This window comes from Corvus cornix, chromosome 4 (genome assembly GCF_000738735.6).
Source record: "Corvus cornix cornix isolate S_Up_H32 chromosome 4, ASM73873v5, whole genome shotgun sequence".
Taxonomy (NCBI): Eukaryota; Metazoa; Chordata; class Aves; order Passeriformes; family Corvidae; genus Corvus; species Corvus cornix.
The window spans coordinates 51064322-51352679 of NC_046334.1; the positions used below are offsets into that span (position 1 = coordinate 51064322).

Here is a 288358-nt window from a genome sequence, read left to right on the forward strand (position 1 = left end):
TGCACACTACTGTAAGAATTCTTCTCTGGGGTGCTGTTTGGAGCATTTATCAACAATTATTTTTCAAATCTGAGTATTAGACAAGAGTATCATAAAAAGCTTTTAAAAATCAAAAAATACTTCTTGGCAAATATGTATGTATAGGTAGTTTAATCGTAATACCTGTTGCAGAGAGGCAGAATCAACTCCCTCGACCTACTGGCCCAAGATGCAGTCCAAGACATGATTGTCTTTCTGGGCTGCTGGCTATAGGAGACCAGAGAAATGGTAGACTGGCTCAAAATAACTAGGAAGAAAGTGTGTGTGTGTGTGTTTGGGAAGGGGCAGGGCAAGTTCTGCAAAGGTGGGACAGTGCACTGCTCCACACCCTGCCCCTGGAGCTTCTGGTCTGGTCCTGGAGTGACTGCCCAGCCACATGGCACACTGACAGCCCAAAATTGCTCTGGATGGCTGCATGGGCCCCTGGGGTACATTAAAATGCAGGCATGAGCCTGGGGGAGGACCCTCGGAGACCAGAAGAGATAAAAAGCAGTGGCACTTGTGTGATACTGATGAGCTCCACTGCCTTGGATCTACAAGCAGCTAAGGTCATCCTGGATCTAAGGCATTGACTACATATATATTTCTCTCCTTTTTTCTTTCTCTTTAACTCTTTCTTCTGCTAATTTATTGAAATATGTTTTAAGCCAGACTAAAAAGTTCCAGTCGATGCTTTAGTAAAGGCCTTGTTCTGTCTGGATAATTTGAAGCTAGCTAATTCTAAGTTTCCTAAGATAAAGTTTATGAAGTGACTTACTTTGAGCTGGATGTTGTTTTTAAATTTTCCAAGTACCTTATTTTACCTTAGTGTTCTAAAGTTTGCAAGTAAAAGTTTGTTATTAGATCTCCTGAGAATTTTGATGCTTCTCTTGTGCACCACCAGAGTGAACATAATTACCTTTCCCCTTAAACTTGCCCAGCAAGCTTGGGACTTCATGTGGCGTGCATTACTTGTCCTTGTTTCCACTACCTGTGCATTTAAATGCTTCTTTCCCTTTAGTTTGACCAGTAGTTCCCTACTTTGCTATGTTGGTCTCTTGCCTTCCTTGCCCTATTTCTTGCTCCGGGGATTGCCAGGTGTTGCACTCTATGGAAGATTTTCTTAAAGATTTGCCAGCTCCGTTCTGCTCCTTTGTCCCTGAGGGCAGTCTCCCAGGGGATCCTACTGACTATCTCCTTGAAAAGCTGGAAGTTTGATTTCCTAAAGTTCGCTATTCTGACTTTACTCCTTACCTGACCCATCTCCCCCCTCAGGACTGCAAACTCTGTCAGTGCATGATCACTGCATACCAGGCTGCCTCCAGTCTTGACACCCCTGATTAGCTCACTTCTGTTGGTGACCAACAGACCCAGTATTGCCTCCCCTCTGGTAGGGCTCAAGAAGTTGTTCTCCATGCACTGCAGGACTGTCCTGGATTGCCTGCAGCTTGCTGTGCTACTTTCCCAGCAGATGTCGGGGTGGTTAATGTGTCCCAGCAGGACAAGAGCAGATGAGCATGATGCCTCCTGAAGAGAGAGCAAGACGGCTTCATCAATAGGCTCCCCTTCATCAGGTGCCCTGTAGTAGACATCAATCATTGGTTCTCTTTGTTGCCTTGATGTCTGATTCTTACTCATGGGCTTTTGACCTGGTCTTCAGAGATAGCTGTTCACACAAAATCCGCCCCCTGATTAAGAAGGACAATCCCTCCACCTCTCCTTCCTCTCTTCTGAACAGTCTGTAGCCATCGATAGCCACGCTCCAGTCATGGGATTCTTCCCACCAAGTTTCAGTAATGGCAACAAGGTCATATCTTTCTAGCAGTCCAGTGGCTTCCAACTCCGCCTGTTTGTTGTCCGTGATGTGTACAATGGTCATTTAGTAATATACAGCCAAAGAGAGAAGGAATTTGTTTGGTGCTTGGTAGTGCCTTATCTGTACCTTATTCTTTTAATCCCTTCTAATTTCCTAATTACTGTACTTGAGAATAACCTGTTTGGCATTAATCTACCTCAACAGTGAGACTTTCTGCCTTCAGTAATGCTGGACTATTTGAATCTAGGTCAACAGGCTGTCAACAGCTGAGCTGCCTGTTAAAACAAACACAAATGTGATCAAAAATTGACTGATTCCTTCAGTTCCTGTTTTCCCAGTGTATTAAATTAACTAAAGGAACCACAATAGCTGGTAAAAAGCTAGAATAAAGTGTGCTGCATCTTGTTCAAATACCATTTGCATTAAACAGTTAGAAGTTGCTAAGTAAAGCCTAGCCAAAGTCACCAAGTTCCAGCATTAAGCACAAGCCAACAATGAAAGTGTGAATTACAATATTGTTTTAAAATAATGATAGTGATTTTTGCAGTATACTTGTTCATAATTCTGTTATCTCTTACCAAACATCTATTCTATAACTCAGCTTAATCATTCTGCAGCCCATGATCCTATGCTTTATTTGCTATGCATTATTCAATATCTGCCTCTAACACAGCTATTGTTAAATTTCTTTTCTATGAATCACTTCACTACAGAATGTGCATTTCTTGAATGATTGTTGCTGTGCATGTGGCTGTAGCCACAACCACCGATACAGGGCACCCCGAGTCTTGGTGGAAAGGCACAGATGTATAGCATCTCCGTAGTTGTGGCGAGTGCCCACAAGCCTCTGCACCCCTAATTTGATAACTTGATGTTGGTTGGTTCATATTTTCCCTCCCTGTTTTATGTATAGATCCTGAATATGTAAATTCCCTGTTTGCTTATGTATGAATTCTAGAAGGTTCTCTCCTACTTGATGCCCCATTGGCCTCTTGCTGTGGACCCCTCCTACGCATTACTCTTATTGGTTACTCTGTTGTTGTTCCCACCCCTTCCACTTTTCCTCATTGGCTGTTCCCCTCAACCCCACCCTATTTTTTTCCCTGAGTATGAAACCCTTGGACCCTCTGGTTATCCTGGTTCTTTGTTGCTGGACCTTTCACTGCTTCCAGAATAAACTGAGCTTGTGGAACCTATACGAGGGACCCCCTTCTGTTCTTTCCCTCTGCCGACGCGCCTGTCATCATAGCTTGGGGCTAACTCCTTAGGGAGAGGCGCTCGTCCCCTAGAGCTGTTGGGCACCAAGTTGCCTCTCAGCAAGACGCAGCTGGACCTCAGCATCTCAAATGATCACACACAACAGTAAAGGAGGAAGGTATTTTATGACTGTGGATCAAAGACATAAAAGCATTAGTGTCAAATCTACATGGTGAAGGGGTGTTTAACAGGTGATGTCTAAGATGGAGGGGTTTTTTCAGAGTACTTGCATTCTGTAAATCTGAATTACAAATATCTTTGTTTTCAGGTGGATTTCTGGCTTTTGAAAAATTCTGCAACTGAGCTATGAGTGTTAGGCAACATAGAATGAACACTACCTAGAACAGTCTAGTCTAAATAGAATGCCTAGTATCATGTGAGATCTACTTTCAGGTGCAAACAGATTACAAAACTGCCAGTAAAACATTTTTAGCAAATGATATAATCTTCTTTCCCAGCGAACTTTCACCTCATAAGGGATCCTCCATTGCTAATACTGCAACAAAAAGTTTACTTTATTGCCAGAAAAACTCCAGTCTAGGCTTCAGTCTATTCCTTCTTGCAAATAACTTTGACAACTTGTCTCACTGTGTTGGTGTTCATCATTGTGCTCTTCAAGCATTACTTTATTGGCTAAGAACCACTAAGTAACCGCAGGAAGTATCTTCCTGGCAGCAAAGTACACCCAGCTAATCTCGGTGACTGAAACCTGCTCCTGGGCTCCCTGCAGCTTTAAGCATTGATTCCAGCTGCCAGTTAACCACATGTGTTTCCCCTCGTGATTTCTTTTCTCACGTCTTTTATACCATATGGAATTTCATACCTCATTACCATTTTTGTTGGAACAGAAATTTACTTTTTATTTCCAAGACAGAATGCCAAACATTTGAGTTCCCTCTTTCAAAACATAGTCAATCCAGACTTCAAAGAGAATAAAAGGTCATCAGAATTTCTTTTAATCTCTAAATTTTATTCTTCAAAATTACATTTATTTTTGAAATAGCAAAATCCCTCTCAAATAAAAACATAGAATACCTTCAAATATGATTTGTCAGTGGCAGAAATCTGAAAAATATCAGCTCACACTTAATATTTAAAGCTTGGCAACTGAGAAGATGAGCTCTTATAATGAAGAGACCTAAGAAAATCTTAATGATGAATGGTGGTAGAGGTCCCAACTGCAACTATTCAATGTTACATCCCATATGCAGATGCTAATGGCAACACTTTCTAAACCAGGACTTTTGATAATGAGCTGATAAGTCAATTCAGCCTTCTGCATGTGGTCCTAAACACTCAGTATCTTAGTATCTTGCATCGGTCTCACAACCTCAGAAAAACACTACTGCCCAAAAAAAGAAGATAAAACAGGTAGGAGTTAAGAAAATTAGTGAAAACTATTTACAGGAAACAGGTATGGCTGCATGCTGCAATTCCCATGCAATCCTTAACTGGGCAGGCTGCCTAAGGTAAAGACTGCACAATGATGGTAGAGCTGCTCACCCCTTTGTCAAACCTAAGAAAACATTGTACTGAATCATCAGTCGTTTTAGGAGATTGGTGTCAGTGCCCAGATATTGCCCTGACCTTCTTGGGGCTTTAGCTGCCTGGGCTCAGGGCCAGCTTAGAAGCAGCACAGCTGAAGGTCTTGGCGGAGTGAGTAGAGCATCCTTGCTGTGTGCGGTGGGCAGCTCTGCGAGGGAGCCTGGGCTGGGGCTCTCGTGGTTGGTCCGTGCCTGAGCTGTGCTGCAGATGTGCTGTGCCTGTGTTCTGCTGATCCAGATCCTGACTCACTGGCTTGATGTCCCCGCTGGAACGTGGCCTTGCTCTGTCACCGCAAGCATCCGTGATGAGAAGGGCTGTGGACTGCCCGCCCCAGCGCTGCTGCCTCCCTCGGGCAGTGGGACAGGTCCTGGCTGGCACGGTCCTGCCCTTTCAGTGCTGCTCCTTGTGTGCACATCTCTGGGGGAAAGTGTAGGGTCAGAGGGGTCCTTGTCATTTTCCAGAAATGCCTTTCCCTGTTCTGAAATCATGTTATGATATTTCATACTAAGCAAGCTGTGCTTTCCAAGCAAACTTGAAAAATAACTGCTTTACTCCAGTTCCTTTAGGTATTTATATCACATCAATTACAATAATATTAACAGCATAACTCACTACTGCAAATTTATTCTTGGGATATATTGCTGAACCTCTCCCAAAGTTGTAGAAGCTGTACAACTTCAGTTCTATCAGTTCATGGCTCAACATCAGCCAGGCAATAACTTTACTTCCAACATATTTCCATGCCTTTGATAAAGTTGTTTCTGTAGTATTCTTATGTCTGGAAAATTCCAGAAAAACCCTATGCTAGTACATCCATCTTTCAGTGTTGTGTTCCACTCCACATATTGCCTTGTGCTGTAAATATATCTTCTAATTCACATATAATAATTCTAATGGCTTATGGAAAGCCAAAGCATTTGTATAAAAGAGCGTATTTGCCCACTTCTCTTAAAAATAGATCCAGATTGTATTTGTGGTTACAGCTCAAGGACATCTCCCACAGGAGGAGAAATGGCTGGGAAGTGCCATTACAGAGGAAAATATGTTACTCTGTTCTAGAGTCTGAGCTGTGCTGAAACAGAAAGGGGAAGTAAAATTCAGTCATACAGAGAGAATAATCTGTGAAACTACTGCTTCCTTTTAAAAAGCAAACAGTATTTTTGCAAAGAATTTTAAAGCTGGTCTTCTACAATAGAAAATTTACATTGCTTTCCTTCCAAAAGTGAATTTCCATCACGTTTCCATCTCCAGTTCCTCCAAAATACAGATACGGGTGTAGAAATGCAAAGTATCTCTTTTCTAGAGAGGTTTCAGCCCTGTTCACAGGCAACAGAATGCACGTCACATTTTCAGAAGGTTACTTTGGGTCCTATTTCCTTCTGGAAGTTTTACTTCCTTTTAAAGTCAATTGAGGTTAACTATATAAAATTGAAAATAAAATACTGAAAACCTTCTTTTAAACTGCATTTTTAATTAGTAGTGAATCATTTGCCTCCTAGGATCTGGCCTTACTTTGTAACCTGGAAATACACAAAAAACCTCTAAGTTTCTCTGAGGTGTAGGTTATTTCTCTACAATAGCTCTAGAATATACACAGAAAAGTAAGACAAAAAAAAAAAATCTTTTTATAGCTGACTATTCCCAAGAACTTGAAAATTTGTAATCATGTTAAGTCCAGACTATATGATGAAGTAAACATACTTTATGTAGTCTAAAACAATACATTTAGATTGTGTCGAAGTGACAGTTAAGAAAACAAATTTTTTTTGACAAAAAAGGTTTGCCTAAAGGTTAAAGTAGGTTCTGACAATCTTGAATGGGGTGATTTCACATAAATGAACTGGGATAGAAGACATTTTCTGATTTAGAATATGAAAAAATTTAACTAAAAAAAGTGCATATAGAGCAAGGTATTTCGCTGAGAAAAGTGCTCTTTTGGCTCAAAAAGACTTCTAGCCAGAAGAGACTGCAGCTTCCTGGCTTTCTGTTTAATGCTGGAATTAGGATTCCAGAACATATTCATTCAGGTACAGTAGTTAACTTGGTGCTAAGCCAGGGTTTTCTGTGTATATGTAAGATTCAGAACCCACAAAGATACTCACCTGCAGTGTCCTCCCACTAGTCTTTCCAGTGGTTAACCATCTACACTTGAAAAGACGTGCAGTTTTTTTTCTCGGAATTTCTGTATTCACCTGTAGTGAAGTAAACTTAAGAGCTGTATAAGCACTCTTCTAACTGATTAATTAATCTCCCTCCTTTAAGACAAACAGACACATCCTCTTGAGGTTTTGTTGGTTTTTTTTTCCATAACACATTTAATGTCTTCTAATTAGTTTTGGCTAATTCTTATAGTGCTTCTTTCATCCATGTTCCTTAAAACTGTAACTTAGAATCAGGGCTTTGATCTCTGCTCAGTACTATAGCAGCTTCTCCCTTGGGATACAGGAGCACTGCAATTCTACATTTCCAGCCTCTCAGACCCATGGAACCACCCCGCTGCACTTGTGTGTCGTCTCTTTTGCTTGGCCGTCACTATTGCATTCCCTTCTGTTATCACTGAGACTGGGGTCCAGGTGTGTTTCTGTGAACTGCCCTTGTTCATCATGCATTGAGATCTCTGGGGAAATATTCATATATTCAGGCTGATTGCAAAGGAAAAGAGACTGAGTGTGTCTCTTTATCTGGGTCTTGCCTACAAAGTCATAGAACCATAGACAGGTTTGGGTTGGAAGGGACATTAAAGACCATCTAGTTCCAACATCCCCACCATGGGCAGGGATGCCTTCCACTAGATCAGGTTACTCAAAGACACATCCAACCTGGCCTGGAACACTTCCAGGGATGGGGCATCCGCAGCTTCTCTGGGCAACCTGTTCCAGTGCCTCACTACCCTCACAGTAAACAATTCCTTCCTAACATCTAATCTAAACCTGCCTCTTTTGATTATAAAACATTATCTCTTGTTCTTTCACTACATCTTGAACTATTTCTTTCATACTCTAAGAAGGGCCTTCATCCTCTGCTCATAAATGCAGATATTACCATATTGAATTTTCCTTCATTGATTGATCCTGCTTTCCTTGATCACTTATTGAATCAACAACCAAATTTACCAGCATTGACTGAATTGTTTTTGTCCTCGGGTCTATGAAAATACAAATAAATGTAAAATCATTCCCAGGAAAATGGGGTGGAAGAAAAATAGCCATTGTTGATATTCCCTATTTGCATAGCATGTTGAGATTTGAGATGATTGTTACTGAGTTGTTAAACCCATTAGTATGTGTCTTGATAATTTTTATCAACTGCATTTATAATTTCATAAAAATGATACCAGTGCAATTTGACAAGATCAATTTTCCAGCTACCCATGTTGATTAGAAGTAATTACATTATCCTCCTTTAGTTGCTTATTTTTTGAAACCCATATCAGACTTTACACAATTACAACTGTCTTCTTAATACTGACAACATGAGACCTTTGACTAATGACACTTAGATTACTTTCCCCATGGTAATGCAAGGGGGTTTTTCCTTCTAAATAATCCAGATACTTGCTTAAATACCTATTCATCCTAAAATGATGTATTAGTGTGAACACAATAGTGAACTGAATTGTGTCTCATGTTTTATTTGGTGAAAGGTTTGACCAGAAGGTTCAGAAATACTTTAGTCTGGGTTGTCACTTCCCTAGAAACTTGGGGCTTTTCATATTCAAAAATATTTTTGCAAGATTTTGGTGCATTATACACTTTTTCCTAACAAAGGAATACATTCAAGGCCTTATTTTTCATTCCTGAGCATTCTCTGTGTTTTTCTGTTGGAAGTTTCAATCTGAAAGACTAGATGACTACATTTTATGTATTTTATGCAGGTGCATGTTATGTAAGGAACAAAAGAAGCCCATGAAAGTCCCACAAGGACTACAGCTCAAACTGACCCTTCATGAATGTTTTTAGATACACCTCCCAGAAAAAGCAACTGGCCTTAAAGCAGGGGTGGTATGGGAAGAATGAGGGATGGAAGGAACCTTGATTACCTGTCCTCTCCTATCTTTTTTCCTAAAAATTTAAGATTTATTAAACTTTCAGTATTTGAGTCCATACATAATTTAACATCTTTATGCATTCGCTGGCTAGAATATACTTAGAAAATTTTATTTCAGTTTTCTGCAAAGTGTCAGTTCCCTGATAGGTTTTGTCCACAAAATGTAGTCTAGTATACATCTGTATGTTTAAAACCAAAAATCATTTATGTTTCCACACCTACATGAGACAGGAAAATATTTTTCTGTATCTTTTTGTAAGCAGACATCTATTTCTGGCATTCAGAATATCAAAGGCACTCCTGTATAAATAACAATGAAAACCAAATTCATAAATTAAAGATCAAAGTCAACTAGACATTTTTATCCTCTGTGTACTCTCAGAGATTTATTTGGTCCAACAATTATATTGTTTTATTTCCAATTAGTAAAATAGTTTGCAATAGCCTGTGCCCTCTGATAATCTGAAGAACAGATACTCAAGTGAATTAATTCTGTTTCTGATTTTGTTTTGCTATGATTTTATTTTAATAATATAATATGATCAGTTGCTCTTTTTTATGACAATCTTTCATTAATTTTAATTAATGAAGTCATAGCACTTTTAATTGTATTTAATTATAAGAAGCTTTTGAACTAAGTGGAAAATCAGCATCTAAGGAAAAATGAAAGTCTTTGGAAAGTTCAGAGACTAATTAAAAGACTGGATCTAATACATCCCTTTCCCTAAGTGGTATTGGATTTTATACATTTGTCATGGTTTAAGCCCAGCTGGCGACTAAGCCCCACGCAGTTGCTCGCTCACTCCCCCGTGGTGAGATGGGGGAGAGAATCATAAGGGTAAAAGTGAGAAAACTTGTGGGCTGAGTGAAATACAGTTTAATAAGGAAAGCAAAGGTTCTGCAGGCAGCAAAGCAAACCAAGGAATTCATTCACTGCTTCCCATGCGTAAGCCGGTGTTCAGCTATCCCCAGGAAAGCAGCACTCCATTGTGTATGATGATGACTTGGGAAGACAAACACCATCATTCTGAATGTCACATCCTCCCTTCTTCTTCCCCCAGGTCTGCAGGCTGAGCTTGACTCCATATCGTATGGAATATCCCTGTGGTCAGACGGGATCAGTTGTCCTGGCTGTGTCATCTACCAGCTTCCCATGCACCCCCAGCCTCCTTGCCAGTGTGGCAGTAGGGGAAACAGGAAAGGCCTTCAGGATGTGCAAGCACTACTCAGCAATAACAAAAAAAATCTCTGTATTTTCCACACTGTTTTCAGAACAAATCCAAAACACAGCCCTATAGTAGTGACTGTGAAGGAAATGAGCTCTGCCTCAGCCAAACGCAGCACAGCAAGACCTGAAAGGCTTAAATAGATGTAAACCACTTAATATTGAACCTATAGGTTGATGTTCCCTAATTTTTTTTTTTTTTAAATCTGAGTTTATTTGAATATATAACTTTGCTGCTGTTCTGGAACACTTGTTTCTTTTTTCTGAACAATCACTTTACTTAATCTGTTTTTTTTTAGAGATCAGTGAATATTTAATATCCTTTTCTAAGTAGTTTCTTTCCTTTGGAAGAGTTTCTTGAAAACTGGTAAATTTTTTTCTGAGATAGGTTTTAAGTATGTGATTAAAGGAATGAAGGGCATCCATACTTCTGTCCTGTGATGATCATGGCCAAGCCAGTATTGTTTTAATGATAATTATTTTCTCAAATGAAGAAAACAAGTAGGTTTGGGTTGAGGTTCTTTTTGGTTTTTTTTGTTTTTTTTTTTTTTTTTTTTGATACTGCTGTTCAGGGAATGATTTTCTGGATTTTTATTGGAAGAAAAAAATGTAATAATTTGTATCACCTTCTATTCACTGTGTAAGCACTTTCTTTAGCATTGTAGATATCAGTGAAATTTGAGATACATGTGAACAGGAGCTTGAGTGAAGGTGAAAAATATGTGAATGTTCTAAGATGATGATGCTTAATGATTTTGAACTGAGAATTATATCTATTCATGTTTAAATAGTTATTCGCGTGTGATTCTTAGTGGTTTAGTGTGATAGGAAATTAGGTTGGTGGCTAAGTTTCTTGCATATAAAGGCAGAATTCCTGTCTGATTGTGGATGCAAAAGACCTAAAATTATATGTAGGAAGCAAAATGTAGAGCATATTACAAAGAAAAGGAGCTGTGGGTTAGATCCTCAGCTACTCTTGGAGCATGGCGATTGATATCAGGTAGGTACATGATCCTAGATAAAAGGCCCTATCTGATAACTGAGTGGTTCTATGTTCTCTCAAATATTATTTTGAAAGTTCTTATTTTTCAATTAGTTGTTTTTAGAAGGTGGTGGGGAGGGGTGTTAATCTTTCTAAATTCTGAATCCAGAATAGCACATCAATCTGGGATGCTACCAGAAGGGAAAATGAAATCTATGCCTGCTAAAATGTTTTGTATAGCAAAGAGAGCTATTTAGTGATTAAGAGCTTATTTTTCTTATTTTTTCTCTGCAAAACTTATAAAGGGAAATTGACTGGTAGGAAGAAAGAAAATATTTATTGAACTTTTGCAATGGCTGTTAAAATCCAATACTTCAGTTCAAGCTGAACTGTATATTACTGAATAACCTTGAACCATCTTTAATGATCCTCCCTATGTACCTTGAACATCCTTTGAGGGAAGTGGCAGAACAAGGAGGATCCATTCCCACACCAAGTGTTTGAACACTCTACACAGATGCAAGACTACTCCTTAGGAGTCATAGTGGTTCATGCATCTTATTAAATTCAACTGAAGTACACAAAATGAATTGAACTGGCCAAGTGACTGCATTGTGCCATGGAAAAACATCTGTATGTCAATGATAATGTTCAATTTTCATACAAGTAGAAGTAGGCATTCTAGTGTATCACTTAAGAAGTAACAGAAGGTTGAGATGCTCAGTGAATTTTTCCAATGCCAATCTTGGTACCCAGGGTAACTGGGATAGTGTTGGGAGATTAGAAGTGTTCAAAGAATATTTCCATTTATACTAGAGATTATGGGTAATCAGTTCTTCAGCCATGAACTTTAGTTTTAATAGCAGTGGTGGGAAGTTAAGAGCAAAAATGTAGGAAGAGATATTATACGTGGATGGGTCTGCCATTTAGAGAAATGTTTCTCACTGCAGTTTTCAGGAAAGATGCTGTGTTTACAAAAAGAAAATTCCAGGAAGAAGGAATTTGCTTCAGAAGTACAGCATTTCTAATCTACGGCAATGTCATATGATGACCGGCTTAGAAAGGTCTGCCATATAAACATGTATGTTTAAATGGAGCTTTCAGCTAGCTTTTGAGACTGGCTTGAACAAGAGAATTTGAAGATATGCAAAATAAGGCTAAAGTCATTGTTACCATCAGAAAGAGGCAGAATTAGACTTGCTCATGGAATTTTCCATAAAGCAGGTTCTTTTCTGCATGAACAAGGAAACTTATTACTCCAGCTGCTTTGTTCATTTCTCTCAAGAGAAGACTTTTCAGAGTTCAGAATAAAAATTCAGTAGAATTGCTCACTCTAGATAAGATTTGAAATTTAAAAGCCTTCCTTTCAATGCTCAAAAATTAAAATAGGAATAAATATATATACATATTTAAATTTTTATTCCTATTCCCCCCGTTCTTAGAATTTTGCCCTTCCTTTTTTCCACAACTGTAAAAGTCGTTCATTGAATTATGTCATTCATAAATTTTGTCAATCATTGAATTATTACCCTTTTCTAAGGTAATTTTTTTATTCTAATGTCATGCTTATAACCTTTTCTGTCTTGATCATGTACTATTTTTAGAGTGTATTCTTTATCATGTATAATAGTCCTTAATAGAATTTGATCCTTGATTCTTTTCTCCTCTTGTTCCCTGTCACATTCCATTTTTTTTGTCATCTTAATTTGTATTTATGTTCCTTTAGTTTCCTTCTTGCCTTAAGGATTTTCTCTAAGTTGATTATTAGCCCTTAGGCTGTCCATTTATTCCTTTATCTGAGCCTTTACCTGATTCTCTTTATCTGAGCCTTCCTAAACATTAACTTGCTGTCTAGCTTTACTTTAACACTCTACAGCAGAAGCTCCTTGCTCCACTTTAATTCCAGTTATTTTTTTACATGGTAGCTTAGTATACTTATATTTTGTGACAAGCATTCAAGCCAAAAGATGACAAAGCTGATTTTACTGTCAGCCTTTACTCTGTTCTTTTAAAGTATATCCAGTATTATGCAAACATGGTGTGCAAAACCATACTGTCATTTCTGTACTGGTTCAGTCTGTACTGGTGAAGTACAATGAAGACAAAATGTTTAGGAAATAAAAAAATTGTTCGATGCAGATGTTGTGGACACTTCTGATAGCATGGCAGATCTCAGAATAACAGAATGGATACAGCTGGAATTGTGAGACATCTCATCCAGCCCCCCTACTCAAGCAGGGTCATCCTAGTGCACAAGGCACAGGATTGTGTCCAGATGGTTTTAAATAGCTCCAGTGAGGGAGAGTCCACAGCCTCTCTGGGCAATCTGTTCCAGTGCTCGGTCACCTGAACAGTAAAGTCCTCCGCATACTCAGGTGGAACTTCCTATGCATCAGCTTCTGCCCATTGCCTCTTGTCCTCTTGCTGGGCACCACTGAGCAGAGCCGGACTCCATCCTCTCGACACCCCCTTTCAGATACTGACGTCTCAGTCATCTCTTCTCCAGGCTGAAGAGGCCCATCTCTCTCACCCTTTCCCCATAAGAGAGATGCTTCTGTCCCTTAATAATCTTCATTGACCTCTGCTGGAACTGCTTCAGGAACTCCACGCATCTCTCGTACTGAGGAGCCCAGGACTGGACACAGCACTCCAGATGTGCCTAACCAGGTGTGAGTAGAGGGGCAGGATTACTTTCCTCAATCTGCTGGAAATGCTCTTTCTAATACTCAACATTGGTATATTCCATGAGTAGTACCCTACTTCCCTGAGGGAAAAGTTTAATTGAATGATATTTTCCTGGCTGTGTAAGAGGATGCAGAAAATAAATATAGTTGAGCTTTGTTCTTTGAGTTTTTAAACCTTTAGGTTCATAAGTTGACTTTTTTTAAACTCAAAAATATCAGACAAGCAGCATAGGACCACTGTCCCTAGGTCTGATTTGACAGGAGCCATAATTCATTGCTCCAGGAAAGAATTGCTGTGGCATGCTGTGAGGACATATTTTCCTAAAGCAAAGCTGTTAGGGGTACAGCTTATGCTCTGAAGTGTGGCCTAACCATGTTCTAGGCTATTTCATTTCACCCTAATATAACTCTGGAGGATGTTCACATTTATGTGGACATTTTAGGCTTGTGGAGCTTCACTATTTTCTGTGTCAGTCTTATTGTGACAATTACAGTTCTTACTACATCTAGTGCCATGAGTACATAAAAAAAATAAAAATGCTGCTTTACTACTTCAGAAACTAATTTTTTCTCATTTCTAAGAAACATTATGGGATTGCAAATAAATATGATTCACCTGGCTGTTCCAGGCACATGAAATTTGCCTGGGTTCCCAGTTATTGTCACAGACTGAGATCACACTCCAGAGCATTATCACTCCTGTAAACATTACGCTTGGATGGAAAAAGAGTGATCAGAAATGAGCACTTGTTCTCCAAGTACGAGGTGTCTTCAGTGCATTGGAAAATGAAATTCCAGATTCTCTAAATCTTAATCTTCTCAGATAATAGTGGGGTTTGTTTTGTTCTAGTTCTAAGACAAGTCACGAAACTGCTCTCTTGTTTTACAGATTTAGAGTTGCTGTAATTCTGCCTGTCTAGTGAGAATTAAAGAGGTTTTGTAGAATTTGAGATTAATCAAAAACTGCTGGTTAAATTGCAAATGTAGAAGTTGCAAAAAATAAATTTGGCTGCAATCCCATCATAGTTTTGAGTATAGTAAAAGAAGGACTGCAATAGATTTTGAAGCTCCAACAGCATTAATTAGGAGCACAAAAAATAAGTCAGAATTGTAATTCAGCATACTACAAAAAATATTAACAGGGTAAAAATTACCAGAATAAGTCATCTACTTTGGTTTACAAGCTTGTTTGAAAGATTGTCCTTGAACCTTTATCTCTTAGAGGTTACATGCTAAACAAATTCTTTAGAGAAAAGAGGCGTACTGCATGCTTTAATTGATTAGTTTTTGTATTTTAAAGTTTAAAATTCTCATGGCGGATAAATTCACCTCCTTCCAGATTTTTATGGTAACTTATTGTACATTTATGTTTTTTCTTCTTGTATTTAATTTTATAATAAGAAACTCTCTTGTAGCACATGGGTGGACTTAGAGGCCTGTGGAGACAAAATGTTTTTAAATTCCTTGCTGCATTGGAGTAGTATCATGGAAAAGAGGAAAAATAAATAAATACCTTCCATCCCATGGCATGCTATAATTATTTTTTTAAATTTGTTTTAAAAATATTATAATAAAATAAACATATTTGAAGCATCTCATGAAAGCATGTTCTCAATGCATTTTTGACTGTTACATGTAATCTCGATTCTCCCTGATTAAAGCATCTAGAAGACTGAAATAAATTATCTGTCAGGGAATCAGCATTTTATCTGGTGTCACTAAGAGATTCTGTTCCATTTCATAGCACACAGTGGCTGAATTTTAGCATAAGTAGGAGCAATTTATAAGATACATTCCCACCATTACATAAAATTAAAAAAAATTAAAACTCAAATACTTTTGGGTTTGTCGTCTAACAACAATCATCCTTGTGTCTACTGGGGATAGCATGTGTATGATACTATAATTACATTCTGTCCTCCCTCCACTACAGATATTTCTAGATTATGTTCTCTGACCATGGGTGATAAAAAGTCTTATCTTCTTCTAAAGAATCTCCCCTTATTGAACATATTCTACTGCTGACTGTAACACTGGACCACTTCCATAAGAAAGATCCGAATTTTTTTCCATTTCTAATATTTAGGCCTGTACCAAACCTCTTAGAACTGAAGCAACATTAGTCAATCATGCAAGAACTTTCCAATATTAATTAATCTAAAAGGGATCTAGTTCCTTATATTTAAATTAATCTTCTAGCTTTTTTTAATATTTAAAATGTTCAGACTAATATTGTATATAACCTAATTTTTGAATAGAATTGTTGCTCATTTATCAATTTTTAGGTAGCAGAATGTCTGTTTACTGAATGAGTCCTCACATCCCAGACATACTAGTTTATCATCATCAGGGACTAACATCACAAATTTATGTGCTGAGTTAAAAAAATCTGAAAAGCTATAGCAGTAGAAGAGTAAGCTAGAGGTCACTGTCTGCAAAATTTGGTTTCAGATTTTCAGACCGCAGTTCTGAGACTACTAAAGATAGAGGATTTTGAAATAATTTCTTATAATAGCAAAGAAGTTACCTCCTTGTCCTTCAATTTATCAGGGTGTTTTTAATGGATATTTACCTCACCCAAGCCCTATAGAAATATCTAATGAGTTTTATGGGCTTTGGAAGAAGACTGTTTCCATTCCTGACCAGAATTATGAATATAAAAATAAGTTGTTAAAATGTTTCTGTAGTTCAGAAACAGTTGACAGAAATGGATCAATCGTCATGGAAAAAAATTGTGTCACCTAATCCAAACTTGATCAGTTAAAGAATGCATGTGCCTGTCCCTTTGTATGTAGAAGTAATAACATTTTTTTCCTGCTCCTTACATTTCTACACAAACCTGCTAACCTTAGTTCTGACACAGATTTTTTTGCATCCTTTACTCCAGAGTTTAGCCTTGGTCCTGACATGGCTAAGTAGAGATAAAAAAAACCATTTGTCAGGTAATACTGATGTTCCAAGAGGCCCATCAGGAATGCTGTTAAGAAGGCATTCAAGGAAAAGGTGAAATTGGAATGGTGTTATCTGTACTATCAGTTTCTATACTATTTGTGGAACAATAGTTCAAACCCATTTTAGTGATGAAAAGTAGCTAAAGTAGAAATTATTGGATGGAAATATAAACAGCTACACAGTGGGAAACAAGAAAATCATGCACATCAGAAATGTCACAGTCTGTTTAGAATAAAATGAAAATTTATAGCTACTGTAGATTTAAACTATGGAAAAAACCACTAATGTAAATGCAAACATTGCATTCAAACACTTGTAATTGAAACACTTATGCCCTGTATTCCAATTAGCTAAAAATCTATCTTTTTTCCAATTTTTTTTCCTCCAGAAGTAAACTTTAAATTGATATGGAAAAATAATCTGTAGTGTAGAGAATCATAATGTTTCTACTATTTGAATGAACTACAGATGCTAATCTATACATTGAAAATAAAAAAGATATTTTATATAAAACAGATTTTTATGTTTCTGAAAAAGGAGCAATGGGTTAAAATATTACCCCAGCTAAATCTATTCAACATAAAATGGCTAGAAGAGCTTTGACAAGCTCATTAAAATTAATATAAACATTTCAATGGGACAGACTGGCTGTCATAAATTATTCAGGGGAAGTAATTATGCTGTTCAACAAAGCATGCTTTTTTTTTTTTTAATTAAAATACAGGCAAAATTTTAACTAGTAGCTAATTTCCATTTCACCCTGAATTACTAGTTTTATCTTCTGGGGGTTCCATAACAAAATCAGTTACAGTAAACACACCCTGAATTACAGCATTGTGGATCAGTGAACTTTATTGCCTTGGGTATCCATGGTTACCAGTCACTGAAGAAGAAAAGAGAGAAAGATTTGACAGCAGTTTATTGTCAGCCAGGAAACCACAAATCAGGTTGATTTTATACCTTTTTTTAGACAAGAACTGAGGCTACTGCCTGTCAGGTTTAGGTGTGTTTATGTGTGTCTGTCCATGTACACAGTGTGTAGTGTGATAAGGAGTGGCAGAAACCTGCTTGCAAAAGGAGGTGGATTGAGAAACCAGTATAAAGGATATGTTGATAATTCCTGTCCAGTTTGTATCAGTTTGTATGATCTAGGAACACAAAAATGTGCAAACAATGCCTCTCCTTGTGCCTTCAGTTCTCCACTGTTGAAGACTGCTGTTCTAAAACCTTTCATGACCTTTAAAAACTGCATTTTAAAATGCTTGTAGTATTTACTCCTTTTAATCCTTCTGGAAGATTGTGACAGCTAGGGAAGTACTTCTAATTCCCCGTCTCTATCGGTTTATGCTCTGCAACCAGTAGAGTATTTATCTAATTGAATATAACTTTACAAATTTTCCTTTTTTTTCTGGCTAGACAAAACTTTTTTAGTTTCCTTTGAAGAACCTTTCTCCTTTTCCCTGCTCTTTTTCCATCTCTGCAGAAGGACTCAGCAAAAATTTGGTACTTTAAGTTCACTCTGAAGATTCATGAACAGAGCCATGCACCATGCTGCAGAGGATGTATCCTCAACCTCTTCTAGACTGGCAATGACAGATTGCTGTCCCTCTTAGAAATATTTTATGAGTACTTACTGGGATTTTATTTATATTTGAATGGCAGTGATGAGAAAAATGTGAAGTTCTTGATTAAAACTCACAGTACTGGTTCTATATGTAACCAACGAATTAAAAAGATTCCCAGGCAAGGCCTAAGGGCAAAAAAAAAATGAATAGAAATGGTTGAGTAAACCCACAGTAGCTTTGCTTTGCTGACTTTACATGTTGAGTCAATGTACCTTGTCTTCCTTCTTTAGTTTCAAGCTATTCAGCTGTGTGCACACCTCTTGGTAACATTTGCTTCTGGAACATTTTGGAAAATGTTTATGTAGTTTAAAAAAAGTAGCAGGATGCTTTCACTGTATTCTCCATTTGAATTTAGTTTTATAAGTATCGTAAAATCAGTTATTTTATCAGCTTAATTTATTTCTTTGCAAATATTCCCAGTACACTTCCAGATTTTTTGTAGCATCTTGCTTTCTATGAGAAATGACATTTCATCAAAACTTCATAAGGGAAATTCAGAGAACATAAATTGGCTCTCTTCATTAGTAATTATTCACTTACCTCAAAGAAGTTTGCTAGTTTCTTAGTATCTTTGGAAGTATGTAGAACAATCAGGTCTTCTGATTTTGTTACAAGTTTCTTCACTTTAAAATAATTTCCTCTTCCTTTCTAGAAATAGAATACTCCAAAATATTTTTACATATTTGATTCTCTATCACTTCAAACTTTTTTTACTCCTTCAACCCTTTTTTATTCCTTTCCGTAATTCTTCAGGCATGGACATTGATTTTAACAAAATATTAGGGTTAATAGAAAGCAAACATTCCTGTTTCTGACTGCATAATATCTGCATCTTAAATGATTTGCACTCCCTCACCTCAAAATACTCTAAAATGGGGTAACTCATTAAGAGACAAGTGAATAATGCACAGTCTTTCAGGAGTTTCTCTTTCACTGTCTTAGTAAAATGACTTTTTATGTATTGATTTTAGGTCTGAAAATACAGAAAATAGTGTCTTTGTGGAAGCTCTTCTGTGATATCTGCTGGCTGAATTGGCACTTGCACTGTGAAACTGTCATGTAGTAATAATAATACTGGCTGGAATCCTTCCAGTTTTATTAAGCTCTTTCAGTTTCTGATAAATAATTAGGCTGCTCTGGCCATAATCTGACAAAAGGCCAAAATTAAAATGAGCGATTACATTTCTGGAAGTCATACTATCAAAACTGGACTTCTAAATAGAGTACGATGATTACAAAGGTTATGGATGGATTTTAAAGTATAATACCAAGTTGAAGAAGCACCGATTTTTTCCGCTTGGGAAGCTATAGCACAAAAGGTCTTAATGGGAACAATGGTGTGGTAGGTTTTCAAAGGACAAAAAAGGCGAGTGAGATGTAGATGTGTAAGACTTCATATAATGCTTTGAAAAATCTTCTGTCAAGGAGGTATACCCACTGTGAAATAAAGAATTTAAACATGTAATGAAGAGTTCAGAAGCATATGAATTTTTTTAAAAGAATAAGAATAGGGTTACAGTAGTAATGACAAAGTCTTGTCTTTCATGTAGACTAGAGATAAGAACAAAGTCTTACACTTGCATTATTATAGAATAATTTTTCTTATGTTTATGACATTTTCATTGTTCAGGGGGAAAGGCTGGAACACAAACTCTGCTTTTCTATTCTTGTGAACTTTACTATGATTTATTACAATATGACAGTAGATTACTAATCCATAATAAGTCTTTTGCTCCTCTCTAATAGTATATGAGAAAGTTGTTTTCAGATCAGTCTGTGTTAACAATGGGAGCCTTTCAAATTTTTTTTTTTATGTAGTAAAAAGGTTTTTACTGTTGTGATGACTGAGAAAAACTTGAGCGTTTCTTGGAAGAAGGTGAAATACATTATGAGAATCAATATTTAAGTTGCACTTTCTGTTTTAGAATTTATCTAATAAAGTTTCTTAGTTTAATCATATTAATCATTCTACTTTTCTGAGGAAAAAAACATGTCTATACATAAGGAAACTTTTTGGATTTTTTCAGGTCCATAACACTCATTCTGTATAATGAGATTCAACTTAGCTTCAGTTCAGCTGAAATAGGTAGGTCTGTGTTTTTCCAAATATCTACACTCTGAAATTATTAGGAGACCTTCTAAGTACATTTTCAGAGCATCATGCATAGACCTTGTTTCTACTGATGTATCAATATTATTGCATAATTATGGGTAAGTAGAGTCATTAGAGAAAATATTCTAGCACCTTCATGAAAAAGGAGGCTCTGAGGGAGCCTCAGAACAGGCAGGTACCCAGTCAGTATTGAGACATTTATTCAAGCCCCCTTGCTGCTTAGAACAAGAGGAATTGAAAAGATTGCATTTCTTTGGTTGACAGTTTTTCCAATTGTATTGGAGATGCCCAAAGACTTTTTGTTGTGTCTTCAGGTAAAGTGCAGAGATACTATGGAAAGGAAGGAATGATTTCAACTGACCTATTTTATGCCACTTTCCTGAGTGTCCCTGCCTTTTCAGGGGCTTATCTCACTACACATAAGACCTGCTCACTGAAATGGGCTGCTGAGAAAAGCTGGAAGGAGCCTTTCCTCATGCTCTCCCACCAAACTGCTCTGCATATGGGCTCTCTCCCAATTCACTTGGGCGAAGCTTTTAAATTGAGACTCTCATGCTTGAAGAAGACTTCACTACAGATAGTTCTGTGTAAACACTACTTACCAAAGGTTATCTAAAGAAAAAACAACTCATTTTCAAAAGGAGCTTGGATGAGATACTGATGAAGTACCATCTTCAGTTTTTTAATTAAACATCCGTTGTATTAATCAGTTTACTGATCCTGCTTGTTGAGCCTTTTTTCACTAAGTAGAGAATTTGTGTTTTAAATGTTGAATATGCAAAGTCTGCTTTATGCCATTGCACTTCATCAACTCAGATGCACTTGGCAATCTATCCTGTAAGAATATCACAAAAAAAAAGGAATATTTGTTTGTCTTCCTTTTTTATTTGACTAACTGTTCAGTATTTAAATAATTAACTACTGTCTTCAGTTAGCCAAATTATAGTTGTCTAGGTGATTTCTTTATGAGCAACTGGCTTCCTATCTTAGCTCCTTTTCCTTTCAGCTGCTTTCACTGTTTAGCAGAAATATGGATTTTCACCTTTTCTTTAGGGTTAGAAAACATACACATTCTAAGCCATAAAGCTCAGATACTGCTTTTCATCCTACATATTTTTTTATACTCCGTAAAAACACATAGCACACAAGTAGATTTGTTCCATGTAGTTCTCATTCTTTTCCTTTTTCTGCAGTACGGTAAGTTTAAATCTCACTAAGTGAGACCTTTCATTTAGGAGACAGTATCTGATTGCCTGAAAAGCAAAGAACAGTGTTGACAGTAGTTAAGAAATTGGACTTTCCATATCAATAGTTGAGCCATATCAGCTATTCAGAAAGGCGGAGAGAAATCAGGTATTCTTTCTTCCATAAGGCTGGAGAACCATGTCATTTGACATCCCACTAGTATTCTCTTCTGGAAATGGTCTCTTTGGATCTTGCTACAGCTTGATCTTAATTTACTTTTGCCATAAAGAGCTACATTTTCGGGTCTCATTGCTGCTGATGTCATTCAATTGTACACATTGGTCTGAAATGTGTTCTGTCTGGAGGTTTTATTTATAGCCTATGAACTCCAGAGGGCGAAGAATCTCTTCTCTGACCAAAAATTGGAATCAAAACCATTTCTCTATATAAGCTTGTTGGTTGAGACCTAACATGAAGGGAAACACACACATCCCACACCTTGCATTCCCTCTTCCTGCCGAGAGTCCCTGAGGTCAGTGAGACTTAGACAAGGAGGGTGCTTCTGTTCATATCTGGTAGAGCAAAAGAAACAATGTGGGAAGGCATAAGAATATTTAGTTTACATATGTTGTTGATATAATTTTTTGTTAAAGCGTGCATTTAAAATGTTTTCCTGTCAAAATATTTGTGTGAGCTGGGAGAGTGTGTGCTCAATGCTAGCCATGTTTTTTCAGGAGATGAAATATCAAAAAAGTGGGAATGAAAGCCGTGAAGGTTACATAGAGCAGCTAGATAGGAAAGCCGCAGCACAAGGCAGAACTGGTGGGAGGGATGAGGAGGGAGAAGAACAGACAAAAAGCATGTCACCAGCCAGTTCAGCTTTGCTGGGCCACAGCAAGACTAGTTACTAGTTTCAAACTCCAAGTGAGAGTTACTGCAAGAGATAAGTACCCAGGAAACCTAAGGCATTCCTCAGAGGAAAAGAACATCAGGTAGTATATTTAAAATTGTTAATTTTTAATCTAACTTAATTGTAATTTTTGCGATCTTGAATAAACTTTTTTTAGTCACTCGATTAATGCAATTTATTAATAAAAATTAGATTTTAACATGGCAAATTTCATATAGCTTTCCTGGTCAATTAGTGTAAACAATAATCTCAGATTCCTGGGAAGAGAAAGCTGAATGCAGGTTTCCTTTTCTATAGATGCTACTGAAATGCCCACAGTTGTTGCTGCCTTGCCCTAGTGGTGTTGACCATATGGTAATAGATGATTTTTAAGGTCCCTTTGAACACAAACCATTCTATTTCCAACCTCCCTTCCATAGGAAGGAACACCTTTAACTAGACCAGGTTGCTCATGGCCCTCTCCTGGCCTTGAAGACCTCCAGGAATGATGCATCCACAACTTCTCTGGGCAATCTGCTTCAGTGTCTGAGTCAGTGTGGAGTATCCAGGCCTTTATAGATGGCTTTTACATTTTAGCAGTGTTTTATGCACGTATTTTTCAGCATGTGAAAGACAGGCGTTATATTTTTTTTGTTAGACAAAGCTGCCATCTTGTGGCAGAATATTGGAAGTTGTATCAAACAGTTTTAATTTAGGTGGAGAAACGAAGTAAAATTTTGTGCAGTCTTTCCAGTATTGTTTGTCATACCATCATATATTGAACCCTGATCATAATACACATAAATGCTAACAATATCTGATGAGCTTGCAAGCGAATATACAGTCCTTAGGAGAAGGCACTGATGACAATCATTTGATGCCAAAAAGTGTTCAGCATTGGGAAAAGTGTGATAATTCTTTCCTCTAAGTCAGTTTACAGTTAAAACTCCCTCTGTATTAAAAAAAAGAGAAAGGATGGCTAGTATGTTTAATTCACAGAGAAGAGGTTAAATTGCTCATATATTTGTCTTACATCTAAAAACTGATAACACAGGATGAGACATAAATGTCTAGATGAATTAAGCTAATTAGTACTATGCCTGTTTATCTTTTCTTTTAGCTTGCAATTTTCTCATTTACAGTACCAATTTGTAAATGTTGCAAATATATGACCTCTATAAATAAAATACACAGACTAACTATGTATCACAATTAAGATTTGCCAGCAAGACATACCAGGTTTCTAAATAGTCTAAAATTAAATAAAGTGTAGATCAATAATGCTTCGATTGAGATTAATATTTAGAGTTTATATTATATGATTAAAGAAGAGGCAAAAAAGGAAAATAATTGGTGCATAGAATCTAGAAGAATAACCGTAGTTAATTGTGCAGAGGTGGACTTGAAGAAAGAGGCATTGCTGAAGCACTAGGGAAGTTGCACATTGCTGAAGCACTAGGGAAGTCACATAGATGTGACAACCTGTGTAATCACAATATGTGTAATACCAAGGAGTCAGTCTTGCTCTCAGAATTGTTTTTCTCTGACTTTTGCCAGCTACTTTTTGCCTTTAACAGAAATCAGTTTAGTGTTTATATAAATTTTTGGTGTGTTGTATGAGGTGGGTTGCAATTTAGAAAGTAACAGAAGATGGTAAAATAAATATTATTTCAGTAGAAACACAGTTATAGGACACCAACCTATCTCTTGGTCTGATTTAAAAATTAGGTTAGTCCTACTTAGCATTTTGGAAAGAAATGAGTTTTAGGGATTGAAAACACAAATAAGGAATGGCACAAATACTTCTGGTTTACTATCTGTACCTTCAATACAAGAATTCAGTATAACTAACAAAATGTCAAAGCCATATATTTAAAAATTTTTATGAAGAAATTGTTCTTTTTCCAAATGTGATGGTAACCTAAAAGACTCCATTACAAAGACAGTTTAAACTGAGGCAACAAGTTTCATAAATTCAGCAAATAGATCACATATTCACGTGGTAACACTGAAATCTTCTATGACATTCACAAGGATGAAAACTATTCACAGGGAATATAAAAGCAGAATTGATTACTAACAAATCTGAAAGTAAGAAGAAGCTACCTCTGTCTGTACATTGGGCTTTAATCTGAAGAATTTGGTAGATATTAATACTGGACATAGAGTAATCCATATATTATAGAACAATTAATATGATTTTGATATAATGAATAATTTATAATGTTTAAGAGATGTAGAAACATTGTGTTGACTGAGTATGGCATGCGAAAACAGCTAAAGTCCTCAGAAATCTATGCAGATCAGTCTATAATTATTCATACTATGTTTTCAACATAAGAAATATTCACTTTTATCAAACAAGGACATTGCTATTATACTTTGCTTTAGTAGAGGTTGCAAAGTAACAAATAAATAGCCTTATCCTAACTGATATCCCTGTCACTTGTTCACCCAGAAGTGTCATAGAAATATTCATACCCTTCAACAAGTGAAATTGGGATGTGAGTGGCCAGAGATTCTATCAAGTGAACACCTTATTTTGCCACTTTAAATGAAGTTCTTCTGAAAGATCACTTCTGCCACTCTTCTGCAAATAGCGAGACAGGATATAGACAGATAATAGCTGTTTATCAGCTGACCTTGGAAGGGTCTTTTTCCACCAGCAAAGCAGCTCATAGATCTGGTGTGTTAAATTATCAGGGCACTTCAGCCTAACAAGCTGAAGTATGCTCCGTCAAACAGGTAAACATAAAGCAAACAATGATGTATTATCTTCTGCAAGCTCTTCTGCAAGCCAAAGCAGCAAATTGTACCGTAGGGCCTCTGAAGGGCAAAAATTAGTGAAATAAGAATAAATCTTCCTTTTTTTTGAAAAGCTCTTTAAAGCTGGAGGCTCAGTGGGTAAACTCTCCAACTAAATAGGGTTTGTTTTTTACTTTGGTGGAAACATCATCCCATCTCATTTCCAATGCCATTTTTGGTAACTGCACTGCGATATGAAGTGAATTTAGTCAAGAGCAGATTCAGCAAAGACCTATAATTTTTGGAACTGAATGGAGAAAGTTAGAAATAAAATAAATGGGTTTCAATATTTACAGTAACGGATTCATCAGTTATACTGGAACTTTCCAGTACAAACTGAATTTCCTTACACAGAAAATTATATGCTGTTCAAGCATCCCATCATAACAGTATCTTACAAGAGCTTTTGCATTTCCTGCTAAACAGATCTTTGTTTCTTTGACTATCTCTTAACACATTAACTATTTCCTCCTGGAATATGGCTTTTGAAAGTGTCATTACAGCTGAAACAAATCTTGGCATTTAAAAAAAATAGCAAGTACAGCTCTTATTTATGTTTTGTTAAAAAAATATATATATAGATATATAAACTTATTTATGTTTTATATTTATGTTATTTTATTGGTTGTTTTCTTACCTGATGATCAGAAAAAATTCTTTTTGTGATTCGTGGATGGTTGATCAATTTTTCATGCTATTTAAGAAAATGTGTTGAGGAAAGAGAAATTACTAAATGAGTAAAAGGTGAGGCATATGATTTGGGAGTGGATTGCAGTAAATTCATTGGGGATTTAAATCTTAGCATTTAACATTTGTTCTATTTACATCAATGATTTTTGTCATTATTGAAAACCAATTAACATCATCAGCAGGTATAAAACAGTGTATAGCTATTAAAATAAAGAAATTAATAATATTTGCATCCATCAAATATGCTTATTATCTCTTCTAAAAAGTTCATCCTTCATGCAATTTTACATGTTTGATTAATAGCATTTTGCCATAACTGATGTATGGAAACTGGGGGTATAGAAAATCTGTATAGAACCTTTGTAGATGCTAAAGATTCTAATTTTGAATACTGCATTAACTTTGCCTTTCTTTCAAAGAAAAGAACAATTTTTAGGTATTCAGTAGCTGTTGTTACATCAGGTAAACATACTATATTTGTAGCTATAGTTGTTAATTTTACATAGCTCAACTTTTAATAAAACATCATGAAAAATCACCAAAATTCAAATGACAAGTTCCATTAGAAAGTACAAAGTTCTTCCTCTTTCTTCCTCTAAACATTGGAGAGAGAGAAAAAATACTTTGTCCTGTTTTTCCTATAGCTGAGAAAGGTGAAAGTCTTCTGGGCTTTAGTGTTGTTTCCTACTACATACAGATCAAGAAACTACTTACATAAGCATTGAGCACAAAAAGAGATTCGTTTGTATGAAGTGAAATTCAGATTTATTTTTGTATAAAAATGAAATTACCCTTTTTTAGTACCCATGTTATTTTTGTCACACACATTCAGTTGTATTACCTGGCTGTTTATGCACAGCTCTCCTGAGGAGATTTGCCTGAAGTTTATTCTCTGATCTTCTGCTTTTCGTTTGTGAATTACGAGCATGAAACTCTGACTGGAAAAAATTATTCTCCTTTTCTTTCTGATATACTGAGCATTATGAAGCTGACCTTAATCACTTCTATAATACAGATTTTAAATATTGCTCAATATTTGGAGTGTCTCAGATGTACTGAGCTGCACAGTCATAAGGTCAATACATTCATAAACATTACCTATTGTGAATTAAACAACTTTTCATCAGGTCTGTATGCAGTCATCCTGGGAGGTGATTTCAGTGTGCACAGGATGCACACACTACGCACTACATGGCAGTGCAAAACCATCCTGTCCTCTACTGCTCTTGAGATCTTGGGGATTGGACTAGGTGACCCTTCCTACCCAAATTATTTTATGATTCTATGATTGGAATCTGCCTCGTTTTGCATGCTTCAACAGAAGTTCTGTCATTGGATGTACCCCAGTGTGAAGATAGAACGACATGGATAAAAATGTCTCAGAATAAAGGGAATATAAAGCTCTTCCAGAAGGGGGCATTGCTTTTCTTCTAAGCTTTCTTTGGCTTTGTTTAATTATGCATTTATATTTAAATTTATTTTAATTCATTAATGAGAATTTAGCACGTCAAAGGTCTGTATTAGATCTTCAAAGTTATTGTAGATGAACTCAATTACCCATGCATTGACTTTAATCTGAACCATTTATGCTACTTAATGTTAAAATAGTAGTAAAAATTATAAGAATTGAAAATTAGTATTGTCTAGAAATAGTGTAATAATATACAATGCATTAGATCTAAAACATTAAATTGCCTTTAAAGATTAAGTGTCTGTGGTGAAGTGCTAAATTCACCCACGGTTCAGCTGCACTGGCATGTGGTTCTGCTATTCTGATTGTCAGCTTAAGTAAAATACTCTCACCAGTCAAAGCAGTTTTCTAGTCTGGAAGGCCCTGCAATTAGCCAAGTAGCTGCCTTTCTGAAGCAGGGGATAACATGCTATTCTGCTGTTAGACAATCATTAGACATAAAACTTCAGCAGAATAGTAATTTCATAATGTCTGTATGTATTACGGCAATCTATTTTTGCAAAGCATTCCCAGACAGTAACACTGATGTGCTCTGTCAAATGGACCTTTCAGACATGACCAGACTCTAGTCATCAGGACACATAGAAACAGGAGAAATTAATCAAACAGGACACATAGAAAAGGAGAAATTAATCTTTTAACTCCTTAGCCCAGTGTCACATAAATACAAAATCTTTGAAATCAATAGATATGCACACACAGACCTAACATCAGAACCTAATGCACTATATCTGATTTGTGTCAAAAATAATAGATTAGAGCAACAAGTGTTTTCTGTTGCTGAAGAAATGAAAGCACCATAAACAGGAATATTAGTGAAAATCAGATTACTTCTGTAAAAAACATGCGTTTAAAGCAAAAACTCATGTGAATGTTTGCATACAAAGTAAAAACCCATTATTTTGACCACTGTCAGCAATATATTTGTAAGTGGCTAATGCAGTCACATACGTATAAAAAATGGCTTGTGATCGTACAGTTACTGCCTTCTCTACAAAAGAAATTTAGGTGGACATTTTACAGAAATGAGTGAAAATATAGGAGTCAGAATGGTTGCCTTAAAAAGATTCCATCTGTCTTTGTCACAACCAAAATCAGGGATTCCAGATGCTTTTAACTATCATCTGGATAAAAATCATTTTGTTGAGAAAAGTGTGAAATCAATTAAATTCAAAAAGAGAGATATCCTACTGTTTGTCACCAGAAATTTAGACCAAGTGTTTCTGTACATATTTTGATATTAAAATGTATGCAACTTGTATGCAACTAGTTTAGTGCAGTATAGGGTGCTGGTATGTAGGCTCTTTGAAAAGTTTACAATGAGATTTCATTGCAGGAATATTAAAGACTGATTTATGTAGCATTAGTTTTCACCAGAGGTGAAAATAATTGCTCACATGGCTGTACTGCAGAGGGTAATCAGGAATAATAGAATAATCAGGTGATAGGTGGAAGACAGGTTACACAAACCCTTTAATGATCCAGTAATTTGCAATTCTGTGCTTCCAAGACACTGAAACAAGAATGATGTAACTGAAACTTCAGTAATAATTTCACAGTGCCATATCAGCTGGGGAGAGTAGATGGGTGAAAATTTTCTGCTAGAAATTTTTCTATGCTTATACTTAGATACGGTTCCCTCCCTACAGCTAAGAGAAATTCTGAGAATATTTGTACAATTGATGATGGATCAGAACTCCATCAGTGACTCCTGTGTGTATCTGTAAATCAAAAATCATACCAAGATCCTTTTAATGGTAAGGGAAAAAGGGAAATGTCTCTAATATCAAGTGAGAAACCCACCTTTGGTAATGTTAATGCTAATTTGCACAGTGGAGACTGGTGTTGATATTCACCATTTGGTAAGTTTTGTTCCCATTTCTTTGTTATCATCTCTCTGGTAATTTTATAAAACAGTGCTGTTCCTTTGTAATGAGGTGAACTGTAGTTACCAAATTCATCCACTTCTTTAATTTGGAGCTCCAGCCTGGGTTTTATTTGTGAATGAAAAATCAGTCTGTAGACTTTCCCAAAGTCTTCTCCATTTTCTGCAGTTCATACAATAAAATTAAAAAAACTTTTTTTTTTTCACCCTGTATTCAGATGCATGGCATCTAAAATAATTCAAGTAAAGGTAATCACATAAAGGTAATCACATAATCACATTCCTTGGTTGCTCTTTGTCATTATTATTACTTTACTGAACATTTGAGTTCAGCCTGCTTCAGTAGTAGACATATTTTCATAGCCAGCTGTCTTAGCCCTTTAATAGTTGGTTAAAGAGTAAGTGGTGAAGGCAGTCCTACAAGTTGAAAAGCAAGGAACACAAAAGGAGGTATGTACATAACACAGAGAAGAATAAAAATAAAAGGGTGTTGTCAATGGAATTAGAAGTATATGCTTTCTGGTTATTTAGGATGGATGTCTGTCTGTAACAACAAAATGAATGGCAGCAGAGGGGTAGATGCATTTCTAGGATTTCTAAATCCATTTATTTGACACGTGTATAGACTATCCTTTGCATATATGAGCAGGCATTTCTTGGGGGCTGGAGACTTCTCTTTTTGAAGAATGTTCCTTTCTTTAGGGTTAATGCAGTTTTCAATGGGAGAGTTTGTGTACAAAATGTTCAGAGGGCCAAATACATATTTATATGTTCAAGCTAAGACAGGAGAGCCTATATGCAATTTTGGTGAAAACCTTTCTGAGGGTTCTTATCTCTATTCCCTTTAAGCAAGCCTCTGAATGGTGGCAGCCACTGCATGGAATTTTCTCTGCCGCTAATGCAAATGGCAAAACACTCTCTCTCATCACCTCGATTCACAGTGTAGCTCATAACAGGCAACATTTTGCCTTGGATTTCTTGCTCACTCTGAGTGAATTTACACAGATAAAACAGTGACAGAAACCTGTCCTTTGGAAATAATTCATAAAATACCATGTATTTCTGAGGGACCAGGTTTCACAGAATGGCAGGGGTTTAGGAGATCTCTAAAGATCATCTTGTCCAACTCTCCTGCTCAAAGCAGGGTCACCCAGAGCACATTGCTCAGGAATTCGTTTGGGTACTACATTTTCTTTTCAGTTGAAGCAGTTTCCCATTAAGTTCCATGTTTCTTTTTTTGACAAGCAATAAAACACTGAAATAACCAAATGTAACCTCAGACTAACAGTGTTCCCATACAGCATTTTTTAGTAGCTGAGATAATTGATAATGTTCATACAGATGCATGAATTAAATGCCTTACCTGAAGCAGAAATATTTCCTCTGAATCTAAAATGAATCTGCTCTCCTTCTCTTAATGGGAACTGCTGTATAGGTTCTGGGGAACCAAAACAACCCTCCTCCTGGAGATTTTGAATTTCATTGGTCAATTCTTTGGATGCAGACAGCAAAACTACTGTTTATTATGGGTTTTCTCTTTTCTGATACAGTATCACATTAGTCATCGTGCTATGAAGAGCTTTTTCCAGAGCCTGAGCAAAGAGGAGAAGATATGTGTTTTCCAAAAGGAATGAAAGGTGAATGACCACAAAGCTGTATTAAGAAAAAAAACTAAAAAAAAAAGGAAGAAAATTAAATTAAATAGCTTTATCTTATGTAATTTTATCAACTGCTAATAATTTATTCTTAAAAATAATATGGGGCTCAGTCTCCAAGAAGCTTTTGCTACCTTCTTTTTATCCTTGTTTCCAACAGAAGAAAAAGTGGAAATTTGCTTGCTTTTTTTGTGTAGAGTATGTTGATTGTGTATGTCTGATTTCAAATATATATGAATTTTACATGAAAGCAAGAGAATATTTCCTAATAAGAATTTTTAAAAAAAGTATGATTTTGTAGTTAGAGAACTAAATCACATTTTCCAATTAAGAGTGATATCTGCATTTCCTGTTTAGTTTTCTATGTACTACACTGTGCACATTACATAAATGAAAATGTTGGGTTTTTTCTTTTTATGAGCAACAAATATAAATGATCCTATACTTTAAAGTGGAAGAAAAAACAAGTTCATGGTTAAAAAGGTATGATTTCTTAGCACTACAAATTTCCACTGATTTGTAAACACGTAAGTAAATATTTCCATAAATAAAATTTTGTTAAATTATTCATACATCACCTTTCTGAATGCTCATTTAGTTCAAATGATACAAGCCCATTCTGTGCATTCTGGACAATAACATCATAAAACACCTTCCACCCCTCTTCTTTGTTTCCATGACCTAATAATTTCAAAATATCACTGAGATTCTCCCCACTTCTTCTCACAGAAGTGCTCACAGCCCTGGAAAGCTAAGTAATTATAAAAAAAATAACATAAAAAATAGTTCTTCCAAAAGAGTAAGCTTGTATTTGTAGCTGTTTTCCCCTCTGCTTTCCTTGATGACTTTTTCTGGTTTACCCACCTTGCTTAAAATCTGTATCCGGAACTATACTCCAGAGTATGTGAATGATATAATTATTAAGAGATTTCTTTTTTTTCCAGTTCTCCAGAAACAGCTGAAACTTAGAGATTATCTTGGTTTTCTTTGGGACTCCCAATGTTTTAATGTTTTTTTAAGACATGCCAAAAAGTCTGTGTTTTAGAAGTTTTGTACTGCGTACTTTGGAAAAATCTGGACCTTTATCTAGTGCGTAAAACTGACCTACTAGTTACCATAAAACTGACCTACTATAAACCATTGTGCCATGCGTTTCGATTCTGGTAACCGTTGGAATGTGTAGAAGTAGAGATCAGAAAATTCAAAGGTCAGACTCAAATGAACTTAGTGTGTTATGAACACAGCAGCTTTAAGACATGTCTGTTCTTCATGTTCTGTGTCTAACTTTGTTGAAAATGCCTGAGTATTTCTTGCTGAAAAAACGTCACACTGTCTTCATTCTGACTTCTGCTAGAAGTGTAGTGGTCAGCATATTTAAAGAATATACATCAAATACTGTATTAATTTTTCTGGTGAAACTAGTGCATGGAATTTTTAGGGTTTGCTCTAGTGTTTCTTACAGTGCTCCTAAGTATTGCAGTCTATATTAAGGAACAAACACATTTTTAATCCAAGAAATTATTAACCAACAACTGTTAAAATAATTGATTTTGATGTTTTAAAAAATGGTGAATTTGAGGTGAGGTTCATACCAAGGATGGTAAGCTGCAGCAACCCTCTTTACTGTAACACTAATGGCTCTTGCATGTTCTGTAATTTCCTTGCCTTTTTTTTTCTGGGTTTGGAGGACAGAGTGGAGTAATAGTGACTGAGCTGTTAAAAGGTTGGGTGAAGGATGCTGGACATGAACCAGTGCACTCGTAGATATCACTGAGTGGTACATATCATGCCTTGCTTTCAATGCTGAAACCATTGATCGCTCAATTGGCTGAATCTAAATGCAGAAAGAAATTGTACAATCAACTAGCAAAAAAACCCCAACCTTCCATTACATGCCTGATTTTTTTAGAAATTGGTTATCTTTTGGAGTTCGATAGGCTATCACAGAAGAATCAGACTCCTCTCTTTAACCCAAGAACAACCTTATCCAAGTACCAGCACTTTATACAAAGCACAGAAAAATGCTTGAAAGTTATCAAAACCTGGAACTTTTATTGACTAAAATATTTTGAAACTCATGACCTTCCTCAGATTTTGAAAAATTTATGAGATTTTTGTAATCTGGATTTTTCCAATCTGGATTTTTCCATAATTTTAGTTTCTCCCTACTTCCAAATTAACATTTTTATGGAAAAGGGAGAAATATATTATAACTGAAGCAAAATTTGAGATTATGCTCAGCCTTAGACTAAAACATGATAAAACCTTCTGTTGCACTTGCTGGCACCAAGGATGAAGGTCATGTGAGAAAAATGGTTCCATTAACTCGACAACTGGGCCAAAAAATTAAAGTTTGAGATGACACATCTTTATTGAAAACTACTGTATTTTCTGAACTATATTGAACAAAGGTAGATAGATCTTCTTTTTAGCTAAAGATATCCCTGACGTGGTTTTAACAAAGCTGACAGGAAATTTGCGTGTACAGGATGTGAAACTGCCACCCCTTTTCGTAGACTTCTGATACTGGAAGAGATTGCACTTTAACATCATTGGCATACTCACTTCAGAACTGATCAGATAACAGGCTTATGGAACAAGTATCACATATTTCAAGCTTACCTTTAACTGCATAGGTGCTGGAGAACTGAATGCTTCTGGATGGTAACAGAAAGAGATTCGAGAATCCACACTCAGCTTTTGTAAGAGTCCTACCTTTGGAACAGTAAATGTTTCCTTCTTTAAGCATGACAACACAGAAAAAACACCCAGATGATGAACTTTTACTTCTACAAAGCCCTCCTGGATAAAGAGAATGTGGGGTTAGAGTGTTGGAAGGAAAGGAAGTTGTGTTTCACAGTGGATAAGCATTTTGAGAAGGCAACATTCTCTATGGAGCAAAGTATAAAATGAAAATAAATTGAATATTATTGCCACCTGCATGCCCAAGTACTTGGTGATCTCTAGTCATTATGTGATGTCATTAATATTCCAGTGTATGATTGGGGTGAAATGAAATAAACTTGTAGACTGGGTGATGAATTGAATTGATGAGTTGTAGACTGGATGTTGTTGACCAATGCAACAACAAAAGAAGAGAACCATCCTGTGTTCCTTTGATATGGAGTTTGTACTTATACACATGGAATTGTGTTACTTTGTTGTGATCTAAAGGTAATTCCCCCTAAGTTTTACTTTTATCGAATAATGCAACGCATTGCACTTATTTACAAAAATCATGAAACATTACTCAACCATTAATATTGTGGGATCAAGCACATACTTAACATTGTAAATGAAAAAAAGAATGTTATTAAATACTAGTTTTCAAATAGAATTCATTTTTGAGAAAGTAGGAAGAAAAGTTCTGTTTTACCACACATAATGGGCAATATGATTTAATATTGACAACTTTACTTGAAAAACTCCAGAGAGACTTAACTGGGAACCTGAAATAATGCTTTTACAATGTTTTGATGAGAGTTACCCACCTTATGGTTTCCTTGGTATCTTTGCAAAGAAATAGGAGTTAAGTAGTTTGACTGAAAGTTCACATCAGTCACCTTCACCATAATCTCCCGATAATTTCCTCTGAAGCATGATGTAAATGGGATTGCAATGTTGATAGGGAAAAGCAGTTTTTCATAGTCATAGCATTCAATACTGATGACATTGCTGACCAGCTCCTCAGAATCATCCACTGCCAAGGAACTAGTGCCATTGAGTATATTACACTTCAGATTCTCCAGAAAAATTACAGGGGCTTTAATAGCACAAGCTGTTTCCTGTTTATTTTTACCACTCTCTTTGACTAGAAATCTATAAAAAAACCCAAAAAACTTTGTCTTTTGAGTGGGATAGTGTCTTGTATTTTTAATTAAATACTTCAATGTAATGATGTGCTACAAAGAAGCATAAAAACATAATTCAGAAAAACATGTTTATGAATAAATGAGAAAATAATGAATTTTTTTACCTGTTTCAGAACAGCTTACAAATTACTGTAAAACTGATGAATTGTAGTCCTTTCTTACTAATTTCCAACAATTTGAGGATTATTAAGTTTATTGGCTGTGACTCAGTCCCTCTCTGGCATAAAAAAAATTATGCAAATAGAAACTTAGAGTTTACTTTAGACTAGAGGGAAAGATCTTCACTGCGCATGTTTAAACTGTAAACTGCTGTTATTTGCATGACCAGAAGCTGTTCAGTACATGTATATTGCATTTCTGCACACACATGTTATAAGTTAATAAGCAATAATTAGGTACATCTATCCCTAAAAAAAGGAAGAATATGTGCTTACTCTTTGTTTGTCCAGTACCTAGATTTTTTTACTACTTCTGAATCACTCACAGAAGGATTCACAGAGGTAAGATCATAGGTTTGTACTGAAGATGTGAAGGTACTTAGGTAATTACTAAAAATCTCATCATTTGATTCCATTTTACTGCCTTCCATTTTCTCTGTCAGTCTGTGCTCTTCACTTTCTAACCCTTTTAAAGAGTCCCTGACTTCTTCCTTTTTATCCTGTTCAAAACTATCTGTCATGGTTCTGTCATAAATGTCTTCCAATGTCCCAGACAGAATGTCTTCCTCATTCCTTGTAAGAGCATCCTGAAAAGCCAGTTCTGGAGGCTTTTCAGTAACAGAGCTACCTCCATGAAGTTTATCCTTTCCATTGTACTCTTTTTTTCTCTGTAAAAGAGATGATTGGTAGTCGGTGTTCACCATCTTCCTTTTCCATTGGAGATTCTTTACTAGTGTCCTGTTCTTGAGCAGATTTGTTTTCAGCTTATGATGCAACTTTTCCTACAGTTTTAATTTCACTTGTGTGGGTTTGATTAACATTTTCACTTTCCATCTTGTTCACGGAAGGAGTTCTTTGGAATTGCTGACTGGGATTGGGAGATGCTTCCACAGAGTCTGTTGCTTCTCCTTCCTAAAAATGCACATCAGTTTCTTTGGAAGCATTTTGACCAGTCTGCTTCTGAGAATCACCATCTTGTCTGCATCTTGCAGCATAAAATTTATTTTCTGACTCTTGAAGGTGTGAGATTGTATTTATGAAATAATCGTTCACTTTCAGCAGATAATCTATAATTCCATTGTACTCTGAGGCAAAAAATAAATAACCAATTAAATTTTGCTATAAAAGCTAGATGAAAATGTGAAAACTATTATATGAGTACTTATTGAATTCCACATGATCCCATAGTGCCATTCAATACATGAATCACACTGTATTTCCTGGCTTTTCAGCTGGAGTCAATTTCTTAAGGACTGAATATAGACAAGTACATGTCTGTACTTGTCTAAGAACAACTGCGTATTTGTCAAAGATTTACTCTGGCAACTGTAATGAACACCTTTCTAATGATCAGACACTAGCTAAATTCTTAATGACAATCAATCCAAATCATGGCATTGATAAATAACAGTCAAATCAATTTGGGAAGATCTTTAAAACTCAAACTTGTATTTCCTAAAACTGAATCCTGCAAGATTCTAATGTGTGGGTCTCTAGCAAAGCTAATATACACAGACCTAATTTTATACTCAACCTTAACAACTCTGAGTTTTTGCTATGAAGAATAGATGATAACATAAAATCACCAGCCTGCATATAATACTGAAGCTCAGCAGTTTGCAATACCCAGTTATAGGGATGGTGAATGTTGCCCTTGCATATAACTAAAATCCCTTTGCGAAGGAAAAATGCACAAAAAGCATGCAATCACTGTGCACCATTCATGTAAGATTTTAACTTACATATTTTATGATCCCTCATTTTCCTTATCTTAAACCTTTTTTTTAGAAATTATTCCAGATATTCTCTGCAAGGATTTCAAATGTATTATTTAGAGTTCTTCCCTCATGTTATGCTGTCAACCTCTATAATTGGAGTGGTATCTTCATTAGTTAGATATATTGCAAACCTCAGAAAATTTTCAGCTTATTTCTGTTTGCTGCATGAGATCCTGGAGAACTTTGTTTTGCAGGTTAAATCTCATGAAAGTCAACACAAATAAGAAAACAGTACAACAAAGTATGGTGTGGTGTCTACTTACAGTGTGCAGAGACACACAAGGGAAGGAAAACAGAAAGGGCTGATACAAGTCTTACAGGAAGCCTTTGACTTACATTCACTTTTTTAAAAATGTCATATGAGGTAAATCAATACTTCAAGGTTTTCCATTTGGAAAATAATTTTATTAAGAATGTCATCACATATCAATGAGTGACATTATGTGATCTAGATAGAACTCACATCTCTATTTGCACCTGATTAATTTAAATCTACAAAGAGTACAGTTCAGAATAGCTTTTTGCTTATTTAACTAGGTCTAAAAGTTATTCCTTTCTAATACTTCCTCAGTTCCCAAGTGACTTATTATATTTTGACTATATTTGGGAAAAAAAATAAAAAAGAAGCAAATACATTTTTAAAATATTGTTTACACTGGTAGTTTAAAGGAAAATACTATTTTACTCTTTTTCCAGAGACACTTTTACAGTAGTGAAGAAATTCTAAATAGTTTAAAAGGACTGAGAAATAAAACAAAATGATTGGAAATAACAGAGCTTTTTTTGCAGAAGAGGTTGTAAAAGACCACTTCCCAGTTTCACTGTTAGGCAAAGTTCAAGCTTAGACAAAACTGCCAACATTTACATATCCTCCCTGAATTTTGCATTTTCTAAACCAAATAAAAAAACCCTCAAACAAATTGTACAGCTCTTTAAACCTTCCTAAAATCAAATTTGAAGATAACAGGGTAATTCAAAACAATGGCATTTTCCTATGCTGTAAATGTGACTTTTCTAATATGGGCAAGAAAAGATATGGCCTTTTAACAGTATACCATCTGATTGTGTCACAGGGAAAGACACTTTTTGCATTCAGTTACAAGGTTAACCTCAAAATAAATCTTCTTTTGTGTTTTTCCCTCCCCCATCACTTTTCTAACACTTTGCTTTCTATACTTTTTCTGATGTTTGATAACACGGCTTTAGAACACAGAGGTAGTTTATATGCAACTGTCTCCAAACATCTTTGCTGACTGTTTTAAGGGAATTTGTCAGGTGAGGAATAGCAGCTTTTTGGAAGGAGAATGATTCTTGGAAACCTGATAAAAAGAGAATTAAAAAAAAATCACATAAACTATGAGGTCAACAGGACAGCTAGCTTGCCTGGAGCCTAGGAGGAGACTTTTTAAACAAAAATGTTTTATTATTACAGATTTTATAAACCTGTAGGCCAAAGACTCAGAAACAGAAGCATAGATAAACATTTCTGTCTGTAATCTCTTTCCTTCTATCTTTTTGCATTATAGAATCATCATAGAAGGATAGAATGGTTTGGATTGGAATGAGATGATCTTTAAGGTTCTTTCCAACCTTCCTTCCTGTCATGGGCAGAGACACCAGCTAGACCAGGCTGCTCAAAGCCTCATCCAACCTGGCCTTGAACACTTTGAGGAATGGAACATCCACAAGTTCTCTGCCTTTTTCTCCCTCTTCCTGTGTCTTATTACTCTCTGAGTAAAGAATTTCTTCCTAACCTAATATTTAATCTAAATCTCTCCTCTTTTAGTTTAAAACTGTTCCCTCCCGGACTACCACTATAGGTGATAGTGTCTGTGTAAAAAAAACCACTCTCCCTCTTTTTAAAAGACCTTTTTAGGAATTAGAAGGCTGCAGCAAGGTATCCCCAGAGCCTTGTCTTCTTCAGCATGAACAACCCCATCTCTCTCAACCTCTCTTAAAAGGAGAGATGCTCTGATCCCTCTGATCTTCTTCATGGCCTTCCTCCAGACCTGTTCCAACAGGTCCATGTCCTTGTGCTGGGGACTCCAGACCTTTATGTAACACTCCAGGTGAGGTCTCACAAGGGGGGAGTAGACAGGTAGAATCACCTCCCTTGGCTGTTGGATACTCTTCTTTTGAGGTTTAATGCTGATAGACCTCAGACAGAAATGTTAGTTTTTTCTTCTTTGATAAATGTTAAGATGTTGATGTCCACCTACTGCAGGACTGAACTTAGCACAGAGCAAAGCTCCTGTGAAGATATTTAAGAAAGTACAAGAACACCAAAGAAAAGTGAGGACTGAGGAAAAACGTGTGAGAACCAGCCCTTCAAACAACAAAGTCAGAGAAGATGGAAGAGGAGGTACTGCAGACATGGGGCAGAGATTCCTTTGCAGTCCATGGGAGACCAGACTGGAGCAGATATCCTGCAGCCTGGGGAGGACCCCATGCCAAGGAAAGTAGATATTCCCTGAAGGAACTGCAGTCTGTTTAGTATCCAATTTTTCCTGACAGGAACTGCAGACCATGGGAAGGACCCACAGCAGAGCACGGAAAGAGTAAGCAGGAAGGAGTGTAGAGGGAACTATTATGGACTGACTGCCCATTTGCCATTGCCCTGCCCTCCTCAAGAAGGGGGGAGGTAAAGGAATTAGGAATGAAGGAGTGAAGTTGAGCGTGGGAAAAAGAAAGGTTGGAGGAAAGATCTTGCTTCAATTTTTTACCTTTGCTTCTCACTATCCAAATCTATTTGAATTGACAATAAATCAAATTAATTTTTTTCCCTAAGTTGAGTCTATTTTGCCGATGATGGTAATTTTAAGTGATTTTCTCTATATCAACCCAGGATTTTTTCTATCTTTCCTTTTCCTGTTGAAGAGGGAGTAAGTTACTGGTAGGCATCTGGTGTCCAGTCAAGACAACCCCACTAAAGTATAGTGTACATAAAACTTTGAACAATTCTGTTTAGTTAGTTTTACTTTTATACATTTTTTGGTCACATGATGAGAATTATGAGTCTCATATTGAATCTCATGGAATGGACTCAAAACCAGTGTGATACAACTGTGGGAACATGAATTAATTTGGTCTAACGAATTACCAACTGAAATACTAACAAATGAAAATTAGGGCCCCCCAGCATCATCAGACAGAAGAATTCAGTCTAATATACCCAGTCTGTCTGCTTACAGCTAAGTCCTTCCATACTTGTCTGGACTTCAAGTCAATTCCTTGTGTTTATCATGGACAGCACTCAGCACGTGGCAGGTTTCTTGAATAATTTCTGTAACATTCTCCAGCTGCTGGCTGAGAGATCTGCTCAGCTCTTTTGCTAAAGAGCTCAGTCTAAGCACATACTCCTCCATACCTTCTTTATCCAGGTCACTTTTCAAAAGCACGTCTCTTGCTAGCAAGTTCAGGTAACAGATTTTTCCTATCGTTTGTCCTGATTTCCCTGCAGGTGTAATCTTACTTTTAGCCATATCCATTTAATGTTCAGAATATGCTACTACATTTTTTTTTTCTGCTCAAACACTTCCACAAGTTGTTGTCCTTGGTTCAGGCTACTGCACTGTTTAGAATTTCCAGACTAAACAGAAATTTTAAGAGTACTGTATTTCACAAACCAAGCTGTAGCTGAGAAACTCTGAATTGATGTTGGCTATTAAAAAGTTACTAGGTGACAGGAAGAAGTGGCTGTTCTGTAACTATAGGCAAGGATTGTCAGGAGACGCCAATGTACATCATGCACCTTTAAGGGAGGTTATGTAACTCAGTTATGTAGCAGTGACTTAAAATTTCAGGATATCTGAGTAATTTCTTACTTCAGTGGCTACAAATGATCAGTACCTATGAAATCAAGCTTAATTGGTTATTTATAATTATATACTCACCAACAATGAGGAAGTGTTTTCACTGCAATATGACATTAAATGCTATAGGTCATTTGACATTGTTTTCTGAACAACTGCATTTTATTTGTTGTTCATAGACATCAAATAGGTGGGATAGGCCCAATCTACCATGAAGTGTGGATGATGTATTTGAATGATATGGATGTTTCAGCAATACAGGATTCTACAAATCTAATTTTGTGGTTAGAGAATACAGTTATTAGCCACAGATGTTGAAAGAAACTTGCAGTTATTTCTAGGGGTGTTTATATAACGGGGGAAGAAATGTAAAAAAAAGACTATCAGTTAAAAGTTCAAATAACTAATGACTGAACTTTTGTTTGACACTTTAGAAGTTGAAAAGCAAGCTTAGGAGAAAAACATGGGGTTACTAAGCTTAAATGTGCTAACAAGAACTTCCTGTAGAGTTCATGGGGAAAAAGCACTAAACTATGAGTAAGAGTGCCTCATATACCACACTCCCATGAATACCCCCATGAAAGCAGGCAGCGTCCTTTTGGAGGAGCTCACAACCATGTGCTCCTGGAGGCAACCTGGGAAGTAGCAGAGCTAGTGCCTGACAGGGCTCCTGTGTGGTCACCATCTTCAGTAAGTGAAATTTGAGCACGGGTACATCAAGGACAGCATTTGCAATGATTTCACCCAGCAAGTTCAGGACCAGATGTCTCACCAGGACAGCAATAAGAACAAGTAGAAGAACATCACTGACATTCTTACTGATGCTAATTTATGTTGTGTTGTGTGATGGGCAAGGGGAGGATATGCCTGAAAGCCTCATTGGCAGAGTTCAGTACTGGGCTACATCTGAGGTATCACACCAAAATATTTTATAATTTAAGAAATGTACTGCAGGAATTGTTGGTATTGTGGCTTTCCTACTAAACATTCCTTTTTATGGCCCACTGTAAATATAATTAATGCAGCTTTAAATGGCAACTAAAATGGGATTGAGATAGAAAACCACACTGAAAATTGCATCTAAGCAGAGCAAGAACTAATAAGGCAATGTCAGCAGAGTGCTTTGAAGATGTAAAGCACTGTGTAAATGTTAAAATAACAATGAAAGATGGAAAGAGTCTTTAATAAAATCTGTGAGCAGGAACTAGCTGTAATTATTACATTCAAAAGGAAAGTTACTTTTGACTCATTATAGTTTGCTTGATCACACTGAAAATACAGCACAGCTAACAAAAAAAGGTATGTGAATCATTAACCTACTTACCATTTGTGATGGTTCAGTTTCTTCACTTTTCCTAGATTATTCCTAGTAAAAAGGGAAGCCCAAAGAGTATGTATACTTTCATGCACAGAGAGTGAAAAAAAATGTCATCTTTCCACCCAAAAGTTTTGGAATGTGTAAGTGAAAAAAAAAAGGGAGATGAAGGAATACATTAATGTGTAAATACCATGTAGCATTGCACTGACTGACCTCTTCTTTAGAGGTAAATCCATATTGTTCCCCTAACCATAATACAGGTGAATTCATCAGCTCCAGATCATTTCCAATATATGTATCTCTTCAGATTACTTCTCAATTAATTACCAATGTGCAGATGTGAGGTATGAGAAAAGACATTAGATTGAATAAAGGTAAAAGAAGATCTAATTTTTAAAAAGTAAACTTGCATGAAATAGGTAATAATAAATGAATCTGTTATAAGATTATGTTACTCACTGAATATTGTAGAGCTTACAGAAAGCTACTATAAGACCCTGTTATAATCACAGTTTTATAAGATATGAAAAGAACTGATCTATATTCATGTTCTTTGCCATAAGCAAATTGTTGTGGTTTGGGTTTTTTGGTCAAAAAATTATATATCTCACCCTCTTCAGTTAATACATGTCTGTATAAATTATCTGTGCATATTCAAAAGAAGACATTGACTAGTTTAGAAAATACATTTGTCTAAAACATATTCAATAGCAGAAGAGAAATGACTCTGATTATTTAATGGGTAGTTAAACAATGTCAAGCCTTAGAGATAAAAAAGTAATTATATTGGTCTTTTCTGTAAACATGGGCGAAACAAGCAAACAAAGCTTTTGTAAAAATGTGAAGAATTTCATGGTATACATGGTATAAGGGCATGCAATTACAGAGTGGTCTGTATAAGACTTTATTATAGATGCAATTACATTGTCACTGAAACAGTTACCCCACAATCACTGCTATTGGGAGACACTTCATTTTTAAACACAGGATTCTATACCAGATCTCATGACAGCAAATGAGGCAGGAATGGCCACTTAAATTACAGTTGACTCTTGCAGGTTTTTTAATCTTCAGCAGTCATAAAGAGCATGTATACTTAGGCTGTCTGACCATTGTTTTAGCAAAAAAAAAAAAAAAAAAGTCCCACACCCTATGACACCCTATGTTAATTTCAGTCCCAGTGCTGGACTATGAAAACCTGTTTATTATATTTTGCTATCAATTTGCTGTTTCTCCTTAGTTGAAGAATGGTGATAAATTATGTAAATGGAATTTCTTAATCTTTGATGCTGATCCCTGAATAGCCTTGTAATTTAATGCTTGTGTTTATGTACCATATTGACAGGTATTAGACAATGTAACTGCAAAGATTTTGGGGAAAATTGTGTGGTTTTTACTTGACACGAACTCTTGCCCAAAGAGATCCAGTTGGTGCAGTCGTACCTTTCAGGGCTCTGCATGCTCCCATGGGGTTTCATGGTCCAGATCAGCCCCACCTGGTGAGTGCAGGTGATTAGCTATGCCATGCTTTGAAGCTTTCTGAACACTACAGATTGTAAAAGAACATGTTGCTGCAATTAGTAAAATATAATTGGAAGACAGGAAGGGTAAAGAAAGTAGGCAACACAAATTATTCAGACGTATTGCAGTGTATATCCCCTGAAAATATATGACTGCCTATATTAATATATAGTATAGAGTACACTGAAGAAAATATTTTAATATCACATGTGAAAGAGAAAGTCCTTTCAATGCACTATGATAAAGGATTTAGTACAAAGGTTATTTAGTTAGAATAAAATTTATAGAGTAAATGCTGGAGTCACTTTAAGCTTGTATTTTTGTGAAGTTAATTCAGCCTGGATTAGTCACTGAGATGGTTTACTGTGCAGCACACCACTAACAATGAGGATGTTGAGACTTTAGGAATAAGTAGACTTGGTAAATACAGTATTACTCAAGTCTCCAGTAAGTTTAACAGTGAAACTATAGTTTGCTCTTTCAGCCTTTACTGTATCTGAGCAGAGGTAAGAAAAACACAGGTACACAAAGAGACACATAAAAACAGTCCAGGGATATCTGATCAGAAGTAACTCTCTAGGATTTGGCCACTGTGGATCCTCAGCCTCACTGGTAATCCCTGCCTGAAATACATCCTTTGACTGAGAAAGAATTGGGCCCATGGAGGTAGGATGAAGACACAAGCTGACATGTTATCCACTGCCCATGGACATGGGCTAATTGCTGTTACAATAACAGACTCACAAGAAAAGAGACATGGGTGTCCAGCAACCCAACTGTTAAAAGTAGGGTCCTATGCCCAGGTAGGTAATATAATGCAAAAGGAAGAAAATGAATATCATTTGAGACAATATGCAAGAAATAAAAGTGCAAAACCAATTGTGATAAATATTGAATTGTTAGTAGATTTTGTTTCTTTTAGGTCTTGCCGTGTTATTTATTTATTTATTTATTTATTTAATGTGAAAAGACCTATGCACTCATAATCAAAGTTTAGTTATCCACCAAAATTTGATTTTCCAAAGAGTGATCCTACTCTTCAGCAAAGCTACATCAGCAGAAAAAGAACAAATTGGAAAAATTGGCTCTGTGCTTGATTTTGTTTTAAAACAATTCCTATTCCTGGGTTACATTCACATTAAACTATATTCCCTAAGTATTTGAAAAGTCCTTTAAAAAAAGGGCTTTTTCATCCATATTAAATAATAGCCTTCGATGTAGGAAGAACAAAATATCCAATTTAGAAAAGCAGGGATCAAATTATACATTTAAATCAAATTACCCTTTAGCAGATATACATGTTCTTTTCAGAATACCTTAACAGTGTTGCATAGCTGATAACAAAGGAAGTGGACTTTGTTCTGCTAGGAAAAGAGATTAGAGAGTGTGGTGCAGATCCAATAAGTTCTGTCTCTATACTCTGCATATAATGCAAAGCTCAGTATGTGACAAAGAATGTATTTTGGTGTGATCTATTCATATTTGAAAATACATGTAATGGTTTTTCTTCCCATCGCTGGTATTATAAGGCCCAAGTAGAAAAGCAATAATAGTATAAGAAAAACTAAGAGATTGCTACAGAGGCACTGTGCCACAGAATTTACACCATATGTTCATGTAAAGGCTTCATTTAGCACTCTATTACAGTGACCAGTGCTGGAAAAAAGACATAATCCCTATGAAATACGTAATTATGAAGTAACATGGTTAAAAAAAGGTATCTCTCTCTAAGTGCAGTCACAGCACTTGAATTTAAGCAATCTTAGCTACGAATCAAGAGCTCAAGAGCCTCACATTAGGAAAAGCAAAACTCCAGAGCTGAGGAGGGAAGGAAGTCTGAGCCTGTGCTAAACCCCTGTATGGGGGCCATCTTTATACCTATACTCGCTTAAATGTATGGTGAAATTGGCTAAGTTGGCCATTAAAGTCAGCTTAGTTTCTGTGGAGCATTCAGGCACCCACTGTTGAAAAACAAGTTATGTTCTAGGATAGAACTAATACACAGATCATGAGTTCAGGGTGCTAACTGTGGTTTTCTCATTTCTGAGCCTGATCTATGCCTAGTTGCATAGCCACAGCCTTTGGTTATCTTTGTGACCTGTGGGGAAAAAAGAAAAAGCAAGTGATATTCTTTATGTGTTCTCTTTTAGTTTAATTTGTGATAACTATTTGTAAGCAGTTTGAACAATATTCCATGGGAACAAATCATCTATCAAAGAGACTGCAGACTGGGACTTCGAGTTCTTTACTTTGGTGTGCAATGTCCTCATGTTTGGAATGGCAAGAGGAACGTCTAGCCCATCTAATCTGTTCTTTACTACTTGAGCACAGACCTACAAAATACAGTGAGAATGAAAGAGAAGATAAAAATATCAATACATACTCTCAAATCCATATAGTGTATTATCCTATTTACAGTCTTCTACAAGAAAGAATCTTGGAAATCCATCTGAAAATCTACTCTGCCTGAAATCCACATTGACCTGTAAAATGCATAAGTAATAACCTAATTATAACCTTTATGAAAAACTAGTTCTTGAAAGAAAAATGCCTTTTTCATGTGACCAGCAATAGTATTTTGTAGTTATTAAACCTAGAAAAAATGTAGGCTTTTCTACCCAATATTGAAGTAACACTTATTTAATTGCAATCTTAATTATATTTTAGAAAGGGAGAGGCTGTAGAAACATGACATGAAAGTGTTGTTTTCACTTGATAGTATTTCTTTTCATAATGAGAAAGTCCCAGTCCATTATACTGCTGTCCTCAATACTGGAGTTAGACCTTCATTGCTCTTAAGAGATAACTTTAGTACAAAGAAATGTTTGAAGGAAGCATGAAATTCTCTGTAAAGAATAAGGTGAAAAAGATAGAAGGAACTATCTAGATGTAGAATGTTGTGCTATCATCAGTTTCAGTGGACTCTGTAACATAAGCTGAGTATTTGAATGAGATTTCTTAAATGGCTATCTAATGCAAAATAGGCAGAATACTTAATGCCATTCTTTGTTTATCTACAATAACTAAGATTACTGGTAATTTCAGTACCACCTGGTACTACCCAGTTTGCTTGTTTACTTTAAACAGTTAGTATTTTACATTTGAGGCTGTTGCTCAATTTGCTATTTAGAAAAGAGACAGAAAACTAAGGAAACTGTTTGTGAAATGGGGTGTATATAGTAAAACTTCAAAGACTTGATACCTCTCATCTTCTAACTTAACCTAGTAATAATTTCTACAAGAAATTATTCATGGACAGATGGGGTATCTTCACTTTGAGTTTTCTATTAAAGTGTTTTTTGCATTTACAGTCAGCCTCCAGTTTAGCACTTTTTAGAGCATCAGAATGCTGGGAAGTGAGTCAGCTATCATGAGGTGCTTTCTTCGGTTGGGCAGAAAGCAGTGAGGAAAAGAGAAAACAGAAAAGAGAGAACAGGTTGTCCAGAGAAGTTATTTCAGAAAACACTATCCCTGGAAGTGTTCAAGGCCAGTTTGGATGGAGCTCTGAGCAACCTGGTCCAGTGAAATGTGTTCCTGCCCATGGCAAGGGGTTGGGACTAGATGATCTTTGAAGTCCGTCCCAACTCAGTCCATTCTACAATTCTATGATTCTATGATAATATGTTTCATCAGACCTAAATAACAGTATGAAAGTGTACTTAACTATAGACAATTTCAACTGTGAATTTACTATGGAAATTTTTTCCTCTAGAAATAGGTCTGTGATGTCTATTATATTTCATTACTTTCCGTTACAAATTTGCTTAAGCAACAAGTAAAATGAAAGAGAGAAGGAAGTGCTTGAAATGGTGACCCTTAAATCTAATAGCATCTTTAAAGGTGTCAAATGTGGTTTCTGTTGAGTTCGAGTAAGCCAATGCTGTGGAGATAAAATCTTAATGATGTGTGATTCATTACAATTCAATGAACTGTGCAAAAGATAAATATGGGAAAAAATGTAGCACTTTGATGTGCAGGAAATTTCCTCAGAGGGATTTGTTTTCAAATAAGTTAAAGAATGCTCCATTAAGCTTCTCAAAGATGACAGGAAGCTATGTCAAGGTAACTAGATTCCCTAAATGAGAGCAACAGCAAAGAAATAAAAAAACCCTGAACATGCCACATGCTTTGAAGATGCATTTGTATTCAAAATCGACTTGAAAACCTTTAAATATAAATGAGAGACAGAAGTGCTAGAATGAGGTCCCACTTGGAACACAGGTACTCTGGAAAAAAGTATTAAAGCCACTAGATTTAGATTTTCTAGTGACAGATTTCTTGGAGAAACCCTAGTCAGCAACTAGAATGAGATATTGATGCCAGGTATTTTAAATTTTATCTTTTTTTTTTCTTGGTTAGATGCCTTTCATTTGCAGCAAGAGCTTAACTTCCTTGTATTGCTAGAATAAATTGTCTGCTTTCAATTCTAGGCTTGTGAATTCAATAAAGCAGTACTGCAGACAAAATTCTCAGCTTATCTGTAGGTTAAAACATGCACCAATCCTTAGGGAAGTGGGGGATCACCAACCCATAGGGCTGTATCCAGAGCTTTGGGTACAGGCCCAGGACAGGACTTGGAGTGCGTTAGTCCAGGCAAGTACCTGCCAGTATTGTGTGCTTCGGAAAAAAGGCAGCAGATAGAGCTTTCTTAACTTCCTGGAACCTCACGTTGTCCCAAATAATGTATTTTGAATTGCTATCTTTGCAGACTTGTGTTGAAAGTGAAGTTCAAGGTTTCTAATTCACTCATCACCACTACATGAGAGGTGCTAATTAGAGCAAATTTTACAAGTTTGTATTTGTTGGTTTACAAGTAGATTTATGACAATAAAGAGTGTGTCAATCTAATAACTTCTTGAGAGAATTTTGCATGTGCAGTTGAGTGCCATATGCAATATGTAAGTCAAAAAATTCATTCAGACAACTGTCACTGGAATTGGTAAAGGAAAGAAAAACATCAGTACATTGGAAAAGTAACTACTAAAAAGTACTCTGTGGGATCACTTTTACGCATTTGTTTCAAAAGTCATATATCAATATCAAAATAGCTAAAGGGACTACTTCATGAGTCCCTCAGTAGTTTTAACAAAACATAGACTGCATTAAAGTCAAACTTATAGCCATTAAAGGAAGATGGTAAAACTGAATGTCATTGTGTTATCATACCTGTATAAAATTGCTTTAATAGCTTATAAAATGGTAGTCTAAAAATCCACCATATGGTACAGGGAACCATCTTATGACGCTTCCTGGAAATCAAACTGACTATTAATTACATTAAAATATGGGGTATGGGTCAAACTGGCTTACAGGTTTGAGTAAAAATGGAGGTTGGTGTCCAGTATGACATACAAAAGTGACTGACTTGTAATACATTGAACAAGTGGCTGAGAGGAATCCCAAAGACACATAAACCGTTGATAGCAAATGCAAAAACTGAAGTTAACTCTAGTGCTTATTATTAAATGCAGTCCTATCCTTTTTCTGAAGTTTTGTATCATTTTGTCTTACCCTGATTGAAATATGTTACCTCATGACAGAACTCTTATGAAAATTGTAATGCGTTATTTAATTTCCAAGGTTAGTATTCCTGATATTTTATTAACAATAATATCAATGTTACACTATAACAATAATAGTGAGGCTCAAATCATAAAAGGCCTAGATATTTACCTGCTGGTTATTTGAAGTGTAGCTAACATTTCATTTCTTATGATGCTTCATAAGCTCCAAAATCTAAATATTTAACCTTCTCAACACCTTGAGGAGACTGGCAGATTAATTTTATTACCTCTTCTTTGAAGAGGAGTAAATGAGACTGAACCAACTGCAGAAGACCAAGTTCAGAACTTAGACCTTGCTTGGACTGTGTTCAATAAGAATATGTGGGTTGTTTGGTTTTTTTCCAGGAGAAAGTGAAATAATCTCATTAAAAGTCATAACTAAACTCAGGTCTGCTGTACATTTTTAGGTAGCTGACAAATTTCATGTAAATATCAGACCTACTTGTAAGACATCCATAAAGGAGGGAGTAGCAGTTGTTTCCCCGATTTTATCTTATCAATTGGCTGTTTGTGCAGCTGGTTTTGTAGTTCTTAAATAGAATAAATATACAGCAAATAGAACTGATCTATAGTTTAAAAAATATATGTCTAAAAATTACAATATTTGAAATTTGGAAAATGTCTGACTAGTTTGAATCAGTTTCATTAGAAGCTCAATGAACAATGAGAAATGTGGCAAACATCTATTCTTACATATGGCAAACCACACAGTGTGGAAATCTGGGATATATTCATATCCTAAGGATTAGTTCCTGTACAGTTTGATGATATTATTCCATCTTTACTCAAACACAGACTTACAGGGTTATTCTTACTGACTGATGATAAAAAAAACCAGGTCAATATCAATCACTGGAAAACAGGCTTTTTAAAGGGTTTTGTAATGATAAATATGAGCTGGAAGGTATTCTTAGCATGTTTACTATGAATGACCTTATATGGTTAAATGTATTTTAGAATACAAAAGCCCTAATGTCTTTCAGAGAATAGAGCAGAAGTCATGCAGCTCCTATTTATAATTAATTTATTGACTGAAATTTTGTCTTGCTCTACTAAAAAAACCTGCCTACCTAACACTTTTTCATGACAACAACATAGAAACCCAAAGGAAGAAGAAATTATCAGATAACAAAATCTCTGCAGCTTTCAGGCCTATCAGCAGATTTTTCAAAACTCAATCTTATCAACAAGTTATACTTTCCCTTATGTCATATCTGAATTACACCAAAATTAGTAAGATGCAATTTCCTGCTGGATTTTTGTAAGACTTTTTTTTTTACCGTAGTGTTAGAAAGCTGCCATTCCATGCTCATCAGAGAACTATACACTGTAGATAAATTAGAGGCTGAGAGCTTTCTTAAAAGATGATATATTATGCCACTTGATTTCTAACAAAGAGTAAAACACCATATATTAAATTATACTACTTTATTTCTAACAAAGAATAAAACATCCTATGTGTTTGTGCGGTATTGATAATGTAATTTAGACATACACAAAAAGTCAAGAAAAGCCCCTAAACCCCTAAAAGCACAATGTGGCTTAAAATGATCTTGTGTATATTGCAATTTGTCTGGATATAATGCAAACAGAAAAAAGTAAGCACAACTGGCTATGTGTTTAATGCTTATTTCTCCCATTCCTCACCCTCTCCCAAAAAAAACCCACTGAAAAAAAATTATCTCAGCTCTTGTGTTCCTGTATTGTGGTCAAGGAAACTGTGTAAGTACAACTCCTGAGACACAGTGTGTAAGTAAAACTCCTGAGACACAGTGTGTCAGGGTGCACTGTCATGTTGTGCTCTGAGGGAAGATACCACTGCTGCACAAGTATAAATGTGTTGAGGGCAATCTCTTTCAGTGAGCTCCAAGTGAGAGTCTGACACCCTTTTTTAAGGACGAATGCTGAGGGGACCATTATCTACAGTCTCTGCCACTGGTCCAGTGACATGGGCAAATCACATGCGTCCCTGGAAGAGGAAGAAAAGTGGGCTCTATGGAAAGACTTGAGAATTTCTTGACAGAGAAGAGAGAAGAGCTCAAGGGTATTAATCAATGACCATACCCTTAGACTTGCAGGAAAAAGAAATTCTAGCCCACCACAAACTGCTAATTAACAGAATTTTTGCATGGTGAGGTAAGCCTCGCAAAGGAGGCCAGTCTTTTGTTATTTACAGGGCCTGAATCTTTCAAATAGTTTAAGTTACTGTGGTTAAAATTCCTTTTCAAAGTCAGTATTCATTAGCATTCTTACTGTCCTGAAAGGAAGCTAGGCTTAGCTGGAAATGCTAGGCAGATCTGTGATCAGATGACTCTGTGAGTCATTAGGTTACAATTCAGAAAGGCTATGACACAAAAGGGTGTTAGTATACTTACCTCAATCACATCTGTGAACTCACTTGGTTTGGAAACGTATCAGCCCCTTTGCAAATAATTGGGAATGACAATCCCTTGTCTGAGATAGACTCTGAAAAAGCATTAATAAAAAAACAAGCAAGAACACAATGTATTTCTTTAGATATAAAGAAAAAAGGCAAATCCAAAAATTTGCTTGCATTATACAAGTTTAGGAGGTAAAATTAACTGCATTTTTTTGGTACACAGGTATTTTTGTAACTAATACTTAGAACTTGCAGCTAGATTTTCAGAAGTGCTTGGGCACTGGTGGAATTGGTGCTGTAATGCTGAACTGCAAACTTCTAGTCTGGAAGTTTTGACTCTAAGTTGGAGAGTGAAAAAAAGCTGTTTGCATTCAAAATTGTGATCCTGAAACCTCACTTTAGTACCATGGCACTAACAGTTTTTAACAGCCCTGCTACTAGTAAGGCTATTTAGTAAGTCTATTTTTAGTGTGTAGGAAGCAGTCTTAAAAAGAACCCAGGTTTACTTGCTCCTAAATTAGCACTTTAATAACTGGTGTCTTTTTCTCAGTATAGCTTTGCTTCTGTTTTGCTTCTGTAGAGTGAGTGGCAGACCTCAGACTTCAGCTGCAACACTGTAAGCTCTCTGGAACCTCCTTGGATTTAAAGAGAAAATATCGGCACTGACACTTCAAGAAGAAGATGTGTATGTCCACCAGTGGACAACATTAAAGTACTTTCAGTATCATTTCGTAGTAACAAAATGCTAGTTTCATCTGAGTGACTGTTTTTCACCGTCATGGGCGAGCTCCAAGAATACGGGAATTCTTAGAAACTAGTGAAAGCTTAGTAACTTTAGGTTTTTTAAAGCAAGTGATCATAGCTGTATCACTACTGGCAGGCTGTCCTGCTTTCTCGCAGGTGGAGCGCTTGCCCTCAGCGTGGCTCTGCGTGGTGACAGAGGTGGCACCGGGACGCCCTTTGCCCACTGGCCTGGCAGCCTGGCGGGTTGGGGGGGGGACTCGCCGCCTGCCCAGCCCGGGCTGGGGAACACGGGACGCGTGAGAAGCGATGCGCTGGGGTACAGAGCACTCCGGAGCCGAAGCTTGCCTACGGGCTTCCCAGTGACTCCTCAGGAACTATGTGGCCCGGCCAGAACGCCCTGAGCCGCGGCGCGGAGGGCGACGGGCGCTCCCGGCGCGCCCAGGTGCGGCCGCCTCCTGCAGCGGGGAGGGAGCTCCGCGGGCGCGGCCTGCCGGGGAGCAGCGCGGGGGTGGGGTGGGGTGTGCAGCCAGCCAGGCAGGAAGGAAGGAAAGAGAAAGCAAGCTAGAAAGTGAGAGAGCGGGGAGCCGGAGGGAGAACTGAAAACTGAAGCAATCTAAAGCCCCGCGCTTCGTTCCTCTGCCTCCCTGTCCCCGTCACCCGCTGGATTTTGCCAAAGGTAGGGCGGCCTCGGCGGGCGCGGCGTGTGCGGGGTTTCGGGCAGGTTCTGCCCGCCGGCTGCGCCCCGCGCGGGCCGCTCCCGGGCCGGGCCGCTCCCGGGGCGATGCTGCAGCTCCCGGTCCCGCCGGCAGCGAGCCCCGCGCTGCTGCTGCGCGCTGGCGTGAGAGCTGCCGGAGAGTGCACAGTGGTTTGGTACGGGGCTTGCCCCAGATCTCCGACAGATACCGGAGATGGGATCTGACTAGGAATAGCAGGTAGGCAGGTAGAAAATAAGGCGAGTATTGCTCTCTGTTTTCTTTCTAGCTTCAACTGTTTTAACGATTTGTATGTAAATATCATGCTAAAGAACAGTGCTTTAGTATTGTGTATTTATTTACTCTATGAGTTGTTTTTGTGAACTCAGACATGAACAGACCTCATGTTAGATGCCATTATATACCTGGAAATTTTATCAGAAAACTTAAGTCAAAGAAGCTGTAGGATGTCCTGGATCGAGAATACGAAGTGAAGGGTACAGCACCCGAGTGTTGCCACAGCGACTTCCCAAAGTTCCAATTCCACCTTCAGTTTGCTTATTCATGCCATGTAGTTCCTTACTCCAGCGACTCTGCAAGTTGTTCCACTGGAATTTCTTGCAGTTTGAGGTTTGACTCCGAGGTAACGAAGGTTGCTGAACCTTTTTCTAGAAGGCAAGTGTTCTGAAATTAAAAAGAAAAAAAAAAGGGACAAACAGAGAAACATTTTGACAGAGGATGTGATTAAAGCTATTTTGTCATTATCCACTAGGTTGACCTGTGCTTAGTAACTTCCTTGTATTGGTAAAGGCAGCAGTTCTATCGCAATTGTTGCAATCAGTATATATATATTTTTTTTTCCCATGCAGTCGATATGCTGATAGTATAATACAGGTTTTGGAAAAGATCTTTAATCTACAGTGCTTTCTATGTTAATCTTGTCAGTTTGTATGGAGTCAATTACAATGCGAAGATGAAATTCACTACTTGCAGATTTCATTCTGCTCCACGGTAAGGCCTGTTGTACTGTTTTATTTTGGTGTGGTTGTTTTTGGTTTTATGGGTTTTTTTTTTCTGTTTTTTTTTTTTTTTACATATTTATTAGGATCTTATTATCTAGTATGTGGTTGAGCAGAAGTTGGGAGCAAGCCTGAACTTGCTTGTGTTTGTTGAACTGATTGCTCACAGTGTGATTATCTTGCCATGTACATCTAAAGGTTTGACAGTTTCTTCAGGCTTGTATCTGTATTGATATTAAAAAGGGAAAAAAAACCCCTAGTCCTACTTGAGTGTTTTTGTGTTCACCTATAACCTACTGTTCAAACATTTCTTTATTGAAATTTGGATTGCTTGCTTGCTTCAACAAAGATTTGTCTATCTCCCAGTCAATTTTGTCTTCAAGAATTTCAACTTGAAAGTCATAGAATGAAAGAATGTTAAAAGTAGTAGATACATCTCTTCAGAATGCTAGATGCTGGTGCTTACCCTGCATGTGAGGAAGGGTTCTGAGAGTTACAGTTGCCACTTTTCTTTGATGCTATTTAGCTGTCACTTTTAGTCAAAGAAAAGAACTATTAGGCCACTCTTAAGTTTTTTTGCCACTCCTTGTCTAAGTCCCTTCCATAAGATGGGAAAAGGAAGAAATCGACAATCAGTTTGTAAAGAAGTGTGAGAAATATCTTCTATGAAAGAAAGTTGGATGATCCCATAGAAAGCTTGGGATGTACGACACATTACAATTCATGCCCTGCTGAAACTTTTTCGTAGAAGAAAAGCCCAAATGGTTTTCCTTGTATTGCTTTTTCTACATAGTAGTTTAGGTGTTTATCCCTATTTTGATAAAACTGAATGGTCAGGTGTCTTCCAAGAAGTTTAAGTTTTTTTGTTTTTTTGTGTAACCATTATAGCATTTTCCTATTTTTTGTAACCATGTTGGGAATGATGACTTTTGTCTTGCTTACCCTATTTAGGAGAATATAATACTACAACAAGAATCAATTTTATTTAAGCAAGTTCAAATTCCCCTTGTGGTTTTTTTTGTTTCTTTGTTGGTTTTTGGGGGGGGGGTTTGCTATTTATTTCTATGTAGGAAAAATCTATTTTGCCTTGCTTCTGAGAGAAGATTTGTTTTACGGAATGTATTCAACATTGTCCTCTAATGTTGTTTACTTAAATTTGTAGTGGTAGAAATATGGATGTGAAAGAGTATGAATGTATTTGTACAAATGTGTATATGCCATATATATGCACTATAATTCTAATGCTGTACATTCTTTAGGATTTATTATGACTTATTTTGCAATCAAAGCTAAGGAGGAGATTAAATTATTTTTAAAATTTATAATAACCATATAAAAACATTAATATATTGAATAAGGTGGTCCTTGAGTTCTGCATTTCTTTATACTTTTTGAGTTCAAACCTCATAAAACATTTTGAGAAGTGATTCCGTATTTATGTTCTAGCCTGCAAAACATTCACCAGTGTGTGTAGATTTGTTTAGCTGTTTGTTATGTTAATCTTTCTATAAGTGGTGAAACCAAACCAGTTGTCAGTATAACCCTTTGCTTAGATTCACAAAATAATATGTGATCTTACTGGTATTTAACCAGTTCCATAGCTAGGCCAGATCTAGGCATGTCTTCATAAATCTTGACGGATGCACTGACAACTTCTGCCATAGACAACTACAGAAACAGAAAGTGGCTTGGGCGTTATCTTCCATCACTGTTGGCATTTTGTGGTCAAAATGTCTTCTCAGCAAGCAGTTCCTCCCTTCCTCTGCTACATGCTTTTTTCATAAAATACACAGCAAAGCATAATAATTCTTACAGATTTGGAAGCAAAGTTTGTTCTCTGCTAGGTAACCCTTTGCACTGGTGTGTGGTTTATACAAAGATGGCTTAGAATCCAAATAGCTGATAATACATGGCTATTTGAGTTCCTGAAGTGGCAACACTGGAGGTGTTCCAAAATAAGGTGTAGGCAAAGCTATTGCATGTAGAAAAAACAGTATTAAGATAGAGAAGAGAGAGTGTGTGGATATAAATATATATGTTTATATAAAACAGGTATATATTTATTTATAAATATATAGCTAAAACTACTTTCCCAGGTGTATTTTTTGTTATTATGAAAAGTGGGGAGATTGAGAAGATAATACTGTCTGAAAATGAACACTAACACCTTAGGGAAAAAATAGCCAGATGCTACCATGAAACCCAGAACTGTCAAGGAAGGTGGAAATGGCTGAGATAACGAGCTGCAACTGCAACTTTAAAAGCCTTAGACTGATATGCTAAAATTGTAGGGGTTTTGTATACTTGAATATGTGTGTGGTTTGGTTGTTGTTTTTTTTGTTTGTTTGTCTGTTTGATTGTGGTTTTTATTTAATTATTTAGTACCTGAAAGACTATTTTCTGGCCCAAAGAGTACCTGATACTTTTTTCCTAGCAAGTAATTTCTGTACTAATTTTCATTTCATTCTGTACTCAGAATCTGTGAATATATCTTCAACTTGTTAAGGGACTGTGTGTTTACATTTACATTTTCCTGGGTTTAGAGATGGGTGGAGGCCATACTGTTGAATTTTATCCTTTATGACTAGAAGCTGCTGTGAAAATTTTGAGGAAAGGCTGAGTTTTCAAATTTTTAAAGGAATGATGAGCGTTTATGCAAATTGGGATGGGACAAACGTAAATACGAACCTGGATTGTTAATCAGTTTAGAGCAATCCAAGGCTTTTTGAATTTAAATGACTTGGGAATCTTTAATTGAGGGTTAACTCCATAATAAAGTTAATCTCTTGAGAGTTTGATATCTGATTGACCTATAGAGTCCTCTCTCTAAAAGGTTTTAATTGTATCAATTTAATATTCAAGATAATAAATCAGTTCTCAGACTTGTGGGTAGGGTTCAAAGCTGATAAAAATATTTACACAAAAATGAAGTTAGAGACTAGAGAGAATCCAATGACATTTTAAATAATGGAGCATTTATAGTAAATATACTATGTTGATTTTCACATCTTCCAGAAAAATGTAGGTTTGCTCATCTCCTTTTTTCCTTATTATTATGTCACATACATGTTTATGTAGTGTAAGTATGAAGAGTCTAGTTTTTTCCTTGGTTTTGCTTACCACTTTATGAAAGTGTGGGAGTAATTAAGATATTTATAAAATTTTGCAAGAAAAGACTTCTAGAGATTGAGATAGTTATTTAATAATCTATTTCATAATCATAATAAAGTACAATCACCAATAGCAGTGGTAACAGTTATGCTTCAGCAGTACATTATTTTAAATTTAGATTTATCTGTATGTGGCTTTGGGTAATGAGGAGGGGCATAAAGATTTCTCTCTCCATTTATTTACTTCTACCTTTCTGAATAATGACTTAGATATTCAAAAGACATTGGAGGAATCTTAGAGGAAGAGGGTTTATTCTTTATATAGGAATTGATATAGTAAAAATGTAGTCAATCTTTTAAGCTTCAATTCTAGATCATAAGTACTGCATTTTTTGCCAGAAAATACTTTGAAGAATTAGGTATCAATGCCTACTACCATGGATAAATTCTGGGCGTAAGATTTCTCCTCTTTCTGATTGCTACTTAAGTCTTAATGCTCTTCCACTGAAGCTGCTCTTTCTTTTCCAGGCTGCTTAAGGCTAGTACCTGCATGCCAGGACAGCTGCTACAGTCAGCAGGTTTCCCTAAGGCCAAATTGCTCTTTATACAGAAAGAGAGAGGTGAAAAAACCTGTTGAGTGTTGCTGATCTTAAACCTTCTTTGAAGAAATATGATTTCAGGCTCTTCCAAACAGCTTCACAACAGTAGTATCTGGATTTTGTAAATTGTGAATTTAGATATGGCCGTGAGAGAAAGAATAACTCAAACAGATGGAATCTGGAGAGTGTAAGAGCTGAGTTGGAAGATACTAAGGAAAAACTCATGGACAGCCAGAACTTAAACTATGGGGTCATGCCTCTGCTGTTTTTGGTCAAGGGAAAAATGCTTCCTTGTCAGAGTTGAGATGCTGGTGGTTACCTGTTTCGTGTTCCTGCATGACAGTTTGTTTGAGGGGCTGGATCTACTGTTTCAAGCCCATTTTATTGACAATAGTACTTGTTCAGTTGGATTCTCAGTTGAAGAGGGCTTGAATGCACTGTTCACATAGAATGCTCTAGACATTATTAGTCATTATTCCTTTGTTCCATTGCAAGTGTGTTTCTATGCTAAAAGGATTTTGAGATAAGGTAAGGGAGTAGAAGCCGTGTTCTATAGTTAATTGGTGCTAGTGTGGAAATAGGAAAGCTTTAGGTTCCAGCTATGGTCTTGGATAACTCTTTCTCTCCCTGATATCCAAGTACTGTGTAGTAAGAGTGTGTGTGTAGATAAGTGGTTCATCTCTTCACTGTTCATCTTAATGTTTAACTACTAGGAGTATGTGTTTTAAGTCTGTATTACTTGTACTGAGACATTGATTTTGCTATTTTCTTGATATAGGCTAAGATAAAAGGGCGGGTTTACCCTTGTTGAAATTTTCATATACAAACAATTTAAAAATATTACTATTCAGGTGACAGGGAGTCCTTCACAATTTTATTCAACATAATTGTGAGGTTCAGGTAAGAATTTTTTTAATGTCCTTTTTATTTTCCATATGTTTGCAGTCTTTAAAAAAAATCGGTTTGAACTGAAGAAACTTGAAGAGGTGTCGTGAGGAAACGGATACTTTCTGCTGGCTGGTGGACACCAAATTTAAGAGAGTTTTCTTTCTAGTGAACATGCATGCAACCTGACTATTTCTACATGACTGTGTGGGGCAATATACGGAATGAAGTCATGTCATCCACAGGCAATGGCACTGATATTGAAGAATTTTTGGTCAACATTAACCTTGCACAGTATCTTCCTAACTTTAAAAAATATGGCTATAACATTGTGACAGATTGCGTGGGAATAAATAACAATGTGCTTCAGCAAATGGGAGTGTTGCCTACAGGGCATCGCAGAAGGATTCTTAACCAGTTAGACAGTCTTTTGAAAATTGAAGGAAATTCTCTTTTCTGTGAAAATCTAAAATTCAAAGACTTGAAAGGCTTAGAAGAGAAGCAATATTCATCCTCAGATCAGGAGTCTCCTGTAAGCAATTCAAGCGTAGATGGGACTGGCATGATACCTGCAACACCATCAGAAGAACTTCTTAAAAAATCTTATGTTGATAAGGAAAAGTTTGAACTTGCAGAGCAAAACTCAATGGAGGCTAATGATGATAGTTTTACAAATTTGGATTTTTCCCGTGTATACCAGAATTCAGACAGCATACTAAAAGCTGTCAGTCAAAGTAGAAGTGTCAAGATGAATACTCAGCCGGATGCATCACTGACAGAAGCTGCTGCATACCAAGCTGATGAGCACATGACTGGGTCTTTGGTGTTTCGTGATCCTCCTTCATTTGTTCGTACATGCGAGACAAAATGCAAGGAAAACAAACATCAGAGGTTTGCAGATCAGGGTGATTTATCTGATAGTAAGCCAGATTCTCCATTCTATAAGTTTAAAGGAGAAATGATAGACAATGACTTATATGATTCCTGTTCTCTAAACTGCATGAAAGTATTTCCAAGAGCAAGCCGATCTTTTATCTTAAGGCATCGACCTGTACCAGAAATTCCCGAATCAAGTAAAGTTCAAGCTTCATCAAGGTAATTGCTGCTCATTACTAATGAGAATTACTGTCATGGTAGAACTTATGGTTTGGGGTTTTTTGATTTTTTTTTTTAATTTTTTTCATGTCTTTTTTTTTTTGTGTGGATTTTTTTAGTATGCGGTGTAAATACACTGGATCTGATATGAATGTTGCCAAGTTAATTGAAGAAGAATTAAGCTTCAATGTAATTTAAAAGCAAAAATGAGAGTATAAAGGGAAATTTTAGAACAGTGTGTCCTTATAGCCTCCCCAATTTTCTCTGCATCTACATATTAACAAAGAAAGGAATCTTTATTGCTTTAGCTATAACTGTTAAAAACAAGTATATAAAGCATAAGCAAGAACTTTCTTCAAGATGGCTTTTGGGTTAATTTCTGAACTAGTAGTCATGTAATGTTAACTTTGGAGAGTGAAGGCAACCATTTTCTCATGTGTCAGCTTTTTCTGGTGGTCTCACAACAACAAAACATTAGTTTTTTATGATATTTGTAGTATAAAAATATTTTTGAGATTCCAGCAGGGGAAAACAGCAGTGGAAAAGGAAGAAAAAAAGAGGATAGATGTGGAAGGTTTTCAGAGTTTATGGAATCTTTGAATTTTTTTCAAAATGTTCAAGTAATGTGACTGTGTGTTTTTCTTCCTTCAAAATGGTTGAGTTCATAATTTGAATCCACAAATTACTTAGTGGCACTTATTTTCTTGAATAAGCATTAGTTGTTGTAGCTTGTCTTGGAAAAATGTGATAGAATGTTGAGGAAAATATCTGCTGTTGGGATTTAATTCTAGACCTATCTTAATAAAGGTGTAATTGTTTGAGTGTTAAAACTAATAGGCACTGAATATGTATTGAATCACAATACAGTATTACTGTAGGGCTATAAGCGAAAAATATCTCCACACAGGTTAATTTGTAATATTTTTGGATCTATTAAGTAAAGTTTTAGTTGTCATGCTGGCTAGCTGTCTTAAACAGAAGAAAAATTAATGCGAAGGCATATGCAAAGTTTTGTTGGTGTAGCCATATCCAATTAGGTTGCACTTATTTTATTTTTTTTAAATTTTTTTGAACCACAAGCTATGCCTGGAAGGGACATGTCTAAGAATGCTTTGTATTTATCTTGGGTTTTTCATCTGCATATCTCAGCAGTTAGAAACATCATCGAGTTTATACATGCTCTAAATGCAGGGGTTTCCCAGCATTTATAAGTTTTTTTTGGTTACTGAAAGAAGTCAAAATTAATCTTGTAATACAATTGTTTGAACTGGTGGAGAGGCAAAGATTCTTTGCAACAATCAGAGATTTTTTTGTGTGACTTAAAAACTGCTTCATTTATGTCTTCTAAATGACAAAAAAATTGTGCTCACTGAGTGATTATCCCTACTTCATTTAATAGAGCTATTCATGCTGAGACAAAATGGGATTCTTAGCCTAAAAGATGATAATAACTACATACTAAAAGAGTATACTCTCACTGTCTTTTGAGGAACAATCATCCAGTTGAGAGAATATGCTGTATTTGTAATCTTCCCACCATTGGAGTAAATCCTCCAAGTCCCAGTCTGTTAGTGATTGATATGTGACCGGGTCACTAACTTCATTGCCCACCGTTTTGATTTGTGAGCTCCAGCTTCTTTTCTTGGTCTTTATGCTTCAGTTATAGCAATATGGAAATCCTGAGGGACCAGTCTGTCTGTGGAAGATTGAGGCCAAACAAGAACTTCACAGCAGAACTTAACCTTCACAGAAACATTCTTCATAACCTTTCTGACAACTTTTTATAGGGACAGAGAACTCATTCAGAACTTTAAAATGGCATCATGCAAACATCTTTAACCTCAGGAAAGACTGTGTCTTTTTTACAGAATTGCACAGACAAAAAGCCTCAACTGACAGATTGAGGCCTTATTGACAGATGCTGGTTTCATCCTTATTACATTGTATAAAGGCTGTTTCACAGAGGCAGAGAAATCCTGCTGAAATCTTCTGGGAAACTCAGCATTTCCTTCTAGTCATTCATGGATATTAGTCATTAAATTTTTATGCAAGGAATACTTTTCTCATCACCTTCTATGTGCCTTTAGCACAAAAAGTTCGTACAAGGTCTTCTTGTTCCCCATGGTAGGACTATGACCGTGTCATTTTTTATTGCTAATAATGCAATTACCTCTCTTGCAATTTAACTGCTTCCCTGTGCCTCACTTTTGCTCCTGGCTCTTGCCTGTAACAAAGCATGTTGGCAGCTGGAAAGACACCATAGCATTTTAGAAGTTGAAAATACTTTGGGTTTATTTCTTTTTTGAATTATGGCACTACAGTGTGGTATCACTGTAGTATTGGGGGGTGCAGAATTAAAAAAAAAAAAAAAAAAAAAAGTGACAATTACACAATGTTCTTAATAGTGGTGTTATTGTGCAGATTTTAATACTGGTTTTTGTTGCTAGGTATTGGTGTGTAGTTATGCTAGGTTATTTTCAGCTAGACTTTTCCTTATCATATCATTATGAGCTCTCTGTTGTTAGAGAATTGGTGAAGATCGGTCAAAAGGTGTTTAAAACCACAAAATGAAAAATTGAAGATTCTTGTAAGACAAAATAGTGAAAGCATTGCAAGGGATGGAACTAACCACTAATGTGTCTTTAGGACAAGATTAAAGATAATTAGTTTTGAAATAGTTTTAGAGGCCTTTGGATACTTTGGATCATGTCATCTAGCAGTCACTCTTCTGTAAAATAGTTACCATTGCATCATTCTGAGAAGCAATCTGTTCAAACCAAAAGCTGAAGCACATTTATAACACGGTAGACCTGATTTTGATACAGAGTAATATGCAGACAGAAATTTCAGACTGATGAATTCTATATTCTCTTAGATTTTTTCATGTCCCCCATCTTTGTTATTTGTGTTGTGCATAGTGGGGTTGTTCTGATTCTTTATTATGAGAAATAAGAAAAAACAGACCAAAATTCTGGACAACATCCTGCATGTGGGGGGAAAATATAAATAAGTAAAATAGGAAATTGTACTTGGCCTGAGCAGGCATCATTTGTTTTCTGTGGTTGGCAGATCCTATAGTTGGAATTTCTTGCTTGGAGCTGATATCCTTTGGACTCCATTTCTTAACATACAAGTGGTCAAGATTGCTAATGAGGTGCCAAGCTGGTGTTGCTGTGTATCTCTACTGTGTTCTGCCACACAAAATAAATTTTTTAGAAGAGAGAAGCTGCTCCCTCTCTTTTCCTGTGGTAAAATATCAACATCAATTTACCTCTGCTAGCAGTCTATGAACCTCAAAGCTTTAACACAGCATGCTAGAGAAGTTCTGATGTGTTTGCATTATATGGGAGGGTTAGGTCTTGAGACGTATAGAAAAGAAAACATGTCTTGAATGAGTTTGAAAACAAAAGCTTCTTTCATTTAAAACACTCAGCAGAAGAATGCCAGTAAAGACTTTGAAGCACTGACTGCTTGCATTGACCTCCTTCCGTCCCTTTATTTGCAAGGTGACAGGAGTATGTTGAATAAACCAGGTCGGTGCAAATTTTTAGCTTTCCAGCCTCTCAGCATTTAGCAAGACCAGTAACTGCCTCATCACATCCTTCCATCCTGTTTGTGCATAATAAAGGGCGCTAGAGAAGTGTATGCAGCCTGAGCTGCATCCGGTACCTCTTAATATATGAAAATAAGGAGTCTTAATTGCCACAGTTGTAACTAAGTCAAAATTGAATAATAATTGAAATTATTATTGTATCTATGAAAATTTGGCGCACTATGTGATTGGCAGCCTGCTTGCACTAACCTTCCATTAAAGAGCAAAATAAAGAGTATCATCAATCTTCTTTGTGGTACTCAAATGTGAATGGAAAAAATTCAAGAGGAGTATTCACTTTTTGAAATGGCTAAGAAAAAGTCATAGATTGATATAAGATTTGTTTTCAATTTTTTTCCTCCAAAAGACATCTTCAGTATTTTTCTCTCCTTTAATCCAGATATTTAATTTGTACAATAACTAGCTTACTATTCTATTAAGCATTGAGAAATTATTAGCATCTTATAGCTTGCACTGTAGGTTTTTTATGACACATAATCTTTTAAGCAGATATTCAAAGTAAGCTCATTTCATGTATTTTATATCTTGAGGTAGTTTGTAATTAACATAAATTAGAAATTTGTTTTCCAAAAATGACAAATAGGTTGTATTTTTGAATGCTGGGAAAAAAGACTATAGTTTGCTTATTAGCAGGATTTTGTGCTGTGTATACATAAACGTAGGTGCATGATCAAAAAGAATACACAAGTCCTGAAAAGTATATGGATTTTTAAAAAAATGTAGGTTTTTTGTTGTTGTTTTTTTTTTTTTGTTGTTGGTTTGTTTTGTTTGGTTTTTGATTTTGTTTTTAAGCTGACTTGTTATTTTTCATTTCCTGGTGAAACTATCCATCCACCCTAAAACTAAGCAAAAGACTCACTCTTTTACATAAGGAAAACCTCATAATTTTGAAAGCTCTTCCAGTCAAAGCTGTTTATCTGTAACTCTTAATTTAGTTTAATGCTGCTAATACCCTTTAAAAGATACCGACCTGACAACAAAAAATCTGATCTGTGTTGAAATACATTAGGTTAGGTTTTGGGGTTTTTTTTAAGCATACCGAGTTCTTTAAAATTAGGTTAGTACAAGCACAGGAAGTTAGTTTGCTAATGGAGCTTCAAAAGGTGTAACTACATCAATTTTAGTAAAATGTACGATGAAACACAGATTTTTAAGGTATTTGCTGTGTGTTTATTGTAATTATGACTCAGGAGAGTAAGCAATTATGTATAGGAACTAGGCCATAATCCTGCCCAGAATACTCACCCTGTGTTTTCTAAAACCAAGATTTTATAAAGTGGTCATTGGGGAACTGATTTTATATAACCTGGAAAACATTTGAAATGTCAAATAACTTTATAATGTGTGGCTTCTATCTGAATTTAATCTAAGAAATTTTTTTAGGCAGATTTAGGTATAGAATAAAAATTATGTAAAATAGTAGTTCGTGAAGCCTGCCTTCTGTCACAAGGAAACATCATTTTGTAGTAAGGATTAATTCAAGTTGGACTTCATGGCACAGTAGGTCTAGAGTTTTAAAAGTAGCTTATCTTAAAATAATACAATTTCTCAATATGTTAAGTGGGGAGACAGAAGTTAGGAGATTGATATTTTTAGAAGAAGACAATTGCCTTTGGCTTCAAAGGATGGAGGACCTACAAACTGTCAGGAAAACTGATAAGGAACTTACATGGCATTTATCAGACACAGACAATATTCTATAAGGATACACGAGAGCCTTTAGTACTCTTATTTTAAGCAGAGAAAATGAAATTAAGAGGAAAAATTGCTAATTATGTTAATGGAGGAATTCAGAGATTGACTGAAAAGACCTCTAATACAGACTGCTGGACTAGTGAAGGTGGGTTGGAAATTTTCTGATTCACACATTTTTCTTCCTATGTTCATATTATAAAGCAATCTTGGCCTGAAATATTAATGATAACAATAGTATTGCACTGTACTTGAAATTACTGAAATAGGTGGGGCCAGCACAACACCACTAATAAGATAAATAAAATAATAAAACAACCTGCTGTGCATGGAGATGCATTCTTACCCATGTATAAAATGTGTAGGGGTAGTCACAGGCTATTGCAATGCAATGTCACTTACCTCTTGGTTTTAAAATTTTGTGGGGGGAAATAATTCACCTTAGGAAATCAAACTTTTCAGCAATTTTTTTTCAGTGGTCGGGAGCATGTTTTGGTTCGATTCTCAGGCCCCTTATGAGTTTAATGTTAAAGTAGATTTTCATAGTACATCCTTCTTAAAATATAGTCATTGGTAATCATTGTGAAGGAGAAGGGAAGGAAAAGGTTGGGGAAAACTCTGGGATCTCCATTCTTCAAACAATTTAATCTAAATGTTTTGTAAGGTCAATTCAGAACAAAGCAAAACCCCAAATTTGGGATCAGAGAAGTATTCAGTGTCATAAGGGGAGGAAAACATATTGTTGTGTGACTTTTTAAAATAAATCAGAAAATTTCCCAAGCTTAAAATCTGTTGTTTCTGTATTTGTACATAATTTTAATTGTTTAACTGTATGAGATGGTTTTGCTTATTTTCTGGGAAATTTCAATTAATGTTTTCATTCTGTGCTTTGTTTTGTTCAAGTTCCCTTCAGAGAAGAAGAAATGTGGACCTTGTAAATATTTCTTGCACTGGGAGGCAAATTACACAAAACAGTGAGTTAAGCATGCTGATATTTGCATCTTGAATATTAAGTAAAGAGAAAACTTGGACCAGTTGTCTAAAATAAGTATTACTTACATATTTTAAGAAATATTGGGCATCTTAAAGGTCTAGAAGAATTGATCTATGTGATAGCAGAGCATTTAATAACTTCTGCATTTTTACTTAGTTTTTGATTATGACCAAATAAAGTAAAAATTAGAAAATCTAGTCTTTAAGCTGCATTTATTTCAATATACTTTTTTTAGACTAGTGTTTTAAGTTTCTAAGATTAGATCCAGATTTTTTTAAACAGAGTTAACTTCTTATTGAAAGATATAAGGAGTATATTCCTGACTAATGCTGCTTAATTTGTTTGTAAGTGCTCATAGCTCCAGGAAATAACAGGAAATTAATTGTATTAAATAGTTTACTGAAGCATTTAGAAGTCTTGTGCAGTCAGCTGTAAAGTTCTTTCATACTCAGAAAATATGTCTTGTTTGAAGTTATGTATATGTATTTCAAGCAAATACTCAGTGACAAAATGAAGATTGTGCACAAAAGAGTTGTGTGGTGGTTTATTTTTGACAGTTTTTTTAAAGTCAGAATAAAGAACACTTTGGAGCTATTGCTTCTTAGACTAGACAACTACAGGTTTTTTTATTTTAATGATGCACAGTAGAAAAGAAGAAAATGCCTTTGTGCAAGTTATATTCAAATTACGTAATAATAGTGATAATGTCTGTGGTGAAAAGAAAGTATCTGGAATTCACTTAGAAATGGGACATTGTTTATTGTTCCCCATAAGTTTTTTTTGAGAAGAACAGAGAAATTAGAAGCTGAAAAATCTGTGTCCCTGGTTGATTTTATTGACTTTAGCAGAGCATTTGTGACTCACAGTAGAGCACTGTGTGACTCTATTTATTTATTTATTTATTTATTTATTTGCTTTAAGATACTTTCATGGAAGAGAAGCCACCCATTATCTCTCCATATGGGGAAACCTTTATTTGTGACAACGCTAAAGATGCTAAAGTAAGTTGAGAAACCTGAATGTATATAGGCTGTCTTCACTTTAATCTTCATGCTAGGTATTCCATACTGCCCTTAATTTTTTTTTTTCCTGTGTTTTTTTTTAGTTGCCAGTGCTCTTTCTGTCTTTTTAGGTATATGCAAAGGGTTTATGACATAAACATAGGATGACTAATGACTTTTGTTAATCTCAAGAGACACTTTGTATGTTCAATAGTAGTAGGAAGCTGTGGTGTGTGTTTGTTGGTTGTTTCTTTTTTTCTATTATTTTTTTACACCAACATAGGACAGATGACCAACTTCTTTTTTTTTTTTCTTTTAGTCCCAATGCCCAAAGCTGCCATATTTATGCTCTCAGGTACAATCCTTTGTGCATAATTGAGGTTAAGCTGTTGAAATTTGAGACTTAGAATTTACTAAGAATGGTAAAAGTGGCTTTTTTCTCATCTGAGAATTGCAGATCAAGACTGGGCGTCTCTACACAGACTTTTGCATATCCTGTGAAAGCAGCTTGCACGTTAGCTTAGGTGATATGATGGTCACATTTGACCACACCCTTTTTCAATTCGTATGTGTGACAGTTCTCAGGACTTTTTAGTTCTTGCATGGTATTTTTCATGCATCTCCTAAAATTCCTGTATACCCAGAAAGTCACTTTTCTTTTAGGATTCTCTGAAGTGATTGTTTTTGTGGAGGTCAGTAGTTGATGGTGTGAATGCCACAGATGAGATGTGGACAGACTTCTGAATCCTGTGGAGGGAGATATGGGAGGTAAATTAGCTTAGTGAGGCATCTGCCAAATGCCATGAATTTCCAGCTCCTGCTTCTGTCTCAGCAGGATGCAGACCAGAAATTGTTGATTCTGGGATTACTTACACTTTTTCCAGCCAGTCTTGAGCCACAGAATTAAAGATAACAGAAAATTATTTTATTCTGGTCTTCACTCTAATGTTTAATTTTTAAACTATTGTAAACTATTGACTAAAATAAAAACTACTCAAATGGATGTCGAGGGTTTCTTTCTCCCATTCCAGTTCCTTAAGAATTGATCAATAAAAGTAAATGGTTCAAATTTCATCTTCTAATGAGAGTAGTTTTATAGGAATAAAAGTAATCTCTTTTTGATGCATACTTTCTTTTGGAAGTATACTATGCTTTTTGTTGTTGACTTTTTAACACAGTACACATAAAATCATGCCTTGTCTTTCCTTCTTTTTATGTGCACACAAAGCTGACTTTTGAGTGTTCATTTTCTTTCCTTGCATGCAATTCTTGTCTGTGCTAGTTATTGTTGTCTGCACCAATGTCTTCAAAAATTCAAAATGTAACTTCTTTGTAATTATTTCAGTGGTTTTAGCTGATTTTCTAGGAAAAGTTTCCTAGCCCTCTTGTTACTTCTTAGCATTATTCTGTACATTTAATTGAAATGGTTGTTTATGAGAAAGCATACCCAGAGAGGTTGTCAGTACTCTTTCTTATCTTACAAAGGCACCAAGTGCAAAAATACCATGCTGTTAAACTGGAATAACTGCTTGAAACGAAATTGCTATTCCTGCTGGTTGTAGAATCATGATTAATGCAGTATATTAGAACATCCTTTACCTGGTCTGAAGATTTGGATTTTAATATCACTTTCATATATGTGAACAGTTTCTTGCATTATGTTTATCACATGCCTTTTGGAAACTTCATAGCCAATTTTAGTTCCACTAGCACTTAATTACGGACAAAGGTCATAAAGAAGAGCTGTAAAACAAACATCCTGAAATACATTTCACTTTCAGATTTTTTTCAGCAGAAGCAAATATTGTAGGAACAAATAAGAATATTTAGTTAACTCTGTAAAGTGTATGAGATCTTAGAGTTTGTTGCTGCTGCTTCATGTTAAGTACAAGAGTATAGTTTGTCTATATAAAATGAAAGGTCAAGTTGTTATACTTACTGACTGAAATTTGTTCTAAGGGCTTGTAAGTTGGCCATCACCCTTCTTTCTGTTTCACTGGTGTAAAGAAAAGGCTTCTGTAGGCTTTTATGAAGGGAGTGCCTGTAGAAATAGGTAATGAGTCAGTACAGACTGGAAATAAGTGAGCATGAGAGAACAGGGGAATGAAGGTTGTAAAGAAAAGATGCCTTTGATTTGGGTCAGGAAGAAATACAAGTAGAAAGAGAAACCTCTGAAGGGCAACCTGAAGAAGGAACTGGCTTTTAAAATACTGATTTAAAAATAACACAAAAATCCAAGTGTTTTAGCGCCATTTTATTGTCGTGTCTAACTAAAAGAGTCAAGTATATTAGAATTCCTTCAGAGGAAAACTGAATTCTAATGAGTTTAGGCTTCACAGGTGAAATACTGGCTTTATTTCTTGCTGTAGACAGACTTAATTAAATGTGCATACTGAGCTCAGTAAACTGTGTGAGCTCCTGAGCATTGGGATAGTGTGGAAGGCTGGCCAGACTGCAAATCTGACCACTTTTAACATAATATTTTAAAAGGAGGAGTTTATCTTTATGGACCTGCTACAAAGTTGTATTGCCAGATCATGATTCAAGAATCAACCTGAGACCTGTGTGATATTAGCTTTAATAGGAGACTAAGGTGGCATCTCCTGAGGAAGATGCCTCTCCTCAATGGCATTGGATCTTCCTTTAGTGTAGGCTCAGTCCTGATACTCTTCATGCAGTCTATGTTTTAGCTTTCAGGCTTCCTGTCTTGCTGTTGAAATCAGGAAGACTACCTGTTAGAGAAAGCTAAAATCAGAAGTGTGTCTGAATTACTTCCTGGTCAAAAGTAGAGGGTTTTTATACAGGCCTGAGAGTAGGCAGTTCCATTTGTCTGGCATCCAGAAGCCATATTTCTTCCGTAAGGAGAGGTGCTTCCTATGCATAAGAACAGTACATGTATAGAAGAAATACTTCTCTCTATAAATGTGTTTACATGAAAAATGCTGCTGCCTTTGTGTAGTACCTCAGAGACTTGCAGGAGGTGGGAATTTTGTCTTGTCTTGAGCCTGAGCATCTTGCAGGGCATTTCTGTAAACAGGACAGAGCAAATGCTTGGGATTTAATTTGTTTAAAATACATGTTTGTGAGCAAATAGAGCTTCCTTTGCCCACAACCTTTCTTCATTTGTGGACTTCTACATTTTAAAATCTACTGATAACAGAAATGCATTTCTTAGTTACTTCTTGGAAGTTATCTGGCTCTCTGAATTCACTTAAGTGCTGAAGATTATGGAATGAGCACAAGCAGGACATCAAACTGTTATTGTAGTGGTTCATCACAGGAAGGAAGAGGTAATACTGTGTCGCTTCAGTGGGTATGGTTTGCAATTGTATCCTGATAAGCAAATAAACATAAAGGATACTGACTGTTTTTACTCTGAAGATGTTTCATGCACCATGATATTAGCCTCTTGACTGTTGTGTAAGTATGACCATCTCCCCTTCTTTTGTGAGACTCCAGGCAATCCAAGTATTTGATAAGCAATGGATAGATTGCTTTTGAGTTTTCTATTTAATTTGTTTACAAGGTATATTGATACTTTTTGGTTGGTTTTTTTGTAGGGTTTGGCTGGCTGGTTTTATTAGTGTGGGGGGTTTTTGTATTGTTTTGGGGTTTTTGTTTGGTTTTTTTTTTTTTTAAAGCCTTTGGTGCTACAGCATAGTACTGTGATGTGTGGGTGGTTATGTTTTGGTGGGTTTTTATTTTTATAATGGATCTGATTGCCAGAGGAAGACAGACAGATCACCTAGATTTATCCTAGCATCAGACTGTGATTTCTACATTTGTGCTGCACACTTCCTCTGCTTTGGACTATGTCCTTCTTTTTAGCCTTGCCTTTTCATGTTGCCAGGGTACAATCCTCAAGTACAAGATTAGGTGCTGCTACTAAGAAAACAAATCACAATGTTGTGAAAGCTTATCCACTTTGTTTCTGCCATTGTTCAGCTTTGTTACATACACATAAAAGCTTAAATGAGTAAATTAAAATGCTTCTATCAGAAAACATGAAGATGTTAATTTTAGGGGTCTTTTTAAAGGAAGAAAGACATATTGAGAAGCTTAGTGCTGCAATAGATTGTCAGATTAAGTTTAGGAAGTGTGAAATGTAATGTTCACAAGCAGTGTTAACCTTGACATTCTGTACATTGCAAGCCATTTGTGATCAAGATTTCTAAGCAAAATTTAATAGATGAACCTTTTAGGAAGATTTTGGCAAAAAAACCCAATGAGATATATTCAGTATGGCTGAGTTCAGTGTTACTTTAGGATTTTGAATTTGCCATTATTTTATCTTTAGTGTACTATGAAGGCTGTACATTTATTCTGGGAAGAAATATTGTTATGGAAGATAGGCTAGAGTGGCAAATCATAAATGGTACTTAAGCTGCATGTAACGTGGCTCTTGAGCTTGAAAAATATTCAGTTGTCATGATTTAACCCCAGCTGGCAGCTAGAACACAGCTCCCTGCTCACTCCCACTGCAGGGAGGAGAACTGGAAAACAAGTAAACCTCTTAGATGGTGGGATAAGACCAGATTAATAATTAAAACAAAGAAAAATATAATAATAATAATAATGCTGATGGTAACTGTAGTGGAAAGGAGAGAGCATGATGCTCTGTGGTATGGAATATGCCTTTGGCCAGTTTGGGTCAGCTGTCCTGGCCATGCACCCTCCTGGCTTCCTGTGCGTGTGCTTGCTGGCACAGTGTGGGAAACTAAAAAGTCCTTGACTTAGAGTCAGTAGAGTGCAGTACCCAGCAGCATCAGTTATCAACATTATTCTCATTCTCAAATGCAAAACTTAGCCCTGTACCAGCTACTAGGAAGAAAATTAACTCTATCCCTGCCAAAATCAGGATGTCAGTGGTGCCTTGAGAAAAATCAGACTAGTATTTCTATGCACTGAACTTCTTTATCTGATTTGTTTGTATCAGGTATTTTGGACCATGCTTAAATGTTTTATCTGAATATTATTATTTAAAATGAAAATGTTGAAAATAACATTTCTTAGAATACAAAGATCGGCGTTCAAATGCATGTGTGAAAATGTGGGAAAGGACAACTTTGCTAGTTAGGCTGTTTGTGTGTGATTTATGTCTACAGTAATTTAAATATCACTTACTCCTTCAGTACAAATGTTAGTTACCATATATTTCTTTTCTAGGAACTTCATGGAAATGAATTCCTGGCTTGTGAAAGTAAATTGGATCTAGGAATGAGTGAAGAATGTTCTTCCAAGAATCTATGGTATTAAATAAGAATTACAGAGAAACTCAAAATGTAAAGAAGAAAATGTTGTTTACTGATGACACAAGTGGATCTCTAGCTCTGAGGGCACAACCATGACTGTATTTTTTTTCTTCTATTTGAGGCTTTACCCCATCCATTATGAGGCAAAGCTGGGCATTCTGGCTGTTCTGAGACTGTTTTAAACCAGGTTTCAGAATCTCTTGTGGATTTGGAGAGTGTCCCTGATTTCCCCAGTCAGAATAAGGAAGACCGAGTTCCATTTTTGTATGTCTCCTAGCTAACTAGGAGTGTCTGAGTGCTCTCATAATTTACTTCCTCATTAGAAAAAAAAACATTCCACCCAAACAAACACAAAACTAAAACACATTCACCACTCCTGTCATGAGGCAGTGGCCCATGGCTTGATTAAGTGCTTCTTAATTATCCAGTCTGCACCAGGCTTCTGTTGAGGTGGGAGAGGGAAAAGAGAGGTGATACTGTAAGTGCTTGAAAGTATTCAAAAGAGTGAAGCTAGTTTTCTGAGGAGGGAGAATTAATTCTAAATTTCTGTTCAGGCTCCTAAGGGAGTGTTATCGTGGTACTATTCTTGTTTAATGGAGAAAGTACGATTCAGGATGGTTATAGTTATAAAATAGATTGTGTTTAGCATGTCTGTGGTTATTACTATGATTATACAAGTTATAAACATACTTACAATATGTCTTACCAGTATTTGTTCTAATTACTAATTTTATGTATTTGTGCATTGTGGTAATACATTTTAAGAGTAAAATGCACTTTTTCTTTCCAGTTACTTTAATAATCAGAAAGAGAACACAAAAGAATTTGCAAAAAATGTATCCTTGCCTCAAGAAGACCCATCATTAACACCAGAAGAATCTGAAAGTGAATCTGTATATTCTATTGTGGAACAACATTCTTTGTCTTTAAAGAAAAAGAAAAATAAAGCCAAAACAAACTCAGCATCTTGCAGTAAGATACAAAGTGGAGATTCTGATCACTTGGCCAGTGAACAAATGAATTTTTGCCAATTTGGTGGAGATCAAACTTTGATTGGAAATGAATCAATAGCACCATATGCTTGCTTTTATGGACCATCAATAAAGAAGGTTAAAGCAGGATGGCTGGATAAATTATCCCCTCAAGGGTATGGTATTTGCAGTGATTATTGTGTAATGTGACAATGTATGTTTGCATGAGAGATTTTAAGTTTGTATTTAGTCGCTGCTTAATATTTGTAGTGGGAGGGGAAAGGGAATTGTATTCATTGAAAGAGCACGAGGCTCCTGTGAATTCAAAAGTTTTAGTGATGTTACCTATACTAAAGTTTCTTTAGGAGATGCACTCAAGAAAAATATTTTTCTTTAAATTGTTGGTCACCACTCATGAACTATAGTGGAAAAATACAGAATTAATTTGTACCAGTATTTCCAGTTGCTACATTTTTCCTGACTTTTTTTGTGGGCGACAAAGTAAGTGAAAACAAAGTCTGAAATACTACTTTACTAATTTGGCCATGGATTATAACTTAATAATTAGTATGACTGGAGGTCCTGTTGTTTTTTGTCTGTACAAGTTGAGCTTTGAGTTTAGAATTCATCTGGGGTGAATTCCTCCTAGTTTAATTTATTTTTTTGCCTAAAATTTGATGGGAGAAATCTGAGCTCAAATCTTAATATTTCAAATAATGAAGAGAAGGGAGTACAATAGAAAATGAATGCTCTCTGCCACATTTGGAAGTTAGACAGCAACTATAACAGCAACAACAACAAATCTTATATTTGATTTCTGTTATAAGTTTTTTGTTTTAACTGATTTTAAACTCCAGCTATTGTTAAACTGTTTTCCACTAAAGAATGCTTCATTATCAGATCTTCCATTGTAAATACTTGCAGGCTCTGATGAAGTTCTTCTAACTTTCTCCTTTTAAATTGGAGTTTTCAGTTCTCCATTTGTTCTTATGATTTATGTTCTTATGAATTCTATGAATTCTTTTTTGTATTGAATGTGGCACAGTTTTACTTTTTAAGTCTGTTTCAGGTCTTCAGTAGGACTTAGCATCCAGAAATTAAAGCTGTTGTGCTTGTTAGTGCTGTAATCTACTGTTCTTCTATTCAAGCCTTAGTAGGTCTGCGTTCTTTGTTCTTAGGACTGTATATTGAGCTGCACTGAAAGGTATTAAACCATCTGGCCTTTTCTTTGATTATTTGTGGCTATAATAATCATCAAAACTCAGCAAGTAGTATATAGATTTTTTTTTTTTTAAAGTGAGAAATGTATGTAATTAAATTGTTTTAGAGTACAATATGATTTGAACTCACTGGAAGCAGCTCTGTTGTATAGCAATTTCCATTTTTTTCTTGTTCCTTTCTAGGGAATCTGATTTGATATGTTTTATCTTTTTTTATTTTGGTTTTGTTTTGATACAGTGATACATTGTTGAAGGTAATTAACAAGATGGAATAATAGGTTTAATAAACCTCTTTTACCATCGCAGAATTTCAATGTGCTCAAAACTATTTTCTTTTCTTTTTTAAGTTGTTTTGAATGTTTTATCCACATTTATGGATTTTTTCACCTTAGCTAAAGAATCAAAGAATAATTATACACAGAGTCAGAAGACTTTTTCCCAGTATAATATGCATTTCCACATTCTTTCTTGCCTTCTTTCTTGCCTTCTTTCTTGCCTTCTTTCTTGCCTTCTTTCTTGCCTTCTTTCTTGCCTTCCTCCTTCCCTTCCTCCTTCCCTTCCTCCTTCCCTTCCACCTTCCCTTCCTCCTTTCCTTCTTTCTTCCCAGAATTATTAGGGTACTGACTTCTTGGAGAGCTGAAGTTAGTTGGAACTTTTATTTTACTTACAGGATTTTTTTTTTTAACAACACTTTTGGCAGTTAGCTAGCAGAGTGATGAAAAATATAGTTCTTTATTCCAGTTGGCTTGTCTTGCACTATTTGAAAGGATAGAGTTGAGAACAAGCTATGAAAGCTTCAATAAAATGCTGTGTGAGAATATATTATTTGGAAAAGATAGTTAACCACAAAATTAATAGTGGTTAGTACTGAGTGAAACAGTTGCAGGGTCATTAGCCTTGAACCAGTGACACTCCATAGCTACATTTCAAGGATGTTTTCTCAGGCGTGGTTCAGTGAATGATACATTTTTGTTTCTTTTTCATACAATACCATTTCTCAAACATCTGAAGAATTAAAAAAAACCCAACCAAATTAAAAAAAGATTTTTTTTTTCAAACTACTGGAGCACTATCATATTTTATTTCACTTCCCACCAACTGAATATTTCATTCTGTTCTACACCTCCCAGTCTTTTTACAGAGCTCCAATTTACACCCGGCAGTTTGTGACTCCTCAGGGAAAAGAATATATACTGTTTTCTTAAGTTGCTACAAATCATGCAATTAAAGTACAGCCTCTCTTATTTTAGTTAATTCACTATAAATCGTACAGCCATTCAGTTTGCTCACATTGTATGTGGTACTTAGGTTCACTCTTCCCTATATAATCTTGAAGCTTATTGACATCTTAATGCAAAATAGATGGTACATTGGCCTTTCCAGGTTATGAAAAATGATGATTTATTGTAGTCATATAATACAACTTAATTAAGCCAGAGCTGCTGTTTGATTAAAGTTTTGATAAGCTATCACAGTCTACTAATCCTAAAGCAGAGCACTCATTTAAAAGGAAAGGAAATAATGCTGGGAAAAGACATTAGTGGGGTCTTGTTCTTGCTTAATTAACTTGTTTAATAGATTTTAGAACTGAGACATTTATAGATGATAACTAACAAGCTGTCAACATTTTTAATGAGTGTAATGGACTACTTCAGGTTGATGTAAGAATATATTTTTAGAAGGTCCTTATAGAGCATGAATTAGTGGCACACTGAAATAATCAAAGGAGTTTCTCATTAGAGATGTACAGTTGATAACACACATTGAAAATGAAATTTCATGTTGTACTTGTTGGGAGATGTGGTGTGCTGCTATCGAATCAATGGCCAGGAAACAGAGTCTTGGGGAGATGTGTTGATATGGAATGACTGGAGGTACCATAGCCTATAAACAGATGTCCTTGTCCTAAGCATGACAGTGAGATGGTCATTTGAGGTTCTCAGCTTTCATTTTTGGAAAGTATCTTAACAGAGCTTGTAGCACTTAAAGTTATGCTCTATGTTCAGAATATTCATTTGAACAGGAAGCTAAACAAGATTTGACCTTTCTATAGTTTGTGATTGAGACATTCTTAAAAACCAGTGTTAGCTGTGTTAATTGTGTTAATTTTTGATTCACAGCAAACGTGTGTTTCAGAAGCGCTGGGTTAAATTTGATGGAGAGAGCATTTCTTATTACAACAATGAAAAGGTAAGGGACATGTTTTGGTCATGTTTGGAACAAAATGAATCTGTGCAGTGCACAAGGTACTATAAAGAAACTATTGAATAATTACAAACGAATATTCATCTTACATTAATTTTCAGTTCTAAAGTACTAGGGTGAGATGTTAGTAAATACTTTAAGGTGTCCTTGTCTTCATGTATTGTTCATCCTTTTGTTTCCTAGAAGGGCTTGTATTACTCACCTTTCCAGGTAGATATCATCAGAATTTTTTTTTTACTTTAGTGAGAGACTGGCACTGCTGTTTGTCTGCAGAACAGAACAGGATCGTGCTAAACTTTTGAGAGATACTATTTTGATGGTGTTTTCAGTGTCTTGTCATGGCAACCTAGCATGCTGGAGATTGTGAGAGAGAAATTAAAAGTACCATGGAAGACCATTTGAAAAAAAACCAACCTGAACCTATACACTTGTTGACTCTTTGATTAAAAATGTCTTTTTCCTGTTTTTCTTCTGTGGATAATTGCATGTCATTGAACTAGGTTAGGTTTGAATGGGAATGTTCAAAAACACCACAGTACTGCAATATCTACAGCTGTTTTTGTTTCTGTACTTGAGAACTGAATCTTGCTGAATCATTCACAGATTCGTGAGCTGCTTTGATTAAAGTAGTTCACTTCTTATAAGTGAAGTGAATAACAGAAATGCATTTGTAAATCATAGTTTTCAACAAAGCATGCATTCCTTGTAATCACATGTAATTACCCTTCAGAACACTACAAAATTCTTTTCCTTTTGCTCTGTGGTTTATTAATTATTTTTTCCTCTTGGAAGTAATGGAGACCTTAGACTTAAAAGTGATAGATGATTGTACAATATGCATGTTAAGGGAAGTTGAGGTTTTATGCATATGTGTTATTTTAAATGCTGGAAGCCATTTTTCTGTTGAAGATGCATATTACATTAGGAAGAAAATACAGTTTCAGGTAAACATTCCAGAACAGGGTGCTGGTTGCTGGTAATCAATAAGAGACCTATAGATGCCTTATGATGGGGTAGGGGTGTAAGAACTGAAGTAGGATGAGACTATTTTCTGAGGGGTTGGGGAACTAAGAACAAGCTCAAAGAATTATTTACATTGATATTTGTGCCTACTGATTGCGAACTTGAAAAAATCTGTTTTTACTTGCTTACTTTACTTCACTTACAGTAGAAATGATTTTGTAGGTGAAGGGAACAATAGAATAATGTTTGGATTGCAGTGACAAAAAATGGAACCCTTTGTGGTATTGATCCCAAGGCTTCAGAGGAGCAGAAAAGCCAGGTTAATCATTAAGAAAGACTTGAGAAAATACAGCAATGGGATTTGCTTAACACTATCTGCAGCATAATTAGGGAAAGAAATGCTAATAAAGAATTTTAAGTCTTGTATCTGCACTGGGGATTCCTGTTCTTTTTTCTTTTTGGAAAGTCACTGAAAATGTTACTTGGAGGTCAATAGTGCTAGAATAGCACTTGTTAGAAATTTGTCATAAGAGATTCCAGAAATCTTTCCTTCTGCTCAAGGGAATGTTTAGTGTGTCACACAATGCATAGGAAGTTAACAACTCTACATCCTCTATTTAAAAGGTCTGTGTGGTCGGGTAGGCTATCAGCAGCTTGGTAAACACTTGAAACCTCTTTGTCTCACTTTTCCTGGAATCTGAGTCCAAGCCTTGCTCTGGGTATTGAAGGAGATGCTGGTTGGTCTGTTTATACAGTTTGACCAAATCTGAGCATTTGACTTGTTAACTTGGTGAGTCATATACGTGAAGAAAGGTATGTATCTGAGAACTGCAATGCCTGAAGGAAATTCTGGGAACTGAGGATTTGGAGAAACTCAAATTAGCTTGCAGATAGGAGGAAAACACAGTTGTGTACCAGTATTTCTTATTGCCCAATAGGATTGTGTTGAGTGAGCAGTGGTGTCACTTGGTAACATGAGTTTTTGGTGCAGTGGTCTCCGCTGGATCATTGTCTCCACACCTTTGCAGTTCATATTTCCTGCGAGATGGAAAATTCCTGCTGTTGCTTGTGTGTTGTTACCCTGACATCGTAAATAACTATTTGCAGACCCATCAAGACCTGCATGCAGCTTGAGCTCCTTGCAAGGCCTTGCATGTCCCTCCTCCTGCCTACATAGCTGGCCATTTATGTATTTAAATGGGGAAGTTATTGTTTTAAATTTAGAACATGATGATGAGTTCTGTCTGTTCTAATCTGTGTTTGTTTTTGGACATTCCTACACAGACAAGCATGTTATAAAAAAGCTGTTATATTTTTGGTTTCACATATCAATTAAAAGTAGTTCTCAGAAGGAAACCAATCTGTACTTGATATTTTTCTTCTTATTACAAGCAGAGAAGGTTAGACTCAGTGGAGTGAAACTGTTTATTTTACCCAGAAACACTACCAATATTAACTAGCTTTATTTGTCATTCAAATTAGGAACTAGAGAGGAGTGAGGTTCTCAAGAAGGTGAAGTGTATTACATGGCTAATGAAGAGTGAAATAATTGGAGAGTAGAGAGGGAAGACACAGAGAATATTATTCCTGAAAATGCCCATATCAATGCTTCTCTGAATGATTCAAACCTTAATTTTATAAATATTTTTCTAACCTTGTTCTAGTTGTTCATCAACTTCTACTTGATAGAGATCTCTTCTTTACTTTGTATCTACATTGAAAAAAAGGTTCAGTTTTTGACAAACAGCATCTGACCTAGGGATGGTTTTGGGTTGAATCTGTGTTGCTCTTATTTCTTCTGTGTTCCTGGTCCTGAGAAAGCTGATGTAGTCAGAGCAACATCCCATGTGGCTTTGTCTCAACAGTGTGGTTAACTGAAGAGGGGAAGGTAGAATTTGAGAATTTTTTTCAGCTACCCTACACGCACAAGTTTTGTTTCAAATTTCTTCCAACTTTTGGCAGAACTCTGGTGTTTTACCCTGCACTTTATAATAAGGCAAAATACTGCTGGTTATGTGAACGTTTTTTATTTAAAACAGCTTAGCGCCTCTGACAGATCTGTTGGTGATTTAGGAAAAAGACTTGACTCTTCAAGTGGAGAACTTCAATCTTTTGTTGTGTTACAGTACAAGTGAACATTACAAAGGGCAAAATTCACTGCAAAGCAGGTGAATCATTGTCATTCTTGAAGTAGGTCACACTTAATCTGTTGTGAAAGTAAAACCAAAGCAGACCAAAGTAGTATTTTCCAGGATTCTTTAGCTCAGCTCTGAACCACAACTGTCAAGGAGTGATGTGGGGCTGTATTTGAAAATAAAAGTTTCTGTTAAACCAGCTGATATAAAAAAAAAAACCAACAAAAAATTTTGCTTTCCCTGCTAGAATTTTTTTTTTTTTTGTTGGAGCATTTTTAGCAGCTCTAAAACTAGTTTACACCACTCAGTAACAGAATAAATAGCTGTGAAGTTCTTGGCTGCATTTGTTTGGTTTTGTTTTCTATATTCTTAAATAATTCACCTGATTTCTAGTCTGGAGTATTTCAAAGAGAGATATTGTATCTTGATCTACAAGAGCTTTTTAACAGGCATTATTTTTGCACATGAAAGAAAAGCTGCTGCAGAAGAAAGATTGATAAATTATTATGGTTTAAACTGTTTTTGAAAATGTGTATGCCTTGGAGAACAAAGCTTTAGAAAGGACGATGGATGATTGTTTAAATAGCAAAGCAAAACTATGCTGAGCTTAAAAGGAAATTGACTTTTTTTTTGAGCAAATGAAATAAAATAGTTGTAACTTCCAGCAGTCTGTTATTCTCTTGCAGTAGTACCAAATACAGCCAGTAGATGCCTGCAAACACCATAACATATTTTTAACTGAACACCTACAGAAACAGTATATGTAAAAAGTTTGTTTTACCATTGGAAGGATCAGTAGTTAATTTAATATCAAACCTTATTAACAAATATGTTAAAATCACTCTTTTAACAAATATAGCCATAATAAAAACAGCTCTGCAATTTTATCTATGATCATTCTGACTATTTCTTGTGTGTAACTATAGTAACATGCTTGCTTCTGCTGTATTTCAATATTTCTATTTATTTATGTGCTAAACTACCTTCACTGACATGTATTAGTACCTCAAAGTGAAATAACATTAGTTTATTAAACTCAGTAAACAAAAAAATGATCCAGTGTATCCTTCCTGCTTCACATTCACCGTGTTCCTCGAGTGCTTGTATGAAGTCTGTTACAATAATTTATACTTTGGGAGGGAAGTTATTACAGTACAATTTCTTTATGGGGAGCTGACTCTTGGACTATTACTGTGGCTGAATCATAAATTTTATCAGTATTATCTGAGTTGTCTTGGTCAGAAAATGAATTGATCAAAGCATAGGGGAGACAGGAACAGAATTAATTCTGTAATCTAGAAATCATGCAAATGTGTTTCTGATGAGCTTTACTTCCTGTTAACTCCCACCCCAAACCCATAGGTTAATTAGGTTAAAAGATAAGCTACTTGAAGGAAGTACTTGTAGCAGTTCCGTTTTCCTATCTTGCATTTCTGTTCTGTTCAGTTGTCCTAATACCTAGTTGTAAATCTAAAAATGTTGGGAAAATTTGTGCTGACCTAAAATTATTGTGGTTTAACCCCAGCCAGCAACCAAGCCCCATACCCACTCACTCTTCCCCCTATCAGGATGGAGAGAGAATAATAAACATGAGAACTTGTGGGTTGAGATAGAGACACTTTAAGAGGTAAAGCAGAAGCTGTGCACAAGCAAATCAAGGAAGTCATTTACCACTTCCCACAGGCAGGCAGATGTTCTGCCATCCCCAGGAGAGCAGGACTGTATTCTGCTTAATGGTGACTTGAGAAGACAAACTCCATCACTGAACATCCCCCAGCTGTATATACTGAACGTGATGCCATGTGGTATGGAATATCCCTCAGGTCAGCTGGGGCCAGCCGTCCAGGCTGTATCAGCTCCCAGCTTCTTGTGCACTCCCAGCCTCCTCATGGGTGGGGTGGGGTGGGGAGAGGAGCAGAAAAGGCTTGGACTCTGTGTCAGCGCTGCTCAGCAATAGCTGAAACACACCTGTGTGGTGAACCCTATTTCTATCTCCAAGCATAGCCCCATGCTAGCTACTATGAAGGAAATTAACTGTATCCCAGCCAAAACCAGCACACACATATAGCAGAAAAACACATACCTGATCCAAGCTAGGGCATTCTTGTTAGCACTGACAGGACTGTATTTTTCCAGTGTGATGCTCTTCTTTGTGTTCGAACTTTGGGATAAATTCAGTGAATTTACTTTTCTTATTGGCTACCCACTGAAGGGGCAAGGTGTGTGGGGAACAACAAAATTGTTTGGAATTCTCTGCCTAGAGAAAGTACAATATTTTTCCCATCATACAAGTATAATAATTATATTTTTAAAATTATTTTTCTCTGTGATAGTAAATGTAATTTCCTTTGACATTAAATTGTAAATGAAAGTGTGATGTTTTGCAATATTAATGTTATGAGACAATTTATGAAGTTGCATCTCATATCTGCACAATCTATCTCATCATGGGATTTTATTCCATTTTGGAGTGTAGTAGAGGTGCACAGATCCAGAAGAGTGAAGTTGGTGATAGGTAGGTAGTGAATGGGTTCACTTATTAATGCACTTCTATTAAGTGTGGTGAACTTCCTAAACATCATGACAAGTAGTATTACCTCAAAAAGATTTAACATTCCATGAGAATTAAATATTTTGACTGCCTTTTTATTACAGGAAGTGTTCTCAAAGGGAATAATACTGCTCTCTGCAATAGCAACAGTAAGAGTTCACGGGGAGAATAAGTTTGAAGTTGTCACATCCCATAGGACTTTTGTTTTCCGTGTGGATAAAGAAGGTAAGTAGAAGATGCATAATTCTAAAAATTGCTAAAAAGCCATGTAATCACTGTTGATAAATTCTGTTTGTGAAATATAACTTGTGATATTATGAGAAATATTTCTGGAATCCAGTTGGGTTAAGCTCATAAAGTGAAACTTGAGATAACTCCAAGCTTTGTAAGAACAACAGAAATTGTTGGGGAATGGCTTTTTCAAATACCAAAATGAGAAGACTGTTTTCCCAGTTCTTCTTCCTCCTCCCCCATCCTTCCCAAGGATTAATTTGTCTGGATATTTCTCAATTCTCACTAGCAGCTCTTACAGCCTGTGTGCTCTCAGACATCTCTGAGTCACCACTTGATAAAAAATTGACAAAGAGGCAATGAATGATGGCTGGGATGTGCTGCTGTGATCAAAGGAAATCCAAGATTTTCTGTCCTATACAGTATTTTAAGGCATGTATTGATAGAGATTACAAATGTAAATTGTAGCAAGGAAGTTAGTATGCCTTCTGGTGGAGTGCTTTATCAACCTACAGCTGTAATATGTGGAATCGATATCAGTGCATGTATGATTTATTTATGGAAACAATCAAATAAAAATGAATGCCTAGCAAGGAAGAGTTGTGCAATATGTATTTACAGCAGTACATGCCAGAGCCATTATAGCTAAGGGTCTCTCAGCATTTCCATTATCAAATCCCATTTTTATGGGTTATAGCTTGGTTGTAAACATTTGCTGCAGGCTGTAACAGGAGTGCAGCATCGGTGAACAGATCCTTCTTCTCAGGTTTGGCTCAGATAATTTCAGTCATTTTTATGCTCTTAGCTGAGTTTAAAAGTATGTATTTCTTCATTATTTTTGCATTTCTCTTCCAAATTTATTTTAAATTTTTTTCATAAATTAGAATATAACTATCTTGGTGCAATACACTTTGTAGGGTTGCGATTTGTTTTATGGGCCTTTGCCTTGGATACTATAAAAATGTTAAAAACTTGTACTGTCTTGTAAAATATATTCAGAGCAACCACTTTTTATTCATGAAATTCCATTTTCATATAGTATATAACCATATTTGCATATAGTAACCTGTCTGTAAAGCTGTTCACTTAAGGTTAGAAATGCTTATTGTATAAGGAATTTGGTCCTTCCTGTATGCAGAAGTGGATGATGTATTCCCGGTAAAGTGTGTAAATAACCCTGTTTGATTTCTGTTATGTGCTAAAAAATGAAACTGTTACTTGATGCTCCACTGATGACTTCAGTGGATTTCTGGTTGGGAATTGTTCTGGGACTACTCAAAGGGTACTTAACTTCTTTCAAAGATTTTGAAATGGAGACTTTCATATGTATTTTGAGATACCAGAAATGCATTACTTTTGGATGGATTTAAATATCTGGAGGGAAAAGCAGTATATATAATTGTTTGGAAAGTTTAGGGGCTTTTGGGGACAAAATAAATAACTAAACAAGGGAGAGCAGTGAATTAGAGCATAGCTTGCTCTGATGCAGTGAGATTTTGTTTCACTGGAGTGAAATACCATTGGAAAAAAACACTTCTAGAGTAATTTGATGCCCTCTGCTATACTAAAGTACTTTGAAAAGATTACTGGAGTATTTCAAGAGAGCACATATGTATTTTAAAGCAAAATTTTTTACAGGAACACTTGGATCACATTCCCTGTGCTAATCTGTCAGGCTGCTATCTTCCTTTTCTACAAAGTATTTTATGACACCTAAATTTGTGTATTTGTTCCTTTATGTTGCACACATGCCATTTATGAAGTAAGCATGTTATTATTTCAATGGTGCTCTCTTCAGTCCTCCGCGCTAATTTTACCACCTTTACACATACTGTGTATAGAGCTTTCAATCCCTACCTGTCCACCCTAGCTCCCCCCCCAATGTATTTTGTGATCTGACTCTTTCAGAGCAAACACTTGAAATATTCATGATATTCCAATTGTATAAGGCAAATCTAATTCATTCAGACTACTCAGCATTAAAGTATATTGATCTTAGTCCAGTGAAATGTCTGAACATAGTGAATGAGACTGAGTGAAACTTTATTACTTCACCTCATTGTGTTCATGTATTTGTAAGATGTTACATTAATAATGCATGCAAAGATACTCAAACATGCATTTTCTTGATTACTCAGTACCCTTGACAATATCAAGCTTAACCACCACACCTTAATGGAATAGATTGTAAACTACCAAGTGTTTTTTCTTAAAAGCATGGCCAAGCATGGAATAGCACTGGTGATGGTTTGCCTCTTCAGTGATGGACGATATTTAGGCTCCCTGTTTCTGCTTACATAACTGCTATAATTCTTTCCCATTGATCTGGCTTCCAGAAGGTGAACATGCCACCTCAGTCTTTGAGCTGTCTGGAATAAAGTATCTTAGAACTAGCAGTCATGATTTTAAGAATCTTGATCATCAGTTTGTTTGGATTGGTGTGTTGATTGTTGGGAGTTAATTGAATGGCTGTCCTTCTAACACCTCCACTGATACAGGTTCTCATTATTTTTATTTACACCTCCTCCTCAACGTGGATGTTCTCTCTTATTTGGCATAGTTATACCATCAACCAACATAGCAACAACATTGGGAAAACCAATGTGTCGAGAAGAATGAAGCTGCTGCTTAACTAAGTGACTTTGACCAATTTTTTTTCTTGTTTAGAAGAAAGAAATGACTGGGTTAATACGATGCTCAATGCCTTGAAATTGCAGTCTGATAATAACTGTCAGTCTCGAACTTCTGTCACTCCTGAGAAAAGTGGATATCTTGAGCTGAAAGGATACAAAACCAAAATCTTTATTCTGCTTCAGGGGAGTACTGTATGGATCTGCAAAAATGAGCAGGTAAATTTTTCATGTGGTTTTTTTTGTGAATGAAAGCTTATAAAAATGGCTTAACTAGTGAGTTGGAAATTGATGGCTCTTTGTGAATAGGTGCATTTCAATATAAATGCATATCTCTTTATATGTAGTACTTTATTGCTGCAATTCTCAGGCGGCTTCACAAAGCAGGCAAAGAATCATTATGTCTGTTGTACAATAGAAAAAAGTGAATATATAGTGAGGTGAAGTGAAAAGCTCTGTGTCACAACATGTTAGTGTCAGGGCTGGGATTAATTCACTCTTAAAATGCGGGCCATAAGCACTCAACTTAATCAGAAGGCTTATTTTGTGCACTGGTTTCAGTGTTCTATAATACACTGCTCTGGAAAGTGTGCCATACAGAAGCACAAAGATCACTGTGGTATTTAACTGATACTTCAGGGAAATGTTAAAAATTGATGTTCTTTTTGTTTCCAAGAATAGAGATTGGCCAGATTCTGTTGTGCACTGTAGTATTTTAAACAAATCCAGTATTAAAAAATGTGAAGTAGTCCTATCATTTCACCTTCCAAAATCTAGGGCTTTTAGTTTTGTTTTGGGCAGGACTATATGATAACATGAAGTGGAACTCTGTAGGATGCCATAGGCAGGGAATAAATGGGGATAGTTGGGTTCAATGAATGATCATGTGAACTAGTGGAAGAGAAATCTGTTGCAGGACATTAAATGGCAGGCTATTTCTTTGTGAGGCAATTGATTACCCACAAGTAGCTGAAACCTGGGATGGCATTGGGGGAGGTATTTTTACATGCTTACCTTATTCTGTTTCTTCCAAAGTTGTATACAGGCAAATCCCTGTCTCAAATGTGAATGATCTCTTTTGGAATTGATCTCACTTCCTCTCCTGTTATCCTCTTTGTGAAATTATTTAGGTATGCTTGAGGGTCCACAAAATATTTGATATTGCATCTTACCATTCTTTCCCAGGGTATGGCAGGAAATTTGAGACTGAGAAAGACCTGTTTTTCTTTCTACTTACTGTATTCCAAGGAAGTTTTACTTGTTAGGTACATTCTTTGAGGTCAGTCAACAGCCAGCTAATCAAGAATGTTGTATTGGGTTTGCATGGCAAACCCAAGGAGGGAGGACCAGCAGAGACAAAGTATGATGAACTAACCACAACCTCTATTCCTCATCCTCCTAAGCTGCTGAATGGGGAGGAGGCAGAGAAAATAAGGAGCAAAGTTAAGACCAGGAAGAAGGGAGGGGTGGGAGAAAGGTGTTTTAAGTTTTCAAGTTATTTCTTATTATCCTACTCTGGTTTGATCGGTAATATAAAATAAAGATTAAACTGATTTGCCGAAGTTGAGTCTGTTTTGCCCATGACAGTAATTGGTGGGTGAGCTCTCCCTGTCCTTACCTCGTCCCTAAATACTTTTGTTATATTTTCTCTCCCCTGTCCAGGGGAGGGGGGGAGTGATAGAGCAGCTTTGGTGGGCATCTGGCATCCCATCCAGGATCACCACAAACATGATACAATTTATGGATTTATGCTGTTCTGTAGCTGTAACAAAACTCCACAAATGATTTAGATATGTAGTATGATACCAAAAGTCTATTTGCTATGTGTCATTTGAATTTAAGCCCTCAGCATATGTTTTGCCGAATGAGTATCAAGGAGAGAAATTGGTCTTCATAGCTGAGCACAGTACTCTTTATCTGTATGGAAATCCTCAGGCCTGATTATTGTAATGAATGGGTGACCTGTCCATTAGTATGGTTATTGAAGTTTATGGCTCATCTTTAAGGAGGAACAAAACCAAGATGCAAACATCACCCCTCCTTTCTGAGACCCTGTATTTCAGTGAGGTTCTCTTGCAGTTAGAAAGAAAGAAGTCAACCAACTTTACAGTTGTTGCTTGTGAGACTCACACTGTGCTGCAATGCTCAGTATTACTCTTCTGTCATGGCATTTCCAGGTATTTTATCAGTGAGGATCTATGGAAAACATTCTCATCAATGAAAATGTTTTTGTGGATGTTTATTGCTAACGAGCCACTTTTCCTTTCAGAACTCATGCCTTTTGAATCTTATGCCCCTGAATATTTTTGAGTGGTCCTTATGGATCTTCTGAGCTTTTTGATTGAGGAGCAAAGATATCCAGACTTGTGGAGGAATGTCTCCTCCAGAGTGGTAGGTCACTTGGAACTAGTTATGTCCCTCTTGACAGCGGCAGTAGCAGGCATCAAATTTTTGCTTTTTTCTTTCATTCTTACTCTGCTTGAATATAACTATTGGGAGCATCTTTCTTGCCTCAAGTAGTGCTTTAAACTTTCTCTGTTGATATGGGGCACTACCAGCTCTGCCCACTGTGCTGAGTCAGTTTTTCTGACTGTATGTTGATACAAAACAGAGCCATTTGCTGTTTAAGGGTTCTTGATTGCTCTTTTCTGCATTTTCAGAGTGCAGATTATATGATTCAGATACTCTAAGACTGCTCCCCTCCCCTTTTTTTTTTACAGATTTTTTAAAATTATTTTTTGTGTTTGTGCACATGTGTGTTGGTTCTATTGCTTGTGCAGTTGTGTATCTGCAGTTGTATCTGCTCTGCCCTTTCAACATCAGGGATTTCAGAATTGCTTTAGCTGATCATGAAAGCACGCCCTTATACAGCCCTTTTACTAGATATTTATTCCCTTCTACTACATGGATGCTCTGCAAAGATCACTGACTGCAGTGAAGCAGAAGGCGAACCAAAATCAAACCCTGAAACAGAATGGTTAGACGTGCTGCCAGCCTGTCAACTCCTCCAGTGTGTATGAATATTGCAAACAATATTGGTGCAAAACCAGCTTCTTTCCAAAGCTTATTTATCTAACCCCCAGAAAATTCAAATGGTCTGAAGATGTTTGTTTTCAGATTCTCCATTTGAACAATATCCTTTCTTCATGCAATTTCTGGATGTTTGTGAGTAAGAAGAAATAGCTTCTGTCTTTAGGCTGTCAAAGTCTGCAATTCATTGGCTACCTCTTGTGTTTTAATTTCAAGTGGGAAACAATGATTTTTACTGCAGTCCTCTAGAAAACCATCGCAATACAGCACTAATCCATTAGAGAGCACTGTTGACATAAAAATCTTTCCCTGTCTCAAGTTTGCAGTTGAGCCAGTAATTATCAGGCAAATCTGTCCAGGGATGTCCTCAAATCCTGTTCATATTGGAATTCACATCCATACTAGACTCCCGGAGAGCCTTAGAGGGGTTTATTATAACTGCAGTACTAAAAGACACCTATTTAGCCTTCTTACAATGTTGAAATGAGATTGGATTGAGCTGATTCATTGATTTCTAATAAACTCGATAGAGGAGAGTCTGCTGTTACTTTAAAGAAAAATTTCTTCAGTGTTAAAAGTGGAGAAGATCCTAAGCCAAATGCCAAATCATAACATAACCACCATGAACTTTGTGAAGTTCAGATTGAGATTAGAACATCATGTCTCAGGCCCTTTTCTAGTTAAAAAGTGATTGGTTTAGCTTGAACTTCTGGCAGTGATATAGTGCTAGTACAAAACCATAAATTTCTTTGACTCATGTAGTGTAAATTTCTTAAACTTCCTCTGTGAGCAAAAGTGAAAAGTAAGTCATACAGAATCAATTTGTTCAACCTGCAGCTTGCTGAAATTCCCATTTCTGTTTCAAAGTCATTTGTGCTTAAATAAAAGCATGTAATCTGATTGTTCATGGCAGTTCAAACATTGGCTTGAAATGTCAGTCTGCTGTGGTGCTGCCAGTGATAAGCTTCCCACTGTTACCCTCAGAAGGGTTCTGACAGATGCTTGTCTGGTTTGCTTGTATATATCCCCATTGTTAGGCTATATTTAAGATTTACTGGTATCAAAAGTCAGGAAGGGCCTAGATGTCGCAGTGTTTGTGCTAGAATTTGGCTTTGAAAAGAGAAATCAGGATCTTCTTGTTACTGCTTTGTGTGGTTAGATGTATTTACCTGGGATATTAGAGGAAATTTGCAAAATATGAAGACAGAGGACTGGTATGGCTGTGTGCCATAATAATTTGTGACATGTTTTCTCCATGCCTGACTTGAAGTTAAAGCTAGAATGGTGATGAGTATTCTCTCTGTTACGTATAAACAATAATATACATCACTTATTAAAACCTCTTGTTTCATTTTGGCTCAATGTTCCTATTGATTTCAGAGGGTGTTTTGTTTTGTCAAAGATTGAAATGATTTGCTCTGTGGCAGATGGAAATGTTTATTCATATTGAATGAACCAGTAACGGTGCCTAGTAATTTTCATTTCCTCTGTAATGCTAATGGTGCATTTAAAGCAAAACTGGACAACACCAAAAGATGTATTACAAAAAAGGATATTAAATAGGCAGAAGATGGCAAAGGGTGGGATAATGTAGCGAACTGATACAAGGATAGCTGAAAGGACAAGCCAAAGGTGATGCTTGAGATTGGCATCTTGAAAGAGGGGAAGTGATGTGATGTCAGTGGAAGGAAGCAGGAGGGATGTCTGCATGAGTCTCTGTCTGCATAAGATCAGAGATAAGTTCTTATCTCTGCTCAGAAACACAGGCTTAAAGGGGAGTGTTTTTGAGCAATCTGGTCTAGTGAGAGATGCCCTTGTTGGATACATGTTTCAGGGGGATTGGATTAGATGATCTTTAAGGGTCCCCTCTAACCCAAAACATTCTATGATACTGTGAAATACAGTGCCACAGACAATGTGGCTGGGATTCAGGGGCGGACTTGGAAGTCTTTTGGTATACAGCAATGGGAATATGTAATGATGCTCTGCAAAGGGGATTGTTCATTAGGAAATGTTCTGTTTTTACCTGGAGAAAATGGAACCCTGATTAATAATCAAGAACATGATGAATGAGAGAGAAATCCTTTAAAAAAAAGAAGTATCTGTTAAGAACAGTCAAAAGTGTTTAAAAATGGAAGGTTACCAAAGAAGAACAGCTAAATGAAATCCTGAAGATGAGTAGTAATGATTGGTTGTCATGCTAAAGCATAAATCATGAGAAAGTCATTTTAATGTATATAGAGTCTTTGGTGTATCATCGTGATTATATTTGGGAATATAATGAGTACAAGGTGATGGCAATACCAATATGAAAGAAAACTGGGAGAGGAGTAGAATGCAAGTTGAGCAGAAAGGAAAGTACTTACTTGAAAGTTTTGAGATCTAATGAGGAACCCTGAGGAAAGCAACTGGGAGTCCTGAAAAGGAAACTAGGGAAAAAGATAGGGGAGTAAAGGCAACAAAGGAAGCAGGAGGGAAGACTGTTCAGATGGCTGATAGTTCAGATGGTGAGAGGAGAGAGAAGTACCTGGTATGTATTGGGGTGTGGCAGTGGAAGGAGGAATTATCAAGAATGAGAAAACAAGAAGTACAATCCTTGTACTTGTGTTTCTCCTGTTCCCTATCCTCATCTCCCCTGCCCCAAGAACATCTGTGCTTTTAGAGATTTTGTGATGAAAAACTGTCAGTTGTAATAACTGGGAAACTCTAAAGGAACAGTGCTGTACTTGATTGCTAGTGCAGACCGTGATCAAACATGGTTACAAACATACAGCTGAGCTTGTCCTGGAATGGCTTCAATAGGTGGAGGTAACAGAAAAACAAAAGAACATTTGCTCCTTGTTGTTTGATTTATGTAGGCTTTGTTCTTCCTTCATAGCAATACAAATCTGTACCAAATGTTAAAAAGCAAAAAAAGAATAACCCAAAAATATACCAAATACATTGGAGGGGGAAGGACTAATATGAAGAAGTATTTTAAGACAAAATATACTGATACATTGGCGACTTGTAGTGGAATGATCCAGCCTCTTTTAAATATAGTTGTTTGCATCAAGCTGTAGTTAGAATGATAGATTAAGGTCATATCCCTAATTTTCCAGCAGTTCTTTGCAAGAAATTCATTACAATTTTCCACACTCAAAAGCATAGCAATGATCAATTGCTGTGCATGACATAAGAAACAACTGAACAGGAAATAACTTGAATTGCGTAAGGAAGCTTTAAAGCTTTCATTTTTCTTGTTATAATGCAAAATGAATATTACAAGAAATCATGTTGAGTGGGAAAAGGTTTGTTGTTGTTACTGCAATTACTTCTTCAGTTTTAAATTTAATTGCAAGCCTACTTCAAAAAAGATTAAAAAATGGATTTAAAATAATATGCTGCTAAAGTGGCTCAATCAGAGAAGAAAAATGTGTCAATGACCACCTTTACAGGGAAGATCTGCATTTAACATTCAAAAATAATTTTGTGTGATGTTGTTCTAGGTTGTGGAAAATATTATTGAAGAACACTGAGAAGGGCATAAACAGGACTTCTATTTAAAAAAAAAAGATTTAAGAGTTAGTGTTACGTTCTTGTACATGCAGCTAAACTTTGAGGATTTTTTCCTGTTCATTTGTTTTTATGCTATTAAGATCTCACTGAGACGTAAGTACACCTAAAGCAGTCATGAAACATGGTAAAAAGCCTAATGCTTCCACAATGATAAACAGCTTCCTGATTAATCTGATTTGGAGTAAAGTTGTCAGTTTTTCAGTATTGCTCTGTCAAGCTTTATAGATGAATAATACATATATAGCCAGCTACCTTAATCACTTAAAAATTAACAGTGAAGAAGAGTGGGATATTTTTGAATATCATGAAGATTTTACATAGTGGCAGAGCACATGCAAAAGCAATTGAAGCTGGTTTTAGGTCTACTTGTCATAAGGCTATAACACTATTAATGCAGTGTTGGGGAAATCCATTTGCTTCTAAGAGTACTGGAATTTCCTGAGACCGTTGTCCATCATTATGTATGTTCCTTGTTTTTAAGAACTACTAGCTTGGCTTCAAATTCCATAGTAACATAATGTATTGGATCAAAAGCCCAGAAGAAGGAACCAGAGCATTGTTATGGCAACTTCCTTTTACAGTTGTAGACCAGGTCTGCATTTATTTTTTTATTTTAAATCACATGAAAAAGTTATTTCTGCATTCACTTAATCTGAAATGTTGTATAGTCACCATATACGTATCTGTATACTGTAAATAACGAAGTGCTGATACTGGGGGATGTCCTGACCCAGATATAGCACCTTGCACTTGGTCTCATTAAACCTCATGAGGTTCCCATGCACCCACTTCTCGCATTTGTCCATCTGTCTCATTAATGAGGATATTAAGTAACACTGGTCCCAATACAGACCCCTGAGGGTCACCACTTGTCACTAATATCCAGTGGATGTCTGAGCCATTGACCACTACCCTCTTGATGTGACTTTCCAACCAATTCCTTATCCACTGAACTGTCCACTCATCAAATCACGCTCTCTGCAATTTAGAGAGAAGGATGTTGTGGGCGACTGTGCAAAAGGTTTTACAGAAGCTCAGAAAAATGACATCTGATGCTCTACCAATGTAGTCATTCCCTCATAGAGGGCCCCTAGGTTACTTAGGCAAGACTTTCCCTTGATGAAGGCAAGTTGGCTGTCTCAAATCTCAATCTTCTCCTCATCTGTTGTCACCAGACTTCCATGATAGTGTATGTTAATTCCATGTATAATTAGTTAAAAATACCATAATATGCTATTGCAAATTTTTGTTTAGTATATAACTTCTGTTACCAATTTGCCAGGTTTGAAATCCATTACAACTCAATTAAGTAGATGTGGTTTCTGAATTCAGTCCTGTTTCTGAATACTTCCTGTGGCATAGCTCAGACAAGTAACGTCACAAAAGGATATTTTTCTCTTTTGGTACATTGCCTACATGATAAAGAACTAAATTGTATGGATATCTGTTATGATCCGGTTTAAACCCAGAAAAGCAAAGCAAGCGAAGTCTCTGTGCATAAACCGGAAAGAACTTAGAAGGTTCAAAATGTTTCCAGAAATGAGATTAAAACCAAACGAGGTTAGATGTTGATGCCAAATAATTGATGTATTTTATTTAATAATGAAAGAGGCAAAGAGAAGGGAAGAGAAAAGAAAGAAAGAAAGGAATGGAAAAAAGAAGTGTGCATGGGGGGTGGGGGAACAGGGAGAGGTGACAGCGGTTAGGTGGAAGCATATCACCCGTCCGAGGGTCCCAGTGATGTCTCATTGCTCCCCTCCACCTGGTCTTTGGGTGGTGAGGGTCCCCCGTCACCGCTGTGGCCACGCCACCACACACCACCACACCATGCGCTGGAGAGTACAGAATCCCATGGAGTAATAAATGCTTTGGGCCAGATGGGAACGCCCATGTGTCTCCCTTTGAAGGGGCTGGCTTGACACACTGTCCTTTGCAACACTGAGGGTCTGTTGCATCATCTCTGGTGCAGGGTCTGGGGACCCCTTTGAGGGGGGCCCCTGTGATGGACCATGTCACCCCTTCTGCTGTGGATAAGCTTCCCCCCCCTTGGTGCAGGGGCCCCTCAGCTGGGCTCCTCTGCACAGTGGAGGATGGGCAGTCACTGCACTTCTGACCAGAGGTTTTTTCCAAGATACCCAAAGCCTCTCCTCCCCCCACCCTTTGGTGCGAGGGTCTGTTCGAGCCTGGCAGCTGATAGCCCTGGGGCTGTGGTCCTCACCTTGGAGGTGTTAAGCCTGTGCTTTGTGAATGTCCCCAGCCCTGAGTTGTTACTTTATCTTCATCAGCAAGTAGTGTAAGGCCTAAGTCAGGGCCCCATTCAGGGTGCAGTAGTCTTCTTTGCAGCTTTTGTAATACAGTTTTAAAAGTCTTTAAAGAAAATATTTAAGTCATAAACTATAATATTTCAGTCTGACAATATCCTTCTGTGAAAGGTAACAGGTGGGGCTATTCTTTTTTCCAGTCTGAAGTGGAAAAGCGGTATTGCTGAAGACTAGGATTTGCCTAATCTATGACAAGTATCATCAGATGAGCACTGGCAGTGATTTTATGATGATTAAAATTTTCTCCTTGGTTGCAAAACTAAATAACTCCTGCACCAGCAGGAGACCAAAGAGTATGTCTGCAATTCATTAACGTGCCTTGTAGCTGACACTGTAATGTTTAGAACTCCAAGCACTTAAAAGGAAGTGATTGATCATAATGCATTTAGCTTGCAATAACTGATCGTGCAGGAAATGCATAAAAGAAAAATAAAGAAAACAGTTTTGCCATTCATGGATTTCTGTAGTTACTCAGTGGCGATTTTCAAGATTGGGTGGTCTTACTTCAATCTCTGTTGGAGTTCATCAGGGTAAGGACCATTGCAACTTGTTGAAAATACCCAGAATTTGTAGTACCCCCTCTCTTTTTTCCTCTTCATACTTTGTCAGCTCCCACCCCTTTTTGTACAAATGCTTAACTCAGCAGTAGACACTTGCGGCAAAACGGTTCTTTTCCGCACAGCATGGGCTGGAAGTGGGAAGAGTAGCTTTGATGGCAGTGCACAGAGAGCAGGTTGGAGTTGCTATTGGACTACTAAAATAATTAGGCCATTGGAGTTTTCATTAGTTATGTAAAGTGGATGGTTTAAAATAAGAATTATAGAGATGATCTACTAAGATAAGTACTAAGATAAATACTAAGATACTTTAAAATAAAATACTAAGATCTTTAAAATCATTGTTGCTCAAGTGACATTTTAATTTTTTTGGGCCATAAATATTTTATTTTTCTTCATCTGTGCTGGATTCTTTATGTTGTTTGGAGCAGTATGGTATTGCTTAGGCAGTAAAAAACTATTATTTTCTCTACTCCACTATCTTATATCTACAAATTTTATTCTAAATAAATGAGCCATCCTTATAGCCAAAGGAGGAGAGTTTATGATTTACAGCTTAGTATGAATGTGGGGAATACCCCAGTGTGCTTTCTCAGCAATAATTTCTGTCCCTTGTTAATAAATTGCTAGGCCAACAAATTTGAACTTAATCAACTCAGACTGAATTCTTACTGCATGAAACACTTCAATGTCATGGTTATTAAATTAAATTCTCCCTCTCAAATATTTTGCGTACAAAATAACATCTTCTTAGAGATGGCATGTTTTAAATCTCATTCATTAAAACTCAGTATCTTAGAGATATTTCCAGAAAACTTCACTCAAAAGTTATTTCAATCTCAGCATGTAGGTCAGGACCCCTCAGAGATCCATCAGAATGATTGACTGATACCTAACACTTTTAAAGAAATGTGAAAAATGTTGCATGCACTGAAGAGCAGGAAAAAAAATCAAGCTTTATTACCTTTGCTTAAGATGGAAGGTTGTCAAAACAATTGGCAATGGGCGGCCAGAGAACCATGTGAACAGGCCTGGACAATGGTTGAAAGAAAAATATATTCAGGAATATATATGGAAAGCAATAATTCAGGAAAGAAAATGTAGAAATAATCTTGTTTGTATTGTGAGTCATGCCTGGTGACATACATTAGTATGTTTCGAGCATTTCAAACAACTTTTATTTGGTTTGGCTTGTTTTTCTTGGTTCTTCTTTTCCTTTTGGTAGACCTTTTAATCATACTTCTGTAGCATTTTCAATAAAATTACTTTGGAAAAAAAGCTGAGCCTGATAATGCAATGGCTGACAAGTGTGTTTTACTCATCGAGATAAACTCTTTCATTATTGACTTTGCTAATCCTTTTGGGGATTCTGGTATGTAATATTTAATTATTATATCAGATTGATTATATGTCCATTTCTTGTTTAAGGTGAGTTAGGCTATTAAAAAAAAGTACAAAAAACTCCTGCTGCTGTCAGATATGACTCTATTTCAGTTATTGCAAAATTGCTTGTCTTGTACCAGCCAATGTTTCCAAATTGTAGAGGTTTCTATGCTCTGCAGGGATGCAGAGAGAAGTCTATATCCACTAATACTGCATTTGTCCACATTTATCCTCGTCTGTGGTTTAAGTCCAGTATGCAGACCTGTGTTAGAGATACATGAGTGAGGTTTAAGAAAGGTTTGAAGCAGAGTGGCTGCATTGGTATAACAAATATGGCTTTGTGTCCTGTTTCCTAGTTCACGATCAGCCTGTCTGGCACTTATTTGAGAGGCTCTGCAGGATGTTGTATGTATGATGCTTTTTCCAGCTGAGAGGTGTTATTCCTTGACATGGGGTCATAAAGAAGTTCAAAGGCAGATAAAATGACAGCAGTCAGCAACAGCAGCTCAGTTCCTGCAACACAGGAGTAATTGCAGCCCATTATTACAATTGACTCTCGCTTCTTTCCCCTGAAGGAACTGAGCAGCTGCCAATTTACTGGGCTACAAGAAAACTGATGAGACAGGAGATGGGGGTCATAACAAAAGTTGAGAAACTGATCAAGGCAAAATTCATTAGTCCTGAGTAGCTGTAAGAGAAGAGAATGAGAGAGGGCTGTGGCTGGTCATTGCCGATGCCCATGTGGGAGATGGACTCTGACTTCCAGGTTGGTTTGTTTCACCTTGCACTTCTTTTCACAAAGAGAAGCAAAGGGGATTCTACAATCTTTCATCTTATTTTGTAAAAAAAACCCAACCATGCAGAAGAGGGCAGGAACCTCTTTATGGAACTTACCGAGAAAGGGTTTATTTTGGCCTGAATAAGTACAGCAATTGGGTTTTTTTTTGTGTGCTGCAGCTAAAAAAGGGATGATCTATAACTTGTTTGGTTTTATTTAACAACAGTGTGCAGTTGGATGATCCTTAGGTACTTGCTTATGGTAAATATGTACCATTAGCAGTGTGAAACTTGTGTGTCTTTGTTGGTGTTCTCAGCAACAAATGCTAATGTAGAGTGTTATATGTAGAAATGAAAGGGTTACATCTACACAAACTGTGTTTCAGACTCTGTTTCTTCATCCTTCTCTCACTGATGTGGTATGGAATATCAGAGACACATCTCTTAATATATGCAAGTGGACATGTAGGGGAATTTTACAGGAAGAAGAAAAAGTACAGGATAATAGAGTGCACTGTAGATACAAAACCAGAGGGTGTTATCACTGTTCTGCGTGATTCTGTGGTGCTGTTCAGGTCTTCTAATTGTGCAGGTCTTTTATCCTCACACCTAAATTTCATTCTCCTGTACTGCATGTGCATGAAGAGGCATGTGCAGTTTTGTTGCAGCTGCTTGTCCTTCTAAATAGGAAAGTTAGGGATGCATTGCATTTTCAGTATATATGGGGCCATTTAAGGAAAATTGTTTCTTGTAGGATCTATTCACAGATACCTGGGGTGAATCTCCATCTCTCTGAATGTCAGTTGGAGCTTTGCCATTTATGTCAATTGCCAGTTTTTTCATTTTAGTGCAGTATTTTCCTTCATTCCTGAATTCTTCTTCATCCTAGTTTCTGAAATGACATGTTCATGCTGAGAAAATATACCTTCTGTAACTTCAGCATGTTTGCAGATTGCAGCTGCCTACTCTTACTAATATAGAAGGGTTTTTTGGTAGATTTCCTGTTCTTAAAAATTACTGTAGCATGTTACAACCCTCCCCACCCACAAATGGTACAAAATGCTGATGCTGGGTTTCCGAATATCCTAAATGGGAGTGATTTTGTAATTCTCGTTCTATTTTTACTATTTGTGAGATTCTCTTTCATGTGTTATCTTGATCAAGTCTTTGCAATTTTGATGCAACTTGTGTGTGATGAGATGCATCTGCAGAGTTTCAGTTATGAGCCAGAACAGCACTTTTATCACTGTGCTTCCCCATGACATGAAGTGGCTTCAGTTTGCTGGTGTCTAGGTCAGGATGTTGCTGTACAATCAGCCTGTAAATCAGTGCTTCCCTGTTTGCTGGTCACTTTCCGTGAGCAAATTGCCACTACAGGTGCTGCTCTTCACTAACCACTGATTTGTAAGGCATCTTGACTAATCTTAACATAGCAATATGTGCATATTTCAAAAATTATTTTTTTAAATTACTGCATGATCTTGAAGGCTATTCTAGCACAACATTCAGGAAAGAAATAAATAGTAATCTAGGCCTGTTGCCCCTCCCCAAGAATGTGATCTGAGACATGAGTTAGCATTGCTGTTGACAAGTTTTGTTTTTCCAGTTGCTCATTAAATTCAGGTGAGTGAGATTTATTTCTTGCTTGTAAGGACTTGGGCATGAGTGAGAGACTCAAGAAGTGAAAGGAATGTAGTAGACAGGTAGAATCATTATGCTACAAGGGAGCCATGTATCTGTAGCTTATTGTGGGTCCTAAAAGACCTTCCTGTACTGTTCAGTGGGTGACAACAGGAAACTTAAGAAACAAACAGAAGATAAATGTGTAAATGGATATAATTTGTTAAAGATTTAATTTTTAGTGTTCTTTCTATTAACTAGCTGTCGAGATAGTAACATAGAGTATAAAGGTTATTTAAAAGAAGTATGTGAACGGCATTTTTTTTTCAAAGATTTTGGTTTGTTTTTAACTTCTAATTTGTTTTAGTACCTTTTTTAGAGAATGGTTGCTCCATGTTTTCACAGATAATTTGTACTTTCTGTTAGATATTAGCCTTTGCTCCTCATTAGCAGAAAATAATTTCATTGAAAGCTTGAATTTATTTTTACGTAAGGTGCTTCTAGCTCATAATTTGTGATGGGAGGCAATATTCATAAAATATTTAGATTACATTCATTATGACAAAGGCATTTTGTCTGTTTATAAGGGTATATTAATTCTACATACAGTTCTGAAACATGAGTATAGTGCAGATATTTTAGAGCTGGATTCTTCTTTAGCTGTGGCAGTTGCCCATCTTAGCTTTGATCATTGTAAAATCAAAATTAAAAAAAAATAATCACTAAAATCAAATGGCAATGGCTTTTGCATGAACTCATAATAAAACTTATTTACAATGGATTTACTAGGAATTCAGTAATCTCTGTAAGTATTTAATACCATAACCATTTCAGTATTTAAGTAGTGAAAAGTAGATTGCTTGTTTGTAAATGTTATTGATTCTTGAAACTGTCTTTTATATATTTATTTTTATACAAACTTTTTTTTATGTGAAATCACTACCTTCGTGACACAAAGCCTAGGCAAGTATGAAAGGGAATAGCTGCTAAGCAGTAGCTGTGTGTGTCCATTAGTGATTTTGCTTTACAAAAATTCAAAACAGTTTCTCTGCATTTATCTGCTATTTTCATCTTTGTTTGTCACATAAAGACAAATTAGTATGATTGAATCTAAAGCCAGCAGACAAAAATACTTTCTTTATAAAAAAACCCACAGAAACCCATCCCTCAAAACAAACAAACAAAACCCCAAACCCAGCTCACTCTATATTTGGCTGAACTAGATGTAAGGAGGATGTCTTCCCAGGAGAGATCATGCTGAAATGACCAAGTGGGTTAGGAAAGATTTGTGCTCATAAAAAGCTGCGGTGCAGCGTTGCTGTTGTCACAGCATCAGCCCTCTCTTGGTCCAGGCACAGATGAATGTATGGCAAAACCGTTGGTGCCGCTGTCACTTCACTTTTTTAGGATATTACAGAAGTAGCAGGAATTCACAAATCATAATTAGGTCTCCTTAGGTTCCTGTTTCTAGGCATTAGTGGGAAGTTGAGGCTTTACATTGGCTTCTAGAGAAGGTCTGAACCTCCATGAAGTCTGACACTTTCTTCAAAGTTAATGAATATGTGTGCACACTCTCAAAATTTAGATCTTCTACTAAATATTTATTTATGTGTTTCACAAGAAAAAACATTATCTTTTTGGTTCAGGTAGTCCAAAAATTTCAGAATTTCAAATTTCAAACAAATCAGAAATTTTATGGGGTTTGATGTCTCTTTCCCTCAAAGGTGAACATTTATTAAACAGATGAGAGTTTATACTGTCTGGCCAAAAGCTTTTGTGAGGGTCTGTACTCTCCTTAGCTTACTTTTTTCCTTTTAAATTGAAGATCATAATGTCAATTGTTAAAGTGAAACATTTTTCTTCATGGCTCTATAAGCAAAAGGTGTCTAAAATCTCCCAAGCTGGAAAAAGTAGTTAGCACAGTCCAGAGCTCTCCATATGTCACATAATTCATTCATTTATTCTTATAAGGTGTATGGTATGTGTGTGTTTTGTTGCAAATACACCATCTCAGAAGAGTAATTCAGATTGATAGGATCAGAAATCTAAACTGTGCATTTTATCAACATCAGCTGGGAAATCCATAGAAATCCAGTTATGATTAAATGGGGTACGTTTGGAGTATATTCAGATAGCCATAAATACATTTTTTTAAGATGTGAAAATGTCTATAATAATTAATCCTATTTGTATGGTACTTTAAAAACCGTTGAATTTTTTTTTTTAAATTAATTGCCCCTTGTAAATATTTTGAGTCATGCAGATTACTTGGAAATTGGGTTTGTGAATGAAAAAAACTTCAGAAAACTTTCTCCATCAGGAAATGCTATTGTTGCTTGTGGTTATTGAACTACTATGAATTATGTTAGTTATTAATTATTTCTACTTGTGAAACATCACATAATAGAATTTTAATTTATTAAAGAAGGAGGTAGTAAATAAAATAAGAATTCTTCATATTTATACTGTGAAGACAATTTGTCTTAGCACCTTACTGTGTGTAGTCAGTACTTCAAAACACTGTGCTTGGTCAATGATACTTTATTGTCAATATCATATTTGTTTATCTCCATGGGCAAATTTTGGAGGAAAGCAGAAACTCCATTATTTGGAGGATTTCTTGGTTCATTAGGGGAATTTTGCCAGTGGGGATGTCATAACAGTTTTCTCTCTTATCTAGTGACAACTGTTGTAGATTTTAAGGTATTGCAAAAATGTTCACAATCTGTCCATCCTGTAAGAGTTCAAACACTTTTTTTACCAGTTTTTCTGGATTATGAATACATAACAAGATCCTTGCTGAGTATGTACAGCTTTGGCAAGACGATTATAAAGATATGAATTCAGAAAATTATGGCTATATGTGGTATCTTAAAATTCACTGATCCTTCCAGTCTCTGGAGAACACTCTTGCTAAATCTAAGAAGGTTTCCATTTGTGAAGCACTTCCAAAGAAGAGTCCAGATGGCTACTTAAAATTGTAATAGTAATATCTATGTTTAAAAATGTCCTTGTATGAACAAGAGTTGCTCTGGGTGCTCATTGCAGTGAAGTGTTTAAAACTGTGTGTGAATTTGATGTGGTGGCTATAGGGATAGCTGTTTCAGCTAAATGAAAAAAAAGGTGGAAGGTATCAAACACTAAAAGTGAGGAAAATTGAGGCACTTCCATGTAATTTTAGATTTTGTGTATGTTAAACTGGTATTCCTTTGGGGCAAAAAATATGTGAATTGAGTAGCAAGAAATGGACTCTGAAATGGAATGAGTTTCCGTGTGTTAGAAATTGTGTATCTTAAGGAGCATGATTGCCTCTTTAAATAGGAGATAATGTTATGAGTAGCCATTGGAATAAAAGTAAAGGTGAAAGCCTTGAATATAGGCTCTACTTGCTCGTGACAGGCTTTGACTTTTATTTACATGTATATTTAGCTGTACCATCTTTATGTCATCTCATGATTTTTCATGAAGCAGCAAAAGTAAAGATCATAGCCCAGGCAGCTGCAGTGGCTTCAGCCTCTGTAGCTGATAAGATGCTGGTTTCTGAATTAGCCCCATGCTGCAGAGAGGCCCTGCTGGAAAGGAGTTACTGTAATTGTTGAAACTGGAACCTTGCCTACACTTGTCTTTTGTGTGTGTGTGTGGCGGGGCAGTAGGGGACACAAGAAGGACAGGTTTGTCTCTCTTGCTTGGTGTCTTTCAGGGTATTTGGGAAGATAGCAAGGAAGGTTTTGTATGCAGTATTACCAGCTTGCTTTTGATGCTTGTTTCTGTGTGGTGTGCCTCAGATGTGAGACTGTTGCTTTCCTAGTATGTTGAGTGACAAGAAAAAGAAAGCATGTGTCTGAAGAATGGAATATGGTCTGAATCACACTTTCTGTACTTCAGCTGAGCTCTGAATTGTAGAATAGTTGAAGAATTCAGTTCCTCCAGTGTATTTCTAAAGCAGCAATGTAAATGACTATGGTACCTTTAAATCATGAACTCTGCTTTCCACTAATAACTTTAAACTGCTTCATGTTAAAATGTACAACATTATGTAAAATTCAGGTTCTTCTATTAATGCAGCAACCTGCACATGTGTTTTCTGAAGTACATAATTTGCATGCATACAAATTATTTTTAATGGCAAGGCATGGTTGCAGCATGGATTGCTTCTTCCCCTTCCCTTTCAGCATGTTTCAGCACAAATGAGAAACTTATGAATATTTGGAATTATGGTCTTTTCTCTCTGTTGTCTTCTTCTCGCTTTGTTTTTGAGGATTAAGAAATAGAAGCTTTTAATTTATGTATTTATGTGTTTGTGGCTGTTGACTTTGAACATCCCCTTCCAGATTGCATCATCTTGTCTCAATTCACTGTGACCATACACTAAAACCTTTCCTTATGGGACTGGGCAGTAAGGAAGTGGGGAAATTTAGGCTCTGTGTTCTCTCTTCTGATCTACTTTCCTTAAATCTTGCTAAGACCTGAAGATTCATTGGCTGCTATTATGTTAAAATTGATTGAAGCCAAGCATCTGTCTAGAGTAAGAACTTACTTGGGGTTACATGGGAAGACAGATGCTCCTGTGTTATGTAAACCTAATTTTTTTGAAGAACTCAGCTAAAAAATTTTGGAAATTCATAGAAGATCTGCATGAAATAACATTACCTCAGTTACAGATGTGTGCACCCCTCTAATTGTGGGAAAACTGGGCTGATTTCTAAGATCTTAATTTCATCCAATTATAGTGTTTTGCAGTAGATACTGTAATATGCTATTTACTTCCACAGGATCACTACCTCTTTCAGTGCTTTGTTTATTTAGTAACTGTTTGGTAATTCTAATTTCTTTTCATGAAGTAGCCCATGCCTTTTTTATAGCACACTGTTGAAAAGTGCCTTACATTCAGATGAATCCTTCACTGAAAAGGGAGTGTTCTTTGAGGAACAATGAGGAATTTATTTTTCATCAGTTCCTGTAAAGTAAAGGAACATGATTGCCTCCTCCATGTGACCACACTGTTCTGAGAAACAGAATGAAGGATTCAAATATCCATATATTTTACATTCTCTGTTATTTTAGTCTTTTATGGGCGATTGGGAGGGAATAGTTCTCTGTCAAACTGTACCTGCTCAAAATACTGCTTTCATAGGTCTTGGCTGAAGTTTCAGTTGCTCAGCAGTTCTGCAAATCAAACCCTAGAGCATAAAGTCAGATACTGGGAAATGAAAAATGTGCAGTGAAATGACTGTATGCTAAGGCTTTTGATTTACACTGAATAGAATCTGGAAAAGGCAAAGATAAGAGCTAACTCTCGAGGATAGTATTCAGTCACTTTAATTATGTGATCCTCCTTTTTTTTTTTTTCTGTTGTGTTTTGCAGCCCATAAAGGAAGGGAGCTTTCATCTTCATGTGTCCTAGATCCATCCCATACAACAAGCAAGGCATGGGCCTAATGTTGCATAATCAAGTGATATAAAGTTGTATTGATATTGCAAAATACATACACATAGATGCTGAAGTGAGGATTCTGAATTGCTCCTGTAGTAAGTGAATAGAGAGATCTGTAACTTACATGAGAAGAAACATCCAAGGTTGTAACTACTACCTTCGAGTGTTGGTCAGGAATGCATTTTTAAACTAATATCTTAGGTATTCCCATTTCTTATGTACTGGCTTTCATTATAGAGCCATCTCAAAGTACAGGTATTATATTTATTTATGAAATAATGATGTGGAATGATACAGAGGGGGACGTACTCCGGCACTATATCCAAAACACTCCACTGCAGTGCCACATGTGGCACTGACTAGAGCTAATTTAAGTGGCCCTTCTTGTCTTTTGCTGTCTTCTTCCTTTGTAACCTCCAGAATTTTGGATGCCAGGTTGTCACTACAAATTTTTCTGCAATAATAGCACGAATCATTTTCAAGTGGTTCTCTAATGGGGGAAAGAATTTTGCTTAGTTAAATGAAGAACTTAAAACTGATGATGTGACTTAAAACTGTCACATATCATAACAGATGAGCACCAAGCTACAGCGTTAACATGCAGAGACAACTGGAATTCTAGCATGTCCTTGCTCATCAGGGCTTGAGTTAGCAACCTTCATGTTCTTCTAACATTATGCTTTGAGCCTGTAATTATATACTGTATGCTTCCCTGTGGTGTCATTTTGAGACTCATTAGAAGACTGTAAGACAGAGTAAATATGTGGTGGTTTGTATTCCAATCCACGATAGTAACTATCACTGGAAATCTGTATTAAAAGGTTTTAGGCTGTGATGAAGGATGCAGAGAAGCCTGATGAGAAGTAACTAGGGGTGCTAAGTTCAGTACCTATAGAAGGAGAGGAAATCAATATAAACTTGTGTAAACTTAATATCATCAAAGCAATTTCTGCATTACTAGTTACTCTTTCTCAAACTCTTAATTACATAACAAGTCTTAATTTTTCATTAATATGGAAGCCTGTTTTTTCCCATATTTCTGTTGCAGAAATGAGTCCTCCTTAATAGCTAGAAAGGCTGAAGTATATGCCTCCAAATAATGAGGGGAAAGAAGCTATGAATGCTTCATCTGAATGATTCTAAATCCTGGCTTTTAATCTCTCTGGAATAGTTTGGTTGTTTGGAGGGAATCAAATGCCTTGGGGTTAGAATGAAGGAAAAGCCTAAATCATGTTAAATTGTTAAGGGAATTTTCAGATCTTGCAGGAATAGTGTAATTGTCACAAACTTTGTGGTAACTTCCCAAGCTAAACCTAAAGAGCTGTTGCAAATTAAATGGTAAATTCAAGGAACCATGTAAGGTCCTATTTTGGAGCTCTGATCAGAGATACTGTGATTAAAGGTCAAGAACTTTCTGTGAATAGGCAGTAGGACAAGAGTAGTTTCAGAAATATGAATTTTTATAAATTAGTGTTAGGGTGGTATGAAAGACAGCTGTTAAAAAGGAAACAAAAAAGTGTGCATTTATCAACACACACATATACACTTGTGTGTGTGTATATATCTTTATATGTAGTATAATGTTCTTGACTTATTATCTGTTGCTTCTTACCACTACTGGAGCTTTATTTAATATAAATATATATTTTTATATCTATATATCTATATATATCTATATATCTGTGTGTGTGCATGCACATGCTTAAATATTGCATGTCCTCAAGATCTGACAGCCAAAGACAAAAAAAGGAAATGCACCATGACCACATAATTCACAGGAAGGAAACTGATGTGCAGTGAGAATACACAGTTGATGTAGCACTTTCCAATAGTGCTGTGTTCCCAGCATACACCAGTGCTATTTCTGTACTTCAGAGTTCTGCACTTCCGTATTTTTTTTTACTTCAAAATAAGCTGCAAATATATATATTTCTGTATGGAGGTGTATACTTATGTGTGTATATACATGTGTATGTAGAAATATAGTCTCTTGAACTCATGGCAGCAATTTTCCTTTTTCTCGGCTGTTGCTGTTATCCCCTTAGTTCTCCACCAAAAAGAAGGATATAAAAATATGGATTGATATTTCTAATATGAAAGTAGCAGTTAGTTAACCTTTTATTTTCAATTATTTTTATGTGAGGAGTATGGATAAAGTTACAATTGTGGCTGGATTTTTTTGGTTTCATTTCCCTGAGATATTTTCCTGATGCAAGGATTTTTTTAAATCGACTTTCTATACTGGGGAGCTAATGTTAGACAGCGCATCCAAAGACATGATAATAGCTGCTGAAATGGTAAATGTTGAGGAACACAAGCAGCATCTCTAGAACTCCTGTGTTCAGATGAATTTTGGTTTGACTAAACCAATAATAATGCCAAGTGGAAGGGAAAAAATATAAAGAAAAATTATTATACTTTCTAGGTAGAATAAGAGTTCTTTTAGAAGTACAGTTTTGTGGAGGAAGTCTGCAAGTCACACAGTTCAGCCTCTGATTACAAATTTATTTATGAATTGCATGCAGAAAGGTGCCTGAGCCTGTCTTTTTAAGACAACATACTGAAAGTTAGGTGTCCAGCAGCTCTCAAAATTTCATGTTTAGATACAGTTGCATGATTTTACACATGCATGCACTTTAGTGTTCCTTAACCTTGGTGTTTATTTCTGTGTCTGTAAAACAGTGGTGGTATATTAGAAAAGGTGTGAGACCAATTTTGAATCTCCTTGAATTTCATCCAAAATAGAATTGAAGAAATGTTAGTAAAGCCTGTCACAGGACAGCTTTTGCCTATGAAAAGATAACGCAAAATAGAGAAGGCAGTTTTGTACACTGAGAGGCACTTTATAGATACGTGCTAAAGGTATGTTTAAAAATAAAAGTTAAATAATTTCATGGTTTATATACAGATGACACGTTTTCATAGGTTATGTCTTTTTCAGACAGGGTGATAATAACAGCAACACTGACACATTGTAATCATTCACCCTTCAGGAAGGAACAACAGCTAATCAGAAGGCCAGTACTCATCTTAGTATTTTTAGCCTTCAGTTAACTGTGCTGTTTAGTGAATACTTTTGATCTATTATTTTATCTATAAAGAATTTTATTTGGGGTTTTTTAAAGCTCTTATTGTCAACTCATTTTTCAGCCTTTCTTCAAATTCATGAAGACAGTGTAACTATAGACATTTAAGTCATATTTATGTTTAAATTAAAAAAAAAAAAAACAAACAACCCAACCCTCATCTTTCTCTGTGCATTTTTGAATCTTAAACTTTTCTTCCTTTGTCAGAAATCCTAGCACAGTTCCATGTATCTGAAACAATGAGCTTTCAGTGGGTAGAAGCAAGACAATTCTTGTTCTGAAAAGATACTGCTTGCTCTTGCTGTCGATTTTTTCGTATAGTTCTTGAATGGCCCTATTGTCCTTCTGTGCACTCAAAGTGAATGAATTTTTCTTTCAAAGTGGAGCACTTCTTTCTTCCCTGTACCAATTCCCACTTCTGTTTCTGAAGGTGAGAAGAAGACTGCACTCCTGAAAGATACAATTCTGAGCACTGAAAATTAGATTCTAGTGTACCTGTATTCACAAAGCCAGGTTTGTGCCAAGTGTTGTGCAATTACCTTAAGGAGTTTCTGTGGACCTTTATGGAAATAACTTCACTCTAATGTACCAGTGAAATTGCTTAATTTGCCACCATCTTCTGTTCTGAAAAGTAGATTCTAATTTCTTAACGTTTCTGACTTTCCTCACACTGAAATTCAGTATTGTAAGTTGTTATGCCCTTGCTGAGTGTAAAACATAGTGAGTTATTCTCTCTTTAGTGGGATTGTTCAGACACTGGGCACGTATGCAAATTTTGGAGAGTTGGTGCTGCACCTAAAGGTTAAGACTTTCAAATTAATGCACTTTGTTTCTAGAGGACTTTCTTGTTTCTGTATTGTTAAGGGTAGTACAACAAAGTTTGGTTTACACAGACATTAATGTGTGTGTGATCAGGTTACTTCCATGCAGCTTGCTCCATTTTGCTCCAAGGAAAGGAGATGCAACTAGCTGTTTGAAAGCATAAAAAAGAGACTTAAAGGGATATAAAATAAATATTTTTGAGAAGGAACATTATGGAATAAGTAGATGAATGAAGTTTAGTTAGCTTTTCTTTCCTCTTATGTTGTGTAATGAAATTCTCGGTTGTCAGGCAAAAAAATTAAAATTCTCAGTTATCAGGTGGCAACATACATATAAAAAAGGACCTCAGTTTTTCACAACAAGTATTTGGGAAATGTATGAAGTAAGATCCTAGAGAGAACTCAAGTCACGTTGTTGTTGGGCTTTTTAATTCCTTGAGGATGTGTCTGTCAGTGGCTAGTAAGTATAAATGTCTTTCCTGCAACTGTTTGTTCAAGTGCTTAGATTGCTGGAAGCTTATTTGGGAAGATGAGCATGTGCCTTTTCTTATTTGCATTATTTTTATGAGCATCACCAGTAGCAAGTGCCTAAAGGGAAGCTACTGTACAGGGGAACTTTTGATCTTGCTCAAGAAGGTAGATATTATTTTGGTCATCTTTGTTATTCATTTACCTTCAGTGAACTTCAATCCGGACCTAAAAGTATATTGAACACCTATTAACCATGGCTTCTGGTGGTTTTTCAACTCTTACTTAAGAAACAAAGAATGCATTGCACTGTTAAGGTTCAAGGATAGGCTTGTTACCTCTCTTTTGAAAATCAGGATTTCTTAAGGCCAATTGCTTGAAATAATTTGAAATAATTGAATCAACAAATTAAACTTGCATCCAATTTACATCTCAGGAGAATAAACCATTTAATTCTAGAAAGTTAATGGTTTTGGCTTGTTTTGGTTAGGTTTCTTTTCTTTTTTCATTTCACTGATAGAAATAAAAGTTTTTGTATTTTTCTATCCCCAGTCTTTTTTTTACTATTTCATCCTTCTGTTTTTCTCACTGGTGAAGTTAAGAATGCTTCACTGCTACAGGAGAGGCTGTCAAGTTCACACTCAAAAGAGATTATTCTGCCCACTCTTTTCCCATAGAGGGTGAATTAGGGACTGAGTAGGCTTCACAGAACTCTCTGCTCTCTTCTGAGACAGGTGTGTTGGTATGAAACCCCTTGGTGTGGGGGCTGAAGATGAGGGGAGAGAATAAAAATATTCAGGTTACAGGATATGAGGGTAGAAGAAAAGTAGAAATATTTAAAAATATATCTATTTTTTTAAATTTTCTAAACTAAATTATATGAAGTATGGCTAAACCAGGTTAGTTATTGAAAAGCTTCCAGGTTTTCCAAAGGGTTGTGTCCATAAAATTCATAGCTGGTTCCCCACTGTTACTGTCAAAGGTAATGGATGTAAAAACACCCCAAAAAATTCTTAATAAGAAGTCTGGCAAGGAAACATTACTAACTTATCTCACAGTATATTTAATTAGTGGGAATTCTGTCATTCTAAAAATCTCATCCTATAATGGATGTTACTGTGCTTTTTGGGGGATTATTCTATTCAATGCCTCGTATGAGATAATTGATACTTCTGCTTGTGCATAGACACAATATGCTTGTGCATATATGTGTGTCTTTTGTCAGGTTTAGCCTTAGCAGTCCTGGCTAAAATTGTATCTTTATTTGCTCATACCTGAAATAGGGAAATAAAATTAAGAGTTTTGTAAAGTATTTTCTCCATCTAGGCTTTAGTGTTTAAAAATTTAAGCATCTTTACAAAGAGAAACTTGTCAGTGATGCAGGTTTAAATATGTGTTAAATAGAAAAACAATCCTCTCTTCAGAGGCAGGCAACTCTGAAGCATTTACCCTTCAGTGCTTTTATTTTTATCAGTTTTTACCCAACTACTTGTTATGTGAGAGGTAACTTAGTGAACATACAAGTGGTAAAGTATGTGAATTTGGCTTTTTGCTTGGGTGATATAGTTTGGTTCTGTTTCTGATTTAGTTACTGTTTTCAAGAAGTATGCTAATACTTCCAGAAGTTAATCTTGTGGAAGTGACTGCCATTAGATGGACATGTAAATAAATTTAAAGAAGGAAATGCTGATGGTATTCCAAATAGATCAGAAATAACATACATACTTACCAGTTTTTCCAAAATCCATACATTTGATAGGCCCTCACAAGAGCTCACTGAACATTTTATGTTGCAATTGTGTTAATGCAAAAGTTATTTTTATTTTAAGTACATTTTTCCATGCAGGAGGAAAAAAATCCCAAATGATTTCTCTTGGTTTAAGGCAAAAATACTTTCTAATAATTGAGTCACAACTAAACCTTGTCTATTTTAGCTGCTATATAGGACCTTTTTTCAAAGACATGTTTAGTTCATGTAGTAGATCAGAAGCAACCAAAGGTTTAAGAAAGAATTTTATATGTATTTTATTTTGTTAGAACACTCAGTTTTAAAGCAAGAAAAGCTGCTGTCAGTTAGAAGGATTTAGATGTATAAAAATTATTTAGACACTAAAGCATGATTTAAGCTAGATCCTTCCATAATTTTGCATTCACATTTTAATGCAATCTATTTTTAAAACTTTTTTTTTTATTCTTTCCGTTATTAATAGCTAGAGCATACATTTTTTTCTCCTACCAACAATCAAGTAAGGTCTTTCTAGGAGTTGGAAACTTAGTGGTTGGACAAAATTTAGTGGAGGTTTATTTATCCATTAATAAATTAGAAGTGGCTTGTATGTCATGGCAAAGGTGTCTATTACTGGTCTTGGATTTTTTGGACCATGATGAAATAATTCTTTTTCACGCATTTTTTTTCTTGAATGATAACCCCCTAAACTTTTATTATCTTTTCCCTAGGACTTTAAGACAGGATTTGGTATCACTTTAATCCCTATGAATGTGGCAAATGTAAAACAAGTGGATCGGGCTGCAAAGCAATCTTTTGAAATAATTACTCCTTATAAAAGCTTTAGGTAAGAACTTTAATATTTACTTAACAAAATATGCAATTAACTAAGGCACTAAAGAAATACTGGTTTCATACTGCAGTGCTGTAGCTAGTTTGGATGAAAAGGTGATGTTTTTATTAAGGATGTTCAGCAATTTTTAGAAAAATAGGATGATTTTCTTTCATTTATTTAGCTGTGTGCTGCATTTGTTAGCCCTTGACTAGGCATATTATACCCACAGGTTTGTATTTTTATGTAGCCTTCTTTATTCATTCTGTGCAAGGGCAAAAGAAAAAAAAAGAGAAAGGAATTTCTCCACTTCAACAAATTGCCTCCATCCTAAAGAATAATAAACTTCAGTAGTGAAATAATGCTACATCCATTTAGTATTACACATTTTATTTGAAAAGAAGCTTTCATGTGTTATCCCTTGTAGAAATCTGTGGTTGAAAGCAGTGAAAGTTTCACTTTGGCTGATGCTGAGACTTGTAATGATTTTTAAGAAAATGAAAGTACATGCTAATAAAAGCCTTTTGTTGAGTCTTGTGGTGTTTCTTGAATAAGATGTCTTAATGAAGGAGAAAAAGAAATTTCTTTGTTCTCCTGGACTTGTTAAATGTTAGAAAATACTTTCATTCTCAGTCAACTAGCAGGTAAATTAGTCTTGATCAGCAATTTGAATCTGTTGCTGGTTGGTAGATAGCTAGTTCTTTGATTTTCTCTTAAGACATGACTTTGTTGATGTTTGCTTACTAGTTAATTTTTTAAAAAGATAAATTTAAATGAAATGCAAGTCCATTTTTAATTCTCAGTAAGTCTCCATGTTTTCTTTGTCCTTCTGTGCTTTTGTTAAAATTCAGTCTTTAAGTTTGGTAATCAGTAACATAAAAGGATTGAAATTAACTCAGGCATGTTACGTGAATGTTACAAAAGCTGTGTAGCTTACGCTAGTAGTGATTCTGTTGAAAAAAGTACTAAAACAGAGGGAGTTTCATTGACTAAAAATACAAAATAATGCATTTCATCTTAGTATTTATATCTGTGTGGAGGAAGATTTTTGACTGTGATTTTGGGTGTAAATGTAATAAATAAGAGAGACTACAGACCATGTTTAATTGGGCTTTAAAATAAAGATCAATAACACAGAAAAGTCAATTGTTTCAGCTTTACAGCAGAGTCAGAAAGAGAGAAACAAGACTGGATTGAAGCACTCCAGCAATCAATAGCAGAAACTCTATCTGATTATGAAGTAGCTGAGAAGATTTGGTTCAATGAGTCCAACAGGAGCTGCGCTGACTGTAAAGCTCCCAGTCCTGACTGGGCATCCATCAATCTCTGTGTTGTCATTTGTAAGAAGTGTGCAGGTGAGTAATTAATGACAAGCTATGTGGGTTCTACAAAATGTCGTATTTGCATATCTATGTATGTCCTTGAATTGGCTTTTTAAAAATTTTATTTAATTTTATTTTTGAAGTGTTATCCTTGTGGATGTTTTGAGAAAGAAAATGTGAGCAAAACTTTTTTTTAATACCAAAGGCATTCTTACTCTAAAGCACTTCCATGCGTAAATGGCATGTCTGTGGTAGCTGAGTTCTCTCAGATGAATAATCCTTCACAATTAGTGGAAATTAAGATGCAATAGCACTTCATGGGAAAGGAATGGCTTTTGCAAGGCTAGATACCAAAGAATAATGATTTTTAGTGTATAAATGTTCGGTATTAATTTTGTTACATATGGGCATATTTTACTGTCAATAGGGATAGCTTTTTCAGATACTACTAAAAATATAATTATGTCATGTTTTATATTGAAATATGTCCTTAAGCAGTAAATTTAAGGAAATAGTTTTTAATTCTAGGCTTTCTTTCAAACCAAACTCTCCCAGAAATAGTCTACATGAGACAGCCTACTTTGTTTATTCATTACTATCAAATGAAATTAACTTTTTTTTTTCGAATAGGTGTATTTTTGATGCTGTTATTTAATATTCAAATGTCAAACCTAACCTTTTCTAAAACAGCAAGTAGAATAAATCTGGTTTCATCACACTGTTTTGTTACCTCAGCAGAAGAGAAAACCTGTTTAAGTGCCTTAGTTAAGTAATTTTCTTGGATTTTCAGGACAACACAGATCTTTAGGACCAAGAGATTCAAAGGTCCGAAGTCTAAAAATGGATGCTAGCATTTGGAGCAATGAACTTATTGAGGTATGTTGTGATATTCTAACTCTTTTTTCCATCTTGAAACCTACTGTACGAAAAGGAGTTATTTACTGCCTTACAAGAAAACTGAACATAAAACGGCTAAACAATATGGTGCTGTTACAGGAAATTCACTGTTTCTGTGCATCATGTACCTTTGTGTAATTCAAAATACTCGTTTTGCTAACAAAATGTACAATTTCTCTTAGTATTTCTCCAAGTATCTAACATTTTTGGGGAAAAAGAAACAAAATACTTTTGGAGAGTACTCATGATGGAGAAAGGGGAAAATAGAGGAAACTTCTCACTACCAGCTTAGCTGCTTGGGGTGTTAAAAAGTGATGGTGGTAAAAAGTGGTCCTGATAGGCTTGGAGCCATCACTGTTTTCTTTAAAACACATGCTACTCTTCTCTGAACTTTAACTAGTATTTTCTAATATATAATGAAGTGTTACAACTGGTTAGCCTTGTAAAGCTTAGCTGCTGTTGATGGTAAATGATGACTGCAGGCTTTATTATTAATTTAGAGATGACCATAGGCAGTGACTGAGAGAGGCTTCTGTCTCCTCTAGACAATTTTGTTTTCTTCAATAACTTTCTTTTTCAACTTTTAGCAGGTGAAAACTGTTTAGAGGCTAGCTTCATACCTTTCATGCTGTTTTGCTAACTTTTTCCTTGCATCTCATCTAGCTCTTTATCGTCATTGGAAATAAGAGGGCAAACAGTTTTTGGGCTGGAAATCTTCCTCCAGATGAAGAATTGCATATTGATGACCCTGCAGAAAAAAGGATAGCGTTCATTACCCAAAAATACAAAGAGGGAAAATTCAGGAAAACACCTTTTCTCTACAAAACCAAGGAGCAGTTGAATAAGGTAATATAGCATGGTTAAGCCCATACTATATTTTGGATTGTACTGTATCTGTGTGCAATTTGGTCATCTTGTTAAGCTGGTGAGAAATTAATTCAGCATCCTGAGTGGCATTCTGGCACAGTTGAGTAAGGGTTGTTTAGGAGCCTTTGCAGGAGTCATTGTATGACTACTCCGTTTCTTGTTTTTCCCGTTAGTTTGCTTGAAGAAGGTTATGGTAATTCTTCCTATGTTTTCCTGAACCACTAAAATATAGATCTTTATTTTAATTCAAGTGTAGTCTAGGGATGCAAATTTCCACTTCACTTCTTTAGATTACTTCTTTACGTTTGGGGTTTTTTTTATACCTTACGTGGCTGACATCTAACATTCAAATACAGTAGAGGATTCATTGTTATCAATGGTGAAAAGAGCTCATACACACTTACATAGTAGCTTGTAACTTTCTGGAAATGAAAAAGCTAAAATTAATGATGGAAAATGTGTGTTCTCTCCTTTTACAAAAAACCCAAATTCTATAGAGTTATAAAATGGACAACTTTAGTTATCAATCTCTCTGTAAATTTTGATGACCATTTGACTGAATTCTAATATTTGATGGTTTGAGTCATGATTGTTTAGGGTTAATGAATACAGAATAGTTTTAATGCATTTTGCAATTTTAATGCATTCAATTACATGAGTCAAATTGTCTCAAAGGATATGTAGAGATTGTGGGGAGGCAGTGGCATTTAAAAGTTGTGTGGTTTGAACCATAGTCATCTCATTTGTTCACTGTTACTGTGGAAAAGGAAGTGTTATTTTTTGTACATTTGGTAAATTGTATGTTAGTTACACACATAATTTAAAATAAGGGCATATAAGAGTAGTTATCACTGAAACACCTCTAGCTGAAGTATAGAACCTCTTGCTGTATAGCTTGTTTTCTGCATTTCATTGGAGTTGGGAAACATTTGGGGGCATCATGGGGAGCTCTTTGTCACTGCAAAATGAGACACTTGGATTGCTTTCTATTTACTGGTAATAGCTGTGAGATTTTGTTTAATACTATAACTGCAGACCACAGAAAGCAGCTCAATGTTATACAAGCATGATTTTTCTTACATCTGTGGGGTTTGTTTTTTGTGGGGAAAGATACATGTCAAATAATCATTTAAATACTGGGAAAAGTTATCAAATTTTCTATGGAGACATGAAATTACCATGAAATAAGGTGTTCACTGCCAAGTAATTCCAGAACTTTTACTGAACTGTCTTCTGTGTTATCTTGCGCCTCCCGGGTGCTTATGTGTTTATTAGAACAGCTAAATTTTACAGGAGTACTCTTCCTATTTGAGTGACTTTTGCTTTAATTACTTAAGAAAAACTCACTCATTAACTAAATAAATTAAATAAATATTAAATAATAGAAATTTTAATGGAATATGTTGCTGTAATTGCATAGCTATTTTTGGTTTTAAGGCTTTGGACCAATCTTGTGAAAGAAAAAAAAAGTTGATCATGTCTGTCTTTGTGTATACAAAAATAAAAGGAGACTCGTGTTTATGATGCAGTGAGATGTTTAAATTTCAAGGAAGATGAACAAGTATTAAGATACACTGAAGAGTAATTTACCTTATTGACTGTTTTTTAAAAAAATTACCTAGGAATTTCAGTATTTGTCCAAGTAATAGAGTTTAAGAATCTAATCTCATCTCTTCGGTTGAATTTCTCAGTTCTGAAATAATAAGAGATTTTCTTTAATAGTTTGATATAAATAAAAAGCAAGCTTCCCCTCCAATTGTATTAATGCACGTTATTCTTCCCAAGTGAAATTTGTGACAGCAACATCTTGCAGAGTTTGGGTTGATGTTTTGGGATATTTTTGTTGTTGTTGCTGAGTTTTTCTAGATTCAGACCATATCAGACCAGATACTTGTCAATGTTTATGGTCTAGCTGTATCAGAGGTGAAAGGATTTGCATCTACCTTGCATGTATTTGTTGCCAGTAACTTTCTAATTTAAACAGACTTCCTATTTTCCCTCTCTGTGATAAGGCCCTGTGTGCTGCTGTAGTCAAGCAAGATGTGCTAGAAACTCTGATGTTACTCTTCAGCGGGGCTGATGCTATGTGTGCCACTGGAGACCCTCTTTACAGCACCCCGTACTTACTCGCCAAGAAAGCTGGACAAAGGCTGCAAATGGAATTCCTGTACCATAATAAGTTCTCAGGTACGATGGATTTCTTTCTTTTGATCTAATTCTTTGTGAAAAAGAGAAAGAAAAAATTCAGAAGAAAAATTGACTTTGCTTTGAAAAAATAGTGGTATAGCAGAGGGGCAGTTGTGGTGGCATTAACTGGATTTTATTAGTGCGCAATTTCAGTTGTGTACAGATTTACTACTTTGCTGAGACATCATATTTAGCACTTAAAAAACCCTGGACAACACAGTGATAAGTTATAGATCTCATACCCTTAGTTATAGCACAGAAAAAACCCATCATCTTCTCTGTCAATATTATCAGACTTTTACTAGAAAAAATATGGATATATACATTTATCTCTATATCTATCTATCTTATATATATCTTATATATCTTATATATATCTATATACATAGATCTAAAGAATTCATCCAGCACTTTGTTTTTTTCTTAAAGATTATTTAAATTGATATCTACTCCTATTGCACACAGATCTAGCTGGTTTTTCACAAGCTCTCCTCCCAAAATAAAACTCACCTCTTGAACCTGCAATATGATCTATCCCAGAAACCTCTTTTTCCCATCACAGCTTCTGTTGCAGAAAAAATTACAAACTTTGGCTTGGAAGTCAACAGTTCTGTTTGCAATGTGTGGCTGCTATGAGGCTCTTGAAAGCAGAAAGCTGTTCTTAACAATAAATAAATTGAGGCATATGGGTGTGACTGAGCTTTTCTTTTAAAAGGGCTGGATACTATCTGAAACAGTCAGGGGCCGAAAGTTCACATTCAGATTTACACTGAAAAAAGAAAAGCTATGTATGTGTATGTAGTCCTGGAGCAGTTTTCCATTGGCTTGTGTCACTCTTCCAATTAACACTGTATAGGCTGAACAAAAAAGGTCTTAGTGGAAAACACAGGAATGAATGAAGGCTTCCAAGGGCAAACAAAGTGCCTGAATTTCTGCTTGAGTATTGCTCAGGCCAGTGCCATGCACTGGATCATAGGATGATGAGCTCAGTCATGGTACAGACATGGAGCTAGGGTGGTTTTTTTTGCTAGCTATGATCTCAAGTGGTCCTAAAGCTGTAGAGAGAGGTTTGCTTGTCTTGGCTCTGTCTTTTCTGCTTTTGGCCCTGCAGCCAAGACAGCACCATCAGGTTCTTACCTTTAGGGAAAGGGAGATGAGTGCATGTGGATGATGATTCCCAGAATCACTGTCTCTCTGCTGCCAGAGTTGCTGGTAAACTCTACATAAGCCCTCAAGAGAAGCAGTCTGCTTCTGTTGAAGCATGTTACATAAGGGGTGAAAATCAAAATTTGGTACATCAGAAAAGAGTATTTTATAGTACCTTGGCAAGCAGTGATAAAAAATGGCAACATTGTAACAAATGTGAACCAGTGGTTTTTTGTGAGTATATTGTCTAATTATAAAAATAAAACCAGTAAGTTTTATTAGTGTTGTAGTAAAGATACTGCAGAGCAACTACATATTTACAGACATGCATTTAGAAAGATATGTGGAAAAATGGATTTAACTGATATAACTGAAGATCTGTATGTTATTTTCTCCTTTGTCTTTGAATAGATTTCCCAAACTATGATACTTGTTTTGAAAGTGGCTTCTCTGAAGATTCTTCACATTCCACCTTTCTTTGTGAGTTCTTGTACAAGGTTTCTTCTAATGCTGCTAAGCTTCCTACAGAGAAGAAATTAAAAGACGGTATTTCACTTTTAATTTATGTATTTGAACAACACATGAATATGTATGACTTGGATGAACTTTATTCTTTGTAACTTATTGCATTTCTTTTTTTGAGATAAAATGTCTTTGATATAACATACCCTCTTTGATTCAGTAGACCTCTTTTAGATAAAGAAAATACTTTTTGTCTTGATCTCTTCATTCAGTGGTTGACAGAGGAAGAAGACTGAACTTCTGAAAAATTGTTTGGTTAACACAGTAAATGATAAAAACTAAATAGAAACACTTCTTGCTTTAATTATATTTAGACAAACGCCAAAAATTAGTTTTCATCCAAAATGATTCTATTACAGAAGTCCTTTACAAGTAGCACTGACTTTTTAGCACAGTATTTTTCAAGCTCACAAATTTACAAAATCTTCCAAGTAAAAATGAGCATCTACAAGAACTCTATGACAACTTGAGCTTTATGGGGTGATAATGCATGTATATCATGGTAGATATATGTGGTCTCCTGTGCATATCAGTCTTCTGTTTTTATTTTTTTCTGAGAAGTGTTATCAGATAATTTTTCCCTTTTTCTCCCCATTTGTCTTCATATATTTTTCTTCCATCTAAACTAATAATGTGGATTTTAAAAATCTGTGGTGATTTATTATTTAATTTATTGCTGCTAAAATCCTTACATGGCATCCTGCACTGGTGTATACATATTTTTGTATGATTGTGTCCATATTCTCATGGCATATGCCTTTAAGATCCTTAGTGGATCCTAAAAACATGCTAAAGCATAGAACTCCCGTTTAAACTCCTGTTTAAAGAATTCCCGTTCTTTTGAAGAATCTGTATGTTAGTGTGGTTCCAAATTCTTGAAAGCATTGCGTGATAACTGAGCTAATGCCTGATAACAGGCATTTCCCAGCAACTTTGCAGATGCCTGTTTTGACAGAGGACTGCTGCTGGGTAGGACTTTACCTAGGATTGCTCTGAAATTGTGAGGAGCTTATTTGGGAAACAATGTAATAACTGTTATAAACGAGGCTTGGACTTTTTTGGGTGGAATAAAAGTCTGCTTGTTTATTAAAAAGAAAACCAAGAGCGGAGACTTGAGGTAAGCCCAAGTCCCACTCAACAACCCAGAAAAACAAACAGTGCAACGCACACGGTATTCCCCTGGACTCGGGTGCCTCAGGAAGACCGGTGGGGCTGAGCCCCGGAGCAGTTCTTATAGTCTCTTTTGATGCTGTGATTGGTGCAGCTCAGATCCTCCCTCTGATGGCTCGTTGCTAGGGTCCTCATTGGTGTTCAATTCTGTCAGTCTCTGGGGCTGAGAGTGATTGGTTTGCCCCCTAACCAATAATCCTCCAAAGTGTTTACATCATGGGTATTAGGTTATCTTAAGAACATTCTAGAACATTCTCTTCCTTTCTATAGACCCGCTACTTTTCCCCATTGGTGTCCCCATCTAGTGGGCACATGGCAACATTACACCCGTACAATCGCAATAACAATTAACTGATTAACTGCATACCCCCACTCCTCTAACAAGCAACTTTTAACTTCTTCTCAACCAAAAAAAAACTTTTAACCATTTATTACAATAACTGCAAAGCTGATTACTACTTGCTCCAAGTTCAGGCCTGATCTTCCATGCTGTGGGTATCTGTATCTATATTCATAAAAAAAATTACAAACCCAGAAGTCAGTGCTTAGGGAAGCAGAGAGCAGATACAAGGCAATCTCTTCTGAGGCATTTTCAATGGCATATTAGAAGTGCAGTATATTTATAAGTACCTGTATAGATTGAAGATTTAGCTGAAAGTGCTCACAGAATGGCTTCTGTAGTCCTTTTTGGGGGAGATGCACTGAGACTGAGCATTTTTAGTAGGATGTCTTAGAATTTATGAGGAAAACCCCCAGGCAAGAAATTTTGAATGTCTTCCATTTCAAGTCTTTAGTGGACAAAAATGAAGATACTTTGAAAGTTTGTAGTCAGTTGCTTAGCATTGCACTTACTACTTGGAGGAATATACAGTAAGTGGAAAAGAACGAGATTTCTCTCAGCTCAAGCTTTGTTCTCTGAAACTGTGATAGTGCCTTGAAGATGGTGGATGTTCTATTGTTTCCTTTTTTGGGGGTGGGTGTTTGTTTGCTTCGTTTTTGTATTGATGTTGAATTACCCATGGGTTTTTCAGGACTGATATTTCTGGGATGGCCTCTTTACAGATACCTGGGAAGATAGGTTTCCCTAAGCATTTGCAGTTCAAGGAGACAAATGGAACAGGGGAGAGAGATTTAATGACATCCTTTCAACAACAACAAAAATCCCTGCAATTTTGAATGAGAAACTGCTCTTGCTTTAGGGCTCTAATCTATCTCTGTCATGTTTAAGAAGTAGTATGACAGAAGTACTTTTTGCTATTTAAAACATAAAATATATAATCTTTCTTTTTCTCTTCTTTCACTACATCCAGAACTGCTTCTAAATCTCACTAACATGAAGTAATATGTATATTGCAAATTATTGTGAATAAGTGGAAATATTTTTTTCCTTCTTAGTCTCTTTAGGAATTTGAGGGTTAGAGTACTAATATGTGGGAGAAACAGTTTCAGTTCCCTCCTCTGCCTGTAGATATTCAAATAAAGTCATGTTACCTGAAAAATCTGACCTAACTATTTAGGTCTAGAGAAGAGATCTCCTGTTGAAGCAGTTCTGACTTGCTGTGAGCTAATGGAGTCCTCTGCAGGCCAGAGGGGGAGTACCATTCTCTCACAGCGCTTGTCTAAATTTGGGGCTTTTTTTTTTTTTTTTAAATGCTGTGTGTGGATAGGGCTCCAACTCAGAATCCTATGAAGCAGTTTAACCATTAGAGTTAAGTTCTTCTTCAGTGTTACGTGTCCCTGAGGCAGTTGTCAGCCTTGCCTTTAGCACCAAGGGCTTGAAATGTAAGTGCTATGTTTGTTGTCACAGGAAACTGTTTCCCCTTTGTAGACTAATGAGGGGTAACTAATGGTAAAAGGACACTCAAGAAATCATTCAGTGCTGTGAATTAACCAAGGTTTTATACCAACCAGGTGGAACACCTGGAATACAGCCCCGTTTTTCATTATGCACGTCTCAGTACATGAGAGAGCCAACTCTGTGTGTACCTCTCGTTATAGCAGCATCAGTGGTTTCAGCAGGGGTGCGTAACTTTTTAGGAGAGTTATTGTTAATTAACAGCTGTTGATACCAGCAAGAAGAGAGCTCAAATGTTGGTGCTATTCTGGTGTAGTGGATCAAAAAGTAAAGCTTAGAGGTTTAGAGGCTCAAGTTTGATTTGTTTCTAGTGTAAAAGGTTTTATGGAGCCCTTTTAAAAGCCTTGATATTCCAAAGTTTTCCTTGAGAGTTTAATAGTTTAATGAATATTGCAGTAGTGAGCTGTTTTGAAGAATACGTTTTGGAAGATGGGAGGGGAAAAGCTGGGGAACATTCAGGGACAAACCCCTGAACATTCAAAACCTTAAAGTTCGGTGCTTAACTCCTGTAAACCTATACATTATCAAGCCATTTATCTTATGTTTATTTTAGTACTTAAAATGTGTTTAGACAGAATCTAGATAGTACTAGATAGCAAATAGCATGATACAAATAAATACTAATAAAATATACCAAAATATTTATAAAACATGTATAAACCATATAGGAAACAACAGAGAAAGGAATTGAATGAAATATAAGATAACGTGGTAAGCATTTGCAAATTGCAACTGTTTTTTTGTTTGATTTTGTGGGTGTTTTTTTGCCAGATCTGTTTTATGAAATTCTCAGAAATATTTTGCCAGCTGTATAGGAATTTTAAGACTGTAGAAAATAAAAATAGTCTTTTCATTTAGGATCTGCTTCTCTGCAGTAGTGGAAACAGGTGCACCTCAGATTTTGTTCTAAGAGCTAGATGTAAGCTAGAATGAATTCATGAGTATTTTCAGTAACGAATAAACATTACTATGCTATGTCATGTGTTGTATTTGTATTTAGGTCATAAGAGGGAATAAACATTTAGTTGTAATAATTACTTGAATTAATTGAAGTTGCTCTGCAGAATTTTTACTCCACCTTGTGTTTACTTATTTTTCAGAAAAAAAAACTTACTTAAAAAACCCTGACCTTTCTATTATTTCTTTAATCACAGATTGCAACAAAAGATGGTGCACTTTAGAAAGTGGCTTTCTGAGCTACTATGAAAATGATAAAACTACCACTCCTAATGGTATGATTGACATCAATGAAGTTATCTGCCTTGTAGTACACAAGTCAGACTTTTTAAATAGAGGGTAAGCTCCTGAATTCATATTTCAATAAACAAACTATTAATTTTTTTCTTGAATTTTGAATAGGGAATTTTGAAAAAAAGCGGAATTGTTTTATTTGATGTCAAGAAATTAGTGCTGTGTGATATTTAGGGATTTTCTTTTTTTTTTTCTTATAGTGATAGAATGAAAATATTAGGGTAATTTAAAAGGGCAGCTTAAATTAGATACATCTGTTATTAAATCTGTAATGCATATTCTCAGTGCTTGAAAGGTTATATGATGATAAATTGAACAATTAATACTCATTTTGCTTTCTGGGATTGACCACTGCCTCAGGCCAAAATTCCTGCTTTGCTTCTTCCTTCAAATGCTGTAGACTAGAGCTCTCCACAGTGCTTCTGGATTTGGTCACAGAGATACTGGTCTTCGAAATCCATTCTTTGTTCTGTAGCTGAGGACAACAGAGTAACTGATGAATATTGTTAGTTTGAAGATAGCAGCTTTATTTTTGTGGGGTCTTGTTTTTTCTTTTGTAACTCTCTCACATGCCATTTGTACATGACAAACATCACATGGAAAGCGATGTAAATCTGATTCCAGTGATACTCGATTTCTTTAGGGCAACATTTTTGTTTAAAATATACTTTGTATTTATCTAACAGACTCCATAACACTTTCTTTAAATTTTTTAACATGTCTATATGCACCTAAAATAAAAATAACTTTCTATCATATAATACTGTAATGCTTTTAGTTACAAAACAAAATCATCTGCAAAGAAAGCATAGTCTATTCAGTAAGTTTCTGAAAAAGATAATAGGAATAAAGGACTTAGACCACTACAGGGGGGAGAAATCCTGAAACATGGTGGTGTGTCAATATGCTATCAAATATAGGGAAGTGACCTTCATTATTCTGCAGTAACTCTGTGATATTCAGAAAAAAGAAAAAAAAAATATCACTTTTTTCTTCTGTCTTCAAATATAACCTATTGCTTGCAGCATTTCAAAGTGGTTCCATTTTTGGGTATTACCTAAATTAAAAAAACATCTTGGCTGAACACTTCACTCTCAGGGAATAACTAACCTCCTGTTGTGGTTTACCTGCGATTGAGGAGTTTTATGAGAAATTTCTTTAGATTTGATATTTCATGTAGTGAAGCAGCTGGTCCTTAAAAAGACCTATTCTGTTAGTCAGAACTAAGTGTTTATATAATTTTCAAAGTGGTTATTGAAAATGACAGAAGTGACTCATGCTCAGTTCTCCACATTTAGACAAATCTCAGTCTCCAGCATTAAAATGAAAAAGCATATTTCATCTATTTGGCATCTATGGACAGGTCACAGATAAAATCATGCTATAAATTGGTGAACCATAATTTGTAAGTTAAAGACTGACCAACCCTAACTTTCACATTATGTTTACTTTCGAAATTCCATGCCAATTTAAACTGGTTTGCTTTTTCTTCTTTTACTGTCCTTATTTGTCCATTAAAAATTGAAAAGACCAGGGTTCATCTGCTTAAATAATGGTATAATTTTTAAAAAGAAAAAAACCCAAGAATCTACCTTAAGAAAACTTTTAAGACCACCTCGAGGTACAGCAACTTCAAAGTAGTCCTACTCATCTTGGTGATGGCAGGTGATACACAGTGACCACGCATTTCGCCCCAGCAGATTCAGGCTGTCTGACAGCCTCTTCTTAGAGGGCAGATGGAGGACAGGAATAGGTTAGTGAGAATAATAGTACTCTCCATCCTTGACTGTTCTCAAGGCTTCTCATTGTGATAATCCCTCTCTGAGCAGGAGATTAGACCAAATGACATCTAGAGGTGCCTATGAACCAACATTTCAACTTGTTTATAATTTCCCATTCAACTAGCTGTTCTGCTTATATTAAACATTAAAAAAAATATTTTGAATGCATCACAAAAATATACTTGTTCAAATTGCATGAACTTGAAAAAGCAAAAAATTCCGTATATATTTTTAATGACTATATGTAAACATTTTTATGCATTTTGGAATTACTCAGAAAACTATTACACCATAGCCTCAAAACACATATTATTGACCTGCAAAGTACTTTGATCCTGTTGTGTTGTAAAGTGCTCTATTATTAGCTGCGCTGTACTTGTAATATTGGTGGAGAAATGCAGATGGAAAGAATGAAAAAATAGTGAAATAAAACTCTTGTGTTCTCTTGCTTGCTTTAGGGACATCTTTACATTTGAAATATACTTAATGTCAGAACGTGTTTTTCTATTTGGAGCTGAAACTGCATATTCACAAAGAAAATGGACGTCAGCAATAGCTAAGGTAATACCGATAATTAGCTTTTTCAGTTAGGCCAGGAGCCTTTGCACAAATAATAAAGTGTCATTGTTAGCTTAAAACCTTTGAGAAGCCATTATTGATGAATACTGATCTATCCTGTGTGTAAAGGTTTCTTGAGCAGCAGAAAGAAATAACTTCTGTGATTTAATGTTTGAAACAAGATAATAAAATGTGAAAGGAATTGAAGCAGCATTTTAATACCGACCTTAAGAATATATTAAAGGTGCTCTAGTATAAAGAGATATACTATATGAATATATTTCATCTAAGATTTTTATGGTTGCAATTCTGTTAAATTTATTTGCTGAAACAAAATTCATAAAGCGATACCATATTTTATACTGTTCCAAATGTTAATAATCACATTACTAATTAAATCACTGGTAGTTTAAAAGCAAAAATATTTGAATTGTAGTGTAGGAATGGAAAAAATGTTAAACTTGATTTTATATTTTAAATTTAGTGTATCTGTGGATTTATGAGTGATATATCTTTATTTTTTTACTGTGACCTTCTTCCTAGAATCCTATAGATTTGCAATATTTTGATTTTGTTTTTTAGGGGCGGAGGGTTTTTTTCTTCATCTGACTCACCCCATTTTCTTTGGTAGCATTTTGTTCCTCCTGTGGCTGAATCGTTGTTAGAGCGAGACTGTGACCTGATTGGGCAGCTGTACTACAAAGATTGCCATAGCCTGGATCAGTGGAGAAAAGGCTGGTTTGCTATAGAGAAGTCGAGCCTTTATTTTTGTCTTGAAATGGAGGATGCTGAAGAAGATTCCATATATCTAAGGAGGTTGCAAGAATTAAGTAAGAACTTGGTTTAACATCTAGTATTCAGAAAATGTTCTGTGGGATTAATTCACTGTTAAGGAGACTTCTACTACATTTCAAAGTAATAAACTTTGGGAAGCTCAGTAACTATTCCTTCACATGAGTCAGATGTTATTCCAACTCTTATCTAAATATGGAGTTAGTAAATTTCTGTCTTGGGGTTTTTTTTCCTACTTTTTGGCACATGCTAGAGAAATTTTTCACATCTTTAAAATGAATGATGACGGTTTTTGTTCCAGTTGCAGCCATGTCTGTCTTACAGGAGTACAGAATTGAATAATAATATATAACCTTTTGGGATTATTGTCTCATATTTTTGACAGGTCAGAAATACTCACTGCAGAACATGTTCTTGAGATGATTGACAGGTCTAGTTTTAAAATACTCAAACATACTGGAAAATTATAATTCTCTTGGAAAAATATTTCACAGACTAATAGACTTTTTTCTGATACTAAAAATATTATTTGCTCAGTGTCATGATGTGGAAAGATAAGAATATTTGTAAAAATGGTCTTCTATGACCAATTTTATATCGTTGTTTGTAATTATGCTCTGAATCCTCTTTTAAGCATATCTGCCCTACTTGATTTTATATTGAACAAGGCAATATGTTATATAGAAAAGTACATATAATTCAAGGTTTATAATAAAGTAACATAGGAAGATAATTTAGCTCTTTGCTGATAATCCTCTTGATAAATGCTGACAGAATGTGGACTGTTTTGCAGGAGCTTGCCTAAATGCCATTGGGTTTTCTACTGTTTATTTACTGCCACCTTATATTTGGTGTGAATAACAACATGAAGGTGGTTTTTAATCAGGAATGTTTTTATGCCTCTAGGTGTCTTTTAACTTGTGAATGCTTTTGATCTTAATTCAGAATTAAAAGATTAGGCAGTAGGAGAACTGTTCCCGATATTTGTTTTGATGATGCAACTGTAATTGCCTGTGCCAGAATCATGAAAGCATGCAAAATCTGTGTATATTATATCTCATGTATAAAAATGAAACACTTTTGACTTTCGGGTGAGAATTGGTTTTGCTTGGGTTTTTTAATAGTAATTGTATTTCTTGGAAATATTATAGATCCATACTCTTTTCTTTGATTTCTATTTTCTCCAGAACAAATCTGCTCCACCTTTAATACTGATTTGTGTAAATGAAACTTGACAAATAATGAATCATTTGTGGAAGTATAGTAACTTACCTTCTTGATATTTGATTCAGTAAATATAGGTGAGGTTATGAGTAGATGTGATACAAAAGCATCAAATAACATGCAATGTGTTTATTGAATTTCATTGGTATTTAGGACTTTACTGTCGCTGGGAATTAGTTGAAGTAAGGTGGGGATAATATATTACATGCACTTTGAGAAATTAACTTTTCAGAATTTTGAATTAGTAAGCATGTTACATTTAATTTACTGGTTTTATTATAGTGCGCGGTATAGTTTTATAAGCACTGTAACTGAAAACTATCCAGATGTATTTGCTGTAGGTGTTTTACAGGGTGCTTTTTTTAGCAGGGATAACATAAAGCAACATAAAGAAGGATGGCACTGATCTTCACGCTTAACAGATAACTTGCATTATGTTATTGTAAATATGTGCAGCCATTAAGATGCAAGAAGTTAATGGATTCCAAAATCCAGCTTACTTCTGAATCGTTCTGTCTTCTACAACTTGTATTTACAAGTTTAGTGTAATAAAACACTGTAGCATGTTCTCACATTAAAAAATACATGTTTAAAATTTCTTGATCATATTCTGTATTAGTTTTTCTTGTAAATGTAATGTGGTATTTTGTGGAGTTTTGTTTCTATTATTAGCAGTATTCTTTATTTGTTAAGTTTAAGAATTCAGTGCTCCATTTGCCACTGGAGATCATTTTGCAAAAAAAGTGTATGTGCATGCATGTATGCATTTGTCTGTAAATATGTGTCTGTGAAGGTCATATGGATGTGTATGTATTTTTTTTCAGCAACCAGTAGTGTGATGCAAAACGGAGAGAGAATAGATGTCCTGCTGCTTGTTGAAAAAGGAAGGTAAGGTTCCTATCTGAATAAAGCTTTGATCTGTTTTTATATTGATATCTTAGAATTATCGTTGATGAGTTCTGGAGTTTTTTCACTTAGAGCTGCTAGCAAGAGAGTAAATTTGCAGACTTTTTAAAGGAGGGAATATCTTTGTGCATTAATTACATTTTATGTCTGTGTCACGAAATGTTAACAAGCACTACTTAATTAAAAGCAGTTTTCCCACTGAGAAAATTATTCCCAGATTAGTCTGCCAATAATGGTTTCTTCAAAATGACCTATCTCCTTTTACCCTGTTAAAAAAGTATCTCATTGGAGCATTTACTACCAACTTCCTGGTTTTTTTATCATTTTTATATCTCAGAATTCTGTCTCTCAATCTGCTATCTTAGGTTTGAGAGGATATGAATGAGGTGTCCTCTGATTTGCTCCATACTCAGTTTGGATTTTTTCCCTTGATCTCTCTCTCCTCTGTGCTTTTAAAACACTTGAAGTGACTGGTGATACTTGATCTCCTGTTGCTATCCAAACAGAAGTTCCATAGTACCTTGGTGAAACAGCTACTCCTGTGTAGTTCAACTGAGGCCAGCAGAGGGATCTGCACAAATGAAAAGAAGAAAGTTGTCTGAAAATATCTGTATACCGTAGTTTTTAAATGTATCTTCTATAAGTAGAATTTAATGCAAAATCTCTAATGCTACGCTTTCAAGAAACACAGTTCTGCAGACAATTCAGTTTCAAATATTTCTTATATTTTTCTGAAAAAATTTAAGCTCGTTTTAGGTGTCTGTGGATGTTTTCAGACCATAATGTAATCCAGATGATTCTTTTTTTCCCTGTTATGCTTCTCTTGTAGTTAGCTCTTTCTTATTATGGGTAACAAACCTTCCCTACATACTGGCACAATTTCTTTATGCTGATGGTTCATTCATTGTTCTTTTCTTAACCCTGTGATGATAGCAGTAAGTGTTCTCATAAAATGAAGTTATGGGCACAAAATTCTAAAATCCAGAATTAATATAAACATAAGAGTCAGATGAAAGGACTTGTGCTTCCTATATGAAATGGTGGATGTAAGACCTTTTGAAAGTTCCTTGAAGAAATGTTGCTTGGTTACATTTACAGTAATTGTTTATGTAACGTCCATGCTTTAGTTGCAATTTGATTTTCCGAAATAATTTCATATTGATTCTTACTTAATACCTGTTTTCAGACAGGTAAATTACTAGAATCATGTGGAAATTGCCAGAGAACACTGAGTTGTTCTGATGTCTGTTTCTCTCTCTCCCTGACCGCTTTACCCAAAATCACTTGGTACCACTGCTTTCCCATTGCAGAATTGTACAACAAAGCTTGTAGACATAGCTAAAGCTAGTGGATTTTGCAGGATGGGTTAAAGACAAGCCTTTGCACACTTGTGGATGAAGTGTGGTTATGTATGTTGTTTGTCTGACTGCTGTGGCAGAAGGCTGTGCTGGTAGTCAACAATAAAGCTGTACAGTAGCTTCCTTTATGTTGAGACTCAGTGATTGTGGACTGCTGCAGTCACTTGTGCCAATTCAATTCTCTCAATTCACTAAGGCAGAAATCTGTGTTCGCAGGCCGCCTTGTTTGAGTACTTAAATTATTAATTTCTTGGCTATGGACAGTATGTGCTTCACACAACATAGAAAACTGCCATTTTTCGCCATATTGTCACTACTGCTATCTATTCGTTATGAAATGTGTGATCTTTGTCAATTTTTATAACTGGAAGAAGTAGCACATACATAAATGTACTATAGAAGGCAGTGCATTTATATTGGAGGAATGCATTTCGGTTGAGTCTGTGGAAAATAGTTGGTAATCTGCATGGTAGATCTTCATAAACATTACAGTACAAATAGTTTCAAACATGATTACTTCTATAAAATCTTTAAATTCCTCAGTTTTGTGCTATATCACTGTGTTTCAGCCCGTGTTTATGTTTAGTCTTAAACCTTGGATTTAATATAACTTTATATTTTGTTTATGACAGTTTAGTGAGAAATGCATGTATTTGTTATTACTTCTCTCTGAAAACTATGAACACAGAGGTTAGTTCTGCAAAGTTACCTCTATTGCTTCATAAAGTTCTGTAGAAGACTCCTACTGTGCTTGAGGAAAGTTCTGCTCTTCTGCTGGAAATTATTTCCCCTTGTCTTTTCCGTGCTTCCAGGTTCAAGGAGATCAAAAAATCATTTACAATTACGGAAAAATAAAATTAAAAGTGTTGTTACATTTGTCTGAAAGGACTAAACTGAGAAGGACTGCTTTAAACATCTAATTTGTAAATTGTTGTATGTTTTTCTGATTTAAAGTTATTCTATGTGTGTTCTCTCTCAGCCAAAAATTATTGAGGTTTGAGATGAGCTTTTAAGCCACTTCCACAGGAAATTGACTGAGTTCTGAACTGTGTCTGGCACTGGTTTAATTTCCTTTTCTCCCTTCTTCGCTTTTATGGTATTGTAGTGAAATTGCCTCTCTGATTTATCTTACTTTTTGATGCCGCCACTCTGGAGATTTTTGACTAGGCACATATAATTTTTTCAAAAATAATCAGTTGCCTTCTATGAACAATCCAGGGTCCATGATTTTCACATTTATGTTTCTTACCACCAACTTCTCTTTCACGACTGTTTTGGTCCTATGGGACCACAACTTAAACAAATACCACATTTTCTTTGTTAATTATTAAGTAACCTCTTCCTCTGTAATAAAATTAAGCTTAGCAGGTTCTCAAATTTTAGAAAACTAGGAGAACATAATCGTTTTGTACTTCTGGTATCTTTTTTCTAATGTGATGCATTGAGGGGAAGATTGAAAGATCCATAAAATACAAGGTGATCTTTTCCACATAGTTTAGGTAATTCATATATCACAACAATTGATTGACAGACACATGATTTAGACTTTCGTATCTCTGTGAAAAATACTGATAAGTTTATATGACCTTTGAAGTTCAGTATGGTATTTTTTGTCTCCTGCTCTGGTATCAATTCATTGATATGCAGCAGAGTTGCCCTTTTCTTGTTTAGAAGTAATAATATTTTCACTTTACAGTATGCTGCTTCCTGTATATATCATAATTCTTTAGATAAAAAATAATCTGTTGAGACTTCCATTTATCCTTTTGCATAATACCATAATGTGAATCCTGCTGTTCTGCAGGGGAAATAAAAACACAGTAATATGCATATATATCTACATTTCTTGTGTTGGAAAGCACCATAAATCTTTTATAAATCATTGTCCTAACTTCTGATCTGTGAATAGTAGTAGCAAAGGAGTAGAGTATCATGCACTGTCAAACTTTTTTCTACTCAATTCAAACTTCTTACTTTCCTTCTATATATATGGCAATAGCAATACCAGAACATGTAGTGGTGTATTCTTTGGAAGGTATTGATTGAGAACTACCTGTTTAGACAAGTCTTAAGGAACCTTAAGTTTGACAGCACTGAATTAGGCACACTCATTTTGCTGCAAAAATAGGAGAGCTTTATGCAAATTATTATTTTTTTCTTAGTGGGAGAGAGAGGCTGTGTTTCTACTATCCAGGCATGTGTGGTGGTTAACATGACTTTTGAAGTCATGAAATAAGGACTTCCTAAAAATGTGGTTCAGTGTGATGAAATATTTTAGTGTCATCTACTCTGCTGCTGAATGGCTCAGTCTGTATGGTGGATCTTGAGAAGAGTTCAGATCCTGGCTCTGTGTATGTAATACATTGACTGCATCCTCCCTTCCTACCAAGATAGGAATGCTAGAATGGAAACATTTATAAAAGCCAAATAGAAACATACTACTAAAAAGAAATGAAATTAAGTATTTCTTCATCATATAAAATGCTTTCTCCCCCTCAAATGAGATAATCAAAATGAATGTTTTTTCTATTTTGATGAAACCATTTTTATAGAAGTTCAGTGGAGCATTTTGGCTTTTCATAATTAGGAAATAAATGGTCATTAGAGAAAATTGACCTCTTACGTGTCTTTAGTGGGAGATAAGAGAATGTATGTAGAAAAGTTTGCTTACTATTTTAATACTTTAGGAAGTTGTTTATTACACACATGCATGTAGATGGACCTACACTCTTAAACTTTTCAATTTTGCTATTTTCTCTTAGAAGCTAGCTTGTCAGGGTGGCACAGAGGAGATTACTGTAGCATGCTTAAATAAAAGAGTCAGAACAAGGCTGTGCTTTGATATACAGTCAAAGTGTTGCATTAACTTATTCTGCCTCAACTCTTATCTTTTTTGTATATGTCCCTTAGCTTTGTGATAGTGGGTGATCATTTTGATACTTGTGTAGGAGGGAAGTTCAGTATGTCTCAGCTGCTCTATAGAAGAGGTTGGTGGGTGTGTGGTGTTTAGGGGCGCGAATACAAAAGAAGGAAAGCTTTTTACAGTATTGAAAGTTGTCTCTAAATTTGTTTCCTGCTTAACTGTCGTGTGGACATATGAATGCGTAGTGTAGGACCAAGACTGAAGAAGAGTAATTAAAATGTTGGCAGGTTCTTTCAAAGGCTTGTGACAATGCTTGTGGATCTTCTGTCATTTTTTATAGCACTGGTAATACAAATGTATTTGGAAAAAAAAAGATGCTGTAACAACAGACTACCATCACAGCTTTATGTGGGGAAAGGTGCCTTGATGTCTTACTCCAAGTATTTCTCTTCTTTTTTTCTTTATTTTCTGAACATCTGCTTTCTTGCCGTAGTACAATAACATCATTTTTTTATTTCTTTCCTGAGCTCAAAATATTTTTATACTTTTCAGAACTCTATATATCCATGGCCATACAAGGCTGGATTTCATGGTCTGGTATACTGCAATTGAAAAAGCAGCAGGTACAGATGGTAATGCATTACAAGATCAGCAGCTCAGCAAAAATGATGTTCCTATTATAGTGAACAGCTGCATAGCATTTGTTACGCAGTATGGTAAGTATAGTGGATTTTATTCAAGCTAAGATCATTTGTGTAATACCTAAGCACCCCCAGTATCAGATCCTATTGAATGAGTTTATATATTACTTAAACCATGCCCTTCACTAGCCTTGCCATTCTGATGAGATGGTGCAATACACAACCACACATCTGAGAATGGTCAGTTTGGGGAAATACAGCTTGGTAAATGCCCTTCATAGACACCTTTCTATTTTAAATACTGTGTTGTTTGCCTTATGAGACAGCCTTGGGGTCCAGTGCCTGAGTGCAGACAGCTCAGCCCAGAAAATAAACTCTCTGAACCTGGAAAAGCTATGGTATGAGCACAGCTTCTTGGAAGGTGACATCAACTGTGGAATTGAGTTCAGTCTTAGGCTGCTGTTTTTTCAGTGAAATAGCCTAAGGATGTATAGTCAGTTACCATTTATTTAAGTAAATTTTGCTAGCATAACTTTCCATGGCATTAGGTCATATGCAGATATGTTTGTGTCCTTTTACTACTTCAAATGCATAAGTTTTCTTGTGAGATGCTACATGAATATCAACCCTGTACAAATTGGTCTTTGGTATAAATGTGTCTGTAACCTCTGTCAGTATGAAAACATCTAATTTCTATCTGAGTCGTTGAAGTTTAACTAAATAACCTTTGAATATAGCAACACTGCATTATTGTAAATAGTTGTACTGGAGTTACACCTAGTGCCTAAAACTAAGGAAAAAGCTTTGCTAAATTATTTCTTAATCATTAGCAATAGAAATTATTCCAAGTATAGTTTAAACCATTTCATCCACTGAATTGTTAAAGCAGGATAATTATGTCTGCCACTTAGAGCTATTTGTGTAGTCTAAATTAAAATTCAGTTTCCTAATGTCTTTTAAATCAGTTAGATCTTTATCGAAAATATGCTTTTTGGGATCAGCATTAGTAGCTGTTAAAATGCTCAGCTGAAAGCTGAAGGAATTATTTGCATGCATTACTTGCATGCATACATCTTTTGTATCATCGTTGTAAAGGTTCTGTCTTAAGCTGTAGTCTAAGAAGACAGATGCTATTGCATTCCGGGGCTGCTCCTGACAGTAACACCACAAAGGCAGTACCAAATGGAAGTACTTGTGGGCATTACAGGGAAGGTGACTTGTAGAAACATTAGACATGATTTCACAGGTTTTGACAGAGTACTTAAATTTGACAGGTATGTAAGAAAAGCAGGGTTTGGCATAAAGTACCGTCCTCTTTCAAGAAATGTGAATGCAGAAAACACCTCTACAGAGATAAACAGGACTGCACATCTATGCCAAACTTACACAAGTTTTGAAAAACAAAAGTTTTGATTACAATCACATATGCAGTGATTGAAGGTAGTCATGACTTTGTTTTGAACTATACCTTTTCTTCTTAAGTTGCCTTTAGTGGTTTTAGTTGTTACATACAAGAAGAATAGCTGACTGATGTCTTCCAGAATATGAGAAAAATCAGAAAAAAGGATATTTTCTACTTATCTTGAGGCTTTTAAGAATAAAATATTTCAGGTTGGATGAATGCAATAATACTCTGAGTCTTAAGCTGAGTTCATCAGTAGAGTAATAAAATAAAAGGAGTTTTCTCATGAAAGCAGCTGTGTTTTATGTGTAATACAATATCTATCATGAAAACTTCTTCTCGTTACTGTGCCTGTTGAAAGTACTGTTTTAGGAAGTCCTGAAGAGATCTGGGGATTTGAATTGCCTGTAAAATACTCCTGAAATAGTGATCCCAGGCTTGCTTACTATTATGGTGAATATTTTTGCAAAGAGACGTAGTTGGGTGTAAGAAGACGTTGCAGTGTGTAAAAAGTCAGAGCGGTTTTGTTAGGAAATGCAACATGTTTGGCAGCCACATATAGTTTTCATATAACGATGTCTGGAATTTTTAACAGAATACTTGATTTTATATTCATTTATTTTTCTGTCCTGTATTTCTGTGCCTTAGGTTTAGGTAGCAAGCAAATCTATCTTAAGAATGGTGATTCTTCCAGTGTGGCTGAACTGCTGGAAAGCTTCAAAAAAGATGCAAGAAGTGTTAAACTAAGAGCAGGAAAACATCAGCTTGAAGATGTGACTGAAGTACTGAAAAGTTTCCTTTCTCAAATAGATGATGCGCTTCTCACTAAAGAACTTTATCCATTCTGGATCTCTGCATTAGGTAATGTATTTGATAACATTCAATACAATAAAGGTTATATGTACATTTTCAGTATCAAATTTGAGGGGGTTGTTCATTTACTTGCCCTGTGTCAACCTACGTTATTTCATAATTGGTGAAACAATTGTAGTGAGGAAAAAATATTTGGGACTTGGCTGCAATAGACCCATGTTAATCAGAGATGATTTTATTGCCTTTAAGTGAAACAGAATAATAATATCAAAGAGTAATGTTTCCCTGACAATATATTTGTAAACAGTAGACCAATATTGCACTGTGTCATGTTTGGAACAGCCAAAGTAGAAGGTGATGATTTACATTTTAAAGAAGCATTTAAGATAGAATGAAGAAACACATATATGTTAGGGTAGGAAAAAAGTGTGAACTCTCCTTTGACCATATGTGGTTCAAAACTGACAAAATATTGATGCTATCATCTGCACAATAGTTAAATGACAGCCTTGCTGTTTAGATTTTTCATGTCTGTTTTATGAACAAGCAAACTTATGTATATTAACAATATAAACTTGTTAACAACTGTTACTTGGGTTTTTTTCCCTAAGAAATATTAATTCAATTTGAAAGAAAATTTAAGTAACTTCCTGTCACTGGAGATTGTTATGTGTTTAAAACATGAGGATGTGTATCTCTGTATGGTTAAAAATAGAACTGTGAGATTACTAATGCATTAATTACTTATCATGTAAATTGTGGTGATTTTTATAATGTTCTTTCAAAATAGCTATATTTCTAGTTGTTTCTATATTGCAGCATTTGAAAACTGCAAGAAACAAGTGGTTTCCCTGCAAAACTGTGCTATAAAATTGCAGTAGAGGCACAGCAATAAGAGGGGCGTAGGAAAAGTTGACAGAACATTAATTTCTACCTTAATGCACTGGAGTCACAACGGCGTATTTACTGTGTGGCAAGTTTTGTCTTTAAAAAAAGATATTAAAAGCATATTCCTCTCTGATTTTGCTTAAGTTCAAATATATGGATGTTGCTTTAATATGAACCATCAGACTTTCAGGAAATTAAATTATTAACAATATTACACATTTTTGACCTTTAACCTCAATTTGAACAAACTAGAGGAAAAAATATTAAGAGCTTATTCACTTACCACATGATTAATCTCATCAGAAGCCAGAAAAAGTTCTATCTGAGGCAGTCTAGATTTAAGTCAGCTCTTTTTAATGGTGTTGCAGTGATTCCCCTTCCTGATACGTACACGTGGCTAAAATTCTACTTCAGCTTTACAACAGAGAATCCTGCCCTGTTAAGTGATACAGAAGGTATTTCTAGGAAGACTAAAACGTTTAAGAAAATAGAGTAGAAGACCTTTAAGCTGTTGTTTTGTTATTTGTTTATTTTTTCTTCCAATTACCAAAAAAATCAAAACATAGTCAGTAGTTAGCAGAGAGCACCATCAATCAGCCAGAAGAGTTTAGTGCTTTCTTTTCAGAAACTTGGGAGAAGCAAGGGTCTGAGAGGGAAAAGCTAACCAACTAAATACAATCTACATTAACTTTGTTTATGCCCTGAGCATAAGGGGGCATAAGCAGCACAGGGAAGCAGACTTAAGGTAGAGAGCTGTGGCTGTCTCAGATACTGTCATTCCCAAGACTGGAATTCCTGCCATCGGTCTGGCCATTGTTCAGCTATATGCAACTTGGTACAACTTATTTACCAGCCCTTTCCCTTTGCTCTCCTCTAATCAGTCTTATATATACTTAGATCCTTAAACTACTTTGTGCCTTGAGAGACTTTTCCGGTAAATATTTAAAATATGAAATGGTCTTTTCCTTTCTCTTTGCTGGGAACTCTTAGCAGTACATTTGCATTTGTGCAGACACGGTTGCACTCACACATGTACATACACAAACTACAGATTACATATGCTTTGAGAGGAAAGCAGTTGCTATTCTGGGCTTTAGTCTTAGCCAGTGGCAAGTGGTGCTTGAATATAGAACTGTCCCTCTTTATTGGTGTTTCTCTGAACTGGTGTCAAATAATAGACTTTTTAAATAGTATATTGCTAGCATTGCCTTTATGAAGAAGAGGTTGATTGGGTAAATAGTAATTTTAAAGGACTAGATGATGCTGATATAGTTAATGAGAACTGCTGTTGGGTTTTAGTGTGCATTATTATTAATGCTCAATGATTATTATTTTCTGGCAGATACACAGAATGAAAAGGAACGTGTGAGGAAGTACAGAGCTTTTATTCGGAGTCTTCCACCAGTCAATAGAGCAACTTTGGCTGCTTTAATTGAACATCTTTACAGGTCATTGCAAATAATGCATTGTAGCAGAGAAATTCTTATAATGTGTTCTCAGTATAACTCTAGAATCTACGAAATGTGGCTCGTTTCATTAACTAGTAATCACAAAAGCTTATCTAGTTGCAGCAATTAATTAAATTTGAATTCCTTTAATTGATAATGTGTTTTTTCTTTGGTTGTATTTTTAGCAGTAGGTATCTATAAAAACCAATGGATTGGAACACACAGAGAGAGGGATGCCAGTGTATGTGTCCAAATAGGGTAATTTTTGATGTAGCTTCTTTTTGCAATCTCGTTTTACTCCAGTCTGCTAGTCTTCCAGAGGATTGTTGCAAATGGTTCTTGAAATTAAAATATTTTTTTCAGTGAAAATATCCTTCTCCACAATCTGTTTTGCACATAATAACTTTGAGAGTTACCTACCCTTTCTGTTTTTTATTACTGCTTCATTTTCCAACGGAGGTAGTAGTAGAGAATATCCAAAATACAAACTTGCTTAAACACCAAAGGTCATGACTTATTCCTAGATAAAATAAGGGGTAGGAAATGTGTAAAAAATATGTGACAGGATGGTTCTGAGATGTCAATGGTTAAATAGTACCGGTCTATATTATATCATCTATTGAACAAGTTACATTTTATTTCTGGTGAATTGCAGCGGGTATAGAATGTGTGGAAACTTCTCTTTACTGGGTGTTGTGTTCAGAAATTGTTACACAGCCAGGTACATAGCAGATGTAGTTTAAAAATATTTATATGATTATGAAATTGATTGGTGCCATTATTGGGATAAAGGTTATAATACATATTGTGTTTAAGAAGTTTCTAAGCATATCCAGTTAGAGATATTAATATGCTGTTGCATCTGTTCTGAAAGTAGTTTAAATTCATGCATTTAACGGGCAAAATTCTGTGGTACTTTAAAGTGTTTGCCTCTAAAAGAGGAATATGTTATGTGAACAACAGAACTGATATGGAAACTTTACCATAGGGATAGGAACTAAGAAGGACCCAATTTCTTTCCACATTTTGATCTTAGATCTGAAGTTTGTAGGATATACTTACATTACATAATATAGTGAAACTGTATTTAGCATTGGTTTGGCCTCACCTGGAGCACTGTGTGCAGTTCTGGGGTCTGCAATTTAAGGGTGTTAAGGTCTTTGCATGCATCCAGAGGAAGGCAGCAATGCTGATGAGAGGGCTGGAGAGAATTGCCTGTGGGGAGCTGCTGAGGACTCTGGGCTTGTCTGCTTCAGAGAAAAGGAGGCTGAGGAGTGACCTAATTGCTCTGTAGAGCTTCCTGAGGAGAGGAGGTGGAGAGGGAGGTGCTGATCTCTTCTCCCTGGTATCTGGTGTTAGGGTGCATGGAAATGGTTCAAAACTGCATCCAGATAAGTACAAACTTGTCATTAGGAAGCATGTCCTTACTGAGAGGGTGGTCAAACATTGTAATGGGCTTCTTAGAGGAATGGTGGATGACCCAAGCCTGTCAGTGCTGTTGGACAGTGCCCTTAGCAACATGCTTTAGCTTTTGATCAGCCCTTAAGTGATCAAGCAGTGGGACTAGGTGATCGTTATAGGTCTCTTCTAACTTGAGAATTCTATTCTGGTTTAATTCTTTTCTATTCTAAATAGTTTTGATATCACTTGAAATGCAGGTAGAATGATTTCATTTCTGTAATGAGAAATAAGGAATACAAAGAAATAGTAAATAAATAAGTAGTATTCATTCAATTCAATTCATTCAATGTTTTCATTGCATTTAATGTAGTTACCTTTTTTGAAGTGCACTCCATATTCTGTAAAGGAGCCTCAGACAATTAAAGGAACAATGAAACTGTCTAAATATGTTTCTTTTTCCTTCAACAGGGTGCAGAAGTGTTCTGAAATTAATCATATGAACCCTCACAATTTAGCTTTGGTGTTTTCCTCATGCTTATTTCAAACTAAAGGCCAAACTAGTGAAGAAGTCAATGTAATTGAAGATCTAATTAAAAATTATGTGCAACTTTTTCATGTAGGTATCTTTATATAAACATATTGTAATTGGTCAGATGTTAGAGATTCAAAAATATAAAAATCAGCTTTAAAGTGGTCTTGCTACTAGTTCAATGATCTGAGGATTTGCGGGGTTTTTGAACTCTAATTCAGTGGATGTTTTCCTTGGCCTGCTTTAAATTTTATTTCCCAGTTAGTTTAACCTGTGTAGTTAAACTAGACTGTTTATGGGATGCTGTGAGCTACTGTTTTCCAAAATGGTGCTCATTCTCCTTGCTGTCAAAAGCTTGCTAAATTTAACAAAATTTTATGATTATGACTATTAAAAATAATGCTTGTAATCAAATTTTATAAGCCTGATCAGAATTGAAGCATGGCAGGATTTTGTGTTCTTAGTTTCTGAGCTGTGATTTCAATTTGATTTGTTCCTTAGACCCAGAAATAATGTTAAGTCCAACTGGATAGAAAAGCTACTACTAGCAGCAATTCATATTAGCCATTTTGATTTAGAGTTAACTGTGCCACTATAACATGTTCTGCACTTTTTCATTGATTCCTCTCTGTTTTAATATGTATTCCATTAAGTTTATAATAATGAGTCCCATCAATGAAGAGCTGTTTCTGACATGTTTTGCAAACATGCTTCTATAAGAACATGATTGACAGTATTGGCAATTGGTACAATAATTATTATTAATCACTCTAAAATTACTTATTTTATGCAGATAAATGAAGACCAAGTCAAACAAATGGATATAGAGAACAGTTTTATTACAAGGTGGAAAGACACTCAGGTAAGTGACAAATATCAACTGGTGTGACAGTAAAGACTATTTTGTTGTTTTACATGATTTTAGGTTTCTAAAAGTAAATCTGTAAGTTTTTATTGTGATCAGTATTGTTAACTACAGAGATTAGGGAAATAAAATGAAATGAAGGAGGAGGTATAAACTGATAAAAGTAAACCAGTTCTTTTTAGAGTATCCTGTGGAATAATGTTCTGGCCTGCACTAACTTACTAGCTAGTAACTAACTAGTTCTAGCACTGCACTAACTTGCAGGTGGTTGCATGCTTTTACTAGGCTTCATAAATTGTATTAGAAGAAAATAGCAGTTGCAAGTGGAAGAGTGATGACCTGTCTTTTTTTAAAATTTTCAACATGCATATTCAATACCTCCAAGTGTATATGAGCTTTTATTATTTCATGAGCTTTGAGTATACACGGTCTCTCTTCATTAGAATTTCACCATCCCTTTGAGTTTAAATCATATGAATCTTTACCCAATTCCTGTTTTGTGACCATTTCTAGAGCCCCAAAACATAAATATTATTTGGGGAAGCTACAGACACATACTAACAGTCAAACACTGAACTTCAGGACACAACATAAGAAAATGGGAGGTCTTACGCCACTTTTTTATCACCTTAAATTCCAGTTTTACCTATAACAACTTCTGAGTAATTTCAGGGTTGTAAGAAATAGCAGAGTGATAGCATGTTTCGCTGTCTGAATGGCGTTTGTGTACAATCTTAATTAAAGCATAAATCGCTAAGCTTCCATAACACTACCAAGGTGGTTGAACGAGGAGAGGTAAAATGAGATGTAGGGAGCTTAAAAACTTTTTCAGAAATTTAAAGTGGTCGAGGAGAGGGTTTCAATGATTTTAGAGCTTATATAGGACTCTAAAAATGGAGAGAAAGCTGGGAGAGAACATCAGTAATGCTTTGTCCATTGGGTGCCTTCCCCCTTTCAAGCAGAGTTTTGTGTACCTTGCAAGTCATGTACTTGCAAGACAGTGTCCTACAAATACATGTTGAAATTGCACGTTCTGTGAATTACTGTCTGGAGTCTTATTTTTATCTCATATACCCTTACTGCCTGGGTCAGAGTGGCGTGACCCACTGTGAATGTGCATATAGCATCCTTTGGGTGCCTGGTGGAGTGCCCAAGTTACTGGAAACAATTTAAAATTTATTTCTAATGTCTGTCTTGCAGAATGGAAACTTCTGCCTTGGTAATAGCCAAAAAATCACCCAGATTTGATATAATAGAATCACAGAATATGCTGAGGTGGAGGGGACCAACAAGGATCGAGTCCAACTCCTGGCCCTGTGCAGGCCAACCCTAAGAGACACATCGTGTTCCTGAGAGTATTGTCCAAATGCCTCTGGAGCTCTGTCAAGCTTGGTGCTGTGACCTGGGGAGCCTGTTCTAGTGCCCAACCACCCTCTGGGTGAAGAACCTTTTCCTAATAGCCAACCTAAACTCCCCAACACAGCTTCAGGCCATACCCTCAGCTCCTGTCGCTGGTCACCAGATAGTGAAGAGATCAGTGTCTACCCCTCTGAAACTCTCCTCAGTGTCCTCTTCTCCAGGCTGAACAGGCCAAGTGACCTCATCTGCTTCTCATAAGGCTTCCCTTCCAGACCCTTGACCATCCATGTTGCCCTCCTTTGGATGCGCTCTAATACTTTAATGTCTTTTTTATATTGTGGCACCCAAAACTGCACACAACACTCAGTGGCTGTCCCACTACAGACAGTAGTGGGAGCAGGACAATCCCCTCCCTTGCCCAGCTGGCAATGCTGTGCCTGATGCCCCCAGGACACGGTTGGCCCTCCTGGCTGCCAGGGCACTGCTGACTCAAATTCAACTTTCCATGGACCAGGTTCCTTTCCTCAGTGCTGCTCTCCAGCCTCTTGTTCCCCAGTCTGTGTGCACAGCCAGGATTGCTCCATCCCAGGTGCAGAATTCGGCACTTCCTCTTGTTATACTTCATATTTTTGGTGATTGCCCATCTCTCTAATTTGTCCAGGTCTCTCTGCAGGGCCTCTCTGTCCTCAAGGGAGTCAACAGTGCCTCTGAATTTAGTGTCACCAGGAGACTTACTTAGTATTCTTTGAGGTCCTGTGTCCAAGTTCTTTATGAAGATATTGAAGAGAACTGGGCTGAGAATGGAGCCCTGTGGAACCCCACTAGTCACAAGTCCCCAGTCTGATGTCACCCCATTCATGATAACTCTGTGCCTAACCTGTGAGCCAGTTGCTCACCCATCATGTAACACAGTTATTCAGCTGTGGGATGGACGATTTGTCCAGAAGGACACTGTGAGTGACAGTATCAACAGCTTCACTGAAGTCCAAAAAGATTACATCAACTGGCCTTCCTAGATGAACTAGGTGGGTTATCCTGTTGTAGAAGGAAATCAGGTTTGACAAGCAGAACTTTCCCCTCATGAAACTCTGCTGGCTGTAACCAATGACTGTGTTGTCCTCCAGGTGTTGTCAATACCTTTCAGAATAATCTCCCTGCTTTTACTGGGCACTAAAACAAGAGTGACAGGCCTGTAGCTACTGGGGTCCTCCTCCTTACCCTTGAAAATTGTGACAGTATTCACTAGCTTCCAGTCAGCTGGGACCTCTCTGTATTCCCAAGACTGCTCAAAAATCATCAAGAGAGGCTTTGTGATGACATCAGCCAGCTCTTTGAGGATTCTCAGATAAATCCCATTGGGCACCATATATTTGTACGGATACAACTGGAACAGCAGATTCTGCACAATTTCAGGGTTTACTGGGAATTGATCATTCTCAGAGTCATGGTCTTCCAGCAGGGCACTGAGACCCCTTTTGTCCATCATCTGTGTTGAAGACAGAGGCAAAGAATGCATTAAACATCTCTGCCTTGTCCATGTCCCTGTTTGTGAGGTGATCCTTCTCATCCTGTAATGGGCTGATGTTATTTTTACATTGCCTGTTGCCATTAATTTACTTGAAAAAACTCCATTTTATTGTCCCCCAAAGTTCTGGCCAGTTTCAACTCCAGATGCACGAATTTCCTCCCTACAGTGGCAAGCAGCATCTCTGTATTCTTCCCATGGCACTTGATCTTGCTTCCATTGGGCATACACCTTCCTTTATTGCCTTATTTCCAAGAGAGGATCTCTGTTCAGCCAAGCCAGCCTTCTGCCCCACCTGCTTGACTTCCAACATTTGGGAATTGCTGTTGGGGTTCCTCCCCCCTGGCGTGGGGTCCAGGGGGAGGGGGGCCCTGGGGTAGAGGCGCGGGGTTTCCCTGCTCCCTGCTGAATCCCGTTCCCCATTGGTTGTTTTGTGTTCCCCTGCCCAGGGGAGGACCCTGCTGGTCCTGTGATTGCGGCAGTTCTGGGGCAGTCTCCGGCCATGCGGCTGGAAAATAAACATCTCTGAAACATCTACTGTTACAGTGGGGATACTGTAACACGCATATATCAAACCAGGAGTCCCGTGGAAAAGAAATATATATGGACGGATTCTTGGTAGATGTTTCAGAGATGTTTATTTCCCCAGCCGCATGGCCGGAGCTCTGCCGAGGAACCCTCACAGTTTGGACTGAGGGTCCTTTCCCGCGCAGGGGAACACAAAATAACCAATGGGGAATGAGGCTGACCAGGGGCAGCGAACCCCGTGCCTCCCCTCAGGGCCCCTCTCCCAGGGCTACATGGCAGGGGGAGGAGACCCCGACAATCTACCAAGAATTGGTCCCTATTTTTCCACGGGCCTCGCTGTCTTAAGCATGTTGCAGTAATCCCCGCTGCTTGTTGCTCTGCCCCTAGGAGGTGATGTTTAAAAAGTGACCAGCACTGGTAGACCCCAGCACCTGCAAAAACATCTTCCCTGGGGACTTTACTTAGCAGTTCCTTGAGCAGTCTGAAGTCTGCTCCCCTCGTGTCCAGAGCTGAAATTTTACTGCTGCTTTTCCTCCTGTCAACACAGATTTTAAAATTGATCACTTTGAGATCGCTGTGGCCAAGATGTCTGCCAATCACCACTTCATTCATTCTTTTCTGTGGTTCTGGAACAAAAGAAAAAAAGTGCTTTTCAAAGTTTATTATACTATTAACATTTTCCAAGCAACTCTGGGAACTTGTAATGAGGACTGTAATGAGGATGAGGACTGCATTCCCTCTGTTATGTCAACCTATTGCCCTTGAAATAGCAATTAAGGAATGAAGTCCTGAGGAGCCTGACTGGTGTTTGTGACAATTTGATTGCGACTACGAACATTTTTCTGAAACTCTGTGTGCACATAACATATGAAATTCACTGATGTGCAGAAGGGAGAAGCGCAGAAGGGAGTGCTTCATAGTATTTCAAAATATTTACTGCCTGAAGCCTGCTGATTAAAGAAGCTCCTTCTAAGGTGGTTACAAGGGTGTTGAGAGATTTTATGTATAACTGTTTCTCTAGAAGAATTCAGCACTTCTCTAACTATGTGTGGTGTCGTCAGTAGGTTTTGCAGGGGAAATACATAGAGCCAGACCTGGATTAACACTAAGTACTTTAGAAAGTGATTGACCTTCCTCTCTGTTACAATTTACAATTATAACTTCTGTCATGAGTATATAGTGCGTATTACCCGTAATTTCAAAATACTAGATTTTATGGATGGCTACACTTTACATTTTACCAGGCTTAGAACTTTCATGGATCACAGATTCATGAATTGTATGCTTTCTTGAAGCAACAGAAATATAGGTTCAAAATTGCTGCTAATAAATGCACTTACTGCACCAGCACTAAATATAATAAGGCTAGCCAGTGATTAAGCTAAATTTGCAGTTCAAGGTAAATTAACAAACCCAGTTTCGTACTAATCTTAACTTGTCTATTATATCTATTATGTCTATTATATAAGCTTAGAGCCACCCAGGTATGCTCTGATATAGTCAGAGGTGCAAATCTTACCAGAGAGGTACCCGTGCTTTGGGGAGAAGAGAGAAGCAAACCTGTCACCTTTTCCCTGAAGAGGGCTTGTATTCCTGTCCTCTTAAATGGAGAATTCCAGAGATCAAATTTGTACTTTTAGGAGAAGTGGAGGTGTGACTGTATTCAAATATAACTGGTTACATGTTGCTGCCATCATAGATGGTGGGGCACCCACGTTCTCATTTTCATCTTGGTGTATTTTTTAGTATATAAATGAGTTTGGATACCTGGATCATGCTATTATAGCACCCATGGTTGAGTCAAAAGCAGAACAGAACCATGACACTTCAACATTGCTTCCGCCTCCATCCAGCTGAGGCATCAGTAAAGGCCATCTGACCTTCACCTGCAGCATGTTGCAACCAATGTCTTATCTCCTCATCAAAGGCCCAGGTTTATCCAGTTAGGCATGGGTAAGAGGGAGTGAGGTCTTAACATCTCTATGCATAGGTGTGGGTGCTGTCCTGTTCATCACTGAGACAGCATCACCTCAGGCACTGCACAGTTGCCAAGTCATTCTTGAGCTGGGTGCGAGACAGTGGCTCAGCTCATGTCCTTGCTCAACCAGCCTCATCGGTTCTCCACAGCAGTTTCCCACAGGCTTCCAGTTACTGTTAAAACTCATGATGTGGTGTAATTGAATGATGTAACAGCATCACTGTAATCGTGTAAGCATCATGGGTAATTGGCAACTTTGGCCTCAAGCAGCTACAATTAAGAATTGCAAGAATTCTTTACATTGAATAACTGACAGTCTGATATCATTGCATCAAAATGTGTGTATATATGTGGGAATATGAGCGATGTAGATAGTTAATACTTTGGAGTATGTAGGTTACCTCAGTACTATTATCTCTGGTGATGCAGAATGTTCAGAGAACAACTGAACCAAATTTCGTCTGAATGACCCAAAGTTCACATGTAAACTGTGTGAACTGTGTGAAATGTCACTGAAATTCTATTCCAGGTGGCACTTTATTAGTCGCTTTTCATTTTCTGTCCACCATATACTTATGCCAGCTGTTGCAGCAATTTACATCAAATTTTCTCTCCATACGGTTGTTTAAATAAGCCCAGTGGAAATCATGTGTCAGCTTCATTCTTATTTCCAACCTTTTTCTGTAATATCATCTGAAAAGCAAATTTTATAACTAAATGAGCTTTTTTGAGTCTGTGCCACTATAATTAAGCAGCTTTCTTCAAAGTAGTTTTGTAATGTTTTTCCTCACAAATGTTTCCATTAGTTTTCTATTCTCAAAGGCTAAACTAACTTAAAAGTTGTTGTTTTTCAGAATGTTAATGTTCTTTAGAATTCAGCACAGCCGTTTATTTTTCCATAGAAATGTAATCTTAGCTTCTGTAAATTGGTCAAAATCTATCCCAAAGCTCAGCTGCTTATATATATGTGTGTATATATATGTTTCTATATGCTTTTCTTAACCTCTTCCTCTGTTTGTAGTAGTATATAAATAAGTAGCATCACTGTCAATACCATTCTCAAAAATGAACACACAAATTGTTATCATAGTGTTAATTTGATTATTAATCTTTATATTTGCCTATTAATGGAATGGTGCACTTCCTGATAGGTCCCTAATTCTGCCTTAGTTTTTCTTCCTATGCTCTGATCATCACTGTAGTTTTTTTTAGAAAATACTTTTTGGTACTGGACTGAGATGAATTGCAATCTTTTGAAGATGCTTACGACTATACTAAAAGGGAATTAGAGCAGGCAAAATGTGAGACATTTTTAACTTTAGAAAAATAAAGTAATTTCTCATCCATTAATATAATTTTATTGCCATAGTTGAGCAAACCTAGTCACAATGGAAAATATTACATTCCTTCTCATAAATCATATTTTTCCTCATGATCATAAAATGTTGGATTTACTGACTTTCTAATTTCTAAGTTTTATGTTGTTAGACATCCTTAAATAACATTTCTTAGTGTTGAGTATATGAAACTATTATATATGTCATACATTTGGTTTATCTGATTGTTCTACATTAGCATAGTGTGTAAAGTTTAGCCTTTTCTCCAGCAAATTTGAAGAGATATATTTAACAGAGGTTGATATCAAGAGCATTTGTTTTAATTCCTTCTTTAATTATGTAATGACAAGTTTTCATTGTGATTAAGAATCATAAATGTGGTATTTGTAGTAATGAATTTTTATTTTCTTGGTATGTACATATGGCTATCTGGCTGAAATACTCTGTAATTTGTAATTTTTCATCTCACTTTTAACTAAGTCAGTTTGGTGTTACAGTCCTTTTTCATTATTTTAAGTTCTATTAATCTGTTTTGATTCTGAAGTGAGCCTGACAAACCTCCAAATCAGAGTTAGGGTTCTGGCAGTTTAAGATACTGAGGTGTACTCATGTCTTAAACGTAAAGTTAAGATTTCCACTTAATTCATGTCTCCCTTAGTTTTCCTGCTCTTGAATGTATATTTATAAATTATGTTCATTTTGTTTGATATGATTCTGTTGGATTTATTCAGGGTTTGATTCAGGATTTATACAGGATTTTTCTCCTGAATCTGTGAATAGAGTTTTTTTTTTCCTTACACCAGTTAAATAGAAAGGAAAAATAATTGTATTTTCCTTATTTAAAAGGAAACTCAAAATGCTTTTAAGATGATCTAATTTTTTTTAATTGTTTCATTTTAGGTTTCCCAGGCTGGAGATTTGCTTATTGAAGTTTATGTGGAAAGGAAGGAGCCAGACTGTAGTATTATAATCAGGGTTAGTGTATAAAAATGATGCAGTGATTTTGTGAAGCACTTTTTCTTGAACTATATCAAAATTATTTTAATACATGTTTTTATAGAAGTGCACAAAGTATGAATTTATGTTTATCACTATTCTTTAAAGATTTTGTTTTTGAATTTGCTTTGTTGCTTAAATTATGTAAAGACTGATTATTAAGCATTTTTGCATTTTAAAGAAAAATTTAAAAAGATACCATTTTAAAGGGGAGATGTCCTGCTTTAGTTTTACTGTAGTATACAGCCATATAAATTCTCCCAACTTGGTGTGCAATGCATGGGAACATTAATAAATACCCAGTGAATATTGGATCTATTTAATAGTACAGGCCATTAAAACAACATTCCTCCTTTCTTTTTGTCTGCGGCTTTCTTCTTTCTTTGAGTGTTAAGAAACACTTGTTATTAACTATAATAGAGATTTTTGAGCTTTTTATTTAATAGTGTATTTTAAACACCTGGATCTTCCTGTAGCAGTGTTCTGTTATTTTTTATTATACCTCTCTGATTTGGTTTCCTTTTGGTTCTGTTCAGCATACGAATCTGAGACACTTGTTTGTACATATATGGGTTATGTGGGATACATAGATACACATGCTAAAAGACATGCTTTGTAAAATAGGCATAAAAATGGAAATACGCGTTGCTAAGATAAAAGAAAAAGGTCCTTCTCTAATATTTATCTTCCCACACCCAAGAAAATATATCAAGCCGCTTTTTTTCCCATATTTTTTGGGGTAGAGAAAAGGAATTCAAAACGACGAAGTTAACAGCTTAAAAATATAACTTCTCATATATAAAATCTCATGGAACAAAATAAGGAAAGCCTGCTGGAATCTGATAGATGCTTTATGGGTTTCCAACTCATATATTTACTGCTGCCTTTTTGTTGCCTTTTTTTTTTTTTTTTTTTTTTTTGGTGCCTTAAGGCAATTGCAGGGAGGAAGACATTGAAAAAATATATCAGAAATCAGTAATTGATATGTATTATAAACTGACTCAATTTGTATTACAGGTATCACCTTTGATGGAAGCAGAGGAATTAACTAATGATGTTTTAGGAATCAAAAACATTATTCCCAGCAAAGATGATATCTGGGCTGCTTTTGAAGTACTTGAAAATGGAGAATTAGGTTAGTGACACTTCAATTTATGCATGTCAATCAGCTTTTATTATTTTAATTTTTCAGTACTTAATATAATCAAAAGCTTAGTTAAAGACTTAATGGAAACAAAAAAAATTAGCCTTCATGACACTGTTTTACATTTGGTTGTTGTGGCATCTGCATGATTTCTTTCTACACTTTCCAGAAATAACAGGATAAATTGTTGTAAACCCCTTATAAATTAGGGGTTCAGAAGATGTTCTTTATATTACAGTGCTTCGCAGTTCATTAATCATCAGCTATAGTAAAGTAGGTCTTACTGATAAGTCTTAGAGGAAAACCCTATTTTCATTAGAATGTCAGCACTTGATTTTATAAGCAATAAAGCTTTTCAAAACATTAAATGAGAAAATACATGTAATACTTAGGAGAAAGGATCTTTTATATTTTATTTAGTCAAATGTTTAATGTATGAAGGTGAAAAAAGGAGGCATAAAGTGTGTAATTCTGTGTTTATGGCAAGTGGCATTACAGTGTATCTTGCAGAATATTGAAAAATTTGTTTGAAATATAGTTCTGCTGCCAACAAAAGCAAATGTCACATGGTCACAATATTTGTGAACTGTAAAGAGGTTTTATCATTGGGAATGCTTTATACATGCTGGAGTATGTTTAAAATGCTGGAGCATTCTATTTTTAGAGATACCTAAAATAATGTAAAGTAATAGGGATTTTTAAAATTAAAACATATCTTGATGAATATTCCCCAAGGTAATCTGATTTTTGAAGAATGTGTGGGGTTAGAAATATGCAACATCTATTTGCATCTCCTAGTAAGTTGCTGCTCTTAACTATTCTCATGTTAGAGGGTGACTGTGGACTTTTTTTATTTCTATAGTGAAGATACCTATTTTCAAGTCAAGAAAAAAAATAAGAAAGTCGAGAAAATAAGATTACTAAATATTGCTCTAACATTGTTCGAATAGTTTTGTCGTACTTGATTTTCAGATGTGCTTACAGTAATTCCTTCAGTTTTACTAATATTACTTAGGTACTCAGTCTTGAGCTTGGCAGTATAAAAATCTAGAATGGAAGTGTATTCTCCCTTTCAACTTGAAATAAATTATCCTGAGCCCTCTCCACATCTTGCAATCTGTTGGTGATCCTGTATAGAGTTGTGATACAGAGTTCATTTCCAGATTCATAGATGTGGGTGACAACTGACAAAGAATGCCAGCATTTATTATCTTTAGAAGAGTCCTGATAATTCCTACAAGTACAATACAAATCATATTTCTTTTGACTGAATAATGGAAAAAAATGGAATTTTATTTTCTTAAACTTGATATATGATGCTTACAGGAACATGAAAACTAAAGGTGATATGGCCAAGAGAACGTAAAAGTAAATAAAAAGATAGACCCCACAAGAGCTTCTTGAGTTATTTTGGTGCAACAGCTAATATTTTAGTGGGGTATAGAAATGTTGTCTGAGCTAATGCCTATGGAAGACAAGCAAAATTAAGCTAGGAGTGAGACACTACAGGCCCTACATAACACAATAAATACGGGCAAGAGATTAGAGTATATCCTACTGAAAAAAGAGTTTCCAACAGAAAGTGGAAATGGCATACCAGTGTTTTGTAACAACCAAGCAAAAAGCAGACTAAATTAAAGTCCTAATTCATCACCTGACTCCTGTCAGTAGAGACTGTGTTGATGAAATATCTGCTTCATGGACCCCTTTCCAGAAGAATCAGTGTGTCAATAGAGGTGAATTATTGTTTCAAAATAAAAATACTGTTGTAGTAAGAGACATTTACTCAGGTAGACTCTTATGGTCCTATGGCTGAATCTAGCACATTTGCAGAGGGTGGGAATACAGAGAAAATTAGTTCTATGCAGTCTTTGGTCCAAATGTGACAATGAAGAACTAAAACGCTACTTGAGTCTTTGCTACTGCAAGTTGATTCTACTAGTGTCATTTGACAAATACCATCTGAGGCATTTACAGATTATTTGAGATTCTGACACATAATGACGGAAGAAAGGTTGCGTATTTGTTTCAAATGTACACCAGTAATCACAGTGTCTTTCTGATAAAAATTAATTTTCTGCTCTTTTTCCTGCCGCGATCTGCTATCTGTCCAGTGCATTTCTGCTTGTACACTCAATCCTGAATTTTTATATGACTTACTTTACTTTTTGAGATACACTGTCATGAAAACAACCCCTGAGAAGGCAAGAAAATTAGAATCGTATTTTCTAGAACGTAATTTTCTACTAATAGTTAATGTTGTTTAAGGTGAAAATGACTGGTTTAGCATATTTAACCTGAGTGAAAGAAAGGGTAATTGAATGCATGTGTTGACTGCTTGCTGTTCAAAATACTAAAACTGCAATATTAAAAAATCAGCTAAATTATTTGCATATAGAAGTTGCAATAATTGATGATTTTATCTAACCTAATGCAAAATATTTAATACCATATGCTTTTACAAAATAGGGTATATATATTTTTTTTTAATAATATGTGATTGATGGATAGTTTGTAAATGAGGTGTGTTACCAGTAAAATAGTTAGTGGTTTTCGGCGTGATGATTTATGTACCATGGATGGATTATGTACTATGGATTATGATGACAGATGGTCTTAAATGTAACTATAAATAAACCAGTAGGTGTTTGCTGTGGGAGTGCTGGTGTTCTTACTAAGAAGATGTGATGATTTGCCAGTCTCCTGCCTTTGATTTGTAAAGTTCTCCTTAAAGTGGGTTTTCTCTCTTGCATAAAGGCATCAAGTGTTTATCACATCGGAGTCCCCAGTTTCCCAAAAATTTAGAAGTTTGACCACTTAAAACAAAACGGTGTTATAAAGTAGGAGTTGAGCTGCTATCTACAGTGGTATTCTTTTGGTGTCATGTCTGAATAATGAAGTCTTTATATAGGTGGTATCACAACTCTATGGGTAATGTAAATATTTTTGCATCCCAAAATAGCAGTGGGTTTTTTCTGTCACTTAAATGTGTTGTTTGTGGCTGCTGCTTTCTGAGGCTCTAGTGTTCAGGTGTTCTAGAAAATGCATTCTGCTAGACTGTAGTGCTGGACAGTCCCAAAGCAGCTGTTGACATTTCATATTCATCTACCATAGCAGGAGTGAAAAATGAGATTATGGCTGCATACTTTGCCCTTCAGTACTCAAGGGATGTGGCTAGACTGTGTGATCCAACATGACAATGTCACAGAGGTGTCACTTTTCAGGAGCCATACCCAGCTCTTCTCAAGGCCTGACCCACATATATTGGTATGCAAATGGGAACTGAGATCTTTTGGAAAAATCTCTCTTTGGAGATAAAATGACATTTGAACCCACAAAGCCATTGTTAAGGCTTTTGTGGGTTCACGAATTACAGTTGGTGCTCGCTGCTGAGCAGGTGAAAGCCTTCAGGGGTGTGAGTGTGTCCTCCCCCATACACATCAGTGTTGCCTCAGGCTGTGCTGTTCATGTCATACTCAGATTTCTGCTGGATCTGGTAATGCAGATTTAGGTACTACTTGCAAGATTTTTTCTACCTTCATTTGGTATGTGAACTGGGGTTTGTATGGAGTACTGGCTGGACTTTCTTATCACTGCAATTTTTCAGTTCTGTGCTAGGTCCCAGAGTTTCTCTTCTAGGATGGATGATGCCTATCATCCATCCTGGATGTGTGTTTGAGGATCTGAAGTTTTGGAGTGCACACATGCAGTCTAGTCATGCCTTCATCTATTGGTGGTTTAATCTTGCTGCACTTTTAGTACAAGATTGAAATATGCAGGTGCAAGTTTGCAAATTCCCTAATGACAGCAGCAGGGAGAAGACCTAGTAAGACCATGTGCTTCTCCCCTCTGGTAAAAATAACTTAATGAAACCAGGAGTCTGTTTCAGTCTGCTTTGAACAATAGCAGACAGTATAATCCATACCAGTTGGAGGGATTTTTTTTCACTGTGGTCACTCCCAATTCTTTGGCTCTTTCATTGCATAGATTTGGTAGCTATGATGTTTCTTTTGCGTATTCAGCATAGGCCAATACGGCACAGTATAGCTGAAGGCCTCAGCTGTTTGATCATATTTAGACATGCCCTGTAATAGGTCCTAACTTTAGTTTGAAAGCAGTGCTTTAGTGTTTTTACATTAAAAATATAACAATACATTTGGCTACTGCTTGTTTAATTTTATATTCATTACCTGTGCAAATCCTACCAACAAAGGTATTGTCAATGAAGTGCCTAATTGTCTTATTTTAAAAGCAGTGTTCTTCTTCTATAGCTCAAAGTCAATGAGACTTTGTGTACAAGCAAATGTAATTTGTGAGGGCCTCCAATATTGTTGGGTTTTGTCTTCTATTTTAATTCGGGTTTTTTGTGTTTTGTTTCTTCGGCATTTTTTAGAACGTCCTCTGCATTATACAGAGAATGTACTAGAACAAGTTCTTCACTGGAGTTCACTACCAGAGCCTGGCACTGCGTATCTAGTAATAAAGAGATTCCTAACAGCAGACATGATGAATCTCTACAGTGGTATGTAACTTTTTTATTTATTTAGTTATTTTACATAGAGACATGAGGATGGCAGTTGTTTTGTAGCTGTTTCAGTGGAGAAAAGTGTCCCAAAACATCTAAATTACTGCTACTTCATAAAAGTTACAGATTTACAGAGGGTTGTGCTGACTTCCTACAAAACCAGAAATTCTGGATGTTTGTTTCTACAAACTATAAGCTCTTCCATTGGAATATAAAAATGTACAGAAATTCTGCAGTCAGTTCACACTTTGTGAATTTCTGCTGTGAAGCTTGAAACTGCTCTTTTATTTAACATTTGTATATATTTATATAATTATGGTATACTAATAACAATTTGTATTATCTAATTCAATGCCTCCAAACTGCAAAGCTAATTTTACAGAATCACAGAATATTCTGAGTTGGAGGGTGCCCAGAAGGATCATCAAAGTCCAACTCCTGTCCAACTCCAGGACAGCCCCAGGAGTCACACCATGTGCCTGAGAGCATTGTCCAAACGCTTCTTGAACTCTTAGGCTGGTGCTGTGACCACTTCCCTGGGGACCCTGTTCCAGTGCCCAACCAGCCTCTGGGGGAATATTTCCTGAATCCAACCTAAACTTCCCTTACACAACTTTAGACCATTCTCTTATCCTGACACTGGTCACCACAGAGAAAAGATCAATGTTTATTTACCCCTTTGCTTCCCCTCATGAGGAAGTTTTTGACTGCAATGAGGTCTCCCCTCAGTCTCCTCCAGGCTGAACAGACCAAGTGCCCTCAGCCCCTCCTCATACTTGAGGGCTTCCCCTCAAGGCCCTTCACCTTTTTTTTGCCCTCCTTTGAACACTTTCTAACAGCTTTAGATCCTTCTTATACTGTGGTGCCCAAAACTGCACACAATATCCAAGGCAAGGCTGTACCAGCACAGAGCAGAGCGGGACAATCCCCTCCCTTGACTGGCTGGTGATGCTGTGCCTGATGCCCCCCAGGACACGCTTGGCCCTCCTGGCTCCCAGGGCACTGCTGACTCAAATTCAACTTTCTGTTGACCAGGACCCCCAGGTCCTTTTCCACAGTGTTGCTCTCCAGCATCTCATTCCCCAGTCTGTCTGTCCAAGGTTGCCCCATCCCAGGTGACATACTCATTTGAATTACATACTCAAGCAACTGAATAACTTGGAGAATATGTGGCCTTTAAAAGGGAGCTGACACTTAAAATATAGATCAAGTATGTAGTGAAAATATACGGTTTACATGTTGCCCCAGTCTATATTTTCTTTTTTTCCCAAATAATACTGGCTTTAAGTCTCCTATGTAATTTGTAGTATCTGCTTTGCGAGAAATGGAAGTTTAGATGTTCAATAATTATATCCTGTTTTCAAGCAGCTGAAATTCTGTGTGCTATCACTGTATGATGTGTGATCTTAACACATGATGCCTGGTTTAATGTTCATCTTATTTTATTTAATGGCTCATTCAAATATATATATCTTTTCCTCTCTTTCTCATACATGGAAATGTTAATCTTTCCATTCTATATATCTTATCTTGATTTCAAGAAGTAAAACTTATGCTATTTTGCTTATTCTTCTGAAAATAATAGCGTTCTTTCACCATGCTTTATTTCTGTAAAAGCATATTTCACAAATGTAAATGAACCTGAACAAGTGTGCTGTTCATGACTTTTATGGTTGAGTTTCACTTTCTCTAAATGTGTGATAGCAGGTCATGAATAGAGAGAAATGGCCTACTTCATTAAAAGCTTGATATATGAACTCCCATCACCTCACTAGGTATGTGTTGAGGTATAATCAGAAAAGGGAATGGGTCATAAGGATTTTGAGAATCACTGCTGTAAGAAACACATAAGGATCAGGCTAGTGTCAACTTAACAAAATTTAGTAAAGGAGAGATCTACTGCAATTTGCACTCCTTCCTGTCTTCTAGATTTTACATCCATTTATTCTCCCAGCCCATCACAGTAATTGTTTGCATCAGTTCCATTCATTTTGATCTTAATCTAGACACACTGTCCTTTGACTGTTTACATTTATTGATGCTTTTTATATTTGTTTTAAAATAATTAAAACCTTATTAAATAAATTATATTGGTTTTCTCAGTGGTTTGAAAAGGAAAACCTCTGCCATATTGCAGACTTACAGTGTTGATGTCTGCAAACTCCACATGGCAGAGTAATCTTGTGAATCCATCCCTAGATAGTGTCAGAATGAGAAACTATACAGAACGAGGTCATTGGGGAAGGGGTGTTCCCAGTGTTTAGCATACAAGGCACTTATCATTATGGTGGGGCTCTCCATCTCAAAGTGCACAAGAAGTAACTGCTAGCTTGAAGGAAGAAAGGGAGACCTCAATCTTGTCTGTCTTTTGCACTCTATATGTGGATAACTCCTTGTCACTGAGTAATAGGGCTGAGGCCAGATGTCCAACCGCTATGATTTGAAGTATGTTTTTTAACAATGGATTCAGCCTGTACAAATGGGCAACTGGGTGGATGGATGTCCTCCTACTTTGCAGTAAAATTAATAGGACTGTGATCATATAATGTTTATAATTTAATTCCATGAATATTCACTGCTGCCCTGATTTATGTAATAATCTTAAAGACTAAATTATTATATTCCTGACAATTTTTTTTTCTCTTAATATTACCTGAGGGCTTTTTGTTCTCAGCACTTTTCTCCTTTTTCTTCCTGAGTCTTTAATGTTGTTTGAAATAATGTTGGTTCAATAATGAGCCTCATTTCATCTTGGCAATTTATCACAGTCTTCTCTGTCAGTGCAACTTTTCCCATGTTCCTTATTGTAGTGGTTTGGTCCAAGATACTCATTACTGTTTACCTTCTGTGAGATAAGAATTAGGAGAAATGCAAAGCAGGCACCAAACTTGAAAGACTATAAAGAAGTTTATTAACAGACCTAAAAGAAGAAAAAAAAAATCATACCACACCTTCAGAACTCTTCTCCTCCCCCCACCTTCCTCCCTTCTCCCACTGACAATGTAAAAAGACAACCCTTGAGATGTTCAGTCTGTTTACCACTTCCATAATAACCTTGTTCAGTCCATTTAGGAAGAGGAGTCTCTCTGCTCATGCTATGAAAACATTATCACAACGAGACAGCCGCCCACTTCCAAATAACTTTGTTCAGTCCATTTAGGAAGAGGAGTCTCTCTGCTCGCATGTGAGTCCCTTCCCCCAACTTGCAGCTTTTCCCACAACTGCTTTCAAGGGTCCACTCTTGAAGTTTTTGGGGGTACAATTTTAAGGTTGAGCCATTCAGAAACAAAGGTTCTCTTCACCCATCTCTGGGAGCATTTCATCTCTAAGAAATCTCTGGGAGCATCTCTAGGAACTGAGGTTTTCTCCTTTCCCATTTGGAGCAAAAGTCCTCATCGCTTCCATCTCTCCCTGTTCAAATTTCTCATCAAATTACAGCTGCATCAGCATCTGCCTATCTCAGGGCAGGTGCTTTTGCTCACAAGTACAAGCTGAACACTCCACCCCCCATATCTTCATGAAATTACAGCGGGTACTCTGATATATCATAGCTTCACAACAGAATTTCAGCTTTAAGTATCTCCTCTTCCTCTTCCCTAGTTTTTCAGCTCTTCACAGCACTAAAAGGGTTAATCTCACCTAGGCCTTGCAGCTGGAATGTGGCTTATAGCAGTGGAGGGGGGGGGGAGCCGAGCCGCTCCGGCTGCCCACAGCAGGGCTGTGGGAGGGTTCCGCGGGTGGAACAGGGCCCATCGACTCCAGAATGGCCGGGCCCGCTGGCCGCCCCACGGGGCCCGCAGCCACCTCTCCCAGCACCGGAAATGAGAGAGAGCTCTGCCTCAGGGTTTCTATTCTTAAGTGTGTATCACAGAGGTGGTCACAATTTTAAGTGGCTCAAAGAATTGTCCATATTCAAACTGGCCAGCTGGTAGGTTCTGTCAAGTCATAGAGGAAGCTGTAAGCACCCCTTAGCAAGGATATCCCTTCCGGGACTATGCTTTGCTAACCTATGACACTTATACATAGTACATTCTTAATTCTTATACTTGTCCATTTTAAACTACTTTCTTGTGTTCTGCAACTGAGATGAGCTCAGTTGTTTAGAGCAGGTTGCTAGTACCACCAGGGTTGTGAGTTCAATCCCTGTTTGGGGGATTCACTCAAGAGCTGGACTCTATGATCCTGGCGTGTCCCTTCCAACTCAGACTGTTCTGTGATTCTATGATCCAAACCTTGTATTGAGGTCTAGATGTATGTTTTCTCTCATATAGAAATCAACTTTCCTTTTCAAGGAAAAAAGGGTTAGTTTATTTGTATTGATATGTTTCAGTAAATTTGTGGTGAGTTTTCTACTTTATTCCAGATCTTTAGTTACTCATTCCTGACAATTTATTCCATAGCTTTTCATGCTTCTTGCAGGAGTGCTCTTTCAAGTGCTGTTCAGTAGGGCAAAGTGTGCATTGTATTTTGGTGTAAGACGTACTCAGGACAGCTTAATTCTATTTCAAGCCCCTTTTTCTTCTCCTTACGTAAAATTTTATCATATTAAAGTTTTATTTGTTAGAAAACAAAATATTATTTATTTGCTAAATTTACTTTAAAGTGTATGTGTATATATCCTTGAAATTTTTCTAGTACAGTGTTGTATAATTTGAGTGGTACGTATTGATTTCTGAGAGCAGGGGCTATTATTCAGATATTCTTTGAAATGCACACTTTTAAACCATAGATAGATCAATCGTGCGTAGATTAAGTGCACCTACTGCCTAGTTGAAAATTCTAGCAATTTTAGCATGTTTTGTAAAGTTTGTGTCTGAAAAATACATTCTGATTAGGACATATCCTGATTATTTTAGATTTACTTCATGAAATGCTGGCTTCTAAAGAATACAGAATATCATCAGTTTAGAGAATTATTTTTTTTCCTCCTTCAGGCTTTTCTAAGATCTTTGTAAGTCTAAAGTGTTTGACAGATTTGCTGCTATAGGAGTGCTGTAAAGATTAGGATGAGTTCTTGTCACGTTAGGAGCTGTGTGCAGAAATTTAATATCTTTCAGTTTGGTGTAGATGTGGAAGTATCCTGCTACTCTTATTAAGTACCCTGCTACCCTCATTTTGTATGGTTTAAAAAAAAAAAGAAAAAAAATATAAAAGCACTTGTGATTCTGTGGATAAGAATTCATATTCTATTGTGAACATGAAATAAAAATTCTTATTGGCAAAGAGAGACTACATTAGTCTTTTTTTAAGCTGTGCATGTATATTTGCACTTATAAGTGAGGACATCTAAGTAAATTCTGATTTTAATTGTCAAAATGTATTGATTCTGGCTTTAGATTCTTATTTTTTGATATTTTTATCATGTGCTGCTTCTTAATAATAGAATTTTGATATCAGATGTTCAAAGTCTAAGTGGAGTTTTATTGAAAAAATCCAATTGAGTACTTGGGTAAGGATGAGATTTTCAATACACCATATACCCCTTTTACATCACAGTTTTATTTCTTATCCTGAAACTAATATCATATAAAAGCTAGTGGTATCATTCCGTGACGCCTAAACAAGTTGGTTCAGTATTTCCCAAATAAATAAATGACTTATGGGAAGTACCTACACTTAGCTAAAGAAAACAGGTGTTGAAAGCCAACATATGGCATAAGCAGTAGGCTTGTAGTGTTTGGGGATAAAGGAATTACAACCCTGTTAGTCTGGCTCCCGCTTCAAGGTGAAATGGTATTGAGTGGAATAGAGGAGAAGGCTACATCTCCTGTCTTCCTGCTCTATTCTCATGTCTGCGGTCTGCTTCCAGCACTATTTACCTCAGGGAGTAAAGAATTCTTCAGAATTCTGCTGAATTCTTGGTTCTGTCATAAAGTCAGTAGGAATTATTGTCTTTTCCTTTGTTCTTCCTCATTTTAACTATTAAAGTGCCATTTTAGTTTAAGTTTCAGTTTATATGCATGAGTCATAGCAGCATGGCAATGACTGTAATTAGTGGTCAGAAGTTTTTTCTGGGCAAGTGTACTTACTGGGATAAGCTGATAAAGTAGTGAAAAAATGTATGTATATTGAGCAGAATAGGAAACCTAAAAATGCCTAGAAATGGTGGTGCAGTAGTTTATATGTACTAGTAATACTTCTTTGAATTATTTTATTTAGGATTTTAAATTGCTGAGAATGTACTGAGAAATCTAGTCCTTAACACTAAAAGCCTTTGATAGCTCGGGTATTCTTCTTTTTTAAATAAGAACTTCCTCAGAACAAAGTTACATAAAGCTTTATAAAGCTGACTGCAATATTACTGTTTGGTTTTGTGTGAGGTGGTGTTTTGTTTGAGTTTTTTATTAATTTTACCGAATATATGTGAGTTTGTGTGTATTTTAACACAAATAAAAAAATCCAGACAGACTCATGACAAAATGAGATCTTTATTGAAATGTTTTGCCTCTCTTAAGCATAGAAATTAAAAGTATCCATGTCATACTCTTGGGCTTAATGGCACATTCTATGCTGCAAACATTCTTTGAATTAAAGTTTGTTGGTAGATTCTTTCCATGTTATCATAGAAGTGAAACAGAGAAGACTTTTTTCCCCACCAGTAATTAAAATAATAATTGTGTGTATGATTAAGAATGCCTTTCTTATGAATATGTAATATATATTAATATAGAATATGTATTGAAATGTGATACATAGTTTATATATATGTGTATACATATATAATATAATTAATTTCATTATTTTTATACATATATGTAGCATAATACCAAATTAACTTTACCAATGTAATTTTAGTTTTTTTGATAAACAATAATACTTAAGAACTAGGAACTTCTGCTGTTGTAATTCTAACAAAATGCTTTTTTTTCTTGGTAGAGAAAAATGAGAAAGGTAGCGTGAAAGCAGGCAATCTCAAGTACAAGGAGGAACCATCAAAACTGCTGTCTGGAAACAAATTTCAAGACCGTTATTTTGTGTTACGGGAAGGAAACTTGCTTCTTTATAAGGATATGAAGGTACAGCAGACAAACTCTCCACCAAACTCTGAATTAAGCTTTCTTTTTTGTATGAGAAAGAAAAGGAAGGCAAACAGATCAACATTTCTCATATAAAATGGCAACTTCTAGATTCTGGGGTTGAAGTATAAGATTTTTGTCTTCCTGTTTCATAAGTGTGTTAGTAAAAGGAATTTGTGTGTGTTTGTCATTTAGCTATTGTAGTTACACATTACTATAAGCTTTAAAAATTCAAAATATAAAAGTGCTTGGGGCTTTGTGTTGCCCCTAAATGATTTGAAAACCTGCTGTAGAGAGCTGTAGGAGAAGTACTATGGAACTTAAATGAGTGCATGCTATTTTTTTCTTGTTATTTCACACAAAGCCCTTAAAAATTGTAAGCAACAGGGTTCTTACACCTACAAGTCTCATGATAGAAGAGATTATAGGAAACAATAACTCTCAATACACTGGCAGAATCTTTCCCTGCTTCCCACCAACAGTTTTCAGATGTATTCTCAGTCCTCTAAAAACTAGTATTGATAATTAGGTTAGATATACCTCAGAGTTCCACAGAAGTGAATTTAGTCATGATAATAGCAGGAAGGGTTCAGTTTTAAATATTTCATGGGAGTTTTCTTAAAACAGTGGGTTTGAGTGTATGCAGCTTGTGTTTAAGTATAAAGCCAAATAATATTAATCATGAACTATGTTTTCATTTTAGTTCCAATAATTTCTGGTTTAAAAAAAAAAAATCAACGTTTCAAGTGCTTTTATTTTTGCTGAATGTTGTTTTTTTCCATCTAACAAATACAGATGTATATTGCAGACCTTCGTAAAGTACTTTTTTTAAGAATATCCCTTGCTCACTTAAGCTAATGCACTGTGTCTTCTTGTGAAGCTGTGGATACAATCTTAATTAGAATGACCCCAGAATGTCAAAAATAGTGTCTTATAATTTAGTGCTAAAACTCAAATTGGCACAGATGTGAGAATAAATTAATATGCCCATAAAACCTTAATTAGTATCTTGGAAAGAATTTATGACAGGATTGTTATACCACTTTATAATCTCTTTTTTTAAGCCATTCTAATTTATAAAACATTGAATTCCCCAACTCAGGAGGCGCTTAGAACACTTACTTTTAAATGGCTTTACATTTCTTGTTTTTTTTAAAAAAGCAAATGGCAATACCATTTTTTGATCAAATAGTATATATGAGTTTGTTTTACTTTCTTTTGAGAGATATTAATCATGAATAATCTTGGTTTAATTTTAGTCATATTTAGAAGTGAATAGTAGGAAAACTTGACATTGCAGATGGAAAATTGTAGTTAATAAGACCACATGTACTAATTAATTTATAAATTCTCATTAACAGCAAATTAACTTTGTACATGCAGGTGGATACATTCTGTTCAGTGTTTCTCTTGTTCAAGAGCAATTATCAAAAACATTGAAAGTTTCTCTGAATACTGTATGTTAAATTACTATACTGTGCTAATTGACAGAAATAATTTACCCCTTTAATGTTCTGTTGCTAAGAGATAAGCTCACAGACAGACAAATGGCTCCCTCAAGGTGCATTATAGTGAGAAGTGTGCAGTTGTTTAACTTAATAGTATGTTCTGCAGGGGTATTTCTTCATCCTGACAGTACCCTTCTTTTGAGTAGGAAATTACACACGAGTACCAACCATAAAACTGTTGTGTGTTTTGTTGTTTTAAGTTTTCTTAAATGTGTCTCTTTTTCCATACTCTGGAGTGTTAGAAATTGAAAGCTGCAGAGTGGGAAATTGAGAATCCAGAGACAGTAAACACTAGGGAGTAGCTTTGTGTTCTGGAATTATAAGATTTGTTAAGTTGTTTGGTGTATTTTTTTCTAAATTGAAAGCTAAAACACTTGACCTAAAAGTACTAAAGTACTTTTGTGTAGTGTTGTGTTAAATATTAGTTTTGCTCTGTAGTAGTGTGCATGAGAACTTTATTGTTTCCTTTCTGCACTTCATCTTCCAGGCACATTCAGTTCTCGCACACAGTGTGGGTGTATGTCTGTTGTAGATTGCCTAAAGATAGTTTGTTCAAGAAGGAGCAAGGACGAAACCTCAGGGCATTTCTGGTCCAACTTCCTGTGCACAGCAGGGATAGCAGCCAAGGTCGGGACATGTTGTGCACGGCTTTAATCAGTTAAGTCTCAAAAAACCCTGAGGATGAAGATTGCACAACCTTTCTGGGTAGCCTGTTGCCATACATGACTGTCCTCATGGGGGGAAGTTTGTCTGTCCTTAGATGGAGTCTTTTCACATTATGGAGCGCCTCACTCAGTCTCCTTGGTAACTTCCCCTTAGGTGCAGGGCGCCTGCTGTTAGGTCAGCTTCTCCTCACAGGGCAAGTGCTCCAGCCCCCAGCTGGCTTGGTGGGCTCCTGCTGAACCCTCTCCAGATTATTGATTCTCTTTTTTCTCTCAAGGAGTCAAAAGATGCAGTCACACAGTAATGAGGAAAGGAAGAGAATCACTCTCCTCCACCTACTCATTGTGCTTCTGCTAACTCAGGAAAAGGAGACCAACTTTGCTGTCAGGATGCACTGCTGGTTTATGCCCAGCTTGGCACCTACCAGCAGGCTCAGGTCTCTATCTGCAGAACTGACTCCCAATCTGTGTCAATTAAGGGGTTTTTTTCCTTCACTGTGCAAGAGTTATATTTTTATCATTGTTAAATTTCATGAGATTCCTGTTGTCCCATTTCTTTGTCCTGTATAGGTTCCTCTTAAAGTCCCAATACTGGTGTCCTCCAGAAACCGGGTGGATTCCTTCTGTCTCAATGGGCTGCCCTTTCTGAAGATACCAGGAAGAACAAAGCCCTACCCTCCCCATCCCCTGTCCCATAGTAGTCAGGATATGTTATCCAGAGACTTCTGTGGGTTGTTCGAAGACTTCATTTGCTTTTTTTTCACCCTGATTTAGCGGCCCCAGTGGCCTAATGGATGAGGGACTGGCTAAACTAAGGATTGTGGGTTCGAGTCAGTCAGCACAGCTTCACCAAGGGCAAGTCTTGCCTGGCCAACCTAGTGGCCTTCTATGATAAATTGACTATGTCAGTGGACAAGGGAAGAGTTGCAGCTGCCATTTACCTGAAATTCTGTAAAGCCTTTGACATGGTCCCCCACAATATTCTTTTCTCTAAATTGGAGAGGGATGGAATTGATGAGTGGACTGTTAGATGGATAAGAAAGTGGTTGAACGGTCACATCCAGAGGGTAGTGGTCAACAGCTCAGAGTCCTGATGAAGATCAATGACAAGTGGTGTCCCTCAGAGGTCCTTACTGGGACTAGTGCTACTAATTATATTTATTAATGACAGAAAAAGGGACTGAGTGCACCTTCAGCGAATTTGCAGATGACACCAAGCTTAGTAGTGTGGTTGACACACCTGGAGGACAGAATGCCATCCAGAAGGGCCTGGACAAGCCCTACAAGTGGGCCATGGGAATCTCAGAAGGTTTAACAAGATCAAGGTGCTGCACCGCAGTTGGGGCAACTCATGATATTAACACAGGCTGGGGGATAAACAGGTCAAGAGAAGCCTGGCCAAGAAGGACTTGGGGATTCCAGTGGATGAGAGGCTGGACATGACCCCACCATGTGCACTCACAGCCCAGAAAGCCAAACGTGTCCTGGGCTGCATCCAGAGCACCGTGGGCAGCAGGGCCAGGGAGGGGATTCTGCCCCTCTGCTCTGCTCTGGTGAGACCCCACCTGCAGTGCTGCATCCAGCTCTGGGGTCCCAGCACAGGAAGGACATGGAACTGTTGGAGCAAGTCCAAGGGAGGCCACCAAGATGATTAGAGGGACGGAGGACCTCATCTATGAAAGAAGACTGGGAGAACTGGGTTTGTTCAGCCTGGAAAAGAGAAGGCTTAGGGAAAACCTGTTTGTGGCCTTCTAGTACCTGAAAGGAGCCGACAAGAAAACTGGAGAGCATGTAGCAACAGGACAACAGGGAATGCCTTCAAACTGAGAGTAGGTTTAGATGGGATATTAGGAAAAAATTCTTTGAGGGTACTGAGGCACTGGAACAGGTTGCCCAGAAAAGCTGTGGATGCCCCTTCCCTGCAAGTCTTCAAGGCCAGGCTGGATGGGGCTCTCAGCAACCTGGTCTAGTAAAAGCTGTTCCTGTCCATGGCATGGAGGTTGGAACTACATAATCTTTAAAGTCCCTTCTAACCCAAACCATTCTATGATCTGAAGAAAATTCTCACCATTCCATGGGAGAGGTTCTTTGACAGAGGGCAATCCCACTTCCTATCTTCCCTGTCTCTCTTGAAGAGTTTCATCTATAGCCCCACATCTTCATTATTCTAATTGTGTTACAGTTTTATGATTTCATGTGAACCTTAAGTTCTTAATTAGTCTGCTTCCAGTAACAGTGATTGGTACACTTCGTTAATGGCCAAGAAAGAGACAAAATAATTTAATGATGTGCTAGAAAAGAGGTGTGCGCTCCATGAAAGAAACTGAGCTGTGAAGTCAGTCATGTGGCATTTTCTCTTTGGCACATTCCTGGTACAATAATTAGAATCTACTTTATTTGCAGGCTAGCAAACCTGAAAAAGTGTTGCCTGTCAATTCTCTGAAGCTTTATCTTGGAGTGAAAAAGAAAATGAAGCCACCAACAAAGTAAGAATAGAAAAGAAAATAAACACTGTGTAAAAAGTATTGTAGTATCATCAAAAAAGGGTAGCATAGAACATTGTGGAAAAAGGAAAAGTCAAGAAGCCAATAGCAGTATGCTGAATTAAATTATCCCCTGTAATATTATTTGTTCTGTTCTTATATCTGTTTTCATGTTCCATGTTAACTAATCTGTGCTAGGAAATTACTTTATTGATTGGCTTTCTGTAATCTAAAGTGCATTTATTATCTCTTGTGAATATGTTTGTTCCTAGCTCACTTAGTTTTGTGGTATATGTCCTGCATGTCATTAGTACACACACTTTCCTTGCACCAAGTAAAAAGAGAGAAGAGAAAACCAGCTACTCATGGCCCTTAGTGGCAGTTCCTGTTGTTCAGCAGAGGATTTTCCTTTTTCAGGATCTTTGTTATTTTGATGTTTCTGCTAGCTGAAGACTACAGTGCCCTTTACAAACATCAGTGACTATCTCTCAGGAAAAGAGCAGTGAAAAATGACACCTGTTTTTCTCAGATGTTTCCAGTTCTTGTTCAGTCAAAGCTTTGAGATACTGAGACAATGCACATAGGATCTTCTCCCAGAGGGAGTCTAGGTTGGCTGTAGCCTTTAAACAGATCTGCTTGATCTTTTCCTTTACAGTTGCCAAATCAAAACACCCCAAAAAGGTCTGTGAATTTCAAAGCTTAGCCATGTTAAAAAAAAGTTGTTGGCTTTTTTGTATTTTTTTTTTTTTTAATTCAAGTGCAGAATGAGTAGGAGATTAGTCCAAAATAGGAGTAAAGAGATAATGTAAATGAGTCTTTGCAGGTTTTTTTTTTTTTTTTACGTTGAGGTTTCTTTTTAGTCTACTTTTAAAAGTAGAGCTTACCAAGTCTCTTCTGGATCTGCAGAATTGTCTGTTTCACCTCAGAGGCTTCATTGTGCACCCACTCCCATTTTGTTTCCCTTGCAATTATTAAATCATGTGATTCCTTTTGTTTATAGTACAAGCATAGCTCTCTTCTCTCTATGACTTCCACACTGTAGTGGACTCTTTACCAGGCAGTTTTATTTCCAGCAACTTTTAGAAGGCACAGCCACAGTAAAAATGGGGCAAGTAGTCAGCCATCATCTGCAGTGCTTTGCAATAACCCTTTGTCTAGAACAGAAAGTTCATTACCTGTGAATCAATTGTGAGAAAATGAGCAAAATCTATCCTCAAACCCACAACTTTATTCTGGATTTGCAGTACACGTTTAGACTTTGCAGCTTAATTTTATTTTTTTCAGATAAAAGAACTATATAAACATAATTAATCTCTGAGGTTTGAGGAATATGTCCCCACCTTGAGTTTATGGAACTAATTTTTGAAAATCATCTTTCTTTCAGCTGGGGACTTGCAGTATTTTCTGAAAAGCACCAGTGGTAGGTAAACATGAAACACATGCTTTGTTTAACTTCACTGTCTAATATTTGTTGAAATATTCAATTGCAAAACAAGATTGTTTGAAAACTTATGGGCATTATTTTGCTTGCACGTTGAATTTAATTTTTGTGTTTTTAAGTAAATAAACTTTTAAAATTGATATGTTTGGTTCATCTTTTGTGTTTAGGTGTCTGGCTTACTTCTGTGGCCAGAAAGCAAACAGTCATAAAGTTAAAATGATAGATTTTAATCCTATGCACGTGCTTGAAATGAGGCACAGGCATTGTCTTCAGTGTAGGTAAAGTGATAATTTGAAGTATTTATATATGCCTGTTTTTTCTGGGAGTGTTAATAATAAATATAGACAGCGTGAATGAATGTAGCACTATTTGAAGTAGTTTAGAAGACTATTCTTTGATATGTTTAACTGTAACAGGAGTCTCCATTGTTTTTCATATTAATTATGTATTGTGTTCCAGGTATATATGTTGTGATGGGCAGGATGTGCAGATGGAGTGGATGATCAGCATTTTTATGGCACAGGTACTAATCTAATCAAAAAACGTAACTTATTCTGCTATTATGAAAATGCCATTGAATATGTATATGTTATATATAAGGTTCGTTGCCAAAGTTTCTGGAATACTTCATGCACTAAAAATGCCAAAAGATGGGTCTTAGTCCATGAAGACTATGAATGCTTTGAGAGCGAGTGAGAAGAACATTAGATTCTGGAATCATCTCCCCACCCCACCCTGCTGTGTTGTAGAGAAGCTGAGTAAAGAAGGACAATTATTTCCTTCGCAGACAGCTCTTTTGGGTGAAATTCTGGCCATTGACCTAAAGGGGGTGTCTGTGTGCCACAATACCTGAGTGCTATTGCTCTGCTCACTGGGTTGGATGCTGCTAAAGTAGTCTTGAAACAAGGGTGGCATGTTTAAAGGCACAGTGGTGTGAACTAGCCCTCTTGAAGAGCTGTGCCAATATGGCTTTATTTCTCTGGTATCCATGTTAGCTTAGTTAACACTGATAATTCATTGTGTTGGGTAGGCTTTATCTTAAATTAAGTACTCTTCTGCTTGCTATGGGATTGTAGGGAGGGTATATGTTTGAGTGACATATAACACGTTCTTGGAAATGGAGTTTAATATTTACACAGGAGAAGTGGAAGTAAGTGAGATGGGAAGAATTCAGATTGACAGGAGACTGGAACGTAGTTTAAGGTTTTAACAGGATTTTGTATCTGTCTCAGATTTTTCTTGTCTTTTCCATGACGTTCAAGGAGCTTTGCAGGATATCACTGTGAATAAACATTGCTAGATTTATGATTACCTGGGAGCTTTGAGTTGCATAACATGGGCTGAGCACAGACTTCTTAGAGGCTTTCTGAAACAGAATCTGACTTTCATAGATAGTAGTGCTAGAAGTATAATGCATGCCTTGAAACTAAGACTTCCAAATTCTCGTCTTATTCAGCTCCCCTAACTGAAATAGCTATTGTTGTTTCTATGGAAACATCTGGCATACATCTCATGGGTGTAACATGAGCAGTGTCACAGCAAATAGGCTCAGAGGTTATTGATACAGGAAACTTGGAAGTAACTCATGCAAGCTTGGTAACTGTTGAAGTCCTTTTGACATAAAATCACAGTAAAGGACAGTCTGTTAGAATTCTGCTCAGGCAGATGTAGAATGTTCATTTGACAATATAGATGAAAAACTGGGAGCCATTGCTCAATGTCCAGGATAATTTTTTCTAACAGAGAAAGAAAAAAAATTTCATGTGCATTAAAAAAAAAATTGCTATGAATTCATGCTATTATTTTAAAGTCTTTATTCCAATGAATGAATAGTGCAATGAATTAGCAATACTACATTGAAAGGGTTTTTTGACTTGGCTTTGTTTTTTGTGGAAATTGTTGATTATTTCTTTTTACTGGCATTCTGTACATCAGTAAAATTGTCAGTCTATAAACTACATGAAAAATGATGTGCTAATGATGCAGATTTAGTGTTTTGTTCTTATTGCAACCTACTACTTTGTTACAGAGAAAATCTCCTTAAGAATGCAATGCCTCATAGTGGTAAAACTTTCTAAAAGATCTCTAAAAAGTTCTGTATCATACAGCAGCAGACAATTATTACCACATTATCCCATTTCTAAACCAGAAAACTGTAAATGTCAACTGAGGTTATTTCTAGTTATAATTTTCAAGTTGAGACCATCTTTAGGGAAGTCAGCTTGGTATTTTACCTTATATGTTGTCGCTGTATTTGAACACGTTAGAGAGACTTCACACAGCACATTTTCTTTGTCAGTGGAATAACTTAGATTGGAAATTGAAAAATACTGTAAAATCAGTTTTGAAGTATTAAGACATTGACATTTAATCATCTTGTGCAATTAAGAGGGACATAAACCAATATTGCTGTGTTCCTGAGTGCTTGAACAGAGTAAGGCTTTATTAGTAATTAATATCAGTCAGATAGTAGTACTATTGTTATTTTTGTCCTGTTTTCTGATAATGCTTTCTCCTGTAAGTAGTGCAGAGTATATAAATAGCAAAGTGTAGGTACTGCTGTAATCTAGTGATAAGAGTACTTTCGATACAGGTGATCAAGTTAACCCAGAGGTTATTAATCTTCTGTTCCAAGCTGGTAAATACTAATTGTTTGAAGTAGGACCAATGTTTCTTTCAAGATCTATGCAAAACCATCCTGAAAAGCATGGCTGAAACTTGATTCTTGAATTCTATAGTAGTTCTATATGAAATCTCTTAAGAGCATGCATAGCATACAGTTGGAAGTAATTAATTGGTGTGAAGATGGACACAATAGTATTCTTTCAGTTTCCTTGCCTTTGATCAGCTGGAGGCACATTATACTACCATGAGGTGCAGTTGAACAGAGGGGTCAAAACTATGAATAAATACATTTTTTATGTGGCCTAATACGTTGCTAGTATTTCTGATATACTTTCTCGGAGTTCTATTTTAAGAAATGTTACAGGCACAAAAGGGAAATCAGGGTGCTTAACTGACAGGGATGGTTTCCTTAGGCTTGCTGGGAATTAAGGCAGACAGTTTTCTTCAGAAGCTGATTAAAGTTTCTCCATTGCTTTCTGGATTACGTTTGCTTGTTGTATCTTGATCCACAATAAACTGATTTTGGTTGGCAAGAGCTGCTCTTTCAGATAATACCTTCTCATTTCATTTGAAGAAAATGTTTTTAGTGGTCACTGGAGAGAACTCTTATCACAGACTTTTGTGTCACCCTCGTCAGTACCATCTGTGAGAATTTTTTACTCTATCAGGATGTGAGTCTGTAAAATACTTTTTCTAAATTTGGAACTGGGACTTCCAATTTTTATTCTGCCATCATGGCTTTATAATGGTAATGCTGTTTTTACTTGCAGACCACCTGCAAATATGATCATAGCTCCACATCTGTTTTTTTAAATATAGTCTTGAAGAGACTGCTTCATGGTTTTGCAGTCCTGGCTTGCCGGTTTCCTGCAAAGTTGTGCCGATTTAGCTGTAGGCCTTGGACATCCTCTGTGATTCACAGAATCTCATGTTGATGATTTTTCAGTAAAATAGTATTATAATACCTTGTCCTCAAATTTGTCTTTCTGGTTTCCATTAACATTACCTGAAGACTGTGAGCTCATGTGCTCAGATTCGAAATATTCAGTAAGTAATTTATGGTTTTTTACTTCCCTTCTCTTCCCAGGCTTGTTTTTCACTCAGAGTGAAACTTCGCATTTCAGCCCAAGACTGACCTATTTCAGTTGAGCTAAAGCAAAGACTTCTATTGAAACCAGATCTGCATGTTTGTAGATTGCATTTTGGATAATGCATGTTGTTATCATAGGTTAAACAATTATTTTCTCTAAAGTATTAATATAATTTTTCACAAAATCGCAGAATCAATTAGTTTGGAAAGGACCTTTGAGATCATTGAGTTAAACCTATGACCTAACACCACCTTGTCAACCAGACCATGGCGCTGAGTGCCACACGTAGTCTTTTCTTAAACACCTTCAGGGATGGTGACTGGTGACATTCCAATGTCTAATCAACCTTTTTGCGAAGAAACTCTTCCTAATATCCAACCTAAACCTCCCCCAGTGCAGTTTAAGACTATTTCCTCTCATCCTGTCACTTGTTACCTGGGAGAAGAAGCCCATCCCCACCTGACTACACCCCCCTCTCAGGCAATTGTACAGACCAATCTGTTCCCCTCTGAGCCTCTTTTTCTCCAGGCTAAACAACCCCTGATCCCTCAGCTGCTTCTCATAAGCCTCATAAGCCCCATTCCCCTTCTCTGGACACACTCCAGCACTTCAATGTCTTTCTTGAAGTGAGGGGCCCAGAACTGGGCCCAGAACTTGAAATGTGGCCTCATCAGTGCTGGGTACAGGGGGACAATCCCTGCCCTGGTCCTGCTGGCCACACTATTGCTGACACAAGCCTTTGGCCTTTGGCCTTCTTAGCCACTTGGGCACATTCTTGCTCATGTTCAGCAGGCGTGGACCAGCACTGCCAGGTACTTTTCCACTGGGCCACATTTGAGTCAGTCTGCCCCAGCCTGTAATGCTGCCTGGGCTTGTTGTGGCCCCAGTGCAGGACCCTGCACTTTGGTCTTGAACCTCAACAAGAAACACATTTTGAAACACTTGTGTGTTGGGGTAATTTTATCTTATTTCAGAAATTTTTTTTGAGACTCCTGAAAGCATACTTCGGTGGAATTTTGAAATTGTGAAACAAGTCAATGTGTATGTCGCATTTGATGATATCTTCTATTTTTTGTAGATAATTAGAATAATATTAGGGAAGGAAGATGTTTGATACATGACAATTATGTAGAGACAATTTGGTTCTGTTCACTCAACATTGTGCAGCACTTATGAAATATTAATATAATTATAAGCATCATGAAGTTTCCCCTTTCTCCCACAACAGGAGGGCATGGTGGTGTGCGGAATATAGCTTTTTCCAAGGGAGTTTTACATACCAAAGAATGTTGTGTATTTATGAAATTCCACACTGAAAATAAGGAATAATTTTGTTCTTTAGCATGCAGATACATGGCCACCTGCTGGAAAAGCAAGAAAACAGTCCATAACTAAAAGTCCAAAGATCCGAGGCTTACCACTAATTCCCATTCATCAGGAGAAGAACACTTGTAAAATCAGAGGGAATACAGAAGTAAGTGGGGTTTAATCTTGATGTAGAACTTCTAACCACAATGTTGTAATATTAAGTATTCCAATAATGATGAACTCTCTAGAGCTGGATAAATATAAAATGTAGATGTTCTTATTATCAATGTCTCTTCCAATATTTTGTCATTAAAGAAACATTTAGGACAATTAATATAAAAAAGCTATTGTAGTCTCAACTTGTGTAACCTCTCTGGCTGTTCAGTAAATCATAATGGACTTCTATTTGTGCTGGTTTTTTTTTTCAGTAGAGATTGTTCATTAGGAGTAAGACTTTTAGCTGGAAATATTGTGCACATTATTACAGTGCACTTTATGACGGGTTTTTTAAATAAGATCGTTGAAAACTGTCCTGCATGCATATCTTACAGTATCTTTTCTTCTGTCTAAAATAACTGCGCTGTTATAGTTATCTACTCTGTGACTATAATGGAAAAGCTTAGATGGAGCTAACTTTGATACATTCAAGTTGTACTATAATTAGTCTCAAAGAAGAATAAGAGGCTTTAGTTACAACTCTTTGAATAGACTGAGCTTTGTTACTACATTATGTGCACTAGTGATATATCTGAACCTTATATTAGCTTGAGATTACTTTCTGGTATCCACATAGAGATACTGATGCCTGTGGGATGAACTTACTTGCCTTACTTCCAGCTGAGGTGAAGCAGTGGTGGTAATGTTCTACTTGAGAATAGTAGTGGTAACTAGCCTGACTGCAGCAGTGAGTAACTGTTGCAACAACAGCTTGGTCCTTTGACTGCAGCAGTATTATTTCTTGCACATGTTAGAACATTTTGAAGGGAGGTAGTTAATATGGGATGTGTTATCACCACTAACAGAGATGATGGTTCAGGTACAGAGTGGTAACGTTGATTTGTTTCCATGGTAAACTAAAAGCACAAGGCAGGCATAGTGCTTTATGTAAAACACAACTCCATCTTGTGTTACCCTTTCTTCCAGAAAGAATTTCTGCTCTGCCTAACTACAAGAGTATAATACCATGTGAATATAAATATTTTGTAATTTGTTTACAAACTTTCATATTTTGTTTAATTTATCCTTTTTAACCTTCTCTCAAAAAGTATTTTTGCAATTTTTTATGAGTTCTTTCTGATGCTTATGTTTTCAAACTTCTTTGATGAAAGTAAATCATAGGTCTTGTCAGTCCAAAAACTTCATAACGCTTAGGTGTGTCTCTTACCTGTTCCTTATGCAAGTACAGTTGAAACCTCTAGCACATGCTTTGAGATGGCTACAAATTCAGACATTCTAGGATAAAGGTTTTATTGGATTTTGAGCTTCCTGATAAAAAATCCTTAATGCCTTATAGTACCATATGTATTATTTTATTTCTTTTATTGTGGATAATTTGCTTCATTAGGGAGGACTAAAGTTTTGTACACTGAAACTTTGAGGAAGTCTGAGTTTAAACTTAAAAGCAGAAATCCACAGTCTTCATTATTTATGCCATGACTAGATCTAGGGAATTTTTATGCAAAAGGTATTTGCATACTTTAGGAAGGTTAACACAAAAACACATAATGAAAAATAAAAACTAATGCTTTCTTTACATGGAAAGCTAAAACTGGAATGAGCAGTAAAATAGTGGTAGAAAGTCTATATATGACACGGTTTATTAAGAAGAAATACTATACCCCAGTGGAGTCAGTTAAAAAAAAGATGTACCATTGGGAGACCACACCTTCAGTCTTTCCATGAATTTGAGTACTCCAACATGCAATAATATCTCCATTTTAAAGCATTAGAAAGTAATAACAGAACAAGCATTTTCTGAAACATGCTGGTTTATGGGAAATGGATGTCTGTTTACAGATCAATGTGTAAACTTGTAGTAGAAATGGGATCAATTTATACAGGCAGGAAAAGAGACTGAAAGTTTTTCAAACAGTGGAAGAAGTGATGTCTTCATGAGAGGAAGATGAGTGGGGGGAAAAGAACCCCAAACCACTAAAGGTCAAACATACCCAGAAACTGAGTTTAATATTAATATTTTTTGCTAAAATGGCTATATTGAATGTCTGATTTTTCCCCATTACTGGAAGCAATTTTATTGTGTGTTAACAAGATAAACGTGTAACACCAAAGGTTTGAAAGACTCAAAACCTAAGAATCCTAATAATAAATAGAACCAAAACATTTTGGTTATTTCTATACCATTTGTTGTATATGTGTCTATTTAAAATATGTGTATTTTTCGTATGGAATTATTTAATTGGAATAGAAATACATTGATGTGTATCTGCAGGAAGTATTTGATGTTATTTCAAAATATGAGAAGACTGAGGAATGAGGAAAAACCTTTTCTTTCAAGCAGGGCCGAATACCATACTCACAATAGGTCGTACAAGAAAGGCCTACAAGAAGGCCCAAACTGTTCTATAATTCTGTGTATCTAAACTATCTCCTTCCTAGTGTTTGAGTAGTTTCTCATGTTTGTGTTAACATATAGGAGGTATTAAGATTCCAAGGAACAAGTTGCCTATATGCTGTGGATAAATAACTCCATAAAAAATGCAGTCAAACTGAACAAGTTCCACAGAGGAAATACAAAAAGAACCAAAGTTTCCCTCAGTTTTCTCTACCTTCTGGTAGTCAAAAAAGATGCCACACATGAAAGAAGAATTCCAGGACCTACTTTTCTTTTAGAACTACCAGACTTTTCCACAAAAGGAATGTTCTCACTACTGCCACACCAACTGAGCAGCCTGAATAAAATAATGCAAATTTAGATGCAGCATCTGATTTACCTTTTATTTTTTACAGCTTAAGAAGTTGAAAACAGCCCACCAATATGCAATTTGAAAAAGCAGCCAGTCTTTATAATTTATCAGTTGCTGAAAATGTTTATGTGATTAAATTATCTTTCCTATATTCATGTTGCTCAGTCATTACTTTATCAAAATTGCATTATACACAGTTGCATTCATTCCATCAAACAATTCTGAGTCTTTAAGAGTATATGGATCTTTTGTAAAACATTAAAATTTAGTCTACTGTGGTAGAATGAAAAATCAAATTGTGATTCTATGAAAAAAAATGTCTTCATTGTCATGTTGCATGATTTATGTAAATTTGAGGAGTATCACTAATTGAGAAATTCCTCACTAAAAATGCTTGCTAAATGATAATAGCACAATTGTGGTAATTTAAAACTGACTTTGCTGTCTCAGCTCTTGAGTAAAATTAATTTTTTTTTCTTTAGAACTTAAGTGAAACTAATGACCAAAAGTTGCAATGTAATTATTATTTAATGTGGTGTTAATGAACTTATTTCTCTTTGCTTGTTTGGTAAGAATATAGAACTACAAACTGGAAAATCAAGATTTGGTGAACATCATGATAATGAACTTCTGGAAGAAAGAAAAAACTTGAAAGAAAAAGCATCTATTGTGGCACAATGTTTGGAAAGAAAGGAGGAGAAAGTGCGAAATCATGCAAAAACACATCGAAACTTGATTTCTGAGGATGATGCAAGCTCAGGGATGACTGAACTACACCAAAAACCACATAAGACACTGAAGAAAAATAAAACCAAAACAAACAAAACTACTTTGGAATTAGATAGCAAATTGCCATCAAATGTGATTCAGGAACTAAATACAGTGCTGCAGAAGAACAGAGCACTTCATGAAACCTCCAGCTGATTTCCTGAGCCTGAAGTGTAATATTTACATATATATATATTCTTGTGTTATATACATATACATATATATATATTCTTGTGTCTGTGTTTTCTGTTCAAAAGTAGTCTGTTTTGATGTGTGTAGTTTGTACAGTGCAGAGGAAATACATTTGTTTGTATGCAGCTACTGATTTTGTGTATGTGTATGCCCCATGTTATAATTTTAAGACTGAGCTGGAAGAACTGATTATGTAAAAATCCTGAAGTTTGGAAGGCTTTCTGTGCAGTGAAAGGACACCAGGGTTCTGTCAATTTTTTGTTGTTGTTTGTTTCAGATTTTGTTTGATATAGGGATTCTAAGAACTGTCAAAACCTTTTGCTGTGTTTTTACTCTGTACTACCTTGTAAATACTGGAGAGATATCTTTGAAAGACAAGTTATACTCTGAAATTCATACTATTGGCCTGCAATATTTTTAATTGTCTAACACTGTAAAAATTAGTAACATCTGATTTGAAATTGATTTTGGTTGGGTTTTTTGTTTGTTTGTTTGTTTTTATTTAAGGAGAAAATTAGTATTTGCTTCCATAAAATTGTCCACTGACAAGGCATCATGTGAAAGAATCAGAAGGGAGAGAAATGTAGTAGGTGAGACAATGTATTAATTCTTGTATCTTGAAACTGTGTCTCTATGGTGTACATCTGATTATGACATCTAAGTAATGAGACTGTTGAGGAGGACAAAAGAAGTCTTCAAAGCAACATCTAATTTTAAAGGGTACCTGAATTGGAAGAACAGCATCATCTCTGTGCTCAATGGGCTGTTTTCTAAACAGGCCTTAGTTAGCTCAGGGTGACAAAGGCAGGCTTTTCTGTTGCTGTTTGCATAGAGCTTGCTTGGTGCTAACAAAGTTGCTGACCTCCCATGAGTATTTAGTATTTAAATGAGAAATTAACTCCTTTAAGAGAAAATGGTCCCCACACAAACAAATCAGAATGGTACCATCACACTCAGTTAAGAAGTGCCAAATCCTAAATGGGGGAAGAGATTTACCCCTCTCTTTACCATGAGGACAGAGATGAATTGCATTCTGTTTGCAGGGACTAGGAAATGGTTGTGCTACAACTGTAGCACTGCTCTTCTGCCTATGGGGGCAGGTCCCAGTGTTGCAGAACAGCCTCACTTCCTGCCTTCTTAGTATGTAGGTAGCAGTTCCTGAAGATATGTGATGTAGAACAGTACAGCTATTTTGATTTTTAGGCCCAGAGTTCCCTTAAATTTAATAATCAGCATTGCTCTTAAAAAAAAAAACAAACAAAACTATTCAAGGAATGAAATTATTTTCATTTGTTTTTCAGATCATATTGCTTATGCCTTGGAATTGCTGCCTTCTTGCCTCATGGCATATCCATTTTTACTTTGTTCCGTAACAGCTGGATGGGCAAAAGGCACTGCTGTGCCGAGGCTGTTTCCAGGTGTTGTAGATGCTGTCTGGTTGAGCAGCAGGACCAACAGACGAGAGCACTAATGAGCTCACATGGCACCTTTGCTTCAAGGGAGGCACTAATAAGAGCATCTGCTTGTTTTTGCTGCTGTCCCTTTTGTGGTCTGACTAGCCATCACTGTCACAGATTTTCACCAGCCTTTTAAGAACTTACTGATGCCTTTAGTGTTTGATTGGAACTGGCCAGATCTCCTAAGGTAGAAGAGAGGAAGCACAGAAGCAGTATGCTCACTTATTCCCTCTTCTATTTTTGGTAGTCACAGGTGCTGTTAACATTCTCACATCATTTACTTCTATTCTTGATTGCATTGAGCAGCTTAATTGGAAAAATAATTTGTTTGATTGAAGAAATTAGGCAAGTGACTCAAATAATGTATCTGGCAACTCTGCTAGGAAGTACAGAGGAAATGAGATCAAACTCAAATACTTTATAGTTGTATTTATTATTCTGGAATGTAGCACTGACAAAGCAAGTCTAGACTTTTAGACTTTGCACTTACCTTATTTGAGCAGTTGTTAAAACTGAAAAAAGTCTGTAGATGTTAGTTTTCCCAGTGCACTATTGACTGTTTTGCTACCTTCACTTTTTAATTGAGCCTTTTCTAATCACTGAGGCCCTGTCTCAAGAAAGCATATCAGCCTGAACTTAAATTGCATTGATTAAAGCTGGTGCTTAACGTTAACACATTCTTAAATGCTGATTTGAATTGGGGCCTAATGCCAGTAGGAGAAATTACTTTATCTTCTGTCAGGCTGGACCTGAATGTACTATTTGCAGTTGTACTTTTATTTGCAGATATTTCTCAGTATTGAGTTATGGTTCCTATATTGTTTATCTTTTTATTGGGTCCTTAAAAATGACATTCACTTCACTGCTGAAAGCCTCATGCATCATTTAAGCCACTACACTAATGGAATAAATGGAGCAGTGGAAGGGGTTTTGTGCATTGAAGTGAATATCCATGAAGAAAATGCTTTGTGTATTTTTATTGGTTCTAAGGACTACAGAAACACTTGCTCTATTTCAAAACCATATCACAGATAAATTATCTGTATAACTGCTGCTAACAGGCCATAAAAATCAAGAAGATGTTTAATAAAATGTGTTCAAATTTGGGGTTGTATGTATACATACACAAAGACACATAATGTGCATACATTTATGTGCACGTTTACAGAGGCACACTGAATGGTGACAGTGTTAGCACAAGTAACACTTACTTGGGGAAGTAGAAATTAAATTTGCAATTAATTATTTTAAATAGGTATCAAAGTTTTGGACTGATCATCCAACACATTATTGTTGCACTACATGTTTCAGACTGATCTAAGACCCGCAGAATAAATGTGGTTTGTTGCAATATCTTAATGGCTGCTGATCTTTTGTTGTTCCTGTGCCATGTTGAGGACTGGTAAAGTATAATTTTCAGAGAATTGTAATTATTTGAATAAATGCTATTTCTCAGAATGATGAATCTGGTGATGGATTTTTTTCAGGAAAAAAAATCAGTAAGAATGTTAAAAAAAAAAAATTCTGTGTGCCCATATGAAAGTTATTGAATAACCTGGTAAGAGCTTACTTTCTCATCTGCAAAATGAAGTTAAATGGGAGACCAATATTTTATGTACAGGCCTATAACAGTGAGAAGACTAAGAGTAATATCTTAATAAATCATAGTAAATCTCAGGTTCATCATTACCTTGTTACACTTCTGCAACCATGATAGGTAGGTGTAAAGGTGACGTGTAACCAGTGTTTATATTGTTTAACATAATGCCTGTTTTCTGTTTGTGTTTTTTCACATTAGGATGGGTGAGGGAAACAATGAAAACCCAAAATGAAATACAAACTAGATTCTTTGTTTTCTTTTTCTTTACTTGAGCTGGATATTGTCTGCTATTTTAGAATTATCCTTTGAAACAGATCTCTTTCTGAGGTGCTATTTTGGGATGCCAGTTCAAAAGAGCAGTCTGACTAATAGGTTTTGTGCCTCAGCAGAGACTGCTTTAGTGTGGAGTTGGATTTCACCAGCTGAGATCTACAGAATGTGTTCATGCAGACCTTACCTTTACTGTGAGTCGGGTTGAGATGCAATTTTTGCATTAAAAGGTTTTGCAAGTGTTATCCAATAATCTGTCCAGTGGGGAAAGGATATCCCCAAAGATTTCTTCAGTTAATGGGGAAGGCTTGGCCATATTGTTGATTTTTGTTTCTTCTTTGGGAAGAGCTCTGGGCTGTTCTGCCTAAGGCAAGTTGTTAGGATGCCTCCAGTTCTGTCTGCCAGAGGCACCCCTGGGGTGCCTTTTGCTGTCATATATTGGGGTAGTTTTAGACTGCTCTGGAGATACAGGCTTATCTGAGGGTAAAAGTTACAGGAATTTTATCTCACTACTATGATTTTTCTCTCCCCTGATACAGTGCTGGCACAGTTGTGTTCCTTTGAGTGCTGCCAGGTTAGCACCACCTCCACAGCTCAAATTCCAGATTAAGAAGTCTAAGAAAAAATTTACATTCTCTGCTGGGGGTAGGGGTGGTGCCTGCAGGAGTAAGGAAGTAAGGGGTGCATCTCTCACTGGCTGTGACACTTTGTCATAGGCTACCCAGTTATATCAACTCTGATTTTTATATCATGTTTTCCAGTGCATTCTGTTTCAGTGGGAGAGTCAGCTATCAGACTTGGCTTGAATCTGAACTAGAACAGCTTCAATTCTGCTTGAGTCCAAATGGAAACTAAAAAAAAAAAAAAAAGAAAAAGAAAAAAAAAGTACTGATTCAAGTCCCTGTTTTGAGCTCTAAAAATTTTTTTTTGATTTGGGCTACTTAAGAGAAATTGTGCTTCCAGTAACTTACATTGGGAAACCTGAACTATGTATGTGTGGGGTAGAAACACCTTGATGGACAGATTGAATGTATTCCAAGTTGAATTGTTTGCAAAAATATGTAGTCTTGCAAAACTGAACCTACTGTGGCAAGGTTGCCTGGGATGATTCAGAATTCTTCGATTCCTGCTTCTGAATCACTGGAGAGTTCATCTGTGCTGTCAAAAAATGCAGTATTTGTTAAACTCAGTGTTAAACTCAGAGACTAGACTCTCCTATGTAAAAAGGAAGAAAGCCTCTCGAAGTTTTTTCAATGGTTCACAGTCAGTTTGGAGATTGCACTGCTTTGCTTGCAGCTCCACTGAAAATGAGATCCATCTGCAGCTCAGTTAAGGGGAAAAACAGTCCTGCTATTTTAGCTATTACCACTGCTGTAGCTTAATGGTCTAGTTATTGTCTTTGCTGAAATTTCTTTGAGAATATTTCTGTTATGCTTTGCCACTCATCTTTCACTAGAAATTTGTGATGATCTGTGGTACTGATGAGGAAGAAGGATGTGGTTGTTAATACCACAGCTGCGGTAGACAATTGTATCTTCCTGCTTACCTGTACTTTCACTGCAGTTCAGAATTTTGCTTAGTCTACCTGACCGTATTGAGCCCTGCCTCTTCCTGCTCAAGACCCTGTTCTGTGTCTTAAACTCTGGAACATCCTAATCTTGAAGGTATTTTATATATACCCTCCCACTCTGGTCTAATTTATGATTCAAATTTTAGCCATGATTTCTCTTTAGATCCCATGACATCTCTGAATTTTTTTTTTGCCTTTGTTTGCAGATAGTATGTGCATTGTGGTCAAGACCATTATGTCAAGGTTGCCTTAACCTTTTTCTTAAGTCCTGGTAGAGATCTTCTCAGTGCTACCTTAGAGAAGGGGATTTCACAGAAGTAACTGAGAGAGAGAGGTTTAGATGTTGGCCAATAGGTATTCCAAAGTTCTGTAACCCATTCCTGTAAATGCTTCTGAAGATCTTCTACATAGTTACATTTTTAGTCCTCAGAAAATCAGAAGGCAAACTAAAACAAATGTACTCTCTTTGCCTTTTAAAATTATTTTAGGTCAGTTCCTTAATGATCCTATAATATTTGTTGTGCCTGGTAATAACACAGTTACCTGCAAATTATACCTTTGGCTACATAAACAGTAAAGTATTTTCTTTCAAATTTAATTAGCATTGGTTTGTCCAGTACTGCAGACAGTTTAACAACTAATAGGTTGAGGTTTTCTCTATGTAGGAGTTTTCTACATCGTTTTCTCCCCACCTACATTTACAATATGTTTCATTTAAAAGCAGATAATTTCTTTGTTTTTTACTATCTTGGCTTTATAAATCTATTTAAATTACAGCATGATTGAACTATCATTTCTTCAAATAGACTGTAGCCCTTAGCATTTAGTTTGTTGTGTCTTAGTAGTTTATGCTTTTGATGGGTGTCCAGCACTTTCGTTTGCTTTCAGAGTGCCTCTTTTTCCCACTGTTTACTCATTTATCCTACATATTGGAACTGTTAAAGCTCATTGGATGATAAATATTTTAAACTGCATATAACAGTTCTGAGGTCTTCCCAAGCTGTTACAGGTAGAACATCTTTCACTTGAGGATCCTTGCAGGCTTTCCTTCCAGGGGAAATCAAGTTTCATGAGAGATTACTAAAATTTTATGTAGGATAATGTCTTGGAATCTTGGTTAGATCACTGAGTAGAACAACAGTACATTTTGTCCATAACCTGTAGATAGTTGGATTAGTTCCCTTTGTGTCAATTCTTGATCTTATATAGCACAGCCTGGTCAGGTAAATGAGGTTTGAAAATGTTTGCATAGGATCTGTTCTAAGAACTAGGATACAGAAAGCCAAGTATGAAGTATCTCTAAAATAGCAATAAATCTGACCATTAGTTTAAGAAAGTTTCTGGTTTTACTCATTAAATAGCAAATGCATCTTCATTGGTTTTTTTCCTTTCAGATTTTAGAGAAGAGTTCTAAATAGCTTGAGCTTTCTATAAATTTTCCGTATTAGTAACCAAGTTTAATTTAGAAAACTTACTTTTCACAACATAAATCTTGATACAAAAAAAGATATTAAAGGTAATTTTTTTTGAAGACCTTTTATTAAGGTTTGCTTTCTTAAATAGTAGCTACATCATAGCAGCATTAACTTGTTTAGTTCTCACTGAATAGTAGTTCTAGGCTAAATGCTATGAACTGAATTAACAAAAAATGCAAATTTACATTATTTACCATTTACTCTTGGGGGGTTTGTAAAAATAATCTGACAGTATTAAATAAAATATTGCTATTGAGATTCAAGAGCCCTGAATATGTTGTTTACTTAAATAATGCAACCTTGATTTTTTATGGCCAGTGATGAGAAATTAGTTACAGAAAATCTGATGTTTCTGCAGTTATCAGTTAATTTATCTCCAGTTGAGTCTCTTGCAGCCATCTCCTCTTTCTCCAGACTACTTGGGTTTCAAGAAATGATACTAGCTTAGAATTCCAAATGTACAGCCAGAAATTCATCTTGAAAATTCTATTACAAAACTCCCCCTGAACAACCTGAAACAAATAACCTGCCTCTTTAATGTGTTTGCAAAAGCTTCCTTTATTGAAAGATTTTTGAGAGCCATTTAACAAAACAAAGGGAGGACACCCCTGCTGAAATTCAAATCAATTTTGCAGTAGGTGGATGTTATTTGCCTTAGAATAATTCTTTTTCCATCAGATGGGTTATAGCAATCAAGCAAATGTTTCAAAACACTTGACTTGACGTCAGAATTCATTGGCAAGAAATTGTGCCTGTGTCTTGCTGAGGACTTTGAAGGTGAATGTTGTCTACATGGTTTCATCAAGTTTTTATTTCAGTTATTGTAGAAATCCTGAGGCAGTTCAAGGTAGTAGAATTTAAGACTTTCTCTAATTCTCTTTCGGCTTGTGGACACTGTAGTTCTATAAAGAACACAGTGATTTTCCATTTTTGAGCATATGCTCTGAGCTGTACCTGAGACTTGTACTCCTGAGCAATATCAAAACATATCTTATTAGTAAGTAGGTTTTTTTTAGAGTTTTTGATTTATTGCCACTCTGGACTCTTTGAGAGAGACTAATGAAATCTATAGCCAAATAATATTTTTTTGTGGAACTAACTGCAGTGGTTTGGTTCAAAATATCCATTACTTACTTATTTTCCTTCTGTGAGATAAGAATTAGGAGAAAGCAAAACAGGTTCAAACTTAAATGGTTGCGGTACAAAGAAAGAGTTTTATTACTAATAGAATTAAAAGTAAAAAGAAATAACAAGAAATTAAAGCAACTCCTCCCCCCCCCCCCCCCCCCCCAGCACTTCACTCTTCTTACCCAACTTGCACAAAGGGTAACAGAACATGGGATTTTAGTCAGTGTTGCAGTTCTTGAAATGTCTCTCTCTTATGCTTAAGGAAAAAAAAGGGTTTTCTTCTGCTTCACATGGTTCCCAAACTGCCACCAATAGCAGACCCGCCCAGAAAGAAACAATCTGCTGTGGTGTAAAACATCTCTCCCATGAAAAAAAATCTCATAGTTCCTTCACACTGCAAAACAAGAGCCATCACATGGGGTTATTAATCTTTTTAAGGATGAGTTACTTTGGCCTGAACACAAAGGCTTTCTTCATCACAAGTCTCTAAAAGCCTCTCACTGCTTCTGTATAGCCTGGCATAGGCACTCTTCACAATCTTCATGGGCCACATGTGAATTCTCCATCCCCCCATGTACTTCAAATGGATTAAAGAGACAAACAGTTTGTGGTATTACAGTTTCTTACCACGGCATGCCAGAAGTTTTTAAGCTGCGCGCCAGAATCGCGGCACCGCCCTCTTTTCTCCCGTCGCCATTTCCAGCTCCGTCCCACGTGACTCACTTCTCTTTCTCTCTGACTCTGAAGCCGCCATGTTGAAGAGTGTTCTTGTTCAGGCTTTATGGCGGAGAAAGCCTCGCTCCCTTTGTGCTGCTGGCTGTGTGGTGTCTTCTTTGGTTCAGCGAGAAGTGTGCTGGCTGCAGACAGGAGGCTACTCCGGCTCCCATTGACTCTGCCGGCTCCGCATGGAGAGGAGAGGATAAGGACCTGCTGGTCCTTAAGTAAGCCACGCCGGATGGATTTAGCTGTGTGGCAGACCTTGGCTGGTTTTAGCTGTGTGGCAGACCATGGCTGGTTTTAGCTGCCTGCAGATCTGGGACAGTTCCCCCCGCACAGTGACCCAGGGTCCGTGCTGCAGTGTTGGGAAAGGTGGGGGTGGCAGGGGCCCCGGCCTGGCCTGGCAGGGCCTGGAGGCTTGGAGACCCCCCCACCTTCCGGCAGGCAAGCTGGAACGAAAAGGAATTCCCGCCTTTCCGTGCAGTTTAAATATGTAAATTGTGAGAAGCGTCATTAGTCTAAAAGGTTGTCCATCAACTCAGGTTCAACTCACTACACTAACCTAATTTCTTTTCTTGATATATTCTGAAATGAGCATCCATGTTTTAAATGGACAAAGTTTTTTGTCCAGATTTTTGTCCAGATTTTCATTAACTGTAACAGTGTTAGGGTGAATTCTCCTTTCGAATGTTTACCCTAAATAGAACCTCCATCATCACAGATACTGGAGGTTTGATGTGATTTGGTTTTTTTGGCTAATCAAGCATGTCATGCAGTGAAATATTGGTTCTCTGGTAGACATAACCTGGTATGCTTGAAGGTGTGTAACAAACCAGAAAATGTTAAACCACCTCATGTATTACCCATTGATAACCTTTTTTGATGATGCTCTTATATCAATTTGGTTTTCATAGAAAAACCTTCATTACAATTAAAAAGTGATTCAAAGATATTTTACAAATCAACTAACATTGTGCATTCAAGTTTTGCTTTCAAGGTTTTGTTTGGGCTATTCAAGCAGACATTTTAATAGGCACTAAGCAAAAGCAACAAATAGATAAGAACTGTTTTATATACCTTACTTCACCTTTTCTAACACCTCAATTTTCAACACCTTTAAATATTTCTTTTTTATTTATTAAATAAATAGTGGTCAGATTGTTGTCTGGTGCATTCATGCTCCCTTGTTATTATGAAGAGAATCTTTATCCTTGCTTGTTATCAGCTGTTCAGAGACGAAAAATAAGTAGTACAAATTAAAGACAGGTCCGTTGCCTCCAAAAGTACAGTATGCTGTATACTGCGTCTTTTTATAAAGGTTTTCAGCGTCTTAGCTCTTGGTATTCACCTTTCTATTCCCTGATGTATCATTAGTGAGAAGAACACATAAAAGTAGATCCTTCCCTCATGGCCATACAGGACCCTATCATAGAACTGCAAACTTACCATTCAAGTTATCTCTTTGCAATTAATGAACTGTGAAAAGAAATTGCACAGTGAAGAATGCAGCTGTATTTATGATTAGGTCTTAAACAGAAGGCCAGTTTATATGCTACTTGGACTGCAAAAATTACTTACTTTCTCCTACTATATTTTTATTATCAAGATAAAATGTCTAGTAGACCAACAGGAGTAAAAATTCTGAATGCAAGCAAAATTATATAGGCTTTATTCTGAGTAAAACAATGTCTCATGAACAGTCCTATTTATATATTACATTTCAGACAATAACTATGGTTTATTAAGAAGCTAGAGTTCATGTCACCATCTGCTTTCAATAACAACTTTTGAACCAATGGGTACACTAGAAACTCTTTTCTTTCCCAGAATCAGAACCTTTTGCCATAGATTTCTAGAAACAAACTAGATTTATATTTTTAAAGTAATTTTTAATTTCTTTCACAATCACTTAAGTTAATTGACAGTTAACTGAACCATGAGAAAGCTTTACTACGGAGGCTGACACCTACCACATTCAGCATGTCATACATTTTACACAATTGAAAAAAGAGATGTTAACACTTTTTATGCTCCTTTTTAAGACCAAATTCTTGTTCTTGTGTTCCCTGATATTTGTGTACACTTTTTTTTCAGTTGTGGAACTCCAGAATCCAGTGGAAGAGGAAAATTTCTCATCAATTTATTTGGCATTGTCCTAAACATTTCCAGGTGAAGGAGGTGTGTCACTTAAAAGAGGTTTCAGAGTAAGGTGATGAACTGGTTTGACAGCAATAGAAGTTCCCCAGGAAGTTGCATCTGCATCTTCAAGAATTGAGTAATGTCATGTCACTCTGATCTACAGTTTGATTCAGGCCCCCAAAGGTTAATGTCCAGTACATTAGGCATGTTATAATTGAACTGTTGAGAAGCAAAATATTAATGAACTGCCTTCCCTCTGGAAGTAATCTAGGTTTCTCATTACTAGCACTGCCAGCATTCTTGTTCTTAGTGTCTAATTGACGCTTAATGGTGCTCTCTTGGTGTCTCTAATTTTCCATAATTAATGTGAATGTAAAATGAGTCTTGTAAATACTGTATGCTTATATACCACATGCTGAATAATGTAAGCAAGCTATTATAGGTTGCTTATTTTTGCCCCTTGTGGTCTTTGGATCTCAGAACTTTGCATTAACTTGGAGCTGTAAGGGAAAAATCTATCAGGCCACTCACCTTGTTGAAGCATAAAACCCAGAAATAATGAAAAAATTCTACAGAGCAAAGAGATCAAGTAGGTTCTTTTTTTGTTGTTTTTCCATACCAAACCAGTCTAGTGAATAATAGATTGCAGAATTTTCAACTGATACGTATTAGACTGTTTTACAAATACACATCTCTAAACTAATTATGTTCTTAATATGCAAATGTCTTGCAGATGGTCTTTGTGACTACTTATCAAGGCAAAAGTTGTCCACACTTGTAATATCTAGTGAAATTATGAAGTAAAAATATTAATTTTTTTTAGCTTTTTGAAATTATATGGAGGGACTCCACCAAGATGATTTTTTTTTCTAGTTTTAAGTATGGGCTGATTTTCCAGGGAATGAAATATCAGGCCACTAGCCAGAAATTTGGTTTAGATTACAGAATCAAAAATTTCTTTTGTACCAATCTCTACTCTGTGGTGCAGAATGCTGGCTTACTATTATTGTATTTGATAACTGTGATTCAAGAAATAAAGATTTTCTCACTTTATTATTTTGCTGCTGTTATTTTGTATTTAATCCTGCTTCCCTTTTAAGCTTTATTGAGTTTAAAGAACTTTCAGTGAGACAGGTCAGGGAGCCTCAGCCCTCACAGAAAATAGATACCATAAGAGTGTCATCTTTTAACTGTTAAGTTTTTAATAAGCTCTTTTCCAGCTGCTGCTTGTAATATACAGTCTGCTTCATGGAAATCAAATAGAGTCTTCATTTTTTCTGATTGAAGTTAGAAAGGGCTTGCTCATCAGGATTCTGTACCAGTTCTCTTTTTTCATCTCTTCATTTATCACCTGCCACTGGAAATTACATGAAGGTTGAATCTAGGTCCATGCAGCAATCTGGCAACTAAGATGCCTTATTTTGATACATTTTTCCATACAGATTCAGATTGAAATGAATCTTAAAGTAGAGAAAAACTTAAATAAATATGGATTCAGCTTAATTGGAAGAAAACTTACGGGGTCTTGACTGCAACAAAGCTGTCTGTAAGTATAAATAAATGGCAGACCGCTATTGCATGTCTATTATAAACTTGAAGAAAATGGTTGTCTAGCAGACTGGTGACACATACACTTTTTTGCTTGTACGTGTACATTTTGAATGAAATTATTTAGTCATGGCACTTCTCTTTGCAGTTCATCCATTATTTCTCTAATGCTAATGCCCCTTCTGCTTCTGTTAGTTGCTATGCATGTGTGTATTAAATATATTTCGAAGCTGCTGTCATTGCCTTGTGGTTAAGCTGATAGCAGGTTTGCTGTTGAAGCCAAGTGGATTGCATAGTTGTGGAATGCCAACTTGGCCTTTACTATTGGCTCCATTTTTCCCTTTCTTCAGGTTCCCCCTTCCAATGCTTCCTAGAATTACAGGGAGAGAGGTTTCTTCAGTCCCATTGACCTACTTCTAGTGTCAGATTAAATTAGGACCTCTCTTCTCTACACAGACTGGGAAATGGTCACACACCTCAGCTACCAAAACATTGGTGGAAACATTATGGGGGTCAAACATTAGTAATGATTTTGTTAAAATAGCAATGCTGGGATGAGAGACAAGTGCCTTCACTTTCTTTTTATAGTTTCTTGAAGTTCTTCACCACACAATGAGTCAAAAATGCAATCCATGTTTTTCGTGCCATAGAGGTGACAGGGAGACAGAAAAAAATATTAACCATCATTAATGCAGTAATGGAGAAGAACTAAATATATTAACTCAAACACCATCACCCCCACACAAATTCCCCTGCCTGTAAAAAGCAGTGGCTGTTTCCGAAACATTTTTTAAATTTTGTCTCAGTTCTCCATGAGTGTTAAGTCCTGTTTTAAAGTATTACAGAACCATTAATCAGTTAGTAGTTGAACACGGAATTATTTCAGTAGTCTTTGAATGATAAATTAATATTTAAAGTTTAAATAAAAAAAAATTTAATTTGCTAAACATTTCCATTTTCAAGCTGTTTTCTTCAAAAAGGTAAATTGGAGCAGATCAAACCTTAAATCTAAATGAAAGTCCAATATCATCCCCGTGTACCAAAATGAAATCACATCTTTTTTGTATACATAGAAGTGTTAAATTCATGTTCAACAAGAAAAACACTTGCATCTTAACTTACAGAAAATTACTAGCATCCTATTAAAATCAGCACAAGAGAAAAATGTAATGGAACTCCTAGATAAGCCTTTTTTCTTCATTCCAGCAATGTAATTTGGAGACCTGGTGATAAGTATTTGAAGATGGAATGTTGTTACAATTTTTTACTGTATTATAGTTGCCTTACAGCACATTCATCTCTTGTGGTGCCTTGCAGCGACCTAATACAAGTGAGATCTGAATGTGGAGAAATCTAGATAGAAAAGACTATGTCAACAGGGAAAAGATAATGACTTGGTTTTTGGAAGGCATTACAGTGAAGGACTGAAGCTGTTGCACGTTGCTCTGTGCTGCTTAACTGATGTATATTTTCTACTTTGTCTGCAAATTCATAACCTTAAAGAAAGGCTATGTAAAGTTATGAAAGGCTGTTTCCACTGTAGATAGACACTGCCAAGAATCAATTGATTTTATGGTGAAGGGCTATTTTAAAACATATTTTCTCAACTTTGTGCTGCAGAGAGGGTTCAGGATAATCAAGTCACTGGGACATTTAGGCTTTCAAACAGTCCCTTTCTTTTATGCTGAATGTCCAGGTTTTGCCTTGACGTAAGAAAGATTATGTAGACTTGGAATACTGGCAATCTACTCCTGTAGTGCAGAAAATAATTTCATTTCCTATATTTCTCTGCTCTTATTTAAACAATAACAGATGCAGATAAGTGGAGGTCATACACCACTAGTATGAGCAATGTAGAGTTTTATCCATTTTCCATAGCTAACCTGGAAACTAAACAGAGTGTATTTTCTATCTCTGTTTTTCCTTTAATACTGCACCACTGTTACAAGGAAATACCTTTCCCAGCTGCTGAATTTCTCCACCAAAAAATGGATGGTTAATGAACAAGTTGATTCTGCCAGGTTTTGGACTGGAGGCGATTCAGCTATTACAAAACTGAGTAATATTATCCTTCCCCCTTCCCCCTTGACAAAAACCAGTAAGTACAGTAAGTATAAAAACAGTGTAATACTCTATAATATTAAAATTGATAGCACAGGTGTTTAAAATATTTTAGAAAAATTATACCTAGACATTACTTATATTAACACCCTATTACTTCACATGTAGTCTCATCATTCCACATGCATTAGGCAAATAATCCTGAAGTGCAGAGAAGGTCTGTAAACCACTAGAGAAAGTGGTGTATAAAATATTTTCAGGCAATTATAGTGCAAATTTCCAGTTGCAGATTGTAATGTGCATTCAGGCTATGGTCATATTTAATACATCACAGGCATAAAATTTGTGTTTTTCTAAGTTGAACATGCAAAGAGGTTTTCATCTAGTTTTACTTTATAAATAATGAATGAAGGTGAGCTAATGATGTCCTACCATGATTAGGTGTGCTGGCAAGGGTGACTCATCAATCCTAACTCACCCCTGTGGAAAATAGCTTCTTGGATAACTTCACAGTCAAAGGGAAACATTACACTATGTACAGGGTTTCAGCACATTTCCAATTTAATGTTACTTTCAATTCAAATTTAAAACAGAGAACTTTTTGGCAAATGAACAGTTTTTCCTTATTAATGCTGAGTGGAAAAGAAAGGAAAAACAGCTATTGACAAGTGAAGATACATATCCCACCATATGGATTCTAACGCTTTAATTATATTGTTCTCTTTCTTTTTATGGCAACTTTTAGTGATAATAATTTTTCAACTAATTAAAGACCAGCTGCTACTTAGCAATCTAGGCGCCCAATTAGGAATCCAAAACCTGGTAAACAACCTTTACTGCCAGACAGCTAGTTGAATCACCTCCTGTCATGGGCATGGTAGTCTTTTTTGTAGTTTTTATAAATGCACATTTTGGTCATATTGACTGACTCTGCTGAGTGCTCTTCCTTGAGACTAGCAAAAGAATCCAACATCATGTTCACTTATTTTTTTCCAGGACAGCCTGAAATACCATGTGGTTTTCAATTTTTTTAATTTTTTTTTTTTACTTTGCTAAATATTAAAAACACTTTTTAAGAAAAAGGTTTAGTGAGCAGAAAACCAGCTATATTTCCTGGATGCAGACAGCAGTTTGCCTGCAGCAGCTTCCTGCTACTTAATGATATTTAGAGAAATTATCTTATTTCAGATTGAAGTCTAGTTTTTCCACTCACTGTACAGTCCATATGAATGCAGCCCATGTTTTTCCTTCCTAGAGCTGTGGAGTTAAGAAAATAATCCATATATATATTGCCTTGACTATGTTTACAAAATATTATCACTCTAAAACTCTTTAGGACCAGCAGTCATGGAAAAGATGTCTTTGAAAGTTGTCCTGACTGTTTTTCTTCACTGATCACTCTGTCATATATGTTTACTTCTGAATTTAGTGGCAGAGACAATGGGAAAAGGGAAGGAATTCTGCAGATGTCAGAATTCCTCAGGTTAACCAAAACTAGAAAAAACATTAACGTACATTCAGGTGCACAGTTTTGGAAAAATACAAGATGACTCATATGGAAAGGAATTGATTGAATGATTCATATGTATTCTAGCAAACCATCTTTGGAGTTGTAGTAAGAATAATAAGCTTCTCTTTTTATCTATACCCTTGCTCAAAAAGACAAAAATATTAGTATGTATCAACATTAAATAAAAAAAGTAGGAGTTACAAAATGTAATTGTGAACTTTTCCATGAACCTAGTGCTTGCTTAGCTAGTACTGAGGAAAAAAAAGGATCATTAAGAGACCTAAGAGGAATTTTAAAAGCATGAAAGAAAAACTTGAGAAGTCTTGGGTTATTAGATAAAAAGGAAGTGGAAGAATTTGTAAAGGAACAGTAAGATAATTTTTGTAAACTTGATATGTGAAGATTTGTATTTCATAGTTCTAGTGATGAGAAATCAGTCATGTTTTCACAGCAGACTGACAGCTTCAGGTGAGAGAAAGTTTCCTATAGAAATGATACCCAGTTCCTGTGGCAGCCGTTGCTTTATTGCTTTTGCTCTGGCTTTGGAGGTCTGTCAGCACAAAAGGTAAGCTTCAGAATGAAAAGTAGATCTCTCAATAGAAATACAACACAGTAAATTTTGAAGTTATAAAAGGAAAAGAAGTTCTCAAAACAGCACGATAACTCTGTTAAAAGGAATGGGTTCAGATGAAGATATTAGAAGAAATAGATTTTTTTATGAACTATGCAAACATCCATTTATTTTCAAAAGAGAGAGAATTGAGCTATTTTGGAGAAAAATAGATACTCTTTTGTGTTTTCACTGGAAAGTGTAGTTTCTAGTGTCAAGATTAAGAGATGTCACAGATTTTTAGTCACAAGGTGAGATCAGATAAGTTACCCAGGCTCAGATTTTCAGCTAAATGCCCTTCTTACCATCATCTTATGCTGCGCTCTACATTCTAACTTTGCTCAAGAAGAATCAAGATTGTCTGCTGTAATATTTCCTCCATGCTCCTGCCACATGTAAATGGTTAATTTTACATGGCTCTGCTGTCCTCTTCTGCTAGTCTTGATCAAAGTGACATAACTGCAAGCAGAATAATTCCATTTGTCTTTCCCAGAATCAACCTGGAACCAAGGAGTCTCTTTTGCTATATACAAGAACTAGGTTATCAGCACCCTGCAACAACCAGTTCCCTACTCCCTGCAGTGGTTGAGCTGGTAAGTATTTTGGCCTACAGCTCTGCTGAAAGCTCAAGGTTTTATTATGCTGCTGAGCCTTTTTTAAAACCTTGTTCCATAACAACAGAATGAAGGAAAACAAAAAAGAAAAAAACACACACACAAAAGTGGTAGAAAACTGATATTGGGATTGTAGTTTTCCCTTTCTAGATTAAGTTGTTCTCATGGATCTGGGTCAGTAGAGATATCAGTGGAGTATACATCAAACAATACACTAACTTCATGAAGTTGCACTGAAAATTAGCTGGTAAAAATATTTCTTGTATTTAGGATTAGATTAAAACTGAAATCAAGGCATATCCATCAGAGCTGGGTTGAAGGTCCTCAAAGGTATTTTAAACATCTTTCTTTCCTGAACTTCTTTTGCAAATGACATTCTTTTAACCCAAATAAAAGTATTCTGAGCTTTTATGAGACATTCATAGCATTAATGGTACTGAGTACTGTGAATGCTAAGCAGCTGTTCTGCAAAGTTAAATAACTTGGCTATTTACCAGTATTTTTGGTGAAGAATTGATGAGCTTAACGTACTTTACGGATTGTCTACTTGTTATATTTAATTTTGTCCCTTTTCTTGCCCTTCTCTTAAGCTCAGTGAAAATAAATTTAAAACCGTATCCTAGTTCTATGCTTTTACTTTGTATAGGTGGTAAAAAGAACATCTAAGCATTAGGTATTCCAATGTAGTGTTGACTTATTTGATTAGAATTAGAATTTGGTCATCTTCTTCTGTCTCTTTTAAGTGACTGTATGTTATAATCTGATTAGTGAGAGATGTCTCTGTCCGAAGTAAGGTGCAAATGAAAGCATATGCTAAAATCAATAATATGGATTTCATTTAAAGTTTTTTGGAGTCATCACCTTTATAGAGTCCAGGTTCCAAGTATCCACAGTGTGGTTGCAGATGTTCCTGTAATTTGGGGTAGCATGTGTACAAGCATTTACTTCCTTTTCCATAGATCGCCATTATGGGAATTTTCGTCCAGATGCATTAACCAGGATATGCTAACCAGACCTCACCTTTGCTGGGCCTGGAATTAGCACCTTCCTCTTGTGCTTATTTCAAGTACTCACTATGGTGGCTTAGTTATGGCAAGTTCCTTCTATGTCTTTGACAGTGTTTTGAGACAGAGAACTATGCTCTATAGGTCCTTACAACTTATGACACTGGTAGTATATAGTTGTTTGCTTTTGACACTCAGTGTTTAAGTTTGAAACTTTATCTAGGGGTACCCTTTATATTTAGAAGTAGGTTTTCTTTTTTTTTTTTTTTTTTGTGTGTTTTTTTTTTGTTTTGTTTTGTTTTTTTGTTTTTTTTAAGATTAGTTTCATTTTGGCTTTACCCAGAAATGTCAGTCTTAGTGTTCTAGAATGTGTAGAAATACATGGCATGGAAGTGGGGGTGATGGTGGTGGTGGAAAAATCGGTAATGATGTATATTGAAAGGTGAATTCAGCCTTACAGTAATGCTAAAGTTGCTCTCTAATAGGAAGAGAGCTATTCAAGTCAAATGCAATCACTTTACTGTTCTTAAAACAGTTAAATCTTAGGAATTTTTAAATACCTCAGCACAGCGCTGTGGAACAGGAAGGGGCCTCCTCCAACACTGTGTCCAGCCTCCTAAAATTACTCGTGCAAGAAAACCCTACCAAGCAAACAAAACCCCAAATCCAAAACAGAATATCTTCATCTTCTCTGACACTCACACTAGAGGTCCCACTCTGGCCACACTAGATAGTAAAGAAAAGACTAGTGCCGCTTAAGCTAAAGTAGCAATATAATGGGAACAGGGAAGAGAAAGAAAATGAAATGGGTTGCCAGCTGATCACGAGCTGAGCTGACTGTGGGAGGTATAGTGTGCCATGTTTGGTCAAGACAGATTTTAAAATCCTCTTTTTCTGAGAGAGAGGAAATGAAATTCCAGACTAAAATTTTACATGATCATGAAGTTTCAATAATGGCATAGAGATCCTAAAACCCCCAGCATAACCATGCATTGTGACCTGCCTTCAGATATAGGCAATCTCCAGTGCTTCATAAGAAGTTTTTTCTTGAAGGAGAGCAAGAAGAGGAGGGGAATCCTCCTGCAATGCAATAAGCTAGCTTCTGGCATTACACAGAAAAGAGATTAATCCTCATGCTGCAAAAAACAAATGAGGCAGCACAACTTTCCTCGGGTGATTTCAGCCTTCTTCCATTATTTCAAATATGCATGTAGAGGGACTTATGTCTGTGTGCAGATTTGTGTGGAAACAGAGGTTTGTGGTAACACTGCAAGTACAGCTTGCATAGCTTTGCTTTTGTTTTCAACAGAAATCATTATACAAATTATAGAACCTGTATTTCATTTGTGGAATAGAAGAAAATAATACATAACAGTATTTGTTCAGAGATTTGTATTAATTTCCTGTTCAATGTCTTTTCATATTTTGTTTCTGCAGGTGGCAAGTAGGATTGCCATCTTTTTCTTTTTACCTTTTTTTAAAATTTATTATTATTTAAATTTTTTTATAGCTATAAGCAGACAGAAGGCCTGGTTACCCAGGATGGGAATGAAGAGGCTACAGCTTCATTTGGGGCCCCAAATGCTAATTATACATCAACATCGTTAATATTTGCTTTGTTCTTTCAGACAGATCTTGATGAATACACAGGTACCTTTATTTCTTACTTTTCCAGAAGAGAGCAGGGAATATCAGCCTGAAGCAGGTAAGGAAGACAGCTTGTGCAAGATTCTGGAAATGTGTTACCAGTGCTTGATTTTTTCTTGAAGGTAGCAGGATACGAGATTGACTTTTGACCCTCAGAAGGAATGTTTTAAAATATCAGTTATTTTAATGTCCACTTTTTTGACTTACTGAATGCTTCAGTCGGAAATGGCTTGTTAGGCACTCCTTCTTGAAGGACCTCTTAACCTAAGCTGCAGTTTATTTATAACAGCTCTGGCTGATAAGCTCCCTTTCTTTCTACCAGAATTCTGAAGAGTGCTTGCAAAATGTACAATATTGTTCCTTTGCTCAAGCACAACTTTTATTATTATTTTCAAGACTGAAGTATCTTCACATATTTTGGGCATCTTAGTTTGGATGATGTAATTTTCATTCTTACTGTATTTCAATAGGAACAAAGCCAAGTCAGGATTCAATATTGTATGATGCATCTCCCGGAACTAGAATAGCCTGCAGGTGATTTAAAGTAAAAGAATAGAATAAAAGAATAATTTCTATATGGGAACTCAAGGATGGTTCTTGAATATCTTTATAGTTTTTATATTGTCACATTATTGCTGTCACTTATGTTATTTTTCCACAGGATTAAAGTATATTTAATTTCTTTATGATAACAGTGACAATCTATTCATCTTTATTTTTCTAATAATCAAATGGAGAACATTCTTCTTATTTTTGAAGAAATTTTTCCATTTCACTTTTCTTAAAAATGCAACAACAATGACAACAAAACCTCCAGAGTGTTAAATCATTAAGAAAATGAAAGAAGTACGATTTACCAAGAAAATTGTTCTGTTGTTGCAAAGTATGTCTATTCCAGAAAAATTAAAGGAAATGAAGTTCTAACTTAAGGTTTGGTGAAACCTCAGCATTTGCACTTTAATAGGAATATTTTACCAAGCATTTTTTCATTCTGAGGTTGTAAACTCACTGCATTTTGATAGAAGGATAGAATAAAGGTGTACAGGAACTGTGGGTTACTGTAATTCAAAAAGGTGTAGCAATACATTAGTCATACTTCTTCCATATATGAATAGTGCTAGAAGTTCATAACTGGTGTAAAGCAATAAAAACACACAAGGAAATTACTGAAAAAAAAAGAATTCTGCTTTGACATGTATTAGGACAATTTATCTCTTTATAATTGTTGTTCTTTTAACATACGCAAGTGACAAATGTTTAGTACATCTGTTCAGCTGACAGAAGAGCTTTGTCACTGTGACGATGAATGAAAAAGGATTGGATTAATTTAGTTATAAAGGAATTTACATTTTACTACTTTTGACTTGTCTCTACAAGACAGATGAATTAGAAATAATAATTCCTTCTGAAGCCACCATTGTAGAATAACATAAAAAAATTCCTCTCATTGAAGTGTGTATCATATACCTGGCAGGTAAACCCAAAGAAACTTCCTTCTGTTATTAACTAAATCCACAGGAGGCAGCAGGGTTTGTAAGGTGTAGGACCTTAGTACGTTGCTGGAGCACAGGAACTCTACCATGCCCTTGAATGCAATACCTTCACTTTTTTTCTTTTTTTTTTTCCTGATATGCTATGACATATTTAGCAGTGGAAGGGTTGATGTCATGATCAGTGTAAGATTCTTCCAGATTTCAGGTCTTTAGAATGATATAGGAGGGTTTAATTTGGGTGTTTTTATGAAGTACAGTAAACAGTGTCATAGTGATTCACTTGTTTTCTTAATCATTGCTTTTCATGTAACCCACATTGACTACTTTATAGTCTGGATTTTATGTAGTATCATACTTATGCAAAATTAACTGGTATACAAGCTCAGTGGTAACCTGAATGTTTGATGGATCATTTCCTAAGCACTCAGATAACACTAAAAAGATTAACATGACAACCAAAAAGTGAATTACAGAACACAGGATCTGAAGACAAAGGAGGAGAAATGTATTTCAGAAGCATAAAGTTATCTCTGAAACAAAATTATAGCAAAGGTTTGTGAAAATAAACCTGGCCGTTTTCAACTGTACTGAAAACTGTGAAATATCTACTTGAGCTCTCCAAAGATGCTCAGATGAGACAGAACAGCTAAACGAGAATGAGGAATTGTCTTTTGCTGGCCTTACTCACTGTTAAATCCTACCTGCAGAAACCCACACAATTATCAGACATTAAGACAGTCTAAAAATGGCATCTAAACAAAATGGTATCTTAACAAAAATAAAATCAGAGATTCAAGAAGTGATACTTTTCATTGTTGTTTAAAAACCCAACCAAAAAAACCCAAGCCCACTAAGGTTAATTAGCCTCAGCAATAGAAATACAACCAATTCCTATTTCCGGTTCTCTGACATGTGCATACTTTTATCAAATAGCAGCACTTCTATCAAGTAGCAGCATTTTTGTCAAATAGCAGCATTTTTATCTCTTTCTGCAATGCACTTGGTCTTTCAACAATATGCAGTAATTGCACATCTGTCTGTCCAAATTATCAGTCTTGGTAGAATATGCAAGCATCATAACCTTGGTTGCGTGCATGTTGTGGTGCTGCCTGCACAAGCACTGCATGCAGGAATTGCCTCTAGAAGATTCCAAAGCTATTTAGAGAATTATGACCCTATTACTTTTCCTTAAAATGTTATTTTTCACTAACAATGTGTTTCTTCTGAGCTTTGTCTTTCCCTACCTTTACTTTTTTATTCCTGATTGCCACCATTTTTATCTCTCATTAAATGTTTTCATGCCTATTCTTATACTTTTCATTAAAATTTTATCCTCTCTTTTGTTGCTTCCTTTCTGACTCCTTTTGAATATGCATCTAAACTTCAGTCTCTACTGTCATTGTCTTAAAAGCAGAATCTGAGACCTTTTTTGCTCCTTCAGTGGGGATGTCTTGCTCCATGACAGAGTTTTAAACCGTGAATTCAAGGTCTCCCTTGAGCCCCAAATCATCAGCATCAAGAAAGGCAGTATTTCACACATACCCCCATCCTTTGTATGTGGTATTCTTTGCTGTGGGTTTTCATTTCTTTTTAAAGTCTGGTGAGTTAAATTATGATCCTTATTGGAATTACTTTCTTAGGTTTCCAAAATCATAGCTTTCAAGCCATCTTGCTCTTTCCCAACACTGAGTCTCCCTGTAGTCAGTGGATAGTGGGAACTGGTCCTTCAAATTACAGCTTCAAAGAAATTGATACCTATGCTGGCATGGGTGCATTGGTGCTTGTGGGAAGGAGGAAAGTTTAAGAATCAGTGATTTGATGCGAACTAGGAATATTTTTTTGTTTTCCTGCAAGGTGTAACACTGTCCCACTTTGTATATGTGTAGTAACCAATGTGTATCAACCAAAAAACACCACACCAAGAAAATATAGGTGTCTGCATTCCTCGTAAGAAACAGTTAAATAAAAAGTATTATTTACTTTTTTGGTACCTGTTAGTTTTCAGATATGAAAGCCAACTGAAGTATGAATGTGGTCCTTTGGGATGAAACCCTGGCTCCCCCGAATGTGGTGGAAGTATGCGCATCAGCCCAGCCAGGGACCTGATTTTGACTTCTACTTTATATGTGTCCAGGATGAGTAAGGTGAGAGTAAAAAAAGTTGTTTCAGTTTAATCTGTGCCACCAGGAAGTGTGCTGTATTTTCTACAGTTGGAATAAACCACAAGTAGAAAGAAAGTATGAAAGTAATAATCAGTGGGATAAGAATGAATGCAGGATGTGTCATGGCACAATACGATGGTATAATTTACATGAATGTGCGGTACGAGCAAAGGCCACAAAGAGCTCTTTTTCAGCTGCTCCTTCAGCTGTATCATAGGGAAATACCTAAAGTGTCTTTGTAGAGCTTTGCTGAAGCCTCTTCAATATCCACATGAAGAGTGTAGCAAAGGAGTTGGCCAGCAGTATTGAGTATTGATAACAGGAAAATTTAATTAAACTCAAAGTTCATTAGCACAACTGTGCATTTGCAATTACTTACTCTATGTGATATATATGCATGTACATACATCTAGACACATTTATATACATATGCATACATACATATACACACACTGCTAAAAAAAGCCAACCAACAAACAACAGCAACACAAACAAACAAATCAAAACCAAAAATAAAGCACAAGCGATGCCAAAGACACCTCTGTAAAGCAAAGCACATGGTTATGTTGGCGTGGTAAAACCCCTAATGAAAGAATTTAAAGTTAAATTGCTTATTTAGTCATTCTTAAATTCATGTTTAAGCGGGATGGTCTTAATCTGAGGGAAACACAGGGTTTTTTAATTTTCAGTTTTTTGAAAGCAGCAATTGTTTTACCCATGCCCATTTGCCTTAAGAGATGAAAATGCATATTGCATTGACCAAGAAAGTAAAGGGAAATAAATTTACTATTATTCTTTCAAGTGAATGATGTGAAGAGTAGAAGGAAGGACTGTACATCTCGGTATGGTGTTTCCCCCTTCTACAGGCCACTTTGTGGTCACAATGTGACATGACTTACATTAAGCTTATGATCCAATGTAATTCCCCCCTACTTTTCTATAGGATGCTTTTTTGGCTAGTCATTTCCCATTTTGGTGAGAAGGATTTAAAAATGCAAGCACTATTTAATTTCAGGAGAGGACTGAGCAGGTCACTGACTGTCTCAAAATGCCAACATGGCTCTGAATAGTAATAAAACCCCCTCTGTTACTTTCATTTATGACTGAACAAGAAAAATTGGGCTGAAGTACCTCAGTTGAGATGTTGGGAAATTTAACAGAGGTTTGTGAGGCACAGCATGTTGTCTAAGGAGTTAATGGAGTCTCAGAGTACATGACTAACATGATCTGTCAGGAATGAAATAGCTGGGAGTGATCCTGCATTGGAGAGGCACTAGGTTATCTTTCCAGCTCCATTCTGGTGCTGTGTATGGGGATAATGTTGCTATTATATGCCAGCACCAGGCAGGTACAGCTGAATTCACCGAGGCTGATGGATGTCTGTGGTCTAGGCTGAGGTGCCACCACCAGCAAAAATGTCCTTCCTTGGAAGGAATGAGAGCGTCTCCCACTGATCTTACATGCTAAGATGACAAATCCCTAGTTCTTTGGTGCCCTATGTTGAACAGGTAAACATACAGATAAGTTTTTTAATATGGTTTATTCTTGTGTAATTCCTTGTTTTCATTGGGGCTGCTTGAATATTTAATGTTAAAATACATTTATTATGCCAGAGTGGGGACCTTCATTTTTTCCCCTGTTGCTCAATATCATATCATGCCAGGAGCAGCAGGAGGGCTGCCATGGCCTTCACCAGCATGGTTCCTTGTACACTTGCTGACTGATATTCCCTTGTTGAATCTTAGTTAGATGCTAAAACACCAAGTTGCAAACCTGTCTGAGTGCAGGCAGCCTCTGAGAAAGGAGAGGTTGTGGAGTCCTTTTCCAACACCTGAGGTTATTCTGTTCCCACTGCTTTGAGATTTTACTCAGTATTCTATTGTTTCATGATAATTTTATATCTAATGGCTTACAGGTTCAGCACAGCATTACCACGACATACTGAAAACCAGTACTTCCAATTCATAATTGGAAAAAAATGGGACCTACTGTCAGAGATTTAAATAAATTATTTGGAAACTGCTGCATTGCAATGTCTGTGAAATTGCTTCCAGGCTTTTTAAAAGCAGCTTTATCACTTGAGTTTCTGTTTGGATTTCATGCAAAGCATGTTAGTTTATCTACAAATGAATCCTAATGAGGAGCCTTTCAAGTTTCATGATGTGCAAAAGATTTCTGCAGAAACTGACGCCACTCGCATACAAATTTTTTCTTACCTTGTTTCAGTGGTGAATCCTCTGATACCAGAAATGAATTTTTCACATCTGACTCCTCAAAGCAGTCGGTAGCTTAGTAATAACATTTCAGCACCTGCAAATGCCATATTAGAAACACTTTCATGATTCCCCCGCACCCCTGCACCAGGACTCGCTGCAAAAATCTTCAGGATTTTCTCTGCAGTCAATTTTACACTTGGTAACCCAATCTATCAAGAATATTCCCATTTGTATAGCAATACAGCCCTGCACTTTCTGTAAATTTTAAAATATCTATAGGGATTAAAGTAAAATTATATTTTTGCTATGACAGAAAATAATGTTCCCAAGTATATTTAACCAACATAACCATTTCTTTCAATAACAGTGAACATATTTATTTTGACTGTTGCTGTATTTGCACCTACTGTTGTTTTTTGAAAAGGTTTTGTGTGTTTTATTTAATGGTTCAGTGGCAATGTAAAAGCTAAGATGAACAGGAAAATAGATGACTTCTATAGATTTAATTGATAATTTAAATAGTTTGTTTATTATTGTTTCTATCAGATTTATTTCCATCATAGTCCTAGTATTTGCATGATTCTTTATATATTTTTCATGTGTTGACTTCACCTTGAGAAATTTCACTCACATTTCCTTAAATGCCAGATAACCAAAGTCTCCTGGTTTCTAGCAAGTAAAACAAAAAAGAGAAATCAATAAAAAATACCCAACCCAAAGAAAAAAACATATTCATGAATGTCGTTCCCTTTCCCTATCGACGCAATCAAAAAAATCTAAGTGCTAAAATACTGTAATATGAATCCTAGTGTAGGTATGTAATTCCTGCTAAGGAAGTTTCATGTTATAAACAAAGTACATGTCTCAAAACAGAATTATATGACTCATTAAACTAACTTGAAAAAAAAAAGACAAGAAATATTGTGTCAGGTACAGATCAAAAAATTTGCATTCTGTGCTGTTTAGGTAGTAGAAAAAACATTTTCTCTGTGTCTGCTTGATAAAATACTTAGAATTTTAAATAGAGTTCTATAATTTACAAAGCAGAGAAATCTAGGAGTCCTAAAATATCTGCCATCTTTCTTAATGAAAATTTTTAGGGTTTTTTGGGAAAAGAGAGTAAATATGTCAGTACTTGTGTATTCAGAACACACAAAGTCCACTTTCCTTTTAAAATCTTTACTCAAATGCTTTTCTGTATTGAGTTATAATTACCTCTGCACTTTTGTTATTGCCGTCAATGTTGTTTACATTTAGGTAGAAGGTTTGACTCCCTCTAGGTTGAAGAGTAATTCAAAGTATCCTGTTTTCAGGCAATAATGAGTGGTAAATAAAACTATTTGTATCACCACTCTCAATTGAAATACCTTTGTGCTTCTTTCCTATGGTGCCAGAGCTACATAGAGCATTAGCATTTCTGACAAACAGCTGTTTCTAACATTTTATATTTGGCCAGTAAGAAGTACTTCTTATCAGTGTATAGGTCACTTCAGATTCCATTTGTGGTGTCCAAGGGTTTTCAGAATATTCCTGTAGGAAGAATCATTCCCCATCTCCCAAGACCAGCTGCAGCCAGTCTCGTAGCTTCTTTGTATTTCTTTGTCAAGAGATCTTGGCATGTTTATGTTGCCCACTTCTCTACTTCTACTATGCATCTCAGGGTTTTGATCCTAGAATTCTCCAAGAGAGGGACTGCTGATAGTATCCTGTACTGACTAGTTTTCTGGCATTTACGTCATTTCAGGCATCTAATTCTCTGCCATTTGAGTGTATCAAAGGTTATGGCAGTTGGGGATGTTAACTGAAATTTTGAAAATAACTAGAATCTGTAAAAATATCAATTTTGTGTGTGCTATTTGTGTATTTATGGCAGATGTTCTTGGGAAAAAAACCACCCCCCACCCCCTTGCCGATACCTCTATATATAGCCTTGTTAATCCAAAATCGAATGGTAAATCTCTGTGCCTGCCACTTGGTGGACTTGAGAGTTTACTAAGTAGCCACTTCTTAACATATGCTTGTTTAGTCAAGTGTTTTAAGTGACGCAGGAGAAAGAGAAGGCAAACACACTTCTTTATCTTTGGTAGCTAGTAGGATAAAGTAATGTGGGCCATTAGACCTTAAATACAGAAGCATACAGATTCAGTTTTTTCTTGGTTCTCTGTCAAGTGAAAAAAATATGATTCCTCCAATCTTTCCTACTCTAGTTAATATACACAATTTATCTAAATATCTTGAAAATACGTAGAGGTAGTTGCATTTTAGGTTTTGCATGTATGTCAATGTATGCTCCTAGGTGAATTAATATAAATTGTTCACTGTAGAATAAGCTGTGAATGCAACAAGGCTGTTAACACTGCAAATAATAAAGGGAAAGTATAGAAATCAAGGAATTCTGTAAGCTTTATGAGCTAAGGATTTCTTTTTAGCTTCTAAGAATAGTTTGCTTTTTTGTAGTGATTGTTCTTTGGGTGCCTCTTCTTGACGAATACATTCAGCACATCCCAACCATCCTTCTTTTTTCTACACACTCAATCCTAATAGATTTGCACTAATGCTTCAGAAAAAGCTTATTTTTTGATGTACATCAGTAATTCTCCAGGTTTTATAATACTTGATTGGGAGTTGTGACTAAGATGGTTCCTTAAAGCATCCTCTGGTCCAAGAATAAAAGTGATAGGGTTGTTTTTGTTTAGGTCTAAATGTCACAGTTTCTTGTAGCCAATATTTTATGACTGGATGTACATCTACATAGCCATTCACATCTGAGCCTCTTTTCCAGTGACCAGGTGTGAGTGCTAACACACTAACTTTGCTTCAAAGTAGAAATCCTGAACATACAACAGACATTAAATAAAAATTCCATGCATTAATAATAACCAGTGTCAAAAACAGAGTTGAAAATAACAATTCAGTGAATTCAACAATTCTAAACTAGCAAACCTCATCTTAGTAATTTGTGTCTTCCATCTCCCATCACAATCTAGCTGGCTCTCTCCAGATCAACAATATATTTAATCTTCCTTATTGAGTCCCTCTGCTGTTATCTCCAGATCCTGCTCCCGTTCTTTGGCCCATCCCACTGAATTACCAGTCACTTGCTGCTCTTTACAGCATGGGACACAGGATTTTTCCTTCACTCCTGGGGAAGAGGATGGTGTGCAGCTGTATCCCCTGTGGCCAGTAAGTGGCTATCTGGGCTGTGCTCAGATATGTAGGTCCTCAGATTTGGATAAAGTCTTTGAGACTTGGAGACTCCTCTGTCAACACAGTCAGACCTGGAAAAAAGATCAAAAATGTGTGAAGAGGTGAGGGAAAGGGAAGAAAGAATGATATCATAGGGACTTAATTTCCTGAAGAAACAAGATTAATACATAGATGGAACATCACCTTTGCTTTAGATTTGCTTGATGTTTGTAAGATTTATTTTCAAGAAAAGGGTCAAAAAAGAAAAGTAGTGCTGAAAATTTTCTGTGTGAGAGCATTTTCAAAGACTATTGCTTAAACATTTATGAAGAGAAACCAAAAGAATCCACAGAAAAATCAAACTGTGAAAATCTACATCAACAGACTATTTTTGGAAGAAAAGCCTCAGTGTACTCTCATTTCAGAATATGATCTCCTTTTCATAATCACTGTCAGGGTCCCCTATAATACCTATTTCAGGCTTTTTCTGAGGAATATCACAAGGCACATAACAAAGAATAGCATTCATACATAATGAATTACCTGATAATGTATCCCCTTGGGGCAATGAGCCAAAGGGAACTGTGAGATGCTAGAGTAAGTAGACAACTTAGAAATAAGTACAGTAAGTAGAAAAGTTAGCTTTTACTAACTTCAGGTACTTTAATGCCCCCCCATTTATTTTATTTCTTTTTTTGCAGGGGGGAATAAACAAGATTGATGTTCATTTTCATATTTACAAAACTAGATAATGTCCTCTGTATCTCTACAACAGTAGATGATTTGCAATTAAAATTTCCTTAGTCTATATGATAGAAAGTAATTTACCAGTATCAACTTGAGGTTTCTATAACAGATATTAAAAACACAGACATAGCACAATAGCATTTTATATTGTATGAAACTGTTCCTATCTGATCAATAATGTATTTCTTCTTAATTATTCAATATTATTTAGTGAAAATTTTATGCCTACTGGAATATTAATATGATATAATAAGTGTAAATACACCCATTTAAATTAAAATACTTTAGCAAAAGTTTTGATGCATTGATAGTCATGACAAAGCAAAGTAATCTATTGAAGTGTAAAACAAAGACAAGGAATTAAAAAATTCCTAAAGAATTGCAGGAAAATTATCTTGATAAATCATATACTTGATATTTTTTGCTTTCAAACACTATTGCATATATAAATCATCTATCTAAAATATTCATAAATATTCTGGGTTTCTATTTATTTTTCATGGTCTGCGTATAAATTTTCTGTTTCTCAGAACTTTTAGGAATAAAAGATGCTCCTGTTTAATGCTATACAATGTCAATCTCAGATCTCCAGGAATTTAGATTTTCTTTTAACTGAAAAGGCTCATTCCAAATGGAGAATATAACAGATTTTATATTCCTGTGAGAACCATGAAAGTACTACCAAGCTTCTGGATAAATTTATGTAAGGGTGATAATATCACTGAGCAGACAACCTTCTTAATGCTCCAGATCCATTGTAGACTTCAGGCTGTGGCTACAGTCCTGGATTCACTGATCTTAACAGCAGAAGTCTTCTGATGGGACCTCATTGCACAGTGGTGCAGGGAGAAGATCTCATAGCATGTCCCCTCTGCTGATGGTGTCTGACCACAGTTGTCCATGATACCTGAGCAAACATGGAGCAAGGAAAGAGGAAAACAAATGCCAAAGAAATTCTGCAGAAGGAGCAATGAAAATGTTCACAGAACTTCTTAAAATTCTGCTTCGTGCCAATACCATCATGTACTTATTTGGGAAATTAAAAAAAAAAACCAACAAAAACATAGCAAGCTCTTTCTCCCCAAAAAACGAACTAAATAATGTTGCAGAATTGGAGATAAAGGAAGTTTATGAGATACGGAGATCTGAGATTTATGAATACTTTAAACATGCGAACTTGTACAGTCCTTGGAGTAATAATCTCAGTCAAACTGGAAATTTAACTGTAATTTCAGGTATATAGCTACCTAAACCATACAGAATGTGCAGATCCCAATACTGAGCCTGCCTCTATGAGGACAACCGCAGGTAGTGCCACATCACATCCAATCATCCCACACAGATGCTGCTGTGTGGGGGTGTTCTCAGGGTTAATGCACATTCTTAAGTTACTTTGCTCAATGGGACCTACAGCACTGTGAAATTGTGAAAAGAGAAAGGAGGAATTAATTAGAACAGAGATAAAATTCACAGAAGCAAAACAGAGAGACAAGAATGGATTGTACTACATTTCCCCTTTCACTATCAAATATATTGCTCTTCCATTGGTAGAAATGGCTATTTTCACTACAGCAGCACCTTATTGTCACAGCTACATGTTTCAAACTGTCAAAATATAATAGGCCTTACTAAACTGGTGCTGGTGGATAAGACATGATGCTTAAAACAAAGCCAACAGAACAAAAAATAAAGCCTACAGAAAATGGATATTCCTCTCTCACAGATGCAATATTAGAAATAAAGCAAAAACCTAGACAACTTGAAATAGCAGACGTTATGAATAATGCTGTAAACTGCTCAGAGATATTCTAATTTAAGTAGGCTGAGCTATCTCAACCATGAGATGCCCTCTGAAAGGCCACATACCTTGCATATGGCCATGCTTAGATAGGGGTCTGTTGTTGATTCAGATCTGGACTTTAATTTGTAATAACACTTCATACAGTTTCTTTCTAATTTATACCTCATGTATTTTCTGTTCTTCAATAAATGCATAAACCCAAAGTACTGGAAAAAGACAGTAAGCTGTAAGAGGACAGCTGTACAGGACACCAACCTACTAAGATAGACCAATGACACCTTTAGCCTATATCTTTCAGCTCTTTAAACAACCTAGGCAGTGCCAAAGTCATCCCCATGGGACATCACTTGTGGTTCTTTTTCCTAGACAGAAACTATTACATCTTAACCCTTTGTTTTCTATCTTTACATCAGCTTTCAACTCATAAAATATTTCCCACCTGCCAAGTCTACGTGCGTGGCAGATTTAAGTGTTGAGTCTTCTCAAGCACTTCTGAAAGATCCAAATACTTTATGCCCACTGAATCCTCTTTATCCATGCATTTAATTACATGCTCACAAAGTGCTAGGAGTTTAGTGAGACAGTGTTGTTCTTCACAAAATCCTAGCCCTTCTTGGTTATAGATTCTTCTTTTTTAGCAGAGATGATGGTCAGTCACCAGTTTCCAGAAATCTCATTCACATCCTGAGATAGGAAAAAATTGCTGCAAACCATTCCTTTGCCATTATTCATTTATTTTCAGGAAAGATTTAACAAATATTTAAGGGTTTGCATCAGTGCTTTCATGTGCTGTATGAAAGTCTCTCCAATAACCCCAGTATCTGAGTCAAAAAGGGAAAAAAGGAGGGAGGGAAGGGGAAAAAAATTCTCTCTTTTACCCTCTGAATGTTCCCCTATTTTTAATACAGTGTTTGAGGAAAAACTAAAAGTGACATCTCTAGTACAAAAGTAGTGGAGCTACTGCATTTGTTGTCATTAAGGTTTAAATTCATAAATACTATAATTACAGTTAGCAGTAAGCTATATGAGCAGTAAGCATATCCACTTGTTCAAATCCTGCATTGTTTGCCTATGTGGGAACCCTGAGAATTCTAATTTAAGACTTTGAGTCACCTCGAAGATAGGGAAGTAGAGTTGTTTGTTATAAAGGGAGGTACAATACTGTAATTACTTTTTATGCCACTGTCAGCATCTTTAATAAGTATTTGTGCTCTCCTCAGCCTGTGTACTAAACCTTGATGCAGTGGGTATAGAATAAAATTGGCACTTCTTTGTCCTGCTTTGTCCTTTCTATTAAAGTTGTGCAGCTAAAACTGAGACAAAGATACTATTTTCTAACTAATGAATAGAAAAGATGCTTATTTAATTTATTTGTGGCATTATTGCACACATCACACAGGACCCATCACGAACAGATTTTGGGGTTTGCAGAGTGCTCATTGTGCACAGTAGGGGAAACATAACCTTAGGCATAATTTTCTTTTCTGTTTTTCCCATACGTGTCAAAATCTTGTCTGTTCTATGGGTATGGATCCCGTTTTTCCTTTCAAACACAATAAATATGTTAATAAAAATGAATAACATAATAAATTAAACTCAGAATAGCTATTCCTAACTTCAAGCTCAGAACCTGTCTTATCTACTTCAACCTGTAGAATCATTTATGTTACCCTAATCTTATCTCCTTAGTCCTGTTTCCCCTTTTCACTTAACCTTTTCAGAAAAATCTCATCTCCTTTTAAGTCTTGCTTTCTCTTGGGTTTTAAGCTGTGACAATTCCTGTAGCATTACAAGTTCAATAGCTGTGGTAGTTAGTGGATGGCAAAACCAGTAGCTGTTTGAGGGACTTTCTGAGTAAGTGATCAGATACATTCACAGAGTGATGACTTAGTTTCAGAATATAGGCCATAGGTCATCCTCAACTTTTCACCTGCAATGAAAGAAAATACTGTCTTGCTTTTTAATTTGCCAAGAGGAATCTGTGTAACCTGTTCTAATTACTTTCCCCTCACAGTTAAAAACGTGTACTTGATTAAAAGGCTGTGTTTGTCTAACTTCAGCTGCCAGCCATAGGATCTTGTTACGTTGCCAGCTGCTAGGCTGAAAGTGCATTATCAATACCATTATTAATTTAATTGATATTTTGTTGCTGCTTTAGGATTAAACTCTTAACTGGTATTTCTAACTGTGCTATAAAGTCATGTGAAACATTACTCACTGCAGCCAGCCCTTTGGAGCATGGCTCTCCCCTATCATTTACTTGAAAAACTGGATGTACAAAAAGAGCAACTGGAATGGGAATGGACGAATCAGGTCTGCCAGTGAGTAACTCCTACATTGCTCCTGCTTCGCATAAACATAAATGGTTCAGCAAAGTACCTGCAGTGGATAATCAGATCCATTGAATTTTACCGTCTAGGTGCCGGAAAGCATAAATTTAAATTCTGAACAGCTGTCGTGTTTCACCACATTCCTGGCCCTTTTTTTTTTACTATTTACAAATATTCACATGAATGTCTTATTGTTCCAAAGGATTTTTGGAGAATAGCTACTCTACTATAGAGACATGTATTTGCATGCAAATAAGCACTTCTGCAATAAAAAGATTAATATACCGTTCCATTTAAAAACAACCAACCAATCAAGGAAGAGAAACAAACTCTAAGATGACCATTGACATGCCCTGAATAGAGAGTAGCAAATGACTGAACCCACAAAATGTTTCAGGACTTTTTGTCTATCTGTCAAGTAGGTCTAAATAATAAGCATTTTCACATAAATAAATCTTTGTTTACTGAACAGAACTCAGTACAGATTTTGTTTACTATGAATAATTTCCTGTTGTTCTGAAAGCAAAAATTATTTTCATCCATTTCTGATACAGAAAGAATGCTATTAACCATCAAAAGCTGGTCTTTAGAACAGTCTTGGCTTTCAAAATTTCAAAATGTGCTTGCTTGCTTTTGGTGCTCCTGCAGTGTGAAATGTTATCTCGTTAGGTCACTGGTTTCATTCGCTGAAGTGCTGGAAGTGGAGCAGGTAATTGTGCCTGGATAGATAAAACACATTCTCAATACCTCTGTTAAAATATTAGGACTGCTGGTCAGGAGTGCTCAGACTTGCTCAGGAATTTTAGGTTCACAGTGTTCACAGATGAAAGTACAAACTATTTGATCTCAATGCACATGCTGACATCTTTGATGGGTACAATGAAGTCTTTTTGCTATGCTTGTGAGTAGCTGCAGGAGCATATTTACAGCTCAGTGACTGAATTCACAAATCTGTTTCTCTTTTCATTTACAGCAAGAAAAGTCGTATCATATTTGTTTCTGTTTTAAGAAGTCAGTGGTCTAATAAACATATTTTCTTTCAAGTCTGAATGGAGAGAGCAGAATATGTTCCCTCAATATGTATTTCAGGGAAAACTAAATTAGATCTGATTAGCTTTTTAGCAAATTAATAGGAGGCCATCGTTTGTGAAGCAGACAAGTTTATGGGCATGTAAAATGTGATAAGATATTCTCTAATTTGCCCTTTAGCCATTCTTTTGTGGAAATATATTTTTTCACTGCCTTGGGATTTTAAACATTTCCCAGATCTATTTTAGAAACTGGAGAGACCTCATTGTCTTTCTCGTGAATTTTCTACTCTGAAACTAGCTCTGGTGATGAACAAATGTACTTTGTATGCTCTTGGCACTGGCACTAACAGCTTCAAACTAGAAATTAATTTTTAAACACCAGGCTTCTGTGACCACTGCACTGTTATTAAGCTCTCTGGCATGATCTTTAGTTTTACTCTGTCACAGTTGATAACAGTTTTTTCTTCCTGTTTTTGTTTTTTTTTTTTCTTTTTGAGCTCTATTTTATTGTGATTGTTACCTTTTCTTGAAAATTAATATTTAACTCAAAGTATATTGGGAAACAAAAAAGCATAGTACAGGTACATCCTGGTCATGTCAGAGTTTTCACTTTATCTGCAAATAATAGAATTTCAGTTTGGCTCAGCTGTTTGCACCTTGGTGGAAAAACACCATATTGACAATTTTCTGTTCCTTTCAATGGCTGTCATGCTGTAAAAAAAATCTGCAGCATCAGCAGGCCCAGTAATCGAAACCTTTTAAAGGAAATACTTGAAAAGGAAAAGCCATCTGTCTTTTCCAAAGTTTTCTGCTTGCTGTCTGAAGAGAATAAGCCGGAACACCCATTTTCAGCCTGGCCATTTTAGTTGTCTTCTAAAATGATCCTTGGAGTCATGACTCTCTTGATTGACATCAAAATACTGATGAAGATCTCTGATATGTAGTAGAAGAAGGATGAACCTGAAAAAGGTCAGATGGGAATTGGAAAGCATACACTTCAAATGTACATCTCTCCACTCCTCTAGGACCAGTGCTGAATAGGTTTCAGAATACCTGAGAATGAAAATTAAAATCCATTTTGCATCTTAAATTCATCATGTCAGAAGAAGAATTTAACACTTCCCTTAAGATTCCAGAGGGTAGAAGCCTAAGGCTTATAGCAAGCAAAGTAATCATGCAAATAATTCCATCTCTTTTTTTCTCTTTAAGTGTGGTAATATTTAAACTGCTGCAAATTATGCTGCTAGAATGAACAAACATTATGTAACAGAAGATTTATATATGAACTTGGGCTGATTATACTGCATGTTTATGTGCAAAGTGCAGGTGCTATCCGTAACATGTTGAACTTCCTTAACTAGATGTTCTCCAAACTTTGTGATAAAAGCCCAACCAGAACTGTGCTGTTACTAAAAATATTCATCTCTCTCTGGCTTCTTGATTTGATCTTCTGAAATTTGGATGTTCTCTATAAGTTATGGTTTGCTTCAAAAGTCCAGCAATCATTGATATTTTGTGTAACTATGCAGAAAAAAAACTCCTTGCATCTAGGAATATTAAGGGACAGATAAAATTCTGTCCTTGTTGAAATCAATATTTGCTCTGCTTCTGAGACTAGTCTAGATCAGATTTCAACCTTGTCAGTGAAAACAGCAGATACTTTTTGCCTTCACTAGACTTCAAAAAGGAAGAAGGCTATGTCCAAAATTCCTCTCTGCTTTGATTTTGGAGTTCCAGGGCATTTACCTTGTTTAGCATTAGCTTGCATGGGACTATTTCTTTCAGAAAATAAATGAAATTGGAATGCGTAAGTGAAAATACAGAGCATACAGAATAACTTTTCTGAAGGTGTTGTTATGAAAGCTCAAATATTTCTACTTTTTGTCTTCCTTCTGAATATGGGCCTCTAGTTGGAGCAAAAGCTTTACTACTGGTAAGGCCAGGTACTTCCTATATGTTATTTTTTCTACTGAAGAGTAAGTAAGCAAGAGTATGACACCGTGTAGCAGCTGTGATATGCTCTAGGTATTTCATATATATTCTAATTTTTCTAAAAGCACCTTTTTTTATATCAGTATGCCAGTTAAAATATTCATTTGGTGTGATAGTAAAATAAAGATTTTACCTTTATGTTGCTGATATAGACTGTCACAGTAATTTTGTAAAGGAATTTATATGGAATATATATATGTATACTTACATATTGTAATAATAGACAAGCATCATTTACCTTATGGTATGTGTTGATACTACCTTTAATGCTAAGGCAGGTTCCAGAGTTTTTGAGGCCAGATTTTATGGTCTTGAATATTTTATCCTAACACTAACACTGAGTAAGGTTTAGTTCACACACATCAATGGTTTTAATGCAGCAACCTATTCAGCTGCATCTAAGACATAAAAATTCTTCAGCTTGCTTGGGAGGCTTATTCAACACAGTGAACTTGAGCTCAGCTGAATCACAATGTGGCAATGCAAAAGTGCCTACAGAAAACTAAATTAAAAATATAAATTGAAAATTCAAAGCAGAAGCTATTGTGGAAATTTTGCCCTATGTAGAAACAAAATGTTGGAATGCTTGAATAAGTTATTGTTCCATGTTGAATATCAGATTTCTCTCTTCCAATTTATTCTGAAATGCAATGAAAGCTGAAAAATATTAAGCCTACTGGTTTTCTGGAATAAGAGTGAAAGAATGCAATTGTGAGCTCTCATTGATTTGCCAGGTGGTCATTCAGTCTCTTGAGTTTGTTGTTTTGTGATCAGGGCATGAGGACTAATATATTTGAGCAGCAATTCATTATTCTGTGTGCGTTGCCTTTTCTAGCTCACCTATAATTTAATGATGATTACAACACTTTCCATGCATTGACTACTTCCTTAAAATCATGCATGTTATAACAGTAGTTAAGTCTTCATTTACAGCCAGGTCACAGGTTTTTTTTTAATAGAATAATCTACAGGACATGGATTAACTTGGCTGGAGAGCTGGAGAAAAATTATGAATCACAAAGAGGCTGGGAGAGGATTTGCCTGCTCTAAAGTATATGCAGTTTTCACTGGAGTTCTGAAGTGTTCTGTGTAGCCACCTTTTTGATGCTTGCTTCCCTTGTTGCAGAAGGAGGGTTTAGTGAACAACACTGTATTTCGTAGTGATGCAAATACCAGAGTTGTGGGGTCCACTACATGGCTGATAGGGAAAGGGAGAAATGGTCACAGTGAAAGGGGCTCCCCACTGGGTAGCAGCAATGTGTCTGCTCCCAGGGATACCACCTGAAAGGCAGAGACATCAAATAGTGTTTTATGGAAGACTCAGTCATCTGGCAAAAAATCAACAGGATCTGAGAGTTCTTGGACTTCTTGGTTGGTGAGGACTATAAATTGTCTTACTGTGTGCAAAGGTAGTGGACAAAGTACCTACATACTTAAGTTGCAAACTGAAAGAGGATATGTGACAGAGTAGGATGAGATAAAATATCTGGGAACAGAATTTAAAAGCTCTTGAAAAGATATATGAAGACCATGATTACTATAATAGCATTTTCTAAAATGTTTCCTATGCAGGAGAGTGGAGGTGATAGCCCTGCAGGGCTGTGAAATGAGAGCAGATCTTTCACATTCCCTACTCCCTCCTCAAATTAAATATCTTCTGTGGTGCCTGAGAAAGGAGAAAGTTATCCTGAGAAAAAAGCCCATCTCTTTTCTTCCCACTGGCACAAGTAAATGTCTATAAAGGTAGATTTTGTTGGAGTATTTTAACACAGATTTTAGTTGTTTTTTGTGTTTATGCCCAGAAACTAAGATTCACTATAAATCATGTAAATTAGTTGTATTGAGTTACTGAAAACAAAATATTTTTTTCAATTAAAAACTGCATATTTTCACTTAATGCATGCCATTCTGAGATAAATTCTGGTATATAATTTGCTCACTTGTATCAAAATGGAATGGTTAAATGATACTTAATAGTAGTGGTAAAATGTCTGAATTGTGGGTAATAAGACTAGTCAAGTGGGGGATGGCAAATCCAAGATACCTCAGTGTATAAGAATGCCTCCCTAAAATTTGTATTAAGTGATAGCTACTGTAAAATGAGACTGTGAAATGCAATTCCTTGATCTGTCAGTGAGTTCCTCCCATGAAGGTGGTGTGAAGCAGTATTAATTAACTAACTATGTCAGTTCATTAAAAACTTGCCTGGAATAGACCTAGCACAAAAAACAGTGTATATGAAAATGCCCATGTCCTGTTGTAAAGAAATCTCTTTTCCAAAGGGAGCAAAATAATTTCTCCTTATCCTCAAGCATTCTCTGATGGCCTTCATTTGCTGAAACACAGCAAGCATGATATAAGTTCCAGTCATCCTGAACTATCCTGGTGTGGTTGTTTTATGACTTTTACATCTTTCTTTCTTCTAAAAGCTAATAATGAGCCCCATTCATTGTTTGCCATTTATATTTGTATAAGGTGTAATTTTTCTAATGTAAGTGCTTACAAGCTGAAATGTAAACTTCTCGTTTCTGGTCTGCAGAGGAAATTTGGCATGAGTGAGTGCTTTGTTTATATCAAATACCAGCTACCTGCTAGATTTTTATTAGCCAGTGATAACTGGGACAACAGTATTTCTGGGGTGACTGAATATAGCTGTCAAATATTCTTTTGGAAGAAGTAATCACATTTCTCAGCCATGGAGAACTCTAATATAAGGTCAAGGAGGTTTCAAAAGGTCATGGATGCTGTTTCACTAAGCTACAAAGGAGCTGATAAAGCAGTGTTGGTCTAGCAGAAATGATTCCCAGAGGGAAGTGTTAATCAGACTATCTTTGGCAGGTAGAAGGGCAGTGGAGAGAGTGCTTGGAGGAGAATGTCTCCTTGGAATGGTAACACCATAAAACTTTTTATTTTTTAAAGTTTTAAATATGAAAACAACTAGCCATTTTGTAGAAAGTATTTTTTTATATACATATAAAAAATTAGAGATTTGTAGACTTTTAGATGATTTATTTATTAATGAATAATGTAGAATTTAGTCTTGTATCCATGCCATAGGAATCTGTCCTTAAAATCTGTCAAGCAATAATGAATTTTGAGCTCTTGCAAGTAATTTTTGGTTGGAAGAATCTGGAGATTTTGTTAGGCTTCCTATCTGTAATTTATATTCCTACTTCTGAGAAGAAGGAATACAAAATACACAGGCAACTCTACTTTTTAGGATTCTCAGCCAGAACACTAGAGTCTGCTTCATAGAAAACAGTGGTAGGTATCTCCAAAACTGACTGTTGTACAGGGCAAGTGGCAGACAGCATTTTTCTGGTATTTCAAAAAAATTTTGTCTTAACTAGCTAACACTTCATTTAGAACAGGGTACTATACTGTTTTCTAAAAAACCAAACCAGCCAAACAAAAAAAACCCCAAAAACCAACTGTGTGGCTGAATTTGAAAATACAACTGGAAGAGAATCTTTGTAGGAAAATGTTACAAAACCTACTGGAAAGCTTTCCTTAGCATCAGCTTATTAACAAATATATAGTTAGAAGAAAACAAAGTGAGGTTGTTTTTTGGTTGTTTGTTTCTAGGGGTTTTTTCAGTTTTCAAATGCACCTGTATTTTTAGGAAACATAATTTATCTGAGGATCAGGCCACCTGCTCTGCAGTTTGTATCTTCCAGTAGCAGTTTTACATGTATTTTCTCCTTAAATTCTGTCTCCTGGTTTTCAACACTGCAGGTTTTCAGTTACCATTTTTATTCTTTACCATTAGTGCAACACTACCTAATTGCATATGAAGACAGCAATTCAAAAAAACTGTTCAGCATTCTGAGCAGGATAGTGTTTATTTCATTTGGATAATAAATGACCCAGGGAGAGTAAGACTTGTTTATCTATATAGTTATATAGTGTGAATATATATATCTATATACATCAATCAATCAATCAATCAATCAATATATATATTTATATATCTATATATCACTAGTTCTGTGGTGAAGAAGTGATTAACCATCTACAATGAAATAAATAGGCTGTGTTGCCACATAGCAAGTAATACTCCTATCCACAACATCAGGCAGGAAAAAATCCTGGTAATGATTAGCCTGAAAGACGAGTAATTTAGGTATTATTCATTCCCTCACATACAGTAAGGGAACAGTCTTTAGTTAGCTGTTCTCTAGCACTTTGAAAGAAAAGCACAGAATTTAAATATAGATCCTTTTTCTTTTCTTTCTGTTTCAGTTGATCCTGCCTACAAATCTTAAAACATAGATTGTGTCTGGAAGAATTTGCAGTCTTTTGTGTTGATTCACTGGCATGATAAGGGCTTAGGAAGAAGAAATGTGAGCGCAACCATATAGGTAATTCCTTACAGAAATAATGTGTGTGCTTACTTTCATATAATGGAATCTTACTACATTATTAATATTATGATAATAATATATTATTAATTAACATTTCTATAACATTGTGTTACATGTAAGCATGGCTTCAACTTACAGGCTTTCACAGTATCATGCCAAGATGCCATTTTGTTTTTATTAATTGCCTAATTTTTCTTTCACATTGACTTAATCATTATTTTTTCATGTTGGCTGCGTGTTACTTTTAGAACTAACTAATAAAAGTCTGCCTCAAACCTATATAAAACTGATGTTTGAAAACATCACGCATTGCATACTACTCAGAATATTAACAGATTTAGTAAAAGAAAAAAAACATACCAAACAATATTTGGCTTAATCCTATTAAACGAGACTGGCTTACGAGTTATTCCTTTCATACAGAAAGCACATTAGACAGAAGATCAGGGAAACACAGCTTTAGGAGCCGCATTGCTGTGGCAAAGCATCAGCCACTGGGTGCCACTGTTGATCCACGCGGCTTTATGCAAAATACTTCCTTTGGCAGAACAAATGTTTCTCCCCCCATGAACAGCAGGTGCTCTCTTGACTGTTTGAACATCCCTAGAGAGAAAAAGAGGGCCTGATTAAGGAAAAAGACTTTCTTCTTTCTCTTTTTTTTTTTTCCTTATTTCTCTGATAAAGATTCTCTCTATCCACCACCTGTTATTAGTTAGCCTTACTGAAGACATGTAAAAGAATGTAAAACTGGAACTAAGTTTAAAATTAGGGTTGCTTGGTGCTTTGTGTAAGGGTTGCATGTATTGTGATCTGCTGAATTCCAAATCTAGTAGAGTCAATTATAAAAAGGAAAGAGACTTCTATGGTAAGAGTGTTTGCTAAGTTTTGTGTTATTGCAAATACGTGCCCCTGTTTTACCAGGCTTTTTTTTTTTTTTTCTCTGCTGCTGTTTGGAATGTGGTATACAGAACTATCACAGGAAACTGAGAATAAGGAACTTGCTCATATATAAAATAATATTGCTTTTGTAAAATCTATGCAAAAATGGGGAAACATACTTTTTGCCTGGATTTTTAAACAGAATGAGTAATTACTTATAGTTATTCCCCTGTAAGACTGAAAACAGAAGAAACAGCAAAATGAATGCTGTGAACTTAGTTCAGTGGAAGATGCCAAATATGCTTCCTATTTGACTTTAGTCAATGAGTTTGACATTTTTTCTGTAATCAGACTTCTGAGAAATTTTTCTTGTTTGAGTATCATACTTTTCTTCAAGTCAAGGTTTTCTGTTTGTGTCCTTCAGTTTGTGCCAATAACTCAAAACGTTAATGATTTTTATATTCCTGTGAACTGGAAGTTTGTTTTTCAGGGTTCTGTTATAGAATTCAGATATCATAAATTCATAAGAGGACAAAAGCAAACAACTGAATATTCAGTGGTATTCACTCTATTTAGGGCTTTTCATTTCAAATCCTCATCAAGGAAAAACACAATCTTTCCCAGATAAGCCCAGAATTCATGGCATGTAGAAAAAAGACAAATGTTTAGAAAGCCAATAAACCAATGCTATAACTATTCAACAAATCTGACTTTTAGGAACAATTCAAGAAAATTATATCCTTACCTTTCTTGCACCTAGTTATCTGCTTGCTCACAGATAAAAAAGACACTAACACATGAGAACAGAGGAATAATTTCTATGAAATAACTGTTAAATACTTAAAAAATTGTAAAGGACATATCTCAGAAACCTGTATACATTAACTCTTTGAAGAAGCAATTTGTTTATACATTTTCTGTTCCTGTCAGCGCTATAATGTGCACTAAAGTGCACATGGCACTGGGGCTAGTTTATGAACCCTTGTATTTCTTTTCCAGCATTCCTAATGCTAAAAAGAAATAATAATACAACTCACGTTTTCCCATTCTAACTGAACTCTTTTTCTTTTCCCTTTTCCTATTCTCGATCTGCATGCCAGATTATTGCTTTACATTGTGTCATTTTTTAAACATATGGAATCCTATACAATTCAATTCAGAATGTGATTTTAAACCCCAAAGCATATCTTTCTTTTGGTCTTTCTCTTCTTTCTTTCATTATCCTTCTATCACTTTCTTTTTCTTCATTAATATTTGGAGCACTGTATAATCAAATACAAATCCACTTCAAATGAATAATGATAGATAGAACTTTACAAGAGACTGTGAGCTTTTATATAGCTAAAGCAGACTATTGCTATGGTAGTCCTCCATTTTGTGAGCTAATTTTCAGAGAAATAGTCAAAAAAAGTGACATTCCCATGCAAATTTCAACTTTCCCCTGTGCTTTCATTGAAGGTTTTTCTGTTCAGTAGTGTTAGTGTGTAGGTTTCAAGAGGAATTTCTAAGGTATAATGGGAACGTAGCCAAAATGTCCTTTCAATTCAAAATTTGACTTCAGTGTTTTGTTTTCTTTTCACTGATCTTTTTTTTGTGTCTTTTGAATATTTTGAGAAATGTAGAGGTATTTGTGAAGTGTCAAAAAGACATGTACTTACTTTTATGTACATGGCACAGCTTCTTCTATTTGGATAAATAATATATCCACGTTTTGAAAACGTACTGTATCATATCAGGGTCAACAGTAAACAACAGAAGTGGTAAATAAAATTTTTTTCAAGCAGCATAGTTGTTTAACATTGTTTCATAAGAAGACTAATTTACTGGTGAGAAAGTTCAAAGAGGTATGAACATTAAAACGAAAAAATCCAAAAGCTAGACTGGGAAGGTGTGAATGAATTTTCATCACAGAAAAAGCTTGAAATAATACAGTGATTAGAAATCAGTATCAATGCACTAAAAGAAAGATGAATACAAACTGATAACTTTTACTGAAGCTATCATTCATATAAGTTGCCTGTGACTAAGCAGATTTTTGGGAAATATTACAAAAACCATAATATTGATGCTACATAATTTTGTTACTGATGATAAGTCAAAGAGGCATAATATTTATGATAATGTAGCACTCAAAAAAAAGGAGCTCACATTTCAAGGAAAAAGGTTATGATTTTGGAGTTATGTGATTTTACAGAAATGCAATGCTACTGGTGAGACCTGAATCAATATGAGATAGATATTTCGGAAATTTCAGATCTAGGAAAACCAAATGGCATCTCAAGTTTGCTCATTACTACCTCAATTTCTAAATATGGTGTGTAGTTTTCTTTTGAAAGAGAGGAGACCAAACAGACTTATGAAAGAATATCTAAAAAGGGAAAAGATTATTGTAGAGCGAGTTTATTATTTTGGGAATTCTACGTCCTATGAAACAACATTGTGAGAGAATTGGAGCAGTTCTCATCTTTGGTATGTTTCAGTGTCTCTGGCTGCAAAATTAACAAGGTACCTGGGTGATGAGGGTAATATACACCCAGGTGTTTCTTTTCAGATAAGAAGAAACTTTGTGGAGTAATGAATAACACAGAGCAATTAAGATATAGTTTTATCTTTTAGCTATATGCTGTACAATATCAACAAAGTAGAATATATTACACATTGAATTATTTTCCTGCAGGATATAATAACTCATAATTTGTATTGATTCATGCATTATTGTTTGGCTGAAGACAAAGAGTATATTTAAATCAATACAGATTGAGAAAAATTACCAGAGAGAGGTGAACTTACATTTTTAAAGTCATTAAAAAAAAATCTTTAAAAAATTCTTTTAGTGAACAAATTATCAAGTATCAGTGGCTTGCTCTTATCTTGCAGTAATTCATATACTTTTATAAGTGTGAGCATAACAGAAACATTTCACTGGCTATTAAAAATATAGAAGATACATGAGATTTAACAGCAAGTATAAAATAATGTTCTACTATCTTGAAATATGAGACCAGAGAAAAATCTCCTTGAATGATGTGATTGTATATTAGATTGCGTGTCATAGATTTTGTATTTTTTTCTAAATAACTTGTCTTGACATCTGCCAGAGCAAGTTAATAAGGGCTGCAATGGCAATTCCTCTATGGACACAGGACAGGAGAGAAACCAAAGGAATGGCTTGATTCATCCAGGTTGTGAACTCTAAACGACAACCTGTCATTGTATTTATGACAGATGAAGTTGCTAAGCCACTATCCATCATATTTAAAAGGTCATGACAGACTGGTGAAGTTCTCAGTGACTGGAAAAAGGAAAACACAACCCCCAATTTTAAAAAGGGAGAAAGGAATATCCAGGGAAACACAGGCTAGTCAGTCTCACCTCTGTTCCTTGCACGATCATAGAGAAGATCCTCCTGGAAAATATGCTAAGGCACATGGAAAAGTGACAGGTGATTGTTGACAGCCAACATGGCTTCACTAAGGGCAAATGATGCCTGGCAATTTTAGTGGACTTTTACAGTGGGGTTACAGCACTCGTGGATAATAGACTTGTGCACAGTTTCACATTGTCCCAGCATTCGACACTGCATGACATCCTTGTCTGTAAACTGGAGAGATGTGGATTCAATGGATGAATAAGGAATTGGCTGAATACTCACACTCAAAGTGTTGTGGTCAGTAGCTCAATGTCCAGGAGGAGACCAGTGATAGGCATCTCCCTCACAGGTTGACTTTGGGACCAGTATTATTTAACATCTTTGTCAGGGATATAAACAGTGGGATTCAGTGCACTTTCAGCTCGTTTGTAGAGATGGGATACCATCCAGAGGGACGTAGAGAGGTGAGCCCATATAAACCTCATGAAGTTCAACTCAGGCAAGGTCCTGCACCTGGGCCAGGGCAAAACTCAAAGAAGGATACAGGCTGGACAATGAGTGGGTTGAAAGCAATGCTGCAGAAAGGACTTGGGGATGTTGGTAGATAAAAACCTAAATATGATCTGGGAATGTGCACAATATGCACTCGTAGCCCAGAAAGCCAGTCCTATTCTGGACTGCATCAGAAGTGTGGCCAGCAGCTTGAGAGAGGTGATTCTTCCCCAACTCTTGTGTGATCCCCATGGAATACTTCACCCAGCTCTGGGGATCCCACCTAAGAGGGACATGGATCTGCTTGAGCAAGTCCTGAGGAGGGTCATGAGGATGCTCAGAGAGATGAAGCATCTCTCCTTTGAAGACTGGCTGAGAGAGCTGGGGCTGAAGAAGAGAAGGCTCTGGAGACACTTTCTAGCAGCCTTCCAGTACCTAAAGGGGGCCTACTGGAAAGATCCACAGGGATTTTTTTTATCGGATAGTGTTAAGGGTAACACTTTTAAATTGAAAGAGGGTAGGTTTCGATTAGATATTAGGAAGAAATTCTTTGCTGTGGTTGTGGTCAAGCACTGAGACAGGTTGCCCAAAGAAGTAGTGGATGCCCCATCCCTTGATGTGTTCAAGTTCCGGTTGGATGGGGATTTGAGCAACCTGGTACGGTGGAAGGTGTCTGCCCATGGCAAGTGGGTTGAAACTAGGTGATCTTTAAAGTTCCCTTCCAAACCAACTGTTCCATGACTTATCTTAAGTCCAAGAAATTAAACAACCTGTAAAATGGGCAAAAGGTCATTTTATTCTCCTTGGAAAATTAATATATCAGAGAGATAACAACAGGTAAGTAGAAATATGATTCCTATTTCATATGAACTGTGAATTGGAATTTGGCAAAGAGATTGTAAGATTCTAATTAGTTCATGGTTTCTTAGTTTATGCTTCATGCCCATGCACAAGATCTTAGGGGAGATATTAAACTGATTATGGTTTTGGAAACAGGAAAAATCAAATCTTAATGCTAAAAAAATTACCAAAATTACAAGCAGACTATCCTGTTCAAATATATTATTGGGTTATCTTCTTTTCAAATGATAAATAATACTCTTCTATTTGTCTAATAGTTCTCTCTGTACTTGCATTGCAGGATAAGGTCTAGAATACAGAAAAATATATTAAGCAAACAAAAATTAAGAAAAAGATATAAACTTTAGAACCCTTGAAATTGATAACTGGAAATATGTTCTGTCTGAATACCTACGGATTACTTGGGAGGTGGAAGAAATTAGATTTAAAATTATGTGAGATTTCAGTATTTTATCACTGCAACTAGATTGATATTGGGGGCAGAGGAAAGCTCTGGGATAAACAAATGCTACAGTTTCAATCTGAGCACTCCCAGAAGTTACCTGTTAATGGAAAATAAGATCTATACCTCACCTGATGTGAATGAAAGGAGGTGTTACAGAATGTGAAAAAATAATACATAGAAACACACACTGGAAACATTTTCTTCTCACCATTAATAGAAGAAAAACTACCGTGTTTCAAGTTAAAACTGTAACACTTGTCAAGTCACTAACTAGGTCAGAACATTTTCAATCGTCTCTCTTTTTAGAAAAAAACCTTAAAAAGACTGGGCTATTCCCCGTGTTTTCATTATGCACAGATACGGATTTTTCTGATTGGAAATAAGAGATGCACATGGAACAAATAAGTGGACAATTGAATAATAATCTGTGCACTGTTGCTCTCTTGATATTCACTTTAAAATCCGCTCCAAATAAAAGTAAACATTCTGCTCTGGTCTGCTTTGCTCTTAGTAACCAGCCAACTCAATAATTTTTCTGCAAGCCTTCTTGAAACAGTATTAGTAATAGAATTGATATATAACAACTGAAATTTTGTAGGAAACGTTTATTGGCCCTTGTGAATTATATAAAATTGCTATTTAACTGTGTTGTCACCTTAAAATTCTGTAAATTTCACATTTTTAAAATATAATGACTACCTTACAAATATATTGCCACAGCTTTATAAACTGAGCTGGTTAAAAATCTATGCCACTAAATTTTTATGGTACAGATATTAACAGTGTTTGAAGATAAGAACTTACAGGCTTGCAGTGGAAAGTCTCAAAGGTTTCTTTTTTTGTTTGCAATGATACTAAAATCTTTGCTAAAAATATTGACACATCGAGAAAAGTTTTAAAAGTATTCAACCCTTGAGGATGTTGGATGAGCAAAAACAAAGTTTCCAGATAGTTCTCTCTCTCTCTCTCTCTCTCTCTCATTTATGCAGACTAAGTTTATAATTTTCTAAATCAAGGAAAACTACATGAGACTTTGCAGGAGATCCATCCACTTTAGATATTTTTAAGACTGTTTTATGGTTTTGGTTATGTACTTGGTTGACTGCTTCTTTCTGTGCTGGTATAAAGTCTGTTTTCTCCTTATGTTTTTGTCCTAAATAAATAATTTAAGCAATTTTCGTTGTTCCATGTTATGACTCTAAGTCAAGAATGCTTCAGTGAAAACCAGTGCTTTCATTTCAGTGTAGAAGAACTGCACAATGTCATTTCAAAATAGATTTGCTAGTTAGAGTTGTTAATGCCTGAAGGTTGTCGGAGAGATGGGAGGTCATTCTGAATACTGTCACAGGTAGAAATTTCAAGCGCTCTGTAAAATTAGAACTGCTCTATAATTTTTTTTTTTTCAAGCCAGGAGAATAATGACATTTTTATGTGAGCTTCACATCAGAAGGAACATTCAGTTTTTTACAGGATTTCAGTTTATTAGAGAGTGAACACTGGTGCAAATTCCAGATTCCTTGTCATTCTTATATACAGATTTTTCTTTAACTATAGGTAAAACAAATGAAGGCCCAAAGCATGAGGGTTCTTAGACCACTGCTCAAAGTGAAAGCTGGAATTCTTATTCCTCAATATAGGTTGTACTAAAATGCTCCCTCCTTCAAAATTTTCAAATTAATAATTTCCTTTTGTCTAAAATCTAGTTCTACTTTCAAGAAAAGTGTCAGAAAACCTTAATTTACCTTAAGCAGTGAAACTTTCAAAGTAGCTATTCCTAATATTAGAGTAAAATAGCATTCAACTGAACTGTCCAAAACTCAAGTATTGACATATTGCAGTCCATCTTTCTTAAAAAATGCAAGCAAACGCATAAAGTATCAAATTACCTCAGCCCAATACTAAAGTTTAATTGGGGAAATAAAAATGAACTACTTTTTTTACTAATTTACTAATTACTAACACAGCAATGCTCTCTCTCAATCTTAGAAAATGGGTCTCAGTCTCCCTACACTGTAATACTCACCTGAGATTTCTGCAGCTACTGTGGGAACACCTTATTTTAGCCATAACTTGTGTTATTCACATAGGAACACACAGGAACACTCACTTGTCCTGGTCAAAGCATTTTCTTTCTGAACTATATCAACAATGCTTAGGCATGCTTCTGTCAAATAAGCATTTATAATTTAATCACTGGGACTTTATTTCGATTTATCTCTTGAGACTAAACACCTTTTCTGCAATCTAAGTGCTTCATTCTCCCATGGCTTCTCTTTAGCCTATCAGCCTAAACTATTGGAGAGACCATACACCTTAGCTCTGCCTGCAGTGCCTATTAGCTTCAGTCAAAGAAGTCTTGGGCCAATGCTTAGTGGCTTTGAAAATCTCTTTTGAAGGGAATTTCATTCCACCTGATACATCCAACTTTATGACAAAGGACCAGCTTCAAACACTGTATTTAGCCTTTCTCAGTTGTACATATGACCACTGAAACAACAAGAAACATGAAACATTTATTATACTTTGATGTAGAGGAAGCATTCGACTCAATTGAATGGTCCTACAATTTTTTTCTTACTTTAAAAGGTTCTGTTTTGGAGTGAATAAGATTAAATGGATAAAGCTGCTGTGTATTTGAAAGCATGGTTTGGATCAGCTATACTTTTTATAACAAAATTGGTTACCCTGCTTTGCTTCAGCTGCTATAGAATCTGTCAGAACAGAAGATTCAAATGGCCTGTTTGCTGTAATCCAGAACCTCTGACCTTTCACAAATGCACCTACTTGACCGATAAAATGATATGTTAACTGATGTAACGTGCAAAATACACTTAATGCCTTCTTTCCTCCTAAATTATACTGGTTTTGTAGGAAGGATATATTAATAGCAACATTGTAGACTATACTACATGGGGTTTCTTTGCAAAAACTGTCATTAGAGAGCAAATTCTGCCACTACCATTTTTTGTAATGTTCCTCTAAGTCTTTGTTTACCTAAAAAGAGAGGCAGAGAGGAGAATTTTGTCTGATTTGGAGGGAGTGGAATAGAATATGGAGGATGAAAAGAAGTGATAAACATGAGGAGAAAAGGGTAAGCACAGAAAGATCAGCCAGAAGAAAAAAAATAACCCTAAAGGTTTATACTACCTGAATGTGGCTGTCATGTAAGATTGAAATGATACAGAAAGAAAGTGTTTTACACTAGCAAAGCTACATCAGCAATAAGGAAAACTCAAGGGTTTTGGAGGAAAAAAACTTCTAACCACTTGGTAAAATCACGAAGACTGAAATATCTTTGAGTGCTATTGAGAAGCACTTTTTACTTTTCAAACTTGTGGACAAAATTTTTGGTGACTGCTATTGTAATTTGCTGTTCTAACACCATGTAATGGCCAGGGTAGAGGGCCATTAATCTTGTGCATTGGAAAAAAAATATTTTTTCTGGTGGCTATATGAGTCATTATTTTTTCTTTTTCACAGCATTAATGGTAGTATTTTTTTTTTCTGAAGGAGTTGGCAGCAACTTTTGCCATATAAGGATAAAACAAAGTTATAAAAAAAAACCTTCTTGAAAGAAACAATCTTCTCATGAGTTAAAACTGCAATTTATTTAAAATTTAATGAAATGTTTTTTTAATGTATTTGTTGTATTTTGTCACAGCAGCAAGGGTATACATAATTTATATCTTGTTTATAAGCCTAACAAATGTGTTTTCCAGAGATAAGGGGTCTGTTTCTAATACCAGTTATTCTTTGCATAGCAGAACTTTCCTAAAAGGTTTATGAACATTACTTATGATTATTTGTTGACGCTGCTGCTTTTTTTAATTATAACCCCTGCTTTGCATGCCAGAAATCCTGATGCTTATTCACTTCATTTGATGATCAGCAAAGATCAGTTTCCCTTCAGATCAGCAGGGATTTGAGCATCCTGACCCTGGCCTGTAGATGTACAACTCTGTTAAGTAAGAAACTCTAATACTTTATTACCATTTACAGAAATGTAGGTATTAAGAACCTGGGTACAAGATAGCTGTCACTGAATTTACCCTGACATTTTTAGCTCCTAATCTCTGTAGTTTGCAATCTAATCTAACATATTGCAGATCCAAATGCCAGAAGGCTTTTATCAATTTGAACTTTGCAGTATATTTTAGCTATATTTTCTAAAGGGCTGATTTCTCCTTGAGCACAGCAGCAAAGTGCCATTTTAAGGAAAACCAGCACTGAGAACTGAGCTCTTGAAAATACACATACTAGTGCTCATTTTCCAAATTAAACAATCGTGGATGAAATTTTAGCCCCATTGAATTCAGCAGCAAGAATACTCATGTTTGCAAGAGAAGCTGGGATTTCACTGAGTAGAATGGAAGCATTATTAAAATCTCTTCTTGAAGTTCACTCTCAGCCTCTTATGGGAAGAAACAAGTTGCTGATTATTATAGTATTATCATCCTTTTTTCTTTGATTCTCTGGTCAGCAGAGAAGTAACACTCACTGATGGCAAAATAGGTTTTAGAATTATCACTCAGGGAGATGAATGCAGGACTTGTGTACTTCACTTCTAGATCTACTTCTGCTGCCAGCTGAACTGTCAGCTCTCACAGGCACGATGGTCTGCATTTCCCTTTGCAGTGTTTTCTTCACCTTGATAGATTATTAAGCATAGATTTTTCTTCCAAATGACAGGCTGTATTGTGGTACATAGACAGGATCTGATTTACCACACTACTGGGAGCTAAGCTGAAGTGACCCCAGCTTGCAAGACATCCTCTTGGCAGATTGCAAAATGAAGTCTCTACAGAACCAAGCAGCCTTGAGAACAGATATGAAGTATGTCTGTACTCTGTCTTATCTTTCAGGTTTCTGTGTACAGAGCTGGGTTAGTGATCTGCCTCCTAGTCCCTGATGATTATAAACAAGGCGCTGTGTATGCCTTCAGGTGATTTTTCCTTGAACGGGCCTGATGCCATTTTAACAAGTTATGCTTTGTGGCTGAGAGAGTGGGGTATTGGATTTAGACCCAGAAGGGAAAAGTTGCTAATCCTCTTCAGTCACTGAGCTCCTTTGTGAACTTGGGCAAATGAATTCACCTTAATAATTTCTCCAACATGTAGAAGGGGAATAATAATTCTTTATATAAATAACTGCTAGTTCTTATGTTAACTCAGGTAGAGCTGTGACAGAACATGTTCTGCCTGAAACACTGAGGTGTATAGGAGAAGTGACAGATCTTAGAAACAGCAGTAACAGCAGAAGTAGAGGTAGCAGTTCTTGTGCTGATCACCGACTCTTCGAACAACCTTGAAAAAGTGTGTAGTAGGTGTTTGGTAGTTTCTAGGAGCATTCCTCTCTCAAACAATGATTTTCTGAGGTCAAATTAATTAACTTTTGTTAGTCATTCATCTACTTGAAATTGAAGGTAGTTTTCTCTTTCACAAAGGAGTGGTACTTCATGGGAGAATCTGGTCTGTGAAGTAAGGTGAAGTACAAGTGAGAAGCAGGGCAAGGGTTCTCTTGTCATCAGCACTCTTTTACAGAGTTATCCACAGTATTCTAAAGTTCATTCAGAGGTTGTAGGTTGAAATGAACTGCCCCAGTAAATATGAAGTTAACCTCTCTTTCTGAGAAGCAGGGCTTTGTTTTTAAAGTAATCGAGTTGCATAAACATCTGATTTTAATCAGAGATCTTCAGAAATTTAGATAGTTTAAAAATGGAAATGATGGAAAATATTTATGGAAAATAAAGGCATATTTCCAATGGAAAACAAATTAGAAAGTTGGAGAGGGTCTTTTTACAAGGACAAGTAGTGACAGGGCAAAGGGGAATGGCTTCAGACTGAAAGAGTGCAGGTTTAGATTAGATGCTAGGAAGAAATGTTTTACTGTGAATATGGTGAGGCACTGGAATGTTGGGGCCCTCCCCCCGCCATGTGGTCCTGGGAGAGGGGCCCTGGGGGGAGACACGGGGTTTCCCTGCCCCTGGTCAGTCTCATCCCCCATTGGTTGGTTTGTGTTCCCCTGCACGGGCAAGGACCCTCGGGTCCCGTGATTGCCTCAGTTCTTCGCATCCCCGGCCATGCGGCTGGAGAAATAAACATCTCTGAAACATCTATCAAGAATCCGTCCATATATATTTCTTTTCCACAGGCCTCATTGACTGATACGGGTGTTGCAGTATCCGCACTGTAACAAATGGTAGATAATGCGAGCAGAACGATCCCTGATCCCTAAGGACAGCGACTGATTCGTGAGTAAACTCTGGATTTCTCTTCTTGTTTTTGTTTTGCTGTTCCATCTCTAAACTATGGAGGAACCATGGAAAGACTCTTGGCTCTCCGAGCCGCATATGGACATTTATCTTAAACTTGAAAAGATTCTTGAACAACGATTTATAAATTTTAGCTTAATTCAAGCTCAAAAGGAACTGAAACATTTCCTTTCATGGTTGTTTAAGAACTTTTTCTATGTTTCTTGGGATTTAATTCTTACCAAAGACTTTTGGAAAACCGTTTGGACACAGTTAATTTCTGAGTCAAAATATATGCCGACGGAAGAATATTCGTGAATATTATTTAATTACCGAGACTGTTGAACAATGTCAGCTGTGTCCTTGCAAAGTTAAAACTGCTTCAGGGACCGTGCGACCCAGGCCATGTGGACTGTCCGAGCAGCAGTGAGGCAGTTCCTGCGTGCGGGCGGAGCAACGCGAGCTGCAGTGTCGGCAGCAGAACGAGGCGTGGTGGAGCAGCCCCGTGAGAGGAGTGGTGTGCGGCTGGTGGCAGTGGCGGCGGAGCAGAGCCGCGCCCAGCCGAAACACGCACTGGAGCAGGGCGTGGGGGTTCATTGCTCGGGGGCCCGGCTGAGACGTGGGTGAGGCCCCAGGCAGCAGCAGCGCAGCTGAGAGCAGAGGAGATGGAGCGCAGGGAGCTGAGCGGTGCGACCCGGCCCAGCCTGAACAGCCCTGAATGGGACCCCGGGAAGAACGTGCAGGCACGAGCAGCCCCAATGGCCCCGGAAGCACTGACAACCCTGGCAATTCCAACACGGGAGCGAGCGAAAGCGAAAGAGAAAGCAAAAACGCAGTGAGACAGAAAACAGCAGCCACTCGGAAAAAGGAAAAAATCATTGTAGCCAAGGTTTTAGGAATAGTAAAATGGTATAATGTTAAACAAAATTATGGTTTTATTACAAGATGTGACAACCAAGAAGTCATATTCATTCATAGAACTGCTATTAAAAAGAATAACCCTGAGAAATACGTCCCAAGCTGCCTCCAGGTCAGGTGGTGGATGGTGTACTGGCTTGTGTACTTGTTTAATGCATTCAGCCTCCAGGAGCCGGCAATCCCACTCCAGCATGCTCCAGCACATGAGTGACACACACATCTGAATGTGTGGTGGTGCATTAGCAGTGTTTATGATGGGTAAATCTGGACTTGAAAATGGATCTGGACAGATGTTTAAATGGAGATTTAAACTAACCTGTCCTGCCACAAATCCCACTGCTTGGATGCTTGTGCTGCAGCAAAGAAGTTGTTTGTGCAGGGAGGCTTTTGACAGCAGAAGGGGACTTGTGCCAGGTGACCTTGTTCTCTGGGAGCTGGTCAGAGCTGCGGTGTCTGCAGTGAGCCCTCCTTGTCCAGGCAGCCTGAGGACATGTGGGTGCTGAGCACGGTTATGTGCCTGGTGCCAGCTGTCTCCAGTCAGCCCTGGTGACCTCTGGCACGTCCTCAGTTTTGCCAGTTATCACTGCAAGAAGAAGCAAGTAGGTATCTACCTACTCCCTTATTTAACAGAGGAGAATCCTCATATTCAAAAGCTTCTGTAAATACCATAATAACACTGAACAGAAATACTTCAAGGCTGCAGTAGCACACTAACAAAATATTATTTACCTGTTTATTTTCCCTGAAAGTTTGTGTCAAAAGTTGCGTGGCTGCAACAGTTTCTCAAATGAATCTTGATTTGGGAGGAGTAAACTACTGATGTTTAGCTCAAAGGGTTTAAAAAACAGTGGAGGATTTTAGATATTCTGTTATTTTTTTCTTAGTAGTTCAGTCACCAACATAAATCTTCTGTTCAGATTGCCTGTGCTTTCCCCTGGCTGCAGAAGGTTGCTTAGCAACCTGCTTGGTTTAGTCATGTGATAAAAGCACCAAGATGTCAAAAAAGTCCACATTAAAATTATTTTTAAAATGGTGGTATGCTTTTCAAAATTACTAACTAGGTAAAAAGAAAAAAGATCTGTCTAACCCAAAAAATTTGTTTTTACTGTGTTACTTGAGGTTTAAACATCCACTGAATCCCAAACTCCAAGCAATTAGTTTTGAATTTTTACAGGCCAATCTACTCCAGATTTCCAGCATTCAGCAAAACACACCACTGGATGCAGAACAGTGTGGTCCCTCTTGATAACAGAAAAAATATTGTATGCCCCTGCAAAGAGAATTAATGGCATTGTGACATTTGCTGAACACATAAAGTACTTAAACACATCAGAAAATATGTGACTTTATAAAGGAGTTCAATTTTTAAATGTCAAACTCTCTTTAAAGCAGAAAGATTTTAGAAAGCCTATTTGGATTCCTAGTACAATCACTATCTGTTTTTTAAACAGTATATTTTCTTCAGAGAGTTGATGCAACCTCCATCACAGAAATTTTCAGCCAGTGTTATTGCCTGTCAGTTGTAATCCCTCAGAATTTCAGACAGCAAGGGTATAATAAGGTAAGTTTTGTCTTTTAAAACTCACATCAGACAAAGAATTCTTGAAGTTTATTCTTTTACTCACTATGTTAAATATTTGGGTTTTTTTCCACAGAAATCTAAATGTTTATTAAGCACTTAATTAAAAATTCTCATGTTAGTGTAGATACCAATATTTTAGTTTAGATACATAGAAAGGAAAACACATTAATATAAAATGGCTCTGACTCAAGCTTCCTTTGCTGAAAAAACCTAAATTCCAATGCAGACTTTGAGCAAGAAACTGATATTTGCATTTGAAGTGGATTAAACATGTAGTTTCAGACACAGACTAGTATTAAAGAATTAAAGACCTAATGTTCTTCTTTTTATATCAGGTCCAGCTGCACTGCGACTTCTTCCTGTTTTCAGGAAGGTTCCTTCCCCATTTAAATTTATCAATAAAATAAAAAATTCTCTGGTGGCTATATTGGTGGGCTATTACAGCTATATGAACTTTGAAAATGGAAGTTCTTGTTGCTAGGCAGGTGGCTCCATTCCCTTGTACAATTTCATTATTAATTTAGAGACCTTCTCTTATTCTCTTCCGTTTCCTAACCCCACTCCTAACTGAGCTGTTGATCACTGATTTTGATTTGTGCTAATACCTGTTCTCTTGGAGCAGACTGCAACCACTTCCTTCTTTTGCATGGTGGGAATATAATTCCTTTCCTTACCTTCATTGCTCTCTGTTAGTCAGCTGTTTCCCTTTGTCCTCGCTTCTACCACCTCTCTGTTAGAACAAGAATACATTTTTCTGGTTGGTGAAAGGATATTAATTGCTGTTCAAAGCAATGCGTTGCACTTGCCTGCTGAGCCTACTCTGTATTTCCAGATAGAGATATATTATTCTGATCATATATTCTCTTATATAATGGGGTATTATGGCATATATCTGCAAATGTACATTTATGTTTTTTAAAATATAAGAACAAGAGCTCCTTTTGCAAAAAACCTAGTCTCTGAAATCTGTGAGAGGCAACTCTAATAAACAGTAAGATGATGTGAAACCTGACAACGTAGTTTTAAAAACATGCATTTATTCATTATTTGAGGCAAGGAAGACTAGACACAAGCCAGGAATATTCCACCAGCTTTATGACATACATTTTGTTTCTGCTTTTCATGGTTAAGAACAACAGTCCACTTAGATGAGTGAGAGTCAAAATAATTATCAGAAAAAAGTTCTGTTTAAACACCCCTAAATTGCTCTGCAGGATCAAATATGGTATCTGAAACAGATGGCTTCTCATTCCTTTCTCATACTTTAAATAGGCAAGGCATGGAATGGTGTGTAAGATGAGTATCTGTGATTTAGGAACACTGAGGAAAAAATATATTTCCTATAAGTTTCATGCCACCTGAGAGGCACCTTTATCTTCACATAAACATTTAGGAAAACTGAATGAGATTTTAAAAGGGCAGGACTTGTTTGTTGTCTCACAAGTCAGTGAAGACATACCTGTGAGGAAATTATGTTAGAGCAGACCCAGCTTTTCAATTTATAAAGTTAAATAAGGCTTTGTAAGAGCAGTGTGGAATTTCATAACACTCCATTGAGTGTATTGTGAGGGGCTGAAGGCGAGGGGAGGAAGAGCACATACATCACTGACATACTTCATCACTTCACATACAGACATCACATTCAATTAAGTATAGAGCTCTCTGTCAACAAACTTGACACATACATCTAGGGAATGTCACCAACCCCCCAAAATCAATATTCAAGTTATGACAGACTGACAGCTTACCAGCTGAATGTCTCCTGATTTTACCTATTACTGCTTCAGAACACTGCAAAGTCCTCATAACACGAACAAACAAAATTAATTAAGGGATATGACTGAGTAGAAATCAAGAGTCAACAACACATACAGAGTTTAAGAAAATGATTCTTGAAATTCAGGTCATCAAGGAACTAAAATACAATGCTGTTAAGGAATCTGGAAATACAATTTATCAATATTCTGGGAAGTTAAAATTGCATTTTTATATAATTTATCCAGATGAATACAACATTCCCTATAGAATTAAATCACTATTGACCTAGGGAACAGTTTACCAATGCTGCAATATTATTGCCATTTTTCTTTTTTTGATATATAAGACCATAAAAGCAGATCTAAGTGAAAAGACCAATAAGGTAGCTAGTTTGATAGTGGCCATTATGTGAATGAGATGAAGGCTAAACATGCTACCTCTGAAACATTACTTTTATAAATGTAGCTCAATAGGTGTACAGCATACCAACATATCTATAAAATGAGGAGAATATTAGTTCAGTCACAGTTTTATAATTTAGGGGATGACAGCCTTATTATGCTCAGGATTCACAATATGTGAATAGTATAATAGAAGGATATACATAGTGGTCTTATTTATGCTAAATAGAAAAAACTGGCCTCTTAATTTTTTTTTTTTTTTGTAAAGATAAGCTCCAGAATGAGTTTGTCCTTATGGATCCTTATTCTGGCAACTTGATCTTCAAAATACACATCAGTAGGTGGCAGTTATTTTGACCCATTTGACAGGAGTTTTGATATTGAAGTACAGTTTCAAAGTGTTCATGGGAGGCACACAAAAGAGCACAAAAGCACCCTTATGCGGTAGCACAGAAAGGTCTGACATGCATATTTATCATCTTCACACTATAAATCATAGAATCATAGAAAGGCTTGGATTGGAAGGCACCTTGAAGATCAGCTTGTTCCAACACCCCCAGCCATGGGCAGGGATACTTCCTTCTAGATCAAGTTGTTCAGAGCCCCATCCACCTTGGTCTTGAACACTTCCAGGCATGGTCATCCACAACTTCTTTGGGCAACCTGTTCCTGTTCCTCACCACCCTCTGTGTAAAGAACTTCCTCCTAACATCTAAGCTAAATTTTTCTCATTTTAGTTTAAAACCATTCTCTCTTGTCTATCACTATGTCCATGTAAAAAGTCCCTTCCTCCTTTTTATAAGTCCCATTTAAATACTGGAAGGCCACAATGTGATCTTCCTTGGAACCTTCTCCTCTCCAGGTTGAACCACCCCAGCTTTCTCAACCTGTCTTTGTCAGAGAGGTCTATCTGTCTATCTGTCTATCCCTCTGACCATCTTTCTGACTCTCCTCTGGACTTGCTCCATCAGGTCTGTCTTTCTGGTGCTGGGGACCCCAGACCGGGATGCAATACTCTAGGTGAGAAATAATCAACAGTGACTATTTATCTTGAACCACAAACTTGCTTTTTCCTCTTCTTTCTGTTTTCTTTCTCTGTGCTGCTGGGGGCGAGGTTGGGGGAAGTGGACAACGAAGGGGGAGAGGTGTATTTGGCCACTAGCCAAGGCCAATTCACCACCATCATCTGATTCTTTCCCTTTTTATACCACTTGCAAACTTGCTGAGGGTATACAGTGTTCTGTTGTCCAGGTCATTCATGAAGAAGTTGAACATTACTGGCCCCAGTATCAACCCTTGGGGTATACTGTTACTAGTTTTCTTCCAACTGGATTTTGTGCCACTGGTTAAAATCCAGTGGGCTTAGCCATTCAGCCCAAATGGCAATTACTCCACTGTGCACTTACATAGCCTCTACTTTATCACCTTGTCCAAGAGAATGTTATGTCAAACAGTGTTAAAAGCCCTAGTAAAATCAAAGTAAATAACATCCACTCCTCTCATTCACAAAATTAGTCACCTCATTGTAGAGGCTAAACTCTTGTTCAAGCATGATTTGCCTTCATAATTCTATGAAGACTACTCCCGATCACTTTGTCCTTCATGTGTTTGGAAGTGCTGTTCAGAAGGATTATGTCCATCATCTTCTCAGCTAGAGATGTGAGGCTGACCAGTCCGTAGTTCTCCAGTCCTTCCTCCTTGCCATTCTTGAAGGTAGGAATGGCATTTGCTCTCTTTGAGATCCTCCCCAGTCATAACTGTTCAGACACAATCAGGAGTGACTCCACAATGTAATCAGCCATCTCCCTCAGCACTCAGATCCTATTAACATATTTATGTATTTAAACTCAGTTTTGTCCTAATGTACTTTCTGGAGAAACAGAAGACTTTATAAAACTGACAGCATTTCAGGAGAGACTTTAAGACTAAGATAATAATGTCTCTATGAAAGTGATTGTAACTATTGGATAAGTGAAAGAGGATTCCTTCAAAATATGTTCACAATCTTCTGCAAATAACATGCTACTTAAAGATCTAACTGTAAAGATCTCTTCAATATGTTCTATACATGAAGTAAATGTGATGTCAGGTTCTAGAGGCAATGAACTAAGCTCAGCCATTCAGACAGAACTTTGAATGGAGAGAGGAAGGTAACCAGAGATTATAATATTTGCTTTCTGATCAGATATTTAAACATATTAGATACCAGAAAAACCTAGACAATATACAAAAGTGCAAAGGGCACAGAAACAATAAAGGGAAATGGAGTGACAATTTCTTGATATACTGGCATTTGGCTATCAAGAGATAACTATTTCAAATACTGTTTTTCAATAATAGGGTGTGTAGAATAGTTTATTATTTTACAGTATATTACAAATTTTTGTCATTTGTATTTAATCATTGTAATTTCTTGTACCGGCCATAAATTGGCTAATCTTTATTTTTTACCTTTTTTCATGTACTAAGCAGAATTTTGCTGTTGCTTGTTGCTACATTGTTGAACTGAGATTTCAGCTTTTTCCATTACTGCATCGCATAGCTTTTGTTGTTTACCTTGACTCATGATGAAGATCCAACTGTCTATCTGTATATACAAGATGATGTATAGAAAATACCTGTATTTGTTCTCTAATGAAGAATTTAATGAGAAAACAACACAAAGAAACATCTATTTCCCATACATATTATTCCACCCTTTAATAAACTGACATTTGTTAAATTTGCCACCTACAGAGGAAGAGAATGTATATTTGATTAACTCCAGGTAAGTCTTTGAAAGAAAATATTTTTCTGTACTCTTCTAGGATGCTGCTAATTTAGCAGCCAGGAGGAGTTTTATGGCCTGAAAAGATGTAAGCATATTTGCAGAGAGACTCCAGGAACACAAATTTGCAAACATGTTGTAATCACTTAAGCTTAGAAAGAACAAAATGTACTCTAAAAAATAAAGCTTTTAAAATGTTCCCTGAACACAGCTCCTTTAAATTTTCAGAAAGGCTGCTGCTTCCATATAATATTCAAACAAATACAGTAATTCAGATTTTCTGAGTGCTGCTTGAAATTGAAAACAAAGAGGAAATATTCTTCTTATCATGAAGTTAAAGACAGGTATGTGAAATAACTTTTTGAGGTCAAACAGCAAGTGAATTGCTAATGGGGCACAAAGTCCAGATTTTTTGCTGTGCAGCCTTGTATATCATCTAATAAATCACAGTAAACCTTTTCACAAAGCTGAGCTGATTAGTTTGGAGTTATTATTGCTGTACCTTTTCCCTAAGAAAACATACTTCTCTCTTGTGTCAAGATATGAATGTTGACATTGTGCTGAAAGTTTTTTTCTGGCCACTTGATCAAGATGAAAAATCAGATGAAGTCTTCTTTAAAAAACTCAGAAATCTCTTGCTCTTGGGGAATGTGAGGTGGAGGAATGGGGGACACAGGGGACACCTGTTCATCCTGATGTCTTATGGAAGAGCAACAGAGCAAGATATAAGGAACCCAGAAGATTTCTGGTGAATGTCAGGTTCTCAACACAGGTACTGCATAGTCTAAGGGGCAATGCAGAGATTGATCTGCTATTCACAGACAGGGAAGAAATGATAAGAGAGAGAATAAATAATAGAATCATTGGCTACAGTAATAATGAAATTGTGTAGTTAAAAATCCTGAGGTGAATGAAGAAAAAATTAGCAGAGAACAGACCCTGAAATTTAGGAGACCAACTTTCAGATTACTCATGGAACTCACCATCTGCTTCTCCTTCCCATAGAACTGACTCTGTGCCATGAGTGGAGGTAGCTGGAATGACATACCATGTGATCCATACCAGGAGTACTGCTGGAATACTAATAACTGAGTCTAGCAAACCATGGAATCTGAGGCTGCATAGGATCCTTTCCAGAGGATTTTTAGCATCTGCTTCTTCTGGTACTGTATTTAGCTTATTCTCATTTGATGCTTTTGTCTGATGAAATGTAGATTGTATATGTTTATTTATCCTGGAGACTTCTACAGACACTTCAAGGCACAGTTCATTTGACTAATACAGGCTACAGACTTAATTCCCTAAATGTGCCTACTCTCATCATTGACTAAAGGAAGGCTTATACAATAAGCTTAGAATACAGACACCTAACATTAGGTGAGATAAATCCCATCATTTTGACATAAAATTAGGCTTGGCTTGGGAAAATTTTTTAGTCTCTTAATGCTGCTGTTTTTATACTTAAAGATTAAATCCTCCAACATTGTGTTAATAAATACTGTATTTAAATGATTATGATAGTTTCTAGAAATCCAAACTCTCAGTAGGTCCTGAGGCTGCTCCATTGTAATGGTGCAGGGTGTGCCTAGTATTTCTTTTCTGCAATCCCATGTGAGTCACGATTCATAAGGAATGTTCCTTCTCATACCAAAGCATCCTTGTAGGAAGGGGTAACACATCATTTCCTACCATGGAAAAAAGAGATAAGGTAGGAACATAATATGAGCTTTGTCATGGAGTAAGGGAGTTAGAAAATCCAAATTAATCTTGCTTAAACCTAAAAGTAGAAGCAAATGCCAACATACTTATATCACATGTGTTTTGTATTCTACTCTGTCTCCAATTATATATACCTGCAGAAGAAAGCTACAGGCTGTTGAAAACTGCATAGAACACATCTGGAATATGTGATTATTGTTTTTTAACTTTTTTTTGTTAATGGAGACTTCTTTTAGAGTTTGAAAATCTTTATGTAGAAACAAAACAACCTTTTTCTTCCATATGGACCCACATGAAGACCTGCATAATCAAAACCAGGAGTGGCTTTTCTCTATCCTGTAGTTGCCAGTTTGCATAACAGCAGTGGTTGTATGGATGTCTTGACACACACAAACAAATCCATTTATTAACATTCAGAATACGTGCATGCACTGCTTGAGTTATTTTTCTTTTCTCTCTAATGCTGCACCTGTGCATACACTATTTTCTTTTTCACCAGTGGCTTTTTGGCATTAGGAAAGTAATGATAATGTTGCCTTTGTCACAGAAAATGAGTGAACACTGTATATTTTGTCAAAGCCAGAAAATACTGGCCCTGTGGTAAAAGACAAGAAAGAAAGAAGTTCAAAATGGTGAAACAGTAGGTTCCAACTCATTGGAACTCACTGTTATGTACTTCAAAGGCCTTCAGAATAGTAAAAGAAATAAACATAACCATGTTCGGGAAACTCAGAATAAGAATGGCTAATATCCTTATCACATCTCATTAAATTCCCAGAGGCAGTACTATGTCAGTTTCTGGTCAATAATTTGTTTAATTCCAGGTTTTTTTTATATTTATCTTTTTTTCTCCCAAATATAAATATTTGTAAACAAACATCACTAGTAGTGAATGGGTCCCAAACAAATGACTTTTGAATGCTTGCTCTTTCATAATATTTTGTTTAGCTAGAGAAGCCTAAATTCATTTTCCTGCTGTGAACAAATATTTCTTCTCATATTGCTTGAATTTTGGCAGTGATCTTATGAAACACCAGACAGATATCAAATGCAGAAATGATGCAAGAAGTTCTTCGGCTGTTTTTAATGGTCTGGCTTAAAAGCAGTAACCTCATATATTCTTTGCCAGTTCCTAAACATGGAAGTTAGAACAAATGGCACTCCCTTGAATTTGAGTTCAATTTCTGAAAATGCCTCATTTACATGAAGATCTAGCTATGAGGGTTACTGCAACATTTACTATATTTTTCACCTCTTCCGAACTGTGACTTTACCATTTAAATTTGATGCCAAAAAAAATTTGCCCTTCCATCTAAATCAAAACAGTAACTTCGGTAAAAAGGGAGAGTTTATATAGAGAGAGACAGAATGTAAGATCCTGTTACTTTAAAAATCCAGAGAGTAATTGATGCACTTGAGTCATATCTGGTAATAAACTGTGCATAGGGTGTGCAAAACTTAATACAATATGTGAGTAAAATATAAAGAAGTGGGGGATATATGGGTAGAGGGAAGGCTTAAAGAGACTCTGACTCATTCGGAAGCAATCAAAAAACTCTTCATGGCAGCAACACCTAAAGTACAAAATCATGTAGTTTATTTAATACAACATTAGACTAAAATCCCAAGTAGGGAAGGAGGTGGCAGTTTCAATACATTAAGAATATTTTTTTCCCTCAAGAAATAATAGTGAGGTTCCATGTGAGTCACTAATAACTTCATTTATTTTACTGGTCTTGGATGATAACTTGACAGAACTGAGCACAGCAACTAACCTAGATGGTCGGTAGTTTACATGCAGTTTTATTAGCTTATATTTGTCAGTGAAGCTCATTGTTCAATTGCAGAGATCTTCGTTGTCTGCCAAGAAAGGCCACAATCGGGCTGCTGGGTGCCTGCTTGGGTGGTGGGATGCAGTTATTATGGTAGACTGCAGTGAGGCTGCTGATACTGGCTTGGTGATGAAACATCCCTGGTGAAAGCAGTGCCAGAGGATTTCACTACATAATCACATAAAATTATGCAATCTAACAGGGACTTTTTTGAGATTTGAGGAAGTTGTGACTAATACTCCCAGCAATTCCAACTCTATTAGGAAGTATTAGGTAGAATCTACTGCTGCCATTATTGGTGAAAGCAACACAATAAAGGCTGCTTAGCTGGGATAAACAGGTTTAAAGAATAAAAAGTTGTGCAAAGGCAGTTTGAGTGTTTATGTCCTATATGAACAGTCAAGATGAAGTATGGCTTCACCAGGTTGAAAGAATTCTGAACTATCAAACTTGATTTTATACCTTGAAAAGGAAGGCATGACATTTGTATGTTTTGCTTTTTGCTGATTTTCTTCTAGGATTTGCTAGCTTGCTATAGGAAATGTATACTCCCAAAGTATTTCCTTTCTTCCTCCAAGCAATTTGTGACATGACCAAATAAGGTGCTTGATTTGTATCACATCTTTACAATGCACTTTTGTTAGCAGTGATCTTGGGAGTAATTCAGCCTTCATACAAGCAGGTGCCCAAGTAGCTAGGTAGAGGGATTCTGTGAGTATGTTGGGGCCTAGTCTTACAAGGCTGTTTTTAACATGAAAGGAATCAAGAATACTCTATCTGTGGCAAGGTCATGTAATGTCATTGAATTTCTCTCCTGTGATAAGAAAAGACATTTACTGAGCATTAGAAGTGCATGAAGGATAGCAGGATAGTTTGACAGACACTTGCAGGCTTCCTGACAGTTGCAATAGTTGGGTGATACATCTAGAAAGTATCTCTCGAGAAACTAAACAACTTACAGTCAACAGTGGCCATGTTCCCAATGTCAAAACACTGGGCAAGAATTCTTTGATCCTTGCATGAATTTTAAGTTTAGATGTTATTAGAAACAGCGTAACACCAGAAAAAAATCACTGTTATACTTGATTTATAAAAATGTACTAAGAATATTTCTCTTGCTGTGCAGAGGTATCAGCACTCTCTTTGACACTAAAGAATAATTCTGATAAGTACCTTTTATCTCTACAGGATATATTAAAAGAATAGAAAGGGAAGGGGGATGTCATGACTTCTGTCATGCCTCTGTTGACATGATCATGTTGTAAAGCTGCTGATTATGAGATTACTAAGTGACCTTTCATTATTATTTTTTCCTTAAGGCAGAGAAGGAATTTGGCTACCATTTGATCATGTTCCTGTTCTGTCAGCTGTGACACATTCAAGGCATTAATACAAAAAATGGAACTGTTTTTCTCAGATATTTTTACTGTTTGGTTGCTGTCTACAGCTGAAGCACAACAGAGGAATCACTCCTCACTATAACTAGGGATAGTCTGAACTGGGTCAGTCTGAATGCTGCAGGGCTACATGGGCTATTGAGCAGAGTAAAACACTGCTAAATCCAGTTGGGAAGGACAGAATAAATGGGTTATGTGTTTTTTCATGTATAGGCTGCAGGTATATACACAAGCCTAAATATAATCAATGAAATCATAGTAAAGTCTTTTTACACCAACTTTCCATGTAGCCTAGTGATACCTCATTGTGCATTCAGATCACCTTTATCTCATTGTTTTGAATTTTTTTAGAAACAAGAAGAGGAAGACAAAAGCAAAACTACTAGAATATTTATATTCATAAAATGGTCAAATTGCAATTAGTTCATACGAAATCTCAAAAATAAAATAAGGGTCTTTGAGTCCTGCAGAATGCGTGAATAGAGAGGTAAGTGCCTAAGATTGGGATCAAACCAGAGAGTCTTCATAAGGTAGAAGAAAAAAACCTAAGTAGGTTGTCTAATGGTTGCCAATGGAAAATACTGAGATTACAGCTGGGTCTGCCTTCTCCAATGTTCAGACATTTTGCAGAGTCAGAATTGACTCCATGGCTTTTCTTCACCAAGCAAACAAAGAAAATTCCAAAACCCAGCCAGGAAATCACTCTTTTGAGTTTATTGTTAATACTTGGCTAACTTTGCCAGAAATTGGACTGGATTTCTAACATCTGTTTGTGCATTTCAGTAGGAGTCCTTTTTAGTTTGGTTGACTTTATCTTCCAAGAAACTGCTCTAACCATTTAGTTATGCTTCTTCTCAATCTCATCTCTGTCAATTAATTCAGAACTGTTTTATGTGTAGTAGAAGAGACTGAAACAATGTTTTCCTTCCTTTCCAGAAGCGGCATATTTCTTTCTTGCTGAGGCCTATAAGTGGGGCTTGGGATTTGATCTTCCTTGAGAAAGCAAATAGATCTGTGTCTCCCACAACACACATGATTATACAAAACACAGGACTGCGGAAGAAGGCACATAAACCATACTGTCAGCCTGCTTTTGGAGAGAATAACAGTTTCTATCACTTTTTAGGAATTTCTTTTTGAGGTATCAGGAACTGGCAGGCATGCTTTGAGAACCTTTGCTAGATTACTTTTGTCAGGATTCAGCTGGAAGATGGTTTAATTTCAGAATGCCAGTGTTTTTCTCTGCCAATAATGAAATGTTTCTACATATATATGTACCAACACAGTTTCAGGTATCAGATCAGCTTCAGGAAAAAGGTTGAGCAGTACATGCTGTTAAGCTGCAGCTCAGTTAGATATCAGTAAGTGAGAAATGGGTCATGATTCTGAAATCTTTTGTCACAGTCATAATTGCTATTTTTTTTCTGACTATCAGAGAAAAATATTACCCACTACTTTGTCATCCACAATTTTGTTTCTTTCATGATAGTTCCATTTTGGGGAATTTGTCCTTTTTGACAAACTTGATGTTAGTTCAGGTAAACAGAGCTGAAATAATTTTTTTTATTATTTTTCTTTAATGCTTACCTAATACTAATGAGACACTGAATCAAGAAAAGTGTTGGCTTTCACGGCACTGAATACAAAGGGTCAACTCTTCCTTGTTACTACCGAGCCTGCTGTAAATATTGCCCAAGCCTGAAGTCGGTCCTTTGAATTTGGTATTTATAGCTGTGTGCTCCCCTTAAAGGATACTGTATACTATGAAGAAAGTATTTCCGATTCTTTTTTTTACTGCTGGGCAGTTTTGGAAGACACTGATAGGCATAATGTTGCGTGCAGTAAATATTATGTATTTGGATAATGAATATAACGACTAATTAACAGTCTTCAAAAGATATTGCTAAAGCAAAGAGGATACAAATGCCACACACACTCCATTATAACAAGAAAGTGATGAAGTATAGTATCACGACCAAGCTGTTTCTTGGACTTTAGAAAATACAAGTTAGATTAGAGTTCCTTTTGGTTGCAAGGCAGTATTTTTAACACTGTTTCTCAGACAAAGCAAAGGTTAGGTAAGAGGGAGGGTACCTCATTGGTAGAAATCACCAGGGGCCAATCAGTAAGGTATTGTCTAAAAATGGCTAAAAATGTGGCATTACTTTCTGAAGCTAAAACATCTCCCTTTTCTATGTCTGTTTTGAGCCTTGAAGATCCTTCATTAATTAAAGCTTTAAAAGTAATTTATTCTATGTAACAGCAACTACTACCATTTCATTTATCTCTCCTTCTGTAGTAGAAAGAGTCTGAGAAGTGTGCCAAATCCCTTCAAAAAAAAAAAAAAAGTAAGTGGATGGAGGGTTGGAGTTGGGGAGTGGAGATGAGCAAACAAACCTACCAGATTTTCCATTTGGAGATATTTGCAGTAAGTTATACGTTACTGCTGCTTTCCCATATTAAGCTACTTTATATTTTTCTGCATGTTGATCTGGATCTCTCATTAATACTGTCCCTGCTTGGCTCTGTGGGGTCCCGCGTGCACCCACAGACGCACGGGTGGGTTCAGTATTACAGTCGGTAGCAAAGAGTCGAGAAGGGCATTTGCGTGCTTTCCAGCAGGAGCATTTATTGCTGCTACACCGTCAAAGGTTGCAGAGGCAAATACCAACATGATCCCAAAGCCCACAGCTTTATCTGGGGGCGGGGAAAAGGCGGGACTAGGGAACGGGGACCAATGGAGAAGCTTTGGGGGAGTGACGAGGGGTGGAGGCCAACAGCCAACTGGGGAATCCAAACTGGGATAGAATAACATAACAGAACAATGCATTCTGGGAGAAGCCTGTTTGGTCACCCTAACATAAAGTGGTTCTTGTGGTACTAGGGACTTGTCTTACAGAAAACTCTCTGTCCCTTGTAATGTATGTTCACCAGCCACCACAATTCCTCCTTTCTGTATTAAACAAAAAAGTCTCCCCCAGGGATCCCAACACCCAATGTCCCAAACAACCAAACATACACAAGACAACAAAAATGATCAGAAGTACCCACAACCCAATGTTCCAACAAGTCCTCAAATCTTTTAGAGGATTTTTCTCTCTGTATGCTGAATGGATGCTGTCACGGGCGGAGGTGAGGTTGAAGCAACACACTTCTCTCTGGGCTGTGGCACAGTCCACGCATCCTTCGCCAGTGGTACCAGGAGCATCCAGAGGATGACAGGGTTATAGGTGTTGGGTGCTGGGCGTCATGGTGGTGAATGCAGGGACAGGCTCTGGCAGTTGCTTCCGTTGGAGTTTCAAACAAAGTTAAAATTTTACAATTTCAAATGGGGGGGGCTTTGCTATTTCCGTTCTCCCCTCTTTTGCTTAAAGGTCTGAGGAAAGGGGAATGGTATAACTAAACAAAGGTATGGGAACACGTGGTTAGGGAATAAAGAGAGGGGTGCAAGTTACCAGGAAACATCTCAATAGGAGTATTGGGGAGTGTGGTTGTGGGAAAGGCAAAGCAGAGGGGTGGTGGTAGGGGAAATTAACTGCTGGGAAAGCAACAGAAAGGGTAAGATCTGGGGAGACACCAAGGGTGTTTTGACTTATCCGTTCAAAGTCTTGTTTGCAGTTCTGGTGATGGGACAGCGTGTCTGTTTCTATGGTGGACATAGGTGCCGCTTTGCGTCATCTCCTTTTCCAAGCAGCAGTTGTCTGGTTTTTTGGCTGTACCCTGTTCATCTTGGTTGGTGTTGTGTCCACAGGAATGGTGTTTGCTGGGCTGGTGCAGGGCTTGTTTTTCTCTGGCAGTTTCCAGGTATCATCTGTGGCCTTTGGCTTCTTCACCCCAGTCCTTTGGTCTTCACACTCAGCATCAGAATCTGAGAAGTCACTGTTCTCTTTCTTTGGCTGCTGTTTTGCCTGCTCTAGCTTCACCTGCGAGCTGCTTAGGTCCACTGCTTCCCCTATGATGTTTTCACAGCTCTCTGGGAACAGTCTGAGTCCTACAGCCTGGCTACTGCTACCCCCCCCTCTTTTTCTTTTTCTCTTGAAGCACAGGAGCCGGGGATGCGGCCAAGGCCAGGGCCAACATGAAAGACGCCATGCAGGTGGGGTTCTCGCAGCTGGGGGAGCAGAGCAGCGGCAGCTGCAGCTTGGTAGCTTCAGGGCATTCGCATAACAGTGGCAGAGGGGGGAAGGTGCGGCTCCGCAGTGCCGCGGCAGTGAAGGAATGGCTGGGGTGAGCAGAGCAGCCAGGGCAGAATGTCTCCCCAGGAGCCGGCCCCAGTCCACTGCCACAGAGGACAAAGCCAAGTCCACTAAGTTGAAAATGACAACAAATTGTGCCTTCAACTCCCGCGCCACATGGGTGGCCAGGGTGGGCTGCGGCAAATGGCCACGTGGAGCTTGGTCCCCGGCTAGCAGTGTGGCTGGCTTGGGCGTGCCCCGCTTTGGTGGGGGAGGCAGCCAGGCATGAGCCGGCGTGGGGTCATGGGCAGGCTCGGCAGCAGCGGCGACAGGGGAGAAAAGGGGCTTTGCCAAGGCTTTTCTCGAAGCTCCCATGGGGTAGCTGGGGAAATTCCAGCCCAGGGTTGTAGCCGCTGCTGGGTTTTAGTACCAGGGTGCTCTTGGCCAGGAATTCTGGCAGCCTCTCCTGAGCCCAGCTCTCTTGCCATTCTGGGGCTTCGGCTCGGGGCTTGTCCAGCAGCAGCCAGAAACCACCGGGCTTGTGAGGCTGGGGGAGCTCTGTGGGCTTTGTGGTGGGCTCATTGCCGCTTTGCTCGTGGCTTTTGCTGGGGCTGTTGGGGCCCGAGGCTGGCCCGGCCATGGCGCGGAGCTGGCACCGAGGGGCAGGCTGACCTCTGCGGGGGCAGCCGATCCGGCACAGGGCTCAGAGCAGGCAGGCGCGAACACTTCCCAACCTCTCCTCACGAAGCAGGTGTGGATACCACATTCTTGCAGTAGTATTCACAGCGCCTTGTGCTCTAGCACTGTCATGGGTTAGCAAAGCATAGTCCTGGCAGTGATGTTCTTGCAAAGGGGCGCTTACAGCTCCTCTGTGACCTGACAGAACCTCTCAGCTGGCCAGTTTGAATATGGACAATTCTTTAAGCCACTTAAAATTGTGACCACCTCTGTGATCCACACTTAAGAATAGACAAACCCGGGGAAGAGTTCTGTCGCCTTTCCGGCGCTGGGACAGGTAGCTGCAGGGCCCCATACGGGGGCCCGGCGGACCCAGCCCAGGCCCTGCTTGGGCCAGGCCAGGCCGGGACACAGCCATCCTGGAGCCGATGGGCACTGTTCCAGCCACAGCCCCCACCACAGCCCTGCTGTGGGCAGACGGAGTGGCATGGCTTCCCCTCTCCAGTGTGGCCAAGATTCAGCAGAAGCTGCCGTGCTGTCAGGCAAAGATCATGTGACCAACAGCGATAAGCAAAATTCCAGCAGCAAGGCCTAGGTGAGTATTACCGCAGGCCTAAGGCCTAGGGTATTTCACCGTGCCCGGCAGCCGTAGGGAGGTGGAGGAGAGAAGATCCAGCAGGCAGGAATTGTGCAGCAAGACTGATTTATTTAATTATTTTACAAACTCTTTTATAGACTTTTTTCTTCATAGTCTAATTGGACAAGGATCAGCCGCCCCTTGGGGGTGATTGGCTAAAATCCTAAAGCATCCACTGTCAAAATATTTTTCTACTGTACCATGAACAAGACTTTTCAAGGTTGCAGGTGTTTCATTGTTTACATAACTCTGCTACCATCCTCTGTGATAGAGAAAAGTCTCTTACGGACTTAGAAAATAGCAAGAAAATCCTTGCTAGCAGCATTTTTGTATCTCCAAGTGAGATTAACCCTTTTAGTGCTGTGAAGAGCTGAAAACCTGAGGGAGGAGAAAGAGGAGATACTTAAAGCTGAAATTCTGTTGTAAAGCTATGATGTATCAATCAGAGTACCCCTTGTAATTTCATGAAGGCATGGGGGGTGGAGCGTTCAACTTGTACTTGTGAGCAAAACCACCTGCGCTGAGATAAGCCGATGGTGAAGCAGCTGTAATTTCATGAGAAGTTTGAACAGGGAGAGATGGAAGCGATGAGGACTTTTGCTCCAAATGGAAAGGAGAAAACCTCAGTTCCTAGAGATGCTCCCAGAGATAGTCCTAGAGAGGAAGATGAGGAGGACCCTTTGCTCCCAGGAAAGGAGGAGGGCCTCTATTCTTAGAGATGAAATGCTCCTAGAGATGGGTGAAGAGAACTTTTGTTTCTGAACGGCTCAACCTTAAAATTGTACCCCAGTGGCCCAAGACTGGACCCTCGAAAGCAGTTGTGGGAAAAGCTACAAGTCGGGGGAGGGGGACTCTCACATGATGAGAGCAGAGAACCAACCCGGGCGGCTGTCTTGTTGTGATAATGTTTTCATAGCATGGGAAGAGAGACTCCTCTTCCTAAATGAACTGAACAAGGCTATTACGGAAGTGGTAAACAGACTGAAAATCTCAAGGATTGTCTTTTTACATTGTCACTTGGAGAAGGAAGAAAGGTGGGGGGAGGAGAAGTGTTCTGAAGGTGTGGTATGTTTTATTTTTTTTTCTTCTTTTCTTTTTCCTTATTTTAGGTCAATTAATAAACTTCTTTATATTCTTTCAAGTTTGGTGCCTGCTTTGCTTTTCTCCTAATTTTCATCTCACAGAAGGTAAACAGTAATGAGTATTTTGGACCAAACCACTACACTAAATTGGTGTTTCTGCCTGGTTAAAACTGAACCCACTACAAGCACGCATAGCTGCAGCCTCACTATGGCTGGGCAGCGAAGAGAAGGATACCAGGGCAGTGCACATGGAGGTGCCGCTGTCTCCGAGTGTCCCGGAGTCTCTCTGGTTGCTACCACTCCCACTCTTGGTCTTGGCTGCGTGGGAACGTGAGGTGGGTTGGGTCTCACGAGCAGGACCACCGATGGAGGCCACAGGGACACAGGAGGGAGATGCAGGGTCTGCGGCTGAGGGGGAATCACCGCCAAAGGGGGAAGGGCCCGATGCAACACGTATCGATGCGTGGGAGGGGCCAGGGATGGAAGAGGGACTGCGCGTGGTAACGTGAGCGGGAGCGGGTGGGGGAGGGGGACTGCACGTGGGCGAAAAGCCCACCACTCCTGCCGGGGCTGCCATGTGGTGTCCGCCTGTTGCAGCGGGGATTACTGCAAGGTGTATAAGAGAGCGAGGCCCGTGGAAAAGAGGTATGGACCGATTTTTGGTAGATGTTTTAGAAATGTTTATTTTCCAGCCGCATGGTCGGGGACTGCCGAAGAACTGTCGCAATCATGGGACAACCAGGGTCCTCCCCACACAGGGGGACACCAAACAACCAATGGGGAACGGGCTTCATCAGGGAGTAGGGAAACCTCATGCCTCTACCCCAGGGCCCCCTCCCCCCCGACCCCAGGCCAGGAGGGAAGAACCCTAACACATCATCCTTTCGTTTTAACTAAAAGAGATTTAAAACTTAACATTGAAAACAACTGGATAAACATAAGATAACATCCGCCATTTTGTTTGAGGGGAGTGGAGGACACAGAATTAAAAATAAAGGTAGCAGCTGGGATTGCAGGACTGGCCATGCTGTCGTCGTCTTGGAGCAAATTTAAAGTGGAAAATCTGGGGAAATGGGTACAGGGAAGAGGTCTAGGGAGGAACTCGGGGTAGCCTGGCCATTGCTACCCTGGGCAGGGAACAAAAGAAATCAGGAGGAGGCAGGCAGACAGTAGCAGACCCATGTGCTCTGGCAGAATCTACCTCCCGGTTTCTCCTGAAGCAGGGCAGAGGGAACAGGGATGCAGGGAGAGGGAAGTGGTAAAGGGTTTTTTAAACTGGGGTTAACATTTCTCAGCTGTTTCACAAGACTATCAACAGCTTTTGCTAGCTTGTAAAGCAAATAACCTTTTCCCGACATAAACAACCATCGCACAAAGCATTTTAAATATGCAACTAACTCATACGTGGAAAAGATTCCACTACTGGAGTAAGTAGTAAAGTAGGTATGTTTATTTCAGTGCTGGGACGTGTGGGGGATAGTTCCTCCAAAGTCATGCGTGCTGACAGCTGCATTCAGCTTGGTATATATTGGATTACAAATTCCATATTCATTAAGTTTACCAATACACCTATCCATATTCATTACTTAGCCTAGCCTCGCCTCGTATTACAATGAGCCCAAAAGTCATTTACATCTGCGTTGTGCTTGCACAGTGTTGTCTGGTGGTCATGGGCAGGGCTCGCTGAGATGGAATAAGGGTCTTACTCAGATGAAGTAAAGATTCTTTTTCATTCTGAGCTTTTCACCTTACTTCCCTTCGCATGCTCTTTATGTCCCTGGCCCAAGTCCAAACTTCAAGGCTGGTTTAAGTTAGTTTTAGGTTCAAAAACAGGATCTTTGGTCAAGATTCCTTTCCTTTATCAACAGTCTTATATATTCTCATCTTGCTTTGGTAGGCACAATAGGTGTTGAGCAAGCTGTATGCGTTGCTTTTAACAAACAACTTCTTAGCAAATCATTTAATCTCTGCTTCCCCATCCACCCCTGACTCATAACCACTGCTTAAACAACCACTGAATAAAATGTTTTAAACCTTCCCTGGTATAACGGTAATTATCCTGAACAAGGACTCTTGCAACTGGGAGAAAAACTCTTCACAGGAGACAAGAGAACTCTGCTCCCATATCCCTCTCTTCCCAACCCTTGAGATAAAAAGAAATTAACAGAAAAGGATACAAAAGTGACCCATATTACCTTAGAGGGTCAAATAAAAGTCTCGAAGTTGGTCCACCGACTTTAGACCAGTCTTCTCTTTCCCTAGAAGGTTGTTGGTCTCCCCTGCCAAGCTCCTGATAGAACTCAGAGGTTTCTTTGGGGCTATGGCTGCTCAAATGCAACTTAAATCCAGGAACTACTGGAGACGCTGTCAGGGATGGTCCGAAGCCGTCCACATTGAGGCGCCTGTGAGCTGCATCTTTTATAATTCTGTATCTAGTGAAGTGTGTTTATCTCCAAAGTAGGCTTCTAATCACTACCATACCTTAATCAATCTTTGATATTTGAAATATTGGCAGCTCCAAGACTGCAATGGATTTACTAGGTAAATATGCTACCTTCGTCACAGAAGCCTGTGAATTAAAAAGCAATAGATCAGATTCTGGGCAGGAAGCTACCAAGAATACCCTGCCATCAAGATTGATTAAAATTGTCATTTAATCTGAAGTGCCTTATTCCATGTTAATAGAGTCGGAATTCTTAAAAGAATGTGAGTTTTAACTGAATGTAATTTTTACCTTCAGGTGAATTAAGATAATATAGAAAATGGAATATTGGTAATGCTTGTAGTATTTTTATTAGATGGTAGCAGAAACAAATGCTAGAAGACATTTTATAAACTAAAAAACCCTTTACAGTTTAACCAGCTATTAAAAGAACATGGATAAGTTTTTCAACTATTTTGGATGCCATTATTAGGGCTTTCAACAAGGAATGCAGCAATTAAAGACCCATATAATTCTATCTTCAGTATATAACAATTGAACCATACAAACTTGAGAATCTTCCATGACCTCCTCTCATGTAAAGGTATGACACTATTATTAGTAATTACAGGTCTTTAATAGTCTGTGTATCAGATTAAGTTCAGCTTGGTTAGTAACAGTGGTACTGAAAAACAAGTTTTACATTCCTTGTCAATTATTTTTCCTTTCTAATGCTCACATTACAGTGTCAACATACACCATCTGAAGCTACCAAGTTGCTAACTTTTTTAAGTAGGTGGGCTTCTCCACATTTATTCATTGACAGTCCTCAAAATCACGGGTAGGATGCAGCAGATAGTACCCCTGAATTGCTTGTAGGCATTGTTTCATTGCTTAGGTTTTTCAAACAGTGCCACAGAAAAATCTGAGGTTTCTGTTAAATATTTGTGCTTGTTCAGCAACATTTGGACAGGAATTTAAAATTAAAAGTGCATACTATTAATGTGTTTACATGAAAGCACAAAACAAGAAGTCATGTCTACAATATTTCAGACAAATGCTTGTGTAAGTTATTCCAGGTTTGTGTGCTTCTCTCTGTCTCTCTCACTTTTTTTTTAAATTTGGAACATGATAAATTAAGTGTCTAAGTGGTGTATAGGGCATAGAATTCATTTACTGTAAAATACGCTGCATAGCCACTCTTAATTACAATCCACACTAAATCTGACTAATGCTATTTATTATTTGACTCAAGTTCTGCTTAAGACCTTGGTTTTAAAAGTTTAAAATATCAGGTTTAAAGTGAAGTATGTAACTTTCACAGTTGAACTACCTTTGAAACCCTTCAAATCATATGATTTTTTAATTTTAAAAAATAAGCCAGTGTATGATCATGATTTGCAGAAACTGCAGAAATACGTAGTCTGCTAGATTTTAGTTGCACTATGAGCAACAAATAGGAATGATGCATGCTGACAATATAGTCTCACAATTACCTTGAATTTATATCAAAATTTATTTCTAAATTGTTTACTTGTACAAGTGGCAAAAAGAAGGAATTAGGGTTTATAGGTTCATATTAGGAATCTTGTCTCTTTCTATCTGTCTCGACAAGAAAATAACCTCCTCAATGTCAACATGCTGCTTTCCTTACTTTGAAAAGGTATTTCAGATCAACAGCTGCAGACACCACTGAAGTTAAAACATCCTGCACACAAGCAACTGACTGGACCTGGGAAATGGTAATCTTTTCTAGGAGAGTATTTAAATTTCCCTAAAGAATAGGGAACCTTCTCTTCCGTGAGAAGAGGCTCCCTGAGGTTCTGGTTGAGGTGTGAGTTCAAATGCTTTAACGAGGTTTTTATGCCACTCTCTCTTCTAAGGAGGTTACTTTTTCCTCTGCTTCTTGTTACAAAGCCTGATGGATTTTAGGTTTTATGTATATATTTTTGTATGATTCAGAGAAGTATCAAAGTGAAGATCTAATTCACCTATATGTATATAAAATATTTTGATGATCCTTCAAAGCTAAACAACAAACAAAACACAGCAAAAAAGCCAAATCCACATCTCCAAACCTAACACCTTTTGGAAATGCATTTTTCTTCCTGTCTTCACTTGCTTTTCCTCTCAAACTTTCTCTTTTAACCATGACTGCTTTTTCCATTTACTCTGTCCTTCAACTTCAGGTGGCTGGAAAAGTCCTTTTAATGTTCTCCTTGACGATTTCTTTTTTCTAGTAATCCCAGGCTGCTTCTTGACCCATCCAACAACTCTTCTCATCAGACATCTCTGTTACTACAGTTCTTTTTTATCAATTCCAGGATGTTGCTTTCATTATACTCTTTCTAATACAGCTGTTGAATTAAGAACTATCCTGTGATTCCTGTGTGATGCTTTTTGGCACAGCCTTGCTAGGTCTTGAAACACACTGGCTCCAGAGTCTCTCCATTTAGTGGTAGGTGGGAAGGATGACTGGAGGAAGAACAGCTATTAAAAGAGAATTAAAAGCTACTTCTCATTGCCATATAGTCCTGAGAAACTGGCTAAGGCATTGATTTACTGGGACAGTGGTAGACTTGAGCGAATCAGAACTATTGGCAGCATGAAAGAATGAGTGTCTGGAAGGAGTGACTGAGAACAGATGGGAATGTAATACTGCAAGAGAAGTTTGTTAAAACATGTAATGGTCTTCCTGAAAGGACTTCTTGCTTGTGCCCAGAACAATAGAATGTAGACACAAGGACATCAAAGGACATCAAAGGACATCAAAATGGCGTTGGATTTACTGTTATTAATTCCACCCAACAGGTGTCATCTCCCTTTAGTTATATGGATTTACATGGAAAATAAAATTTTCTGCTTCTTTAGGCCTCAATTCAGCAAAACATTTGAACATATCCTTAACTCCAAAATAATTCCAGTTGTACACAATGGGTCTTATATATGTTTAAGGATATAAGTTGCAAGTTAAGGATATAGTTAAGTGTTTCAGAATAGACTCGGCATTGGGTGTGGCAGGAGCACACCACCCTATCCCCTTGTCCCTTTTTGTGGTGTTCTTTAGAGCAGCAGGTCTGTGACAGGAAGCCTCTGCTTGGGTCTGGGATGACACCCACAGAGACTTCCCAAGACTAAGTGCCCTCTCCCTCCCTGGCTGAGCAACTTTTTTTTGCTGGATATCTGTTGCTGATCCTTCAGCCCTTTGGGTGGACTGAAACTCTCTTCTTTGTACCCTTGGATGAGATGCCTCCCAAGTGTGTGCAAGTGTGTGCATGCTTTGGGTCACCACCCTTGTCCATGTAGTGACAATATACCTGATAGAGGTTAGATGTCATTGGAGCATCACTGTACTTACCCCCACTCTTTGTTATTTTTAGCCCCTGGTCTTCATAGCAAAATAAATTTTGTTTGCATTTGTTATCTGAGTATGAGCTTGTTTTTGTATACTCCCATGACATTGGATCTCAACAAGTTATTTTCAGTTCAGTGCATTCAAGCCAATTTATTTCTGTTTCTTTTTATATTACCAACTCCATTTTAATACTGCTACTTGTTTGCTTGCTTTGTTATTTCAGAGCTGTTAACAGTCCCAAACCAGCTGGGGCAATCCACAAACCAAAAAAAAAACCCAAAAACCTTACAATTTTCTCAGGAAATGGAATTTTCTGTGAATCTTTTAAGCCTGTGTGTCTGCAGAGGGCAGCATCAACTTTTTCTGTACTCTAATTCTTTCCTCTAATTTGAGAAACACACATTTTACATATGCTTTATAAGCACTTACCATTTTGAATAAGAAAAATACATCTGGCCAAACAGATGATAGTGTTCTCAGGAACAACAAGAAACGTTTAGACTTCCACCCAATCTAGTTAGGAAACTGATCCTTCTGGAGACATAAGTTGTATTTGACCACATCAACATCTCAATTTTCTTGAAAAAAAACACATTTCTGTTTTCCTGTGAGGTAATATTGGTTCTGGATTAATTACAAAACTCTGTTGTTCCTTCTTTTAAGCTAATAGAGCTTTTCTCTGGTTTTGCTGTTACTGAATCTTCTGGAGTGCTTATTTCCTTATAATGCTAAATTAAATTAGTAACATGAACAAACATTGTGCAGTCATGCAATAGGCATTCTGATACTACTTGTGGGTGACAAATATGTTTTACTTCCTTGTTGCTTCTAGAATTTTTGTTTGCTTTGCCCTCAAACAATGCATTTGGACCGTCCTCTGAATGTTCCAGGAATGACAGTTTTGGCAGGATATGTTTCAAGGATTTAAAAAGAACAGATATCCATGATCTTACCCAATCTGCTTCAGAAGCATTATTAAATACTGTGTCTTAAGCTTGTTAAAAGCTGCTGGGAATTGTCCTATAATTAAACTTCTTCATCATTATCAAGGAATAGACCATGATAAGGACTAGTGTCATGTCAAATTCTTCCATTCTTACAGTCCTAATTCTGATATCTTCCAACTTCTTTGAGTTGGAAAGGTCAATTTATTTCTATTAAAAGCTGAGAGTATGAAAGTTGATTCATATTTGGCAGACTCCCACACTCATCATTGATAAAAAACTGAAATTTGGTAGGAAGAATTTTCTCTACAGACAGAAGGAAAAACTATTGCATTTTGATGCATATAAATTTTTTTAAGTAGTATTGGTTGTCATTTACTGAAACTCATATATGCTTTGAGTAAATGTTACTATATTGCAGTTCAGCAAATTATTAAACAAATCTCCCCTATGGATAATTCAATTTCAGTACAATATGTGAAGATTAAACTGCTGTTAATGCTCGTTTATAAATTAGTATATTATTTTAGCGAGAAAAGGATCAGGCAAAAAGGGTATTTTTCCAGGAAAACTTTAAAAATTAATACTTGAATAGTACCCATAGTAACAATGTTTGAGCTGTGTTTAAGAATTTTATAAACATGTTTAGGTTGTCTTAAAATAATCTAAAAATATCAATAAATACATTATAAAAAGGCCAAATATTAAAAGTTTTGCTTTAGACATTACTAATAAATAACTTGGACATTCTAATATCTGAAGACTTATCAAAATACTAGTAGGCTTTACTATGAGTGTCCTAGACCAACATAAAAGACTTGGTCCCTGAAAAACTCTAGTCTTTAATCCAGGATACACATGATCTGCTTCCTGTCATTTACTAGGTCACATAATGACACATAATCAATATCTGAAATTACATACAAGCATCACATACACAAAAGTATTTGAAGTGTTTGAAGATATAAGGTGATATCCCTCAAGGATAAGTTGTAGCAGTGTGTTTCCCTACCATATTTTTTTTCAAACCCAATTATAATTTGTTCTTTTGCTAAAATACTCATTGGAAGGCAAAAATCAAATCCAGCTATATAACTACCTAAAATAAATAGATATATTGAGGATTTTTTAATGTGCTTTTGTTTTTCTGTCTTAAGCAAAGCATCATCAGACAGGTTTCTCTTAGAAATTGTCAGAAAAATAATTCCCACAGTCATTCTGGCACAGCATAAAAGCAATGTTATGTTTCAGCAACAGGAAGAGATTAATGTTTTACACAGAGGTTACACCTTAGTTTGTTGGATTAGAAATTCTTCCATCTTATCTCAGATACATTAACCAGTAATTAGCAGAGAAAGTCTCTCATATTAGAAGGCTTATGTTAAGGAATACTTTTAAAACTCAGGCTTTAGTGCAAGCTTTTGTTCTTATCAATGGGATATAGTTACAAATGCATTGCAGTGTCTGTTCTGGTTTTAAAACTGACTTTACAACTTTTGATGGGAAAATATGTAATAAAATGTGACTAAGTGTTGGTAAGCATTGTGAATAGATAAATGTTTGCCAAATGACCAAAGAGGTTGCCATTAGCTGGAACAACCAAGATCTGGGAGTGATCACAGGGAGCGCACAATTATTATGGAGAAGCACTTCGGGATTGGAAAGAGACGCGTAATCAACCTTTCACAAAAACATCAGCAGTGAGAGTTTTCAATGCTTTCAGGTAAGTGAGACAAAAGGTGTGGGTGCAGACTTAGTCCTTTGGTAGACAACAAACATCACATTTGTGAAGCTAAAGGATTAAAGGCAGAGCCATTCAATGACACTATCAGGAGCAGGTTTACCTTAAGATGATCCTGAAAGACCTGAATGCATTGTAATGAAGATTCATCCTAAAGGTGGTGAAGAGCTTACAGACCAGTTTGTGAACAATGAATGACAAAGGCGCTGGAAAATATTAGCAGACCATAAATAACAATTCAACAATCCTCCCTCACAAAGTAGAATGACATGATTATTTTACTACTCTCAGAAAACACCAGAGATACTTAAAAATGAAAAGATACTATTTCACAAATCAAATTGGATTGGTGGATTAAGCTTTTTAGAAGCACTTGGTAAAAAGAGGCATATGAAGGCTGGATATGGAGTTGTACCTGATAGCACAAGGGGTATTGGAAGTGTGCAAGTGTGCATTTACAAACATTAGTGAGTCTTCAAATAGCAACTCTGAATCACCTTTTATATTAGCTTCTGGTTTTGGTTTTTTTAATGATTGCAATGGTTGGGATTTGATTACTTTTATTGCATTTGTGGTCACTATCTGTACTAAATGTTCATTGTGCTTTTAGTAGATAGACTAGAAAATGCATTTTTTATACATGATAATGGCAGCCTAAATACCAGACTAATTCCAAAACATTATTTCTTCATTGCCTCTTTTTCTGTTGTTCCTTTAATCAGAGTAACTTTTTTAATGAGACCTTGACCACAATTAAATAAGAGTTGATGCCTTGTTTTTTGCCAGGAAAAATTTCCCTTTGCAATATTATAATTTATTCTATGCTCTATGATGTTACAGTAATTAGAGATGTCTGAAACATGCACACATTTTAATGGATTCTGCCCCAAACCATCTGCTGCATGTGTACTTTCATCTGCCCATCCCAGATCCACTTTAAAAATGTCCAGATATAAACTAGCTGGAGCTCAATAAGCTGTAATTGAATTTGATGGGCCTAGGATTTCTAAGAGGATGTTGGCTATGAAACAAAAGCTACTTAGGTACAATGCTAGCCATTAACTGTTAACAGTTCATTCAGGAAATCCATCCTCAGTTTCTTTATGGATATGACTAAAATTTTCAACTCTTTGTGTATTCTCCAAACTGGTTATTTATTTTGGCAGGAATGCTACTTGCTCCTGTCATTCTAGCACCACTATATTGAAGAGGATTCCAGAATAATCTCAATGAAAGAGACACTGCATTATCTGGAATGATACTTTTGTAAATAAAATCACAAAAAAATACTAAAACTAAAAGATGATTAGTTTTGTTAATATTATGCTACTTAAAAACATCTACCATGTCCAATGAATGTTGAATGTACCGTTTTCTCCAACGGAAAGTAAGATTGCGAATAAAGATTTTTATTTTATGGATAATTTTCAGATCTGTACCTGTAAAAAAAGTATCATTATTAAAACTGATGAATATTTTCATGTTACATAGCAGTCACTGTGTGAAAGATTATCCGTATAGATCCAAATTCTGATTCACACATGCATATGTGTGTGTGTATGTTCCTTTTCAAATCTGTGTTTATTTGTTATGTATAGTTTCTTGATATCAAGAAACACAATTCATTCACTAGAATGTATGCATACACATATAGTAAAATATAGTAAAGTATATATATATATTTATATAGATATATAAAATTTTTAAGCTGTTTTTTTGTTGAAGGTTTTCTAGTGAAGTTTTATGATAATGACTTAACTTTGAAAGAATCTTGTGCTGACGGTCATGCATCAAAGCTTCTGATCCAAAGCTGCATCAAAGCTACTTTTGAATGTTGCACTGAACATTCTGAAACTTTTAAGTTCAGCCAAGCATTGACAAAGCACAAAACAGAAGCCATCATTCAAGACTCCTAATCATATGGAATAAATAAACTTTTAGAACAGTTCTGAAACAACCAAAAAAGATCACCCATTCCACAATTATACTCCACTGTAGCAAATTTCTGTTAAATTTCTTCTGCACCTAGATAGTACAAGACTTTAGTCTTCTACTAATAGAGAATGACTAGGCTGTCACAGAATACAGCATCCAGGTAAAACTACAAGTTGATATTACAAAGAAACAGACGAAGCATAAATCTGTCAGTGGAATCCCTCCACATTTTACAGACGTTTCTATTTTGCTTTTCAATATAAGTAGCTTGTATGGTCTTTTTCAATTATTTACATTAGCTGCTGTCATATGTGAAAACAAAGTGGTCTTCTAAAAATGGCATAATATTTTAGGCTCCAAGTCAGCCTTACCTCTCTGCATGGTAAGATCATGGGACAGATCCTCTGAAAGACATGTTGAAACATATGAAAACCAGGGAGGTGATTATGGACAGCAGATCTTATAGCAGTCTTTCAATATATAATGGGGACTCAAAGGAAAGAGGAAGACTTTTTCCATGGCCTGTAGTGATAGGACAAGAGCTAATGGTTTTAAACTAAATGAGGGTAGATTTTTCTTGGATATAGGGACATATTTGCTATAATGAGCATGGTGAGGCACTGCAACAGGTTGCCCAGAGAATTTGTAGGCGCTACCTCCCTGGAAGTGTTCAAGGTCAAAATGGACAGAGCTTTGAACAACCTTGTCTTGTGAAAGATGTCTGTGTCCATGGCAGGAGGATTGGACATTTAAAAATCTCGTCCAACCCAAACCATCTTATGATTCTAAAATCCTATCTGGATCTGTGGCTTTCCATTGCAAGCATTTATATCATTTCAGGAGTTGGTGGTAATTTCCACATACCCTAATCATTGAAGCAGGGCTCTACATCTCTGTCCATCATTTCCAAAGAGATAGTATTGTTTAATTTACAGTGAACAGTTTTTCAGAAGGTGGCAACTCATTTCTGTCAGAGCTCTTTCACAGTGTTGTAATCTTAAATATGCATCAGTTATGCTTAGCTCCTTTTCAAATCTGCTCTTTTCTTTGATGTTTTTATCCACACAGTGGTTAAGGAGGTTGGTGTTCTGTTGCTACCTACATTGTGTTTAAAACACAACTCTTATAATTAATGTTCAGGAAATTATGTTCTACTGTCAAAGATTATCTTGATGGTTATGCCATACCTGGTGAAAATGTATTCAACAGCACAGATTACCTGCAAATCTTACTATTTTATAGAAAGGCTAGTTTAAGGAAGTGAAAATTCTAATCTAGGCTTTATCAATTGCTTTTTTCCCCAGCCAAGAGGAACAATTTTCTGTTTCTGAGGTCTGTTCTCTATGGTACAATGTTCTCTCTTCTGTGTGTGTTTTTTGTGCTTCATTTGGTCTGCATTTCTGACATGTGTGATAAACTGTGTTGCAGATTTCAAAGTGATACTGTCCACTTTGGGTAAGGATTTTAAATCTCTTTTTCTTTTTATTTTTATTCCATAAAATAACACTACTTTAAAAACATATTTCTGTGAGTCTTTATCACCATCTAATTGATTTAAACAAGACTTGGTTTGATGACATTTGTATTAAGTCAGAAATACTACATAGGAATAGTTCTACTGGTGCACAGACAGCCTTGTCTAGTTTTAGTTTTCACTATCCTACTAATACTAAATCTGATCTGCCTTTTCCTGAAAATACTTCTGCTAATAATAGCCTATATTTCATGTCTAGTTAGACTTTTGGAAATAGTAATTTTTTATATCTATCTATCTATCTATCTATCTATCTATATCTCACTGTGTTCTGGACTTCATCTTGCTGATTTTTGTTTAATGTTTGAGAGATTGTAGCTGCAACTAGAGGTAACAGGTACAACCTAAACTCTGGAAGTTCTGTCTGATCATCAGGAAACAAGTTTGAAGTCTGAGGGTGATCAAGCACTTACAAGTTGCCCAAGGAATTTTTGGTCTCTATCCTTAGAGAGATTCAAAAGCTGTTTGGACATGGTCCTGAGCAACTGAATCTAGGTGACCCTGCATGAACAGGGTGGGGTTGGACCAGATGGCCTCCAGGGATGCCTTCCACCTGCAGTTGTTCTGTACAGTTCTGTTGAAATCTCAGTGTTTCTCAGTAGAGCAAAATCACTTCTCTGTAGATCTTAGTGCTGTCTTCATCAGTTGTTTTCAATCTGTTTTGAGGGGAAAAATTACAGGGAGTAAAATTTACCATCCCTCCAATCCCATAAGTCTAATGGCCAAAGAAATGTGAGGACTGTTACTTACCTTTTGAGAAGTTTTGAAATTTTTTTTCCACAGGTTCAAAACAAATTTATGTTCTTCCATTTTTATTGGAATTACTGAGCACAGCACAATAAACAGACTGATGTTGCAAATGTACAAAAAATCTGCTCCATTTTTCTAAGAATTTTGATATTTACAAATTTATTGAACACAGATTTTTTTTCTGTCTTTCAATCACCTAAAGATGTTCCCTTTTTAAGACCTAGAAAAAGTTGTTCTTATTGACATGATTTGGATTCTTTTCATATAAGTTGAAAATCAATCTTTTCTTTCCTATTTTAGACCAACCATTGTAGGCATCCTGTTTTTTCCTCAACTTGATATAAATTTATTTAGCTTACACTTTCACCACAGTAGAAGATGTTCTTACCATATTGGTAAGAATTACTCCATCATGTAGAAAGCATTTTTGTTTCCTTCCTCAATTATTTTGATTATTTTCTCCTCAAAAGACCACTCAGGAATAGAAGACTGTGCATAACACAATGTAGTATAAATTGCATTTTTTTCTCCCCTAAGTTACATCAACAATCTTTTAACAAATACAGCCCTTGACTGATTTTAGATCTCACTGTTTTAGGCAGGCAATCATGATGATGAAATTAGGAGCTCACTTGCCCAAGGCTGTTTCTATTTCCATTGCAAAGAAATGGGTGTTCTGAAAGGAAAGTTAAATCTCAGGAGTTTTTATGTGCCCTCTAAAGACATTTACATCTCCTCAGTAGACACAGAGAATACTTGGGACAGCTGTATATCTAACTTGCCCCAGCAGAGTATCTAACACTAGCTTAGATGTATCCAGACATGCTCTGTCTTTGAACATAGATTCACTGACTGTTGTCAGATCTGTGTTTTAATTGTTTGCCTTCCAAATCCTGGCCTTGTATTATTTTATACTATTCAGTATTAATATTGCTACAGCAGCATTACTCCAGTTTGTGCACAGACATCACTGAAAATTAAGCTGTGTGTCATTTGCATTTAGGCTAACAGGTCTTTCATCATCTTCTACAACATTTTCCCATTAAAAATTCCTCTTTACTGTGATGGTATTGTCACTGACTTTACCTGAGTGCTACATTAGATTTGCAAAATGTAAATTTTAGAAAGTCAGTCACTGTTCTCCTCTAAGCCTGAAATACTATTGGCTTCTTTGTGACTCTGGGCTTTGGCTTTCAGAACTCCTTCCTTCTATAAAATTTAAACTATCATGATGATGGGATCAGAGCAGTGTCCATCTTCAATCTTTTTCTGCCTAAACTAGGTTTACAGAACCTGAAATTGTGTGGAAAGGGTGGTGGATGCTGTTTTCAAGCTGGAAAAGCTGCACTTGGTATGAGGATCTAACCTCAATTTGCTGTTGATTGGTGAGTGAGGCAGCCCAGGATCCCCTCCTTCTCTGTTCCCATTCTCACAACTGCTTGTCTTCTTCCCTCAGTTCCTTGCATTCTGACTAGGACCCAAAGGTTAATTGGTTGCCCATTCATTAATCACAATTGGCCTTTAATGTCATAAACCATAACTGCAACTTCTTCCTTAACTTAGCTAAAGAAAGCTCAAGGGTCACTTGTGAAAAAAAAGATACTTTCATGAGTGGCTCACAAGTGGCATGAGACTTACATTTTTAGTAAAGGAAATGAAAAATCAGGAAAAATTTGATATTTGATTCAGCCAATCCAGTGGGAACAACTAAAAACTTTTCCCTTCTTCAGTTGATTTGAAATGCCTTTTTAGGTACTTAGCTAAGCAGAGAAAATTATATTTTTTTTATTGCTATCTATGACTGAAAATCACAACCCCTGCTTTTGCAAAATTCAGACTATGAAAATGAAGTATGTTTGAGTTTGTTAGGGACATAGACATTTGTCTTCGTGCAGTATCAATTAATGTACTTATCATCTCAATTTCTGGTGTATAAAAAATGAAAACAATTTTGAAAATACATTCTAATAACAATCTAATGATCACTTTAAGTAAAAGAGACAGCATGGTTTCAAATTCTGAAATAAATGCATTTCAGGATGATGTAAAACATAAGGTGAAATACTGATTTAGCAAAATGCTGCCAGTAAAGAAGGTAAAAAATAGTTGTGTGATGATAGTCCAAAGCACATCACCAAAGACCTAAATTTTTTCTACTCTTTCTTTGAGAAGAAGAAAATACTTTAAACTATGTGGCAGGAGAGTAAGGCTACAAAAGGACTCTAAAGAAATAAGATTCTACAGGAAAAAGCAAACGGTTTTTCATGAAACATAAGACTCAAATCAGTGACAATGTAGTAGAAAAATATGAGAGTGTTCAAAATAAGTCAGGGGACAAATTGCTTCGAGGTATAGAAATCTCACAGGGAAAGAGAAGGGCCATTTGTTCCAGTAAATTGACATAGCAAACTCTACTCCAGAAAAATCATAACCACATTAAAAGTAGATCAAGGACACAGCTGAGTTCAAGAAAAGACTAGAGGCTAAGGATTCTAAAACCTCTTTGAAAAATCATAAAAATTCCACTGAATGCATTTTTTCTAATGGATATTATTCCCTCTGTGAAGATGAATGTCTTGTAAATGTCTGCTAATTTTCCAAGAAGTTTTGGTTGGTAGGTTGGTTGGTTGGTGGGTTTTTCATGTTGGTTCGGGTTTTTTTTAAAATCTGGTAGGACTAGTTCAGGAATACTAAATAAGAATCACGAGCCAGGACTGCTGAGTCAGAACTTATTAGGAAGACTGTGACTTATTCCTTCATAAAATGTACCTTCATTTTATGTGACTAATATTTCAAAACTATCTGACCATAGCAATGGTTTATAAAAGTGATGCAGGGATACACTCTGTTTGCATGTGCTTCTGGATATACACTATCTGTTTAGGTATTTGCATAGCTAGTCTGGGGCAGTTAAGCAACCAGGGTAGATTTACATCTCAAGGAATGTATTAAACTGCAATTGTATTCAGAGTCATAATCAAGGACTGAGACCTCTTACACTCACATTTGAGTTAATTGTTTTGCCATGTCTTTAAAGCACAGAAGAATCAAGTAATTGAAAGATATTGCTTATGCTTCACGCAACAATGCTTAGTTTATGTAAATTGTACTGTATGGCTGGCAAAGCAGTGTTATTACAATTAAGGAGACTTAAGATGGTTGGTCAAATATGGATTAAAGCTTCAGGGTAATGTGGTTACTTGTGTCATGCAAAAAGTAACTACTGCCATTGGAAATTATTTGGAATTATTGTAGTTTGAATAATGTTAAAATGTGGATGGATATATATGAGTTTATCATGCCCTCAGCAGATCAGTCAGCCATAATCAGAACCCTGACTAAAACCTGACAAACACTTTATTAAGAGGACCCTCAAATTATTGCCCCCCTTAATATATTTTTTAAAATATTAGTATATTGGTGTATTTTAAAAGTACCTGGTTTGATTAAACAGGAACAGGGTGCAAAGAATTTTCAGGATAATTTTAAACTTGGAAAAATTTGAATTTAATGAATGAATACAGTCCCCTTGGAATGTAACACAAGGACAGTCCCATCATAACGGTATTTTTTCTGCTTTGTATAAGAGAGGTGTTCTAAAATCTGATGGATTATGCTCATTACTATTATAAATATGAAGAGCAATTATTATCTCTGTTGTTTCATTTATACTTTTAAAAAAACTTGGGGTTTACTTTATTTGTGTGTATTTGGAGAGCAGATGGCTTCTTTGGTATTTAAAATGACGGTAGGGTTGAAGCTGCCAGTAGAAACTAGAAAAAGAAAAATAAGAAACTGGAAAAAGAAAAATAAGAAACCGAGCTTTTGTACTTAATTGAAATGTCACTCTCAGATGTTACTTTTTGTTTGTCTTTTTTTAGTTGTTTTGAAAGACAAAAACCGAAGCAACATTTCCCAAAAGGTGCTGTAAGCAGCAAATAAACAAATGTTTATTCACTGTAAATATTTAGCTTAATCATCTAAGTGTCTATGACTTGGTCAGGAAGGGGAATAAGGCACCTGAGCTCAGACTGCAGGAACCTGAGTTGAAGCAGTTTTTGAAATGCACCCTCATCAAGTTTGAAGGTGGCACCAAAGTGGAAGGACCACTTGATAACAGCCATTCAGAAGAGTGTAGGAGGCTGGGCAAATGGGCCAGCAGGAACCTCCCGAAATTCAGCAAGGATAAATACCAAGTCTTCCATTTGTGAAGGAAGAGACTCCAACAGTGTTATAGGCTGGGGCTTTTGAGCAGCACTGCTGAGAAGTACTTGGGGAGATGCTGGTAGATGGAAAGCTGGGCATCAGCCTGCAGTGGACCCTGGCAACAAAGGCCAAGAACACCCAGGTCGGCACTAGGAGATCCAGGAAATTAGTTATCCTCTGCACTGTACTTGTCAGATCACTTCTGGAGGCCTGTAACAAGATTTGGGTGCAAGAAAGATCTTGATCAGCTGTTTTCCAGACATGGAATAGCATAGCTATTTGATAAAAATATTTCTCTCAGTTTCAGTAACATTTGTTGTGCCAGTAGCTAAGGAAATAGTGAACTTTGGCATAAATATGAAACTTCTGTGTTTGGTTTTGATGTTGATCATGTGCCAGTGCCACCAGTATTCATTTTGTTAAACCAATAACTAAACTGAGAATGAATTGTATCTTATCTTTTTTTATTTCTTAGCTACCTAGGTGCTTTAGTCATCACTGAACTATGGTCACTGTGCCTTTCTTCTTTCTGTAATTTGGAAACCATCTTGGTCAACAGGTACCTGATTTCTATCTAGCAAAAATTCAATAAAGGCCATTTTTTCTTTAAAAATTGAGATTGTCTTTCAACATTTCTGCTATGATGGCTTACAATATATAGCCTTTTCCTATACTGAATTTTAGTTCCCTGCTCTCTCAGCATGAATTCAAACCTGTAGCCCTGAACTTGTGAGTGGATAGGGAAAACAGAAAAATGTTCTTGGCCTTAAAATATGATTTAGTGAGGGCTGGTTTGATGGGTTATATTCAGTGTCATCTATTGAAGCTTTTCCCCTTATGCAATATAATTCCAGAAACCCTGGCAAGGAAAAAGAGCTAATGTGATTAGTTCAAAAATTTATTAAGGGAAAACCCTATGGTAGCCACAAAGGTAGCAGCTTAGGTAGGATTGTTTCCAAATAAGATGACAAACAACAGGAAAAAGACTACACATCCAGAAACTGAGAATCCCTGTGTTTAAGTGATGTTCTGTGTCCTTGCTCTTTCTTATTTCAAAATTGAACACTTATTGTTTGAGTGGTAGGATTGACTGCACAAACCTCTTAGTAATAATGCAGCATTGACAAATTGCACTTCTTATTTATTTTAATTGCAATGTTTAAAAACTGGCTAATCAAGTAGTCTGTAATAGATTTGCAACATTAATTTATAAATACTGGAAGTCTGATGATTGATATGATGTGCTGTGTGAATAAATTGTATAAGTTTAATAGGAAGCTGCCAGAAAAAAAAATGTTTTAAACCAATAAATAACCCCTCAGAAAGCATTTGTGATTTAAGAGTAAGTAAGGATAGGAGAAGGTTCTTGAACGTAGGAGGTTAAAGAACCAGTCCGAATAATAAAATCAAAAGTGAAAGGAGTGTATTGCTGAAGAGAAACAGACTGAAGTTCCTGATGTTTCAACATCAGTATCAGCATCAGAGATTAAACCTTGAGGTAAGATAGAGATATATGGACTGCTTTATAGTTTTAAAACCTGTAGCAAGTATGCTGTTCTTACTGTTAAAACCACTTTAAGAGGATTGTTTTGTCTGGTCACAGACTGACCAAATACCTCCAAAGACTGTCAGTTATACTGGATCAGCATAATGAATTCATAGAGAACTGTGCCCTTAGGCCTGGCTTAGGATTCTGGCATTGTGCAATTGGTTTGAGGATTTAAGAAGGTCTAAGATTTGTAAAGGAAGAGTAAACTGTGTAACTGTGGCAAAGCTGAAGAATATTTTCATAGGATTAAAACTGGATCTGTGTCTCCTTTAAAATGCACCTCATTCTCTCTGTTCAATGAATGAAGAAAGTTGCTCCAGTTAATTGCTAATGACTAATATATTGTATGGCAAAACATTAAAACAAATCAGAAAGAAGTAATTTTAAGTTGTTTCATATATTAAAGGCTTCTAATTGAATATTTATTTTCCAAAAGTTTTAAGACGTCATATCAGATAATCTCTTAATTGATTTACTTAATTTAGCAGCCAGAATTTCTCACAGGAATTACTTTTAAAGTACACAATGAAAAATATTAATAAAAAAGGTTATTGTGCTGTATCCCTGCAGCAGCACTTTATATTAAGTGACATTAATTGCTTAATAATTACAATGTAAGTTGGAATTGGAGCATAAAGAAATAGCAGTATTCCCATTTCTCATAATTCTGTTCTCAAATACAATCACTTTACAACTTCTGTATTTCTGACTAATACCCCAAATGTGCCTATGTTATTGTGTGTGTCCAGTTGATTAATCTCTAGTAATATTTGAATTTAAAAACATAATGTAGCAGGTCCAACCAACTCCGCTAGCCCTAAGTATGCCAGGATTTCCATGTTAAAAACCTCTTTTATAGAAATTCATAACTAGTCTGTAAAACTGTGCTTCAGCTTGAAAGCTGGCATGTGTTAGGGAAAAATTTTTTTCACAGAATTTCTGTCAACATGGTTTATCTATTTAATGTAAAAAAGTGTAACTCAAGAGTTTGGTCTTACCATTGCTGTAAAGAGTGTAGAATGCCAAATGAAATGTAGAATGCTAAATGGCATAACTAATTTTTGTCACCGTGTCTTTACAATTTGTTAATGACTCAGCATGTTTTTGGATACATAGTTCTATATATAGGACAAAGTTTAAAATGGAGGAGTTTGGTATCCTGTCTTTAAAAATCCCGTAGAAGGGTGATACTTGTAAACGAGATAAAGTCATGACAAAATAGAAAGCAGCACTTGGGAACTGAGACTCAGGAAGAACTGTTTTGTTTAGCAATTTCACTGTTGTACAGTTTGAGAAGATCAGGTAATAAATTTTTAGACCAAAAAGCTTTGCAGAAGCTCTGTGTTTCTGGTACCTCCACAACCTCTTTATTCTTCTACACATGCAATAATAAACATCTGGTCCAAAAGGCCAATTCTAAAGTGAGTAAGATAAAAGGCATAAACAAAATCACAGGTCTTTGCATGGATGCTGTTGCATACAACCTTTTGATGACCCTAGAGTGGTCCAACCTTGGACCTGAAGGGGTTTCAAATAGGGGGAAGTGATCTTTGTTTGGTGTCATAATTCAATATAATTGAAAATATGTACTGACTCCCTCTGTGGTGTTAGGAAACAATTAGGTGCGCGTGTGAGATGGACTATATGCATTTAGGATGGGAGGTGGAATTGTTTTGTTTTCCTTCCAAAGAGTTTGAAAAAACTTGTAGTTTTAGGATAGTTGATCAAAGAAATGTGTGGTTATCATCACAAAATAGGTTATGTATTTATTTATGTGTGTATATGTGTACATGAATGTGTATAGATTTTGTAACATATGATAAACTTAGTTCTCTCAGAAATATTACATGGTTTAGGAATGATACTTCCCAATTTACTTTCCCTCCATCCAAGACTCCAAAACCACTCCAAAGACTTGTTTCTGCTCCCTGCTTTCTCCTCATAGGTGGCCAGAGAGGAGAACTGGAGACTTTCTTTTACAGCACTTCAATAGATAAATGACAACTATTTATTTCTAATTTATTTTCTGTAACAACAGCCTGTGTAGATCTTCTTTCTTTTTTTATATTCCTTTGAAGTAGTTTGACTTTGTAACCCTATGAAGACAATAACATTTCAGATAATTTCTGTTTTTAGAAAAATTCATGAGTGTTGTTAGAAAAGGTCATGAGTGTTTTTTTTTCCATTGGCATTTCTAGAGCTGTAGTTATGGGGATCTTTGAAAGCATGAAGCAATGTTTTAGGTTTCAAACCTGTTCCTCTAGTTCCCCTTTTCTTTAACTTTCATCATTTAAACTTTAAATGTAAAAAGAAGTGATGTGAAATAAGATTGCAAGTGCGCAGGGAAAAAAAAGTGAAATATACGGTCAGATGGAGAAGTTTATCCTGAGAAATTTTGTAACAAACTATTGTATTGAATTTAACTCCTAATAGAGTAGTGCTCCAGAATACAAAAAAAGGATATACAACTTCTATTATCTGTATTTTTATCAGAATAATCACGAAAAGTGAGAACAACCTCAAAATCACTTTTTCATGGCATAATTGCCCTAAACTTGATTTTAAAGTATTTTTAAAGTATTTTGATAAGACATATAAGTGCTAAGTTAATTTTGAATTTGATGCTAAAAACAGCACTAACAATTCAATTCGTAATTGTGAGATTTGCAAATTAAGCATTGAAAAATATGAACCTGTAATAATTTTGTTACCTTTTCACTTTGCAATGACTGGTATTTCATTTCATTATATATATATACATTTCATAATATGAGTGGTCCTCTGTAAATAATTGTTGCTACTAATAAAGCATGTAGGATTGAATTATATGTTTTGAATTAAATTATATTCACGAGTCTATTAAAGAATATAGTTTACATAAAAGAAACAACCCTAAAGCAAGGATGATTTTGGAATTATTTCTTTCTTAAGAACTCTGAAATTCATGTCACAAGTCACTAACTTAAGCAATTCTTACCCCTTCATGGAATTTATTGGGCTGAGGCAAAGATGCTGACGTCAATGGAAGATTTTCTTTAATGCACTTTTAAGTAAACTTTGAATTTCCAACACATTTATTCCTACTTTAACAGTATTTAAAAGTTTCCATTTTGTGTTTTTCCAAGTACTCTTCTGTGTTGGAGAAGTTCTAATTTAGTAGTTCAGACTAGATGTTGCATTAAGTTTTCTATTCTTAAGTTAAAAATGTTGCTCATCTATTTTTGCAGTCTTCACATTCAAATTTGCCAATATTTTAAATTGTTTGAGTGAGGAGAGAGGGCTTTTAAAATATTTCATTCATTTTTCTCATATGCTATATTTCCCTCAGAAGTCTTTTTGTCTGCATACGAAAACACGGATAAATATGGGTATTTGGTATTATCTACTATAAGGGCATTGAGCAAAAAAAGTCTTATATCAATTTCTTTCCCTTATCTTACTAAGTATTTACCTTTATACAATAAGAAAATTTATCTGAACTTCGAAGAGACTTTGCTAAATAGAATTCGCTACAGCTGTCCTCATAATTGATGACATTGATTGACTGTGAGAAGAAAGCTAGTATAAATTTATGTTACATGATTTAAGAAAAAATTACACTACGAGTGAAACCAAGAACTCTACATTTCATTTAATGAGAAAGTCTCTGAATGAAAGATGGCATGCAAGGCACACCTCAAGGCTTTTTGATCATACAGTCAGGAAAATAAAGTGTTTTAGTAAGGGAATGTTAGTTTGATGGTATGACAGATCACAGGATTCAAGGTTTTGGGAGGTTTTTTAATATTCAGAATAAGCACAGATCAAATCTACTACAAAATGCCCAGAAATAATAAAAAGAGAATATTCATATATCAATATCATTGTTTTCATCAATATGTATGACTCAAAGGGCAATGCTGATACATGCAGGAATGGATATAAGGTAGTTTTGAATACTAAAATTGAGTATTAAAATAATTTTTCTTGTAATTCAGATGAAATATTTTATCCCAAATCAGACAAGTCAGATACCGTCACAGTGACACTGTAAGAAAAAAGATTCTTAATTGTTTCAGTATGAAAAAAATTCTTTTATGTTACTATGTTTTGCTAACAAGAATTTGTATTGCTTGGCTCCATGTACTTAGTGTACACGTACTCAGTCTTAAATGTTGAAGAAGTTAAAAGTTCGTACAGATTTCTATGACTGTCTATCAAGGCCAGGGTTTGGGATGGGTTTTTTAAACATCACCGCCACTGATTTAGAAGAAAATATTCAGATATCCAAGTGGACAGTTTTCTTCATCTTACGGAGATCTAGGAATTGCTGCATTCCCTGTATGGTACTCTGAAATACCTTATTGTTTCTGGACTAGAACATTTTTGGAAATTATTTTAAAGAGCTATTAATGGATTCCCTGTTTTGGGACACTGACATTGTACTAGAATTTTTCATGATACTCAATTTCTTTGGATAATGGTTTTGACACAAGAATAAGACAAATTCTGTGTTGAATTGTTGAAAGACATTGTACTGGACAACAGATGGTGTGACAGTTATGGCTCTCTCTGTCAGACTCTCCTTTGCCAATTGGACATTATAAGTATTCCAACTCCACTTACTTAATTTTAACCAATTTCTAGAAATTTTTGAAATCGTTATCTTCCTTGATATCACCTTTGATAAGCTTTAACATGAACCTTGACTTAATTTATAATGTAGGACAGTAGTGATATATTGCTAGGGCTTTCCTAAGTATGCACCACAATGTCTTTCTTAATCCTCTGGAACTTTCACTATTCAATCATTTCAACTGATACTATTTTCCTAGTTCAGAGAATCTAGCAGTTGGAAGATCTGGCAGTTTGTCCTTTGCAAATGGAAAGAAATGAAGACAATTTCTCTCTTGTTCTCTGCTTTTTGAGATGGCATAGTTTTACGACTTCATAGGTCTTATTTCTATATTGCAGCTAATAAGGAGTCAGATGGTGATATTCAAGATATTTTTAAATAAGGAACAATTTGCCTTTAGTAAATTTTTAAGGATTGTCTTGTTTTTATTTTTTTAGTACCTTTTTTTTACTATTCCTAATACTTTCTCTTTGAAGGTTTTTCTATCTGCAGTTACCAAGAAGAACCACAGAATCACAGAATCATTTAGTTTGTTAAAGATCTCTGACGCCAAGTCCAACTTTTGACTGATCACCACTTTGGCAATTAGACCTTGGTACTAAGTGCCACATCCAGTTGTTTCTTGAGCACCTCTGTGGATGGCAACTCCGTCATCTCCCTGGGCAGTCCATTCTAGTGTTTAACCTTGCATGAGGAAATTTCTCCTGATGTTTAACCTGAACCTCCCTGGGTGCAGCTTGAGGCTATGTCTTCTTGCCCTCTCATTTGTTGCCTGGGAGAAGAAGGCGACCCCCACCTGGCTACAGCCTCCTTTCATAAGTTGTAGGGAGTGGTCAGGTCTTCCCTGAATTTCCTTCTCCCCAGGCTAAAGAACCCCAGATTCCTCATCTGCTCCTCATATGCTAAAAATTTTCTCTTCTCTTTTATCTCTTTTCCCCTTTAGATATTTTTAATTGGAAATTTGTATGATTCTTCAAGACAGAACTGGTTATATCCATTTATTTAAGTCACATGACCATAAAAGTTATAAGAATCCAAGAAGGCTTTCAAAGTATCACATAACTTTTAGACATGTGATCTCTTAATGAAATTTTTAAAAACACAAAATGATGGAAGTAAATATTGACTGAGTTGGTCTCTAATTTTTTAATTTTCTGACTATGACAGTGACTTTGAAATACAGTGGTGCTAGTAACAGACAGTATGTCTTTTCCTTTTGTCTTAAACTGTCTACATTGTATAAAAGTATTGTGTTAAAAAAAGAAGTACCAGAATCACCTTCCATGTTGAACTGTGCTGCCTGCCTATTTACACAGTGAAAAATAGATGACAGACACTAAGTGCATCCATTCCATGAGTATTTCTTTTTACTTTCAGAGGCATACACATTTGACCTGTACCCTTTTCATCTGATCATACAGAAAGGACATTTCTATGAACCACTCTGGCAAATGAAGCTGACCTTAATCTTATCCTGGGTTTCTTTACCCTTAATATCTTATCCTTGTGACAACCTTCTTCTGCTTCAGGTACCTTTTCAAGACACAGCTCTTAGGAAATGCAGAAAATTCAGCCAAATAACTTACAAGCACAAAATGCACTGTGGTCGTTGGTACTGAGAAATACTAGGTGGAAAAATATTGTCATTTTTTTATATGTCTTGTACATCAAAATATTATCGAAATGTTTCATTACCATAATTTTAATTCAGTTATTTTGAAATAAAAATTATTGAGTTTCTGTATTGGTCTAAATCTATTTTACTTTGATAGCAATTCCAGGTTTAATGAATCAACATGTTTTAATGTAAAAAATATGTGGTAAACAACCTCCACTCATTTCTGTCTCTGGTTTATCTCATTAAGTCTGTTGTCATATCTTTTTTTACTTTCTCCTGACCTGCATGTTCAGGACTTCTAATGTTTTTTTTCCTGTGTCAGATATTTGGAAGGTGGCTTTTTACTATCTTTGTGGAGCACCTGAAATAATGGGCCTTAAAATATTTAGATTATTTAAGTATTTTAGCAGTAGAAAAAGGGTAGGTAAATACCAAGGTTTGTGACATAAAAGAACTTAAAATAGATTTCAGACCCTAAAACAATTCAAGGAAGCAGAAACAGTCATCATATTTATTAGGTATAATCTTGAAAAAAGGCAATAAAATTTATCTTTCTTAACAGGACAGGATGACTGCCAGCCTGAAAAATGAGATTAACAGTAAGATAGCTATCATCCATTTTAACTTGTTTTTCTCATAAGGATAGATCAGATGAAATCATCTGCTCACCACTGCAGTCACCTTCAGCAGACACTTTTGTACATAGCACTAGATGTATGAAAAGATTCATGTAGAATTCCTGTTTACACACTGACTTTTTAAGAAGCTGTTCCATAAAAGATGGATCAGATCTGAAGAACCTGTCTAGGTTTTGTAGATATTTGGAGATTATATGTTCACTTAGGATTAGGACATGGAAATGCACTATAGATCTTGCCATTAAATCCTCCCCTCTGGGTTTATATAGCAAAGAGAAAACCAGAAATCTACTGATGATGAGCAACTACATGTTTTATAAATTTATTAATAAATATTTCAGAATATGACAGAAGTATATTATTCCAGTTTAAATAATGCCTTACAAATCAGTCATTGCCAGCTGTGAGAAGTGATTTATGAAAACAGTATCTTGCAAAATAAAGAAAATTAACATACCTAAATCATTGGGCTAAGAAAGAGATTAGATGCTAGTTTTTTAGTAATGTGCTTGCAGCAAATTGATTGCTAGTGATTTGGATAAATCTGAGAATTGTTCAAGAGAAAAAAGGAATCACCAATGTTGCTGTTCCAGGGATACTATGAATGGCACTTTATTTGGCCACAAGATAGATTCCTGTTGCTATATCTCTGGAAATTCTTATGAGCATGGCAAAATTTTCTTACAAGCCATCTGTTTTTCTGAACTTTGGCTATTCTTTGCTTCTACTGCAGTTCAGTTTTAAACAGTTACGATGTCAATAGCAGTGACATCAAGGTCATTATTTTACCCATGTTTGGATTATTCTGGGCTGGTAATTGCAATAGACAACATACGAAACATGCTATCCTCAATCATAAGGAAAATTACTGGTAATAAAAATGGCAAGAAAAAAATTAATCCTTTTATGTGGGGAGAAAGGCAACAGCTCACACTTAAATGGTTTTACCATACGAACACTTCTTTTCTTTTTTATTTTTACTTTGAATGTTATGTGTGTTGTGTTGTTACACATAATGGGTAGTGACAATCTCATAACACGTACTTTATGCTCTTGCTCAACTTTAAACTCCTGCCACATGTCTTATGTTAGAAAACTACCATCAAAAATGAACTTTTCATTCACAGCATATGTGTCCTTTTCTTTGCACTGATGCCTTAATTTCCTTTGTTGTTTCCTTGGACATTTTTTCCCCTCAGTTGTCCTTTAGTTTATTCTTCTTTACCTCATAGCTGAGGTTAATGCTCTCAACTATTTTGTGTCTCACCATGTAAAAGAAGAAAGGATAACACACAGGTGACTTAGTACAGTACTTGTGTATTTGTTCACGAGTATGAGCATAGTTTTATTCTACCCTAAGAAGCCTCTTGTTGACATTCAATGGCCCATACAATCCAATAGCAAAAAAAATTACTCATATTAGCAGCTTATTTGAACTGGTTTTGGAAGCCTCAGATCTCTTTTTCCCCCCCCTTTTTTATGGAAATCTGGAGAAGACCACATATTAGAATGATTAATTGAAAAATCAGGGATGTATTGGCAGCTCAGAGTAACATTCAATATTTTTATAAGCTGGAGATTAATTCAAACTGTTCATTTAGAAAGTGAACAGTGCTTACAAAAGCTAGGTGGCATTTATATCATTAATTGTATCTATTCCATCTGTCTCATCTTGTGGCTAATGGGCTTTTATCACTGCAGATGTGTCCCATTGATACATGCTGTCAGCTAAATGAAGGCAAAACAGGAGATAATGAAAGAATGCACATTTTACAGCTAGAAGAGATGCTACTGAAGTTATGGACCAAATGGGTTTTTTCTTAAAATCTGTGTATGGATAATTATATCTCAAATCTGAGGAGTACTGCATTATGTCTAAGATCTACAGGAAACTAGTTGTGTTTTATTTACACATTTTTCATTATTTTCTTAATTTTGTACACATGTATTTTAAACTACTAATTGACTTATTTGGAAGTCATTTAGTACAGAGATAACATGGAAAATCTATTTAAGTTATCACTGAAATTATTGTTATGAAAATGCTTCTTGTATTTGAGTTACTTTTTCTGTAACACATCACAGAACGATTTCAAAACTCTGCAAAGTTAAAAGTAAGTTATAATTAAAAGAGAATACTAAGTGAGAATACCTGGAAGTCCAATTTCACTGATTTAAATAAGATATATATATATATATCTAAAAATTTGAAAGCATCTAGCATATTTTCCAGCTTCATCTTGTAGAACTGGGGACTAGAAAAGATTTTCAGTAAAACAGGAGTAACTGTGGTTTTGGTGGTGCTTTTGTGTGTAAGGAATTAAATACAGCAATTTTTTTTAATCTGCATGAGCATAAACACATGATTATTTTTAAAGAGACTAAATTAAAATGATCCATTCTTGAAATAGTGTATGCTATGATCTTATTATAACAAAGTGAAATATTCTAATCCAGGTTTTAGTTCAATAGTAATGGTGAGAATGCAATGATAGCATTTAAAGAAGTAATGAGTGTTAATCAAAGTAAATGATAGAGGAATCCTTAAATCCCTTTTGAAAGGATTTTAAGTCATTCTTAAAACTCTGCAGTACGTTTCAGAAATTAAATTGCTCAAACTAATAACTCAAGTTTTTACCATCCATTGCACTCAGACTGTTTCCTCTCCACAGAGTCTGAGTTTCACTGAATTTCAGTTTGATACCTCTCTTCTACTAAATTGTCAACATTTTCCCAAAAGTTATACTGCTGCCTCATGTACAATAGAGTACCTACTGTAAGGAAAGTGAGAGCAAGATCGCAGTAAACCAAGGTACTGAAGAGGTTCAATTATTTGTATAGAATCATAGAATATGACTTGCATTGGTGGATTTGGACTATCTAGAGGAATATATGTTTATCTGTAATCGCGAAACATGCCATGACAAGCAGGTACAGGTGGGTAGAGCCCCTGTGGTATGGGGAGCGATGGTCAAAATATAAATCTGGGGAGGCCTGGCAGATTGATTACATCACGCTACAGCAAACCTGCAAACCCACAAAGGCAAGCGCTATTTGCCTATGGTGGTGGAAGCAACCACTGGATGACTGGAGTTGTACCCCATGCCTCACACCACTGCCTGTAACACCATCTTGGGCCTTGAAAAGCAAGTCCTCTGGCAACAGAGTGCCCCAGAAAGAACTGAGTCAAGTAACAGGACTTGTTTCAAAAATAGCCAGAGAGTATGGTATTGAGCGGGTGTGTTATATTCCCTATATTGCACCAGCATTTGGGAAAATTGAACAGTACAATCGTTAAAAACCACATTGAAAGCAATGGGTGGTGGGACCTTCAAACATTGGGATCTATATTGAGTGAAGGCCACTTGGTTCGTTAACACTAGAGTCTCTACGAATCAAGCTGGCATTGACCAGTCAGAACCTCTACTTACTATAGAAGGATATAAAGTTCCCGTGGTGCATATGGTAAATGTGTTAGAGAAGGCAGTTTGTATTAGTCCTGACTCAAGCAAGGCAAACCCATCCTTGGGATTGTTTTACTCAAGGACCTTGATGGATAATGGGGAAACACGTGTACCTCCAGGGGAGATTTAATTTTTGGGTAAGAAGAATCTGTAGTGTCGAATTGCATATGTAATACTGGTTGCTGGATGACATTGCCTCTGTATGTCATGACTACCATGGACTACCTGAGTGTTGTCTGCTCCAGACACACCAGTGGTGAGCTCCTGATGCAGCTTGTAATCAGCTGACATGCCAGCTCTCCTGATCTGAAAGGTGCATCTAGGATGGATAGAACTCACAGTCATGGACTAAATGATCTCAACAGACATCTTGAAGGAAATGGCCATTGACTACTGCAATAATACCTGCATTTGTGCATATGTATGTATATGTACATGTATGTGTATATGTATAAATATAGGTATGTAGTTGGAAGGTATAGGATCTGGGCATGACATAGATAGTAAAATTTAAGAGGTGGCTAATGTCCTAGTTTCAGGAAGGGGGCAGAGCTTGGCTTACCTGCAGTGAAATTAATAGCTGGTGCTAAACCACCACAAATATTAACAAAGTTAAATTTAATCCAATAATAGAAATTTTAGTACAGTTATTTTATACAAATTGTCAAAATCATATTGGCTGCTGTATGTAATTCTGCCTTCTCACCTTTGATTACAGGCAGAAGTAAGAAATACAGGAAAATAAAGTTAATTTTTTGAAACAAGTATTTTTAATAGCTTTTCCTCAAAGTAATTTTCCATTTTATACCTTGAACATTTTCTGTAAAAACCTGATGGCTTCTTCTTCACAGAAAGTTCCACTGAGTCTCAAAACTTTAAGCATCTTGTCTAGCACAAGGTAAAAGCTGCAGCAGAGTCTAGTGTAGCTGCTGTATGAGAGAGATAAAGAGATTATCTGAAAAAATGTAAGACCCAGCTTAGCTGATTGTTGGGTGTCATCCCATAACTGTTTTGCTTCCCATTCTCTATCCCAAATAAGAACATATAAAGCTAATGGAAACATAAAAGTAGCTGAAAGATAAAGGAAAAGTATGTTGAAAGTTTTAAGTGAATCTAATGCAAATGATGAGGCATGCTTTTGTCAAACAAAATGCTGAAGCAAATGCAAGTATCTCTAGTGAGTATCTCTAAGTCTGTGAGGATGAAGGCTTTGTTCTCATACTAAAGAAAGCTTATTCTTTTGAACTTAATATATTCTTCCTGTTGAAATGACTGACTTTTGCAAACAGATTAATGAAATACATCATATAGGAATATATGATGTATATAGTATATAGGAATATTCATTGATAAAGAACTTGTATAAAAAAAAGCATTTTTTCACTGAAAATATTGAATATGGGCTGTAAAGAAAATTCAGCTTTATTTATCCCAAATAAAAATGAAATTGTCTTAGTCAATGTTTATAGGTAGTAACATGCAATTTAACACTTTCATGGTGTGAGGGGTTGTGTTTGTTTTCTTTTAAATATGCAATATTGTAAAGATATTTGCTTCTTTTCCACAAATTCAAGTGAATTTGTGAATTGGTGAATTGTTCATTTTTTCAGTAAAATGTTCACTTTACCTTTTTCTTCAGATATTTTTAAACTCTAAGGCTGTTAGTAGCCTCAGTCAAATGGACTTAATTATTTAACTGGTTAATACAGCGTTTAACTTCTGGATGTCTCAAGCCTTAAGCAGAATTCAGATGCTCATGGCAGAAATTGTATTCCTTGTAGTGTGTGAGTAGAGTGAGTGTTTAGCTCTTCTAGCAAGCAGAGCAGAAAACTATGTAGGACTAAATACCAGGAACCCTGAAAAAGAAGTCTGCCTGAAATTTCAAGCCCCATTAAGTTTAGATGCATAACTCTCATCTAGATGAAATTATCTGGTGAGCCTGAGACAAATGTCCTGATCTTATGGGAGTAGATGGATCTATCTCTTATTTCAAACAAAGAAGAAAGTTCTCTCACCTTTTGTAATGTGTTTGGTGACAGTGGTGGCAGTGATAGCATACTGTCTTTGATTCCTGCATTAATAACTTTAGTATGTGGAAACGTGAGCAAAATTGTTTAATCTTCAGCTTAGTAGGTATAAATGGAGACGAAATCTTTCATACTTCCAGCTATGAAGATGATTAAGGATTTGACGTGTATGGAAATAGGTTGTGAGAGGTGGACTTGTTTGTATTGGAAAAGGGAAGGCTCAGGGGAATCTTTTCAATGTATTTAAATACCTCATGGGTGGTAGTAAAGAAATTCCAGTAAACTGCAGAAAATTCAAAATAAAAATAAGAAAAAAATATTTACTACTGGGATGGTAAAGCAGTGAAACAAATTGTTCAGGAAGATTATGGAGTCTCCATCTTTGAAGTTATTCAAAAGTCATCTAGATTCGGTCTTGAGCGACCAGCTCTACATGGTCCTGCTTGCTCAGGCCAGCTGGGCAAGGTGACCTATGTAGGTGTGTACCTCAACAATTCTGTGATTCTGTTACTCTGTGATTAAATAAAACAGAACACTGAGCTCAGTACATATTCTTACTTTGGGCTTCCTCTGGAGCATTGGTGCTTACTTTGTTGTAAAGAAATAGCAGCATGCTCTTTTAGCATGCAAACTTGAAAAGCCACATTGATAAAAAATTATTTATTGAAGATGCAAAACATAAATTGACTCCAAAACAGACCAGTCTCCATTCCCAGGACAGTGACTACACACAATAAATGCTTATGATTTCTTAAGAAAATGGCTAATGTTCATCTAAATGTTGGTTTGGTCTGATCCAAAACACAAAGATCGGAGCTTTGTAAATTTGCAAAATATCATGTTCTGAGCATATTGAGCATTCTTGGCATTTGGGGAACAAAAAAAATGTATGACTGGAAAAAGCAGACAGAGTGAGTACTGTCCTTTTGTTGTCTGTGGACAGAACTAAGGTTTGATCTTTCATCTGAAATGAGGGACTTGATTGGATCTGTGAATTTTTAATTATAATTTCAATCAGAATTACCTGAAAAATTGCAAATGTTTGGATATTTTTCATCCTAATACTGCACATTTTTATTAAACACAAGATATAACAGTCTTATACACTCATAAGATGTAGATAAATTTTTTTCTTAAAAATAGATCTGTATATTTTTGTAATTTCTCTTGCTGTTCCTTGGTTTTCACAGGTAAGTCTTGTGTAATCTTTTTTCCCTAAGGAAAAAAATAGTTCAGCATTATCATCATAGTTCATCCCACATGTTGTTGACTTTCCAGATTTATTATGTGGTGTCAGATGGCCTAATTTGTGATTTCTGTTCTATAGGAACCAAAACAGTTTCTAACTTGTGGTGCATATCCCACCAGTACCACTAGAAAGAAAAAAAGCTAATCAAGCATTTTTTAATATTTTCAGTCTTGATATCTGGATTTTGTGTGCATTTTAATGAAACTTCTTAAGCACTGATTTGCTATCACTAATAGACTGTAGTCCTAGAAACTGAATGTTAAAAACTAGGACTTTCCGAAAAATCACTCCTATGTTTAATTAACAATTTACTGAGGTGTGAGGATGCTATTATAATTAGAAGAGGAGGATTTTTGAGAAATACATTGTTCAAGACTCTAACCATTTGTAAGCAAGAAGACTTGCTGTTCTAGTGTTTCCCATAGGTTTAGTAACCTTCGATGAATTTCCCCTCCACTACTCTTCCTTTGAATACATTTGAAGCTTTATCATCCACAGTATGCTATGAGTGGATTCCAAAACATAGCTAGAAGCTGTATGGGTCACTTTTCTTTTTGTTTTTTGTTTTGAATCTGCCCTATTTCATTCAAGATCTCTTTTTAAACTTGTGAGACAGCAAATGAGTCATGTTTAACAGTTTATATTTTACAGATGTTTCTCACTGTCTCCTAAAGCCCCAATCATCTCTTCTTTAGACTTAAGCATCCTACATTGTTATTCCATACTTTCCCTGTATGGAATATTGAACACGGTATGCAACATAGAATCATATAATAGTATGAGTTGGAAAGAACTTTTTAAAGACCACCTATTCCAACTCCCCTGCCCTGAAGGGGCATCTTCAACTTGATCAGATTGCTCAGAGCATTACTCATATCCAGAATATATAACTAATGCATTTAGGAAATTTTCATTCATAGTTTGTTTCTTCAAGAGACAGTGCTATTTTTAGTTTTAAACCAAGTTTTTGGACATGAAAATGTCCATTTCTTCTCAGTGAAGAATAACTGTGTCCATTATCATATCTTCTTGAAACTGATTTGAAACAAGAATTATACCACATTACTTTGATTACTTTGGTACATGTTAGTTTGTTAGTCTTGAAGAGGATTTGGTTTCCCCATACAGTAATTACTGAGGATTTAGTGTATTTGCAGGGAATGTTAATGTACACTGAGAAATGGGGGACATGATCTTCTGAAAAAAGATACAGATTCTGAGATATTTGTACTATGAATCATAAGAAGTAGAGTTCTCATAAGATGTGAGGATTCATCTGACTTCTTGAGAAGTGAATAGCATTTGAAAATGTATGTTGTTTCTTCAAATCCTATCAGTAAATTTCTTCCATTTTTATCCTTAATCTACCTCAGTGAAAATATCCCAAAAGTCCTTCAATGAGAAAGTTATTATCCATCTAGTACTTGACTTCTAAATACCAAATATAGATCTCTATTTTCAACACAAGAGAGAAAAATGACCTGAAACAGCCTTTGGTATACTTCCATATGGCACAAACCCTTAGTATTTCTTCTGGCTTTTTTCAGTATATAGAGCATGTCTGAACTTCATGCTCCAGGAAATACAGGCTGTGTAATAGTTTAATTTACACTAGAATAATTTAGAACACTGTCAAGACCAAAATGAACACAGATTTTATCAGATTGAAAGGGTTGAAATCTTTGTCTTCATTAATGATATACCTTCCTTGAAAAAAGCTTTAACGGGCTTTCATCGTATAACTTCAGTGTTTTCTTCACTAAAGTATTTAGTAAATGACAAATACATGTATATAATCAGGATTGTTTCATATATAGATCTCCAACTATTTCTACCAGCTCACAGATACTAGCTACTATAACTGTACTCTTTGAAGACTGAAACATGATAAAAGATGTGCATTTACAAAGCTACATAAAGGGAACTTAGGACAAAGTATGGGGATTTTTTTTGGTGTTAAGTCAATAAAGTTATTTGGTTTTGTAGCATTGGGAAAGCCCTTAATACTAGTATGTGAAGAAAGTGAAATGTGGGATACAGACATAATCAGAAATAAAGGATTTTATATGTCATCAAAGACTAATTGATGGCACCCTTACATAACATACTCATGGTTTCTTCTTTTTTAGAAGAACTATGTGGTTCTTCTTAAAAAAACTGGTTTTGAACTTGAAAGTAAATTAATATGCCATAATCATAATCATAGAATGATTAGAATAGAATATGCTGTTCCTTTTCAGTCTTCTTGAGCATTACCTTTCCAGAACAGCTTTCACATATTTTGAAATATCAAATATGAAAACCAAAAAAAAATTACCTTTGTTTTTGTCTTCTCTGCATTCTTGCTGTTTTTCAGAATCAGGCATAAAGGTAGGTACAAAACATGGGCAGGATGTTTAATTGGCACATGAAAGTGCATTGCTTACTGTTACACTATTTTGTGACTCATTTACCCCCTTCTTTTGGGAAGAACATAAAAGGAAAGCAGCAGCAAAACTTCCCAGTGCAGTTGAGGGCTGACTGAAGATTAAAAGCCTGCAATGTATCATAAGGTTAAATAACTATATGTTTGCTCCCAAAGCCCTAGGATTGGAGTTTTTTATGTCTGTGTTTGCATAGTTACAAATGCAAAATTACTTTTTTTTTTTTTTAACATGAGGGGGAAATGGTCTCTTTGTCCTTATTCTATTTCTCAAAAGTTGTTGAAAGAAATGTGGCCAAACAACTACTTTGTTCTTTGACTGAACAAATGATGTCTGGAATGTAAATCAAATATAAAATATTCCTCTTCCAACCAACAAAATATTTGATAAAACTGTGTAACTGTGAAAAAGCAAACCTAAAAATGGAAACTATTCTGTAGCATTAGGTCATTATCCATAATGCAAAAGATGCCTCTTAAGCTGTCAGAGAGAATATACTGAGAAATAAAAGTCTTAGAAAAAAAGAGGGCAAGTACTGTAGGGCCAAAAAACTGTTTTATTTAAATAATTGTCCAATGAGAGTAAAAGAGAGACAGTGCTCAACAGTAAAAGAAAAAAAGAAAAAGAAAAAAACCCAAAAAACCAAACCCTTAAAAAATCCCCAAAAATAAAACAAATAAACAAACAAAAAACCCCAACAGCATCCCAGGATTTTAAAGAGCAGATAAATTTAAGGTTTAATTTATATGCAATAGTACAAAAATGTATTCTGTCTTCACTGCAGACACTGGGTCCATAGGAGAGCATACTCTTTTGCTCATGCCTGACTATTATTAAATACATTTCAACTTACACAATTTTAGCTTCTTCTTAGTAAAAGATTTTACCATTTAGTTAAAGTAAAATTGGTTTAAGAAATGAGCTGCCAGTTCAAAGTTACTTATTCAAAGCAACTGATCAAAAATATCTTTTCCAAGAAAGCAAATGAAAGTGACTTTTTTCCCCTAATACATATATGAGTCTACTATTTAGCTGTTCCACTAATATGGAGAATTGGACTTAGCTTCTCTCAGAGGAACAGCAGTCAGCAAAAGCCTCTTAGTCCTCTTAGCCTGAGGAACGTGTGTCTCTAACAGACTGCCAGAAAAGATTAACTGCTGCAGGTAGCACAGCTGCTGGTTCAAACAATTTTGATCTTTTTATATCTTGTGCTCATTCTGTTTCCACATGGAATTGGTCTGCTTGTTATGGAGAGCCGCAGGTAGCACAGCTGCTGGTTCAAAAGATTCCAGTCCCCTTATATCTTCTGTGCATTGTTTCTGCATAGAACTTGCCCAGTTGTTTTGGAGAGCCCCAAGGAAACCACTTTATGAAATAGTTTGCTAACCTTTTAAAGGAGTGAAATATGGTCCTACTTTTTTTGTCTTTGTAGTGGAAAAGCTTGTTCATCAAAACCAGTATTTACTATAGTTTCTTTGCATAGTTTTTCCTAGGAGAGTAAAAAGAGATACCATTTAAAAAACCTAGTTTAAGAAAAAAAATAAGTGTAGATATCACTATGCCTGACTATTTCTCAGTATGTGCAGTCTGTGTGTTCCATTTTAGGTTTTAAGTAGGGTTTATGAAAGTTTATGGGGGTGGGATGATGCATTTATCCTAACCAGCCATTTAGAAGGTAGATTACTAGAGTAAATTGTCATCTAGTGACAAGTCAAGAGAAATAGGCAGCTATGTAATCACTCATCTTGAAAAAGATTGATAAATGGAATTAATTTACATTGCGACATGCCTATCTCCCTGCTGCTTATGTTGAGCATCTCTAAGTGAAAGGTCTTATTTTTAAATAGCTGAAGTTACATTATATAAATCCCCCATTAGTGATTCAGAAATCAAAGCCATGTTCTCATAGCTGAGCTCTGTACTGACAAGCCTAGATGTTACTGAATATTCTGTGGTTTGTGGAAGCATATGTAAGCTGTGGGTGCAGGAACAACTAGAATTTCTGCGTATGAAATATTAATGTTGAGCAAACTTGGCTATATGGTCAAGGTACTAAGATCATTCACTGCTGGGTGATCATTCCAGTTCAGTAGGATGCTTTTTTGGCAACTTCCGGACCCTGCTCTCTTGTGCTGTGAAGGTTTGACCACAATGCTTGCATCATTCCTGAAGGTGCAGTTTAACTTCCCTCTAAAAAAAATTTAAAAAATAAGACAAAATACTGAGGAGAGTCTGGTGGTGTAAATAGCTTTCAGTTTCTTAATAGTACATCAACATGATGGACTAAGGATTGTTTTCACTACTTTACCTATATCCCCTCTAAACATAAGGTAGAATACTAAATGATTTTATCAGGCATGCCTCCCTTATTCGAAGAGAAGCAGTTTTGAGAGGATAAAAATAAATTAAAGATAATCAAGAATATGACCACATCTTTTCTGACCAGCATAGCTACCTGGATGTGTAAAGAATATATTGTACTCTTCTGCACTATTATGAAGTGTCTAAGGTATTCTGAAGTCGAGATGTATAATTCTGAAATGAGGATCACACTTTGAATTTGTAGAATTTTATACTATATATCTGGACTGACAGACTGAGAGCACATTTTACATTGTAGTACAAGAAAACCTTTGCATGATGACTAAGGTTACTTGATTTAGGAAGAACTAAAAGAAGTCAAATTAAAAAGTAGCCAACCTGTATTCTCACTTAATTGCAAGATTTAGAATATTGTCTTTATATCTTCGATGAAGAGATGTATGGACTGAGAAAAGAACAAAAGTATTTAGTCCAATATGTGTGCTCAGCATCATTACATTCTTTTGCAAATCCTTGCTGAGTTTTGGGTTGAAGTGCCAGATGACCCACACAAGAATATTTTATTCATACTCTCTATTATTGATACCTAAAGGTCGATCTGTGCTTCCTCAGACAAAACCTAGGAGACTGCAGTAAGTCTGTATTAGTTTTAGGTAGTGGATGCCCATAAAAAACAGGGAGGAAGAGAGGATACTGCTGTGCTTGGTTCCTTTTTTGTTACAAGATTCATTGTTGACTGAGGTCTCCTAGGATATGTGTTACACTAAGCATTAGGAGAATGAAGTATCACATTACTTGGTTAAGTTTGTCAATAAAATTGTTATAAATACAATTAGATTTTTTTCAGGAACTAGATTAGGGAAAACTAGTTTCCAAGGACTGAAAATGACCCAGGAGGGAAAGTCTTGTCTCATCATTATAGTTACTCAAACTGCAGGTGAGTTTTGGTATATGCAAGAGAATTATTAGTGAGACCTTTTCATTTATTGAGCAGCATGTGTGCAGTTTCACAGATACCATTCCCATAGATTAATAGTCACTACGGGCATCCTACTATTGTTTAGTAGTTGACAAGAATAAATACAAAAGAATCAGGTATAAAATAACCTACAAAGAATAGGCTATTTTTCCACAATAAAGTGGCTGGTGAAGAAAGTATGCTAGAGATTACTTCTGAGCTGAAGGAAATAGTGCATTCTTTCTCTTCAGGGCAGTTTATGTGTCTTTTCTAATCTCTACTAGCTGTGCAGATGTTAATGACCACTTTTTCCCAGATCTCTCTTCCTAATGTTTTTCATCCACCATTCTTCAAAAGTTTCAGAAGTGTGAAATGTCAGCAAAATATTTCACATACAGAGAGAACAATAGTGAAGACAAAAGAGAAACTATAATAAGCATCTGCTGCAGACCCTGAGGACTGAAGAGAGCAATAGGAAAACAAACAAAAACACTACTGGGAAAGTATTAAAACTCAGGACAACAAGATAATTTGCTCAAGGGTGACTACAATGAACTGGACATCTGTTTGGTAACAAATACAGGAAACTGCAAAACATCAAAGATATTCTGCAATTAGCCAAAGGATAACTTCATGATCTGGAAAGTAGAGGATGCATCCATGAAGGAAGCAAGTCTGTATTAACTTCTTCCAAGCTGGTGTGATTGGAAATCACTTATGTATCTGATAACCAGTTGGTAAAGGGTCACTTTCATTTCATAAAAAAAAAGAAAAAATCATTTGATCAAAAACTCAAAGGCAATAGAATGATAAATAAAAATTTGTGGCTTTAAAGGCAAGTGTCTAGATCCCTACAAATTATATGAACTAACACTGAAACATAGATTTAAAAGAAATATAAAGATTTTAGGCTGTGTTGAAATTAGTTAGAACAGGAAGGAATTCGGGCCCAGCTAGAGTTAATTAAAATAGTTAAGAGAGCTGGACCTGAAACGGTTTTCAAGATGTTAGTAATTGATTACTGAATAACTGATGATCTGTCATTTGTATGTTTGCTTAGCTGTGCTTAGAATGAGGAACAGAAACATTGATAAGTTGGTCTAGGGAACAAGGACAGTTACCAATTTCCTCCCTCCGTGGGAACCTATTCAAAAGTCACACCAGAGGAAAATTAGAGGTCACTAAAGTAATTAGGATTGTTAAAGTTCAGAAAGGTGAAAAGGTCAAAATGAGGAAGATGAGCTTACTTCATCTTTTTTTTTACTTCATCTTTAGGACCACTGACCCAATTCAAGACCACCGACTCCATTCAGAGCACACACTGTGAATGCTTAATGACATTTAAGCTCATTTCCATACAGAGTGGAGAATGGGAGGTGTTAATATTATGAATATGCATTTGTACTTTGGATATTCATAATTTTTGTAAATAAAAAGCTTTGTGTTTTCTTGTATTGGGGCCCTGCACCTTAGGGAGTTTATCCCACACAGTGCCTGGAGCCAAAATAAACATGCACTTTCTAACTTTAAACGGTTAGAGAGTTTTTGTCCATCTCAGTTGGATATCGATATTAGATCGATATTCATATTTTGGTAAATCAAAACAAGCTCACTTTCTACTTCACTTAGTTGAAAACGCAGGTGTTATCGTGAATGTGTTTTTAGTGTATTCACAGTACCTTTCTCTTTTTCCTGCCATTATTAGAACATGTCTTGTTCTGATATATGTCTGGACTTAGTGCTTTTCTTAGCTTGTGTTCTTTGTCCCAGCAGCTCATAATTCATTTTTCTTGTCCAGCATGTCCCCCTTTTTTTACCTAATATCTTCTTGCTTTAACAGATGTTTCTCATTCTCACTTTGTCTGTTAGCTGATGCACTCCAAACTTTGTCTTCATGTCTGTCTGATCCCCCTGTATCATGATGAAATTTCTTTTGCTTCATTAAGAACAGAAGCTAATTAGGTGTCACAGACTCAGTTCTTGTGCCCTTTTCCAAGCCAGGGCATTTAAAGTCCTCTTAAACAAATTCAGATTTTTAGTACTTTCAGTTCAGGGCTGGAGCATGTCCAACGGCTATCTGAGGAAAGTAGAGGCACGGCTTAGTAAATGACATTTTAGTGAGTTCAGTGACCTGTGAGAAGCTTGGATGGGCTAAATGATTACGATTTTTTTCCACAACAGTAGAAAAAATCAATGGAATAACTCACCACTGTTCAATCTTTAGTAGTTTGAGTTCTTATAATTTGACCATACTTTGGTCAAGTTAATGAAGATGAAAGACAGATAATATAGAAGTTACCATTCCAAATGTCAGCTTCCGCTTCAAAGACTGGAGGCATTGAAGTTTTACAAAGAAAATGCTGCCAACTTTATTACATTGGCCAAATGATGCCTTTTTCCTCAACTCACGTCAAAGGTAGTTGAACAATTTACACTGAACCTTTCCCAAAACACACACTCCTAGGCCAACACCAGTCATGAAAAAATCCAGCACAAGTGCTAAAATCTGGCAATGTTTGAAGGAGCTTTAAGAGAATTCTAAATAGATTTGACTGCTAGCTTGCTTCCAGATAGTAGTGATGGGAATTCTGCTTTTCAGAAATTTTATTGCAGTTTAAAAAATTCCATTCACTCTACCTATGAAGATATTAAGCAAGGTTTTATAACCAACAGATTTCATATGAAAGTGTTTGTATGTATATTTTAAAAGAACTTTAAAATGCTTGAAGTTCATCTGTTGTGACTGCAGCTGTAGTGTAGAAAAATCCAAATTAGATTTACAGTCTGTTAGCTGAAGGACTAATCATTAGCTGAAACTGAAGGACCAGCAGCAGTCCAAGGATAGCACCAGATAGATCTTGAGAAGTTCTGACCATTTAGATATGCAGCTCTTCAGAGTTTTGCTAGGCTTATTTGCAGTTAAGGAGAATCTTGTTTTCTGAGTTGTTTCTAAAAAAATAATTGGAATCATTGCTCATGTGGGTAAATAGGCAGAAAGGTAAGGCTGGCATAATCTGACCTTGCCAGTTGATAGTATAAGACCAAAACCATAATTTAGTGAAAGCTATTCTTTTAAGTAGTGCTACTTTAACCAAGACTTTATTGTTGATGTTATTAACCTTTCTTAAGACCTTTGAGAAATGAAGAAAATCTGAAGATGCACAGTAATTTGAAGAGTATGTTATGAACCTTATAAAAGAGATCAATTTCAACAACAACCTGTCATCTACTGGCATAAAAGTAATGAAATTGGAATAGCCCACTGGAGAAGCTGCTGATGTTCCAGTTAGTCCTCATGTAATTGAAAGAATTTGGCCATGATTGAAGCATAAATTGTATGGATATTTTTGTTAAGATGCTTGGCAGACTCCTCTGGGGAATTAATTTTCCTCTGATGGATACAATGACAAAGTTCTGTGCTATATTTCAGGAATTTTTTTTCTGAGGTTCTTCTGTCTTAATGCAAAGCAGGAGTATATACAATATATCTGCTGTCTATCACTGTAATTTCTTTCTTAGCTGTCTGCTGTATGAAAAATGATGACTTAACTCAAATAATCTATTCCTTCCACAAAAATAAATTTCTTTTTAATTATTAGGGCAATTTAAATGTATTTTTAATTATAATATATCAGATTTTAGGATCTACCAGTCACCCTTGTACTCCAGGAGTCACAAAAACTTTTAGGGAATTATAGTAATGTCCCTGTAGCATCTTGTGAAAAGGTCATGTACATTAAACATGAAAAATAAAAGGCTTTGTTCCTCTGCAATCTGTATTTTTGTCAAATGAAGTGACCTTACTGTAAGGTTAGAATTGAAAGTTTCATGTTTGGCTAGATAATTCTGCATGGATGGAATTACTGACACTTCCTACCTCTTTTTAAGAAAAAAGTGCTTAATCGCATGGGACCTTAATCATTCCCCATTCTAATTCCATCCTACAAAGTACGTATTCACATCCTTAACTTTCACTTGATGTTTTAGCCCAGACTCACAATTCAGTTAGGTTAACAACTACACTAAAGCTGATGGAGACTACCTGTTTCAATTTCATTGAAAACCTTCAATAGATAGGAGACGAAGACCTACTGTTATTTTAGATATACTAGAAGTGAGAACCTACTTTATATCC

The 288358-nt window shown here is 36.4% G+C and overlaps 2 protein-coding genes across 4 annotated transcripts; one reads left to right on the plus strand and one right to left on the minus strand.

Annotated features, from left to right (window-relative positions):
- Positions 1–24862: 24862 nt before the first annotated feature.
- DTHD1 (death domain containing 1) lies at positions 24863–35578 on the minus strand. The gene is given in 10 exon segments (XM_039551585.1): positions 24863–25162; positions 25781–25837; positions 29108–29352; positions 30553–30842; positions 31423–31595; positions 32554–32576; positions 32579–32678; positions 33467–33646; positions 34336–34663; positions 35169–35578. Coding segments are annotated over 10 exon segments (2106 nt in total).
- A 16938-nt stretch (positions 35579–52516) lies between these two features.
- Positions 52517–177476, plus strand: ARAP2 (ArfGAP with RhoGAP domain, ankyrin repeat and PH domain 2). 3 transcript variants are annotated; one of them, XM_039551182.1, is made up of 34 exons: positions 52517–52667; positions 53629–53694; positions 58357–59391; positions 65600–65670; positions 66612–66691; positions 71858–71940; positions 72734–73090; positions 76255–76324; positions 82093–82213; positions 84887–85068; positions 110362–110477; positions 111618–111817; positions 112575–112660; positions 113345–113527; positions 115561–115735; positions 117293–117427; positions 121583–121724; positions 123919–124021; positions 124650–124848; positions 126859–126922; positions 131714–131877; positions 133853–134065; positions 136248–136353; positions 138223–138370; positions 139077–139145; positions 146776–146850; positions 147889–148006; positions 152409–152537; positions 159417–159556; positions 164130–164212; positions 165594–165629; positions 166110–166173; positions 170709–170840; positions 174172–177476. In XM_039551182.1, exons 3-34 carry the CDS (start codon positions 58475–58477, stop codon positions 174520–174522), a joined length of 5112 nt encoding a protein of 1703 aa, XP_039407116.1. In that variant the 5' UTR covers positions 52517–52667; positions 53629–53694; positions 58357–58474; the 3' UTR covers positions 174523–177476. The 3 variants fall into 3 exon arrangements, with proteins under 3 accessions (XP_039407116.1, XP_039407115.1, XP_039407117.1); XM_039551181.1 differs by lacking the exon at positions 53629–53694; XM_039551183.1 differs by lacking the exons at positions 53629–53694; positions 170709–170840; positions 174172–177476 and having other exon boundaries at positions 165594–165633; positions 166110–166158.
- Positions 177477–288358: the final 110882 nt, after the last annotated feature.

Excerpts from the sequence above, each read along its gene's own strand:
- ARAP2 (XM_039551182.1), top strand. The coding sequence starts at position 58,475 with ATGCAACCTGACTATTTCTACATGACTGTGTGGGGCAATATACGGAAT. Across the intron at positions 148,007-152,408 it reads ACTTGAAAATGGAGAATTAG|AACGTCCTCTGCATTATACA; the intron begins GTTAGTGACACT and ends GGCATTTTTTAG. Across the intron at positions 164,213-165,593 it reads AAAATGAAGCCACCAACAAA|CTGGGGACTTGCAGTATTTT; the intron begins GTAAGAATAGAA and ends TCTTTCTTTCAG.